The sequence below is a fragment of the Heterodontus francisci genome, chromosome 23 (assembly GCF_036365525.1).
Source record: "Heterodontus francisci isolate sHetFra1 chromosome 23, sHetFra1.hap1, whole genome shotgun sequence".
NCBI lineage: Eukaryota > Metazoa > Chordata > Chondrichthyes > Heterodontiformes > Heterodontidae > Heterodontus > Heterodontus francisci.
In genome coordinates this window covers 50,498,407-50,704,133 of record NC_090393.1, presented here as the reverse complement: position 1 = coordinate 50,704,133, position 205,727 = coordinate 50,498,407, and the positions used below count along the sequence as shown (strand labels likewise).

At 45.2% G+C, this 205,727-nt stretch overlaps 1 protein-coding gene across 2 annotated transcripts; it reads right to left on the bottom strand.

Annotated features, from left to right (window-relative positions):
* Nucleotides 1-7,431: 7,431 nt before the first annotated feature.
* Nucleotides 7,432-176,770, bottom strand: LOC137382803 (RNA-binding protein Musashi homolog 1-like). 2 transcript variants are annotated; one of them, XM_068055231.1, is made up of 15 exons: nt 176,536-176,770; nt 176,235-176,275; nt 175,811-175,892; nt 175,484-175,568; nt 162,676-162,717; nt 126,050-126,142; nt 56,893-56,941; nt 36,502-36,584; nt 34,400-34,517; nt 33,659-33,739; nt 33,357-33,476; nt 27,246-27,311; nt 25,978-26,132; nt 24,077-24,147; nt 7,432-10,293 (listed from the first exon to the last, which is right to left on the bottom strand). In XM_068055231.1, exons 1-14 carry the CDS (start codon nt 176,595-176,597, stop codon nt 24,106-24,108), a joined length of 1,119 nt encoding a protein of 372 aa, XP_067911332.1. In that variant the 5' UTR covers nt 176,598-176,770; the 3' UTR covers nt 7,432-10,293; nt 24,077-24,105. The 2 variants fall into 2 exon arrangements, with proteins under 2 accessions (XP_067911332.1, XP_067911333.1); XM_068055232.1 differs by lacking the exon at nt 176,235-176,275.
* Nucleotides 176,771-205,727: the final 28,957 nt, after the last annotated feature.

Sequence of the window (205,727 nt, the reverse complement as noted above, 5' to 3'; positions counted from 1 at the left end):
AAATTTCTATGATTTAAAAAAATTTTTTTTACTTAACTTCCAAAACTACAAATTTCAGATAAGAATTGAATGATAAAATATCCATTGGACCCAATGTGGATTTGCGCTTTGAATATAAAATGGACTTTTTCTTCCCTGTGAATATTGTCAGGGAATCAGAGCTTCCTCTTTCACTGACTTTCCACATGTGCACATTGTAGGCCACCAACTGCGCGTGTGCACCAGGCTGAGGCCCCCTCAATGCCTGGCCCGGGGCCCGAAGGTTGAGCACCAACATGTGAGCCGATTAAGTAGTCATCATGGGTGGGGGGCGGTGGGTAGGAGAGTAGAGCTGGATGGAGGGGGTGGAGCAAAAGCCTGAGTAACAGGACTCCAAGGAAATGGGTGAGGAGCAGAAGCCCAGAGAGGCGGGAAGCAGGAGCCCAGGTAGGTGGGGAGCAGGGGCCTGGGCTTGGAGACTGTGGTCTAGGTTTGGTGGGGATGGGGACAGAGAAGGAGAATGTGGTCCAGAAGAGGAGATGGATCACATTTTCTGTGTCCACACCCCACCACCGCACCCCAGCCCTCCCTGCCCCATTAGATCTGGATCACATTCTTGTCCATGAACAACAGCGAGTTAATTTCTCAAGAAGCATGGCCTGTGCAACAAATGATGCCATTGGACAGTCCAAAATCGGGAAGTTAGGACGCAGGGTTACTCATCACTTTGTAATGTAAAATCTCCCCAATAAACCTGAAAACAATCCTTGACCCACACACATTGTTTGTCTCCACAGCTCCTTCCCAGTGTGTTTAACTTGACAGAGTAATTACCGACTGTATGGGTGCCTCCAATTTTTGATTGACTCGTGATGTCATCCTACTCTGGCTATGCCAGGACATTGGATAACACCATTCTCAGTGCAAGCTAAAAATCTCTTGCTCCACTAATGATGTCACTTGCAATGATGTCATTCTTACTTGTTCTAATTGAATGAAATGCCACGACTCACTTATCTATCCTTGCAGTTCAAATTATGTATAATAGTCAGTGCTGTGGAGTTGTCAAATTTAGGTTCAGAGAAATGGCTGGTGCACCCCGCAAGATCTTGCCACTGAGGATCTTGTGTAAGTTCCTCAGTCTTCACCATTCACTGAGTAGGTGACAAGTAGAGTCCGGGAATATCACACAGGAGGAAACATAGGAACAGAAATCAGACGTTGCCATGGAGAATGCACCAGTTTACAGAGACTGGCAGTTAACTGCCAAGCTTTCTTTGAAACTTAACAGGGCAGCTTGACTCTGATTGGTCAAGGTATTGCCCTGAGGAATGAACCAGCAAATGACTGTCACTTACTTTGTTTAGCTGAAACAGGTGCAATGTTTGTACATGTTCTTTCTGTCTTCAAAGAACAGGGCCCTGTGTATTAATATATGGAGCCTCCAGTACGTGCAAATGCACCACACTGCGAGCCCTACTGACAATCTTAAATTGGTTGTCAGCGCAATTCTTCGCACACTGAGGATTATTTAGCAAATGTTGTCCAATGCGGAATCACATCTAATGTTGGACACTGTGTTTTGAGTTTTGCAAGCACGGGCTGGCTGGGTACGGCCTCTAACTTGACCGTTGCGAACAGCAGAAAGGACATGCTGTTTGATACGACCCGCCAGTCTTTGCGAAGTACAGCCTATATATTTAGCATCACAGTGGCATTGAAATTCATATATCACATTACTTACTTGTGTCAAGCAGGACTCGTAGTAGCAGCGTGAAACAGCTAGCTTCACCTGTTGCTCAAATTTTTGGGATACATTACCCTTCCAGGGTAATTTGAGGTAGACTGGGCACTTTTCAGGACCAAAAAAGACGGCCTTAGGCCCGTTCATAAGTTTGCGCGATATACAGTGAGAAATGATCTGATCAAGCCAGCCATTGTCATGCAGGATGCCTTTGATTTGCCCTATTTCAGCATCAAGCTTGCATGGTGAGCAAATGGCTTGGGCCCTATTAGTGAGGCTGCCAATAAGGCCAATTTTATAGCGCGTGGAACTGTAAGAATCCCAACGCGTGTATTAACCAGTGAAGGTAGGCTTGCGGTAGACAGTGGGAGAGCACCCCATAACAGATTTCTCAACTAATACATCAAAAAAACATAGAAAATAGGAGCAGGAGTAGGCCATTCGGTCCTTCAAGCCCGCTCTGCCATTCATTATGATCATGGTTGATCGTCCAATTCAGTAACCTGTTCCCGCTTTCGCCCATACCCTTTGATCCCTTTAGATCCAAGAGCTATATCTAATTCCTTCTTGAAAACAGACAATGTTTTGGCCTCAACTGCTTTCTGTGATAGCGAATTCCACAGGCTCACCACTCTCTGGGTGAAGAAATTTCTCCTCATCTCAGTCCTGAAAGGTTTACCCCGTACCCTTAGACTATGACCCCTGGTTCTGGACTCCCCCACCATCGGGAACATCCTTCCTGCATTCACCCTGTCAAGTCCTGTTAGAATTTTATAGGTTTCTATGAGATCCTCCCTCTTCTGAATTCCGGCGGATATAATCCTAACTGACTCAATCTCTCCTCATACGTCAGACCCACCATCCCAGGAATCAGTCCGGTAAACCTTCACTGCACTCCCTCTATAGCAAGAATATCCTTCCTCAGATAAGGAGACCAAAACTGCACACAATATTCCAGGTGTGGCCTCACCAAGGCCCTGTATAATTGCAGCAAGACATCCCTGCTCCTGTACTCGAATCCTCTCACTATGAAGGCCAACATACCATTTGCCTTTTTTTTTACTGCCTGTTGGACCTGTATGCTTACCTTCAGTGACTGGTGTACAAGAATACCCAGGTCTCACTGTATATTCCTCTCTCTCAGTTTATAGCCGTTCAGATAATAATCTGCTTTCCTGTTTTTGCTACCAAGGTGGATAACCTCACATTTATCCACATTATACTGCATCTGCCATGCATTAGCCCACTCACTTAACTTGTCCAAATCACCCTGAAGCCTCTCTGCATCCTCCTTACAACTCACCCTCCGACCCAGTTTTGTGTCATCTGCAAATTTGGAGATATTACATTTAGTTCCCTCACCTAAATCATTAATATATATTGTGAATAGCTGGGGTCCTAGCACCGTTCCGTGTGGTACCCCACTAGTCACTGCCTGCCATTTGGAAAAAGACCCATTTATCCCTAACTCTTTGTTTTCTGTCTGCCAACCAATTTTCTATCCATCGCAATACACTACCCCCAATCCCATGCGCTTTAATTTTACATGCTAATCTCTTATGTGGGACTTTGTCGAAAGCCTTCTGAAAGTCCAAATAAACCACATCCACTGGTTCCCCCTCATCAACTCTACTCGTTACATCCTCGAAGAATTCTAGTAGATTTGTCAAGCATGATTTCCCTTTTGTAAATCCATGCTGACTCTGCCCGATTTTACCACTGTTCTCTTCCTGCTCTGCTATAAAATCTTTGATAATGGACTCTAGAACTTTCCCCACTACTGACGTCAGGCTGACTGGTCTATAATTCCCTGCTTTCTCTCTACCTCCCTTTTTAAATAATGGGGTTACATTAGCTACCCTCCAATCTGTAGGAACTGTTCCAGAGTCTATAGAATCCTGGAAGATGACCACCAATGCATCGACTATTTCTAGGGCCACTTCCTTAAGTACTCTGGGATGCATACCATCAGGCCCTGGGATTTATTGGCCTTCAATCCCATCAATTTCCCCAACACCATTTCTCTACTAATACTGATTTTCTTCAGTTTCTCTCTCTCACTAAGTCCTGTGTTCCCCAACATTCCTGGTATGATATTTGTGTCCTCCTTTGTGAAGACAGAACAAAAGTATGCATTTAGTTGGTCAGCCATTTCTTTGTTCCCCAGAATAAATTCTACTGTTTCTGACTGTAAGGGACCTACATTTGCCTTCACCAATCTTTCTCTCTTCACATACATATAGAAACTTTTACAGTCAGTTTTTATGTTTCCCGCAAGCTTGCTCTCCTACTCTATTTTCCCTTTCTTAATCAATCCCTGGTCCTCCTTTGCTGAATTCTGAACTGCTCCCAATCCTCTGGTCTGTTGAAAGGGAGCTCAATTGACTGTTCCATTTCAAAGGTGAATTTGAGGGCAGGATGGAGCCCATTAAGACATGTAAGGAAAAGTATATGGTATAAAGTTCTTGTTTTCCCTTACATTGGTATTCTTGCAGCTTGCCCTGATGACTGCAAGACGAAAAGCTTTGACAACATGTCTCTATTTTCAGCAATACTTTGATAAGAGTCGATCGGTACTGTGGCAGGTGTGGAAACCTGATTGAAGGGCTACAAACATGGAGTTCTAGGAAAGATGGTTTGAGAGGTGACAACATCTTCAAGTACATTGGAGAGGAAAGGGAGGCTGGAGATGGGACAGTAGTTTGCAAGGCTGAACAGTTTAGTGGGAATAGGGTTGAGGGAGCAGGAGTTGGGTCTTGTGGACAAGATGAGCTCAGAGAGGGCATGAGGGGAGATAGGAGAGAAACTAGAGAAAAATACAAGTTCAGGGCAAGGGTGGGGGGTTCCTGCGAGGAAGCTTGGCCCAGTGGGTTAGAAGAAGAATGGGAAGTAGCAGAGGCAGATGATCGGATGGTCTCAATCTTAGTGACAAGTCCATGAGTTCCTTGCCCTTATCGTTGGTAGTGAGGGTGGAAGGATAGGGGAGAGGGATTTAAGAAGGTGGTTTGCAGTGGAGAAAAGAAGCTGGGGTTATCTTTGCATTCCAGGATGATCCTGGAATAGTGAGCAGGACCTGATAGTGCTTTCTGTGGTCCAGCCAAATATGGCAGTAAATGGCTAAACTAGTTGTCTGCCACATCCGTTCAAATCTGTGTCCCTTGGACGTAAGAGAGCAGAGATGAGGGCCATACTAGGGTGAGAGAGTAATGGTTTTAGTGGGGACGAGGGCATGAAGGGGTGCAGTTGTGCAGATTGGTAGCTGCAGATATACTGTGTTGTATGGAGGGCCAAAGGTTAGACAGTTAGGATTTTGAAAGTGCAGTTGTAAGTGAATTGGGGGATGAGATTTTGCAGGGGTGGATACAGAAGGAAGTGGAGTTTAAAGGGGGAAGTGGGATTTGGGTGGTGAGCAAAACAAGGATGTGATCAGAGATGGCCTTATCAGTGACTGATATAGGACTAGCAAGACCATTTCAGATGACAAAGTCAAGGGGGTGGCTGTGAATATCATTTGAGGAGCTTAAATGGAGAGCGAGATTAAGGGAGGGTTAGAGGGCGGTGAACAGAAGAGGAGAGAAAACATGATGAATTAAGACAGAGGATGAGTGAGGAAAGCCGTGAAGATATTTTGGTGAGAAAATGTTTATGGCACTTGGGCGGACAGGCGGTTGAGAAGGAGAATTTGAATAAAAGGTGAAAGGGGTGGAACAAGGTGAGATGCTGAAGGGAGATAAAGTGCCTGAGGAGAAGGGGACAGACCAAGGTGTGATGTGGTGACAAGAGCCATACTACTAACGTGATAGGCTGGTTGGAAAGTATAGCCAGGTAGGGGGGTTCAAGGAAAAGCTGTCATCGCCCCTCAGCTAGGTTTCCATCGAGGCCATGATGTCAATGCAATCATCTAAAATAAGCTCATGGATGGCAAGGGCCTTATTCACAAGTTAATGGACATTCTGGAGGGAGATGCGAAGAGAGGTGGTGAGAGCTGATTCACTGGCAGATTCCACAGGATCAGTATTTAGAGAGGTGTGTTGGACGGGGAGAAGGTCCCCAGAGGGTGCACTGGACAAGAAAGTGGGTGAGAGTGTAAGATGGGGCAGTTGGGTTTGCTGCTCCTAAGGAGACTGTGATGAGTGCCTTGAACGGCCCTTTAGAGGATGACAAGAGAGGCACATAGGGAAGCTGCAGGCTTATCAAAAGAGGGAGACGGCAGAAGGCGAGTAGGAAGGTTGAGGAGTTTTGAAGGGTTGGGGTAGGGATGTGGGAGGGCAGAGTACCTGAGCAGATACATGAAAGGAGGCAGTATGACGGAAGAGAGGAGTTTAGAAGGGGTAAAAAGTAAAAATGGAACAAAAAATTGGAAATACAATTGATGGGCTCAGGTCAGGAGTCAGCGTGGAACATCAACAACTGCTGTTGGGAGTTTGGAAACAGGGGTGGCGGGCAAGTGAAAACTAGAAGCTAATTGAAGGATAGCTTATCAGAGGATGCACTGATGCGAACGGAGCTCTCGGAGTTGTGCAGAATCAATTGCCAAGCAGAGAAATGGTGACGAAAGTGGATGTCACCAAGTAATGGAGAAAAGTACTTCAGCCCAGGAGAGTGAATCTCTGGTCAGGCACCAGACTGTAGCTGAAGCTGAAAATTCAGTAGAGGCAGTAGGCCAGTGATAGGCTCAGCTGGGAACAGCAATGCTGGGGGAAAGGCTGTGAGCTGATCAAAGTTACTTAAAAATTTAAGCAGCACATTAGAGACAGCAGCTGAGTATAGTCCGGTGCCAAAATGTAATTTTAATACCCAGAGAAGTTCAGGAATTTAGAAGTCAAATTTGAGAAAAGATCCAGTGCTCACTGAGGAAGCTGGTGGAAGGCAAAGTTCACGTTAATTCTTTTCTCTTTCCACAGACGCTGCCAGACCTGCTGTGTATTCCCAGCACCTTCTGTTTTTATGTTAGACAGAGAGCAGGCAGGATTGGGGGATGGGCAATGGCGGTTTAAACTAGCAGTTAGTTAACTTGTAGTTAGGGCTAAAATGCACCACTATTAGAATGGGGGGAACCTAAATAGTGGAAGAGAGGAGATTGGAGGAGAAAGGGCAAAAGATGGCAGCGGATGGCCAAGCATAAAGATATACTTTAAGGAGCTCCATGGGGAGCTGATCACTCAGGAGCCATGTGACAGTATTGGGGAGAGGAGGGTCATAGAGGCAGAACTAGGTGGGGGCGGGGGAGAAGTGGGAAGAGTAGTCTGAGAAGACTGGGAATGTGGGGGGAGGTGGGGGGTGTGGTGGTTGGGGGCGAAAGAGAAGCGGCTCCTGGGGTTTGGGCAGGGTGGTGCAAGTAAAAACTAAAACGAACTAAATTAGTGAAAATGAGGAAAACAGTTGAAGAATTAGGAATTCACATTTACACACCACCTTTCACAACCTCAGGACATTCAGAACTCTTCACGGTGAATGAAGTGTAGTCATTTCACCGTAAATGTTTTGCAGGTGGTAATGCGGACCCTGTACATTAAGCAGGTTTGTGAATGTTACAAGTGTTGTCATTTGGCAGTTGTTAAATGTTAGTGCAGCTCCGGAGAGGGGAGCAGAGTGATGGCAGAGTAGTTTCCAGAAAACAGCAGCCGGCCTACTGTTTTCGGATGACCACCACCAGTGTCTAAAAGAGTGGGAGAGGGACATCAACAAAACAGAGTGAGACGTACATGGAAAGTTTCAAATAATTTATTAGGAATTTTAAATGAAATCTGAAAAAGGGTTACAAAGCCAGAGATGATATTTCTCAGATTGCAATAACTTACTGGCAAAAAAAAAAGACAGAAATGTAAAAAGGATTAAAAAGCAAAAACCTCTGCCTGGCAGTACAATGCACTGGGGAGCAAGAGTTTATTTACCAAATACCACTTCATCTAAAAAGAAAGACTTGCATTTATATAGCGCCTTTCATGCCCATTGGACGTCTCAAAGCGCTTTACAGCCAATGAAGTACTTTTTGAAGTGTAGTTACTGTTGTAATGTAGGAAATGTGGCAGCCAATTTGCGCACAGCAAGCTCCCACAAACAGCAATGTGATAATGACCAGATAATCTGTTTTTGTGATGTTGATTGAGGGATAGATATTGGCCAGGACACTGGGGATGACTCCCCTGCTCTTCTCCAAAACAGTGCCATGGGATCTTTTACGTCCACCTGAGGGGGCAGACGGGGCCTCGGTTTAACGTCTCATCCGAAAGACGGCACCTCCAACAGTGCAGCAATCCCTCAGTACTGCACTAGTGTGTCAGCCTTAAGTTTTTTGTGCTCAAGTCCTGGAGTGGGGACTTGAACCCAGAATTTTGTGACTCAGAGATGAGAGTGCTACCAACTGAGCAACAGCTGACAGAGAAAGAATACAAAAGCATTTAAACAAAAAAAAATTGCTCCCCATTATGCATTTTCACAAAATAGCATTTATTGCTGTCACAAACAATAGTGTTTGTATTTCCAGTAGTGTTTTTTTTTAAAAATCAAGAGCAAAGCTAGCAACTCTCCACAGATCTGTCAGTCTCTCCAATGACATGGGACAAGCAAATGCTCCTGGAATAAACTGACAGAGAATCGTAGCATTTAATGCCCTAAAGATCTTTTTTTTTTTAATTTTTTAAAACAGTTTTCTGTTTTTCTATTTTCTTTTCACTGTAAGCGCTAAACTGGCCTTAATCTTTTAAAAAAAAATCAATTCCTGGGTCTTTTTTTTCTCCCTCCCTCTAAAACACATTAATTAAAAAAGTATTTTACAATAATTCAAAGTAATTCTTTCTGTCTGTGATTAGGTCATATATTAAACGTGTCGTAAAACCCATGGGGAGGTGAGGAGAAGCCTCTTCTCAGGTCAACTTCATTTCTTATCTTTTAAAACAAATGGTTCTGATGCTCGTTGCACAAGTTCTTTACTCGCTCCTGCTCACAGGGAACCCTGCTCCGCTAGGACCCAAAGGATCACAACTCCATTCACTAGACAGATGGCTGGGGCTCCCTGCAACTTTCTGCCAACGCTGCTTAGTGCTGGTTACCAGCAGGCGCTCAGGAACAGCATGGGCCTCCGCTCCTCCCGAACCCCTCTCACCCCAATGCCCCAGCAGAGACAATTAGATGAAGGAGGGTGGGAGGCGGGAAGGGGGGTGGGGGGGGGGTGATGGGTGGAAATATGGAGATTTAAAAAAAACTTAAAATGCAGTGAAGGTTTCCCCAAGTCCTACCACCACTCCCCTCCCCAACAATCCCAACGTGCAAGTTTGCCCTTCACAGTAAACAGTGGTATGACTTGGCTCTACTGCTCATGCTCAGGAAACTCCTCTTCTCGTAACTACAGCCGAGAAGGCATCGGTTTCCACATTACGTTACGCACGGTGAGTAAGGTCAGTTAAGATGCACGTTGCTACTGAATTGGAAGTGCAGGCTGTTTACAAGAATTTAAAATGAACAAAAACAGACTAAGCACGTATGAGTGTACTAAGCATACGGATTATAAACTGGGAGAGTTGACAGCTTTGTGGAAGTGACCAGCTGAGGTAAAACAGTGGTAGCTGTAGCAACAACCATTCTTTCTCAAACTAGGGTCAAAAATGGAGACCAGGCCCGGCCTACACAACCTTTACAGATATGTAGTGTGTGGATTTTTTCTTTTGTTTAGCAGCTTTATGACCTCATGAGGTACCATTCATTTCTTACCAATGTCCTTCATTTAAATGAGAAGTCAAAGAAAAAAAACGCAATTCTACAGTAAATTAGCCCCTTACGACATCAACTACAGAATCTCCTGGGACGTCAAAGGTCAACTACAGTATTGCTAAGTCTCAGGCTGTGTAGGGGCCTCGGGCCTACCCTTTTCTCAAAAAATACTACCGTACTCAAAAAAGAACCTTTTGTGCAGAAGGCAAATACAAATCCAGCTTGTTCTATTTACATATTTTACAGAAACGTTTTTATCCAATTTCAGAAAAAAATACTTTTATGATTCATAGTGTTTTTTTTTACCAAAATATACATTTTTGTCCTGCAGATGTTGTTTTTTTGTTCCATGATAACTGGAATTCAGTGTTAATAGATGACATTTACAAAGAATATCAAAATAAATTGTATTTAGACAAGATTCCATTTTCTTCAGGAGTGTTTTACATTACCCTCTTTAGCTCTTACTCATTAAAAACAAGATCTGGCAAAAACAAATGGTCAAAAAAATGAAGAAAAATGTCCTTAGCAAAATTTTCTAATACAATCACAAAACTCCCATTTTAAAAAGAATGCATCTAAACATTTTCAAATAAGCAACAAAAAAAAAAGACACGGCTTAAAACTGATCGATCATTAAGCTAAAAAAAAATAAAATAAATTAAACGAAAAAAATCAGGAAAACAAAGAAGCGTAAACTTTAAATGTTAGTGAAGGAGTGAGATGTTTTCTTCAGTTGATGGGATGGTCAGAGTTGAGTTTATGGTAGTAAATCAGTGTGTGCAGTAAAATTATTAAAAAGTCGCCTGAGCTCCACCAAAACCCATGCTTCCCCTTCCTCCTGCTGACAGGCTGGGGCCCTAGATGCAACAGAAACAAAAGATGGTTGTAATTATCAGAATTAGAACCTCGACCCAACCACAACAATAATAAAATACACCAACTTACTTTTAAAGTACAAGCAATAAAGTACAACTTTTGTGTTTTCCTCTTGATTTCCCTGTTGCTATCCAACAACTGCCAGATACAGTAGGGATGGGTTTGTACTCACCTTGGGAGCTACACAGTGACAACTCAAACCACTTCAGAACCTGCGAATATCTAATTGGTATCACTGAGCTTTTAAATGTTAAGTCGCTTTGTAAACAAGCAAGAAAAGGAATTTCTCTATGACCCAGGGTTGTAGCACATTCAATGGCCAAACAGGAGTGGATATGGGGTGGTATTGGGGACAGGTTCCAGGGGTGCCAGATGCTGGCTTTCTGATCTCTGAAACATGCTCCTCAGTCAGCCTTAGCTCAGCAGCAGCATTCTTGCCTTTTGAGTCAGAGAGTTGTGTGTTCAAATCCCACTACACTTCAAAAACTACTTCAGTGGCTGTACAGAGCTTTGGGGTGTCGAGGTCCTGAAAGGCACTATATTAAATGCAAGTTCCTTCCATCAGTGAGTGGAATGGGGAGGGAAACCGAAACGGCAAATATCCCAGCGGTGATCTGGGAGTTGGGAAAATGTGTCTCCCTCGCTGACCTCAAGGGATAAGGAGAGAATAACATTTACAAAAACAAATTCCCTGGAGGTTCTGCAGAGGAGTTGGTGGGATCAGACTGATACACAGCTATGCCGAGCCACAACAGCAAGTAGTCAGCACATAATGAGGAGTCACAGAGGAGGGGCATCACCACCTTCATCCCTCCCCTCACAACCTGTTGCACACAGTTTAACACATGCTCTCTGCTGTGGGACAGAGCAGGTGAAAGGTAGCTGGGACACAGTGACCCTGGGACAGCATCCAGCCTCCTACACTGCCCTTAATGAATAAAGAGCCCCAAGAGCTCAGTCTGCTGTTTACTGCAGGATCCTGAATACTAGGGAAATGATTTTCTTACTCTGTCACTTCCCCTTCAGAGAAGGAGTCCCCTTTCAGGATTCTGGTCCTGTGCTCACCCAGTCGACATTCTACATTTGAGTGAACTTGGTCAGTAAGTTCCATTCCACCAACATGGTGAGGTGTGGAGAAGCCTCTTCTCAGGTCAACTTCATTTCTTATCTTTTAAAACAAATGGTTCTGATGCTGGTGCGTGTTTTTTGTTTATTATTCATTCCTGGTATGTGGGCGTCCCTGGTTAGGCCAGCATTTATTGCCCATCTCTAATTGCCCTTGAGAGGTGGTGGTGAGCTGCCTTCTTGAAACACTGCAGTCCATGTGGGAATGGTACACCCACAGTGCTGTTAGGAAGGGAGTTCCAGGATTTTGACCCAGCAAAAGTGAAGGAACAACACTATAGTTCCAAGTCAGGATGGTGTGTGGTTAGGAAGGGAACTTGCAGGTGCTGGTGTTCCCATGCATCTGCTGCCCTTGCCCTTCTAGGTGGTGGAGGTCATGGGTTTGGAATATGCTGTCTAAGGAGCCTTGATGCGCTGCTGCAGTGCATCTTATTTATGGTACACACTGCTGCCACTGTGCGTTGGGGGTGGAGGGAGTGAATGATTGTGGATGGGGTGCCAATCAAATGGGCTGCTTTGTCCTGGATGGTGTCAAGCTTCTTGAGTGTTGTTGGAGCTGCACCCATCCAGGCAAGTGGAGAGTATTCCATCACACTCCTGACTTGTGCCTTGTAAATGGTGGACAGGCTTTGGGGAGTCAGGAGGTGAGTTAGTCGCCACAGGATTCCTAGCCCCTGACCTGCTCTTGTAGCCACAATATTTATATGGCTACTCCAGTTCAGCTTCTGGTCAATGGTAACCTCCAGGATGTTGATAGTGGGGGATTCAGCGATCGTTAAGGCCACTAAATGTCAAGGGAAGATGGTTAGATTCTCTCTTGTTGGAGATGGTCAGTGCCTGGCAATTGTGTGGCACGAAAGTTACTTGCCACTTATCAGCCCAAGCCTGGATATTGTCCAGGTCTTGCTGCATTTCTACACGGACTGCTTCAGTATCTGAGGAGTCACGAATGATGCTGAACATTGCGCAATCATCAGCGAACATCCTCACTGCTGACCTTATGATTGAAGGAAGGTCATTGATGAAGCAGCTGAAGATGGTTGGGCCTCGGACACTACCTTGAGGAACTCCTGCAGTGATGTCCTGGAGCTGAGATGATTGACCTCCAACAACCACAACTATCTTCCTTTGCGTTACATACGACTCCAACCAGCGGAGAGTTTTCCCCCGATTCCCATTGATTCCAGTTTTGCTAGGACTCCTTGATGCCATACTCAGTCAAAAGCTGCCTTGATGTTAAGGGCAGTCACTCTCACCTCTTAAGTTCAGCTCTTTTGTCCATGTTTGAGCCAAGGCTGAGGTCAGGAGCTGAGTGGTCCTGTCGGAACCCAAACTGAGCACCAGTGAGTAGGTTATTGCTAACAAAAAATGACGCTTGATGGCACTGTTGATGACACCTTTCATCACTTTACTGATGATTGAGAGTAGACTGATAGGGCAGTAATTGGCCGGGTTGGACTTGTCCTGCTTTTTGTGTACAGGACATACCTGGGCAATTTTCCACATTGCAGGGTAGATACCAGTGTTGTAGCTGTACTGGAACAGCTTTGCTCGGGGCACAGCAAGTTCTGGAGCACAGGTCTTCAGTACTATTGCTGGAATGTTGTCAGGGCCCATAGCCTTTGCAGTATCCAGTGCCTTCAGGCGTTTCTTGATATTACACGGAGTGAATCGAATTGGCTGAAGACTGGCATCTGTGATGCTGGGGACTTCAGGAGGAGGCAGAGATGGTCATCTACTCATAGAAACATAGAAAATAGGAGCAGGAGTAGACCATTCTGCCGTTCGGGCCTGCTCCGCCATTCAAAAAAGATCATGGCTGATAATCTAATTCAGTACCCTGTTCCCGCTTTTCCCCAATATCCCTTGCTCCCTTTGGCATTAATATATCTATCTCCTTCTTGAATATATTTAATGATTTGGCCTCCACTGCCTTCTGCGGTAGAGAATTCCATAGGTTCACCACCTTCTGAGTGAAGAAATTTTTCCTCATCTCGGTTCTAAATGGCATACCCCATATCCTGAGACTGTGACCCCTGGTTCTGGACTCCCCAGCCATCGAGAACTTCTCCCTGCATCTAGCCTGTCTAGTCCTGTTAGAATTTTATGGGTTTCTATGAGATCCCCTCTCATTCTTCTAAACTCCAGTGAATATAGGCCTAGTCAACCCAATCTCTCCTCATACGTAAATCCTGCCATCCCAGGAATCAGCCTAGTAAATCTTCTTTGCACTCCCTCCATAGCAAGAACATCCTTCCTCAGATAAGACGACCAAAACTGCACACAATACTCCAGACGTGGTCTCACTAAGGTCCTGTATAACTGCAGTGAGACAGCCTTGCTCCTGTCCTCAAATCCTCTTGCAATGAAGGCCAACATACCATTCACCTTCCTAACTGCTTGCTGCACCTGAATGTTTGCTTTCAGCGACTGGTGTACAAGGACACCCAGGTCTCATTGCACCTCCCCCTTTCACAATCTATCACCATTCAGATAATAATCTGCCTTTCTGTTTTTACAACCAAAGTGGATAACCTCACATTTATCCACGTTATACTGCATCTGCCATGCATTTGCCCACTCACCCAACTTGTCCAAGTCACATTGGAGCCTCTTTGCATCCTCCTCACAGCTCACTTTCCCCCCCCCCAGCTTTGTGTCGCCTGCAAAACTGGAAATGTTACATTTAGTTCCCTCACCCAAATCATTAATATATATTGTGAACAGCTGGGGCCCAAGCACTGATCACTGTGGTACCCCACTAGTCACTGCCTGCCACCCGGAAAAAGACCCGTTTATTCCTATTCTCTGTTGCCTGTCAACCAATTCTCAATCCATGCCAGCATATTACCCCCAATCCCTGTGCTTTAATTTTGCACACTAACCTCTTATGTGGGATCTTATCAAAAGCCTTCTGAAAATCCAAATAGACCACATTCACTGGTTGTCCCTTATCTATTCTACTAGTTACATCCTCAAAAAACTCCAGTAGATTTGTTAAGCATGATTTCCCTTTCGTAAACCCATGCTGACTTTGCTCAATCCCATTTATGCTTTCCAGGTGTTCTGCTATCACATCCTTTATAATACTGTAGCATTTTCCCCACGACAGATGTAAGGCTAACTGGTCTGTAATTCCCTTAGTTTTCTCTCCCTACTTTTTTTAAATAGTGGGGTTACATTTGCCACCCTCCAATCTGTAGGGACTGCTCCGGAGTCTATAGAATTTTGGAAGATGATCACCAATGCATCCACTATTTCCAGGGCCACTTCATTTAGTACTCTGGGATATAGATTATCAGGCCCTGGGGATTTGTCAGCCTTTAACCCCATTAATTTCCCTAGCAATATTTTTTTTTTACTAATACTGATTTCCTTCAGTTACTCCCTCTCATGAGACCCTTGGTTCCCTAACATTTCTGAGAGGTTATTAGTGTCCTCCTTTGTGGAGACAGAACCAAATTGTTTAATTGTTCTGCCATTTCTTTGTTCCCCATTATAATTTCCCCCATTTTTGACTGTAAGGGACCTACATTTGTCTTCACTAATCTTTTTCTCTTCACATATTTATAGAAGCTTTTACAGTCAGTTTTTATGTTCCCCGCAAGTTTACTCTCATATTCTATTTTCCACTGCTTAAAAAACCTCTTTGTCCTCCTTTGTTGAATTCTAAACTGCTCCCAATCCTCAGACTTGCTGCTTTTTTGTCAATTTTATATGCCTCCTCTTTGGATCGAATACTATCTCTAATTTCTTTTGTAGGCCATGGTTGAGCCACCTTTCCAGTTTTATTTTTGCGCCAGACAGGAATGAATAATTGTTGTAATTCATACACACGTTCTTTAAATATTATCCATTGCCTATCCACCGTCAACCATTTTAGTAAAGTTCCCCAATCTACCATGGCCAACTCGCGCCTCATACCTTCATAGTTTCCTTTATTTAGATTCAGGACCCTAGTTTCGGATTCAACTACTTCACTCTCCATCTTAATGAAGAATTCTATTATGTTATGGTCGCTCCTCCCCAAGGGACCCTGCACAACAAGATTTTTAATTAATCCTTTCTCATTGCACAATACCCAGTCTAGGATAGCCTGTTCTCTAGTTGGTTCCTCAACGTATTGTCTAAAAAACCGTCACATAGACACTCCAGGAAATCCTCCTCCACAGTATTATTGCTAATTTGGTTTGACCAATCTATATGGAGATGAAAGTCACCCATGATTACAGTTGTACCCTTATTACATGCGTCTCTAATTTCCTGTTTAATGCCATCCCTTACATCTCCACTACTGTTTGGGGGCCTATAGACAACCTCCACCAACATTTTCTGCCCCTTGATGTTTCTTAGCTGCACCCATACAGATTCCACATCATGATTTTCCGAGCCAATATCCTTCCTCACTATTGCATCGATTTCCTCCTTTACTAACAATGCCACCCCTCCTTCTTTCCCTTTTTGCCTGTCCTTCCTAACTACTGAATATCCCTGGATGTTCAGTTCCCATCCTTGGTCACCTTGCAGCCATGTCTCCGTAATCGCTATTAAATCATAACCATTTACATCCATCTGTGCTGGTAATTTATCTACCTTATTGCGAATGCTCCGTGCATTAAGAGGCAATGCCTTTTGACTTGTCTTTTTAACATTGTTAGTCATCTTAGCTTTATTTTGCACTACGGCCCCATTTGTTTCTCACCCTTGTTTTCTCTGCCTTCCACTTTTGCTTCTTACCTTTCTGTCTTTGATTTCTAACCTCGTTTCCCTCTCCTCTGTCTCCCTGCTCAGATACCCGTCCCCCTGCCATTCTAGATTAAACCCTCCCCGACAGCACTAGCAAACACCCCAAGGAAATTGGTCCCAGTCCTGCCCAGATGCAACCTGTCAAGCTTGTACTGGTTTCACCTTCCCCAGAACCAGTCCCAATGTCCCAGGAATCTGAATCTCTCCCCCCTACACCATTTCTCCAGCCACGTATTCATCTGATATATCCTGCTATTTCTGCTCTCGCTAGCACGTGGCACTGGTAGTAATCCTGAGATTACTACCTTTGAGGTCCTACTTTTTAATTTTTGTCCTAACTCCCTATATTCAGCTTTTAAGACCTCATCCTTTTTTCTTTAACCTATGTAGTTGGTACCAATATGTACCACGACAACTGGCTGCTCGCCCTCACCCCTCAGAATGCCCTGCAGCCACTCAGAGACATCCTTGACCCTTGTACCAGGGAGGCAACATACCATCTTGGAGTCTCTTTTGCGGCCACGGAAATGCCTGTCTGTTCCCCTTACAATTGAATCCCCTATCACTATAGCCCTGCCACTCTTCTTCCTCGCCTTCTGTGCAACAGAGCCACCCATGGTACCATGAACTTGGCTCTTCCTGCTTTCCCTTGAGCCTCTCATCCTAACAATATTCAAAGCGGTATATCTATTAGAGAGGGGGATGGCCACAGGGGACTCCTGCACTACCTGCCTTCCTCTACTCTGCCTGGTGGTCACTCATTCCCTTCCTGCCCTTGTAGCATTTGCCTGCGGTGGGACCACCTCGCTAAACGTGCTATCCATGACGATCTCAGTATCGCGGATGCTCCACAGTGAATCCACCTGCAGCTCCAGCTCCATAATGCAGGTAGCCAGTAGCTGCAGATGGATACACTTCCTGCACACATGGTCGTCAGGGACACTGGAAGCGTCCCTGATTTCCCACATAGCGCAGGAGGGGCATATCACGGGTGCGAGCTCTCCTGCCATGACTTACCTTTAGATTACTTAGTTACTCCCTTTAATTAAAAAATACTAAAAATTACACTAGGGGCCTTGTTCTACTCCAAACACTACCCACTACAATCTAAAGTCCTTAATAAATTACACTAATTTTAAAAAAGCACACTTTAGTAGTACTAACCCTATCACTTATATGGTAGGTTTTGAGGTATTTTTAAAAAAAGAACTTTCCCCATATGTTTTTAAAGCTATTTACAGGCACTAACATGGTTACTTACCCAACCAATCACGTTGCAGCTTTCCTGTGATGTCACTGTGGACTTTTTTTCTTCTTTTTTCAAAACTCCGGTGCGTCTGGACTCCACTCCCAGAAGGTAAGTGTCTAGGCCGCAATCCTCAGACTCCTCTCTCGGTGTTCTACCCACAAGTCCGCTCCACTCCCAGAAGCTAAGTGCCACTCGACACCTGGCTGAAGATTGTTGCAAATGCTTCAGCCTTATCTTTTGCACTGATGTGCTGAGCACCCCCATCATTGAGGATGGAGATATTTGTGGAGCCTCCTCCTCCTGTCAGTTGTTTAATTGTCCATCACCAGTCACGACTAGATTTGGCAGGACTGCAGAGCTTAGACCTAATCCGTTGGTTATGGGATTGCTTAGCTCTATTGCAGGCTGCTGACTCTGTTTGGCACGCAAATAGTCCGGTGTTGTAGCTTCACCAGGTTGACACCTCATTTTGACATGTTCTCCTGCACTCTTCATTGAACCAGGGTTGGTCTCCTGGCGTTATGGTAATGGTAGAGTGGGGGATATGCTGGGCCATGAGGTTACAGATCGTGGTTGAGTACAATTCTGCTGCTGCTCATGGCCCACAATGCCTCATGGATGCTCAGTTGTACGTTGCTAGATCCGTTCGAAATCTCTCTCATTTAGCACGGTGGTAGTGCCACACAACACGATGGAGGGTATCCTCAATGTGAAGACGGGACTTTGTCTCCACAAGGACTGTGCGGTGGTCACTCCTACCAATACAGTAATGGACAGAGGCATTTGTGGCAAGCAGACTGGTGAGGACAAGGTCAAATATATTTTTCCCTCTTGTGGTTCCCTCACCACATGCCGCAGACCCTATCTAGCAGCTATATCCTTTCGGACTTGGCCAGCTCAGCCAGTAGTACTGGTGCTACTGAGCCACTCTTGGTGATGGATACTGAAGTCCCCCACGCAGAGTACATTCTGCACCCTTGCTACCTTCAGTGCTTCCTCCAAGTGCTGTGCAACATGGAGGAGTACTGACTCATCAGCTGAGGGGGGGGGTGTAGGTAGTAATCAGCAGGTGGTTTCCTTGCCCATGTTTGACCTGATGGCATAAGGCTTCATGGGGCCCGGAGTCGATGTTGAGGACTCCAAAGGCAACTCCCTCCCGACTTTATACCACTGTGCCGCCACCTCTGATGGGTCTGTCCTGCTGGAGGGACAGGACATACCAGGGGATGGTGATGTCTGTGGCATGGGAGTATGACTATGTCAGGCAGTTGCTTGACTAGTCTGTGGGACAGCTCTTCCATCTTTGGCAAAAACCTCCAGATGTTACTTAGGAGGACTTTGCAGGTCGACAGAGCTGCATTTGTTGTGGTCACTTCCGGTGCCTAGGTCGATGCCGAGTGGTCCGTCCGGTTTCATTCCTTTTTATTGGCTTCGTAGCGGTTATGTACAACTGAGTGGCTTGCTAGGCCATTTCAGAGGGCATGTAAGAGTTAACCACATTGCTGTGGGTCTGGAGTCACATGTAGGCCAGACCAGGTAAGGACAGCAGATTTCCTTCCCTAAAGGACATTAGTGAACTAGATGGGTTTTTACAACAATCGACAATGGTTTCATGGCCATCATGAGACTAATTTTTAATTCCAGATTTATTAATTGAATTCAAATTCCATCTTCTGCCATTGTGGGATTCGAACCCATGTCCCCAGAGAAATACCCTGAGTCTATGGGTTACAGTGACAATACCACTACCACACCGCCTCCCCACCTGAGATGGGGAGGGGGCCGGTGTGTGTTTGAGATGGGGAGGGGGCCGGTGTGTGTTTGTGATGGGGAGGGGGCACCATCAATGGAGAGAATGTGCCTACCACATGGTCTTGTGGGGGAGCAGGCGGGGGGAAAGCAGTTGGAAATAGAGACTTTCTTGTCTCTGGACCTGTGACAAGGCTGTAATAATTGGGATCGGTTCTAATTCACTCCTTCAACCTCTTCAGCCTGAGTTAATAAAATAACTGAAGGATTTATCACGATTCTCCTCATATCTCAGACTCAGTTTTATATTCAAGGCCGTGTGCTTCTCTGATGGATGGATAGGCCTAGTCTGGGTACTTCTGACCTTCAAGTCAATACCACTGACTATTTGTGCAGGCGCTTGGGAGGAGGAAAGGGGGAGGGCTACCTTTCATGCCCAAGGCTTTATGCCGATGAGGTCAAATGGGTAAAATCGCACAGGGCCCAGTTTATTTCTTCATTTCTCTGATCTGCCTTCTGCCATTATTGGCATGGGCAGCTCGAGTCGCTGGCTTTCACCACGGTGTTGTGATTTGCTGTTGAAATACTCATTGTGTTACAGAGGGTTCTTGGATTTTTTTTATCTCATGGGTGTGCGACCATGGAAGCAAATGGGTTGAGAATCTGCATCTGAGAGGAGAGCACAGGGATGAGATCTTCATGTCCTTGGTGTCTCATCACAAGTGCACTGCAACCGGGGCTGGGGGCAATGAGAGTGCAAGTGTCAGCTCACCAGCACAAGAGATCTACTGTACAGGACTTCAACAGGCCAGGCTACAGATGAGGTCTGATGGGTGTACACAACAAAACGCTTGATGCATTGAGAGGCCTGCCTGCAAATGTCAAGGAGCATGGAGGCGCCCGGCACCAACTTGGCACAGGCTGTGTGTAAAGCTTGCAGCCCATTCAAACTCCGCCAACACACTTATGGGCCCAATCACGCTGCAATGGTCGATGTTTGAGTTTCCATCGCAGCACAAGCAGCTTCCACTAAAAGTCTGTGTGCTGCAATGGAAGCTCAGGCTGCCGTCATACAAGCTCAACTTGCTGCCATGCAGGCTCAGACTGCTGCCATCATGTTTGTGGATACTAGCATTCAAAGGGGCTTGCAGGCACTCTCAGAAATCCAGCAATCTGTCCTCCAACAAGTTACTGAGCCTTCGCCCAGGGAAGTGGCAGTGCTCCATGGAGCATGAACCTGCTGTCCTCTCAAACAGCATTCGTGCTCCTAACCACTGGCACTCTGCCAGTGCCCTTGCTGCTGTCTGTCAGCCAGCATAGACTGCTGCCCAGTCTGAAGCCAGACTTTCTGGATCCAGATCGAGATCATCCTCCAAGGCCATCTGCAGTCTCCTACATTGAAATCACTGGGGTAGCACTGTGTAGGAACACTAGGGTAAGCAAAGACACGGAAGACAGGCACTAAGGGAATGCACAAGGGTGATGAGTTTAATATATATATTATTATATATCATGATTTACTTTATAAATTTGGTTTGGAATGTTTATTTTGTGGTGGCTTTTATTTTTGCATTGTGACCAAGAGGACACTGTGATGGTCAGTGTCAGGTAGAAGCTATGGAGTGTAGAACTGTTGGTGAATGTGGAATTGTGCTTGCACTGGAATTAGTTCTTCACATACAGCCGAGCCGGAAAGGAGCTCTCTAGGTTGCAGCTTCCCATCCTCCTCGGGTCCTCCTTGTGCTCCTGAGCTTCTCACCTGATAGATGATGGCAAGGGCTGTTCCCTCATGAGGGCGAGGCTCTGCAGCATGCAACATACCACCATAAATCTTGTGACTCACTCAGCCGAGTGCCGGAGGGTTCCTCCAGAGCAGTCCAGGCAGCGAAATTGTTGTTTCAGCATGTCAATGGTCTGCTCCAGCACATTTCGTGTGGCAGCATGGCATTCATTGCATGTATGCTGCACACGTGCACGTGGTCTGCAAACCAGAGTCATCAGCCATGCCTTCAGTGGATAGTTCTTAGTCGCTAAGTAGCTACCCTTTGGTTTGTTGTGTTGGCTGAAAAACAGCTGGCACAGCAGACTGCCATGGAGATGCCTGCGAACATTGCAAACCCTTGTGTTTCCTCCACCTGCTTGTCTCTGGCAAGAGAAAATGAAATGTAGTTAGCTCTCATTGAGTAGAGAGCCTTAGCGACCTCCCTTACGCAACAATAGATGGCAAACAGCAAGATATTGCTAATATCGCCAGCACCAGCCTGGAAGGAGCCAGACACATGAAAGTTCATTGCCATAGTCGCCTTCAGTCACTGGCAATGCGGTCTTTACCCTGTGCTGATGCTGCAATTGTGGCTGCAGCAGTTGGCAGATTTCAGTGAGGACGTCCTTGTACACTTTTGAAACTCGGAATTACTATGGAAGGCACCAAAACTTGTAGAAACAGCTAGAAGAAATCAATCAATAACTAACCTGTAAGCAGTTGATGATCCCTTTAAATGGTGCTGGTGGGGTGTCCTTCCTGCTGCTGCCTAACACGTGTTCAGCTGTGCGAGGTTAAGAGGGAGTGGCGGCTGGAGCGTGGAGCTCCAAAATGCCAGCACTGGCGTCAAGAGAACAAGAAATAGGAGCAGAAGTAGACCATATGGCCCATTGAGCCTGCTCCGCTATTCAATATGATCATGGCTGATCTTAGGCTTCAACTCCACTTTCCTGTCCACTCTCCATATCTCTTTATTCCCTGAGAAACCAAAACTTTGTCTATCCCAGCCTTAAAAATATTCAGCGATGGAGCATCCACAACCCTCTGGGGTAGAGAATTCCAAAGATTCACAACCCTTTGAGTGAAGTAATTTCTCCTGATCTCAGTCCTAAATGATCAGCCCCTTATCCTGAGACTGTGCCCCTGTGTTTTAGATTCCTTGACCAGTGGAAATAATCTCTCAGTGTCTATCAAACCCTTTCAGAATCTTGTGTTTCAGTGAGATCACCTCTCATTCATCTAAACTCCAGAGAACACAGAACCAATTTACTCAGCGTCTCATCATTGGACAACCCCCCATTCCAGGGACCAATTTAGTGAACCTTCGCTGTACCTCCTCCAATGCAAGTATATCCTTTCTTAAATGTGAAGACCAAAACTGCACACAATATTCCAGATCTCACCAAAACCCTGTACAATTATAGCAATATTTCCTTATTCCTGTACTCCAATCCCCTTGCAACAAAGGCCAACATGCCATTTGTCTTCCTAATTGCTTGTTGTACCTGCCTGTTAACTTTCTGCATTCCTTGTACAAGCACACTCAAGTCTCTCTGGACATCATCACTTACAATTTTCACAACTTTTAAAAAATATTCTGCTTTTCTATTGTTATGACCAAAGTGAATAACTTCACACTTCCTTACATTATACTCCATCTGCCATCTTGTAGCCTGCTCACTTAACCTGTCTATATCTCTTTGCAGCTTCTCTGTGTCCTCCCCACAGCTTACCTTTCCACCTACCTTTGTATCATTAGCAAACCTAGATACATTACTCTCTTTCTCTTCATCTAAGTCATTAATATAGATTATAAATACCTGAGGCCCCAGCACTGATCCTTGCGGCATTCCACTATTCACTGCCTGCCAACTTGAAAATTTCCCATTTATGCCCACTCTCTGCTTCCTATCTTACCTTTTGTGTGGCATCTTATCGAATGCCTTTTGGAAATCCAGGTATACTACATCTACTGGCTCCACTTTATCTACCCTACTAGTTACATCCTCAAAAAGCTCTAAGAAATTTGTCAAACAGGATTTCCCTTTAGTAAAGCCATATTGACTTGTTCTAATCATACTATGATTTTCTAAGTGCATTGTTAAGACTTCCTTAATAATAGATTCTAACATTTTCCCAACGACTGTTGTTTGGCTAACTGGCCTGTAGTTCCCCGTTTTCTCTCTCCCAAGTCAGCAAGCATGTCATGATCCATCTGCTCTGCATACTTCCTGCAGATGTTAACTTTGCACGCACTAACGTCTTTACCGAGGTGACAGTCAGTGCACTTTGCATCAGAAGTGTATGCGTGTGCCGTGTACAGCATTTTGGATCCCTGACAGTACTCGCTGCGCCCAACCAACAGGCACTACCAATCCCAATTTCTCTCCCTACTGATTCCAGCTTTTCACCATTTAGATGGTTCCCTGTTCTAAGCTCCAAGGTGGAAGACCTCACACTTTTGATTAATTCTTTCATGGATGTGGGCATTGCCAGCATTTGTTGCCCATCCTTAATTGCCCTAGAACTGAGTGGCTTGGTAGGCCATTTCAGAGGGCATTAAGAGTTAACCACATTGCTGTAGGTCTGGAGTCAAATATAGGCCAGACCAGGTAAGGACAGCAGATTTCCTTCCCAAAAAGGACATCGATGATAGTAATGGTGCCATGAAACTGAGACTAGCTTTCAATTCCAGATTTTTATTAATTAATTGAATTTAAATTCCCGCAGCTGCCATGCTGGGTATTTGAACCTGTCCCCAGGGCATTAGACCTGGCCTCTGGATTACTAGTTCAGCCACATTATGCCACCATCTCCCCATGTCTACATTGAAATTCATTTGGCATAGTTTTGTCCATTTTAATATGGCTTTGTAATTTTATGCTTCCATCTGCTCTGCTCACAATGCTGCCTATCTTTGTGTCTTTCTTGCCCCAGATAATGGGTACTGAAGCCAGTTGTAGAACCCGGACTAAGATCAGTTGACTCCACAGGGACTGGGGATCGAAGCCTGGGACCTCCCATCACATAAATGGCCTCTGGATATTATAGAAAATTAAGATGGTTACGAGCAATAATAATTCATACAATACAACTAAGCAGCAGCCTGCAGACATGGTATTTAACAACTTACTTCCTTTTTCAGATTTTCGTGCCTCTGCTTTAGTGGTAACCGTTTGTGAAAGCTGTTGCAATCAAAGGCCCCTGAAACAGACAAGAGAAGGGGGAAGGGTGAGCAAAGACTTAGACAGAAGCCACTGAAACCTGGCTCGTCACTGGGGTCACTTTAACACATTTAGACCCTGAACTATCCGACCTTATACCCTCGAGCATTTTCTGAAGTAGAATTAGTGCTGGCACTCCCAATTGTTTGGGGTGTGTGGAGGGAAGAGTGGTCTCAGGCTACTGGCAAGAACACCAATATAAATTTGCCAAATTGGTGCGGGCCCAGTGAAACCCAATAGAAGCTCAAAGATTTACAGCACGGGAAGTAGCCATTCAGCCCATCGTTTCCATGCTGGCCAATAAAGAGCTATCCAGTATAATCCCACCTTCCAGTTCCTCGTCCATAACCTTGTAGGTTATGGCACCTCAACTGTATATCCAAGTATTTTTAAAACGTTATGAGGGTTTCTGCCTCTACCACCCTCTCAGGCAGTGAGTTCCAGATCCCCATCACACTCTGGGTGAAAAAATGTATTCCTCAACTCCCCCCTAATCCTTCCATCAATTACTTTAAAGCTATGCCCCCTGGTTATTAAACCCAATGTCAAAAGCAGCATCAGTTCACTATTTTCAGTTTATCATGTTCCCTACACTCCAACAGTGACTACCCTTCAAAAGTACTTCATTGGTTGTGAAGCACTTTGGGATGTCAAGAGACTCCCTATATAAATGTCCTTCATTATCATTCCCAACTGGTCCCACTGTCGTCTCGCCTTTAATCAACAGCTTTTAAATCAAGCTCAAATTGTCCTCTCCAGACACACTCAACACACCATGAAGCAGACTTAAAGCAATGTCATTATTTATTTACTTAATTCTTGGGATGTGGGCATTGCTGATGAGGCTAGCATTTATTACCCAGAGAAGGGAATGCAATGGGCTTTTTCTCCTTGAACCGCTGGTAGTGGTTTTGATGAAACTGAGTGAGCTGCTCAGTCACTTCAGAGAGCAGTTAATAGTCAGCCATGTTGGTGTGAGACTGGAGTCACATATAAACCAGACTCGGAAGGCTTCCTCCCCTAGAGGACACAGGTTGTAAAAAGAAACATTAAACCCACTGCCTGCTTTGCTGTTAAGAATCCTAGGCATAGGGAAGGTTTTGAAAGGGTTCTCACTGCAAGCTCCCAGCACTGCCCCTCCCCACCCCTTGGGGGCTGGGGGAATGGATTCTTGAAGCCACTTTGGCCAGTGACTGAACTGTTTTCCAGCAATGGTGTAAAATTACCTTGACTCCCCTCACAGGAACCCGCAGTTAATGGTGATACCTGACACCCTCCTCTCCCCCTGCCTGCCCTCCTTCAAAATGGAGCCAGGAGGCCAAGCAGCCACTACAACCCTCCCCTTAAAGATTGAACCCCTGTCATTCTCTGAGCTCCTGCTGCTGTCAAGAGCTACAACCCCAAGTGGGGCCTTCCCCTCTAAGTCTTTGCCACACTTTGCAGGCCTGTGCCTGCGATTCCCCACACACACAGATGCCAATTTCAATTATCATTCTGTACTCAGTTTCCAAGTCACGGCCAAGCACTTGCCCAAGGGAACAGAAAAACCATGGGGTTATTTAAAATCAGCCCCTCCACAATTGTTGTCTGAAGGTTGTGGCAAGCCAGGGCTGCCAATAGCATTCCCATTGCTGTCTCCTCCTGGAGGGTAAGAACAGGGACAACCATCACGATCACCCTTGGCAATGCATTGGAAACTGATGATAACTGGGGTTTTCGTCACAGCTTCCTGCCAGTTTCATACTCATGACCACTCACTGTCCATAACAAGTTGTGGGAGAGTGACATCAGGAGGCAGGACGACACTTACCCCCAGACTGTGGCCGAATCCAGTGCTTGGGGCAGGGCTGGCCGCACTGATGTAACTGCTGACCCCGGAGTCCTGATTAGCCGCCCCATACAGGTCTGCCATGGGGCCTGGGCTGGTAGTGCCCAGGAAGCCTCCGGTGCGAGTTGGGGTAGAACCTGCCAAAAAACAAACAGTACATCAGCAGGCTTAACAACACAGTACATATACACTGACCATTTACTGACAGACCCCCCGTACAGTGACCAACTCAGTGCTGGGCAAGACAGGGCGCGGGGCGAGAGAGAGAGCGACTCCGGAGAGGGAGCGGGGCGAGATGGATTCAGGATCCAGCACGGAGCAAGAGCGATTCTGGGACTAGCGCGTTTCCAGGGTGAGCGCAAGAGTGATTCCGGGGAGAGAGCGATTCCGGGGAGAGAGCGATTCCGGGGAGAGAGCGATTCCGGGGAGAGAGCGATTCCGGGGAGAGAGCGATTCCGGGGCAAGCATGGGGCGAGCGGGATTCTGGGGACAGCGCTGGGTGAGCGTGAGTCCGGGGCATTCGCGGGGCGAGAATGTTTCCGGGCAAGCGCAGGCTGAAAACGATTCCGGGGCAAGAACGATCCCGGGGCGATCGTGGGTCGAGAGTAATTCTGGAGCGAGGGCGGGAAAGTATAATTCCGGGGACAGCACGATTCTGGGGCAAGTGCAGGGCGAGCGGGATTCTAGGGAGAGCGTTGGGCAAGAGGGATTCTGGGTCGAGCGCGATTCTGGGGCAAGCGCGGGGCGAAAACGATCCCGGAGCGAGTGCGGGTCGAGAGTAATTCTGGAGCGAGTGTGGGAAAGTATAATTCTGAAGCGAGTGAAATTCCAGGGCTAGCGCGGGGCGATTCCGGGGAGAACACTGGACGAGCGAGATTGCGATTCCGGAGCGAGCGCGATTCCAGGGCGATCGCAGGAGGAGAATGATTTCGAGGCAAGTGTGGGTCGACTGAAATTCTGGAGCGAGCACGGGAAAGCACAATTCTGGGGCGAGCGTAATTCTGGGGCGAGCGTGGGGCGAGGGGGATTCCGGAGCGGGTGCGGGGCAAGAGTAACTCTGGAGCGAACGGGAAAAGTATAATTCCGGGGTACGTGTGATTCTGGGGAGTGTGTGATTCTGGAATGATGCGGTTGTGATTTTTGATTCTGGTGTGGGTAATCCTGGAGTGATTCTGGTGTGGGTAATCCTGGAGTGATTCTGGTGTGGGTAATCCTGGAGTGATTCTGGTGTGACTGCCCTGTCTCCTTACCTGTTCCTCGAACCACTGCTGCTGCTGCCGCTGCTGCCATTGGTCCATACGCGGTGAGAGGGATTGCTACGAGACATGGCGGAGAGAGAGAAAGAAATCAGCACAACACCCGAGATCCACCAACAATAAACCACCTGTCCTGGACAAGAAGCCACTTCTCGTGGAAACCAAAACCTCCAGCTCAGGTCAGCTAAGCGCTGCCTTCCTCCAGCTGCATCTGCACTGACAGCAGGTGAAGCAACAGAACATGGTGCAGGCACTAAACAGCTCAATGAACACACCAGAGAAGACATGGCTTCTCCATGACCCTCTGCTCATCATCTCACTGGTGAGTTTTATTGTAAACTCAGCTCGTGCCTGGGCACCCACGATCTGTCTGCACTGTAGCATCATTCTGAAACGACAGTAACTTTCACAAATTTACAGTAGACCTGTGCTTTCTGGTGGCTCTGTAGGGCGTGGAATGGAGTTATCCAGACCTGGGACATAACAGCTTTGTTCCCCAGTCTGCCGAGTTAGTGAGTCTTAACCCAAGTAGGGGAGCGAGATTAAGTCTGATACAACCGGCTTTGATGTGCCCAGGTTACGGACAAAAAGCTAGGCCAGAATTCCTGCTTCCCAGTGACCCTAGCTGTGCTGGTCAGTGGACATCAGCTGATCCCAGGACCAGGCTCCATTCTGACGCTCTTGTGCTCGAATGACCTGCCCACACTCCCTGCCAGGGTTACAGATGAAGAGGGCCCATTGTGGAACTGTACACCGGCAGTGCCACCCAGTGGATATCCATTCGCATAGCAGCCAGCTGATCAAAATTACTCAACATGCAGCAATTTTACAAAAACAGGAAACAAAACTCTTGATCTTCAGTCCACCGTGCCAGTGATTCTCCCCGAAACCTTCTCCAAACACCCTTTGGCCACTCAGCACTGCGACAATTCAAAACTGGTACAATGAGAACGGATTGTGGAGGAGAAAAACAAATTGAACATACTTCATTAAATTTGTCCTCACTGTCAAGTCGCCAAGTACTTTCGCAGCCATTTTAACAGTGAAGGGAAATGTTTTGGATATTTATATTTGCAAAATTACAAGTGGGGTCAGTGGGAGTGACGACAGAGCAGGGTAGTGACAATGTGTCACAATATTTTGTACCAACAGCTTTAATACAATCCTCAAGCAACAATCATGCCACCAGGACATGGCACCTCACAGGACCCAGCCTCCCATCTACTCCCAATGGATACAATTTTACTTCCCTTTTACCAGAGAGGGGCATGGTTGGGGCGGGCGGTTGGTGGAGGAGGTAGTGGTACATGGGGTCAGAGTAAGCGGGGGCATCAGAGTGAGGAGAGGGGTCAGAGTAACTCATAGAATCGTAAAATGGCTACAGCACAGGAGGCCATTCGGCCCGTTGTGTCCGTGCTGGCTCTCTGCAAGATCAACTCCCCTAGTCCCACTCCCCTGCCTTTTCCTTGTGCCCTGCAAATTTTTTCTTTTCAGATAATTATCCAATTCTCTTTTGAAGGCCTCGACTGAATCTGCCTCCCCCACACTCTCAGCCAGTACATTCCCGATCCTAACCACGTGCTACGTAAAAAGGTTTCTCCATGTTACCGCTGCTCCTTTTGCCAATCACCTTAAATCTGTGCCCTCTGGTTCTCGACCCTTCCATTAACAGCACGGTTTCTCTCTATCTACTCTATGCAGACCCCTCATGATTTTGAACACCTCTATCAAATCTCCTCTCAACCTTCTCTTCTCCTAGGAGAACAGCACCAGTTTCTCCCATCTATCCACATAACTGAAGTTCCTCATACCTGGAACCATTCTCATGAATCTTTTCTGCACCTTCTCAAAAGCCTTCACATCCTTACTAAAATTGTGGTACCCAGAATTGGACACAGTACTCCAGCTGATGCTGAACCAGTGGTTGATAAAGATTCACCATCACTTCTGTGCTTTTGTATTCTATGCTTCTATTTATAAAGCCTAGGATCCTGCTTTCTCAACCTGTCCTGCCACTTTCAATGATTTGCGCACATATACCCCCAGGTTCCTCTGCTCCTGCACCCCTTTGGAATTTTATCCTTTAATTTATATTGCCTCTCCTCTTCCTATCAAAATACATCACTTCACACTTTTCTCCATTAAATTTCACCTGCCACCTCTCCGCCGATTCCACCAGCCTGTCCATGTCCTCTTGAAGTCTATCTCTATCCTCCTCACAGTTCACAATACTTCCAAGTTTTGTCTCATGCAAATTTTGAAATTGTGCCCTGTACACCTAAATATAGGTCATTAATATATATCAAGAAAAGCAATGGACCTGGTACCAACCCCTGGGGAACCCCACTGCATACCTTTAGTCTGAAAAACAAACGTTCACCACTATGGTTTCCTGTCACTCAGCCAGTTGTGTATCCATGCTGCCACTTTCCCTTTTATTCCCTGGGCTGTAACTTTGCTGACAAGCCTGTTATACGACACTTTCTCAAATGCCTTTTGGAAGTTCATGTACACCACATCAACCGCATTACCCTCATTAATCCTCTCTGTTACCTCATCAAAAAACTCAAGCAGGTTAGTTAACCAGGAAATAAAAACAGAAAAATGCTGGAAATACTCAGGTCAGGCAGCATCTGTGGAGAGAAAAACAGAGTTAACGTTTCAGATCTGTGCTGAAACGTTAACTCTGATTTTCTCCTCCGGTGCTTTCGGACATGCTCAGTATTTCCAGCATTTTCCGTTTTTACTTCAGATTTTTAGCATCTGCAGTATCTTATTTTATATTAGTTAAACATGATTTGCCCTGAACAAATCTGTGCTGGTTTTCCTGAATTCATTCACATTTGTCCAAGTGACCGTTAATTTTGTCCCAAATTATCATTTCTAAAAGCTCTCCCACTGAGGTTAGACTGACTGGCCTTTTTGGAACATGGGTGTAATATCAACAATTCTCCAGTCCTCTGGCACCATCCCGTATCTCAGGAGGATTGGAAGATTATGACCAGGGCCTCTGCAATTTCCACCCTTACTTCCGTCAATATCCTTGGGTGCATCCGACTTAGCAACTTTAAGTACAGCCAGTCTTTCTAATACCTCCTCTTTATCACCTTTTAGCCCATGCAATGCCTCAACTACCTCTTCTTTCACCATGACCTTGGCAGCACCTTCCTCCTTGGTAAACACAGATGCAAAGTATTCATTTAGTAGCTCAGCCATGCCCCCTGCCTCCATGCATAAATCCCCTCTTTGGTCCCTAATCAGCTCCACTCCTCCTGTTACCAACCTTTTACTATTTATATGGCTATAGAAGACTTTTTGATTCCCTTTTGTTAGCTGACGGTCGCTTCTCATACTCTCTTTGCTTCTCATTTCTTTTTTCACGTTCCCTCTGAACTTTCAATATTCAGCCTAGTTCTCAATTGTATTATCCACTTGATATCTGCCATATGCACCCTATAGTGCTTCACTTTAGTCTCCAACGCTTTTGTCATCCTTTCTTTCCCCCTTGAGGGAATGTAGCTTGACTGTAACTGAACTACCTCCTCTTTAAAGGCAGCCATTGTTCCAATACAGTTTTGCCTGCCAGTCTTTGATTCCAATTTACCTGGGAGGATCCAGGTAATTTGGCCCTCCCCCAATTAATTATTTTTACTCTGGATTGCGCCTTGCCCTTTTCCATAGCCGACCTAAACCTTATGATACTATGATCACCGTCCTTTAAATGTTTCCCGACTGACACTTGACCCAGTTGACTCTCCGCATTCCCCAGAACCAGATCCAGCAATCCCTCCTTCCTCGTTGGGCTGGAAACATAGTGATCTAGAAAATTCTGGAACATGCTTCATAAACTCTTGCCATTCTCTGTCCTTTACACTATTACTATCCTAGTCCATATTAGGATAATTAAAGTTATCATTAGGCCATTATAACTGCCCTATAATTCTTGCACCTCTCTGGGATTTCCCTGCAAATTTGTTCCTCTATCTCTTTCCCACTAGTTGGTGGCCTATAGAATAAGCCAGCAATGTTTAGTTTAGTTTAGTTTAGAGATACAGCACTGAAACAGGCCCTTCGGCCCACCGAGTCTGTGCCGACCATCAACCACCCATTTATACTAATCCTACACTAATCCCATATTCCTACCCTATCCCCACCTGTCTCTATGTTTCCCTACCACCTACCTATACTAGGGGCAATTTATAATGGCCAATTAACCTATCAACCTGGGAGGAAACCGGAGCACCCGGAGGAAACCCACGCAGACACAGGGAGAACTTGCAAACTCCACACAGGCAGTACCCAGAATTGAACCCGGGTCGCTGGAGCTGTGAGGCTGCGGTGCTAACCACTGCGCCACGGTACCTCTCTTGTTTCTTAGCTCTAATGAAATAGATTCTGTTCTTGACCCCTTGAGGACATCCTCTCTCTCCAGCAATGTAATGTTCTCCTTAATCAATACTGCTACCTCTCCTGCTTTTGTTCCATCCCTATTTTTCCTGAACGGTTTGTATCCAGGAATATTTAGCACTCAGTCCTGTCCTTTTTAAAGTCAGGTCTCCATTATAGCCACGACATCATATTCCCCCATGTCAATCTGCGCCTGGAGCTCACCAACCTTATTTACCACACTCCATGTGTTCACATACATTCACAGTAAACCTAATTTAGACCGTAGTAAATTCTCTCTTACTCTGACCCCCCTAATACCTTACTACTTCCTAATCTAGTGCTGTCTCTCCAAATTCTCTGTGCCCCTAGGCTTTCCTTTCCAAATTTACCTCTGGGTTCCCACATACCTGTCAAACTAATTTAAACCCTCCCCAATAGCACTAGCAAACCACCCCACAACAACATTGGTTCCAGCTCTGTTCAGGTGCAACCCATCTGGCCTGTACAGGTCCGATTTCCCCTAGAACCAGTCAATGACTCAGGAATCTAAAGCCCTCCCTCCTGCACCATCTCTCCAGCCACGCATTCACCTGCACCACCCTCCTATTTCTATACTCTCTGGCTCCCTGCCTGCAGGACCCCATCCCTCTTTCTACCCATGCTGTTGGCACCGATATGGACCATGGCCAATGGCTGTTCATTCTCCCCACCCGCACCCCCCACTTCCTCTCCCACCAGGTGCTCTGCAACCACCCAATGACATCGGTGACCCTGGCACCAGGGAGGCAACAGATCATTCTAGATTCATGTCTGCAGCTGCAGAAACGCCCAACTGTTCCCCAAACAATCGAATCCCCTATCATTACTGATTTCCCAATCTTTCTCCTGCCTCCCTCCCCACCCGCCGTACAGCTGAGCCAGCTGTGATGCCATGGACTTGGTTCTGGCTGCACTCTCCAGAGGAACCATCACTCTCACCAGCATTCAGAACTGAATACTGCTTAGTGAGTGAAATGCACTCAGGGGACTCCTGCGCTACCTACCTGGAGGTAACCCATTCCCTCTCTGCCTGCATACCCTTAAGCTGCCGGGTGACCACATCTATAAACCACAAAACTCTTAACCTCATGGATGCGCTGCAGTGATGCCAATTGCTGCTCAAGCTCTGAAACCCAGAGCTGGAGCTCGTCCAGCTGACAACACTTCCTGCTAATGTAGTTGTCCAGGACACGAAAAGCATCTTGGAGTTCCCACATGGAATAGATGTGCACTCCAGAGGTCCAAGTTGCCCTGCCATGCCTCTATTTATTGGACCATTAAACTTACTACTTCAATAAATAAAGCCTCACCAGCTACTCACCAATCAGTTGCTTCTCCTGTGCTGATTTCTCTTTATTTTATAGGGAGGTTAATTGAGATGTGTTTACTTATCTCCTGTTTTCTAAATACCTTAGATTCTACTTTACTGAAAAATTCAGAAACCTTTCTTGTTACTATCCGGTTATTTAATTTTAACTTCATCCCGTAGATCTGATTCACTAATTGAGAGCTGATTTCTTCAATTATATGATACATTATCAAATTGGCTTTAGATTTTAGTTTTTATACTAATTAATTGATCGTGAGGTGGGGTCAGAAAGGAGGCAGACTCGAGGTGGGGGAAAAGAGGGATAAAGGCAAACATTGCAGGACCAGTCCTGCAATACAGAAGCGTACCTCCTGTAGGCCAATCCTGGAGCAGCATTGATGGCGGCCACTGTGACGTCTGCACCCCAGACTGTCCTGCCCTTCCAGCTGAAGCAGGAAGTGTGGTGGCTGGAGGCAGCAGTAAGGGACCTAGAAAGAGCAATAGAAAGGTGGGGGAGAACAAAACAAGAGAGATGTTAAAACAAACCCCAACATTACATTCAATGAATAAACTCCTCAGAAAATCGGGTGAGTTTTTAGTAATTAATCTAAGGGCAGTGGGGATAGCTTAGCACTGTTTAAAGCCACTTGACAGAGACAGCCCAACGTACCGGGAAATTGGTAGGTGTAACCGGGAGCGAGTCCTGTGTAACCACGACTTGCATACGAAGCAGCCTGGAAGCCTGGGTACCCTGCAAGAAAGAATTGGCAAATTCAGAAGCCAACGATGAAAGTACATTTCTGGACAAGCTGCAGAATTCTCCAGACTGAGCGGCCACAGATGACATTGTGGTCAAGCTGCATCCCTGAAAGGGCCACAAGGGGAGGGGCTAGAGTTGAGTGACATTCCATTCTTGGCCAATCCATGCAAGTGCGCCTCTTTCACCATGTGACAGGGCTCAGATAGTGAGCAGGGCGGGGAAATGGCTGGGTAACAGTAGTGGAGGATCACCATTGGCCATGAAATCATCCCCCCGTAAAGAGTCACTGTCTAATAAAGGGGGTTGGGGGTGGGGGGGGGGGGGAAGGTAGGGGTGTGAGAGCCTAGAAAGTGGGGAGGGAAGAGGTGACAGAGCAAGGGAAGGAATTTGGGGGGGGGGGGGGGGTGGGGAGGGTGAGGGGTGGTGAGAGAGCCTGGAAAGGAGGGATAATAGATCTCCCGGGAGGGAGTGGAAGGGAGGGGTGGGAGAGCACCCGGGAGGGAGAGTGGAAGGGAGAGGTGAGAGAGCTCGTGGGAGGGAGAGTGGAAGGGAGGGGTGAGGGACCTCCCGGAAGGGGAGAGACGTCAGGGCTCTTACACACAGTTAAATGCTACAATCGACTGTGTGACAGACATGTGATGCCACTCTTACCCAGCATGCCTATCCCCAGCATGAAGGCATCCATCCCATAGGGCATCACCCGAGAGCGCCCCCTGGCAGTTCCTGTAGGTGACATCACTTCCTTGGGCTGTGCCTTCTTACATTCCACCTATACCAAGTCAAATAGACCAGTAAGCTCTTTTCTTATAGTGACTTAACACCAGCATCATTCACATACACGTAAAAAAGGAAACTATGCCACAGGGGCCATAGAGTCATAAAGTTTTGCAGCACAGAAACAGGTCCATCGTGTCTGTGCTGGCCATCAAGCACCTATCTATTCTAATCCCACTTTCCAGCACTTGGCCCGTAGCCTTGTATGCTATGGCATTTTAAATGCTCATCTAAATACTTTTTAAATGTTGTGAGGGTTCCTGCCTCTATCACCACTTCAGGTAGTACGTTCCAAATTCCAACCACGCTCTGGGTGAAAAATTTTTCCTCAAATCCCCTCTAAACCTCCTGCCCCTTCCCTTAAATCTATGCCCCCTGGTTATTGACACCACCGCTAAGGGAAAAAGTTTCTTCCGATCTATCCTATCAATGCCCCTCATAATTTTGTAAACCTCAATCATGCACCTCCCCCCCCCTCAGCCTTCTCTGCTCCAAGGAGAACAACCCTAGCCTATCCAGTCTCTCTTCATAGCTGAAATGCTCCAGCCCAGGTAGCATCCTGGTGAATCTCCTCTGCACCCTCTCCAGTGCAATCACATCCTTCCTATAGTGCAGTGACCAGAACTGTACACAGTACTCCAGCTGTGGCCTAACTAGCGTTTTATACAGCTCCATCATAACCGCCCTGCTCTTACATTCTTGCCTCGGCTAATAAAGGCAAGTATCCCATATGCCTTCCTAACCACCTTATCTACCTGTGCTGCTGCCTTCAGACAAGTACACCAAGGTCTCTCTGACCCTCTGTACTTCCTAGGGTCCTACCATCCATTGTATATTCCCTTGCCTTGTTAGTCCTCCCAAAATGTATCACCTCACACTTCTCAGGATTAAATTCCATCTGCCACTGCTCTGCCCATCTTACCAGCCCAACCAAATTGTCCTGTAATTGTCTTGAGGCTTTCCTCCTCTATTTACGACACCACCAATTTTCGTGTCATCTGATCATACCTCCTAGATTCACATCTAAATCATTAATGTACACTACAAACAGCAAGGGTCCCAGCACCAGTCCCTGCGATACACCACTGGCCACAGGACAGGAATGAGGATCAGAAATGGGAATACTGACTGGAGCTTCCCGGGTATTAATGGCCTATTAATGGCAGGCTTTGGCATGGTGCTGATCCATGCAGAGCAGGAAGGTTCAGTTTATTGGTGTCGGGTCAACATCTGAGTCGTGTGGGCAGTAGAGGAAGGGGGCGGAATAGAGCTGGACTCAGTCCCCCCTGGGTTAGGACCGTGACGACCATTAGCCAGATTTCTCATAGCTGATCACAATCTCGCAAACCACGCTGGAGAAGGGGTGTATCAGTATGGGGAGAGGGAGGGTAACTCCAGTCTTGATTTAATGCTCAAGTCAAGAGACTTCAACAATAACCTAATCTCTCGCAGCATGTTCCCTCCAGGAGAGTAACCAAGCGTAAACTGGCACTGAGCCAAAGGAGGAGACATTAGGACAGGTGAGGAAAGGAAATTATTGGGCTTTTTAAATAGAGTGAAAAAACATTTTTTTGCAAGGCCAGAGAGAGAGTTTGTGTTTTACGATTTTACTGAAGGTGTAAATTGCACTACAGTGAATGTCAGCAGCTGACTGAGAGGCTGGAGATCGTCTCCTACAACAAACAGGTGCTCAGGCTCAGAAAACCACTTGTTGCAGTAAGGATGGGAAGCACTGAGTAAGTTGGTTGGCAATATCTAAGGAAAAGATTCTTTAAAATAAAAATAATAATCTCAAAAATGTGCTCTAGTTTTGCCACAGAACCAATTCAACAAAGGTAATTACAAGCCAGGCAGCCCCTCCCCCACATCACAACCCACGGCCCCTCCCGCACGTCACATCACAGCATGTGACCCCCTCCTCCACATCGCAACACACCAAGCTTGTGACCCCAAAACACACACACCCGTTCCTCACTTACCATTTTGTTGTTGATTTCATGGAAGTGGATTTCGCACACCTTCTCCACAATATCTTCACTCTCAAATGTCACAAACCCAAACCCTGAAACAGAGTCAGACAAATAGAGGCTTTAAAAACAGTGCACCCTCTCCTTAGTGACCTGCTGGCCAGCTTCATGAGTCAAACACTTTGCCTCAAAATATTTCCCAGAGGGAACAGAAATTGGAAGATTACAGTTTACCAAAAATTAAAACGGCATCGAGTTCTCCACATCACACCCTCTGGTGCCTTGCTCATGTGATTATGCATACAAACACGATGACTCTTGTTGAGGATTGTTTTAGATACTTGGGCTCAGTCTGAGCTACAGAAGCAGAAAGATGCCAGGTTGGAACTCCAACATTTGCTGAGTTAGCTGAACTCAGCTGCAGGCACTCGGCTTGTATTCCCTTGAGTAAAGGACAGCAAGGGGTGATCTAATTGAGGTGTTTAAGGTTAAAGGGTTTGACAGGAAACTAGTTCCTCTGGTGGGGAGACCAGGTCAAGGGGTCTTAAAATTAAAATCTTCATCTTAAAATTAGAGCTAGTCCATTCAAGAGTGGTGTCGAGAAGCACTTCTTCACCAAGTTTAGTGAAAATTTACAATTCCCTCCCCAAAATGCAGTTGAAGCTTGGTCAATTGAAAATTGTGACTGAGAGGTGATTTTTGTTAAACAAGGGTTATAAAGACTAGGGATTAAGGCAGGTAGATTGAGATAATACACAGATCAGCCATAATCTTACTGGAAGTGCAGAGAGTCTGGAGCGGCTGAATGGCCTACTCCTATTCTATGTTCCTACAGCAGCATTGGAGCTATAACTGGCCTTAGGGCCCCAAGATAGGAAGAGAATTTAATTGGGGCCATGAATAGAAGATAGTAACTAATTAATCCAGTGGGGAATTCAGGACACATTTCTTCACCCAGAGAGTGATTAGCATCTGGAACTTGCTACCAGAAGCAGTGATTGAGGTGAATGGCATAGATGCATTGAAGGTGAAGCTTGATAAACACACAGGGGAGAAAGAAATAGAAAGGTATGTTGATAAGGTGAGATGAAGTGGTGGAGGGAGCTTGTGAGGAGCATAAACCAGATGGGACAAATGTTTTTGTGCTTGTACATTTTGTGTGTTATTATGAGAGCACAGCCAAGGAGAGATGTAGCCTGCACCTCTCCCCCCAACCCCACAATGGTATAAAAGACCCAATTGTTTGGTGAACTAATTTGCATTCCGTAGATATGCCAAATCAGGGGCTGTGAAATTGCCTCAGTGTTCTGGACACCAGTTTTAGTGGGGTTGCTGTGGAGAGCTGGCCCCTGTAGCTGATCAGCAGTTGGTTCTCTGCACTAAGCCTCGAAACTCAGCATGACTGATACCTGACTAGGACAGGAGAGGGAGAGTGTGACGCACATTGCAGGAACAGTGGGAGATAAACCGTGTGAAGGTCTGTGTTATTCTGCAAACCTTGGACTGTGCAGCAGGGGGCTCTGAGAGACTGTGCAGGCTGATCCCAGTTCCCCAAGCCCTCACTTCAGGAATTTAAATCAGAGCACCTTCAGACAACAAAATAACATCTCTCACTCTAAAACTCAGCTGATGTTACTGAAAATGCAAAACGTTTCTTGGGAGGAGGATTTGATTTTTGTCCTGAAGGTGAGGGATCAGTGTTGGAGAATAGAATACTTTCCCTATTTGATCTCGGGCCAGGTATGGGAGCAAGGCTAATATTCCCCACCACCACACCCCCACCCCCCGCAAGCTGCCCAAACAACAGGGGACCATTCTCCTTGTGGGTCATGTGTAACAAAATTGTAAACTGCTATTTACCACCTAGTTACCAAGGAGAAAATCAGCCAGGATTCCTGCTGCTTGGTCGCCATCTAATGGCCTCTTTTGGAAATCCACTTGTCTGTAGGCACCCGATGAGGAAAGGTTTGAGCTCGACTGTGATGCCTCTACAGTTGAATAGCATGCCAACAGCGACTTTCTAGGCTCACAGACTAAGGTCTGCCATTTGCTCAACATACTGGAGTTAGATCACTGTGTGTGGAACTGCAACCCAACATGAACGTAGAGGAAACCAACTATTCCATCAAGTCAGGGCGGTCAGGACAGGACGGGAGGACGATGGGATGAAGCTAAGATCCGCTGAAGTGCTTGGATACAAAACACTATTACTTCGAGGTCATTTATTATATTCAATACAGCTTCCAAAGGCCTCGGCGGCTCAAAAAACTCAAAAGAACACCACCATTGATGGAACACTCAATCACCATCTCCCCACTAAGCCACCCCTCCTCCATGCCCCTGCAAGGCAGGTACTCACACACCTCACTCAAACTCAAGCAAACTCTTATCACATGTCCAGGCAGACATAAAACCTGGCCTCTCACAAAGCCTCAGCGATGAATTCCCCAGATATCCTGCACGGGATAATGAAAGGTTTCGAATGCCCACCTTCAGCAAGGCTGGGTGCCTCTTGGAAGCTGTGTATAAAATGTTGAAGTGTTCAGACACTGCCTATAGCGCCTGCTGTTGAGATGTAACTGGAATCTTGCTCTCACACCTGCTCGATCTTTGCCATTAATAATTCAGCCACAACTCTGTTCACATCAATAATACAAAGTGTTGCAGGTTCGACCCCATTGTCCGAACCATTCCCCTCATGTTAAACAATGACCAACATTGCTCTACCCATGGTTTCCTTTCTGTACCAAATGCGTGCCGTCACACAGTGTAGTGTCTGCGGTTCTGGAAGCCACACGGTATGGTGGCTGGTGGCCTCAGGAGCTATGTTCTTGCACAAACACTTCGGGTTCCTTATAGCTACTGAACCACCAAGAACTGATCTGTTCACAGTCATTGTGAAACAGAACTTATGGATTTTTTGCTGTCCTTTGGCACATGGGATTTCAACATTCAATTCTAGACACTGAAACTCAGGGAGATTATACTGGACCTGGAGGGAGTACAGTGCAGATTTACCAGAATGATACTGGGACTAAAGAGTTAAATTATGAGAACAGGTTGCATAGACTAGGCTTGTATTCCTTTGAGTTTAGAAGATTGATCTAGTTGAGGTGTTTAAAGTGATACTTTTATTCATTCACAGGGTGTGGGCATCATTGGCAAGGCCAGCATTGATTGCCCATTCCGAACTGCCCTTGAGAAGGTGGTGGCAAGCCACCTTCTTAAACCACTACAGTCCTTTGTTGCAGTGGTTTAGTACAACTGCGTGGCTTGCTCAGTCATTTCAGAGGCAAGTTAAGAGTCAACCATGTTGCTGTGGGTCTGGAGTCACATATAGGCCAGACCAAGTAAGGACAGCAGATTTCCTTCCTTGAAAGATGTGAGTGAAACAGGTGGATTTTCCAACAATCCAGTAGTTTTGTGATCACCATTACTCATTTATTTAATTAACTGAATTTAAATTCTCCAACTGCTATGATTTGAACTCATGACTCTGGATCATTAGCACAGGCCTCTGGTTTACTAGTATTGAAACATGACCACTATGCTACAGTGCCCATATCTATTGATCGAGTATTTACTGAGGAAACTATTCCGAAGAAGGGTCACTGACCCGAAACGTTAACTCTGCTTCTCTCTCCACAGATGCTGCCAGACCTGCTGAGTATGTCCACAGCATTTCTTGTTTTTATTTCAGATTTCCAGCATCCGCAGTATTTTGCTTTTATTTAAACTATTTCCTCTGCTGGGGCAGTCTCGAACAAGGGGGCATTATCTCAAAATTAGAGCTAGCTCATTCAGGGGTGATGTCAGGAAGCTTCATACAGGGTATTGAAAATATGACATTCTCTCTCCCCAAAAGGCTTTGAAAACTAAGATCGATACTGTCTTAATTGGATAACAGTATCAAGGGAAATGGAACAAAGGCAAGAAAATAGAATGGCAGGACAGGGTTGAGGGCTGAACATTCTACACGTGTTCCTGTGTTTCTTTATGTTGCAGGACAGTCTCTGGCAGTATTAGTGATGGTAATAGTGCTGTGCAGCTCCTTTAAGTGGCTGGTCTGTTGGCCCGCTGGCCCATCCATTCACTGCACATGTCAGCAGTGGATTACTGGCTCTAATTCTCACCTCTGCCAACACTAATCCAATAATTGTTCATTTAAATGGGTCAGTTTAACATCTCATTATCCACTAAGTGCCAAAGCCAGCCACCGGGAACCTCACTGAAAACCTTTAAACCATCCTAAAACTGCCCCTCTCTGAACTGAGGTCAGTGGTTCCCATCAGCAGTTACGCTGTGCAACGACTCCTGAGGCACAGCCTGCAAACACTAATGTAAATTTGCCAGATTCACTTGGGCTGGTCACTTTTGTTGTTTTAGGCACATTTACTATTTATGTTTTGCTTCTGGTTCTCAGGAGATTTTTTTTTTTAAAATACATTCATTCATGGGACGTGGGCGTCACTGGCAAGGCCAGAATTTCTGACCCATCTTTTGTTGCCCTGAGAATGTGGGGGTGGGCCGCCTTCAACCACTGCCAGTGGTTTAGATACAGTCATGCCACTTCAGAGGGCAGTTACGGGTCAACCACATTGGTGTGAGACCAGAGCCACATACAGACCACACCAGGTGAGGATGCAGGTTTCCTTCCCTAAAGGACATCAACCAACCAGTTGGGTTGAAATGACAACCCGACAGTTTCATGGTCACTTTTACTGACACAGCTCTTTATTGTTTCCAGTTATTTTGAACAAAGAACCGGATTCAAAGTCTCAGCGCACATGTACTTTCCAGTAGCTGCAGGGGTGGGGTGGAACAAGGGGAATTGGCCAGGGTCCCAAGTGTCCAGTGGACCACCCACTACCCACTCCCTCCACCCCCAACCCTGGAAAGTACATGTGTGCAGACAGTAGATGAGCAGAGGATTGGATCAAACTACTTATGGACACAAACTCATGTGGGAAAAATTTAAGATAATTGGCAAAAGACTCAGGATTGGCCGGTTTTTGGGGGGGGGGGGGGGGGGGGGGGTGCGATGAGGAGAACGTATTTTATGCAACAGAATGTTATGATCTGAAATTCACTGCCTGAAAGGATGGTGGAAGCAGATTCAATAATAACTTTCAAAAGAGAGTTGGATGCTTGAATGGGAGAATATTTGCGGGGCTATGGGGAAACAATATGGAATTGGGACTAACTGGACAGCTCTCAAAGAGCTGACAGAGGCACAATGGGTCGAATGGCCTACTACTGGGCAATTCTAAGAAAGGGGACTTGATCAAGGTACCAGAGGGGGCGCACCTGTAAACTGCCACCAGCTTCAGATCAGGAGGAGGGAAAACTGTAAAAGTCATGTCTCAAACTGGTGCTGGTGGAAATGGGAACAAGCAGCTTCGAACACTTGGAAATAACGGACTTGGAGTACTCACAAAGAATTCTATGCCGAGAAATCATTAAAAGAGGTGGAAAACTTGAGAGCAGAGCCCTGTATAATCAGTGCAAGAACTCCAGCAGGCAGCAAATTCATGCAGATTACCTGCATTGACAGTTTGCCAGCCGGTACAGGCCTGGAAGAGTGTGTGGTGCAGCAATAAGCTCACAGCTCAGTCACATCCCACATCCTGCTGCACCGCACACAGACAAAACAAAATGGCACATCGATCTTTTTTTGGTATTAAATGTACTCACTACACAACCGAGAATGTGTCAACGGAAAGCACCACCCAAACAGGCCAAAGTTTATCCCAAACAACATACACCGAGCTCTGCCAGGCACTGGAACAGGGCTTGTGTACGGATATCAATAGGAATGAGGAAAAACCGGGAAAGGGTACACAAATTGGGTGAAAGGGCATGGAGGGAAAAGGAAGGGGGGGGGGGGGGGGAGTGGAGAACGGGAGAGTGGGGAGGGGAGAACAGGGGGTGTTGGTGGGGAGGGGGGGGGGGGGGAGGAGAGGGGGGATGGGGAGTATTAGTACTGAGCTAAGACTTTGGCTTTTATTCCTTTCAATTTTGTCCCAAAGGTGCCAATTTGCCCTCTGATGTTTTGCCAATGGCCACTCACAATATGTGAGCCGTGGCAGGGAGTGTCAGCAGCATATTCACCAAGAGAAGGCATCAGAGTCAGGACCTTGGCCCTCAGCCACAGTGAGAATCAACAGTGGACAGCAAAGCAGGCATACTGGCACTGCAGCCAATTGTGGGGGTCCCTATCACTGGCCCTGCTGAGCTGATCTAACTTACCAGTTATCAAAACAGGGATCTTCCTGGTCTGTGAAACTTATTCCCACCCCAAGATTTGCCCATTTGGTAGCAGTCTCACTGCTGTGTCAGAAGGTTGTGGTTCAAGTCCCATTACCAAATTGTCCACATCATCTAGTTCAGATAGCTGTTATAGAGCAAGGAGTTGTCCCAGTGACCTGCTCAACGTTGCACCCTCCTCCAATACTGGCAGAAACAGATGGACTAGTCATTTATTCATTTTCTGTTTGTGGGCCCTTGCTTTGCATGAAAAGGCTCCACAACACCAACACTTCAAAAGTAGTCCATTGGCTGTAAAACACTTAGGATACCCCGTGGATATGAAAGACACTGTTTAAATACAAGTTTATTTTTACTTTCTTACCCAGTGGGAGAGAGATTACCGAGAGAACTTTTTTGAGCCCAACATTCTGTCAAAGCTCCATCAGTAGCGTTTTTCTTTCAGTTAGAAAGCAATTTACAACTAGAACATTTTTTTTGTTACATGAAAATATTTTGCTTTTAGCAATCTGTGTGTGCGGCTGCATCTTCCTCCGAGTCGGTCTCTTTCTGCTTGTTAGTATATGTGTGTAGGTATGTGTGTGTGTATGTCCTGCCATATTAACCTGATAAGTGCAAAGACAAGGAAGCCTGGTCTGCCTGCCTGCTGTTAATATATTGTAATGACGGACAGCTCCAGTCAGGTTGCCATGGCTGCACGCCTCATTCCTAAATTACAGCGACAGATGTGGCAATGCAGGATGGAGCTATAATCTGTGTGTTCTGGGACTAGGGTTGGGTCATTAGAGGAGGTCAGGGGTCACGGGGGCCAGATTTCAAACACTAAGTGCCCACAAGCTGGTCAATTCACAGTGATTTTTTTGTTAAGAAGTTACTTTTGCCTTTTTATTTTTAAAAAAAGGAAAAATACACTTTTACTGTGAGAACTGGTTACTGTTTTAAAAAGTTTCATCTGCGGATGAGGGCATGGTGGCATTTATTGCTGCTCCCAAAAGATTCAGTGGTTGCTAGGCTACTGCAGGGAGTATTTATGTGTTAACTACTTTGTGTGGACTGGAGTCACCTGTAGGCCAGAATGGGTAGGAGTTTCACTGAAGTACTGCAAGGAACCAGTTTGTGCTCTATTATAGAGTACAGAGTTACTTTGGTGCATTTCTGCATCCTGATGGTTGAAATGCTAAATTCCCCAAGTCAGGAGCATTTCATGGTGGATCTATACATTGTCTGTCTCACCCAACCACCCCCCCCACCCCCCAGCCCCCCAACACTATATCCCCTCCTCTCTTGAACAGGCCAGCATGGTTAGCGGGCACCAGCCACCCTTTAGTACCTTCGCTTAGTGACTTTTGCTTATGTGAGCTTAGTCAGTGAACACTGGGGGATCTCGGAGCTGAGCCCATTCTCAATCAATATCCACACATAAGCATCTGCCAGCAGGGAATGTAACTGCATAGCAGTCAGGAGCTGAATCCATGGCGGGGGTTCCCCTCCGCCCTCTAGCTCAAGGGTACTGAGGCAAATGCAGACATGTGGCAAACTGAGAATCCAGATGTGGCTAGTTGCAATTTTTTTAAAGAGTAAATTTAAGAAAACGGACAGACACTGTCTTGGGACAGGTGATCTTGCCATCCCTATTCGCATGGTATATGCACATGAACCTTAACCTTTGTGCAAGTTTGTTGGTAAAATGGCAGACTAAACAGTGTTTCTAGATCATTGTTTACACTATACATGTAAAGAGCATTTACCTTTATTGCGTGCATGGTGCTTTCTATTAAAATTAGTGCAAGTGACTAAAACTGTGTCTGCACAGACACACCAGTGGCCAGCTAGTAATTTCTATTGGATTACACAGGACTGGCTAGACTGTAGGTCTCCTCTTACCCAAAACTGTCACTATGCAAACTATAAGGACTTCCCAACTTCAAACTAAATATCAGAGCACAGCCACCCCTCCCCAGTGATCAGGCCATCACCGAGGAACTGAGGCCCTTCCTACTCAACACACAGCAAATCTCTGTTTCCAATTCCACTATCTCCAGAACTGACTGTCCACCATCCACCCAGCAGTCTACAACACTGCATAGCAACTGGTGTTTGTTATCATATTCTAATACCGTTAAGTTACATTGAGTTACAACCATTTTACAGCACAGAAACAGGCCATTCGGCCCAGCTGGTCTATGCCAGCGTTTTGCTCCACTTCAGCCTCCTCTCACCCTAATTAGGCGTCTTGCAAGAAAGTAATTAAAATCTTTTTCTTTTACCCCCCCCCCCAAAAAAACGCTTGCCCCCGTCTCACCCTTTGACCCCTGGGCACTGGTCACATGTGGAGATAGACCTGAGGCAGGACCGTGTTCAAATTTCCAAACTAGATTACGCGAAAAGGAATGCTACCACTTTAAAGCGAACACCGGACATATTTTTTTTTTAAAAAGAGAAGAATCCCCAAGCCACAGGGAGCCGAGTTGTTCTCTGTGTAGAGTAAGCCACTCCCTGGACCCAGCACAAAGGGGCTGGTGTCAGCGAGTCTGGCCTGGGCTTACCCTGCCCGGATTTACTCTCGAGCCACTGGCTGTCACAAGCAATTCATCAGTCTCCGCAGTGCAAGGAGGTTTATGCTTTTAGAACTGATTGCCTGACTCTGTAATTAGGCAAGCCAGAGCAAGGCTCTGCTCCTGTAGCCGCGGCTACTTATACAGACCTAGTTACTGTAGGTTTCCTGACAAACACCCTGCAGGCCCTCCATAAGCAGCTGGCACCACAGGATGTTACTCGTGTTGGAGGTGGTGAGAGCAGGATTATAATTTACATTTGGTTGATGTTGCTTTTAGTTGGAATGAACCAATAAACTTGGCTTGTTTTCGCTCAGGTTTAAAAGATGATGAGTGATCTATTAGAGGTGTTTAAAATTATAAAAGAAATCAAGAAGCACTTTTTCACAAAAAGGGTGGGAGAAGTCTGGAACTCTCTCCTTCAAAAGGCTGCAGATGCTGAGAGTCAATTGGAGTTTTCAAGACTGAAACCGATAGAAGTTTTGTTAGGGAAGAGTATCAGGGGATATGGAGCAACAGCATATCAGCAACTTAAAAGTTGGGAGTAAATTATTTGCAGTCAGTTTTGGCCAAATGTCAATATACAAAATTGCTCAATCTCAAAGAGATGGGGTGTAGGTAGGGCAATGGGGAGGGGGGGGGGGTGGAAACGGGTGCTCATGACCCCCTCCCTGACTCCAGGTGGGACCAGGGAAGTGGGCTGTGGATATAATGACATCAGCCAATGCTATTTAGTTTTAGTTTAGTTTAGAGATACAGCACCGAAACAGGCCCTTCGGCCCACCGAGTCTGGGCCGACCATCAACCACCCATTTATACTAATCCTACACTAATCCCATATTCCTACCAAATCCCCACCTGTCCCTATATTTCCCTACCACCTACCTATACTAGGGGCAATTTATAATGGCCAATTTACCTACCAACCTGCAAGTCTTTTGGCTTGTGGGAGGAAACCGGAGCACCCGGAGAAAACCCACGCAGACACAGGGAGAACTTGCAAGCTCCACACAGGCAGTGCCCAGAATCGAACCCGGGTCGCTGGAGCTGTGAGGCTGCGGTGCTAACCACTGCGCCAATGTGCCGCCCATTTTCTATATTTGCTCTATTGCTAGTTATAAATATCTCTCAGGAGCCTAGTGACCATTACCAGTCAGGGGAAGTAATGGAGACACCCAGAGTGGATGCTCAGTGCGCTCTCAATACTTACCCTCCCACTGCATTGTTAGACAGCACCATGACCGGCTCCTCCTGCAGGGGGCGCTACCCCCCCCCACAACCATTGCTGGTGCTCTCCCCCTGCTCCCCCTCCACGGAGCGCTCTCCCCCTGCTCCCTCTCCATGGGTGCTCTCCCACCCTCCCTCCCTCCCCCACTCTACCTGCACAGGGCGCTCTCCCTCCCGCTCAATCTGTACGGCATTTTCCCTGCATGACTTGCCATTCAGTCAACCTTTTCAGGCAGTCCAGTGGAATCTCTGATCTGATTGACTGCCCCTCATTATAGTTGGCTTGTTCCTTAGTAATATTACACCATCATCACAAACAGCCCTGAGGTCAGCAGAAAATGTCCTAAAATACTATTAAGCGGCTAGAGTGTGTGGATAGGAGATTCAGAGGACATGAGGATGGGGGACAGGAAGAGAGGGGAAAGAGGAGGTAGTACAAACTAGTGAACCAGAAAATCAGAGACTGTTCCTGTGTGAAAGAGAGTGAACGGAAGGAAAAAGGAGAATGAACCAGGGCAGGGATGTGCTGAGAGACTAGGCTGGGTTAAGGTTTACAAAATACAAACAAACCCACAGAACCTCAGAAGCACTGAGCTGTAATACAGGCACACTCGATTCATTGAGTATCAGTAGCAGCAAAGGATTACATTAATACTGGGATCAAGGCTGCTGAAACCTGGGCTGAATACTGAAAACAATCAGCAAGCAGGTTAGGGGCTCACATGACAACATTTAGTTGGGGCTTTTATCTCAGGCAGCTCACAGAATACAACGCCTTCACCCTGACAATCTGCTCTTTGTTTGGGCTCTGTAATCCATCCAGCTGTTTAGAAATCTATTTTTTTCTTTCCCTTTCAGTCCCAGACATCATGTCCCATCCAGTTGTTCCCAGCTCCCTTTCAAAAATGACATTCAGTTCTGCCAGGCAGCCATTTGCAACCTCTTAACAGAACATTTCCATTGGCTTCAAAACATCAGAGACACTGACTAGACACCAGCCTAACTTATGTACTCATAGGTGTTGATTGTGGCTCAGTGGGTAGCACTTTCACTCGACTCTGAAGGCTGTGGGTTCTAGCTCCACACTAGAGACTTAAGCACTTAATTCAGACTCTCTCACTATTGCACTTTCAGAGGTACCGTCTTTCAGATGAAGTGTTAATCTTCTCAGGTAGACATAAGAGATCCCCTGTCACTATTCAAAGAGGAGCAGGTGGCAGAAGTCACAGACTCGTTAGTGTAGGAGGCCATTCAGCCCATCGTGTCCACTCCAGCTCTCTGAAAGAGCAATTCCCTCATTCCATTCCCCTGCCTTCTCCCCGTAACCCTGCACATTCTTCCTTTTCATATAACTGTCTAATTCCCTTTTGAATGCTTCAGTTGAACCCGCCTCCACCACACTCTCAGGCAGCGCACTCCAGATCTTAACTACTCACTGTGTGAAAAAGTCTTTCCTCATGTCACTTTGGCTTCTCTTACCAAATACTTTAAATCCCTTTAAGTCCCTGTCTCCTGGCCAACATGTATGCTTCAACTAACATGACTAAGTAACATTGTCAGCCATTATCACATTGCTGTTCGTGGGAACTTGGCGTGCATAAAATTAGTTGCCATGTTTGTGACATAAGAACATAAGAAAGAGGAGCAGAAGTAGACCATACAGTCCCTGCAGACTGCTCCGTGTTTCAATATCATGGCTGATCTGATCTTGGCCTCAACTCCACTTTTCTGCCTGTTCCCCATATCCTTGACCCCTCTATAGTTCAAACATCCGTCTATCTCAGCCTTCATGTATTCAATGACTCAGCTTCCATAGCTCTCCGGGGAAGAAAATGCCAAAGATTCACGAGCCTCAGAGAAGAAATTCCTCCTCATCTCTGTCTTAAATGGGAGACCCCTTATTCAGAAGTATGCCTAATTATTTGCTGTATCTTTTTATTTATTTATTATTTAGAGATACAGCACTGAAACAGGCCCTTCGGCCCACCGAGTCTGTGCCGACCAACAACCACCCATTTTTATACTAATCCTACATTAATCCCATATTCCCTACCACATCCCTACCATTCTCCTACCACCTACCTACACTAGGGGCAATTTTCAATGGCCAATTTACCGACCAACCCTCAAGTCTTTGGCTGTGGGAGGAAACCAGAGCACCCGGCGGAAACCCACGAGGTCACAGGGAGAACTTGCAAACTCCACACAGAGAGTACCCAGAACTGAACTCTGGTCGCTGGAGCTGTAAGGCTGCGGTGCTAACCACTGCGCCGCCCATTGTATCTAAACGCTAACGTTTTGTGTTTCATTTATGAGGACACCCAGATCCCTCTGTGCCACAGCATTCTGTAGTCTCTCTCCATTTAAATAATATTTTGCTTTTCTATTCTTCTCACCAAAGTGGACAACCTCACATTTTCCCACAACATACTCCATCTCCGCTAGATTTTTGCCCACTCACTTAACCGATCTATATCCCTTTGCAGACTCTTTGGCCGGAACTTTATGATGGGCAGAGGGGAGCCATCCACCGACCGAAAAGTAGGTGGCGATTCCGCCTCCACCTGGCCCTTAATTGATTTTAAGCTGGACTTCCACCTAATGGAGCTGCTGGTCAATCAGCAGGACAGCGGTACCACTGGGAGCGGTGGCCACTGCTGGGACTGCAACCCAGCTGAAGAATGACGATTTCAGGGAACACCCAAAAACGGGTAGGTTTTTGGGGCCTCGCCAGGGGAGATCAGTCGGGCCCCAGCAAGGCAAGGTGGGTCAGTTGGGGAGTGGGGGGGGGGGGGGCGCGAGAGGAGTGTTGGGCATTGGGAACGGTTGGAGCATCAGGGGCAACCCTCCATCGGGCACAGGGTGCCCGATCAGAAGGGCTTCTCCCCAGGCCGTCAGATTTATCAGGCGGCTTTTCTGAGGCTTCAGCCACCCGTCTGCCAACCCGTCTGTAAAATCTCCGTGGTAATGGGCAGAGGCCCTTAAGTGGCCAATTAACAGCCACTTAAGGGCCTTATTTGGCTTGGGGCAGGTGGGCCATTTCTGAACGCCACCCTGCATAAATTGGCAGCGGTGGCAGGTCGGGAAGGGTACCCCCGCAACCACCACCACCCACCCACCCCCACGAGTCTCCCAGTCCATTTTACGCATCTCCCCACCAACAACCCGCTCTTTGGTGGTGGGTGGGGGTGTAAAATTCTGGCCTTTCTGCCCTCCTCACAACTTGACTACATCTCAAAAGTAGTTGGCTAAAAATGCTTCAGGGTGCTCACGGTCATAAAAGCTGTTGTCGAAATGCAAGTCCTCCTGATTGGCCCCAGTAACTGTGGCAAAAGATCCACAGAAGCCTTGTTTACACACTTAGCTGGGGTTTCAACCAATCCTCCATCAAACTTCCAGTGGTTGATCAAAGATCACTCTCCCACTACATGTTCAGCAACCAGTGCAGAAATGAGCCGAAGGTGGACCTCCAGCCACCTAGTTTGAGCTCCTGAAACGCCTCAGTTATATGCACCAGGGTTTGGGCCTTTTCCTTTAGGAAAGAGAAGACTTAGCATCAGTATTCACCAAAGAGAAGGACTTGGTGGATGATGAGCCTCGGGAAGGGAGTGCAGATAATCTCAGTCATCTCATTATCAAAAAGGAGGAAGTGTTGGGTGTCTTGCAAAGCATTAAGGTAGATAAGTCCCCAGGGCCTGATGGGATCTACCCCAGAATACTGAGGGAGGCAAGGGAAGAAATTGCTGGGGCCTTGACAGAAATCTTTGTATCCCCATTGGCTACAGGTGAGGTCCCAGAGGACTGGAGAATAGCCAATGTTGTTCCTTTGTTTAAGAAGGGTAGCAAGGATAATCCAGGAAATTATAGGCCGGTGAGCCTTACATCAGTGGTAGGGAAATTATTAGAGAGGATTCTTCGGGACGGGATTTACTCCCATTTGGAAACAAATGGACTTATTAGCGAGAGGCAGCATGGTTTTGTGAAGGGGAGGTCGTGTCTCACTAATTTGATTGAGTATTTTGAGGAAGTGACAAAGATGATTGATGAAGGAAGGGCAGTGGATGTTATCTATATGGACTTCAGTAAAGCCTTTGGCAAGGTCCCTCATGGCAGAATGGTACAAAAGGTGAAGTCACACGGGATCAGAGGTGAGCTGGCAAGATGGATACAGAATTGGCTCAGTCAGAGAAGACAGAGGGTAGCAGTGGAAGGGTGCTTTTCTGAATGGAGGGATGTGACTAGTAGTGTTCCGCAGGGATCAGTGCTGGGACCTTTGCTGTTTGTAGTATATATAAATGATTTGGAGGAAAATGTAGGTGGTCTGATTAGTAAGTTTGCTGACGACACAAAGGTTGGTAGAGTTGCGGATAATGATGAGGATTGTCAGAGGATACAGCAGGATATAGATCGGTTGGAGACTTGGGTGGAGAAATGGCAGATGGAGTTTAATCCGGACAAATGTGAGGTAATGCATTTTGGAAGATCTAATGCAGGTGGGAAGTATACAGTAAATGGTAGAACCCTTAGGAGTATTGACAGGCAGAGAGATCTGGGCGTACAGGTCCACAGGTCACTGAAAGTGGCAAGCAGGTGGATAAGGTAGTCAAGAAGGCATACGGCATGCTTGCCTTCATTGGTCGGGGCATAGAGTATAAAAATTGACAAGTCATGCTGCAGCTGTACAGAACTTTAGTTAGGCCACACTTAGAATACTGCGTGCAATTCAGGTCGCCACACTACCAGAAGGACGTGGAGGCTTTGGAGAGGGTACAGAAGAGGTTTACCAGGATGTTGCCTGGTCTGGAGGGCATTAGCTATCAGGAGAGGTTGGATAAACTTGGATTGTTTTCACTGGAACGACGGAGGCGGAGGGGCAACATGATAGAGGTTTACAAAGTTATGAGTGGCATGGACAGAGTGGATAGTCAGAAGCTTTTTCCCAGGGTGGAAGAGTCAGTTACTCGGGGACATAGGTTTAAGGTGAGAGGGGCAATGTTTAGAGGGGATGTGCGAGGCAAGTTCTTTACACAGAGGGTGGTGAGTGCCTGGAACTTGCTGCCGGGGGAGGTGGTGGAAGCAGGTACGATAGCGATGTTTAAGAGACATCTTGACAAATACATGAATAGGAAGGGAATAGAGGGATACGGTCCCCGGAAGTGCAGAAGGTTTTAGTTTAGGCAGGCATCAAGATCGGTGCAGGCTTGGAGGGCCGAATGGCCTGTTCCTGTGCTGTACTGTTCATTGTTCTAGAGGTGATGTAATGGAGGCCTTTAAAATTATGAATGGGTTCGAACAGGGCAAGTGTGGAATGTTTCCACTTGTGGGAGAATCCAAACGTAGGGCCACAAATACAAATTAGAAATTTCTTTACTTGGGAGTGGTTAGAAGGTGAAACTCACTACCACAGGAAGTGGTTGAGGCAAATCACTTAGATGCATTCAAAAGAAACCCGATTAGTACCTGAAAGAAACGGGAACAGAAAGATATGTTAAAAGGTTGAGATGAGGTAGATAGAATGGGAGAAAACTCCTGTGGGGGATAAACACCAGCACTGAGTCATTGGGCTGAATGGCCTGTTTCTGTGTCTGTTTCTAGTCTATGCAATTCCATGTAATGAGCTGTACAGGCCAGAAGGCACCAGATTTGATCCCCACCCACTCTCACCCTGGCTGTGCTCAGTTAGTTGATCTAGTCCTAATGGGCCCGGGAAGAGTTGGAAGGAGCAAGGGATTATGCTTGATTATTATTCAATGCTCCTTGATGGAATGTGTGCCTGTGTGTGTGTTTGCATGTGTGCTTGTGCATGTACCTACATGTTTTGTGTACATGATTGTGTGTGTTTTCCCCAATGAAGTGCCTTGGGATGTTTTATTATGTTCAAGACGCTATATAAATGCAAGTTGTTATTATATGTATGTGTTTACATGCAATGAATTTTTATATACATTTATTCCACACACATGCACACTCCAGGTATGATGTGATCAGCAGTGATGCCGCACCCCATGGTTAAATAGACCACCGACACTCACCATCTCGGTTCATGCATGGGCCAGGTACCCAAGGACTGCCAGTACCCGTGAAATCATAACTGACTATTCCGATAATTAAAGGTGGGCAGAAACCACATTTCATGTGCAGAAGCTTCGTATTTGCAGTGAATTAAAATAAAACAGGGTAAAGGTCACGTGCATTCCATAGGAGCTGTGGGTTCTGAGAGGTTGAAATCAGCAGCTCAAGTTTTCAGAGCTCAAAGTGGAACAGGCACCTCAATATAGAGCAACTGATGATATTATACAAAGTTGGCTGAGTGACAGGAAAGAGTAGTGATGAATGGTTGTTTTTCAGACTGGAGGAAGGTAAACAGTGGGGTTCCTCAGGGGTCAGTTGGAGCACCAATGCTTTTCTTCATCTATATTAATGACCCAGTCTTGGATGCGCAGGGCACAATTTCAAAATTTGCAGATGACACAAAATTTGAAAGTATTGTGAATGGAAGGAGGATAGTGATAGATTTCAAGAGGACATAGACAGGCTGGTGGAATACGCATGTGGCAAATGAAACTTAACACAGAGAAGTGTGAAGTGATTTATTTTGGTAGGAAGAATGAGGAGACACAATACAAAATAAAGGATACAATTCTAAAGGAGATGCAAGAGCAGAGGGACCTGGGGATATATGAGCACAAATCATTGAAGGTGGCAGGGAAGGTTAAGAAAGTGGTTAATAAGGCATACAGGATCCTGGACTTGATAAATAGAGGTATAAAGTACAAAAGCAAGGAAGTTATGATGAACCTTTATAAAACACTGGTTCAGCCTCAACTGGGAGTATTGTGCCCAATTCTGGGCACCACACTTTAGGAAGGATGTGAAGGCAATAGAGAGGGTGCAGAAAAGATTTGAGAGAATGGTTCCAGGGATGAGGGACTTGGGTTACATAGATAGATTGTAGAGAAGCTGGGATTGTTCTCCTTAGAGCAGAGAAAGTCGAGAGGAGATTTAATCGAGGTGTTCAAAATCATGAAGGGTCTGGACAGAGTAGATAGGGAGGAATTGTTCCCATTGGTGGAATGATCTAGAACCAGAGATCACCGAGTTAAGGTGATTGGCAAAAGGAGCAACAGCGACATGAGGAAAATCTTTTTTATGGAGTGAGTGTTTAGGATCTGGAATGCACTGCCTGTAAGTGTAGTGGAGGCAGATTCAATCAAGGCCTTCAAAAGGGAACTGAATAATTATATGAAGAGAAAAAATTTTCAGGGCGAAGATGAAAAAGCAGGGAGTGGGACTAGATGAGTTGCTCTTGCAGTGAGCCAGAATAGACACAAGGGGCTGAATGGCGTCCTTCTGTGCTGTAACCAGTCTAAGATTATTAGTCCAAAAATAACAAGGCTCAACACCAAACCTGTGGCTGCTGGAAGTACAATTCCCATCTGCACATCTCTAAATAAGTCACTTGCTTCCTTCCTAAGCACTATTTGATTCTGGATTCAAGTCAACTTCCTTGGTCGAACTACCAATGAGCCCCAACCTCCCTCAATGTCCTCTGGAGCCTTCAGAACTGCACTCATTTCCTGTCAGACCAGCATCTGCCAGAATTCACTCTCCCCTGCACTACGATTCCAGTAGGAAACACTGGCACCAGAGGATGAATCAAATCATTCAACAGAGAAAACTCCCTCACTCCCACCCACCATTGGTAAACACAGAGCTCTGTGTACAGCTGAGCTGTTCAGACCAAGAAAGCCCAGGCCCAATTCTTGGCCTGTGCTGAGTTAGTGGGTTTCTCATGAGACAGTGGTAGGGATGTTAAAACTGTTTTCAGTATCGTTGGGCACAGGAGAGAGGGGGTTGGGGGTTGGGATGGGGGGGGGGGGGGCGGGGCGAGACAATGCCATGCAGGCCCTTACCTGCCAAGAATGAGGCACCTTAATTTCGCCACGTGGGACATTAAACTTAAAATTGTTGCTGGGAAGAAAAGAGGTCCGAGCACAAGGAATTGCCAGGCCACTCATTGGAAAGACATTTTTTGCATACTAGCAGACAGTGTTGGAACGATGGAACCAGTCCCTGCTTCCCCAATACAAAAACAGACATGGTCAGACCAGTTTAGTCACATAACTAACTGGCTGTTGGAGTTTTTTTTTTAAGTTAGACCTTGCCACAGAGAATTTGAACTCAGAAAGCTCTTTGCTCCTGGACTGAGAAGACCGCTCTCCTGTCTACTCTCACCTCGTTCTCACCAGCTTCGGAAACCATTAAAGACATATGAACCCAAAGAGAGAAACGTCTCCTACAGTGAACAACGTTTAAGAAGAATACTGGGCCCCAATGAAAAGCAAGAATTATCTACAAGCAAGAACTACCTACAAAAAAACTACAGTGAGCTCAAAGCGCAGTAACAAGAAACTCTTCTAATATTGCCTCAAACCTCTTCACTTTATTTTTTTTCCTGCTCTTTTCTGTCTCTATTTGCATGTGCATATTGCAAATGCATGCAAGCTTGGGGCACGGCTTGTATCCGTAGGCATTAGCCGAATTAGAGTTTAAGTTAAATAAATTTCACTTTTCTTCTTTAACCCTAGGAGGCCTGTTTGTGCTCATTTCTTTGCCTTATAATTGGAAAGCGGTGAATAAGGGTTCACCAAGGGGGAGCTCAAAACACGATGTGTTTAAAATTAAACCTTGTTACAATAAGACCAGGTGAAGGCTGAAAGACACCCCTAGACACCTTTCTCACTTGGTCATAACAACAAGCAGAGGAAATTTTAACTGTCAGGGTTCCTGCTCCCGTTGTTGTGCAGTGAGTGGCACTGGGAAGTACATAGGTATGAGTGAATATGCGTGTGTATTTTTTTTTTATTATTCATTCTTCGGATATGGGCGTCATTAGCGAGGCCAACATTTCCACCAAGGTCATGAAAGGCGCTGTACAAATATAAGTTAATTCCCTTTGCTTGGGCCATAAAACTGCAGCCGCCTAACCCCCCCTCCCCCCCGCCACCTCACGACCAACCTAAATCGGCTAACTCGGCAAACACCAATTAACAGAGCTGGGACCTTCCTCCCCGTACGGCTCTATTCCATCCAGAGCACTATCAAGGGTGTTAACATTTTAGATTTTTAACCATCTGCCTAAAGGCTATGGCGCTGTGAGATGCTTCACTCGCCGCAGATTTTAATTCGAGATGTTCTCTTACTAATATTAACGATGCAAGAATGTCATCTTCCAATCAGTTGCTGTGCCTTTTTAAACTGGTTTTTGCAATACTGGTCTTGTAAGTTTTTTTTATGAGGTGCTCAGGCTCATTGGTGTTAATAAAGACATCAGGCAGTGAGAACACAACATTATCAGCATCACTGTATTAGTTAATAATACTCCTGTCACCCATCATCTTTTTCCAATCATTAGATGATCCATGCACTGCCAGAGGGAACAGATAACACAGAGCAGCTCTCTTTTCCATCTATCTCTTTTATTCTCTGCTGCTTTCTCTCTCTCTCTCTCTCTCTCTGCATTACTCATGCACTCTCTCTCTTGGTTAACAATTATGTAAATATAGCACACAAAGGAATTTTACACAAATGTGCTGGACGGTCCATTACAGGACAAGATGAAACCTTCAGTATCCTCTGCTCCAAAGCCCCTCACTGTGATGGAACTGTACGGCTGTGAATAAGATTCAAGGAGTGAATCTGACCCACAGGCTCAGGGAGAGTCGGCACTGAGTTGAAGTGAGGGGGAAAACGTGGTCAAGAGCCTATTTGTGCCAATATCTTTGTACAAACAATGGACAATGAGGGAGAAGAATGATGAGGGTGTTTAGCTTCATGAAAACGCCCCAATAAAACACACAGCTGGAGCTCAGGCCCAATTTTCAGTGTAAAGGAACATGCATTATACAATAAAACTGGCTAGTCTAAGATGTGAATTGCATAGTGTAAAGGAAGTACATTATAAGAGGATGTGCATTATATAGTATAAACAGAAGTGGAATATACAGTGTAAAGGAGATGAATTCTTCAGAATGAAGGGATCTGTATTATGGAGTGTAAGGGATTTGAATTATATATGAACAGAGCAGCAAACTGCTAAACAAATTTAAAAATAATTTTTCAAAAGCTATAAACCTCAGCCTTCTTGGGTGGTAGCACTAGCAACAACCTCCAAAAAGGAACTCAATGGGAAGGAATTGGACAGCAACTTCAATCGAACACTTGCTTTACTTAGCAGGAATCACAGTTGTGCCCATTCTGAGAGCCACGTGTGGTACCCACGAGACCTTGTCAGCTGTGCAAATCAATCTCTGCAAAACAGTAAGAAGAAAATCAAAGTGAACCAGATGCTTACCCCGATGTCGATTGGTCGTCTTGTCAAACATCAGCATGGCATCATCTACCTGTTGAGAAAACAAAGCATCATCAATATTTCCCCTCAACTCTCACAAGTTTGGGACCATCTATAGGTGATATTGTTTGCAATGCCCCCAAGGGAGGAAACAATGAGCCTGCATCTTGGGTAAATGCTTACATCGACTGGTTGAGGCAAATGGCCTATTTCTGTGTTTGAAATTCCTTCGATTTCTCTGCAACGTGTTATAATACAGGGCTTGCTATTTGAATCACTCTTTACAGATATTGACCAGCCTGAGAGTTTCCAGCACTTACCACTTTTAGTTCAGATTTGTGTTATTTGCTATTTTTTTCCCTTCGATCTCACCCCAGTAGCAAACCGTCGAAATTAAAGGGTACAAGAACAGCAGGACTTCTGGTGGCACTGGGTAATGAGCAACAGGTTAATGAGCATGGCCCTCAAACCATAGAGTCTGAACATTAGCTGAATTGTGAACTCACACAGGACTCCGTTTTTACCGGGGGCCTGGGAGATAAACTGTAGCATCTACAAAAGCTACACTATGGCCACTGAAACCATTTCTATTGGCTGATGCAGCAGCTGTCTTGATGACCCGGTGAGGTGGTGAGCTGTAGTGCGGGACCTGGCTCAGCTGTGAGGATCCTACCGACACTCTCCATTAAATCTGAGAGAGAAAGGATGGGCGAGGTGGCAAGATTCAGGAGGGCAACCAGAGCGATTTTTCCAGCAAGGAGCCAGTGCCTTCGGGAGAGGAGAGATAATTGACACAAAAAAGTTGTGGTTGATTGTTGGGAAAAGACGGAGAAGAAGCTAAAGGAACCCAGGTGTTGAGGCATTGCTCAGTGACCAGGTTCACTGGTGCTACCTTACAAAGGCTACTTGGATTATTTTCTGGCACCTGTCTTATTTCCAATCTATGCTGGAAGCAGCTTAGGACATTTTGCATTGTTAACAGTCCTATATAAATGAAGGTTGTTGTTGATAAGACTAGGTTTTCCTCTACAGAAGTCACAAAGGTTGGCAAACACTGGGCCAGATGTGGAGAGATGCCCCCAGCCATCAGTGCAAAACCAAAACCATGTTCTATCAATAAATTCAGGGGTGGGGTTCTTGGTGAGGGACAGTGACCTTCCAACCTCAACATCAAACGCTGTTCAATCTCATATTAATTTTCCATGGAGCTGAATTACTCTTTTTTTTTTAAACAGAGAATGAAAAGGTGAATATCATGAATAACATCTGATTCCTATAAACGGTGTAGCCATCGCTCTTCACCTTAATGAAAGTGCTGGCAGGATGCGGCCTACTGTTACAGGCCTCTGGCATTCCACATGTGACAAGAGTTCCACTGAGGGGTGAGACTAGGGAACTTTTTGAGTCATCCTGGATAACACCTGCACACCAACGTGACAAGTGGCACTGGCACAGGTTTGACAGCCGGGCAGTGCACACCTTTTAGGGTTTTTAATCAGTGACTCATTATTGCTTAGGATTAGGACAATGTCTCTTTAAGAGGTTTGAGGTTTAATACCACATTATGCTGTTTGGCATTTTTACTTCCTCCTTCCTTTCCTTCTGCCAACGTCTTGTTGATCGGAATCCGAGTCAATCCCTGCTTTTTAAGGCCCTAAGCTGTGCAAACAGACGTCACGTTACAGTCGAAGCTGCAACTGACCACGTGTGCCACTGGCTTAGTCAGCCACAAGGAATGTCAGCATGCAGAAGCATTAAGCTCTTTTTCAATTACAGAAGGATTTCCACACAAAGCAGCAGCTTTATAAACAGTCAGATCTGCAACTAACAGGAGAGGACACATACTCCTGGCATTGCCACGACAGACACGGTACACAACACATTCCCATGCACTGCCACTACAGACACTGTACACCACACATACCCGGGCACTGCCACTACAGACCTTGTACACCACACAATCCCGGGCACTGCCACTACAGGCACTGTACACCACACATTCCCGGGCACTGCCACTACAGACACTGTACACCACACATTCCCGGGCACTGCCACTACAGGCACTGTACACCACACATTCCCGGGCACTGCCACTACAGACACTGTACACCACACATTCCCGGGCACTGCCACTACAGACACTGTACACCACACATTCCCGGGCACTGCCACTACAGACACTGTACACCACATATTCCCAGGCACTGCCACTACAGACACTGTACACCACACATTCCCGGGCACTGCCACTACAGACACTGTACACCACATATTCCTGGGCATTGCCACTACAGACACTGTACACCACACATTCCCGGGCACTGCCACTACAGACACTGTACACCACACATTCCCGGGCACTGCCACTACAGACACTGTACACCACATATTCCCGGGCATTGCCACTACAGACACTGTACACCACACATTCCCGGGCACTGCCACTAGACACTGTACACCACACATTCCTGGGCATTGCCACTACAGACACAGTACACCACACATTCCCGGGCACTGCCACTACAGACACTGTACACCACACATTCCCGGGCACTGCCACTACAGACACAGTACACCACACATTCCTGGGCATTGCCACTACATACACTGCACACCACATATTCCAGGGCATTGCCACTACAGACACAGTACACCACACATTCCCGGGCACTGCACACCACATATTCCTGGGCATTGCCACTACAGACACTGTACACCACACATTCCTGGGCATTGCCACTACAGACACAGTACACCACACATTCCCGGGCACTGCACACCACATATTCCTGGGCATTGCCACTACAGACACTGTACACCACATATTCCTGGGCATTGCCACTACAGACACAGTACACCACACATTCCCGGGCACTGCCACTAGACACTGTACACCACATATTCCTGGGCATTGCCACTACAGACACTGCACGCCACACATTCCTGGGCATTGCCACTACAGACACAGTACACCACATATTCCCGGGCACTGCCACTACAGACACCGTACACCACACATTCCCGGGCACTGCCACTAGAGACACTGTACACCACACATTCCCGGGCACTGCCACTACAGACACTGTACACCACATATTCCCGGGCACTGCCACTACAGACACCGTACACCACACATTCCCGGGCACTGCCACTAGAGACACTGTACACCACACATTCCCGGGCACTGCCACTACAGACACTGTACACCACATATTCCCGGGCACTGCCACTACAGACACCACACATTCCCGGGCACTGCCACTAGAGACACCGTACACCACACATTCCCGGGCACTGCACACCACATATTCCAGGGCATTGCCACTACAGACACAGTACACCACATATTCCAGGGCATTGCCACTATAGACACAGTACACCACATATTCCCGGGCACTGCCACTACAGACACTGTACACCACACATTCCTGGGCATTGCCACTATAGACACAGTACACCACATATTCCAGGGCATTGCCACTATAGACACAGTACACCACATATTCCCGGGCACTGCCACTACAGACACAGTACACCACATATTCCAGGGCATTGCCACTATAGACACAGTACACCACATATTCCAGGGCATTGCCACTATAGACACAGTACACCACATATTCCCGGGCACTGCCACTACAGACACAGTACACCACATATTCCAGGGCATTGCCACTATAGACACAGTACACCACATATTCCAGGGCATTGCCACTATAGACACAGTACACCACATATTCCCGGGCATTGCCACTACAGACACCGTACACCACACATTCCCGGGCACCGCCACTACAGACACCGTACACCACACATTCCCGGGCACTGCACACCACATATTCCAGGGCATTGCCACTACAGACACTGTACACCACACATTCCCGGGCACTGCCACTACAGACACCGTACACCACACATTCCCGGGCACTGCACACCACATATTCCAGGGCATTGCCACTACAGACACTGTACACCACACATTCCCGGGCACTGCCACTACAGACACTGTACACCACACATTCCTGGGCATTGCCACTATAGACACAGTACACCACATATTCCAGGGCATTGCCACTATAGACACAGTACACCACATATTCCCGGGCACTGCCACTACAGACACTGTACACCACACATTCCTGGGCATTGCCACTATAGACACAGTACACCACACATTCCTGGGCACTGCCACTACAGACACAGTACACCACACATTCCCATGCACTGCCACTCCAGACACAGTACACCACATATTCCCGGGCACTGCCACTACAGACACTGTACACCACACATTCCCGGGCACTGCCAATACAGACACTGTACACCACATATCCCCGGGCACTGCCACTAGACACATAGTACACCACATATTCCCGGGCACTGCCACTACAGACACCGTACACACACATTCCCGGGCACTGCCACTAGAGACACTGTACACCACATATTCCCGGGCACTGCCACTACAGACACCGGACACCACCCATTCCCGGGCACTGCCACTACAAACACTGTACACCACACATTCCCGGGCACTGCCCCGACAGACACTGTACACCACACATTCCCGGGCACTGCCCCGACAGACACTATTCACCACACATTCCCGGGCACTGCCCGACAAACACTGTAGACCACATATTCCCGGGCACTGGCACTACAGACAATGTACACCACACATTCTCCAGGCATTGCCACTACAGACACTGTACACCACATATTCCCAGGCATTGCCACTAGACACTGTACACCACACATTCCCGGGCACTGCCCCTACAGACACTATACACCACACATTCCCAGGCACTGCCACGACAGAAACTGTACACCACACATTCTCCAGGCATTGCCACTACAGACACTGTACACCACACATTCCCGGGCACTGCCCCGACAGACACTGTACACCACACATTCCCGGGCACTGCACCTACAGACACTGTACACCACACATTCCCGGGCACTGCCACGACAGAAACGGTACACCACACATTCTCCAGGCATTGCCACGACAGAAACTGTACACCACACATTCTCCAGGCATTGCCACGACAGAAACTGTACACCACACATTCTCCAGGCATTGCCACTACAGACACTGTACACCACACATTCTCCAGGCATTGCCACTACAGACACTGTACACCACACATTCTCCAGGCATTGCCACTACAGACACTGTCCACCACACATTCTCCAGGCACTGCCACTAGACACTGTACACCACACATTCTCCAGGCACTGCCACTACAGACACTGTACACCACACATTCTCCAGGCATTGCCACTACAGACACTGTACACCACACATTCTCCAGGTATTGCCACTACAGACACTGTACACCACATATTCTCCAGGCATTGCCACTACAGACACTGTACACCACACATTCTCCAGGCATTGCCACTACAGACACTGTACACCACACATTCTCCAGGCATTGCCACTACAGACACTGTACACCACATATTCCCGGGCACTGCCACTACAGACACTGTACACCACACATTCTCCAGGCATTGCCACTACAGACACTGTACACCACACATTCTCCAGGCACTGCCACTAGACACTGTACACCACACATTCTCCAGGCACTGCCACTAGACACTGTACACCACACATTCCCGGGCACTGCCCCTACAGACACTATACACCACACATTCCCAGGCACTGCCACGACAGAAACTGTACACCACACATTCTCCAGGCATTGCCACTACAGACACTGTACACCACACATTCCCGGGCACTGCCCCGACAGACACTGTACACCACACATTCCCGGGCACTGCACCTACAGACACTGTACACCACACATTCCCAGGCACTGCCACGACAGAAACTGTACACCACACATTCTCCAGGCATTGCCACGACAGAAACTGTACACCACACATTCTCCAGGCATTGCCACGACAGAAACTGTACACCACACATTCTCCAGGCATTGCCACTACAGACACTGTACACCACACATTCTCCAGGCATTGCCACTACAGACACTGTACACCACACATTCTCCAGGCATTGCCACTACAGACACTGTCCACCACACATTCCCAGGCACTGCCACTAGACACTGTACACCACACATTCTCCAGGCACTGCCACTACAGACACTGTACACCACACATTCTCCAGGCATTGCCACTACAGACACTGTACACCACACATTCTCCAGGTATTGCCACTACAGACACTGTACACCACATATTCTCCAGGCATTGCCACTACAGACACTGTACACCACACATTCTCCAGGCATTGCCACTACAGACACTGTACACCACACATTCTCCAGGCATTGCCACTACAGACACTGTACACCACATATTCCCGGGCACTGCCACTACAGACACTGTACACCACACATTCTCCAGGCATTGCCACTACAGACACTGTACACCACACATTCTCCAGGCACTGCCACTAGACACTGTACACCACACATCCTCCAGGCATTGCCACTACAGACACTGTACACCACACATTCTCCAAGCATTGCCACTACAGACACTGTACACCACACATTCTCCAGGCATTGCCACTGCAGACACTGTCCACCACATATTCCCGGGCACTGCCACTATAGACACTGTCCACCACACATTCCCGGGCACTGCCACTACAGACACTATCCACCACATATTCCCGGGCATTGCCACTACAGACACTATCCACCACATATTCCCGGGCATTGCCACTACAGACACTATCCACCACACATTCCCGGGCACTGTCACTACAGACACTGTCCACCACATATTCCCGGGCATTGCCACTACAGACACTGTCCACCACATATTCCCGGGCATTGCCACTACAGACACTATCCACCACATATTCCCGGGCACTGTCACTACAGACACTGTACACCACACATTCCCGGGCACTGCCACTACAGACACTATCCACCACACATTCCCGGGCATTGCCACTACAGACACTATCCACCACATATTCCCGGGCATTGCCACTACAGACACTGTCCACCACACATTCCCGGGCACTGCCACTACAGACACTATCCACCACATATTCCCGGGCACTGCCACTACAGACACTGTCCACCACACATTCCCGGGCACTGTCACTACAGACACTGCACACCACATATTCCCAGGCACTGCCACTACAGACAATGTACACCACACATTCTCCAGGCATTGCCACTACAGACACTGTACACCACACATTCCCGGGCACTGCCACTACAGACACCGTACACCACACATTCTCCAGGCATTGCCACTACAGACACTGTCCACCACATATTCCCGGGCACTGCCACTACAGACACCGTACACCACACATTCTCCAGGCATTGCCACTACAGACACTGTACACCACACATTCCCGGGCACTGCCACTACAGACAATGTACACCACACATTCTCCAGGCATTGCCACTACAGACACTGTCCACCACATATTCCCGGGCACTGCCACTACAGACACTATCCACCACATATTCCCGGGCACTGCCACTACAGACACTGTACACCACACATTCTCCAGGCATTGCCACTACAGACACTGTCCACCACATATTCCCGGGCACTGCCACTACAGACACTGTCCACCACATATTCCCGGGCATTGCCACTACAGACACTATCCACCACATATTCCCGGGCATTGCCACTACAGACACTGTACATCACATATTCCCGGGCATTGCCACTACAGACACTATCCACCACATATTCCCGGGCATTGCCACTACAGACACTGTCCACCACATATTCTCCAGGCATTGCCACTACAGACACTGTCCACCACATATTCCCGGGCACTGCCACTACAGACACTGTCCACCACATATTCCCGGGGATTGCCACTACAGACACTATCCACCACATATTCCCGGGCATTGCCACTACAGACACTGTCCACCACATATTCCCGGGCATTGCCACTACAGACACTATCCACCACATATTCCCGGGCATTGCCACTACAGACACCGTACACCACATATTCCTGGGCATTGCCACTACAGACACTATCCACCACATATTCCCGGGCACTGTCACTACAGACACTATCCACCACACATTCCCGGGCACTGCCACTACAGACACTGTCGGGCCAAGGGTGGGGGAGATCGGGATCGGGGGTGGTGGTGGAAAGAGAGTTCAGGGGTTGGGGAGATGAGACTGAGAAGGGGTCTGGGGAGACTGAGGGGGGAGACAGTGTGTAGGTGCAGTAGGTTCATCCCTGAAAGTGATAAAGAAGAGAAGAGACAGAAAGTAAGAGAGAAACCACATCTCTCACAAATGCCTGGTGATCATGAAATAGTGACCATGAGATTTATGAAGATAAAGAGAGACTGACCGCTGGCCCAGTTAGGAAATCCAGTGTCAGACGGAGTCATAACATTATCTGCCTGCATGTCCTCATCAAACTGAACAACACAAGACTACTTGAGAGGAAACACTGAAATATACCACAAGGAGCAGGAGAACAGTATTAGAAGATGTGGCCCATGAGGAGAAAAACACTAACAGACTTGGTGGGTTGGAATAACTGTTTCTCTACTCTGAACTTCAGTGATTCCGGATGGACCGGGTTGGCATGTGCCGAGTTAGCTGGACTCGAATGAGGTTGTGTTAGTGGTGGTGCTGTCATTGGCCTCGTCAGCTTTGGGTTAAATAAAACCTGTGCCTGGCACCCATATTAAATGGCAACGTATTAGCCGATTAACACACACCTTCCATTTCATTACAGCTCTGCCCTCAATTACTGGACCTACTACAATCCACAATCGTTCAGATCTCACTTTGGAACAGCTTTGTGCCAGAAAATACCTCCTGCATGAATAATTCTGCAATCATTTACAATGTGAAAGGCTGAGATTGTTCCTCTGAAAAAGCATTTACATAGCTGTTTGTCCTCCCCAGTCCCCAAGGACTGATTTATTCTTCGGCGCTTACTCTGCAGTGCAAAAGCACACACATCCAATTTACTCAAGAGTTCAGACACAGAAAGCAGGGTTTTGTTAGCCAAACTGGGCTTTGGATACCGACGCCTGAGAATTGGGTGCTCTCTCTCTCGCTATATCTCCAACTCAAAAGAGTTTTTCAATGAAGAAACCTTCCACTTTAATTCTCTCGTCTGCAAGAACCATATCCACCACCTGCACTTATATTTCAATACTCTGGGAATGATGAGAGTGAGGTTTCCAGCTTCAGCTGAGTAAGCACATAACCAGTTCTGGTTAGCAACAACACAATGGTTCCACTTTGTCTCTGGTTAACAGAGTTGCACTTTTCTAATTTGGTCCCCTGGGTTAACTTGCTTTACTGCATTCAAGCAACTGCACTCAGTCAACTTTTTTTTACAATAAGCAATCGAGCCTAAAAGGCTCATGTGCAGTAAAATATTTCAAGCTGCAATGTAGCACCATATTGTTAAAAAAAAAATTATTTCAGATTTCCAGCATCCGCAGTATTTTGTTTTTATATTTGTTAAAAAATAACCCCCGTTACCCACTCAGTCACCCCCTCCTTTTGTGTTTTGGGTGTTTTTAACCCCACGTTTAGGTTGATTGACTGAGGATGGGCAAAGTGCAGAAGGTAAGGTCTTCAGATGGTCTTGGACCAATCAACAGACACTTTGTCAGCTCGGGCCACTCTGCTGAGAAATCACAAGGTAGACAGGAAGCTCACCACCCAATGGAAGGGGGTGGGTTTAGGGAGGGAGGGAGGGGGTTCTTGCTCCTGATCATATCCAGCAGCCCCCCCGCTGCTGGACGTGTGCCCGTGTGGACATTATTGGATAAGAACCAGATCACGGTCGCACATGCCCACAATCGAGTGAACAGCCGACTCTTGGCCCCTGGGTTAACTTGTTTTACAGCATTCAGATGAATTAATGCTCAGTCCCCTTTCTTTTAAAATGAATGATCAAGCCTGAGAGACTCTCAGACAACTGACAGCCTCATGGGCGAGGTACCATATAGCAGAGGACGCCTGTGGAACCACACTCCAGCAACAAGGTAGACAACTTCAATAGAGGACAAAGCTGTCCAGGCAAATTACAACAAACAAGAAAAAACCCACCCATATCTGAAAACAACCTTCTACCTGTCAGAAGCTCAACACAATCTATCTGCTCACATCACATAGGCTTTCATACATAATCACTAACATTACTATATAAAAATGAGGCACCTGCTAATGCACTTCATTGGGGCACAACATGCCACAAATTAAAAATAAAACTGTACAGAAATAGGCTTTCTCTCTTCACCCACAATAAAAGCAGCTTTCCCCTGCCCTCTTTCCAGCACTCTGTATGCACCAGTATCAGCAACCGAGGGACAAGAATCCCACCCACACAGTGGCAGTAGGGCAATAATTATTGATCCAAACGACAGTTGCTTTTGGGGTTCGAACTGAAGCCCTCAGAATTCATTCATTGAAAGTACATAAGTAACAAAAAAAAAAATCCAATTTTGTACCAAGATAAAAGAGGCAATACGGAATCAACCAGCAGTAATAATCTTATGTATGTACCAGACCATGGAACTGAAGAGAGGCAGCTACATTAAAGGACTTGGCCCATCGGCTTTGTCCTTTCACTCCACTGGCCTAACCTCCATCCCAAGGCACAATATGCGCAAGCCTTCATTCATTACTGCTGCGGTGTAATATGCCCTTTTTAAATGTCAGCTTCAATTTTCCAGCCAAAAGGACGATGATAAAGAAAAAAAAATTACAGCTGCATTATTAAACCCTACATCAGTCAATCAACCTTATAGGGAGTAAAGAGCATGACCCCTGGACTCTGGTCCCCATAGCAACCAGTGAGGCTCCTTCAAGGACAATGAACCAGACCGGGCCTGCTCATTCATGCCAGGTCTGCCAGTAACATAATGGTGTGATTTTTTTTTCCCTTCGCCTCAAGTCTCTCGGGAAAGTGCTGACTCATGCTGGAGTATGGTTCCATGGAGGCCTGCTCCTCTCACCCAACTAACCATTAATTGTGTTACAAGGCAGTACTGACAAGTCAGATCCTGTCCTTACCCGACTTCCACACTTTCCAGCAGGAGCAATCAACTATGGCTGACTCTTCCCCTCCCCTAGCCCAGGGATGTGGAGACCACTTAGAATGTCTCTCCTCCCCTGACACCCACCCCTTCTACAGTTAAATCAGATAACTCTGCAGAGGTGAAGGATTGAAAAGGACCTTCCCTGTTCATATTCACTTTGATTCCCTTCTTGTCTCTCTCTCTCTATTATCCTCCTCCAGGTGGTACCTTTTTAACATGGGTTCTACATTGGGCAATAGGAAGCCTGTACAATGTCACAGTGGCAGTAACATCAGTCCAAGGACAGCAGTGGTTCAAGAAATAGGCCCAACAACCCCTGGAGATGAGCAATAAATGTGGCCTTGCCAGCTTTGTCAAGCCTATAAGCTGATATATTTTCCTGCACCCCTGACATGCACTCCAGGCAGTAACAGTCAACCAAGTGATAATGGGTAGCCTATCAGTCAAGCTTGATACAGGGAGCTATGGAATTCAAGAATGCATTTATTATTTTTTATTTGCTCTTGGGGCGTGAGAGCGACAAGCGAGACCAGCATTTATTACCCATCCCTAATTGCTCCCGGGATGGTGATCAGCCGCCTTCTTGAACCGCTGCAGTTCATGTGGTTTAGGTACCCCCACAGTGCATTTTTTCCAGTCGCTGTTTGATACAACTGCATGGATTGCTTGGCAATTTCAGTGGGCAGTTAAGATTATACCACATTGCTGTGGATCTGAAGTCATATGTAGGCCAGACCGCGTAAGGGCGGCAGGATATTAGCGAACCAGATGGGTTGTTCATGATTATTATTAATGAGGCTAGCATTTTATTCCAGATGTATTAATTCATTGAATTTAAATTTCCCCCAGCTGCCGTGGTAGGATCTGAACTCGTGTCTCTGGAGACAGGCCTCTGGATTATTAGTCCAGTAATATTACCGCTACTTTACCATCCGATAATGCAGTAAAACATTCCAAGGAGTTACACAGGAGCGATATCAGACAGAAAAATTGATAGTGAGCCAAAGGCGGCGATATTATGACAGGTTAAGAGATAGCTAGGAAGAAGGCATTTGAAAAGCGTGGATTGACGCTTTGTTGCTGAGCTGTAGCTGTCAGTGATGATTCCACTGGATTAGGCCTTTCTTGTCCTTTTAAAATAGCAACCCCTGTTGAATAGGTGCCTCGGCCAGCTGATGTAACGGCACAGCGTTCCTGCCAAAGCTACGGTGGCAGAGCAGGAGAAGCATAAAGGAAATTCCGAGAGTGAATTATCTACACACAACTCCCCCCACAGACACCCCATCCTCCACCCAATGGGTTGCCTGGTAAATGTGCTCCCAAACCAACTGACCAGGTTTGATTCTGGACCTGTACTGCATTGGCTGAGCTCAGCGGCAGTGCAGGTACCACAACAGGCCTAAGGATTCCTCACCCTTTTAAGGGGCTTGATTCCTGCCTGCAATACTCATCCGAGTGACTCTTTGCTGCAGTGGGTTCAGCTGCAAGTGCCCCATGTAGTTGAACAGCCTGTCGATTGCCACCTCAAGCAGCACAGTTGAGGGAGGAAGAAAGGCCATCACAGGACCAGTACTGTCAGCCAGTGCCATCATCCAAACAGGCTGAGGCACCCATGCACTGGGCCTCCAGCTTTTAAGGAATGAGAAAAGGCCCTAACTCAGGAACAAAGTGTCAATCTGCGCTGGTGCTAATTAATAGTCTTTCAAACTCCAGAGCTCCAGCTCTCAATACTTGAGTCATTCCCTTGTTGTGCTATTTTTGGTTGCCATGACGAGAGTCTGGGAGAATTCCTAACAGCCGGCATTCAAAGGTGGCTCCAAAATGGGCGATGCACAAACAGCCCCGATCGCCTTGCTCAACACTAAGGAAATCATTCAAAAAGGTCTGAAAAACATTTGATGTTTTCTCATGCTCTCAGCTGATGCTCAAAATGTGCCCCTTCTAGCATTAGCTGTCACTGGCATCGCCATGAAGCTGTCAAACAGCATCCTCACACGAACCCGTGATTAAACCAGCCCCATTACTGCAGCTTTAAAAAGTAATTCTGTTGGTTTTAAAACCCAAAATAGGTGGAGCTAGACAGAGCCCTTGCTGTTAATTCTGCCTCTGCTCTGGGACTACTGCAACAAAACTCAGTTATGGGACAGTTTTAAGGCAAAGTTTTCAGCTTTGGCAGGTACCCTGGAAATGATGATCAGTGAGGAAGCTCAGTGCGCAGGGGGCTGGCGGGTGAGGGGGGGGGGGGGGGGGGCTCAGTGACCAGGGGGCAGCCAGGTGAGGGGGGCTCGGTGCCCAGAGGGACAGGTGGGTGAAGGGGGCTCGGTGCCAACAGAGGCAGGCGTATGGGGGGGGGGGGGGTTTGTGCCCACAGGGGCAGGCGAGTGAGGGGGGTTCTGTGCCCACAGGGACAAGCAGGTGAGGGGGATTCGGGGCTCAGAGGGGCAGGCATATGAGGGGGGTTCTGTGCCCACAGGGGCGGGTGGGTGAGGGGGGCTCTGTGTCCACAGGGACAGGGGCTCAGCACCCAGAGGGACAAGCAGGTGAGGGGAGCTCGGTGCTCAGAGGGGCAGGTGGGTGAAGGGGTTCTGTGTCCACAGGGGCTGCCAGCCGTCGGCCCCGGCCAATCGTCTGGTGCGTCATTCATGACAAAATTAAGGACCGCACCGAGGAGCGGGGGCATAACAATGGCTACCACAGGGCTCGAGAGGGCTGTTTTTCTGACATTTCAAGGCACGCTTCAATGCCGGCCACCCAGTTTTGCAGCAATGACTGCAGGTGTGCCATTTGTCATCAGCTGGTCTTCTGCCACCCATTTTAAATACCACCCACCCAGCTTCGGCCAGACTTACTCAACCACAGCTGTCACCCTGCAGCAGGAAATTCCACAAGTAGGTCCCTGTCCAAGTTTCCAGATCCACCTGTATCCTCTCATGCCCACTCCATCACTGGCTGAATTGTACGCTTACCCCCTCTCTCTAAGCCCAATGTTAATGCATAAGTTGGAACTAGATACAAGCAGTCGGTGGTTGTGGGTCATTTGATTTGCCCTCCTCTTACCTCATGGTACCGCATTTAATACTAGTCAGATTCGGACCCTTTTTCTCGCTTCTGAAGGCACCAACTAATCCTGAGGTATGGCTCCAAACTGGCACCTCGCCCATTCTTTACGTGTGCAGTTAGACGTTGCGTTGGCAGGCAATTCAATCCTGAAGGGCATCGCAGCCAAACACCACTCCCCCACCCCATCCTTCGTCCTCTCCCCCACCCAGCAATTTCAGCTGGCATTCACTGTTCGACAGGGATCACCAGGAAGCTACTCCAAAGCCAGTAGCCACCTGCCCGGATGTCAGGAACATCCAGATCAATGATTGTGTCCCCATCACTACCCTGGCTGAGAGCAAACCCATATGTTCCTGGTCTGTGTGAGCCAGGTCCACATCGAAAAAAACGGAGCCAAGGAGAGAACCGCATGAAGTTCTTTCAGTTAGTGAGGTGAACCATCATTTCCCACAGGACTTCAAAGTTTCATTCAGACAGGCAGCCATTGACTAAGGAAGAGCCACTTACAAAGCTCAATAAAAAACGGATGTGTTTCTATCTTACTGAGAAAAGCGAGCACACAGACAGAGAAGTCCTGTGCCCTCCACATCCCTTGCCCAGTTCAGTCACCTGCGCCCATTCATCACATCAGTCCCAGACAGCTATCAAACAAATCCGAATCCTCCTCTCCCCAATTAGATTCCATCCTACAAACCACATATAATCTTCATGCTGAGTCAATACTAAATAGGCAAATCACGCTGCCCTCAGTCGTAGCAGTCATGTGCTGTAATTGCCAATATTGCTTTCTTGTGTCACACTAAGGCAACCATTCGAGAAAGCTGAGCATGCTGTGAAGAGCAAAACAATTCACCATTAGGGCCGGCTGCCTCCTCACTACATTTAGCACAGCATCAGAAGAAAACCATTCAAGGCAATGATCTCACCTCAGCTGGGCCTTTGTATCCTATGCCAGCATCTCCCGACAGCTCATTGCTTAAATAACGTTAACTGAGTCACACAGGTCCCAGCTTTTACTCTTAAGCTAGTTGATTTTAGTTGAGAATGTCAGGGCCCTGGACTAGAATGCTCAACGGAAGCTTGAAGGAACTGCACCTCATATTTTGACCAGGCACTTTACAGCCTTCCGGACTCAACACTGATTTGAACAATTTCAGATCATAACCAGTGCTCCTTTTTTTCCCCAGAGAACAGATGCTGGTAATTGATGTACTGTTGCCATTTATGGCTCCAGAGACTCAAGCGCATAATCCAGACTGACACCGCTGGTGCAGTACTGAGGGCGTGCTGCACTGTCTGAAGTGCCGTCTTTCATTGAACTGAGGCCCTGTCTGTCCTCTCAGGAGGCTGTAAAAGATCCCACGGCACTATTGTGAAGAGGGCATGGGAGTTTACACTAGTGCCCTGCACAATATTTATCCTACAACAATGACTAGAGGTCAAAAGTACATTTGGTTGTAAAGTGCACTGGGATGTGCGAAGGTGCTACATAAATGCAAGTTCTTTCTTTCACTGCAACACTGGATAGAAAACACATCATCTAGCAGCCACACAAAGCTCTCCACCTCCTTCAGCTGTTTTGTTGGAATGTCTCTCCCAGACTATAGATGGGTTTTTTCTATATCAGATTGCTCTGCCCCAGGACACATAGGTACTCTGTACAGGATACTGGGGCTGTTAAGTGTGACTCATTAAACTCAGCTGGTTGGTAATTAGGCAGCAATGGTTGAGCAACCTTCACTTCCTGTCCTGCTGGAACAGACAGTACCCTGGCACTGACAACCCAAATACCAAATCAGTACTTGCCAAAATTTGCATAGTTTATTTTTAGTGGCACCTGGGAAAGAGGAGGGGAGGGAGTTGGAAATGGGGTGGGGAGGTCCTGCCCTTTCATACCGTTCAACCTTACCCCTCGTATATTTTCTTCCCCTTGCTTCCCATTTGAAGATGGTGATTTACATCTGGCCAGCGACTTTTACCATCTAAACTCATACACGACGAACATTTACAGTGTATAAGGTAGAGCCATAGAACCTGACTCCAGTATAAGCCGACGCCTTCAGGAGAGGCAGGGGGAACTAACAAGGGGCGGGGTGGGTGGCGGCAACAGCACGAATTCCGCAACCAAGATCAGCTCCTAATGCACGAGAGAATAAACATACAGCAGCTTCAGAAACACTGGGCTGGGGAAGGAAGTGAGGAAGACATTTGGTCTCGTCAAAGTCGAGGAGTAAAAAAAAAAAACTTTTTCTGACTGCAATGGTTTTTAAATTTAAATTTTGCATGTGGCCCTTTCTTTACAGCTCCAAACTGTAAGCAGTGGGCCCCATCTCCTGACAGAATTTCCAGGCAAATTAATCCCCATTTGTTAATATTTCTTATTTGCTGGTTCTTCCAGTTTGAATTTTGTGGCCCTAAAGGTTTGGAAAAGGCTGCTCCCTCAATTCTGGATAATTCCTCAATAAGAATGCCAAGATCAGTTAGCATCAGCAACACGAGTTATATGGAAATTAATAAGAACATGGATTTAAATTCATTCGTCGCCCAAGGCTCCATGGAACGCACCTATAAGACACATGAAGACAAAAGGCTCGAGGAAGTGAGCATTTCCAAACCCCTCCCCCAACCCACTTCTGCCTCTCATCCTTTTTTTGTAAGGTGCCTCCTCCCCCCCCCAGTCACTTAATGATGGTGATCAGAGCACAGCTAGTAGAGGATCAGGGGAAGAACAGACACCACTTCTCACACACACAAACATGTACAAACACACCGTGAAGACTGAGTCTTGCACTTGTCAAAGAGGGAAGTAGGATGCCCCATTTCACAACACCTTATCCTAATCTTATTAAACTATCTGCTCACTGTTCACATTATCTTCTTCCAGATGGATGGTGACTATGGGAGGAATGGATCGCCCAAGGCTCTGCACACATCAGGGGATTTGCACTGATTTACATCGGGGATGCGGTGGGGGGAGGGGTTGTTGATTTAGACCAAAGTAGCTGACAGTGCTCAGCCCCTGTCAGTAGCAGCTGTGGATGAAATAAAGCACTTTCTCCTGTCAGGTGCTCACTCGTGAAGGTCCCCAATCAAATAACAGCAGCTTGCTTATTGGCTGTTGAGTGACCCTGCTCAAGATGGGGAGGGCAGCCATTCTGGTCACGTGATCCCATTGCTAGGGCAACGTGCAGTCATGTACGCAGTCAATGTAATGGCCATGTTTCAAAACACAAAACATTTTAAAATGGAGAAGTGAGCTAAATCAATCATTTTTATCAAAGCATAACGGCCAATCTGTTCAGAATCCTTCTGGAGAACGGTTCTCATTGAGGTGAGGACTGTCAGTGCTGGAGAGTGAACACGTTAATGCACCATTGGCACCATCAAAAGTCTCAGATTGTATCTGGTACAGTTGGAAGGATAAAGCTACCCCTCTTCGACAGGAACTCTGCCAACAATGCCCCAAACTGGCATTCTTACAGTGGCAAAGATATTAAACAGTAGAGAAAAGGCAAATCCAGAGACGTGCTTCAAGGTAAACTTTGGCATCAAGGCACTAATAATGTTAGAGTGGTTGTGTGGGTTAGTGCCCTGGCCTTTCACCGCCGTGATCGGTGTTTGAACCTATCCTTAGATGATGAGGTCACAAGATAGACAGAGATAAGAATGATGGTAACCATTTGGTGCACCTTAGCTTATCTATTTAATAAAAAAACACTAGTCACACACTTTGTGCGTAGGAAATCATGTCTCACGAATTTGATTGAGTTTTTCGAGGTGACCAAGAGGATTGACGAGGGCAGGGCGATGGACGTGGTCTACATGGACTTTAGCAAGGCCTGTGACAAGGTCCCACATGGTAGGCTGGTCCAGAAGGTTCGAACACATGGGATCCAGGGTGAGCGAGCAAATTGGATACAAAATTGGCTTGGTGATAGGAGGCAGAGGGTGGTAGTGGAGGGTTGTTTTTCAGATTGGAGGCCGGTGACCAGTGGTGTGCCGCAGGGATCGGTGCTGGGCCCTCTGTTGTCTGTCATATATATTAATGACTTGGATGTGAATGTAGGGGGCATGATTAATAAGTTTGCAGATGACACCAAAATTGGTGGTATAGTGGACAGTGAAGAAGGTTGCCTGAGGTTACAACAGGATATAGATCAACTGGGAAAGTGGGCAAGGGATTGGCAAATGGAATTTAATGCAGACAAGTGTGAAGTGATACATTTTGGGAAGTTAAACCAGGGCAGGACATATACAGTGAATGGCAGGGCCCTGGGGAGTGTTCTTGAGCAGAGAGACCTTGGGGTACAAGTACATAGCTCCCTGAAAGTGGCAACACAGGTAGACAGGGTGGTGAAGGCGGCGTATGACATGCTTGCCTTCATCGGCCGAGGCATTGAGTACAAGAGTTGGAACGTCATGTTACAGTTGTACATAACTTTGGTTAGGCTGCATTTGGAGTACTGTGTGCAGTTCTGGTCGCCGCACTACAGAAAAGATGTGTTTAAGCTAATGAGGGTGCAGAAAAGATTCACCAGGATGTTGCCTGGTTTGGAGAGCTTGAATTATAAAAAGAGATAGGATAGGCTGGGTCTGTTTTCCCTGCAGCGAAGGAGGCTGAGAGGGGACATGATAGAGGTATATAAAATTATGACAGGCATAGATGGGGTAAATAGCCAGAGTCTGTTTCCCATGGTAGTGGTGACTAAAACTAGAGGGCATAGATTTAAGGTGAGAGGGAGGAGGTTTAAAGGGGATCAAAGGGGTAAATTTTTCACACAAAGAATAGTGGGTATCTGGAATGAGCTGCCAGAGGAGGTGGTGGAGGCAGGAACAGTAGCAACATTTAAGAGGCATCTGGACAGGTACTTGAATGAGCAAGGCATAGAGGGATATGAAATTAATGCAGACAGGTGGGATTAGTATAGATAGGCATTATGGTCGGCATGGACACGGTGGGCCGAAGGGCCTGTTTCTATGCTATACGACTTTATGACTCTATGACAACAAAGCATCTAACTGCCTCTTGATCCAAAAGGGAGCACAAGTTCAAACTGATGAAATGAAAATGCAGGGCCTATATCAGAATGTTGTTCACAAGAGGTTCAACATGTAAAATGAATTTCTGGATAAGGTAGTGGAGACAGAAACTTTTGAATCTTTTAATACTAAGGATGGAAGAGTAACTGGGTTTTTGCTGAATAGACAAGCTGGGATAGCGTTCCTCTGCCAAACTAATCTTGGGATCCCGGCCTTACTCACCAGCACTGATCATGGGATCCTATCAGTCTGGCCTGGATTCAAACCCAGGTTCCAGAGGTGAAAGGGCACCAAAATGCATTATTCAAAAGGAACAAGCTTAAAGGAGGGCATGACCAGCGAGGCATGAGCTCTTTTGTAGTTCAGAGATAGTACTGATAAATCTGCCTGATCTCAAATAGCAAGATGGGAACACTGTAATGCCAGAGTTCAAGAAGTTTCTCCGAAAATAGTGTGATCCGTGTTTTGACTGAACGGAAACCGAGACAGGACAAATCAGTCATTTTGATTTGTTTCTACCAGTTGCATGGCTGTGTGGGATTAAAAAGCTAAAGAATCCCACCTCCCCGCCTACTAACCTCATTGATTTTTCCCCTTAATGTTTCATCAGTTCCAAATACAACTGTCAACTCCAGGTGCTCAGGTTGTACATATGCTGCAGATGCTTCTGCCTCCATTCAGGTTTTTGAGGGCTCTAAACTGATTTGTGGAACACAAGCATCTTAGCTTAAGGAGGGTTTTACCAAAAAAAAGGGATGAAAAATACAGGGTATGTATGTAAAGTACACCCACCTACCCCCCCCCCCCTCCCCCCGCAACAAAAGAAACAGAACAGAAATGGTAGCAGGGCTGATTTTCCCCTCTCTGGCTCAGGGTTACTGAAGCCAATTGCAACTTTGGGTCAAATCAGCTAACACAGCACAGGCTAGATCTTGAATTATAAACTTTGAGGTTGTACTGCACACCACAAATTGTGGCGTCTCGGTCAATTTGGATTTCCTTCTCTCCTGTGCTGTTCCGGTGATGCTGGTCAGACCTGAGGGCTGTTGGTGTGATAATGCAGCTTCAGTCACTTCAACAGCCTGGATATAAAGGGTATATAAGGGTGCTGTGCAGAGCCTTGGTGAGACCCCATCCAAAGTCCTGCGTTCAGTTTTAAGCACCAGAACCCAGGAAAGATGCACAGACCTTAGAGAGGGTGCAGTGTAGATTCACCAGCAGGATACCGGAGCTTAAGTGGTTAATTTATGAGGACAGGTTGTATAAACATGGCTTATCTTCCCTTGAGTGCAAAAGGTTGAGGGGGTGCTCTGAATGAGGTTTTTTCATGTAAAACGATTCACTAGGATAGATACAGGGAAACTATTTCCTCTGGTAGGGAATCCAGAACAAGGGGACACTGTCTTCGAATTCAAGCTAGGCCATTTAGGAGTGAAATCAGGAAGCATTTTTTCAAAGAATTGTGGAAATCTTGAACTCTCTTCCCCAAAAGGCTGTGAATGCTCAGTGCGTTTGATTTTTTTTAGTAGGTAAGGGGATCAAAGGATACAGCAAATGGATAAATGTAGTTATGACACACATGAACCATGATCTGATTGATAACAGAGCAGGCTTGAGGGGCTGAGTGGCCTACTCCCGTTTCTAAACTCCTATCTAACAGAGGGACAGCAATTTGGGCCGGCTGGAGGAACAATTCCCTACTTCCCAACTTCAGAAACTCTGTCAGCTGAACATACAGTACCACCACCTCTGCAAGGGTTTTCTTTCACTGTCTGTATAGAACCCTCGGGTCAGTGTCCCCAAAGTGAATGGACTAGCACATTGAGACAGTCCTGTGGTACATGGGGTGCAGGGGTGGCGGGGGGGGGGGGGGGGGGGTGGAGGGTTTTGGACCAAAGAATAATCCTGGCTCCAAAAACAAAGCCAGGAAGACACAAGGTTGCAAAGCTGAAGGCCACAGATGCATGGAGAGGTCACTGGAAACATCATAAGTATATTCTGTTTATATATACACACATATCTAGGGTGTGTGTGTGTAAGTGTGTGTGTGGGTGTGTGTGTGGGTGTGTGTGTTTTTAAAAAAAAAACCCCGTGTTGCCGAGGCCAGCATCTCTCCAGGAATACACAAACGCTGATCTGTGTCCTTCACACTCAGCTCCAGTAACCCAATAACACTGCTAGCTTCAGGGAGCTGAGGGATGCCATTAATTCTGTAGCATGTAACTGATCCGCCGGGAGGAAGCAGCCTCTTGTTTTTGATTAGCAACAAAACCATTGCGGTTAGTGTCTGGTAATTGTGTACAACCCTGAGAGGTCATTACCACCAGATCATTTCACCCTCCTTCCAGTAACTTTAATTAAAAGCACATAACCAAGCAATTCAGCACTGGCGTTAATAATGAAACTAACGAACGCAAGAATAACTATAAATAATCTCTTCAAGGATGACATGGTGCCTTTTAAAAATCAAACTCTGCAAAATAACTACGGATTTTGGAACATGAGTCAGTCGTTTCCCAGTAGGTTTAGTTTTAATGCTTAATATCGAGCTGATGGTAAAACGAGTTCAAGGGATTATGGAGGCCGACAACACAAGGGAGTTGAACACGGTTGAACTGACCAGATGGTGGAAGCATTTCCAGGGTGAGAATGGCCTCTGCCATTAGGAGCACAGCTCAGCTCAGCCTCATCAGGCTGTTCTTCATCCACTACCCCTGTCCTCACTGACCTACATTAGCTCCCAATCCAACAATGCCTCAACCCTCCCTATTTTGATAGCCTCCTGCAGCCAACATGTCAAGGTCTTTGCAATCCTGCAATTCTGGCCTCTTGCCCATCCCCAATTTCCTTCATTGGCTGCCGTGCCTTCAGATATCAAGGCCTTACAATCTGGAATTCCTTCTCTAATCCTCTCTGCCTCTCCAGCTCCTTAAAGATACACTTTGTTACCTGTCCCCATACCTCTTTCTGTGGTCAGTGTTGAATACTGTTTGCTAACACTCCTGTGAAGTGCTCTGGGACATTTTATGTTAAGGCACTATAGAAATGAAAGTTATTGTTCTTGGGCTGAATTACTCCTCCTGAGCCCCACTGATAAAAGTCACCATCAGTTCCTGTACAAATGAAGACACTGCCCCCTCCCATGACTCACCGGGTAAGTGCGCTGCCCATTGTGGTACAAAGCCATAGATAGCAGGCAGAGTCAAGAGTTTTATCCTTGAGGTCAGCCGATTACAGCCGTGTGGCAGAAAGGATCCTGCAACTGGCCTTAATATTTTCTTCAAAAAGCAAAGGGTCTACATTTCAGAAGTAATTTATTAACACTCTGCATTCTTCCCAAGGATGTGAAAAGCACTATATAAATGCAAGTTCTTTCTCTCTCATTTTTCCACTCTCCCAAACTGGGGAAGGCCAAAAGAAGAATTAACGAGGCCTCCCACTCCTGATCGCTATCTAGTGAGCCCCTGCTGGGAACCCATGTGCACAAATGACAAGAAAGGACAGGGTAGGGCTTGTCTGCAATGCCGCCAATAGCCAGCTAGTTTGGAAACCTTCACAGGTCTAGGCAAACACACAAGTGCAGTCCTCTCAATGAGGTGTAAAGGCCACCGAATATCCATGGATTGTATCCATATTAAAATCCAGAACTGGGGGTGGGGGAAAGAGACTAAGAAGAAACTTCTGGCCTGAGTTTTGCTGCCTTTATTTTAATTGACAGATAAAAGGTTTTTGGTTTTACTTTGAAAGACAATAAGTGAGAAACTGGGCTCGTCGGCACCCATTTTGCACATGAGAAGATAAGAAATAGGAGCAGTAGGCCATACAGTGCATCAAGCCTGCTCCATCATTCAATAATATCTTGGCTGATCCTCTACCTCAACTACACCTTCCCGCACTATCCTCATATCCCTCGATTCTCTTGGTACACAAAAACCTACCCACCTCTGTCTTGAATATACTCCACAAATGAGTATCCACAGTTCTCTGGAGTAGAGAATTCTAAAGATTCACAATCCTTTGAGTGAAGAAATTTCTCATCACAGTCCTAAATAGCTGACCCCTTATTCTGAGACTTTGACCATGTGTTCTAGTTCCCCAGTCAGGGGGAACATCCTCCCAGCATCTACCCTATCAAATCACTTAAAAATGTTATGTGTTTCAATGAGATCACCTCTCGCCCTTCTAAACTCCAGGGAATATAGGCCTAGTCTACCAATCTCTCATCACTGGACAATGCCCTCATTCCAGAAATCAGTTTAGTAAACCTACATTGCACTCTCGCTCAGGCAAGTACATCCTTCCTTAAGTAAGGAGACCAAAACTGGACACAGGATTCCAGATGTGGTCTCACCAAGGCACCATATAATTGTCGTAAGACTTCTTTGCTTTTATACTCTTATATGCTTTGTAATAAAAGCCAACATTTGCTTTCCAATTTGATTGCTGTACCTGCATGTTGGCTTTCTGTGATTCTTGTACAGGTTACACGCAGCTCTCTCTGAATGCCAACATTTCCAAGTCTCTCACCCTTTTAAAAACTACTCTGTTTTTCTATTTTTCCTACCAAAGTGGATAACTCCACACTTCCCCACATTATTTCCATCTGCCACGCTCTTGCCCTATCACTTTACCTGTCGAAATCATTTTGCAGCCTCCATGCATCCTCCTCAACCTTTTATCTGCAAACTTGGATATATTACACTCAGCCCTCTCATCTAAGACATTGAGATAGAATGTAAACTGCTAAGGCCCAAGTGCTGATCTTTGTGGTACCCGAGTTACAGCCTGCCAACCTGAAAGTGACCCATTTATTCCTACTTTCCATTTTCTATCAGTTAACCAATCCTCAATACATGGTAATATACTACCCCAATTCCATGAGCCCAATTTCTTGTAATAACCTCGTGTGAAACCTTATCGAATACTTTTTGAAAATCCAAATACACTACATCTACTGGTTTCCTCTTATCCACCCTGATAGTTACAACATTACAAGAACTCCTAACAGATCTGACAAACATGATTTCCCTTTCATACATCCATGTTGACTCTGCCCAATCATTTATGGTTTTCTAAGTGCCCAGTTATCACGTCCCTAATAATCGATTCTAGCAATTTCCCTGCTGCTGATGTCAGGCTAACTAGCCTATAGTGTCCCGTAAAGGCCTGTTCGGGTCTGCAATTGAAACCCGCCCTGAGCCCGACAGAACCACATCCGACCCCCCCGGCCCCAGTCCTTTGATTTTTTTCCCGCGCCCGACCCGACTACCGGAATGAATTTGATTATAATCAAAGAGGTTGTGCTCTACCTTGGATGGAATCGCTCACTGTAGACTAGTGCGGAGTCTGGATGCACGTTTCCCGCCTTGGAGTCCTGGCTGTTCAAATTTTGAAGCTTTTCTCTCCTTGAGCAAAAGGCAGCACTGTGTCCGACCCGGCCTGACCAGACCTGAGCCAGAATGCCGGACCAGGAAGAGAGACCCGACCCTGACACATGTCATCGGGTCTGGTCAGGTTCGGGCCAGGTAGCCATGCTCGAGTGTCCCATTTACTCTCTGCCTTCTTTCTTGAATATCAGAGTTATGTTTGCTAGCTTCCAATACATGGGGATTGTTCTGGAATCTAAGGAATTCCAGAAGATCAAAACCAATGAATCCATCTCTTTTAAAACCCTAGGATGTAGACCATCAGGTCCAGGAGCTTCTTCAGCTTTTAGTCTCATTAATTTCTCCAGTACTATTTCTATACTAATGTTAATTTCCACAAGCTCCACATTTTCACCAGACCCTTGGTTCCCCACTACTTCCGGAATGCTTTTTGTATCTTCTACTTTGAAGCCAAATATGAAGTATTCATTTAATATCTCTGCCACTTCCTTATTTCCCATTATAATTTCTCTTGTCTCTGCATCTAAGGGACCCATGTTTAATCCAGTTAATCTCTCCTCTTTTACATACCTATGGAAGGTCTTACAATCTGTTTTATGTCTCTTGCTAGTTTACTCTCATTCTGTTTTCTCTATCAATTCCTTGTTTACTGAATATTAAAATCCAACAAATCGTCAGGCTTACTACTCTTTTTAGCAACATTATAAGCCTCTTCCTTTAAGCTACTATCTTTAATACTTTGTTAGCTATGGTTGAACCACTTTTCCTGCGGGGGTTTTGTTCCTAAAAACAATATCTATTGTGTATTATAAATAAGCAGTCTGTATATAAATGCAGCAAGACCTAGACAATATCCAGGCTTGGGCTGATAAGTGGCAAGTAACATTCGCGCCACACAAGTGCCAGGCAATGACCATCTCCAACAAGAGAGAATCTAACCATCTCCCCTTGACATTCAACAGCATTACCATCGCTGAATCCCCCACTATCAACATCCTAGGGGCTACCATTGACCAGAAACTGAACTAGAGTAGCCATATAAATACCGTGGCTACAAGAGCAGGTCAGAGGCTAGGAATCCTGAGGCGAGTAACTCACCTCCTGACTCCCCAAAGCCTGTCCACCATCTATAAGGCACAAGTCAGGAGTGTGATGGAATACTCTCCACTTGCCTGGATGGGTGCAGCTCCAACAACACTCAAGAAGCTCGACACCATCCAGGACAAAGCAGCCCGCTTGATTGGCACCCCATCTACAAACATTCACTCCCTCCACCACCGATGCAGAGTGGCAGCAGTATGCACCATCTACAAGATGCACTGCAGCAATGCACCAAGGCTCCTCAGACAGCACCTTCCAAACCCATGACCTCTACCACCTAGAAGGACAAGGGCAGCAAATACATGGGAACACCACCACCTGCAAGTTCCTCTCCAAGTCACACACCACCCTGACTTGGAATTATATCGCCATTCCTTCACTGTCGCTGGGTCAAAATCCTGGAACTCCCTTCCTAACAGCACTGTGGGTATCCCTGCCTTACATGGACTGCAGCGGTTCAAGAAGGCAGCTCACCACCACCTTCTCAAGGGCAATTAGGGATGGGCAGTAAATGCTGGCCTGACCAGCATCGGCCACATCCCGTGAATGAATAAAAAAAAAAATATGAATTAATTCTTTAAATGTTTGCTATTGCTTATCTACCATTGTATCTTTTAATCTTATATTCCAAACTACCTTAGCCAACTCATCCCACATACTAGTAGTTTGCCTGGTTCAGATTTAAGACCCTAGTTTCATACTTAACTAAATCACTCTCAAACTCAATATAATATTCTATCGTATTATGGTTATACTTCCCTACAGGCTCTTTTACTACAAGATTATTAATTAACCCTGTGTCACTTAACAATACTAAATCTAAAATAGCCTGTCCGCTAGGTGATTCCTTGATATACTGATCTTTAACCTATGGGCGGCCTTAGAGCTCCAAAATGATGTCAGTAGTGTATGTGCACACTGTGGAGTGAATTGCTGCAGAAGCCATATTGGTATAGATGTTAGCACGCATGCAGTGAACGTCCACCAGAAATATGCAGAGCAGACAGATCATGATGTCAGTCAGTGTGCAACGCTGATCTGATGCCAGCAGTGCCATTTTGGTGCTCAACATCCTTCCTTAACCTTTCTGAACACATGTTTAGCAGGATGCCCACTCACCAGCGCATCATCAACCAGTTACAGGTCAGTTGCTAGCTTGTTTCTCCTGGCTGTTGCTACAGTTCTACAAGTGTTTGGTACTTTCCATAGTAGTTTCAAGTTGCGGCCTACAAGGAGTGGTGTAGGAGCTGCTGAAGGACCTTTTGCTGACTTCAACTTGTCTGCACAAACCAGTCGCTCCATCAGTGCACTAGTTGCCATTCCTCTTGAAGTGCAGCACGGCTTGGAGAATGAACAGAGAGCACACGGAGCTAAACCTGCTGCAAGAAGAGGGAGGAGGAGGATGAGAGGCAGAAGGGCTCTCAGCAGGTCAAATGCAGGGAATGTGTTCAGGAAGCAATTCTCCTACCTGAACCTCAGCGAGGAACAATGTAGGAGATGTCTGCACTTCAGTAAGGGCCACCTTCAGTAAGAGCCACAATTGCAACCTCAGTGCAGGGCAAGGACAGCTTTGCCAGTGGTTGTGAAGGTGACCAAGGTGATGAACTTTCATGCATCTGGCTCCTTCCAGGCTGAAGCTGGAGATATTTGCAACATCTCGAACTCTGCCATCCGCAGAGGGTCTCTGAGGCTCCCTATTCAAATACAGCTAACTACATTTTATTCTATTATAACAGCAAAGTACTGCAGATGCTGGAAATCTGAAATAAAAACAGAAAGTGCTGGAAATACTCAGCAGATCTGGCAGCACCTGTGGAGAGAGAAGCAGAGTTAACGTTTCAGGTCAATGACCTTTCATCATTAAATTACATTTTATTCTTCCTTGTCAGAGAAAAGCAATGGGACCAGCATGCAGTTTTGCTAGGATTGCAGGCTTCCCCATGATGCAGGGTGCCATTGACTACACACACTAACGCTTCGCGGGCACTGCATGTCAGCTATACTTGAACCGAAAACAGATTCCACTCCCTGAACGTCCAGCTGCTGTGTGACCATAGACAACAAATCATGCAGATCAATGCCCCATATCCTGTCAGCATCATGGTGCCTTCTGCAGCAGTCCACTGTGCCAGCTATATTTCGGCCATCACAGGAATCCAAATGATGGCTACTGGGTGACAAGGGCTATAAAACATGGCCGATGACTCATGCACATGTGTGCAGCATACATACAATGAAAGCTATGCTGCCACATGACCTGTGACAGAGCAGACCATTGGTTGCTGAAACATTGCTTCCACTCCCTGAACCACTCTGGAGGAACCCTGCAGTACCCAGCAGAGCAGGTACAAGCAGAGCCACATGACCATCTTCCCATCCCTCTTCATTTAACCCTATCAATATATTCTTCGAAACACCAAGCACTTTTGAAGAAATATACAGTTTAAAGAAAACCAAGAGCAAGAGACTGGCTGGGACTGGTCCGGACCCTTGGGCAACAGAGGAATTGCTGAGCCCCATAGAACTGAGGACACACTTGGTAGGAGGTCTCTGAGGGCATGTGAGAAGCATTTATCAACATGTACGACAGCCAAAGTTCATTGTACCCTCAGGCACAACAGCTCCTCTCAAGCCATTTCCCTAGACTAAGCTACTAATGCTCACGTTTGAATCAAAATACTATCTCCCCTCCACCAAACACTGCAAGCTATTTGTAACTATTTTGCAAAGGCTCCTATGATGAGTTGCCATTCTTGCAGCTCAATATTAAGTTTTGTATTCAAACTGTGTCTGTTTAGAAGTGGTTTTAAATTGCATTTAGTGATCCTATTTGGGAGAAATGAACTCTATCCCTGCTCTCTGGCATTTAAGTTCTGCGGTCAGTAGCCAGTCTGTGTCAGAATGCAGGTCTCCACTACACAGCAGAAACCCAGGGTGGAATTTTATGCTTCCCCAGCGACGGGTTTGGAAGCAGGAAAGCATATAATCGGGTGGGGTGGTGGCAGGGGGAGGGACCCCGCCATCTTCCCTCCTCCGCCAAAATTAGGTCTGGGGTGGGAAGCCCTGTGAACAGCCTTCTCGACCCGCAACCAATTGAGGCCCTTAAGTGGGCAATTAATGCCCAATTAAGGACCTCATCCCACCGCTGCCACAATTAGCCACACTTAGTGCTTGATGGAGGGACCCAGCATTGGGAAGGGGGAGCCCACTGAGAGCCAACCCCCCCTTACACTCCCCTTCCGTGTGAGCCCCACCCTGTGAGACCCCTCCTGCCCTGACCTACCTCTGATTTGCCGGCAGCTCTCAGAGGGCGGGACTTCTGTCACCGGGGTCCTTGACTCTGTGGAAGGCCCACCATAACCAGTTAAGTGCCTAATTGGCACTTGATTCGGCAGGCCTGCCACAGAAGGGGAGATGCGTGGTTTTTGTTCTTACCAGCGCTTTTGCCAAAGGTCAACACCCCTGTCGCCTAAATACAATACCAGCTCCTCATATTTACAGTTTTGTGGGTCTACGGTTCAGCCATAATAAGGAAGAACATGCATTGATATAGCACTTTGTCACATTCCTCATGAAGTATAGTGACTATTGTGCCTAGGCTAGGGAGTGAGTTAGCAATGCAAGATGGCAAGTTAGCACAAGGCCATTGCTCTTAGACTAAAGTAGTACCAAATAAAAGTGACTCATATCAAGTAGTTTACAATTATAACGGAAAAGAACAGGTTTATTATGGGCTGCAGTTTCGAAAAAGTAAAATGCCTCCATTATCAAATGCATGTTCCAACACTGCTGCAATAGCCTGGGCCCTGTTTCAATGAGTGCTCTCACCAGCATGCAGGACAACCTCTAGTCAATTATTATGCTTCATAAATACAATTTTAAGTCAGTCAGCACTTACCAGAAGCTGCCCGTCAGTGGGAGTCAACTGTCAATCAGCAGTAAGTGATTGCCTGAATAGATGGTAATTACTGGGAGTAGGAAACTGAATCAGCATTTGTAAGTTGGGTGTAGCTCAAAAAAAGTACAAAAGTAGACAGGATCTGCTGACACTCACACAGTGATGGCAGAACAGAGTGCATGGTAAACAGAATCCAAAAGTTGGGAATTTGGTGCAAGTGGGAATTTGGTGAGACGGGGAAGGAGGTGCTACTTTTTGCCTCCAATACCTGCAGTGGCTCGTGTAAGTATTTAAAATTCTTGTCCAGTCTTTTAGTGCACAGTACAAGTTATGTGTAGGAAAGAAAACATTCAACAAAATAAAAAGTAGCTATAAATAATCGAGACTAAGATGTGGCAGAACAGTTGTGTGTCTGGACTGCAATTTGTGGGAGTTTGGGCAGCAAAGACTATGCAGATTAAACTAATCGACAGTAGATGCCTCCATCTTGAATCTCTCCAGCTCAAGTCATTGAGCTGCTGTGACAGTTGGAAACTCTGACACGTAAGGGAGGGGGTGCAGTATCTGGACAGTTTCCTCCAGACCTTGGTCACACCTCAGAGAGATGCAGGCACAGAATGGGGTTGGTGTGAGCAATAATGTACAGAGTAAGAGAATCTCAGGTAAGATAGAGAACAAAGATCTGCAGAAATTGAGCCTAGCAAACAGGCACAATACACAACTCACACTGCAGTCTTAAATCTTTTTCTATTTCTTAATTATACCCATAAAGTCTGCATTGGCTGCTTACCTCTCATTATATCCTCTCTAATCATTGAAGTATTTCATCCTTAATCACTAAGGTTACCCTTCCCACTCTGCCATTTTCCCTATCTTTTCAGTGGACCTTATAACCTGTATGGAGAGAAGCAGAAACTAGGAGCTAAATTTAAAGAATACAACCTCATGGGTTATAATCTATTGCTTATTACCTGAGCCGTGTGCAAATTGTGGTAGGGACAGGCAGATTAGGGAGGTGAATATGTGGCTGAAGGAGTGGTATGGGAAAAAGGGGATCCATTTCAGTGAGACACTGGCACCAGTACTGGGACAGGAAGGAACTGTACCTTTGTGATGGGCTTCACCTGAACCAGCTGGAACAAGGGTCCTCATGGAAAGCATAAATAGGATGGTCACAAAGACTTCAAAATAGTAAATGGGTGGGGTGGGGTGGGGAGAGCATGGGGAAGATCTCAGGTGGAAAGGTAGCATAAATAACAGTTCAAAAACTAACAAAAGGGAAGAGTTCACAGCAACAGTCTGCACTTGTGCCTTAGGCAATGCAGGTAAAGGGAAAACTACAAGACGTAAAGTGATTAAACCAAGAGAGAGAAATAACAAACATCTAAGTAAAACATTAGAGCTGAAGGACAGGTTAGGGTGTATGGCCCAAATAAGCATTCTTTATTTAAGAACACAGAGTATAAGGAACAGCTTAAATGATTTAGAGAAACAAATTCAACTTGGAGGGTATTATATGGTGGTCGTCCCTGAGACATCGCTGCAAGGCAGTCAGGACAAGGAACTAAATATACCAGGTTATAAGGCCGACTGAAAAGATAGGGAAATGGCAGAGAGGGAAGAGTAACCGTAGTGATTAAGGATGAAATTCATCAATGATGAGAGAGGATATAATGAGAGGTAAGCAGCCAATGCAGACTTTATGGGTAGAATTAAGAAATAGAAAAAGATTTAAGACTGCAGTGTGAGTTGTATATAGTCCCCTGGTAACAGCTGTGAGGTGGTAAATTGTCTAAATGGAGAGATTAGACATGCATGTAGAAAGGCAGAGTGGCTTTAATGGGGGATTTTAACTTTTATATAGATTGGCATAAGCAGACGAGCACATGTCAGAAAGGTAGTTAATTTCTTAATTCTGTCCAGGATAGTTTTCTGCAGTAAAATGTCCTACAGCCAACAAGGGGGCATGCCATAGAGTTAGCAATGAGTAATAAGCCAGATTTAGTTAACAGCCTACGAATACGAGAACGTTTGTCTAATACGATCATAACACAATCGAGTTCAATGTTGTGTTTGAAATGCAGAAATGCGAAATAGCTATTCAGATTCCAGATTTAGGTATGGCTGACTTCAATGCCAATAGACAAGAGATTGTCCACAGTAAACTGGGCAAAATGGCAGAATATCAGTGAGAAGTGTTCAAAAAAGTACTAAATATGATACAGAACCAGTTTATCCCCCTTAAGGGGCAAGATCGCTACTTGCCAGAAAAGCCAACCATGGACAACTAAAGAGGTAAAGGGACAATGTAAAACTAAAAGAAAAAGCATATAAAAATGCAAAAAAAAATATCCTGGTGAATGGGAAATATACAAAGAACAGCAAAGGGTGACAAAACAGATAGTAAGAGCTACAAAAAGGGAGTGTGAAAAGAAACTCTCAAGAGTTATCAAAACCAACAAAAAAAACTTTTACCATTATGTTAGGAAAAAAAGATAGTAGTCAGGAGCAATGCGATGATGTTGTCAATGAAAATAAGGAAATGGCAGATATGCTGAATAATTACTTTGTGTTAGTATTTACAGTAGAAGAGGTCAGCATGATGGACATCCCGGGGAAACGAATATTGAATTGGGACAGAGTCTCACCAAAATTAATGTAAGAAAATTAACAGTAATGAGGAAAATGATGGCACTAAAGAGTAACAAATCCCCAGGACCAGATGGCCAGGGTTTTAAAGGAAGTAGGTGAGAACATTGCAGATGCCCCAACTGTAACCTTCCGAAGTTCTCTCAATACAGGAAACATTCCTTTAGATTGGAAAACTATGCTAGTCACCCCACTATTTAAGGAAACAGATAGGAGAACCAGGAATTATTGAACTGTTAAGCCTAACATCTGTTGTCAGGAAGTGACTAAAAATCAATAATTAAGGATAGGGTGACTGAGTACCTTGAAAATGTTCAGTTATCAGAGAAAGCCAGCATGGATTTGTAAATGGATGTGTTCCGATGAAAGGTCACAGACCTGAAACATTAACTCTCTTTTCTCTCTCCATAGACGCTGCCAGACCTGTCGTATACTTCCAGCACTTTGCTTTTAGTTTAGTTTAGTTTAGATACAGCACTGAAACAGGCCCTTCGGCCCACCGAGTCTGTGCCAACCATCAACCACCCATTTTATACTAATCCTACACTAATTCCACATTACTACCACATCCCCACCTCTTCCTATATTTCCTTACCACCTACCTATACTAGGGGCAATTTATAAAGGCCAATTAACCTATCAACCAGCAAGTCTTTGGCATGTGAGAGGAAACCGGAGCGCCCGGAGGAAACCCACGCAGACACAGGGAGAACTTGCAAACACCACACAGGCAGTACCAAGAATTGAACCCGGGTCGCTGGAGCTGTGAGGGTTTTATTTCAGATTTTCAGCATCTGTAATATTTTGCTTTTACTATATGGGTTTGTAAAGGGCAGGTCATGCCTGATGTGAAAAGGTAACTATGGACAGGGGAAAGTCTATGGATGTTATTCATACAGATTTCCAGAAGTCCCTCATAAGAGACTGTTTGCTAAAGTTGAAGCCCATGGAATTGATGGCAAATTATTGACCTGGTTAAGATGCTGGCTGAGCAGAAAGAGAAAGACAGTGGGGATAATGGGCAGATATTCTAACTGGCACATGATTAGTGGTGTACTGTAAGGATCTGTTGTAGTCACAACTATCCATCGTATTTATTAATGGTTTAGGTGATGAGAAAGAAAGCCACATATGCAAATTTGCTGAAGATAGACGACATTTTAAGCAGTGTAGATGGAAGCATAACATTACAAAGGTATTGATAGATTAAGTGGATTGGCAAAATTATGGCAAATTGATTTCAATGGAGACAAATGTGAGGTCGTACACTTTGGACCCAAAATGGATACTTACTTATTGGAGCAAAGCTGGAAACAGTGGAGATCCAAAGGGGCTTGGGATTGAGGTACTTAGATCATTAAAATGTCAGGGACAGGTACAGAAAATAATCAAAAAGGTGAATGGAATGCTGGCCTTTATATCTAGAAGACTAGAATGCAAGTGGATAGAAGTTATGCTAAACCTATACAAAGCCCTAGTTTGACCACACCTGCAGAACGATATTCAGTTCTGGGCACCACACCCTAGGAAGGATATATTGGCCTTAGAAGGAGTGCAGCACAGAATTATCAGAATGATACTGGGACTCCAAGGGTTTAATTATGAGGAGAGATTCACAAACTAAGGTTGTATTTCCTAGAATTTAGACAGTTAAGGGGTGATACAATCAAAGTTTTCAAGATATTATGGGGAAAAGATAGGGTAGATAGAAATTATTTCCACTGGTTGGGGAGTCTAGAACTAGGGGCATAGTTTAAAAATTGGAGGCAGAGCTTTCAGGCGTGTAATTAGCAAATACTTCTACACACAAAGGGAAGAAGTTTGGAACTCTCGTCTACAAACTGCAGCTAGATCAATTGTAAATCTGAGATTGATGGACTTTTGCTAGCCAATGTTATTAAGGGATATGGGCAAGGTAGGTATATGAAGTTTATTGCAGATAAGCCACGATGTCAATGAAAGACGGAACAAGCACGAGTGGCTAAATGGACTCATCCTGTTCCTATGTTTAAATCATGCCTTTTTATTTGTTCGTTCATGGGGTGTGGGAGTTGCCAGCTAGGCCACATTTTATTGTCCATCCCTAATTGCCCTGAGAAGGTGGTGGTGAGCTGCCTTTTTGAACCACTGCAATCATTGGGTGTATGTACACCCACAGTGCTGTTAGGAAGGGAGTTCCAGGATTTTGATCCAGCAACAGTGAAGGAACAGCGATATAGTTCCAAATCAGGATGGTGTGTGATTTGGAGGGGAACTTGCAGGTGGGTGTTCCATTTGGCAGCTGCCCTTGTTCTTCTAGGTGGTAGAAGTCACGGGTTTGAAAGGTGTTGTTGAAGAAGCCTTGGTGAGTTGCTGTTGTGCATCTTATAGATGGTACACACTGCTTCCACTGTGCACTGGCAGTGAAGGGAGTGAATGTTTAAGGTGGTGGATAGGGTGCTGATCAAGCAGGCTGCTTGTTCTGGGGGGTGTTGAGCTTCTTGAGTGTTGGAGCTGCTCTCATCCAGGCAAGTGTAGAGTATTGAATCACACTCCTGACTTGCGCCTTGGTAGATGGTGGACAGGCTTTGGGGAGACAGGAATTGAGTTACTCACCAGAAAATTCCCAGCCTCTGACCTGCTCTTGTAGCCACAGTATTTATCTGGCTGGTCCAATTCACTTTCTGGTCAATGGTAACCCCCAGGATGTTGATAGTGGGGGATTCAGAGATGGTAATGCCATTGAATATCAAGGAGAGATGGTTAGATTCTCTCTTGCTTGAGATGGTCATTGCTTGGTACTTGTGTGGCATTAATGTTACTTGACACAAATTGCTTCAGTATCTGAGGAGTCGCAAATGATGTTGAACATTGTGCGACAACCCCACTTCTGACCTTATGTTGGAGGGATGGTCATTGATGAAGCAGCTGAAGATGGTTGGGCCTAGGACACTACCCTGAGGAACTCCTGCAATGATGTCCTGGGACTGAGATGATTGACCTCAAACAACCATCTTCCTTTGTGCGGAGAGTTTCCCCCTTGATTCCCATTGACTCCAGTTTTGCTACGGCTCCTTGATGCCATACTCGGCCAAATGCTGCCTTGATCTCAAGGGCAGTCACTCTCACCTCATCTCTTGAGTTCAACTCTTTTTTGTCCATGTTTGGACCAAGGCTGTAATGAGGTCAGGATCTGAGCGGTTCTGGCAGAATCCAAACTGAGCGTCAGTGGGCAGGTTGTTGCTAAGCAAGTACTGCTCGATAGCATTGTCAATGACCCCTTCCATCACTTTGCTGATGATCGAGAGTAGACAAATAGGGCGGTAATTGGCCGGGTTGGATTTGTCCTGCTATCTTGTGGACAATTTTCCACATTGCCGGGTAGATGTCAGTGTTGTAGCTTCTGCAGCTTCCTGTTGGCCCATCCATCATTAGGCATACAAGTAACATCTCAACTTTCTGTGGCAAAAATAGCAGGCTATCTCCCCAAAGCACTAATACAACAGCTTACATTTATACAGTACCTTTAATGTAATAAAACAACCCAAAGCACTTTACAGGAGCATTATAAAATAAGACACTGAGCCACAAAAGGAGATATTAGGTCAGATGACCAAAAGCTTGGTCAAAGATGTAGGTTTTGAGGAGTGTCTTAAAAGAGAAAAGCAAGGTGGAGAGGCACAGAGGTGTAGGGAGGGTATTCCAGAGCTTAGGGCCAGGGCAACTGAAGGCGCAGCCACCAATGGTGGAGGAATTAAATTCAGACATGCACAAGAGGCCAGAATTAGAGCAGCGCAGATATCTCAGAGGGTTATGCAGCTAGAGGAGATTACAGAGATAGGGAGGGGCGAGGCCATAAAGGGATTTGAAAACAAGAATGAGAATTTTAAAATCAAGTCGTTGCTTGACTGGGAAAGCGAGCTCAGGGGTAACAGATGAACGGGACTTGGTGTGAGTTAACACATGGGCAGCACAGCTTTGGATGGCCTCCAGTTTACAGGGAGTAGAATGTGGGAGACCAGCCAGGAGTGTGTGAATAGTCAAGTGTAGAGGTAACAAAGGCATGAATGAGGATTTCAGCAGACGAGCTGAGACGGGGCGAAGTTAGAGAGGTGGAAATAGGCAGTCTTAGTGATGGCACAAATGAGGTCGTAAACTCACCTTGGGGTCAAATGTGACACCAAGGTTGCGAATACAGATTGGCTTAATTCAGACTGTTGCCAGGGAGAGGAATAGAGTCAGTAGCTAGGGAATGGAATTTGGAGCAGGGACAAAAAACAACGGCTTCAGTCTTCCCAATATATAATTGAAGGAAATTTCTGCTCATCCAGTACTGGATGTCAGATAAGCAGGCTGATAATTTAGCAACAGTGGAGGAGTCGAGAGAGGCGGTGGTGAGGTAGAGCTGAGTGTAATAACTTCTGAAACACCCACAAATATCTTTTTGGCACAATTACACTGTATTATCAGACTCAACATTGCAGCAGTACTACATACAGATACACTACATTACTCTCAAGTTTGAAGAACTTCCTGAATTTGCCTCTTAATTATTTGAACCTGTGGCCCCTAGTCGAGAAAAAAAAAATGAACTTGCATTTATTCAGTGGCTTTCACATCCTGAGGTTGTCCCAAAGTATTTCAGTGTCAATGAATTACTTCGAAGTACAGACTGTATTTTTGAGGCAAATGCAATAGTCAATTTGGCACAAGGTCTCATGAACAGTAAATGATAAATCATGAGTTACTACACTAAACTATCAGCCTAGTATGTCTTCCAAGCTCTGGAGTGGGGCTTGAACCCTTGACATTCTAACAAGGGTGCTTCTAATGTTCTTGCAAATTAGTTTGAAGTGACTTTTGGGATTTACTTTTTCTATTCCATTTACTATCTGCAGAATTCTATAACAGGAGATCTATCCTACTGTTTTGGCAATACAGTTCAATATTCTGTTTGCTTTTTTGATTGTTGCCCTACATTGGTTCAACAAGTTGAGTTTTCAGTCTAGTTAGACCCTGAATTTTGTATCTTCAAATCTGACCAATTTGCATTGACTCCAAGCCATTGATGTAAATTAGAAACAGTAGTGATTCCAACATCACCTCACTCATTACTACTATCACTCCTCTGAACTGTGAACAATGCAATTATATCCCTTAAGAGACCAAACTGTACACAATACTCTAGTTGTGGTCTCACCAATGCCCTGTACAACTGTAGCAAAACATCTTTACTTTTATATTCCATTCCGCTTGTGATAAACAACATTGCATTTGCCTTCTTAATCACTTGCTGTACCGGTGTACTAATTTTTTGCGTTTTGTGTACCAGGACACCCGGGTCCCTCTGCATCGGAGTTCTGCAAATTCTCTCCATTTAAATAATATGTTGCTTTTCTATTTTTCCAGCCAAAGTGGACAAGTTCACACTTTCCCATATTATACTCCATCTGCCAAATCTTTGCCCACTCATTTAACCTATCTATATCCCTCTGCAGACTCCTTATCTCCTGTTCACAACTAACTCTCCTACCTATCTTTGCATCACCAGCACATTTAGCAACAATACATTCTGTCTCTTCATCCAAGACAACGATATAGATTGTAAATAGTTGAGGCTCCAGCACTGATCCCTGTGGCACTCCACTAGTTACAGCTTGCCAACCCTGAAAAGGACCCATTTATGCCTACTCTGTTTCCTGTTAGCTAACCAATCCTCTATTCATGCTAATATGTTACCACCTACACCATGGGCTCTTATTTTGTTTAATAACCTTTGATGTGGCACCTTGTCAAATGCCTTCTGGAAATCCCAGTACACCACATCCACAGGTTCCCCTTTATCCACATTGCTGGTTACTTCCTCAAAGAACTCTAATAAATTAGAATTTCTCCTTAGGCTCCTAATTAAAGGGTAAATATAACATAAATCAACCCTTGACCCCACCGTCATTGCAAACTACTGCCCCATCTCCAACCTCCCTTGAAAGTGTTGTCAGCTCCCAAATCCATGCCCAACTTCCTTGATACCCTATGTTTGAATCTATCCAATCAGGTTTCTACTCCTGACACATTACAGAAATGGCTCTCAAAGTCATAAATGGCATACAACGTGACTGTGACAAAGGTAATCTAACCCTCCTCGACCTGTTTGCAGCCTTTTACACAGATGACCACACCATTCCCCTCCAACTCCTCTCCACTATCATCCAATTGGGTGGGACTGCATTCGCCTGGTTCTATCCTTACCTATCTAACTGTAGTCGGAGAATCACCTGCAATGGCTTCTCTTCCTGCTCCCACACCATTGTAGTATAGGATGTAAAGGGTTAATACTGTAGGTAGTGAGAGAGACCCCTCCTACTGTACAAGCCATGATGTAACAGTCACATAAGTTAGGCTTGAGAAAGAAGAGGTATAGCAGCACGAAGGATGCTAGCTTAGGTGGCTTGCAGAGTGTATACAGTAGCTGTAAATAATAAAGAGTTATTAGTTAACCTTTACCAGAGTCTAAGCCTTTCTCTAGAAGGCCCTACAATGCTAATAATACAAAATCAACAACGCAACAACCATTACCTTTACTGTGTCTCAAGGATCTATCCTTGATTGTCTCACATCATCTTCTTAGACAATCCCTCAGGATCAAGGATGACTTGCTTCACTCCAATTCAATGGGTTCTGAGATAGCTGGTATGTCCAATGCATGATCTGCAGACTCTTGTCACATGAGGGGCAGGTGATGCTTGAAGGGTCAGGTAGATGGCCAGGAGGTTTGTGCACTCCCTCCGATGCCTCAACCTCTCCTCTGCATAGCACCCCAATGATGGGCATGTTGGCTTTGGAGAGGACGCTGCCACCTTTCTTGCCACCGGATTTGGAGAATCTTGTGGAGTTATCTCTGGTGGTACTTCTCCAGTGCTTTGAAATGCCTGCTATAGATTGTCCAAGTCTCCTTAGCATATAGGAATGCAGGGATCGCTGCTGGCGGTAAACCATGATCTTAGTTCAGGGTTTGAGATCCCAATTTGCGGGTGGTGGAGATGGAACAAACGGCTCAGGAGGACAGAAGAGATTGTGGGCACGAGGAGGAATTGGGGCCATGGGTGAGCTAGGAAGCTTCATAAACACCTGGGAAAGGCCTGAGGTCCCAAATAAGAGTCCATAGACCTCATGTTTATAAACCCGGGTGAGCAGGGTCACTGGCTGCCATCTTGGACAAGGCAGGGTCATAAAGAGCATAGAAAATAGGAGCAGGAGTAGGCCATTCAGCCCCTCAAGCCTGCCCCACTATTCAATAAGATCATGGCTGATCTGCCCCAGACCTCAGCTCCTCTTGCGTACCAGCTCCTCATAGCCCTCAAGTCCCCAATATTTCAAAAATCTATCTACCTCCTCTTTAAATACTTTCAGTGATCTAGCCTCCACAACTCTCCAGGGTAAAGAATTCCAGGCATTCACTACCCTCTGAGAGAAGAAATTCCTTCGCATCTCAGTTTTAAATGTGTGCCCCCTTATTCTGTAACTATGTCCCCTAGTTTGAGATTCCCCCACTAGCGGAAACACCTTCTCAACATCTACCCTGTCAAGCCCCCTCAGAATCTTGTACGTTTCACTAAAATCACCCCTCATTCTTCCAAACTCTAATAAATAAAGGCCTAACCTGTTTAGATATTCTTGATAAGTCAACCCCTTCATCCCAGGTATCAGTCTAGTGAATCTCTTTTGAACTGCCTCCAATGCCAGTTTATCCTTTCTTAAATACGGGGACCAAAACTGTACACAGTACTCCAGGTGCGGCCTCACCAACACCCTGTACAGTTGTAACAGGCCTTCCCTTTTAAACTCCAACCTCCAAGCAATAAAGGCCAAAATTCCATTTGCCTTCTTAATTACTTGCTGCATTTGCATGCTAACTTTTTGTGTTTCATGCATAAGAACATCCAGATTCCTCTGTGCTGCACTTTTTTGGAGTCTCTCTCCATTTAAATAATAGTCTGCTTTTTGATTCTTCCTACCAAAGTGCATGACCTCACACTTTCTTACATTAAACCCCATCTGCCAAGTTTTTGCCCACTTACTCAACCTATCTATATCCTCTTGTAGATTCCTACGTCCTAATCACAACATACCCTCCCACCTATTTCTGTATCGTCAGCAAATTTGGATATATTACACTCTGCCCCCCTCCTCAAAGTGATTAATATAGATAGTAAATAATTGAGGCCCTAGGACTGATCCTTGTGGCACTCCACTAGTTATGTCTTTCCAACCTGAAAAAGACCCATTAATCCTGACTCTCTGTCTCAGTGAGTTAACCAATCCTCAATCCATGCTAATACATTACCCCCAATACCGTGAGCTCCTATTTTGTGCAATAATCTTTTATGTGACACCTCATCGAATGCCTTCTGGAAATCCAAATATACTACATCTAGCAGTTCCCCTTTATCAACTGTTGCTTTTATATCCTCAAAGAGCTCTGGCAAATTTGTCAAACATGATTTCCCTTTCACAAAACCATGTTGACTCTATCTGATTGCGTTAAGCTTTTCTAAATATCCTGCTATTTCTTCCTTAATAATGGACTCCAGCATTTTCCCAACGACCGATGTTGGGCTGACTGGCCTATAGTTTCCTGCTTTCTGTCTCCCTCCCTTCTTGAACAGGGGTGTAACATTAGCGGTTTTCCAATCCGCTGGGACCCTCCCGGAATCCAGTGAGTTCTGGAATATTTTGACCAATGCCTCCACTATCTCTGCAGCCACTTCCTTTAAAACCCTTGGATTCAGGCCATCAGGTCCTGGTGACTTGTCTGCCTTTCATCCCATTAGTTTGTCAAATACTTATACCCTCATGATAGAGACTGTTACAAGATCTTTCCTCGCACTGGCTCCTTGCTTATCTGATATCTGGGGATGTTTATAGTGTCCTCCTTGAAGACCGATGCAAAATATTGGTTTAAATTATCTGCCATTTCCCTGTTCAGGTTCAGAGCGCATGCGCGGTCCACTTGGCAAGGAAACAGAGCGGGCAGGTTGGCTGAATGCTCCAGCAGCCGGGGAAGAGCGGCCCAGCGCTGCCGGGGAATGACAGCACGCTGGCTGTGTCAGTGAATTAGTCCTGTTGTTGAGTCTGAGCCGTGGTCACTGTGAGCTGGGAGCATGAACCGGATTTACCCGTTGTCTAAAAGCGGTGGTAGTGGCGCTGCACACCTGCCGCCTCCCACCAGCTTATAACCACATCACCAGCAGCAGATAGAGTCAGTGAAAGCCTTGCACAGCGGTAACCGGCCAACACGAGGGCGGTGTGGGTTAGAAGGCCAATGGAGTTTGGAGATCTGGAGCTCCAGTTTCCATCACTAATCCGCCCAGTCTTGACTTGTGTCCAGACCTTCACCTCTCGGACCCACTCTTCACCGATACACGTTTGCCTAGGATGCGAGGGATGCTGCAAACCATCCATATTTTCCACGCGGTCACTTTTTGTGGTCCAAGATGGCGGAGGGTGGGAAACATTTAGTGGAGGCCACTCGTGAATAGGTCCAGTGGCACATGCACCGGTGTATGAACACACCGCAGAATGGTAGACGGTGGGTTGAGGACTCAGGTTCTTACTATTTGGGGGAGTGAGAGCTTGGCAGAGCTGGAGGAAAGAGTGCAGGGAATGAACAGTAGGTGTGGGAGTGACAGCAGAGGACAGCTGGGGAGCCCAGTGGGTGTTGGACGCGGGCCCCGCGATCTCCAGGTAGCTGCGATAGCAGCAAGTCCTCAGCCCTGGACAGGGAAGGGCAATCCTGAAGGCTCCCCTCAAGGGGAAGAGTGGGGAGGGGGGGAACAGCGCAGAGAGCAGGAGGGAGGAGGATTGGAGAGTAGGGAGGTCAGCAGCCAGGATCTCTCTGAGAGCAAAGGACTGGGGGGTATGGGGAAAACTCGGCGGAGGGTTGGGCCGAGGAGTGGGGTCCTGTTGGAGGGTGAGGAAGTTGAGGGGAGGGATGGAAGCTTTGGCTGGGTGCACGTGGAGGGAGGGTACAGCAGGGGGAGGGAAACGCATGAGGGACTTAAATAACCTCCGTCACCATAACCGCATACACGCCTGCACAGGACCATGCGCAGACTGAATTTTTCACATATACGCTGAACACCCAGGAATACCTCACCAGCACCCCTCTCAACTCCTCCATTGACTCTAAATTATCAGACTGCTTGCCCCATATCCAGTATTGGATGAGCAGAAATGTCCTCCAATTAAGCAACGGAAAGCCAAAGACATTGTCTTTACAAACTCCGCTCCTTGGCTACTGACTCCATTCCTCCCCCTGGTAACTGTCTGAGGCCAAACCAAGCTGTTTGCAACCTTAGTGTCATATTTGACCGAGATGAGCTTCTGACTACATATCAGCACCATCGCTAATACCACCTATTTCCACCTTCATAACCCTCTGCCTCAGTTCATCCATCTGCTGCTAAAATCTTCATCCATGCTTTTGTTGCCTCTAGACTTGACCGTTTCAACGCACTCCTGCTCAGCATCCCACGTTCTACCCTCCGTAAGCTCAGTCATCCCAAACTTTGCTGCCTTACTCACACCAACTCCTGTTCACCTATAACCCCTGTGCTTGCTAATCTACATTGTCTTATAGGAACATAGGAGGAGTAGGCCATTCAGCCCATCGATCTGCTTCACCACTCAATCAGATCATGACTGATCATCTACCTTAACACCACTTTCCCACACTATTCCCATATCCTGGTTAAGCAACTATTAAATGCTGAGTTTCTTTGAGTTAACTATCAATAACTGTTTAAATGTCAGTTCGGAGAAACAGTACAATATAGAGATAGAGATAGAATGCTTGTGCTTAATATTTAGTTTGGAGAAACAAGGCAACTCAAAAGATAGTCAGAAAGACAAAGAAAGTAAAAGATAGAGAAAGAAAGGAAAGTGAGGGACCATACCCATCACCTGTGTTTTAATTTAAGACTATTATTGTTAATAGAATATTTAGTTACTGCCCGTCACCAGAGGTAATGTCGCAGCCTTCCCCTAAAGTCATGTAGCGATAGCCGTTCAGTTGAAGATTTCACAGGACAGAAACTCATTACTGGTAGCTAGCCTTTGTTTAGAAAGCATAGTGCTTAATGCAGCTGTGCAAGAAATGGAATCTGATTTTTTTTTTTTTAAAAAGGTAAGAGTATTTCAGACAAGAAGTATTCTTGATCTTCAACTCTCCGAGTGTTGCTAAAACACCCTACTCCTCTTCTCCCCAGAGCTACTAAACACCATATCCTAGGACTTCGCGGAGGTTTCTTCCAATCTTTCAGAGGGAGATCAGCTGCAAAACATTGGGAAAATGAGATAAACTGTTGTTTACACCATTTCCCTCCAACCTCCACTGAAATTACAGCAGGTGATTGCTGAAATTCTAGCCCTGGGTGTCCACCTTCAGTTCCAGTACATGTTGCTGTGTGAACCTTTTTTTTAAAAAAAAAAGTCAAGAAATAAAATCCAGTACATACAGAAAAGGAAAGTACGGTGATCCACAAAACTGACTTACAGCTTTCACGGAGAAAAATCATAGAATTCAATCCAGCAAAAATGCCCAAAGGATATGCCGAAATAAAAACAGAAAGTGCTGGAAATACTCAGCAGGTCAGGCAGCATCTGTGGAGAGAGAAGCAGAGTTAACATTTCAGGTCTGTGACCTTTCATCAGAAGCATATGCTGATAGGGTTAGATGAAGTAGAATGGGAGGAGGTCTGTGTGGAGCATAACACCAGTACAGACCAGCTGGGTCAAATAACCAACTTCTGTGCTGTAAATACTTTGCAGTTCCATGGAATAAAAACATAATTTGTTTTATTCAGTCACTTCAAACTCATCCTGATAATTCATCATACATTACGTAGCGCTCCTATTATAAACTTGCGACGCTGTTGATTCTACTACTGTTAGTAAAATAACAAATTGGAAGGAGATCATCAGGGAAAACTGGAGATTTTCCCACATCAACCATGAAGGGCAGTAATATAGAGGGTCCTCCAAGGAGTTACACAAGATATATTAACAACATAAAAAAGGCAAATCTGGATAACTACTTGAAACTAAACTGGCAAAAGGGCCACAGGTTCAAAATGGTTAACGGCAAATTTAGGGCTCGACGGCAGAAAGTCACACTTCACGCAGCAAGTTAACATGTTGTATGTAGTCCTGTGCAGGAAAAGTACAGGTGGAAACCTTGAAACCAGTTAAGAAGCAGCTGGTTATGGAAGGATAGGGGAAGGAGGGGAGCTATAAAGTGGTGGTAATTTTAACACAACTCAAACAGGAAACTGAAGAGATCAGATCAGCTATCTCTTTTACACCTTCCTCCAATGGACAGTCGGATGAGGATGTAAAGTGGGAGGATGGTCCAATCGAGTTAAAGTTCCTTTCAGGCAGGTTAAGTTAAAATGACCAGTGGCTTTACTGGATGGACTCTCTGCGATGGGCATTCCTTCTTGTCCAAATTTCTCTTGCAATCACTGCTTTTCCTCTCTAACTTCTGAAACCTGAACCTAGAATTCTACATAGTTCCCAGTTTCACAGTCTCAACATCAATGGATATTTCTATTAAGTGAAGACACAAGTCATGGCTTCTGTGGAAATGTAATCTCTGTGCACGTGTCACTGAAGCACAACCCTGCTCATAGCGTTGAACTCTCCACCATCCACCCAACAGAGTCTCTAGGACAGGGTACATGCCAAACATTGGCAGGTCCTGCTGCACTATTACCATAACCATAAACAACCACTTTCTATTAAATATACTATAGCACACTTCAGAGCTTCTTCACGTGCTGTCAAGATTGTCAGATGTCACTTTGGGACCCTGCAGGTTAATCAGAGATGACAGAACATCATGCGATAGGCAACTGGATGGTGCAATTAGTTACTCGCTGTTCTGTCCTTTCAATTCTACAACCTGGGTTTGAACCCAGACCAGACGGACGGCTCCTCTCTTTAGTAACTGTAAAAATTCCCAATTTGAACAATGTTAGGCAGTTTCAATCCAGATTCAAAGGACATAGGCCCCAAAGTTTAAAACTGCTCATAATTCAGGATAAATTAATAAATATTTGGTGCCCTTGTCACATAAAAATGTCTTAAAGCACTTCAGACACAATTAATTTCTTTGAAGTGGAATCACTTATACAGGCAAATTAACAGTCTCGCCGAGTGGAAAACTGAAACATTCACACTGAAGCAGTAGAATGGAGAGTGCTTCTCGAAGGTTGGGATAAAGGCACAACTGGTTTGGGGACCAGTAGAGGCAGCTTTACTCTGCATCGGACTTATGTTGTACCTGACCCATGTAATATTACTTGTTCTTTTGATATGTGAACTGTTTCAAGACTCACAGGACTACAAGAAATATCCAAAGACAACGTGCATTTTTATTATAACCTCACTAAAACATATAAAGTTACCGCAGGCCCCATATCTAAACACATCTCACTCCATCGGGCTACACCCACAACTCCCTGGTCATGTGTGATGTGATATAATTTCCTCCAGTGATCTTCACTTACAGCTTCTCAAGGTGGTCCACTGTTAAGGTCATCCAACAACATCCCCCTCATTCCCCTTTTCTCCCAAAGATAAAAATATATATACATAATGATGATGTGGTTCGGACCAGCTATACCTGATTAAAACAAAACATTATTTACAAGTGAGCAAATTTAACACATTCTAATACATAGAGGAGGTTTGCATATTTTTCCCAATTTTGTTATCGGCAACCTCTTCTCAGAGCTGATCTGGTCTTGATGGCTCCTCAGACTCCAAACACTGATTGGCAAGTTATTCCTCTGCACTCATAGACTGTGAACATCATCATCAGACTTTGTCTTGGTACGTGTCCGCAATGCTACAGGGTTGTCACATGTAGTGTTGTCGTACGGCTCCGAGTTGACTTCGGTTCAGTCTGAAAATCGCAGCATTAGGTGCCTGGACCTCATACGATCTGGGCTGGTCACATATCCTAGCAACTTGTGCAGGATAGCAAGTTCCCGACGCATGATTGAGGACTCTGACCTTCTGTCCTGCTCGCAATCGAGCTAATTCTGGTCCTGCTTGCCTGTCATTTATCTTCCCTTGTTTAGAAAGCTTAGAAAAATGATGACTGGCATCATCAGAAATTACCAGCAATCCCTCTGGTCTCCGGGTACTTGCTGCAACGAACTGAATCCCGAGGAGACACTCCCGGTCACATTTCCTCTTCATGTCAAGACTCCCAGCCTTTTTATCGTCTTTTCCATGGACTGACCTTATACGCTTGACGTGGGTATTTCTTACCATCTTCGGTGCGCTACTGAATTCAGATACTGTGATAATTCATAAATCTCGACACTGAATTCCTGCGAAAGCTGGTCCAGTTGTGTCTACAATATAAAACAATTGTGGTACCCATTCGGAGCTCCCATAGCTGCACTGCAAGGTTATCATTCCAATGCACTTGATTGGAGAACCACTGTAAACAGTCAGCCTAGCCATGGTGGGTCGTACCATGGATTCCCATTTCTTTTACTACATGCCCTTCAGTATACCAATGGTAGAATATTTGCACTTGCTTCGGTGTCAATTTTTACTTTGATCTTGCTTGCCAGTCTTCTGCCAACATATAACCCTGATCATGGCAAATCCTTCAGATTCCGTAACAGCATTGACATGCTGATCCAAATTAACAATGTGAAATGCTTGCTCGCTGTTCGCATGATCTTCATCCATGTCTTCCTGACAATCTGTCTCTTTGCTTGGGCTTTTGTGTTGGCAAATCTTTTGTTGCATTCGCCATCCTATCTTGCAGACATTCTCTCTACATGTGATCTGCCATCATTCCAGTGTGCAGTATCTGAGCTCGACCTTCTGCACTGCCTTGCCCAATGTCTTCGCATGCCACAAGCTTTGCATGGGCCCTGGTACGCCGTACGCCTTGGTTACCGTACCAATTGTTGTAGCCGCCCCCAACACTTGTAACTGTTGGTGCTCAGCCATGATGGTTTCAAAATTCCTTCTATCATTAATTAGTGCATCTATGCTGTGCCCTTTCTTCTTTTCTAGCAGGTCTTTTTGAAAGGCCTCTTTTGGGGTAGACATGATTACTAGCTCTGTAATCCATTCTTATAATTGGATATCTGCAAAGTCACAATATTGAGCTTTGTCTCGGCACCTTGCAACAATGGACTCATCTTGCCTTTACCGGCAGGTCATAAGCTCAAGCCTATGTACTCGGAAATTGACCTTTACCTTCAGTTGCTGTTCCAGAAAATGGCCATAGCTTGCTTGGGTCCTTTTGATCCTCAGCTGACAATCCTGATGTATTGCCCAGTGCGATCTTCATCTTGATAGCTTGTTTCTCTTCTTCGCTCACTTATTAATTCAGGAAACAGTTCAATTCGCTGTCGAAACAGTTTAAATTCAGATGCCTGACGCCTTTAAATCAATAACTGGATATCTGAAAACCTGTCTTAATGGTCCTGCTTTATCATAAATATAGGACTTTTTACAGGTTTTCTTTTTCACAGGACTGCTTTTCTTCTTCCTTGACAGATTTGTTCTCTGCAGGCCTACCCCTTTAAGAGCGAGACTACATCTGTTTTTTTCTTTAAAAAAAACAGATACAGCAATTTTTAGTTCTGTAGACTGCTGCAGCTGCCAGAACTAACCTCTTGCTTTGTGCTGGACCTCCAGTGGTGTTGTTTGAGTTCTTCCCTATCTTTTTGGTTTCGGCTTCACCCTCGAAACAAACAAAACCCAGGAAAACAAACAGTAATGGCTGCAGCTACTGCTTTTCAAATTTTCCACCCCCTGCCAGAATAGTTGAAAGCTCCAATCCCCTGGCAAATTGCCTGCTGTACTCAGAGTTTCAACACCTCCCAGGATCCTGTCTGTGGTCCTAGCTTGCTGCACTATTGGGGGTTCTCCTGCCAACCGCTCTCCAGGATCTTCAGCAATTCAAGGTAAGCAACTGGCTGTTCTTTGTTCTCTCTTAGTGTCTTCATCAGAAAAAAAAAATCAAACGTTGCCACGGTGTAATATTTGGTAGTCTTCAGAAAAAATATATCCCACATGTCACCATGTAATATTACTTGTTCCTTTGATATGTGAACTATTGTAAGACTCACAGGACAAAAAATATCCAAAGAAAATGTGGGTTTTATTATAACTTCACTATAACAAATATATACAAGCAGTTACTGCAGAAGCCACATCTAAACACATCTCACTGTGTCAGGCTACACCCACAACTCCCTAGTCATGTGTGACGTGACCACTTCCTCCAGTGATCTTCACTTACAACTTCTCTTCAGATTGTCCCACAACAATCTAGGGATGTTAAACCCTACTCTGAACCCAGACAATGCTGTGTCTGACCCAAGAGTGCTCAATGGCATACAGTAAATGAGACTTAATTCTGTATCTAACTTGTGCTGTACCTGCCTGGGAGAGCTTAGCAATATGGTGTAGAAAGAATTTTTTTTTGCATCCAGCCAATATTATATTTGGCCTGGGAGCACTTGATGCTGACACAAGGCAAAAAAAACTGGACAAGCACTCAGTTCTCCAGGATCAACACCGTGACAGCACAAAAAGCTGCTTTGTAAAAAAAAAAGTGTGAAAGACTTAAAGAGAAATGTATCCAGGTCCCTGTGCACGGTTTTCATATCAGATCGTCCTCAATTTGCACAAATTGTCAATTTTACATTTTTGAAAGCATTTTAATTGGGTCAGTGATGAGATTGCAGGTCAGCACCTGTTGGAAACTACACAACCTGAACACAAAGGAAATGCCACCCAGGACATTTAAAATGGTTGCTGTTGAGCTCCAATCTAGTGCAGTATTTAAAAACACCGTCCAGTGCACTACTGAGCCTTGCTGACTAGAATAAAGTCCCAGTTTTTGCTGAGTGAGCTAACTTCAGTAGAAGTAGGATTAAGAGCTGTTAAAATCAACCTCAGTACCCTGAATCGGGGAAAAGAATCCCCATCAATCCTGCTCCTGGTTGCTATTTAATGACTTCTGTTGGAAAGGGGACACATGACTACTCGGTAAGTACAGGATTGGGGACTGCTGTGGTCACCTCCTGATCAAACACCTACCAGCAACCACCATCAAGCCACATGCATGAAGAATGGGCAAGTATTCAAGGGTGACCTGTGCCTCAGCAAAAGTCATCAATGCCTTCAGGGGAGAGGGAGAAAATTTGGGGGGAAAATTCCTCCATTTAATTTCCAACCCTCCTCTCCTGAAGGCATGGATGCCAAGTTAGGGTCCCATGGATGCCCCATTAGTTATAGGCTTCATGATTTCTCTTCATCTTCAGTACCTCAGTTGTGATCTTCCCCCACCCCGAGGGGGTGGCCAGACATCACAGCCAAGCCCAATCCTGGCTTAGCATCCACACTTAGGTGCTTCTAATAGGAGTCACTGGACAGCAATCAGGAATGGAATCCCTGTCAACTTCCTCAGGGGGTTGAGGCCAAGTACAGGATCCGAGGCAGAGACCTTCCATGTTTCTACGGCTCAGGCCCTCAAAAGCAGGGAGAGAAAAAACAGGGAATTGCAGACCAGTGAGCCTTACATCAGTAGTGGGGAAAATGCTAGAGTCTATTATAAAGGATGTGATAGCAGAACACCTGGAAAGCATAAATGGGATTAGGCAAAGGGTTTACGAAAAGGAAATCATGCTCAACAAATCTACTGGAGTTTTTTTTGAGTATGTAACTAGTAGAATAGATAAGGGAGAACCAGTGGATGTGGTGTATCTGGATTTTCAGAAGGCTTTTGATAAGGTTACACGTAAGAGGTTAGCGTGCAAAATTAAAGCGCATGGGATTGGGGGTAAGGTACTGACAAGGATTGAGAATTGGTTGACAGGCAACAGAGAGTAGGAATAAATGGGCCCCGCAGGGATCAGTGCTTGGGCCCCAGCTGTTCACAATATATATTAATGAGGGATATGGGGTATGCCATTTAGAACCGAGATGAGGAGAAATTTCTTCACTCAGAGGGTGGTGAACCTGTGGAATTCTCTACTGCAGAAAGCAGTGGAGGCCATGTCATTAAATATATTCAAGAAGGAGATAGATATGTTTCTTAATGTCAAAGGGATCAAGGGATATGTGAAAAAAGCAGGAACAGGGTACAGAATTAGATGATCAGCCATGATCTTTTTTTGAATGGTGGAACAGGCCCGAAGGGCCAAATGGCCTACTGCTGCTCCTATTTTCTATGTTTCTAAAAGCACAGCAAGCAGTCAGTAAAATCGAATGAGTAATTTTTTTTTTAAAAAAGGACAATTTCGAGCCCAGACTAGCAGTATGATCCAGTAGGTGTAGAATGCTGGTGTGGATAGCTGTTACATTCGCGCCTGGAAGAGCAGCACAGCGGAATAGTGTTTCCCCTTGTCCCACTTCCAAGGCATAGAAAGAAGCAGCAAAGCCGAGCAGTCTCTCCCCACAGGTGGGTAGTGCTCTGGCACTGAAGGCAGCCAGCTCATGGAGCACTGCTGGACGGCAGATGTCTGCCCACAGCTCTGTACTCCTATAAGACGGGATGAAAGAGCACTCGGCTTCAAAAGATTGCTGAGCACAGCAGTAAGAGGTGTCGGTACTTAACAGACAGCCTTCTACCACAGAACATTTAAAGAAGCATGACCTCCTGTTTAAGGTCTTTTAAAAAGGCCTACAGTGGGAAGTTCACTTAAATAGTTATACTCTGGTTGAACTTCACCACACTTGTATGCGCCACTTTGAGGACATGATAAAGTATTGACTTTTGTCAATCATTCCTGACTTTGCCAATGCAGATACAATGCAACCTCAAGAGTTAGAAACAGTTCCCCTTTTTGGACTAGAGGCTTTGCCAGCCTGACTCTTCAGCTTTGTTGAAAGGTCACATATTCAAAAATGTCAAACTACCTTTCTTTCTCCAATGGGCCTGCACGTGCAACCCGAGCATTTCCACCATCTTCTGTTTTAGTTTGAGATGTCCAGCATTTACTGTTCTTAAGGTTGCCAACTCTAGTTGGATGTATTCCTGGAGATTTCATCACATGACCTCCCACCATAAACAGTCCAACCCCCACACTCCCACCACTGATCCATTCTCTACACACAGGCCAATTGAAAAGCAAAGACTCTTTTGTTAGCCAAATACATTAATCTTGACCTCAAACAGCAACTTTTCCTAACTCCAATTTTTTATAACTAATAAATGGAATTGTTCAATATAAATCAATTTGCTCCCACGTTGCTCACAACAGTGTCCAGGAGATTCATCTTCAATTCCTGGAGACTCCAGGAGAATCCTGGAGGATTGGTAACCCTAGCAATTTTATATTTTCAGTGCATTGCAATGGCAATCGTGGGGCTAATTAAAACGAGCAATGCATCTGATTCTACACCCCATCCATTGCAGGCAAAGGATCATTTGGGATTCATTCCCAGAGAATTAGGTTAAAATTACCACCCCCACGTCTTTAAACTCAAACTTTTATGATTACTCATTTTCTCAAGTGCCTTTAACTGTTCTTCATTTCAGCACTTTAGTTGGTGTTTCAGGTAAAGACTCTTTGCCAGAACCCACCTTTCCCCTTTATGGATGCTGATTGGGCATGTGTATTTCCAGTGTTCTCTGTTTTTAATTCAGCATTTCAGCTCTTGCAGTTTTTATTTTCATCTGCACGGTACTTGCATTTCGCTCATGTCTAGACATTTATGGTGTTTTACAGACATAAAACCATCTTAAATTATTTTTCACCAGTTCATTATTTTATACATGCCCATCAGCCCAGGGTGTCCGTGATTCTGAACTTCCGCAGTTCTTTGATTGGTGACTTTCTGCATTAATGTCTACTGATGAGGATGATGGCATGTAATCCCTTCAAATTGTTTCAACATTGCTAACGCCCCAAATCCTGCAATGGGTATGAGCCGTGGCTCAGTGTATAGCACTCACCTTGGAGTCAGCAGGTTCTGGGTTCAAGCACCACTCCAGAGAACAAAAACTAGCCTAACACTCCCCCTGCAGTACAGACAGTGCTGCCCTATCGGAAGTGTCGTCTTTCGGATGTGATATTAAACCGAAGCCTCGTCTACCCGGTCAAGTGGATCTAGAAGATCACACGGTACTATTCAAGGAACAGCAAGGGTGTTCTGGACAATATTTATCCCTCATCCAACATTAAGACAGATTATCTAATTATAACAATGCTGTTTGCAAAACAGTAAGGAAGCCTTACCTCATGGCAGTATTTAGACATATTTATAAACTCCTTCTAGCTATTTTAAAACCAGACCAACTAGCATTTTACAAGCTTATTAACAAAACTTTAGGAAAGTTCTCAGGTAAATGGGAACGGAGAAAACACATGACTAACATGGGGGAGGCAGTGGTGTAGTGGTAGTGTCAATGGACTAATAATCCAGAGCCCAGACTAATGCTCTGGGGACATGGGCTTGAATCCCACCTCAGCAGATGGTGAAACTTGAATTCAACTAATAAATCTGGAAATAAAAAGCTAGCCCAATGATGGCCATGAAACCATTGTCGATTGTTGTAAAAAAAAACCATCTGGTTCACTCATGCCCTTTAGGGAAGGAAATCTGCTGTCCTTACCTGGTCTGGCCTACATGTGACTCCAGACCCACAGCAATGTGGTTGACTCTTAAAATGCCCTGAAATGGCCTACTTCAGCTCAATAAATGTTGACCTAGACACCCACATCCCACATACGAATTTTTTTTTTTTTAAACTTGTGATCTGCAGCCACAGGTCAGTCAGAAGCACTGATGCTGGGGGCTGGGGTCAGATAACACAGAATTAAATAGAATTTACAGTACAGAAACAGGTCAATGCTCATGTTTATGTTCCACACCAACCACCTCCCACCCTACTTCATCTCACCCAATTAGTATAACCTTCTATTCCTAGCATAAACACATGAGGGAGAAAGGAATAGAAGGATATGCTAATACGGTAAGGAGGAGGGCAGGAGGAGGTCCATAAACATGGACATGGACCAGCTCTTCTCTACATTCTATGTAATTCCTTTTTCCCTCATGTACTTATCTAGCTTCCTCTTAAATATATCTTTGCTACTAGCTTCAACTACTCCCTATAGCAGCGAATTGCACATCCTCATCATTCCGTGGAAAGAAGTTTCTCCTGAGTTTTTTATTGGATTTATCAGTGATATTCTTATTTCCCCTCCTCCCCTAAAGATGCCAACTAAAGCCCTGCTCAGGTCACGAGACAAAAACCCCACCTGAACCTGACAGAACCACGTCAGACCCGAGCCCGACCCAGCCCAAGTCCCTCCATTTTTTCCTGCGCCTGACCCGACCCGAGCCCGGCCGGACCACCGGAATGTTCCCTTTACCTACCTTGCGACTGCCAATCTGCAACATGAGCGTGATGACGTCATAGAGATGCTCACAACGCTCACTGCGCAGACTCAGAGTTTCCCTCTTTGGCATCCTGGACTCCCAGCTCAAGTAGGTTTTTTACTTTCAACACTTCTTGCTGTGTGTCCCCCAACCCGGACCCGACCCGAGCCGAGCCCGAAAGCCAGACCCAGAAGAGCGACCCGACCCAAACCAGACACGTCATCGGGTCCGGGTCGGGTAGTAGGCCTTTAATGCCAACTAATAGTGTATCCCTCCAGTACGTCAACTAAAGGCCTGCTACCCAACCCGAATCAGGCTGGACCCGACGACATGTGTCGGGTTCGAGTCGGGTCGGGTCACACTTCTGGGTCCGGCAAGATCTGACACGCTCTCTCACAACCTCAAGTAAGTGACTCTAATGTTAATTTAATTTTTGGACTTTAAAGGTGGTTTTGTTACAGTTATTTTAAGCTTGTGCAGGTAAGGAATAATGTGAAAAACGGAAGGCAAGTTAACTAATGGTCGGGTCGGGTGCGGGAAAAAAAATGGAAGGACTTGGGCCGGGTCGGGCCTCATTTGCAGACCCGAGCAGGCCTTGAACGTCAACACAGTGGCTATTCTTTACTTCTAAGCCTGGGCAGTGACTATCGGCTAGTTAACAGACCATGTGGAGGGAGCAAGGAGTTGTAGATTTACTGCTAACCCCCATCCCATCTCCTCCTTTATGATGCTGCTTACAACTACCTCTTACCAAGCTTTTGGTCACCTGAACCAACATCGTCACCTTCAGCTCAGTGTCAATATTTGACTGATAATGTTCCTGTGAAGCACCCTGGGATGTATTTATATAGTGCTTAGTAAAACAAGTTATTATCTACACCTAGAGTCTACATGTGCACAGTGCAAGAGATATCAGCTAATTTTACCCTTTCTTAGCTAAGGGTATTTGGAATCAATTGTAGTGCCCTCCCTATCAATGTTCCGGCTGAGATCAGTGCAGTTCAGTGACTGAGCCTTTCATCTGTGTGGTTAGATATCATTTCAGGCAGTACAGCTCCAAACTGAGTCCCCATGGAAAGCCTAGTATTCCTATCTAATGTAAAGCAACAACCATTTTAAAATAAGTTACATCTCAAGAGAACATTGCTACATGGAAAATACAAGAAAACTCCCTAATAGTGCACTATATTGGCAAGTGAGACATTTGTTTGTAGAAACAACCTCTTTCATAAGAGCAGTGCAAGACAATATGGAGTCAATGATGTTACAATCCTCCCCCAAAACTACTAGCTGGGGCTTGTTAGCATCCGTTCAATTCACGTTCAAATGTCGCAGCAGTCAGCATGCCCTTCACATCATCCTTCGAGAGCACCTTCCAAACCCACGACCTCTACCACCTAGAAGGACATAGGCGGCAAATACATGGGAACACCACCACCTGCAAGTTGCCCTCCAAGCCACACACCATCCTGACTTGGAACTATAGCCCCGTTCCTTCACTGTTGCTGGGTCAAAAACCTGGAACTCCCTCCCTAACAGCACTGTGGGTGTAACCGCACCAGAAGGACTGCAGCGGTTCAAGAAGGCAGCTCACCACCACCTTCTCAAAGGCAATAAATACTGGCCTTGCCAGTGACACTCACATCCCATGAACAAATATTTTTAAAAAGGCTGTTCGACACTGGGACTCCAGTGCTTGCCCCCATCTCACCACACCTAACTACATACTGTATCTTAATAATTATATTTAAATACCCATTTAGAGCATTTGTCCGGTGAAATACCAGTGGAAATAAATAAATCCCCACCAGACTTGTAGTTCTGATAAATTCTGCTTCCAAACTGTAGGAGAGTGCTCAAAGAACAAAAGAACAAAGAAAATTACAGCACAGGAACAGGCCCTTCAGCCCTCCAAGCCTGCACCAATCCAGATCCTCTATCTAAACATGTCGCCTATTTTCTAAGGGTCTGTATCTCTTTTCTTCCTGCCCATTCATGTATCTATCTAGATACATCTTAAAAGACGCTATCGTGCCCGCGTCTACCACCTTCGCTGGCAACGCGTTCCAGGCACCCACCACCCTCTGCGTAAAGAACTTTCCACGCATATCCCCCCTAAACATTTCCCCTTTCACTTTGAACTCGTGTCCCCTTGTAATTGAATCCCCCACTCTGGGAAAAAGCTTCTTGCTATCCACCCTGTCTATACCTCTCGTGATTTTGTACACCTCAATCAGGTCCCCCCTCAACCTCCGTCTTTCTAATGAAAATAATCCTAATCTACTCAACCTCTCTTCATAGCTAGCGCCCTCCATACCAGGCAACATCCTGGTGAACCTCCTCTGCACCCTCTCCAAAGCATCTACATCCTTTTGGTAATGTGGCGACCAGAACAGCACGCAGTATTCCAAATGTGGCCGAACCAAAGTCCTATACAACTGTAACATGACCTGCCAACTCTTGTACTCAATACCCCGTCCGATGAAGGAAAGCATGCCGTATGCCTTCTTGACCACTCTATTGAACTGCGTTGCCACCTTCAGGGAACAATGGACCTGAACACCCAAATCTCTCTGTACATCAATTTTCCCCAGGACTTTTCCATTTACTGTATAGTTTACTCTTGAATTGGATCTTCCAAAATGCATCACCTCGCATTTGCCTTGATTGAACTCCATCTGCCATTTCTCTGCCCAACTCTCCAATCTATCTATATTCTGCTGTATTCTCTGACTGTCCCCTTCACTATCTGCTACTCCACCAATCTTAGTGTCGTCTGCAAACTTGCTATCTTCAAGAATATAACATTTTTGGGATACAATGGGCTGGATTTTCTGATGGGTGCCAGGGCACCAACATCGGGTGGCCCATATGGGGGTCCTCAGCCTGCCCATGTCATCACTGTGCCCTCCAGCACAAACTTCTGGGAGGCAGCCTCTTAATTGGTCACCTCTGCACTTGCCATCCTGTTAAGGATGGTGGGCACGCTTCCGATGCTGCAGGTTCAATTAGTCGCACGGTGATATCAGGTTGACAGTCGCACTGGGAGAGATGGGCGCTGCCGAGGCAAGCAGGTGAGTGTGAGGGGGGTCTCAACGTGGAGGTGCCCTTGGCTGTCTGCACTGAAGTTATAAATTAAAAGTTCCGAAGCTGGTACAGCATCGGGTTGGAGGGGAAACCCCTCCGCAGGCCTATTCACAGAGGGGGCTGCAGCCTTTCATCCCTGCGGCCCCGTCATTGGGGCATGGAGCCTCCATTTCCGTTGGCTGACTGGCCTGCTGCTGAGAGGTCGCCTCGATTGAGCTGGCGGCCTGCGCACATGGCAAGGGTGGTGGGGGCTGGGGGGGGGGGTGGGCGCTTCAAAATCGGTAAAGTACAGGCGCAAAATGGCCCTTCAGTGGGGCCTTCATCGAACCAATTACCTGCCCGCCTCTGTGGAGCGGGCAGCCGACCGGGTTCCCAGCCCACCTCAGGAATGTCCCCTGGATGCAGGAATGCGCTGGGGAGCTGTTCTGATGTGGCTCCCCCCATTTTCCTGGTTTCCCCCCCCACCGCTGTCTCCAACCCTGTATCCATTGGGCTGGAAATTTCCAGCTGAATTTTAGAAGCCCTGGCAGCGGGCAAAAACAATGGCGGCCCGCTCCTGTTACACCTTTCCTTGAATTAGAAGAATCTAGTCAGCAGCGACAGACCAACAGCAGCTTCTCACGGCCAATCAATATCACTTCGTCTTAATGTGCAAACAGTTGTGAACCGGCTTACAAAATTTCAAGCACATGGTACAAGAGGAGGCACAGCAGTGCAGATAGAAAGTTAGCTGACTGCAAGAGAGAGAGTGAGTTAGGGTAAATTGGTGTTGCTCAAATTGGAGAAAGGTTAGAAGAGATGGATCTACTTTTGTTCTTGGTACGTATAAATGATCCTTTAAAACATCGAAGGGAAAAATTTACAGGGCTATGGGGAAAGAGCATGAAAGTTGCTCTAATTGGATCACTTCGAATTAAAAACAAGCAGCCCAGCCCAGTTCTCTGGGCAACTCTCCCTCCGACAAACCAAATCGCTTGAGGGGGGTGGGGGGGGGGGGTGAGAAAGGCAGCTCCTGCTGTTAGTTGCTGTCCTGCAATCCTTGCTGGAAGGTTTGCCCATGTGTACATTTGGCGCAGTGAAGAATCAAGCTCAGGTGTGATGCCCTACATTGCTGAATACCTGCCACAGTGCTCATTGCTGAAATTCCTGCAAATTCAAAACCTCCATTACAATTCAATGAGAGGCCAAAGGGTCAGGCTCAGTTGCACGGGGAAGAACCGCAGTAATTTCTGCGGGTTGTTTTTTTTACAATAATCAGTAAGCTGACCCCTTGTTTTCTCTGTGACAGACATGCTGCAGGGTATAAATTTGTCCTCTGCAGCAGACAACTCAATCTTGCACCACAACAACAAAAGATGGCTTCATTGGTTGCCCAAGAGGAGAAACAACCGAGTCACCTGACTACTGAACAGCCCGGTTTCTAGGGATAAATAAAAAGGTTTCCATTTATGACCTCAAGGTGTCCCAAAGTGCTTTACAGCCAATGAAGTACTTTTGAAATGTAGTCACTGTTGTCATGTAGGAAATGTTACACAAAGTATTGAACAACACTGCATGAGTGACACCAACTTCACCCCTCTCCCATATGTTGTAAATAGCCTTATATAGCTTCAGCTCCTGAAGGTGGGTAAATGCAGCACACGGTACAAGACTGAGCTATATAGACCAGCAAAGTCCTGGCTCTATCCTGTTCTGTGCTGAGTTACCTGTTTTCAGCTGGGGTGGGGCACGACAGTTGGTGTCAGTGCCCCTGGACAGGAGAGGGAACAAAAAGAATCAGGTATCCAGCAACTCCTGCTGGACATGGGGTGAGGAAACACTCTGCCTCAGCAATGCATCCCACAGTTGAACCTCCAGACAGCATTCACGCCTAGAGTCCTGGCTAATATTTATCCTTCAAACAATATCACTAAAAACATTATCTGGTCTTATCAAATTGCTGTTTGTGGGACTTTGTGCACAAATTGGTGGCCATGTTTCCTACATTACATCAGTGGCCACACCGCAAAAGCACTTAATTGGCTATAAAGCACTTTGATATGTTTCAAGGTCATGAAAGGCACTATAAAAATCCACGTTCTTTCTTTCCCAACAGGGCCAGAATGAATTAACGCCTTCAGGAGAGATGGGGAGAATACGGAAGACTTTTTAATATTCAGTGAGTGAGCATTCAGCCAGTTTATACCAGAGTGTTTTATTCAGCATTGCAACATAAAAGTAGTTAATCAATAAGACCAGTGATGTCTTATGCCACCACAGTTGGCAACTTTGCTGCCAAACAACATTTTGAAAGTCATCCTAAATTCCATTGTACTCAGCCAGCATGACTTGACCGATCCCTCATCCATTTACATGAAATGCCATTAGGCAAATTAAGAGGGAAAAACTAGTTTGTGGATTCTTTTTTTTTTTAAAAAGTAAAATTTGAAAAGCTTACTTCAAATCAAATCCTGTTATTAATGTTCCTGTCCATGTACTGGGATTTATTTTTTTCCATTAATTCCCCTTACAACATTGCATTTTTACCATCAGAGGGCAGAAAGACGTTGCTGCTTTTTCTTGCACTGCATTCTTGCTACAGCAATTGACTTGCACTATATACTGTACTTATCCCCCAACGCAGACACACACGAGACTAACTAGTACAATGTCATCTTACTCAGACTGCAGGAAGAAATGTCCTTCCCATCCAAGTTGACAGCTAATTTACAGATTAGAAAATGATTGCAATAATGACAGTTCACATCATTGCTGCTGTAGTGTCGCACTAGGCCTGGTCCATACCCTCTGGTGTCAAACTAGGCCATAGTCCAAGTCCAGGTAACCCTATGGTATCAGTGAGACAGATGTTGGGAATGCGATACCATAAGTGTCCCATCTTCAAATTTATTATGGATTTTATACTAATGACATCTTTTTTTCAAAAAACTGTGTGTATAATAAAGACCTTAACATTTAGCGTGGATTGTTCATGAAATCGGAACAAAATTCAGCCTTTATTGTATCGATTGGCCATGTTAATGAGATACTCCGGCTGATACAATTCTACAGTTACAGAGCTAATGACAGACAGCTGAGATATTTGGGACAAAGTCCCTCAAGACCTCGCTAAAATGCATCCTTGCAAACTACTTTAAGCGCAATTGCGCTCAAAGGGTCGAAGTATTTCACACTTTTTGCTTCTCACTCCAAGTGCTCTTTTTATATTCACAAATTTCCATATCTAGGAAGTTCGAGTCCAAGTTGGTTTAACTTTGCATTGATGGGTGTATTTGCACAAAACCTGTCGAGAGCGCATATTGGTCACTAGCTCATGGGCCACAGATCCCAACTGGTAGCAATAGTGCCATTAGCTTATGGCTCCATGTTAAACTTTTCCAATACCAAACACTCCTTTAATGCAGTCATTCCTGAACATTCTACCGCATTTGTACAAAGGGCAACATTGGCACAAGGGTAAATAACTCCCTCAAAATGAACCAAGCACTGAAAACTAATTCACTGTTCAAAGGTTCCACAATAGATGAAATCATGTGCTTTGAAGAGGACACTACCGTGCCACCCGCGCCCCCCAACCTCCCACCAACAGAAAACCTTTGCTCAGCAGCATCAAGGCGTGCAACATTCATGTTCCTATCGATCCATCAGGAATGTTCATTATATGTTTAAAAACAAGTCTTAAATTGTTGATTGCCATTGTTATCAGTGACCTCCTCCCTCCATGTTCCGACTGGTTGGACAGACAAGAATTATTTGCCATTCCTTCAATGGCTCAGTGAACAAGTGTACTGAGACATGCAGACCAGGAAGCTCTCGCATTTGATCTGTGCTGACGTTGAGACAGCCGATATGAGGAATGGGGGAACAGCAACTGGAAAACGATACCCGAGTGAGAGAGCGCAAGACTGAAATTGGTCTTCAGCATTAGCGCAAAATGTCTGACAGCTAACGACAGACTATTTTCCATGGGAAAAGAAAAAGAAAGTCAGTGTGGTACAAACTGGGCTGCAGATTGATTAATGTTTTGCATGAGTGTTGAAATTCAATTTCACCTTCAGACATTCCTCACTTCAGGGAAGGTGGAACATGCACAAATCAGCCTGCAGCAAACACATCTCCACAGCCGGCTCCTAGCCCTCCCGCACAGCCGGCTCACAGGCCTTTCACTCTCCAACTGAAGTCCTCAGTATGCAACCTCTTACCCAAAAGAGGTCTCTTCACAAGCAACCTCTGCTGTTTATCCTCAGTGGGCTCTCTTTTCTACAGTGTCGCTTTAGATGGGTTAATCAATTCTTTGGCCTAGTTGGTTTGGGAACCAAGACTCTCAATACAACCTCAAATAGCAGAATTATTCCATATAAAATATACGACAGTGCTGAGTATCAGACTCAGGCTTGGAGTTCCGCCCTGGCTCTGAAACCACCTGACTAACATCATACCAGCTTCAACTTGTGTTATATTTTTAAACACTTTTAAGTGTGCTATATTTCAGCAATAACCCGAAAAAAGAGCCATCACAGGCCACTCGCCAAAAATAATCCTGGATATGCTGCCTATATGTGTAGGCACACACACTCACTCTTTATAGAAGATCCTACAGCTGAACTATTCAGTGAACTTTGATAAATACAACGTGATGGGGAGGAGGAATTTATATCGACTGACAGAAATGCTCATTAAGAATTCAATTAAGTGAAGTCCAGCGTACTAAAATTTCAATCTCGTCCTCTTACATTGCATGCAGCATGTGCTCACTCTCATCCCCCTCCCCCATCCTAAGCTCTCTTGCTTTTCAGACACCTAATTCAAACAGTGCTGATTGTGCAGCAACCTGAAACACACACAATGTCCCTGTGTTGGTTTTTTTCTTCCTGTCTCCTCTCCACTCAGTGATTCAGTCTCCGAGTTGGTTTAGGGGTGGGAAAAAGGGATGTTACTCAACAGCAGCATTCTGCATAGGAAAACCTAGTCCCGCTCAGCCTTCCCTCCCCCACCCGTGAGACCCGAGCACAGGGGGTTTTGAATGAGACAGTCACAAGAAGCTCTTGTGTGTGAGGAGAGTGAGCAACTGACGTACAACGATGCCACAAACAGCAGATTGCCAGACTCGGATGTAACATCAGCTCCACTTGAACCCCAGCGAGGACAGCAGAGAGACTTTAATTAAAATCTCCTCAAAAACACTTTCATTCAACACAAATGTCATCTAAAAAAAATCTGGGCCTTTTCCCTTGGGCTGTGAAGTATTTTTTAGCGAAAGGGAAAATGGCAAAATATTGGTTGGGGAGGGAGAAGAATGTAAAAAAAGAAATTGAAGAGGCCCACATCATCGAGTATATAGAATTTACAGCACAGAAAGAGGCTATTCGGCCCAACTGGTCTATACTAGTATTCATGTTCCACACAAGCTTCCTGCCACCTTACTTCATCTCACCTATCAACAGAAGGGCCTGTAATGTGCTGTACTGTTCTATGTTCTATGTTCTATATGCTTCTATTATTTTCAACCTCACGTACTTAAGAGTTTCCTCTTAAATGCATCTTTGCTATTCGCCCCAACTACTCCTTGTGGTAGCGAGTTCCACATTCTCACCACTCGCTGGGTAATGAGGTTTCTCCCGAATTCCTTATTGAGAACATTTCAAACAGCAGTTAAGAAAGTAATCTTACAACGCAGCAAATTCCTGTCCTCATTACTTCAAGCCTGATGGCTCTGATGAGGATGAGCAGGAGGCCAAAGCATCAGTGACAATTTTGCAACAAGACGCAAAGTCCTCTATACACAGAGTGAGGCATTCAAGGTGACCCAAATCCCGAGTCGCGTTGCAGGTTTTAAAAACACTGCTTCCTATTCAGTCAATTTGGGTTTTTATTTTAAAAGTGGTGTCACTGGCAAGTATGTGGAGACTCAGGCCTTCATCCCACATAAAGCAGGAACACATGGCATTAATATATGAAGGAAGAACGATACAGAAAGATTCTAAACACCTGGAAGGGAAAGCTGTGTTTGAAAACAAAAAAAAAAGGACAACCCAAAATATAAAAATCACAAAGCTCATTTAAATTTAAAACGGCAACTTAACTGAGAAATGGGCACTTTTCAAACAGGAATAGATGATAGCCCAGCTTAGTGAAATACATCCAGAAGTAAAACTCACTGAAGAGGCAACAGGCTGAGAAATTCAGCCCTGCTAGCGTTTTTTTAAATATATAAAATGCTTGCTGTTGCAACTGTGGAGGAACCAAAAACAAATGTAGATGTGGAAAGTTGAGTATTCCACCAAGTAAGAGAAGCAGCGACTGCAGTCACACAGGCACTCAGAGTGTAGGAGATACAGCGCCTATAATATTATACTTTACATGAATGATAGAACTTACATTGATATAGGGCCCAACAAACCAAATCGCTTCAAAACCAAATACTTTTCAAGTACACTCATTATTGTTCCGCTTCCCCTAACTGCAACCACTCCAAATCTCGACAACCCCCACCAAACTCTTAATAGGTGGCTGTGTCTCTTCATGTGGAACTAAACTACTTTATTCTCCCATTGTTTTTGTTCAACAGCTGGCAAGCACTCAATCTGAAGCAAACATGGAACATCTGAAGGTTTTTTTTTTCCCCTCTGAACTCTTGTTCATGGATTTTCTCCCGCATCCCTCTCCCCCCAGTTGTCTTCAACTTTGTGAACTCACTCTGGCAGTGATTATTATTTCCACCATTTTGAGCTTTCTTACATAGGAGTCACTTCCAGGTGCCACATGCTCCCTTTTAAGCATGAAGCATTATTAGCCCAGTTAAACAATGAGCAGACTGCAACCAATGTCTTCAGCCCCTGCATCAAACTCCAGGCCCCTCCCCAGCCAGTATCGAAGGTTGAACCAGACTGTTTGCAACCTCTGAATCCTCAGACCACGTGTGCTCTCCATCAATGTCTACCTATGCATCATCACCAACAACTACCCCTGCCTCAGACCATCTGCCACTAAAACTCACATTCATGCCTTTGCCAGACTCAACTATTTGGCCTCCTATTTCCCCACCCTCCGTACACTTCAGCTCATCACTCCTGTCCTTTCCTTCAATGCCTCTAATGTAATATTCTCTTCCTTGTATTTAAATACCATTATTCCTTCTCTCCTATCCCTTGCTCTACAAGGGCAGCGCAGTGGTTAGCACCGCAGCCTCACAGCTCCAGGGACCCGGGTTCGATTCTGGATACTGCCTGTGTGGAGTTTGCAAGTTCTCCCTGTGACCGCATGGGTTTTCGCCGGGTGCTCCGGTTTCCTCCCACAGCCAAAGACTTGCAGGTTGATAGGTAAATTGGTCATTATAAATTGCCCCTAGTGTAGGTAGGTGGTAGGGAATATGGGATTAATGTAGGATTAGTATAAATGGGTGGTTGTTGGTCGGCACAGACTCAGTGGGCCAAAGGGCCTGTTTCAGTGCTGTATCTCTAAATAAAAATAAAACCTCTTCCAGTACTACAACTCCTCCAGAAACCCCAGTTTCTCACTCTGGTCTCTGATTCAACAACACTCCCAAAACCACCATTGGTGGTCATGCCTTGTTAATTGTGTTTAATTGTATATTAATTGTCTGCAGGTGGTGGGCATTAACTGGGATTCACTTGTGCTCCTATAAATCAACACAGGCTGAAACTGTGGTTGTTGGGTTAGGAGGTTTATATTTGTAATGTGTAACTGGAAATAAATGCTTATACAAGTGTATAAAGATTGACTCCAGTTCTATCCTTCACCAACTGGCTTTCTGGAGTATACATCTTCAACTGACAAGGCCCCATTCTCTAGAATTCTCTCCCTAAGACTCTCCTCCTTTAAGATCCTCCTTGACCAACCTTTTGGCATTTCTCTGAATATCTCCTTCTTCGGCTCAGCATCCATTTTTGTCTGATTACGCCTCTGTTTTTCAGGCCCACAATTCTGTGGGTCTACGATATCATCGTTTCCATACAGCTCAAATTACAGCCACTAAGTGCAGCTGATGACAGGAGGACCACATACACCAACACCTGCTCCCCTCCAATAACCCTAGAAGTACAGCTGCTCTACTGCAAAAGGTTGCCAGATGTTCGACAGTAATTCACATCAGTGTCACGTCACTTTGGCCAGGAAGTGAAAGTAAAACCCTTACCATGAAATATTTGATAGATTTTATGAATGAGTGGAGTCTGGGACTGAATCAGTGTACAAAAGCAGAGGAACTAACAATGCCTGAAAACCAGATTTAAACCACAGAATCATTGTTAACTGGAACAACACTGCAATTTCATGGAATTCACATTCCTTTTTTAAAAAAAAAATACTTTCCACAGTCAGACAGATGTGAGAAAAGCAGCAGCTATAAATTGATATTCTAATGCAACTCCACCCAGCTTTCTAAATCGCAAACTATTATTCAGGTCAAAGACTGAGAATTGGTGGGTTTGCTCTCTGCCCAAACCCCCTTGATTGCCATTCAATGCTTTCGCAGATGCCTCACACAGTGGGGTGCTGCAGATCTGTATGGGATAAGCACTGGCTGAAAGAGGGAGAGACGAACTGAAACAGAGCGTTACAGAGGTCTACTGGTAGCTCAGCCCCTCACTGATCGAACTCACACAGCTAAAGAGCAAAATGGCCAAGATTGAGAAAAACTTTTTTACAGCCTCCAACCCTGACTAAACACAACACAGTATTGAGTACAACACTCTGAAATGTGAGAAATGGACATGAAGTTGTGCTTATATAGATTTTGTTTTTTAAGAATTGCAGTAATTTGCTCCCCCAGTTTTCCTCTCCTGCTAGAACACGGCGGCACATTGGCGCAGTGGTTAGCACCGCAGCCTCACAGCTCCAGCGACCCGGGTTCAATTCTGGGTACTGCCTGTGTGGAGTCTGCAAGTTCTCCCTGTGTCTGCGTGGGTTTCCTCCGGGTGCTCCGGTTTCCTCCCACAGCCAAAAGACTTGCAGGTTGATAGGTAAATTGGCCATTATAAATTGCCCCTGGTATAGGTAGGTGGTAGGGAATATAGGGACAGGTGGGGATGTGGTAGGAATATGGGATTAATGTAGGATTAGTATAAATGGGTGGTTGATGGTCAGCACAGACTCGGTGGGCCGAAGGGCCTGTTTCAGTGCTGTATCGCTAAACTAAACTAAACATTTCCATAAACCAGTCCCTCTTTTCCTCTGTATTTCACCAAACTGCTCCCTGCTGCCACCACCACCACCAGCCTCACTCCCAGCAATGGACAGACAGACAGACAGACTCATCACCAGGTCTTCATCAATCAAAGTGAAGAAAATGGTCATCAACTAAAGTCAACTGGTAACTACATTTCTCATGAAGATTAAAACTAAAGATTAGGATTTTAAATTTTAAATTCTATCTGGGACTCAAAAGAATGGTCAGCCTTCACAACTCTAGGAATGGATGTTGAGAAACAGAGAATGGACAAACTAATTTCTGTCAGTCGCTACTTCTATTGAAATGGGTAAACACGCATAAAGAACACACTTACGATTTTGCTACAAACAGCGGGAATCTTCCCCTTAGCTCTCATTCAAACTGCAGTTTGATTATCTCTCAGCTTTTCTTGTTCGTTGTGAGAAGTGAAAACAATTTTTTTGGAAACAAGAATTTAAAAACACTCCTGGAAAGACTAGAACAAGAATAAGGGAAGCAGCAAACAACATTTTGACTGAAATTCTAACAGAGTCTAATACTAAAATGGCACAAAATCTGTGAACAAAAGGACTAGACTAAAACTAGGACTAAAGTTTCTTCCATAGAGTATGAGACTAAAACTCAAGGCTCACAAGACTATAGACTAAAATTTAAATGATTTCTAGGACTAAGACATCACTGTCCTCCACTACCTCACCTAAATGGTCATTCTACCAGAGGCAGCTTTGCTAGGCTGCCTCTGGCTCCGGTTGCTGTGGAAACCACCAAGAATGTTGGGGGAGGGAAGGGAAGTGGATTCCACAGCAGCCGAAACAGGAACAACTGCACAGGAGCCGCTGGTTATTTCACCCCCTCCTCTCCTGGATGCACAGTATTGGACAGAGTGAAGTGGCCATTTGTTCAAGGCAGCTAGGGCCGAAACTGAAACCTACCCTGCCCTCGAGAATGTCCTCACCCGCACTTGCTGCCTGGGGGGTAGCCAGGTAGCGGTAACACTGATCAACTTCCCCTTCCCTGTCGGAGACTCTGAGGACAACTGTGGCATCTTTATTGCTGGCTAAACCGAACCTGGGGTTTTCCTGGAGTGGGGAAGGCTGAGCAGCTGCTCCTCATCGTCTATGATTGCAGGTGGCCGTAGCACCCCAAGTGGCTGGAGGTCAGTACAGGCTGGCGAGTGCAGACCTGTACAAGTGAGACAAGCCACCAGCCCAGCCCCTGGCCAGAACACCTAGCTATCTCCACTGTTGATGTTTAATGTGCTGACTGGGACTAAATCCAGGTGTTTATGGTGCGTTTTAGACCCTCTGTTGGCAGTGGTGTCTCCTCTATTACCATCCCATACTGCTGCCAGAGCCTGAACAATCAGCAGCACAATGGTTAGCTTCAGGGCAATTTAAAGGCTGCTCCTAATCCAGGGGTATCGTCAATTGGGACTCATATGGTGGAATTTCCCATGGTCCTGCAGTGCCAGCAGGGCTTCCCTCTCTGTAGGCGGCTCATTTCTGATGCACTGGCCACAACTGTCTGTCCATTAACAGCCGTGGCAGCGCACCATCATTTTTGAACCACATCTCCCAACCAGGGAATGGACTGCCCACCATCACATCTCCCAACCAGGGAATGGACTGCCCACCATCACATCTCCCAACCAGGGAATGGACTGCCCACCATCACATCTCCCAACCAGGGAATGGACTGCCCACCACTAGAGTCCCGTTCACCCATCAGACCTCGTATGTTTTCTGGCACCTACTGAATTATCCAGTGTTTGAAGTGTCGTACCTAGAAGAGGAGAGGACGTGTATAAGAGGGCAACCTTAATTGCTCCGAAACCCAGTGTGATTTACTAAATTACTGTCACACCGGCACTTATCATACAGAAGGAGGGTGCATTTCCATCTCATTAGCCTACGAACCCATGCTTTACAAGCCATGCCCCAGCAAATTGACAAGGATCCCGAATCCCACTTTCAAATCACTGTGCTGCACTTGACCTAGAAGAACTCGTCCAGCCATACACTCCCATATGCGTGTGTCGAGCACTGACTCACTCCTCGTTCTCAGCACCACCCTTATTCAGTTAATGATTAGGCACCTTCCCTCTAGTACTTTCTCCATGAATCAGTGTGCTGCACCATCTCTCTCCCTCTTCCAAAATCCACCCCCACCACGCACAGGACCTTCCCTTCTTTGACTGTGCCTTCAGCCACCCCCTCACTTGCAGTCTTTCCCGCTGCCCCGTGACATGTTTGGAGACACCTTTATTTCTATGTGAAGGATGCTACAGAACTGAGAGGGATAGCTGTTTAAACTTGGGCCGTAAAATGTGGGGAAAGCAGAAGTGTTCAGCCAAACAGGAATTTATGGTATAACATTATTCGACAGAAGAAATTGGTTTTTCAAGTGGTATCTGTTCCATTTATTGGCCCAGTGCAATTGACTTAAGCATTAGGTTTCTTTTTATAAACCTCCCTCAAATAAGTGTCAGTCCAGCTCGACAACAGGGCCTCAGAAGAAAGGGAGCCCGGAGACTTTAATCTGACAAAAGGATTTACAATTTCTTTTGTTAGCTCTCTGAGCAACACAAAAGAGCCCAGCAATCCATTGTTAAATCTCATGATCCCCACGTTCCCATTGGCCAACGGGCAAGTGTTCACAGCTCCTAATTTGTATCCTAAAGCCGTCCTAGGCGCCATGGAAACCGAGGAGATTAGTAAACTGTGGGGCAGCTGACCAATCGGGGCTGGATGGCGGCTGTGGGTGGACAGTCATCTCAGACAGTTGAAGGTAAGTCTGAGTGGCAGCAATTCTACTCATGCCCATTGCTCTCGCATTCCCCTGGAGAGAGTGCAGGAGAGTTCGCCTATTCTCCTGTCACTTCTGACCGGCTTGCGTGCCAGCACTGAATTGAGTCCCGAACAATAGAATCTGTCTGTGACTGCTCCTCTCGTCCTATCACCATGGTGACTGTGGCACTAGCAGGGAAGGTTGGAGTGAGGGTGGGTGGGGGGGGGGGATGGTGGTGGGGAGGAGGAAGTGGCGGCAGCAGCGGCCCTGAATGCAGCTGCTCAATACACAACACTAAAACGACAAGCACCAAGACCCTTACTTCTCACCTTATTCTGGGGGTGGGGAGAGGGGCCCACTGCAGAAACTTCATGCTTAACCTGGAAAAATCTGCAGCAAGAGAAAACGGGGTGACCTAGATTCGAGGATGGATGCGAGCAGAAAAAAAAATAACGAATGCAAGACACAGCTAGGCTTGCGTTTCACTCACCTTTCCAAACTGGTCGAAATACTGCTTGACATCCTCCACTGTGGTGTTTACAGACAATCCGCCCACAAAGATCTTCTTTGTTCTGGTCACCATCTATCAGAAAGTAAATGGGTTCCGGTTAAAGTGGCCATGCTTCTCAGATATGTCTTGAAACTACCTGAAATCAGCCCAGAGCACCCAATACGGTAAAAGACACAATAACGCTACGAGACGGCGAACACACAGTTCTCTTGCCAGCAGCCGCATTCGCAACGCCGGGAAAGAAAGAATTAATTTGCATTTATATACATTTCACAACCTGAAGACATCCCAAAGCGTTTTACAACCAATGAAGTACCGTTGAAATGTAAACACGGTTATAAAGCCAATTTGCAGACAGCAAGATCCCACAAACAGCAATGAGATAATCTGTTTACGTGGTGACGTTGCTTGATGAATAAATATTAACCAGCAATAGCACCTTGGGACCTTTTATGTCCACCTGAGAAGGCAGAAGGGGTCTCAATTTAACATTTCATCCCAAAGACAACACCTCCGACACTGTAGCAAGAGGAGAGAGTAATACAAAGCTAACTGCATCCCCCACCCCCCCCTCCACTCCCCGGCTTATAACTAAGAACGCTCTTGGGTTCCATAATGGCCTTAGGGTAACAATGGGGGAATGGAGGAGGTGGGGGGGGGGGTGGAAATCAGCACGGGTTCCCGTTATCAATGACCACTGGAACGTGCTCATGTGGACACTGGGTGAGCAGCTTGGCTGTGAGGGCCCCACTGGATAAATAGCTGCGTCATACATGAAGATTGACCACTTGGGCACGGTACTGATGGTTAGCCAGTTCCCACTCACCCCAACAAGCAACCCCACCTTTTCAGAGAACACTGGAAAGATTTCCTTTTTGAAACAATTAAGGCAGGTCCCAGCTGCTCAGCGCCCTCTGTGACTCCCCAGTGCAGAAATACAGAAAAGACTCACTGTGACCTGTCCCTTCCCTTCACATATTCTGAACCCTTTCATCAGTTATTAAATGATAGAAACTAGGATTGGGGAGCAAAACTCTGGGAAATTTCCTTTCATTTTAAAATATTTTTAAAAATTATACAGGGCAGCATGATACCGGAGAACGCATCAAAAATTAACACAATCATCAATTAGCACATGAAAACTGTTCTCTTGCTGTGCAGAGATGAATCAGTAGACACTTTTCACTGAAAGCTATTTAAATGGAAATTCTTCATTTATGAGGGCAAGTGCTGTGCCCTCTTTCCAACGCAGGGCCACACTAAGGGCTGGTGCACATTTTGCTCTGTTTTATTTCATATGGCAGGAGAGTAATGTTCACACGACAGCTCCACAAATTCACATTGCATTAAAACCATCCCTTGTCCAGAGGACAGGATTAGAGTGTTAGAGAGGTGGGGGCAAAGTACATCTTTTTTTTTTATTAGTTCATGGAATGTGGGCATCACTGGCCAGGCCAGCATTTATTGCCCACCCTAATTGCCCTTGAGAAGGTGGTGGTGAGCTGCCTGCTTGAACCGCTGCAGTCCATATGTGGTAGGCATACCCACAGTGCCGTTAGGAAGGGAGTTCCAGGACTTTGACCCAGCGACAATGAAGGAATGGCGATGTAGTTCCAAGTCAGTATGGTGTGTGACTTTGAGGGGAACTTGCAGGTGGTGGTGTTCCCAAGCATCTGCTGCCATTGCCCTTCTAGGTGGCAGAGGTTGCAGGTTTGGAAGGTGCTGTCTAAGAACTTTTGGCGAGTTGCTGTAATGCATCTTGCAGATAGTACACAACACTGTCACAATGCTTCGGCGAAGGGAGTGAATGTTTAAGGTGGTGGATCAAGCGAGCTGCTTTGTCTTAGATGATGTCAAGCTTCGAGTGTTGTTGGAGCTGCACCCATCCGGGCAAGTGGAGAGTATTCCATCACGCCTGACTTGTGCCTTGTAGATGGTGGACAGGCTTTGGGGAGTCAGGAGGTGAGTTCCTCGCCGCAGAATTCCCAGCTTCTGACCTGCTCATAGCCACAGTACTTATGTGGCTGGTTCAGTTCAGTTTTTGGTCAATGGTAACCCCCAGGATGTTGACAGTGGGCGATTTAGCGATGGTAATGCCATTGAATATCAAGGGGAGAGGGCTAGATTCTCTTGTTGGAGTTGGTCATTGCCTGGCATTTATGTGGCATGAATGTAACTTGCCACTTATCAGCGCAAGACTGAATGTTGTCCAGGTCTTGCTGCATCTGGGTACAGGCTGCTTCTGTATCTGAGGAGTCACAAATAGCGAACATTGTGCAATCATCAGCGAACATCCCCACTTCTGACCTTATGATTGAAGGAAGGTCATGAATGAAGCAGCTGAAGATGGTTGGGCCTAGGACACTACCCTGAGGAACTCCTGCAGTGATGACATGGGACTGAGATGATTGGCCTCCAACAACCACAACCATCTTCCTTTGTGCTAGGTATGACTTAAGATCATTAGAAATAGGAGCAAGAGTAGGAGTGGAGAGCTTTCCCTGATTCCCATTGACTTCAGTTTTGCTAGGGCTCCTTGATGCCATACTCAGTCAAATGCTGCCTTGATGTCAAGGGCAGTCGCGCTCACCTCACCTCTGGAGTTCAGCTCTTTTGTCCATGTTTGAAGCAAGGCTGCAATGAGGTCAGGAGCTGAGTGGCCCTGACGGAACCCAAACTGAGCATCACTGAGCAGGTTTTTGCTGAGAAAGTGCAGCTTCATAGCACTGTCGATGACACCTTCCATCACTTTGCTGATGATTGAGAGTAGACTGATTGGGCGGTAACTGGCCGCGTTGGATTTGTCCTGCTTTTTGTTTACAGGACATACCTGGGCAATTTTCCACATTGCTGGGTAGATGCCAGTGTTGTAGCTGTACTGGAACAGCTTGGCTAGGGGCACAGCTAGTTCTGGAGCATAAGTCTTCAGTACTATTGCCAGAATGTTGTCAGGGCCCATAGCCTTTGCAGTATCCAGTGCCTTCAGCCATTTATTTATATCATTTGCAGTGAATCGGATTGGCTGAAGATGGGCATTTGTAATGCTGGGGACCAAGGAGGAGGCAAAGATGAATCATCCACTTGGCACTTCTGGCTGAAGATGGATGCAAAAGCTTTAGCCTTGTCTTTTGCAATGATGTGCTGGGCTCTCCCATCATTGAGGATGGGAATATTTGTGGAGCGCGCACTTCCTGTTAGTTGCTTAATTGTCCACCACCATTCACGACTGGATGTAGCTGGATCATGTGCTCCAGTAGGGTGGCATTCATATCTGAGTACAACGGGCACACTTGCTAGCCTACCTGCTGAGCAAGCCACATACAGTGCCATGCTATCACTGGCTCCACAACTGCTGTCAAACACCTCCCCTTGAGGGAGATTCTCCGCAGCTCCAATTGTCACCGTGTCTCATTCGCTTTGCGATGCCGCACTCAACATACGGGCTGCAGTTGACACAGGAGATGAACAGCAGTACTAGAGCCATTAATGAGTCACAGGAAGTTTCCAGGTTCAATCCCAAGTCCATGCTGAGTCAGCTCATCTCCAGCCGCAATACGGTAAGTTTAGGTACACTACACTAGGCCTCGGCACCTCTGGGTTAAGGAAGGGGTGAATTAGCGAAGAACCCCCTGTCTGGTGACTCCTGCTGTAGACAGATTGAGCTTAGCAGTATTGCTTCCCACCAAACAGCCTGCTTATACTCTCAAATAAATTCCAACATGCAGCTAATGGCAACTCACGGCAAGTACTGGCAGACAGCTGCCCCCCTTACCTTACAGCTCCACAGAGTGTCAACAAGAGTTCTTTCGGTCCATTTTCAGGCTTAGAACGGGCATTGTGCACATGTCAGTGGGACTTTGGGTCTTGTTATTTTGGGCAAACTTCAGGCGCCTGGGGCACTTTCACAGACAGCGCGCAAATGTTAAATTTATTAATTTCAGACCACGTGCCTCATTGACAGCAGCCCAGTCCCTGGGCTAGGGTTTGGAAGGTGAGCAGCATATTGTGGTGTCCAGAGGAACACTGCAGCTCTATCTGACTCCACAGGAATTTTATTCCAGTGTCAACCATGGCTCAGTGACAGCACACTCGCCTCTGAATCAGAAAGTTGTCGGTTCAAGTCCCACTGCAGAGACTTGAGCACAAAATCCAGGCTGACACTTAAGTACACTATTGGCTGTGCACAATTTGGCTGCCACACCTCCTACATGTATCAGGGACTGCAAAAATACTTCAGCAGCGATAAAGTGCTTTGGATCATCCTGAGATCTATTCTTCCTTTCAATTGTTCTGTTTATTTAAAAAAAGAACGGATCTTTTGGTGGTGTGGAATCTTCAGCAGTGTAGGCCAAGAGCCTCTTATGTTCCACACTGACCAATTTGCCAGAAGGATCCTAAGGCAGGTATTAGAGCCTCATTTGAATGTGCGAGGTGCCTGCTGGGGGTGCCTGATAAACCATACCACCCAACTTTAGGTTCAGTATCTTTCAGGCACCCTTGGACCACAGGGTGTTGGCCTCCGAAACAGGCACGGCAAGGTCCAACTTCTACCCCAATATCTTCAGGAGATAATGATAGAAAATCGAGAGATCAAAATCTTTTCAGTAAGAGTAGCTACCAGTTCTGTACCCAGTGAAATCTGAGCTCAGTGGCCCGACAGGATTTCCTGTTTGAAACCAAAACCACACAGCCACAGGGTTAGAAAACCAGCGCAAACACTTGTGTTCACTGCAGGAGCAAGTGCTCCTGACTTTCCATTTTCTTGCTGACATTAAACAGCAGCCGCAGCTTTCAACGACATTGCTTCAATACAAAGCAGCCCCGTCTCAGGGGTTCAGCACTTGTGGGTCAAAAAATACAGAAGGGAAAAAGAAAACAAACACAGGCTTTGAGCTGGGAAATTCAAACTCCTGTTATACGGGTAACTACACAGAATGATGCTCTGACTGTAAGAAGGGAATGTGACTCATAAGGAACAGAAAGGACATAACAAGTAGCAGACAGGAAGTTTCTTTTCAAATAAAGACTGGCCTGTGGTGCAAAGGGAACCAATTTAATTCCCATTTCCAACTCAGATAAACATGCAGGAGCATGCTGTCGAAGCAAGGATGACACTTACTATCCTGAGACTGCACATGATGTTTATTAATGATGCACCCTGTCGGTGTCTTATTATCACAACAGTAAAAGGCCACTATACTGTAGACCCACCAGATCAAACATGGGGTACACACTGACCTCTTAGATGGTATGACATACATCAGGCACTCCCATACCTGGGCCAGGTTACCATTATCCAGCTGTTCCCTGGTGGTTCAGGGCATTAGTGACAAGAGGCAGCTTCTCTCACTGCCCTTTGGACCATCCAGAGAAAACATCAAACAGGAAAAATGCATCCTAACTCGAGAGGATCGAGTACAAGGACCTGAAAACAAGATCTAGGCTGGACACTCCAGTGCAGTACTGAAGGGAGTGCTGCACAGCCGGAAGTGCCATCTTTCAGATGAGCCATTAAATCATCTGCCCTCTCAGCTGAACATAAGAAAATCCTATTGCACTATTTTGGAGAGGAGCAGGGGAGTTCTGTACCAGCCAATATTTATCCCTCAACCAATATCACAAAAAAAAAATGAGGATCTGGTCATCATCACACTGCCGCTTGTGGGATCTTGCTGGACACAAACTGGCTGCTGTGTTTCCTGAAGTACAATAGTGACTACACTTCCAAAATTGCCTCATTGGTTGTAATGCACTTTGAGATATCTTAAGGTTATGAACGGCTCTATATAAAAGCAAATCTCTCTTTTATTGCATGGAACATATGGATTTTGTGCCACTAGAAGAGGGACTGCTGAGATTCCCAGCAGCACTCCTGCGCTATATTGTAAACACAGATGTTGAGTCGAGAATCTTGCTTAATAATTTTGATTTAGGGAATATTTAAACAGGGCTTACCCTCAGGTAATTATGAGGTGGGGTGAAAGAGACATTACGACCACCTGACCCGGCAAGTACAGTCAAAAGATCCTCTGGCAATTTTTGATCAGGGCAGTTGCCCTCAAGTCCTGACCTACATTCTTTCTTGAACAAATCCCAACAAAAACAAATTAACCAGTCCTTCATCTTATTTGCTTTATCTGGGAACTCACTGTGTGAAAACTAGCTTACAAATTGGGGTGGCACAGTGGTTAGCACCGCAGCCTCACAGCTCCAGCGACCCGGGTTCAGTTCTGGGTACTGCCTGTGCGGAGTTTGCAAGCTCTCCCTGTGACCGCGTGGGTTTCTGCCGGGTGCTCCGGTTTCCTCCCACAGCCAAAGACTTGCAGGTTGATAGGTAAATTGGTCATTGTAAATTGCCCCTAGTGTAGGTCGGTGGTAGGAGAATGGTGGGGATGTGGTAGGGAATATAGGATTAATGTAGCATTAGTATAAATGGGTGGTTGTTGGTCGGCACAGACTCGGTGGGCCGAAGGGCCTGTTTCAGTGCTGTATCGCTAAATAAAAAATAAATAAAAAAATTTGCCTTCAAACTAATTAGTTGGCTAAGACAAGCCTTGGTGTATCCTGAGAATACAAAAGCTACTGCTGTATACAAACTCAAGATTTCTTAATGGCCTGAAGGATCCAGAGGATAGACTGTATATGGTAAGGTAGGAGCAAAAAGATCAAAAGTCTCAGTGACCTTGGCATAAGATGTAGTTATTAACTGCATCAGTTTTGCACTACGCTTTACTCTTCAGTTCCAATTTTAAGCAAATTGCTGTGCAACCAGAGACTGGGTGCTCTCTGTGTGACTCGGAGGGCAAAGATTAAATGAACCAAAGGAGATCATCCCCCTCCTTTCTCAAGAAAGGACTGACTATAATTCACTAAAGCTTTTTTTTTTTTGCTATTTCACACCAATAATTTCCCCTCTATTCCACTCCTGAAACCACAGACTCTTTGCTTGATGCAGCTGCTGGGAGCCTTCCTCTAATCATTATTTGTGCATCATGCTCGATATTCAGGGTGAGCAGGGCATTTGACCACTGGGCGCAGCAAAACTGTGCCCAATCCTATTCATATCTGTCCAATAAACAATTACCAAGATCACTCAATTACATCTCCACAACATTCCCGCCCCACCTCAGCTCGTGCCCTGAAACCATTACTTAGGTTTTCTTTCCTCAAGACTCCAATGCTGTCTTCACCTTCGTCCCCAAGTTCCAAACTATAGAAAATCCAACTCATCCAAACTTTCTGTATCTCCATCCTGTGCTGCTCACCCTCATAGACCCCTGTTGGGTCCCTGCCATCCAACACACTGAAATTAAAGTTCTCACACTTCTTCTAAAAGGTCTCTCTGCAGGCACCTGCCATCCTCTCTCTGGAACCTCCTCTCACCCTATGCTTCAGCCTTTGGGCCCCTGTGAACCCACCCCACCCCCTTCCATTTTAATGGCAGAACCTTCAATCATTCAGCCCTGTGCTCTGGAACTCTACCAATGACCCATTGTTCTTCTCTCCTGTAAAGGTTAGATCGTGCTTTTGGTTTATGAGAATGGAGAGGAAAGGATCAGCTGGAGTCTAACACTTCCATTACTGCTCAGAACACAAGAAATAGGAATAGGCTATTCGGCCCCTCGAGCCTGCTCCACCGTTCAATAAGATCATGGCTGATCAGATTGTGGTCTTAACTCGACTTTCCAGTAATGCATCCATCCATCCCTCCGTTTCTCCCACAGCCACCCCAAGTTCCCCCATCCAAGTACTCCCTTGTCCCCACATCTCTCCATGGCAAAATATCCTAACAGCCAATCTACGCTCAGGAGTGGCCAATTGGATGAAGTACCTTGGCATGTGATGTAGTTATTAACTGCATCAGTTTTCCACCACGCTTTACTCTTCAGTTCCAATTTTAAGCAAATTGCTGTGCAACCAGAGACTGGGTGCTGTGTGTGAGAGAGACTCGGGCACCTTCAGGGGTGGAAATTAGCAAAACAAAAACTGCTTTCTTTCCCTTCATCCTCCAACAGTAAAAGATAATAGTGTCATGCAATGTGACCAATCCTAAAGCATATTGAGAGAACCCAAGATCAGACTGCAGTGAGAAGATTAATACTAGAACTGAAGACCAAGGCATGGTACAAAACGGATACAGCCTTAACCCAGATTACAATCCCGGGTTTCAAAGCTTTATGTTAATATTTCTACTTGATTTGTCAATAAATGCCTGGGAGGGGCAAGTGGAGGAGATATGGAAGAGGGTTGGAGCCTGTTGTCTCTAAATGAATCTGCTGAGAGAGAGACACCCTTCACTTTCAGACCAGAAGCATAAAAGAGATTCAGAGAAGGGCACACGCAGACATACGAAGAACAGAGGTCAACCAGCAGACAACTGCATTCTTTCAAGACCAAGAAAAACCTTCAAAACAGGAAACAAGATAAAACAGACCACTGAAAATCCACTTTTCCTAGTAATCCTGCCTTTACGAACATAAATGTTGGATTACATCAACACGTCAACCCAGAAAACGAACAACTGAAACAGGCACCACCACTCCCCCACAAAATAAAGCAATTCAGCCCAAAATATGAGGCTACGACAAATGAAAATGAGCAATTAAGACTGAAAGTACGGTGGGACATGGGCACGTAAATTAAACTGCAGGGAATCCCAACATTTCTTCACTTGTATCGAAGAGAGAAAAAAAAATTAGGTATATGGAAACCTGAAGGGAATACAAGTATTGAAGGCACAAAATTTATTTTGAGGGTTCTTGGGTCATGGAAGTTCACAGAGACATTTCAGTTCCCTGCGGTCCCACAGACATTCTATCCCCTCCAGAGCTAGTTCACAGAGAAAATATACTCTCTTCACACCAGCTGACACCAAAATTCACAGCAGCCACTTTCTCACTTATTTGGGCTTTTACCCTCGGTTTTGACAGCCGCTACTGTACATGACTGAATATAGCTGCATACCGTGGATGGAACTCCTGGTCTTACAGAAACTCCCGCCTTTAGTGTGCAGCAGAGTTTAATCAATGACAGCAGGAGGAGGAGGATACGGAGATTCACCAGATTAATCCCTGGGATGGCGGGATTATTTTATGAAGAGAGGTTGAGGAAACTGGGCCTCTATTCTCTAGAGTTTCAAACAGTGGTGATCTCATTGAAACTTTAAAAAATTCTTACAGGGCATGACAGGGTGGATGGAGATAGGATGTTTCCCCTGGCTGGTGAGTCTAGAACCAGGGGACATAGTCTCAGAATAAGGGGTAGGCAATTTAAGACTGAGATAAGGAGGAATTTCTTCACTCAGAGGGTGGTGAATCTTTGGAATTCTCTACCCCAGAGGGCTGCGGAAGCTCAATCTTTGAGCATGTCCAAGACAGAAATCAATGAATATCTGGACACTAATGACATCAAGGGATATAGGGATAGCACGCAAAAGTGGCGTTAAGGTAGATGATCATCCATGATCTAATTGAATGGTGGAGCAAGCTCGATGGACTGAATGGCCTACTCCTGCTCCTATGTCTTATGTGCCTATGATCAAGGAGCCTTGGAACACCACCGAGGAAGGGGACAGCCCAATCATAATTATTTCCAGCCGGAAGCACAAAGTGCCCCAAAAACACCGACTGCCTCAACCAAATGTATTTACCGAACATGCTACATCCTTCAACTAGGACTGTAGGAGCAGGACATGCAATCTGGACGGGAGCGCAGTAGAACCATAGAATGATACAGCACAGGCAGCCATTTTGCCCATGATGCCTATGGCTCTTTGAAGGAGTTATCCACTTAGAGCAGGGGAGTGGGTCTTTCTCCATATTCCTCAGCAACGCTGCTGGCTGAGCAAAAGTACACTCAAAGTGTATGAAACCAGAGTCCAAACAAATTTTGCAGACCTTTTAATTTAAAAAGTGTGTAGAATATCTTTTGAGGAAGTGCTCAAAATAAAGCTTAGCTTATACATAAATGTGAAGCTGTGCACAGATAAAGGGTTGTTGTGCAATAGATCCAGGAACAAAGAGTTATGCCACTAAAGTTAGCTGTGAGTCAACATGATTTTTAGTTAGTGTAACTGGGATTTAAAAGTAATGCTTGGGCTTTTTGAAAAGAACAGGTACTGAGCAACACAGATAGGTGGGAGTGGAGTCTAAATTACTTGGGAGCGTTGGTTGTAAACTCAAGCAGAGCTTGCTTCCTGAATGAAACAGGCTAACATCCATTAGTGTCCCTCTACCCCCTCCCCCACCGGGCATACTCAAAATGGACTCACTCCCCTCCCCCACAGCAACCCTATTGATCAGTTGTGAAAAGTCCCTTCAGCTTTGCAAATTGTTTTTTTCAAATAACATCTGCTATTGTTATGTTATAAGTAATTATAAACAGAATTACCTGGCTACAGTAGTATGTGCTATCTATACGCACTCTACAGCAGTTCATTAAGAATACTTCGACAGCATCTCTCTCCCCTGCAACCTTTATCACAGAGAAGAACAGTAAAGTCATAGCAGTACAATCACCTCCAACTCACACACCGTCCTCATTTGGACATATATCACACCAGTCTTTCAGTGCTGCTGGAAATTCCCTACCAAACATCATCACACGAGCACCAACATCACAAGGACCTTTGCATGGCAGCTATGGATTGCAATAAATGTGGCCAAGCCAGCATTGTCCACATCCAGAGAAAAAATGTATTAAAAACAAGACATCATCCTTGGTTGAATGGTAGCACTCTCACCTCTGAGTCATGAGGTCATGGGTTCAATCTCCACTCCGGAGACTCGAGCACATAATCTAGGCTGAGAGTGCTGTGTAGCACTGAGGGAGCGCTGTCTTTTGGATGAACCAGAGGGCCCCATCTGCCTTCACAGGTGAGCGTGAAAGTTCCCATGGCTATTCAAAGGGATGCTCTTCCAGCGTCTTGGCCGACATTTATTCCTCAATCAACATCACAAAAAAAAAACAGATCAACTAATCATCTATCTTACTACTGTTTGTGGGAGCTTGCTAAGTGCAAATTTACCGATAACACAACAACCACACCTCAAAACCATTTCATTGGCTGTGAAGTGATATCCCGAGGATACTATGTAAATACCTGCTCCATCTTTACTATGCTAAATTGGAGAGTACTTCTGAAAGGCGAAGACAAAAAAAATCTAATGAGGGCTTCTTTTCACTTACTGTTTTCATTTGGTGAAAGAGTTTTGCACACAAATACACTACAATAGTTACCTTTAAGAAGAAAAACCTTCCAAATTTGCTGCTCAATGTACTGCTGCCATTTTGGGTCTCCATGTACAAGTTGCCTGCACTCAGGAGATTGGGTTACTTGGTAATCTCCTACTTAAAAAGGTAGTTGTTTGGTTTAAAATACTCCTTTTAAATAAAACTATTCGTGCTTTGCTTTGTGCAAGTTTCGAGTTCCGAGTGACTCACCAGTTTTTCAGAGTTACTGAGGAACCTGGTGGAATCAGGCCAGCCGGTGTACTTTACAAGCCTTTGTGATGTAAGCAAACAGGCCTTACCTGACTGACTAGAGGAGGATATATTAAATGGGTTACAATCCAGATTTTTTTTAAATATATATCACGAGGTCCATAACAATCCTGTAAAACATTTGTTTTTGAATCACAATCATTATTTTAAATAGAGTGCTTCAATCATCCCAGTAGCTGAACCAATTCAAAGCTGCTTTTGTGAGCACAGAACCACTAACTATGGTCACTGGGCAAGCACTATTTTTATGCCAGGAGATTTTAACCAAAGGTTTGGAAATAATGATCCAGTCTGTTTTGCTGCAAAAAAAAATGAAACCAGTAGCTTTGCCTCTGACATACAAAGGGCTGCTATTCTCTATATATTTACAGTGTCTGAATAAGTCACATTCCATTTTATTCGTTGGGATAGGATTTTAAAGCCAGGCTTTTGGGGATTGCGTTCTCCAATTCTGCTTTGTTTTTTATATATATATATATATATATATATATTTATATATATTATATATACATACATACATACACACACACACATACATATATATATTTTTTATATATATATTATATATACATATGAAAATTTAAAAAACTTTTGCCGCAACCCCACTCAATTTTGTTGCCATTCCGTTGGCACTTTTCATGCACTGAATCAATGCTTTATTGTGAATGTACAAACATTTATTTTCACATTTAAGTAAAAGATTCGGAGAAAAGTGAATTATACCAGACTCAAAATATAGAGGTATAACAGTAAACGGTCAACCAAGCACTCCTCAACAGGGTGGGGAATGGAAGCAGTTCCATGACACCAGCATAGGTCACACACACTTGTTACATTCTTCCCCATGTACTGAAAGACCAAAACTGATAGTCACTGGCAAGGTGCATTAAACACTGAAGCTTTTGGAGGTAATTTCTATTCCATTTGTGGTGTACATTAGATCACTCACTGATCATGTTTGGCACACACCTTTTAAAAGCTGAATTAACCTTTCAGAAACACCTTTCATTACAAGAAGTCAGACTCTTATTTTTATGCTGTCCTTTCAAATCTGGTTTTAGAGGAAAAATGGGCACAGGGCACGTGGCTCCTTAACCAGTGGAACTGCGGGGTTCAAAAGCAGCATAGTTTCCTCTATCGGCTGGCTACACACGTCCTATATGAGGAGTTTAAATAGCCTCAATCCAATGTATTCCATCCTAAGAAGCCACAGTTGTGGTTAAGACATTGAGGCAGAGTTTTATTTTGAGGCTGGTTGTGCTATGCCTGACCTGGGAGTATTGCATGCAAACACTGGGTTGGAAAAATATTCCATTCCCCAACCTGATGAGCAGACAAGTCACCAAAAAATAAATATGGTTTTATCAGCATGGACGAAGGAGTGGGTAATTAGAACAGGTGACAGTACTGCTATGCAAATGTCAACTTGCTCAATTTATTAAGTGCAATAATGATGGAGAAAATTGTCCTCAAGAGAAACAGAAGTGCCACACAGTCTGTGCAATGCAGATCACTAAGTGCTGAGATTTAATCTCTGATCTGTGTCATGTTAGCCAGTATCAGTAGGCCCCGTGACCTCACCAATGAAGAACATTGGTCTGAACTCTGGAGGGCCACCAGCAATAATGGAATTGTACCCCACCATGAATGGCTGCCTTCACCGCAGGCGGGGTAAGAGAAACAATGTTGGGAGGAGGCAATCACTAGATCCCTCCTTTGTTGAAATCAACTACTTTACCATAATCCAGAAATTAAACCCGGTCGCTACAACACAACACAATAGGTCATGCATTTCCCAACTGAGCACTGGGGAGAGAAGGGAATGGGTGGGTGTGCTGCAGAACAGCTGGTCATCACAATTTTCATGACAGAAGGCGGCTACTACTATCGTTGAAGCCATACATGCTCCACCATGGAGTATCTGCCTGTGCAGCACACTCCAATCCAAACAATACCCCCAAACATAGGTTCCCAAGGTAGAATTCAGACCTCCCCAAAGGGAAAGGGAGAAATAAACCAACCAGCAGGTGAACACCCCAAGATCCTCAAATAGCTCCCAACACACAGTTAACAGGGCAGCATTAGTGAAGCTCTGGGAACAGAAGTGAGGCTGCCTGTTCTCTCAGCACAGTGGTGTTGAGGAAATCCAAAGAGGAGAGAACATAAGCAGAGCAGTATTGCCACATTGGAGGTACTTACTGGAGAAACCACAGCTCCCCACCACCAACAAAATACCACTCTCTGCCTTAGTAACTTCCAATGCCATTCATGCTAAGCCAGGATTGTCAATGCTGATTTCCATCTAACAAAAATGGAACCATTTCTTTCAGCTTAGCTGTTTCCCCCTCTCCCCTTGCTCCAAGCCCACAATGGTCGCCAGCTCTTTATACTTGACTGTATCACTGCTATTGTGTGCCCGTGTGTTGATCTACAGGCCAGACAAAATGAGAAAACAATAACAAATACTCAGATGAATTAAGATTTTGTTGGCAAAAATATGAATATTGGAGAGTCCTTGACCCATTGTTACAATGGATCCATTGTAGAGTCTCTGAAAGAGTGTGGGCACTAATCACATTGAAGGGCTGGTCCCTTGCCCATCATCGACTCAGTTTCCAATTTCCTCCCGTCCAGAAATGATTGGCCTTTATTTTATTCGATTTACATGGATATCTTTCCCGTACCTCACTGAGTAGCCATTCTTCATGTCTTCCTACACAGAGAGTATGAGCAGGCCATTCAGCCACATGGGGCATCACATTCCTGATTCCTGATCACATGCCTGATCCTGTCCTCAGCCAAAGGCCACACACACCTTCCAACAAGTCACTGAGACCAACCAGCAGCAGTCCAACTGTTTCTCCAGCCGAAATGAATTCATTGATAAACCTGAAGAGCAGGTATTTCCTTGAGGTACAGAAGTAGAAAAAAGACATCTAGTTGGGCCTTGGCACATCACATTAGCAAACAAAACAGCTACAGTGCCATAAGCACCAATCTAGGAGCATATATGGATCGAAGAGCACAAGAGTGCAGAAAGACACAAGGGAAAGGGGAGAAAATGACAGCCCACGTGAACACAAATAGAGAGCCATGAGAGAAACAGGAAGGAAGAATAGTCCAGATAGGCAAGCCTGACACAAACAGATGCCTTATCCACAGATTACCCTCCCTAACTTGCAAGTCGCACCAAGACAGCTGGGGAGATGCAATCTGCTCCAACTAAGGACGTAGGTACGCTGTTTAAAAATAGAATCCAAGGCATTTCCTGGTGCACTGTGCGTTAAGCACACTGCTCAGCAGTATACTGATGTCAAGCTGAATGGCATTATGAATATTCAATGATTCATTTCAATAATTGATACAACTATTCTATTACAAATCTAATCAGCTGCAGAGTCAGCAGTGCCAGCCTTTTGACAACTCGTTCTTTGAAGTTCCCAAAACATGGAAATGAACATTTTATTTCTGGTTTTCAGGCAGAAAACTCAGTTCTTCTCCTCCCCTCCATCCTCCAATCTTCCTTTTCTATTTCCAGCATTTTCTGTTTTTACTTCCCTTTCCCTTGCTTGTTATCACCCACAGGTACCGGCAATCCTCTTTCACCTCACACCAATAGCCCGTCTTCAACCTAGACAATTGGTGCTGCAGGCTATTTGACCATGTGAGGTGTCACTACTAAGCTTACCACGTCCTCAATCTGATATTGTCATGAATATGTCCCAGCAGTAGTCACACCAGCTCATTACTCAGCTTTCATTCCACTGCCCTATGAAATATGAGAACGTGCACCAAAATATTACATTTCAATCCAACTCTTAGATCGTCTTTCCTCATCACTGACCAAAAGTGTGGGCAAGCAGTCTCCTCCCAGGCTTCTGTTATTGACTCCCAACACCTTGGAGAACATCGGATGGAGGAATGCCAGCGATTCACCCTTCAAACTTTCACCTCAAAAGGTGTTCACTATCTGCTCTGCTCAGCCTTCTGCCCAATGTGGTTTGGGTCGTATCACTAAAAACTCATGTACAGATGGAACAACCACCACCTTATATTTATATAGCACCTTTAACATAATAAAACATCACAAGGCGCTACACAAGAGCATTATGAAACAAAATATGACACCGAACCACATAAGGAGATATTAGGATAGGTGACCAAAAGAGTGATCAAAGAGGTAGGTTTTAAGGAGTGTCTTAAAGGAGGAAAGTGAGGTGGAGAGGCAGAGAGGTGTAGGGAGAGCATCCCAAAGCTTAGAGCCTAGACAACTGAAGGTGCGGCCACTAATGGTGGAGCAATTAAAATCGGGGATGCTCAAGAGGCCAGAATTAGAGAGCGCAGATAGCTGAGGGCTGTGGGGCTAGAGGAGATTAGAGAGATAGGGAGGGACGAGATCATGGAGGGATTTGAAACAAGGAGGAGAATTTTAAAATCAAGACATGGCTTGACTGGGAGCCAATGTAGATTAGCGAGCACAGGGGTGATGGGTGAACAGGATCTGGTGCGAGTTAAGACACGGGCAGCAGAATTCTGGATGACCTCAAGTGTGCGGAGGGTAAAATGTGAGATACCAGCCAGAAGTGCGTTGGAATAGTCAAGTCTGGGGGTAACGAAGACATGAATGAGGGTTTCAACAGATCAGCTGAGACGAGGCAAAGTCGGGCAATGTTACGAAGGTGGAAATTGTCAATCTTAGCGACAGCACAAATATATGGTCCTAGGCTCATCTCGAGGTCAAACGTGACACCAAGATTGTAAACAGACTGGTTTAATCTTAGACTGTTGCCAGGGAGAGGGATAGAGTCGGTTGCTAGAGGACGGCATTTGGAGTGCAGACTGAGAACAATTGCTTCAGTTGTCCCAATATTTAATTGGAGGAAATTTTTGTTCATCCAGTACTGGATGTCGTACAAGCGGTCTGATAATTTTGCAACAGAAGAGTCGAGGTAGGTGGTTGTGAGGTAGAATTGCATGTTGTCAGCATGCATGTGAAAACGAACGCTGTGTTTTCGGATGATGTCGCCGAGGGGCAGCATATATATCAGAAATAGGATGGGGCCAAGAACAGATCCTTAGGAGACATTGGAGGTAACAGTGCAGTAGCAGGAAAAGAAGCCATTGCCAACGATACTCTGGATACGATTAGATAGATAAGAATGGAACCCGCTACAAAAGATAATTAAAGATGGCTAATGAAATGTTGGCCTACATCTCAAGGGAACTGAAATACAAAGGGATGGAAGTTATGTTACAGTTGTATAAAGCTGTCATTAAACCTCATTTAAAAGTACCGAGTTCAGTTCTGGGCATTGCACCTCAGGGGATGCAGTGCAGATTCATCAGAATGATACTCGGGCTAAAAGGGTTAAATTATGAGGACAAGGTTGTATAGACTAAGCCTGTATTCCCTTGAATATAAAAGATTACAGGATGATCTAATTAAGGTGTTTAAGATGATTAAAGGATTTGATAGTGTAGATGGAGAGAAGCTATTTCCCCTGGTGGAGGAGAGTCCAGAACAAGAGGACATAACCCGAAAATTAGAACTAGGCCATTCAGGGGTGATGTCAGGAAGCACTTCTTCATACAAAGGTTACTGGAAATCTACAACACACTCTGTCAAAATGCTGTGGAAGCCAGGCTGATGGAAAAATTCAAAACTGAGATTGATAGATTTTTGTTTGGCAAGTCTACCAAAGGATATAGAGCAAAGGCAAGTAAATAGAGTTGAGGTACAGCCATGGCCTAATTGAATGGCAGAACAGGCTCGAAGGGCTGAATGGCCTACTCCTGTTCCTATGTTTCTTCCTATGATCACTTGGGGAAACTGTGGGCCCAGCTACACAATCCATGTTGGTGTTCCAACACGTTGTCCTACACCTTCAACAAGTATCATGTCCAATCTCAGATCACCAACATATCAAGTTAGTAAAGCACCTGGAGCTTCTAATTCACAACAAACAACACAAATGTACCATAAAGTTAATAAAAGCAAAATACTGCGGATGCTGGAAATCAACACTAAAATAAAAGCAAAATACTGCGGATGCTGGAAATCACTACCAGTCACATCTTCCCCTCCCTTCCCCTGTCAGCATTCCGAAGGGATCGTTCCCTCCGCGACACCCTGGTCCACTCCTCCATTACCCCCACCACCTCGTCCCCGTCCCAGGGCACCTTCCCTTGCAATCGCAGGAGGTGTAATACCTGCCCATTTACCTCCTCTCTCCTCACTATCCCAGGCCCCAAACACTCCTTTCAGGTGAAGCAGCGATTTACTTGTACTTCTTCCAATGTAGTATACTGTATTCGCTGCTCACAGTGTGGTCTCCTCTACATTGGGGAGACCAAGCGCAGACTGGGTGACCGCTTTGCGGAACATCTCCGCTCAGTCCGCAAGCAGGACCCTGAGCTTCCGGTTGCTTGCCATTTCAACACTCCCCCCTGCTCTCATGCTCACATCTCTGTCCTGGGATTGCTGCAGTGTTCCAGTGAACATCAACGCAAGCTCGAGGAACAGCATCTCATCTACCGATTAGGCACACTACAGCCTGCCGAACTGAACATTGAGTTCAATAATTTCAGAGCATGACAGCCCCCCACTTTACTTTCATTTTTAGTCATTTTTAGTTATTTTTTCTTCCTTTTTTTTTGCATTCCTTTTTACATTTTTTACAATCTTTTTTTGCATTTATTTCATTTCATCTTAGTTTGTTCAGTTTGCTTACCCACTGTTTTTTTCAGGTTGTTTTTCTTCAGGTTTGCACTTGCTGATGTTCTATATTCAGTATATTCACACCTAATCTGTACTAATGCTTTGTGTCTTTCAAAACACCATTAACATATTGTTTGCCTTTGCTCCGTGACCTTTTGGTCAGCTATGTGGCCTGGTCCAATCTGCACCTTCTCCTTTGTTATCTCTTGCCCAACCCCCACCTCACTTGTTTATAATCTGTGACTTTTCTAATATTTGTCAGTTCCGAAGAAGGGTCACTGACCCGAAACGTTAATTCTGCTTCTCTTTCCACAGATGCTGCCAGACCTGCTGAGTGAATCCAGCATTTCTTGTTTTTGTACCATAAAGTTAAACTTGCCCAGATAGCAGTAAAGAGTTAAGGACCCCATGGCTCGTTTACAATCGCCCTCTCAGTCAACAGCACTCCCGTTGCCGAATCAGAAGGTCTTGGGCGGCACAGTGGCGCAGTGGTTAGCACCGCAGCCTCACAGCTCCAGCGACCCGGCTTCAGTTCTGGGTACTGCCTGGGCAGAGTTTGCAAGTTCTCCGTGACCGCATGGGTTTCCACCGGGTGCTCCGGTTTCCTCCCACAGCCAAAGACTTGCAGGTTGATAGGTAAATTGACCATTGTAAATTGTCCCTAGTGTAGGTAGGTGGTAGGAGAATGGTGGGGATGTGGTAGGGAATATGGGGTTAATGTAGGATTAGTATAAATGGGTGGTTGTTGGTCGGCACAGACTCGGTGGGCCAAAGGGCCTGTTTCAGTGCTGTATCTCTAAAATAAATAAAAATTAAAAATAAAAATGTTACATTAAAGAGCCTTCAGCACATAATTTAGACAGATACCCCAGTGAGAGTGCTGCACTGGCAGAGGTGCCGTCTTCCAGGTGAGACATTAAACCGAACTGCCCTATCAGGTGAAGGTAAAAGATCCCACAGCACTATTCTGAAGAGCAGGCAAGTTCTACCCCACGTCCTGGCCAATATTTATCCGTCAACAAAACATCACTAAAAAGACTATCTGGTCATTTATCTCAATGCTGCTTGTGGGGCCTTGATGTGCACAAATTGACTGCCACGTTTGCTCCATGACAACAGTGACTTCACTTCAAAAGTACTTAATTGACTGTTAATTGAACATTGAGATTGTGAAAGGTGCTATATAAATGCAAGTCTTTCTTTTCTTTCAGAAGATACGATTATTACAATAAACATCCCTGAGGCAATTTACTTTTTTTTTTGGCTCTTTTCTCTCACTAGAGACACCGAATTTAAGACACAACTTTTGAACTGTGTCTATTGCACTGCCAGTCTATTTGGACAGCCCAACAGTGTGGGAAACAGTGAAACAAAGCTGAGTGGAGGATGATGAGAAAGGAATGATTAATGGAATGCCACTGTTTATTTTACCTTGCTTCCCATGGCAACCAGTATTGAGCTCAGCACGTCCATAAAGGTTAAGGATGGTGGAAGCACCATTAATCTCCCATTCAATCCTCTTGGATGTGACTAGACAATGAATTCTCCAAATGATTCAAGTTCCCTTCCCCAACCCCCACCCCCCCCTCCCTCCCGCCCACAATCTTTCTGCTCCCAAAACCACATTTTCCCCCCACTGTAGTATCAATGTGGAAGCTTAGTCCCCTACAACTACTCGATTCTGAGGTACCCCTTGAATATTTTACAAATTACAAAGCCAAAGTTGCCACATGCTCAGTAGCAAGGCCCACAGCCAGCTTTTTCTAAATTTACTAGGTTTTGACAATCCATTCTTAAGGCTCCCTTGTGTGCTGTGAAGTAAAATAAATTGAACTACTGCCAAATATAGTTTTAAAATCATATACATTTCAGATTCTTTGCAGAATGTGGGAGGTTCCAAAGAAGCCAAATGGAAGAAACTAGCCTTCCTCTTTCCCATCATTCCCTGGTTTTCAGTCTGTTGCCAGCAGAGAGGATGTCATGATGTGTGCCCCACGTGTGCTGTAAATAGTCACAGATGTCACTGAGCCAGATTAAGCCATAATGGCTTTTTATTTGAATCAGCCCAGCCAACCACAAATCGATGCACTTAAGACTCACAAACACGGCAAACGACAGCCAAACGCACACACGCAAGCCAAACACACGCACACCAAACAGCACGGCAAATGTCTTTGATCATCTACACCTACTGAAACTTGCCTTATCAGCACACACCCTGAATGTAAAAGTAGCCATCACTGTCAGCACTGGTCAGTGTCCATTGTTTATGGTGATTTTAATCATCCCCTTGTACTCCATTTGCAAGCATTCTTCCTGGGCTTTTCCCTGTCCACCATTTTGCCCTAATTTTTCCCCACTTTTAAATGACTTAAACTGACACTGAGGTGTAATTCCACCCCCTTGCTGCCCCAGTTCACAGAGTGGGGTTGGAATCTACAACCTTCTCTGCATAGCCCAATTCAACACCAGGGAGTGCATTTACTCACTGGAGGTGGAGGGACTCATCATTTTCACTTTGATTACCCTCAGTAATGGCTCATTACAGCAAACTGACCTCACTCTTAGCTTTCCTACCAAGTGCAATGAAACTCACTGTCTCTGCAAATAAATCAACCCAGTAAGAATTAATGGATACAGCCCCACAGGAAAGCACAGTTGCTGCAGTCATACAATGTGGCTGTCAAGGTGATTTTATAGTGAAGAGCTGCTGACAGTCGGCACACAGGTTACCCCAGCCACCCCCTCCTTGCTGTTGACAGCACTGATATAAAAAGGACCTGACTTCCAAAAGATCTAATGCACCAAAAGTCACATTTACATAGGTCCTGTAAAAATGCCTGTAGCTTAAACTAAAAGCAAACAGCGAGATTCCCTCCCTTTTAGCAATAAGAAATTGCTGTCCTCCAGACTAAGAAAAAATAAACCAGGGAAAATAGAGGTCCCATGTCTCCATTCGAGCGCTGCTCCTCTGCAAGTGATATTATAAAGTAAAAGCAGCCGATCAGGTTTAGTGGGAACATTCTCTACTTCGAGTCAGAGAGTCACGCGTTTACGGCCTACTCCACAGATCTGAACACATAGTCCAGGTTGACATTGCATAATCACCTTTTTCAAGTCAACTTTCTCTGCTGTGTCTGCAAACTTTAAAAAAAATGGCAGAGGTGGGCAAAAGGGTAGACAGCAGCAGAGAAAGACAGGCAGAGAGAGAGAGGAAAAAGTCAAACAGGCAGTTTCTTTTCTCATTCTAATTTGATTTCTTTAAAATAAAAACAAGTTGAATTTTAAAGCAAACAAAGTCTCTTAAGGGTAAACAGATCTGGAGGTAGGGTCAGGAAGGGAAGAGAGGAATTGGTTGAAGGGGTCTCTGGCTGTTGCCACCTTCCCTAGCGACAGTGCAGCAATGGAAGAGGAGAGGGCCACATTTTCTCTGAAACCCCCTCCCCAAATGCAGCCTATAGCCATTATGAATCCAGGGCTAGGGGAGGTTCAAAGTTTCATTGTGGGACCCAGAGGAGCAGTCTTGCATTTGGGTCCTTTTTAAATTATAGGACCCCAGCATTTGCACATTTAATGCCCTCCGCCTGGAATGCGGGTCTCTGATACAACCTGAAACACACAAACAAGACAAGAACCATGACATACATAACAACGTAGGTGCAGGTTCTGGAACATGTGGGCTCCTGCATGTGGCTTGGCTACTATGCCATACATTTGTCATCCAGGTTCACATTTGGGCAAGGTACTAGATGGCAATCTTAAACCATACCTCAACAAAGTGTCAACACTTCGAGGCAGGAAGGAGAGAAAATTAGACAGCAACATATTTGCATTTTTAAAGATGCATCTCCAGTACAAATAAGGAGGGAAGCAATGGGCTGCAAACAACTGCAACAAAGATCCACAGACACAGACCAGAAGATCATCAAAGGGATGTGGGCTGGAAAGAGAGATGAACACTTTAGCATTACACACAGGCTGGTGGTTTGCTTTGTCTTCTATGTGAAAGCTCAGCCAAACAGTAACTTGCCCTGGGGCTAGTTGGCAAGTGGAAATTTCCATGCCGAGACATAGGTCCAGGACCCCAATTCTAAATCGGCACTCAGATGGTCTTTAAATTGAAGTATCTCATTCAGAGTGAGAGGGGCATGCCAGCTTACACAGCTGAGCTCTGAATAGAACAGCGCTCCACAACATCAAAAGAAATAGAAGAATGCAGTAATCCTTATTTATGAATTCCAGAATCCAATTTCCTCTCTCGTCTTTCAAGTTGCCTCAAACAATAGCTGCCTTGGTCCAAGCAAAGCACAGCCTCATTCTCGTCTAAAGCAAAAGCAGATCTGCATATAGCCATTAAAAGTCTGCACAGCACCATTCTCAGCAAGGCAGACATTCCCTTCCCTCAGCAAAACTTCCACCTCTCTCCATGTGCACATGATGCCAACTCTCACCAAATTGCTGCCATTAACCTATGGCACTGCGATCAACATGTATGCAGCAGGTAACGCTAGTCTTCCCATCTTATCTGTACTCTCAGAATTGAAGGTAGAATGCACTAGCACACAGTCAAAGAGACTGAAACACAACTAACAGATTCATGAAAGCCAACCACACTTTGAAAAGACTGAACCCCACAAGTAGGGAAAGGGTGGAGAGGTTCTGTACTCACTGCAAAAGTCTATTTGATCCAAAATTGGGAGGAGCTCATGTGGACATCAACACCAGTGTAGACCAGTTGGGTCATATGGACTGTTCTGTGCTGTAGTTTCTATGTAATGCTTTGTAAATGAGCTCAATCCACTCATGTACCTTCCAGCTTTGAATTATACTGGGGCCTCCAGTTGATTTCCCTCTACCTGTCCCAGCGCACTCTCCCACCTCTGAGTCACAAGGATTCAGGTTCAAGTCCCATCCCAAGTCTTCAGCACAAAAAATAAAGGTCAACACCCCAGTGCTGCACTGTCAGAGGTGCCGACTTCTGGATGAGATTTTAAACTGAGGCCTCGCCTGCCCTCTCAGATGGGCATAAAAGACCCCTTGACACAATTTCAAAGAGCAGGGGAGTTATCTCTGGAATCCTGGCCAATATTTATCCCTCAATCAACACACAAAACAGATTATCTGCTCATTATCACATTGCCATATGTAAACTGGCTACTGTGTTTCCTACATTACAACAGTGACTACACTTCAAAAGTACTTCATTAGTTGTAAAGCACTTGGAAGCGTCTGGTGATTGTGGAAAGCGCTAAATAAATGCAAGGTTTTTTTTTAGGCCAACTTCAGGCCTGGCTGAGTTCAGATAATTCACGGGTGGGAGGGAAGCCCATGTGGAGCATAAGCACCAATATCGGCTAGTTAGGCCGAATGGCCTGTTTCTGTACTGTGGCCTCTATGTAATGCAGACCAAGAGCTGACCTTTTCTGCTCAGTATGCAGCTTCGATTTTCATTCGCTAGGTGTCAGCCACCATCAAGATCTAAATGTTGAGCCACAGTAGCACGAGACTAACGACGTCAATCCTTACACCAGCACAAGCCTATATATAGGACGAAGTCAAGAACACTCTGTGTGCTATTAGCTTACAGGTCGACAGTGCTGTCATCAGGCTTCCAGTAAAATGCAACGGCGATCAAGAATACTTGTCAAATGTCATACCCAACTAAATTGTGAAAACTACTCAATACCAAGACTTTGTCCTTCCAAACTTGGACAGAATCTGTGAGGAATACCATAAGATACAACATACCAGGAGAAAATGGGCGGCACAGTGGCGCAGTGGTTAGCACCGCAGCCTCACAGCTCCAGCGACCCGGGTTCAATTCTGGGTACTGCCTGTGTGGAGTTTGCAAGTTCTCCCTGTGCCTGCGTGGGCTTTCGCCGGGGGCTCCGGTTTCCTCCCACAGCCAAAGACTTGCAGGTTGATAGGTAAATTGACCATTGTAAATTTCCCCTAGTATAGGTAGGTGGTAGGGGAATATAGGGACAGGTAGGGATGTGGTAGGAATGTAGGATTAGTATAAATGGGTGGTTGATGGTCGGCACAGACTTGGTGGGCCGAAGGGCCTGTTTCAGTGCTGTATCTCTAAATAAATAAAATAAAAATCCTGGCAATCACAGGTCTTTGCCTGAATGTAGTTGTGGTTGGGCAGTGGGAGTTGGTGGACAAAGGCACAATAGTTGAAGTGTATTAGATTAAGTGACTTTTTCTACAGCGAAGAAAACCAGTGGCAACACTGGGTTTAGAAACACTCAATACCATCAGCGGTATTAAACCAGGTCATTCACTAGATTACTTATTGCATTACCAAACTGTGACCAAAAGTTCTCGAAGAAACCTAATGAATGCAATGGACAATACTTTGTGTACCTCTTCAGTTAAAAAGATAACACAATTGATGCCTCTCCCTCTCATCTGCAAGCTTGCAATCCACTCCTGGATCTCACCCTGCTTCACACTGGACTAGTTAAGTCTTGGATTTGAACCCTCCAGCAGGCTAGTTACTTCTTTAACATTCCTCACTCCTTCAGCACAAACGCCTCAACTTTCAATCAGTCTCTCATCAACCCAGTCCTTTCAGAGATTGGAAACACGCGAGTTGGGATTTTATGATGGTGGGGGTGGGGGAGGGGTCGCAACATCCAGAAAAGGCGATGTCAAGAACCCCGTGTTGCCTCTTCTGCTCAAGGCCCACTGAATCTAGTGCCAATGAGACACTTAAGTGGCAAGCAGCGAGCCTTCCACTGGATCAAGGACCCCGACGCTGGAAGTCCTGCCCTTGGAGACCTGACAGTCAATCAGAGGCCAGCAGCTCTTCCACTGAGCAACGCCACCACAAAGGTGGTGGCTTCTGCCAGTGGAGATACCCAAGGCCCTGGAGCGGCACTGGACCAGACCACAGGTAAGTCAGGGCAAGTGGGGTCTCATGGCAGAGTGGGGGGTGTAGGTCGCCAGGGCAGGCGGGGTGGCTCTCAGCGGGACCCCCCCTCCCCACCTTCCCAATGCCGGGTGCCTCATTCAGGCACTGTGCCTTTTAATGAGGGAGCCCCCCTACCCCTAGCCTCAGAGCCAGGAAGCAACTTGCAGTTTCTCATGCCGTGCTCCCTGTGCGGTAACAGGGCCGCCCGCCGCACAGCTAATTGCTGTGGCCCCAGTTAAGGGCCTCAATTGGCAGCAGGGTGGGAGGCCATTCACAGGCCTTCCTGCCCCAGACTTAATTTTGGCGGAAGCAGGAAAGTGGCACGGTCCCCCTGCCACCATCCCACCAGATTTTATGCTCTTCCCGCCTCCAAAACCGCCATGGTGGAGAACATAAAATTCCCCCCATGGTTACACAGGGCCCTGGGGCTGGAACCCAATCCTTCCAATTTCACACTTCAATTCATCATCTCTGATTTCCATTAGGGCAACAAGTGCTGGCCTTTCCAGTGACGTTCACATCCCATGAAAGGACAAAATAAAATTATTAGAAGCCTCCGCGTTGTCTCAGTCAGCAAATATACTTCATGGCTGCGCCACACCAACCAAAAGGCACAGGTTAAATCACCATTCTGTACCCAACCTTAGCCAAGGCATTGGTGAGAATAGTGCAACTGGATTCAATGTCCCAATATTATTTTGTGGCAGCAAGGCGAAATCAAAAGAAATTTAGTGATCCCTGCTGCACAGAGCACGTTCGGATGCCAGGTGAAGGCAGACTGGGTCTCAATCTTTATGGATCCCAATGGTAAAACAGATAATATTCAATGGGCTCACCCATAAAGAATTATCAGTAATGAAAGGTAACAGAGGGTGTCCATTGCCTGCAGAACTCTACCCAATGAGTCAGCACCTCTGGGAAGGAGGAGCAATATTAATAGGCTCAGAAATTTCACAGGGCTTCTCCGAGGTCTCAGCATACCTTTGGCAGAGGATCTGGCGGAGTCTCCAGAGAAATGGAGTAAATGGCCATTTTCAGCTCTTGCCTTGGGAGTTCAGCCAATCTCCCACCAAGTTTGTGGCAGGAGATTGAGAACCTGACAGTGAAAGAGCGTCCGTGGATCCATACTGAAAGAGAAAACTCTGTATGCGTGTCAGGCGGCAGCAACGGATGGCTTGATGAGCCCTTTCGAGAATGCCAAGAGAGGCACCGAGGGTAGCTGTGGGCTTATTCAAGGGGATCCAAGCCTGGGTTGCCAGCAATTTTACTGCAGCTCCACTTCGCAGTAACAGAAACATGCTTGCTAAAGGTCCTTTGCAATTAGTGCTGGCTTTTGGGCAAAACAGCAACTGCTGTTGCCCACTGCAAAAGAGGAAATGGCTTTATCGAAGTAAATGTAAGGCCTCTGGAAGAAAACTGAGCCTAGAACTTTGCAGTACAAACAGTTGGAACCAGATCTACTGTTGGGCAAGGAAAGATTTGCTGGAGTGAGAATTAGAGATCGCGTGAAGGGTGATGGTCATGTAGCTCAAATCTATGCAATTCGTCAATCTATTTCTAAAGCATTGGTGGCATACTACCAGAAATATGTAAATGAGGTTTCCAAGGAGATCGAGATCCTCATACAGTCTGACAGGACCTTTCTGGTTACTGTTCTATGCTGTTGTAAAACCAAGAAATTTGTGGACTTGGTGCCTGTGTACATACCAGAAATTAAATCTTTTATTTGATTCTGGCAAATAAATATGTAAGTGTCAAAATGAGAGAGAGAGAGAGAGCGCGAGTGTAGAAAGGCAGAGAAGTAGCGAGTAGCGATGGGTTGGGTAGGGATTGGGTCCAGGCGGGGGAGGGCAGGGGTGGTGGTCAAAGCACCAGAGAAGAGATGTGAAAGGTGGCAATGGCTGGGTAACAGGAAGGAGGTGAGACTGGAGAGAAGAACCTCAAGGGAAATGGAAGTGAAGGGTTTGGATCTGGAGTGCCACCAAAATCGCTGTATGAAACGCTAGTTAGGCCACAGCTGGAGTACTGTGTACAGTTCTGGGCACCACACAATAGGAAGGATGTGAATGCACTGGAGAGGGTGCAGAGGAGATTCGCCAGGATATTGCCTGGGCTGGAGCATTTCAGCTTTCCCTTAGCGGAGGGGACAATAACTAGGGGGCATAGATTTAAGGTAAGGAGCGGGAGGTTTAAAGGAGATTTGAGGAAAAAAATTTTCACCCAGAGGGTGGTTGGAATCTGGAATACTCTGCCTGAAGGGGTGGTAGAGGCAGGAACCCTCACAACATTTAAGTAGTATTTAGATGTGCACTTGAAACGCCATAGCATACAAGGCTGGAAAATGGGACTAGGTGCTTGATGACCGGCACAGACACAATGGGCCGAAAGGCCTTTTTCTGTGCTGTACGACTCTGTGACTCTATGACACATGCAAGTGGATACAAAGGGAATTCGGGTTACAGAGGCATGGCAGAGATTAAAAGAGCCATACCCCAGTTATAACATTGCACAGGGAAAATATGAGAGTCCAAAATGAAAGTCTCATACCCTTTGGTACGATGAAGTCAACTTGTAGACACCCTTGACTCAGCTTGGAGCCCCCACAAACCAGTGCACCAGTTGTGGACAGGGACCAGCTCCTGGAGCCATTCCAAGGGCAACATTTCAGTGGGCACGCGCAAGTGGAGGTTGTCCTGTGGAATTAGAAGGCTGAGAAGGAGCTGAGAGTCAACCATGAGCCCAGAGTTGATCCTAGGGTCTAGTGGAAATGCGTAATGGCCACAAGCGTTGTGCAGTGAGCACCAGAAGAGGAGTGAAATCTGTTGACCAAGAGCAGTGCAGTCAATGGAGCCATGGGCAAGTGAAGGATACATCCAAGGGATCAATGCAAATGAGGGAATTGGTCCAAAGAATAGCTGTAGGGAGGCAGCAATGAGCAGGCACAACATCAGGAGCTACAGCAGGAGCTTGAGGAGCTTGTCTAACCCAGACTAGCAAAAGCAATTCTAAAGGAGAAGTGGAGGGGAGTAGAGCAAATCAGAGCAGAGTCAGCAGCCACAGGCAGCAAGCAGAGGTCACTAAGTCTGATGGGAGCAGAATCCAGAGCAGGATGGGAAGCAGCAGGAATGAATCAGAACTAAGTCAGTGTAAAGTGAAAAGACCCAGCGTTGGAACTGAAACTGACCCACAGGAGCAGGCCAGGGACTATTAACAATTGAGCCATCAAGAATTTGGAGGGCCTTTTACAAGTGTTCTGTACAGATGCTGGACTCAGCCAAGTGATTAGCACATCCAGGTCACCCTTAGTTCGATTGACAGTTGAGGCCCCCATCAATTTATTGCAGAAAAGTTCACAGGTATACAATGTGTTTTGGCACAAAGAGGAGCCAAGTTAAACTGAATAGCTGGTTACATTGGCAAACAGAGGCTGAGGTGGGTATTCAAGAGTATGATACATTGGCACAAAAGAAGTTTTATTTTAAGCACTTAAAACATCACTTTAAATTTGCTTTTCATGGCACGAAATTTATAAGAAAAACATCAGAGACTTGAACACAAAATCTAAACTGACACTCCTGTGCAGTACTCCAATTCTGGCCTGTTGCACATCCCCGATTTTAATCACTCCAGCACTGGTGGTCATGCCTTCAGCTGACTGGACCTGAAGCTTTTGAATTCTCTCCCTGAACCTCTCCAAACTCTCCTTCTTTAAGATGTTCCTTAAAACCTACCCCTTTGACCAAGCTTTTGGACACCCGTCCTAATATCTCCTTTTTTGGCTCAGTGTCAAATTCTGTTTGATAACGCTCTTGTGCAGCACGTTGGGACCTTTAGTAAATTAAAAGGAACTAAATAAACACAAGTATTGTGCTGAGGGAGTGCTGCACTATCAGAGGTGCCATCTTTCGGAAGAGACATTAAACCAAGGGCCCATCTGCTAAAAACTGGCTACCCGACCTGAACCCGACCAAACCTGACTATGTGTCGGGTTCAGGTTGGGTCGGATCTGCATTCGGGCTCGGGTCGGGTCAGGTGGACTGTACTGTTTTGTTTCGGATTGTTTACATTTTAATCTACAATTTTTTTCTGTTTCAATAATATGTTTGTTATTTTCGGGTCAGGTTGGGCATTTAAAAAAATTCAAGGACTCTGGCCCGGGTCAGGTTTTGATTTTAAACCCGAGCCAGGCTTTACCATCTGCCCACTCAGGTGGATGCAAAAGATCTTGTGGCACTATTTCAAAGAAGTGGCTTTCAAAAAGGAATTGGATTATCTGAAGGGAAAAAAATTGCAGAGCTATGGGGAAAAAGTGGAGGAGTGGGTCTAGCCAAGTTGCTCTTGCAGTGAGCTAGCACGAACACGACAGGCCAAATGGTCTCCTTCTGTGTTGTAACCATTCTATGATTCTAAGATAAGTGCAGGGGAGTTCTCCCCAGTGTCCTGACCAACATTTACCAGTCAATGAACATGACAAACAGATGATCTGGTCATTACGACACTGTTGTGAAAGACCTTGGTGTACGCAAACTGGCCGCCACACCTCCCTGTATTTCAACAGTGACCGCACTTCAAATGTGCAAAGGTTTTATATAAATGCAAGTTCTTTTTTCTTTCGATCCCCTCTCTTGTTCAATAATTTGACAGACACCCCTCTCCTTCCATACTATGTATGGTTAACCCCAGGACAATCTGCTTTGTGACAATCTCCATAAAAATGACAAATGCAAGTTGTTTTGTTTTGGAGTGGGGCTGGAAATCAGCCTACTAGGAGATGTGATGTACTATTCACTAATATTGTCAGGCAACTCACTCAATGTGATGAATCCACCTCCTTGAGCTCAGTTTTAATTCAGTGTTCCAAACAATGTCAAAACCTGCTTTGAATCCAAATCGGGTTGAATCGCTATACAATAAGCTCTCCAATCTTAGAGCACCGTAGGATGGGAGAGGTTAGGGGAGTAAGGCCAGGCACTAAACTAAACTGAGTGAGTGAAAAAAATACAACATAGAAGCATTGGAGAAGGTGCAATAAAAATTTACAAGGAAGACACCAAAACTGAGAGGTTATAAACATTAGGGAAAATTGAACAGACTGGTAGTTAGAAGACGTTTCCACTTGCCGGGAGACCAAAACTGTGGGTCATATATAGTTGGTCACAAATAAATCCAATAAGTAATTCAGCAGAAACTCCTTCACTCTGAGCACAGTTAGAATGTGGAACTTGCTACCACAAGTAGTGGGTGTCCAATGGTGACTGAGGGCAGAAACGGGCTGGGCCGTGGCGTCCAATAGCAAGTCCGTCACCAGTTCTAAACACAACACATGGGCAGCAGAGCCGCAGCCTGTGACGACCACTGGTTGCCACTGCTACAGTACCTGAATCACAATGCCATATAGCTATAGGCCACGGTTAAATTTAAAGGCCCTTATGTCATGCCACCATCGCTGTGCAATGGGACTCAAGCGTCCTCTGCTTAATGGTGGAAAATAATTCAAAGTAAACATTCCACAAGGTTTATCCAGGTCTCCTGGCGTAAGTTCAGTGGGAGGCCTGTGGCAGTCCAAGGGGAACAAAGCAAATGGCCATTTTTACCATCTTATGACAGCCCATTGGACGCCCTGCCAGTCTCCTGCCTATAATAAGGCAGGAGGCCAGGAGAATTCCCATGGAATTTCAGAACTCAACAGCACAAGATCTGCACATTGACCTCAATGTGGTCACTTAATGCAAAGCACAACATTGTGTTACTCCAGGCACAGAGACCTTCCCTACCAGCAATGATCAGTACGAGAACTGGCTGGTGCATTTACCCCTGGAGCTGCTGAGGGGGAGGGAATCTCCCGCCCACCCACTCCTCTTTTCTCATCAATTTTCTTCTCTCAATTCCCAAAAACATTGGCCACTCTCAGCTTTAGCCAGTAGGCCAAGGGTTCATGCCCAAATTCCAGAGACCTGAGCACAATCTAGTCTGACACGTTAGTGTGGTACTGAGGGAGCTGTGTGAGAAAGATCCCAAGGCACTATTTCAAAGACCAGCAAGCATGGCTTGGCCAACATTTATCCTTCAACTAACACCACATCTCACTGGGATTCCTAGCTGTGCACAAATTGGCTAGTGTGTTTGCCTATATAAAGGAGAAATTTCTTCACTGAGGGTTGTGAATCTTTGGAATTCTCTATCGCAGAGGGCTATGGATGCTCAGTGGTTGAGTATATTCAAGACGGAGATTGATAGATTTTTGGACTCTACAAGAATCAAGGGATATAGGATAGGGCAGGAAAGTGGAGTTGATGTAAAAGTTCAGCCATAACCTTATTGAATGGTGGAGCAGGCTTGAGAGGCCGAATGGCCTACTCCTGTTCCTATCTCAGACTATATTACAAAAGTAATTCATTGATCATAAAGCACTTTGGGATGTTGATGATGTGAAAGGTGAATAAATACAAGTCCTTTCACTTTCTTTCAAGAGCACACCTCTGCTCCACTCTATGCCCAAGATTAGGTAGATAAACAGAGCTTGAGACATCCACTGACACCATGATTCAGTCATCATTCTACCTGATCACTCACTCCAGAACTTAGCGTTGGCTCATTATTCAACCACAGGTGACACCAGCACAGAGCTCTATCCTGTCCTCATCCCAACACCCATACATGCATATTTCCAGCAGGGATTGCTGGGCTGCAATCTACAGAGAACCCAAGCTCACTTTCGACAGCCCTGGTAATTATAGACCTGTGAGCCTTACTTCGGTTGTGGGTAAAATGTTGGAAAAGGTTATAAGAGACAGGATTTATAATCATCTTGAAAAGAATAAGTTCATTTGCGATAGTCAGCACGGTTTTGTGAAAGGTAGGTCGTGGCTCACAAACCTTATTGAGTTTTTCGAGAAGGTGACCAAACAGGTGGATGAGGGTAAAGCCGTGGATGTGGTGTATATGGATTTCAGTAAGGCGTTTGATAAGGTTCCCCACGGTAGGCTATTGCAGAAAATACGGAAGTATGGGGTTGAAGGTGATTTAGAGCTTTGGATCAGAAATTGGCTAGCTGAAAGAAGACAGAGGGTGGTGGTTGATGGCAAATGTTCATCCTGGAGTTTAGTTACTAGCAGTGTACCGCAAGGTTCTGTTTTGGGGCCACTGCTGTTTGTCATTTTTATAAACGACCTGGATGAGGGTGTAGAAGGGTGGGTTAGTAAATTTGCGGATGACACGAAGGTCGGTGGAGTTGTGGATAGTGTCGAAGGGTGTTGTAGGGTACAGAGGGACATAGATAGGCTGCAGAGCTGGGCTGAGAGATGGCAAATGGAGTTTAATGCGGAGAAGTGTGAGGTGATTCACTTTGGAAGGAGTAACAGCACTGCAGAGTACTGGGCTAATGGGAAGATTCTTGGTAGTGTAGATGAGCAGAGAGATCTTGGTATCCAGGTACATAAATCCCTGAAAGTTGCTACCCAGGTTAATAGGGCTGTTAAGAAGGCATATGGTGTGTTAGCTTTTATTAGTAGGGGGATCGAGTTTCGGAGCCACGAGGTCATGATGCAGCTGTACAAAACTCTGGTGAGGCCGCACCTTGAGTATTGCGTGCAGTTCTGGTCACCGCATTATAGGAAGGATGTGGAAGCTTTGGAAAGGGTGCATAGAAGATTTACTAGGATGTTGCCTGGTATGGAAGGAAGGTCTTACGAGGAAAGGCTGAGGGACTTGGGGTTGTTTTCGTTAGAGAGGAGGAGGAGGAGAGGTGACTTAATAGAGACATATAAGATAATCAGAGGGTTAGATAGGGTGGATAGTGAGAGTCTTTTTCCTCGAATGAGGATGGCAAACACGAGGGGACATAGCTTTAAGTTGAGGGGTGAAAGATATAGGACAGATGTCAGAGGTAGTTTCTTTACGCAGAGAGTAGTAGGGGCGTGGAACGCCCTGCCTGCAACAGTAGTAGACTCGCCAACTTTAAGGGCATTTAAGTGGTCATTGGATAGACATATGGATGTAAATGGAATAGTGTAGGTCAGATGATCGGCGCAACATCGAAGGCCGAAGGGCCTGTACTGCGCTGTAATATTCTAATTCTAATTCTAACCCAGGGATGCAGTGGGCAACTGTAGCAGCAACGCTACCATGCCCCCACTGACATCAGCACAACTACATTTACATGACCTCTTTAACATGATAAAACATCCCAACGAGTTTCACAGGTAACATGATCAAAACAAAATTGGGCACTGAGCTAGAAAGATATTAGGACAGGTGACAAAAAGCTTGGCCAAAGAGCTTTAAGGAGTGTCTTAAAAGGAGGAAAGAGAGGCAGAGAGGTTTAGGAGGGAAGTCCAGAGCTTAGGACCTCGGCAGCTGAAGGCACAGCTACCAATGGTGGGCCGATGGAAAGTGGGGATACACAAGAGGCCAGAGTTGGAAACTGGGCATCTAATCTGGCACCTTCTTGGTCTGTAGAGCTTGGTCTGTATAGCATGGCTACTCAATGGACAAGCATGCAGTATTACTGCAGGGCTTTCTATTAGATGTTACCAAGCAGCAGTTATTACGACAAAATCTTTAATAAGTGTTATTACCGATTAATGAGAAACTGCAAAAAAACAACTGTGGCTCAAGACACAAGTGCAGAGATCAGGCATGCTATTGCCACCATTGTGCCACTGATCTGGCACACTGATGATCTGGAATGCACACAGTCTGAAAGGGCGGAGGAAGCAGATTCAATAGTAACTTTCAAAAGGGAATTGGATAAATACTTGAAAAGAAACATTTGCAGGGCTATGGGAAAGAGTAGGGGAGTGAGACTAATTGGATAGCTCTTACAAAGAGCTGGCACAGACATGATGGGCCAATTGGCCTCCATTTATCATCGTGGTCCCGATAGTTTTTGAAGTTTAGAAGTGCAGCATTATGGTAGGCGCACTTCCTGCTACAAGTGTGTCCCATGCCATTGGTCTTTCTGTGGAACTGAGGGGCCTGATCCTTACAGAGACTTCCTCCTGGATTAAAAACTGTAACATACTGAAAATACCCCTTTGTTGCCACATGTGCAGCACGAAAACCAAGTAGCAAGCTCTTGGCATTCAGCAACGCAGCTCTGGCAGCTAAGCCACCGCTTTAATATGGATGACATGTCGCAAGGAACTTGTAAGTGGCTTCCTAAAACTCTTATCAGCAATTAACCAACAGCACATTAAAGCAGAGAGAGTGTCCCTACAGAGCAGCAGAGCAAACAAACTCAAATGTAATTCGGCTGGAAACAAAATGAGAAAATTTAATCACACAGGGCCCTCTCCAAGCCAACCAGGTCTAAATGCAAGCAGTGGCAAACAGTCTTACAATGAAATACCACACAGTGCCAGCCCACAATGCCAGAGGGCCTTTTAAAACCAACGTCAAGTTTCCATGACCTCAGATAACCAGCAAGTTTCACAAATTAAAAATGTACAAAGAACGTCAATGGTGAGAAAAAGCCAATTCAATCGAAGCTCATCCATTCCCCACTCAATAGCGTTTGCTGCCCATCATTCATCTGCATTTTGTCTAGTCCACTGGAAATCAAACTGTAATGCAAAACAAGCTGCCAGCTTGCGATCACCCATTTTACACCATCATGATCTTGCCTCTATAGCTTGACCCAGCAGATTATTTAAAATATTGATCATCCTTTAAAATAAAAACTTTTTTCGGTAATATTGTTGTCCCATTAATGCTTCATGGGTTGCCTCCAGACTCCTGCCACAACTTCCCTGGGCACCAGCAGACCCACCAGGATCAATGGCTGTGCCGAGACTCCAGAGTTTCTTGATCGACATCACACCCCTCCATTATGTGATTACACAAATTTAATGAACATTTACCAAACTCAGGCCAGGGAAGTCAGAAGAGTTACTGGGGAATGGCAGTAACTGCTGGTTTTTTGACAGCTTAAATAGAATTGCAATGTTCTGTTTCATTGAAGTAGGGCAAGAGGATAGAACATGTATAATCTATTTGCACTAATGCTGAGGAACACTTTCACAAGCGCTGGCAGACTTTCTGCATCTTATTCAAGTGGAACTCTTGCTGCAGAGTCCAGACACTCGAGACCAGAAAATCACCAACCCATGACCTTTCCTGTCCATGGGGTTGTCAAACGCATTGGTGGAAACCCCGGCTGCAGTGCTTAGGAGTTATTTTGTCACAGAGGAATCACAGCCGAGGACGATCCTGCACCCACCTAGCATCTGTCCACATGAACCTTCCACCAGGGCTTGCTGAACAGCAACCTGAAGCAGAAACTCACATCGTGTACCTTTTAGGCTATAACTTAAAATATGATGATCTTGATGCTGATTTTTTTTTAAAGTTCAGAAAGCAAAGCATGATTTATGTTGTGCATGATCAAGCATCAAAATCAAGGTGTCTGTCGAGTAAACAGGAAAGCAGACATACTATTTAATATTGTAATGTATACCGTCGAGCCACCAGGTGTCCTGGTCAGAAGTGCATAGTGCCTCACAGTGAAGTTCATTCACCCCCGGAGCAAACTGAACAAGTCAAACAGTAGTCTTCAAACCAAGCAGCCATCAATAGACCAGGAATAGAAACTTCACTCAGGCTTATCGACATCACACTGGCCCAAGTAATCATCGTGTTACTGACCTGGTAATCTGCATCGATTCTTTGCCTTTGGCATGGAGCCCAATCTTAGTGACCACACCTTCTGTTATCTTATTACAGAGGAAGTTATTAACCTGTTTCTGCACTGGGAAAACAACAGCGTGTCAAATCACACTGCGGCCCAGGTTTGGCTAAACATCCAACTAGGAGAAAGAAGTAGTCACACGGGATTCTAGTTTTGTTCTTTTCTCCGACTGACTGGATACAGCTCAGCTTCTGGTGAAAGGTCATTGAACTGAAACGTTAACTTTGTTTCTCTCTCCACAGATGTTGCCTGATCTGCTGAGCAATTCCAGCATTTTCTGTTTTTTTTACTGCAGGTCTCCTTGGGTCACTGCTACTTCAGTGGTGCCCTTGATGAAAGCAGTGGACTGGTCAGAAAAAGAAGACCATGGGTTCCACCTTGGTAGTTGAGGCCATCAAGCATGTAGGCCAATGCCCCAGGGCTGGAGTTTGGTGGTGGCGGGGCAAACACCACAGACAATGGGTGCGATGCAGCCCGTTACTCACTCTGCAGGCTCACCTGCAAAGAATGCCACTTGAAGGTGACGATGGGATTGTATCCCAGGACAGTCAGTACCTTTGGGAAGAGGAGGAAAACAGTGGGGGAGGTGTAAGGGGCAAGATGAGGGGATCAGAGATACACACTGGCAACCATGTTGCACCCGCCTCGTGCCTTGCAGCTGTTGTGTCAACACAACCCTTTGGGAGCTTGGGAAGACCGAGACATGTGGAAACCCGAGCATCACTCAAAATCGCTTTGTTATAGTCTCTAAACCAAGCGGGTGCTCACAAGGCTCTTACCTTTGGCTGTGCTCTACGTGGAAAAGCCACTTTAGGATCAATCTGCATGGGAAGAAAACATAACAGAAAATTAAACTTTCAGTTGTGAGATTAAAGTTGCTGTAAGAATCACTATGCAAAACAAGTGGATGCCCAGAGAAATAGCAGTTCTTCTCTGTCAGCAAAATAGATGGAATCATAACTCTATGAAAAAGCTATTTCAAACTAATTCCTGGCTAATGTAACCTGACGTCAGCTTAATGTGCAGTCCTCTGAAATGTAAATTACAGAGAAGCTGATTTTCTCTTCTTCCCAATCGCCAAAAGGCGATTTCACAGATTCAGGGCACCCTCCAGTTCTTCACATGCAAGCGTCAACAGTGTGAATGGAGACGTTATTATCGGGTCGGAGGAGTTGGGTGGGTGGGAGGGGGGGGGGTGGTGGTGTTGGTGGCTACAATCACTGTCCTCCCCCACATCCACTTTCTGGTCAGAATCACTGGATAGCAATCAGCTGCGGGAATCTTGGCTGATTCTCTCTCCAGACCAGGGGCTCGGAGGCTAAATGTAACAACCCCCAACCCGACCCCAAGCTCTGCAAATCACTTCCCTGACTGAGATCAGCTTACGCAGAGTAGGGTTCCTACCTGGGACTTTCTTGAGCTGTGTAGAGCAGTTACTCTGGAATTGTGACATAGAACCACAGAACCTTACAACCCAGGAGGCCATTTGGCCCATCATGTCTGTGGCAGTTCTTTGGCAGAATAATCCAAAGCTAATCCCAATGACCCACAGGCTTCCCCATAACCCTGTATCTTTCTCTGCTTCTAATATTTACACACTTTTCCCTTAATAAATGAAATAGTCTCTGCCTAAACTACTCCCTGTGGCAAAATTATTCAATACTTTGAAGTTCGTGGCCCTCCTTTGCTCTCTCTTAAATACACACACTCCATCTAGTTCAATAGGTATAGAGACTCCCACTGCAGCTACTGCGAATGAATGCTGATGAATGCACAAGACAGCTGGAATTGGTTGGATGAGACAAAGAATGAAACGTAAGAGCAATGACCAGCACAAACCATTGTCCACCCACCACTTCCCTCAATCCATGCAGAGTCCCAAAACTATCTCAGCCAGAGAAATGGAATAGCCCTTCACGAAATTTGACACATTGATCCATCTGAAAAGCGAGCACTCCAAGCTGGATGTGTCCCAACTGATATCCATTCTTCAACTAGCACTCTGTTGCAAAGTACAGGCATGTGGGAGCGCCTCATTCTCATTCGCACGTCCGCAAACATTACACTCACAGCCACATCACTGCACCCTGTAGCAAAGCTTTCCCATCCAGTTACACAGAGTAGAGATATCATAACCCTATAGCCACTGCTAACTTTGGCCTCTGACAACCCAACATCACCCACACACCCACCCACCGCAATCCCCCCCCCAGCTCCCTTTATCCAAGCATTCAGCTGTCTTAGCCCCGAGCTCTGAAATTCCCTTCCTAAACCTCTCCCCTTTCCTACTTTAAAATCCTCCTTAAAATCTACTCCTAAGATTTTTACACAGCAAGTGCTTAGGAGATGGAATGCACTGCCTTAGAGTGTGGTGGAGACAGATTGAATCATGGCTTTCAAAAGGTTATTGGATAAATTACCTGAAGAGAAAACATTTGCAGAGCTACAAGGAAAAGGAGAGTGGGACTAGCTGAGTTGCTCTTGCACAGAGCCAGCACGGACATGAAGGGCCAAATATCGTCCTTCTACGATTCTAAGATTTAGTCACCTGTCTTATTTTTTCTCTTTGGCTTGGTGTCATTTTTTTGTCTGATTAAGCTCCCATGAAGCACCTTGGGATACTTTACTAGATTAAGGCACTATACAAATGCAAGCTGTAATGTCATTTGCTAGCTTTTTGGTGAGGGTCAATGCCAATGCCCGGTGCATAGGACCATCCCAAGAAGCCATCTCCTGCACCAAATGACTTCTCAATCGCAGACATGTTGCTGTGGGGAAGCAGAGAAGGGTGGAGGACACAAAGTACTGTCAATGGGTCATCATTTTACCTCCCAAGAGTAGCTAACTCAAAGCAAAGTGAATCCCCAATCACAGGGAGTCGGTCCCAAGACAACCAGGCAAAAAGGAAAATAATTAATATCAGAGATTCTGAGCTAGATAAAGGAAATTTGCAGTTTGATTTATTCAGTCAATACAAATAAGTGGCCTTGCTAATACACTGTGCGTTGTATGGATCAGCATGGGACCCTGTGCTGCTATACAGATACTGCACTCCGATTCATCCTGAGCAATAATACAGGAAATCCACTAGCATTTTTAAAAAGCTCAGTGGGAAAGTGGCCTATCTGCTGTAATCCTGACCTATATTAATCAGAGGTGCCCCAAATTCAATCCTTGGCATTTGCCCAGTTAGTTGAGGGGCATCTACAGAATTTTACCTTTCCCCAACAAGAGTCTGCTTCATCAAGACAGAAAGGGTTACAGTGGAAATATTTATATTGCAACAAAAGGGATTATTTCAATTTTCTTTTCCATAAGACATTCCCATTTTCAAAAAAACCTAAATTCACAACCAGCGTACTCCCAGCAGCAGGATGTAATGGTTGCTGGACAGCCTGTTTATTAAACTTGTCCTGGTACCAGACAGAGTGACTCAATGAACATTTAATTCAAAAATATCCTGCCAAACACTTTTGATATCCATCAGTTCATGGAAAACAGCATCTTATGTTCCCACCTCACTAGGACATTCAGTGTGAAGACACCAAGCCTGACCTGCCCCCTGTCAAAAATCACAGACGCCTCCACATGCGGCCTGGTTCCTGCATTCCTAGAGTCTCCCGTCAGGAATTTCTGACTTAGAAGCAAGAAATTCCTGACAAAGGCTTGTGCTTAAAAGGTCAGTGTTTGATGGAAACTTGAGGAACATCCACTTTCAGCTTTATCAATTGCAACTAGAACATAAACCTGCCTCACTTTTATTTTCTATAGCTGGTTTATACAGACCAAAAGGATCCCGGTTTCAACTCCAACTTTGTGTCGAGTTAGCTGGTCTTAATTGTGCCAGCAAATGGGACACTACAGCTGGTCTCAGAAACAAGAGTAAGCCATTCAGCCCCTCGAGCTTGTTGCACTATTCAATCAGATCAGGGGTTTTCAAACAGGGGCCCATGGCTCCCTGGCAAAATAGTTTCAAGGGGTCCACCAAAAATAACCAATAGAAACTCTAGTTTCATCTCAATCCGCCGCATTCCTGACCAATAATCTTTGCCTAACTCGCACTTATAGGTTAGATGTGGCCAATCTGGTTGTTCGGTTTATTCGGCACTTCGCACGTAGCCAACCTGCGCAGTGATTACAGGCAGTGTCGGGTCGGGGGATGCCGTTGTGCTTCCGACATGGCAGGGCATGGAGATCCGGGACAGTGAGAGATACTCCAGCACTGACCCAGCAGGTCATCACCAGCAGCATCAAAAAGTTCGCAGATTTCCTCAATTCATACAGCAATGAACAGCAGTGTATAACCAATAATGAGCAGTAACAAGAGAGTGACCAAAGGAAAGCTTCTTCTCTATACCTCCTCACTCCAGTGGGTGCCAGTAATTCTGGGGTTTAGGGCCTGCTTCAGGTCGCATCCTGTGTTAGTTTGTCTGACTTGACAATGGTGAAATAAGGTTACATCAAATTTCCAGTTATCAATTAAAGGAGGTGGAGTTAATACATGATATTTAATATCGATGATTTTAAATCAGACTTAACTTTATATATTTGGAGTAGTTCTGCTCAAAAATATAACTGCCACAAGCACTGTAGGATTCTGTCACACTCGTGAAAGAACTTGTTGAATGTCCCAACACTGATGCATTATCTCAAGATAGTTTCCTGAATTGCCTGCTACCTTACGTTAATCAGCAGTGCAGTAAAATCCATCAAACTGAGTATCAGTAAAGAGAAACATTCCTAATTCTATAACACCAGTGTGCCCAATGGAGCATATTAAAGGACGGCTTTTTTTTTTCAAAGATATCCTACAGTGTTGGCAGGACATGGAAGCTTGTCATTCACTTCTTACCTCTAATTTCCAAGCTCTCTCAATGCAGCACTCCTTTAGCACTGCACTGGAGATTATACAATCAATCTTCTAGTCACATTATGGAAATAAAATAAAAATTATGCAGGTTTAATTGTACAACTAATTTTTATACAGAGGGTGATGGAAGCAGAGATGAATGATTTCAAAAGGAAATTGGATGAGCATTTGAGGAAAATAAATTTACAGGGCTATGGGGATAGTGCCAGGGAATGGGACTGATTGTATTGCTTGGGAGAGAGCTGGCATGGATTCAATGGGCCGAATGGTGGTCTTCCATGCCATTATGACTCTTTCAAAGAAAAAAGCTAGTGTTGTATTTCAGGGGGTCTGTCGGATTTTTATAACATGGGAGAAGTGCCTCAGAAGCAAACAAGGTAGCGACCCTGAATTAGATCATGGCTGATCGGTACTTCAGCTCCATTTACCCACCCTTTCTCCATATCCATTGATACCTTTACCCAACAACATTCTATCAATCTCAGTCTTGAAACGCCAACTGACTCACAGCCTTTTTTTTTTTAAATTAGGGAGGATTATGGTGGGAGGAGGTGACAGAGTTCCAGATTTGCACTACCCTGTGTGCAAACAAGTGCTTCCTAATTTCATTCCTGAACGGCCTGTCTCTAATGTTATGATAATACCCCTAGAGTTTGGTAGATGAAAAGTCAGCCAGTGTTTCAGCTGCTGTTCAATATCTGATAACCACTGCACATGCGTGGACATAAAGTGAAAACAGGATAGGGATAGGCTAACACTTACTGCCTAGGCTTGCACACGAGGTGAAGCCACTTGGCCAAGTTAATCTGTTTGCAAGGCGAAGTGAGAGAATGCTGGAGGTGGAATAAAAGCAGGAGATTTTTCCAAATATTGAGTTTTCATACTTCATGATGCCCCACAAGTCAATCTTGACCATTCTAAGGCCCACTATGCATGGTCAGAGTTTATGAAATGAAATGGCAGTTGCAGAAAAAAACCCTGCCTGCTTTCAGAAAGTTCTGAAGCTCCACCAGTTCACAAGACATTCAGTAACAGACGCGTAGTTTTTAAACTAATAAAAAGGCCTTTATGCCCAGAATCCCTCATCAGCTAAAAAAAAAACTCAGTTATCTCAAACTTAGGTGGAGGTCTAGCTGATTACTGTTAAGCTCAGCTTGTTAAAAGAAACAAGTTTTGGACTCCTGGTATTTAGAATAGGATTTCCCTTTTTTTTTGGATGAAGAAACTGTTTATCAGCTTTCGTTGTGTTACCATAGGCACAAAGAATTAGACTAAGAGCCATGGTCTCTGGAACTTTAAGAAGCCATTTCACTTTAAAAACTAGGAAGTAGCAGTTGCCAGGACTGGGCACTGTTCAAGCATTGAGCTGGTGCCATGCCCGGTAGTTTGTGGAGCAACAAAAGTCTGGCACTTGGGCTCACAAATTCTCAAAGAATCAATTGTTGGATAACTAGATAGATTTCTCCTGGAATCCTGAACTGTGCTAGTGAAACAACAAACTTAGAATTGTCTTTAAACACAATTGTATGAAACAAAGATCTGGGTGTGTTGAAAAGAATTGTTCAATAGACTGGTATTTATGTAAAAATAGCTTTTGTAGGTCAAACAGAAAGGAGATTAGATGCTATTAAAAGGGCAAAATCTGAGTTAGATGGAATTTACCAATTTTCTATTTTAACCATCAATGGAAATCCATATTGCATCTACATTTCTTACACAAAACATATAAAAATTGGTTTTAAAGTACAATTAGTGGGAGCACCCCCCCCCCCCCCCCACCCCGCTCCGCTCCAAATTCTCCCCCTCCATCCCAAACACCTGGCCCCCCACCCCCAAGTTTCCTTTCCTCGTTATCTGGAAGGCTTTGAGTCTTTTAGTGAAGGACGGTTCCATGGATATTACCTCACCCGTGTGGCCATTATTCATGTACGAGCCTCAGCAATCTGCAGGATGTCACAACCCTGCCTAATCCTGTTCTCACCCAGTGCCCAGTAGGGGATGCTATAGAGCAATCAGAAACCGACTGCTTTCCCCCAAACCCAGGAATGCTGCAGCTGATTGCAGCATCCACACTGCTTTCCCCAAACCAAGCTCTGTGAACTCAGCACAGAACTTGCATCGAACCCAGGACCTTACATGTCTGCAAGGCTCAAGGAAGACTCAACCTGCGTACATAATTTTAATTCCCAAACTGGACTGCCATGCACAGTGGACTACAAACAGGTCTCTGAAGGTTCTAAATACTAATAATCAAGATATTAAGTAGAAGAAAAGGTTTGCAGTGCAGCCTCCATTTCTTACATGAACCAATCAGGATTGGACAGAGTGTAAGTGCAGAGCAGCCAAAGGCTCCTCCCTCCTCACCCAAACCCAGTCACTGGACAGCCTATTCATTAAACTAGCTCTGATACCAGACAGAGTGAATCAATGAACATTCATTTTTTAAAAAATATTAAACATTTTAAATATCCACCAGTTCACAGATAAGAATACAAAAATAAATCTATGTTTAAAACACATTAATTGTATGAAGATTTTCAAAACAATTCCACAGATTATTCCAGTCCATTTCGTGATCAAGCAAATAAAGGCTCACATCGACATATTGATGCACATCATGCCATATTTGTGGCCTCAGGTTTGGGTCAGTCACAATGCAATTTATTGATGCTCTATTAAGTAAGTCACATGAAAATGTATCCAGATGCAACACACAGATGATCCTGACACAGTGAAATATAACACACACTGCGACTTCAACCAAGGTGCTGCATTATTTTTCCCTTGGACAGCATTTTACACATATATCCGGAGGTGTGGAAGGCTGTCCCTCCAGTCTGTGCTGAGTTAGTGGTGTGTTACAAATGATAGGGAGTGGAAAGTCGATCGGGGTTCCCCTGCTGGAAGTGCATGGCTAAGTGAACACCGAATTGGGTGGGGGCACAGTGGTTTATAGTCAGGTGGAAGTGGCCTTGGGCATCCTCAACATTGACTCCATGCACTAGAAGTCTCAAGGACATGGAAACCTCCTGCAGATTCCCACCTACCTAAGCTGATAAATCCACATTCTTCCCAGTCAAACACCGCTTGGAGGAAACACAGAGTAGCAAAGGCACAGCATGTATTGGGTGAGAGACTTCAATATCCATCACTAACAATTCCTCAGGGGGTACCACCACTGACTGAGCTGGCTGAGCCCTGAAGGACACAGCTGGCAGAGGTTAGGGAACCTACACAAGGGGAAAAACTATTTGATCTTATCCTCACTAATCTACCTGCCCCACATCCATCTGTCCAGGACAGCACTTCTAAAAGTGAGCACCACCCAGTCCTTGGGGAGACCGTCCTGTCTTCACGCTGAGGATACCCTCCATTGTGCTGTGTGGCACTACCGCCTTGCTAAATGGGATAGATTAAGACATCCAGCAATTTAAAACTGAGCACCTGTGAGGGGTTGTGGACCATCAGCAACATCAGAATTGCATGCCTCCACAATCTGCAACCTCTTCGCTCAGCATATCCCTCACTCTACCATCAAGCCAGGATTTGCAACAAAGAGTGGAGCCCATGCCAGGAGCAGCAGCAAATGTACCTGAAAATGAGGTGCCAACCTGGTGATGTTACAGCACAAGACCATATATGCATGCTAAACAGGAACAGTGGAATCAGTATGGTATAGAAGCAATCCTACAACCAACAAAGCTCTACAACCCTCTACATCCAGTCACAAATGGTGGTGATCAATTCATCTACTAATGGTGCCTCCTCATCGCCATCCTGAATGATGCCAGAGCCCAGCACATGAGTGCAGAAAACACGACTAAAGCATTTGCAACCATCTTTATCCAGAAGTACCGAGGGATAATCCTTCTCGGCCTCCTCCTGACATTTCCCGTCACACAGCTGTTAGCCTTCAGCCAATTCCATCCATTCCATCAATAAATGGCTGAGCGCACTGGACACAGCAAAGGCTATAGATCCCAAATATAATGCCGAAGATTTAGCCATGGCTCTAGCCAAGCTGTTCCAGTACAGTGACGTCCATGGCATCTACCCAATCTGGAAAATGTCCTGTCCACTAAAGGCTGGACAAATCCAGCCCAGCCAATTGCCACCTTCTTCTCAATCCGCAAAGTCATCAACAGTGCTATCAAGCAATACTTACTTACCAAGAACCTGCTCATGAATGCTCAGTTAGGGTTCTGCCAGGACCACTCAGCTCCAGACCTCATTCCAGCCTTGGTCCAAATATGGACAGGAGTTGAACTCCAGAGGTGAAGTGAGAGTGACTGCCCTTGACATCAAATTAACATCTGACCAAGTGTTACACCAAGAAGCCCTAGGAGAAATGATCAATGGGAATCATGGTGAAAAATTTCCAGTGGCTGGAGTGATACCTGGCACAAATGGACGATGGTGTGTGGTTGCTGGAGGCCAACAATCTCAGTTCCAAGACTTTGTTGGAGGAGTTTCTCAGATTTGTCTTAGTTCCAAGTATCAGCAGCTGTTTCATCCTAAATCTTCCTCCATAATGGACAGAAGTGGGCTCTTTGCTCACGATTGCAGTGTTCAGTGCCATTTGCAACTCCTCAAATAATGAAGCAGTCCATGTACCTGGACACAATCCAGGCTTGGGCTATATAAACAGCAAGTAGCATTCACATCACAAAGGTGCCAGACAATAACCATCTCCAAGAGAATCTAACCATTCAATAGTACTACCATCGTCCAATCCCCCACCAAAACTATTTAGGTGTCTAGAGAGTCAGCCATGGCTCACGTCTTAGCACTCTCGCCCGTGAGAGTCAAGGTTCCGGGTTCGAACCCCACTCCAGGGCTTGAGGCAGTGCTTCACTATCGGAGGTGCCGTCTTGCAGATGTGACATTAAACCGAGACCCCATCTGCCTACTCGAGTGGACGCAAAAATCCTATGACCCTACTTCGAAGAGGAGCAGGGGAGTTATCCCTGGTGGCCTGGCCAATATTTATCCCTCAAATCAACATCACAAAAGAACACATTATTTTCTCATTAACACATTGCTGTGGGCAAATTGGCTCCTGCATTTCCTTTCTCCAGTGATTACACTTCGAAAGTACTTCATTGGCTGTGCTTGGAGACATCCAATGGTCGTGAAAAGCGCTATATAAATGCAAGTCTGTCTTCCTTTATTAACTAGAATCTCAACTGGACCAGCCACATAAATAATATGGCTACTAGCAGGCCTGAGGCTGAGTATTCTGCAGTGTGACTCACTGTCTCTCAACCACCAAGGTACAAGTCAGGAATGTAATGGAAATGTCTCACTTGCCTGGATGTGTGCAGCTGCAACATTACCATCCAGGACAAAGCAGCCCATTTCATTGGCAGCCCAGCCTCTAGCTTAAACATCTACTTCCTCAAGCACCAGCACACTATGTTTGCAGCGTGCACAATCAACTCACCAAGGCTTCTTTGATAGCACCTCTCATACCCACAACCTCTACCACCTAGGAGGAGAATGGCAGTAGGCACACAGGACCACCATCACTTCCAAGTTCCCCACCAAGTCACACACCATCCCAACTTTACCTATATCACCACTCCTTCATTGTTGCTGGATCAAACCTCCCTATCCAACAGCACCGTAGGTATACCTACACCACACGGACCGCAGCAGTTCACGGCAGCAGCTCACCACCATTTTCTCAGGGCAATAAATGCTTGCCTTACTAGCAACACTCCAAGAATGAATAAAAATTCCCCCATCGTCAACTGGCCCACTTGCAAGCACCTTCAGATCATACACATAAATATTCCCCATTTGAAGAAAGTGCCAGAAGGCACCTCGTGCTGGAGGAACAATGTGGAATATAATGTGGAATATAATGTGGAAAAAGGTGAGGTTATCCATTTTGGTAAGAGGAATAGATGTGCAGAGTATTTCTTTAGTAAGAGATTAGAAAGTGTAGATGTACAAAGTTACCTGGGTGTCCTTGTTCATCAGTCACTGAAAGCTAACATGCAAGTGCAGCAGGCAATTAGGAAGGCAAATGGTAGGGTGGCCTTTATTGCAAGAGGATTTGAGTACAGGAGTAAAGAAGTCTTGCTGCAACTGCATAGAGTCTTGGTGAGACCACACCTGGGAGTACTGTGTACAGTCTTGGTCTCCTTACATAAGGAAGGATATACCTGCCATAGAGGGAGTGCAATGAAGGTTCACCAGACTAATTTCTAGATGATGGGACTGTCCAATGATGTGCGAGTGAGGAGACTGAAGCTATATTCTCTAGAGTTTAGAATAATGGGCAGTGATCTCATTGAAGCATATAAAATTCTTACAGGGCTTGACAAGGTTGACACAGGAAGGATGTTTCCCCTGACTGGGGGAGAAAGGGGGGGGGGGTCTAGAACTAGGGAGCAGTCTCAGAATAAGAGGTGGGCCACTGAGATGAGGAGGAATTTCTTCATTCAGAGGGTGGTGAATCTGTGGAATTCTCTACCCCAGAGGGCTGTGGAGGCTCAGTCGGTGAGTATGTTCAAGACAGAGATCAACAGATTTCTAGATAAAGATATCGAGAGATATCGGGATAATGCAAGAAAATTGCATTGAGGAAGATCAGCCATGATCTAATTGAATGGCAGAGCATGCTCAAGGGGCCGAATGGCCTACTCCAGCTCCTATTTCCTATGTTCATATCCCAGCAAGGAGTTAATTAAGGAGAAAACTGAAAACAAACTTTACAGATTTCTTTCCTTTCTTCATTCTCCAGGCTCTCACACTAGCTCCAAGCTTAAGGTTGGGCACAATACCTTGTCACAGGTCTCTTATCAGTACTACCAAGGTTCACTAACCACCCTCTGGCACAACCCATTAACACACCACAAGCCCATACCAATTGAACTTTTCCTGACTAAATACAAGTCTTCATCTTCAGGCAAACTAGTGACTGCCATTCATGTTGATTGCTCTGCATCAAATGGGACCGCTCAGTAAAATGTGGCTTATTAATGTATCAATCAAAAATGTCAGTGCTGAGTTAGCCTGGTTGACCAAGCCCAGTAAAATGATCGTACACAATTAACCTCCAAGTCCCCAGGCTGGAAAGAGAGGATAGCAGTAAGTCCCGAGCTCCTAATGACTCTCCAGGAAGCCCAGGTGGAAAGTGCACGAGGGCAGGATTATATTATTGTGATGTTTCACCTGGTAATAAAGCATGTCGCCATTCAATGATCCAGCTCACACTTGCCATTTGGGCAGAGAACCTGAAGATGGCTGGCACCTGCGAAATCAAAGCTCAGCTCAAGTCATTGCCTTCGCAGGCCAGGTGAGAGCGAGTGGCAGTTTCTTTCTCGAAACAGTGAGTTATGGATGATCTGAAATGCACTGCCTGAAAGGGCAAGGGAAGCAGATTCAACAGTAACTCCCAAAAGGAGAATTGGATATATACTTGAAAAGGAAAATATTGCTGGGCATAAAGGGAAAGAACAGGGAGTGGAACTTAGTGATTAGCTCTTTCAAAGAGTGGCACAGGCTCGATGGCCCGAATGGCCTCCTTCTGTGATGCATGATGCCACAATCTATTTATTACACATGCCAGTTTGACACTACTAGACTACAGCACATTTATACAGGCAGCTCCGCACCACTGTGCACAAAGGTCCCTCCTGGAAGGTCAATGAATTTTTCTGGTCTTTATTAACAGAATAAAGTAGTATGAGTATTCCACTATACCTATAACACTCAGAAAAATCACAGATGATAAAGGGATACAATATACAATATCCCCATCTCACAAACACCACCCCAATCACCTCTACTGGTCATCTTCAATAAACTAAAAAAGCAGCGAACCATTGAGCTGGTGCTTGAGCCGATTTAGAAGCAAGACCGTCACTAAGTAGATTAGTGAATAAGAGTGCAAAACATGGTGTGAAAGAAAGGGGGTGGGGGATGTGACCTGGGGAAAAGACAGAAACTAAACCACAAAAAACACTCCAAATCCGCTCTATTGGGCATTCCGCACTGATCTGCTGCCAGGAGACAATCTCCAGTCCCAGTTTAATCATTCCTGTTACACACAGACCTTGCCCTGCATCCTGATAAACTGTACAACACAATAAAAATGAAATAAATCCCTGTGCTGGAGCAATGATAACACTACAGATTCCTAATAAACTGGTCTTTTGAAAAGAAAACAGGTTTCCATTCTCCTCCCAGTCCAAGAAAGTCGGTCATCTTGTTAATGTCACTAAGTACTGGCCTGATGAATGAATGCTGACCTATTTAAGATTTCCCCCCCCCCCCCCTCCTCCTCCCCAGCAGCCCTGTTGCCATGCCAATGATCGCCGTGGGAACACTCAGGCACTCTTTCTTTCTCTCTAATACCACCCCCTCCCCTCCCCAATCCCAAGTTTCACTCTCTCCCTTTCTGGGTTTTTACACTGTACTATTTAACCAGCTGGATCTCTCAGTGTGGGAAACTTCGGACAAACATGCGTGGATTGTAAAGCAAACACATGACGTGGGGCTCGGTGTCTCTGTCTTTGCAACACCAAAAAGAAGTGGGGGGGGGGGGGGGGGGGGGAAGAGCTGGAATCTGAGAGACCAGCCCTGTGTCTGTGGCCACCTCTGCTGTGAGCAAGCAATCTGGGCTATTTTACATCACTCATACTTACACAACTACTAAATCCCTTGAATTTCATTTTTTTTTTAAAGAAAAGAGACAAATCACCTACCGTTTTAGAATCTAGTTCATGCCTCGGTTGCGCTAGAACTTTATCTACGCCCGTTTGGTCAACAAAAGTGACAAACCCGAATCCTCTGAAAAATCAAAAGAAAAAGGGAACGATTCACAATTTTCAGGTTTCTGTAACACACGCGTGTGCTAAGTAAGGATCAGGAAAAGAAACATCGTCTAACAATCCAATGAAGAATGTACCAGGGGAAGTCAGATGGAGATTTTTTTTAATAAATCATGTAAATAATACATCCCTTCCCTTTGAAGCGAAGTTTGCGAAGAAACAGTGTTTCCAAGTGGCAAGTAAGGCGAGTCATTCGCTTACCTTGATCGTTTTGTAACAGGATCCCGCATCACCATGCACTCCTTCACGTCTCCAAATTTACAGAAATATTCCTTAAGACCTTCTGTTAAAGCAGAGAGGAGAAAAACATAAAGGGAAATCAGTCGCTGCGAGAACACTTTAAAAAAAAAAGGAACTATTACAATTTATAATTAAAAATAAAAATCTATGTATAAACAATGAACTGGAACCCCAGATAAAGCACTGCTACAACAGACTGACATACATAACACACGTCTGTCAAAGGGAGAGTGTGATTTCTGCTTATACTAAAAGCTACATGGTTTCAAAATGCAATCACAACGATGTGTATACACACCAACAAAAAAAACACACAGAAGTATTTGGATTGAATTTTAGCAGAAGTCAAAAAAAAAGTTGGGAGGTGTATCAGGACCTTCCTTACCTTGAGTGGTCTGCCAGCTCAGTCCCCCGACGAACATTTTGCTAAAAAAAATATGAAGAGAGAGAGGGAAAAAAGAGACAAAGACACAACTCAGACATGGGATTCGGCCATGTTGGCACCTCACACACACATATAAAGAAAAAAAAGTAAGTTGGGCCGTTAACCCAAAGCACCTTTTAGAAAGTCAACACTATAGTTTAAAATCTGAAGATGTTATCAAATAAATTAGTTTGAATATTAAGAAATAAATGTGATTTTTTTTAAAAAACTGAATAAATGAATTGGATTTGAGCTCCTGTACCAGGGATCGTGCTGAGAGTCTGCACTGAGCACCGAGTTGGCTTGGTTTGCGTCCGCCTCCATTACCTTCCAGTCCCAGCCAGGCAAGAAGGGCCCGCTTTGCAGAGGTGGGGATGCACAGGGGGGAGCAAGGGATCGTCACTGGTGGGAGGGAGGGAAGGGGCAGCCCGGCCGAGCGGCTCCTCATGACCCGGCCTGAACCCCCTCCCCCCTCCCGCTAGGCCCCGCCCCTTCTGGCTAGGCCCCGCCTCCTGCCCACCGAAAGGGGGCGGGGCCACCTGCTCCGTCCCGCGCGTCGCCCCGCCCCCTTTTCCCCCCTCTCTCTCCCTGGAGCGGAGCGGCGGCCACTGACTGGTGGGTTCGGACCCCGTCTCCCGGGGCAACCGCCCAACCTGGTGATGTAACAATGAGAAGAGCGCGCGGTGAAAGTTACAAAAACAATCTTTTGCTACTTTTTTTTTTAAATGTATAAGAATTCCACGTGTGGTGCCAGGGCTGGATATAGGTTTCTCTTCAAAAAAATAATAATTTTAGCAGGAAATGGGCAAAACCCAGGTACAATGGCATCTGTATCCATCAGATAACAACAGTCACATTTACAGATCTCCCATTTGAAAGATTGCGCTTCTCTATGTGTGTAAGGGGTTGTGGAAGTTTTTTTATTAATAAATCAGACCTATCTTAAAGGCATTTCTTTTATTGGTGTCAGTAAGGCTCATCGAAATGTTGTGATGTGGGTGGTCCATTGCTACTTGCAGATGTAGAGAGGAAGGGGTGGTATCGCCTGTTTTGGTCAGTGGAATGAAAGCCCCATTCCTCCTCCTCCCCTCCCCTCCCCCGGCTAGAATTAGACTTTAGGCTTTTAGCGGTTTTCTCGATCGATTTGTTTGCAACTCCTAGGAGCTGAATATTTGAGTTAAGTACAGACACACAGAAGTGGCAGATTTTTAGAGATAGCAATGTTTTAATGCAGCATAAGTAGTGGTCACTCTCCTTTATTAATATTACCCCAACTCCAATCCCTCCCATAACAAACTCCGGGCGACAACGTCCCTTAACTGCTCTTATGTTCGCATATATGTCACGGTTAGGATTTTTTTAATCATGGGAATCGCCTTTATCTTAAAATAATTGCAGAATCTTTGTTTTAATGTAAAGGGAAATTGGCAGCCTGTTTGCCTGCGCGTTCGTCAACGTGTATGAACTTACCGTGTATAATGGTTGTAATTAAATTTATATGGAACCTTTACACGTGGCATCTCAGTCATGACACATTAATGGAGAATCTCACTCCACTGAAATCGTGTGCGATTCAAACAGGTAAAAGGGATGCTGTGTGCATTTAATTTCAAATTGCAACCAGACATTCTTAATGTGCGAGAAGACAACCGCAGGTTCGCGAGCACGGATAAAACAACTTCCTACACTCAAAATACAGAGTTCAACAGACTTTACTATCTGCAAGACAGATTATGTTAAGCTAGGACGTTGTATTATGAAAATGTCTTAATTTTATGATCCCTTTGCCCGGTTACATTTTCTCCGCAGTTACATAAGAAACCTGTGTTTTGAGAGACAAACGTTTAACTGTTTATTTGTTGTAACATAGCGAGATAGAATTTGACTTTCAGTAGGTGAGTTATTTGTGCCATCTAATAAGGTAAGCACTAAGCCCTTTCAAAAAGTTGAAGTAATATTAAATCAAGTATCGTTTCAAAATATACACTCGACCTTTTTCCAGAACAGTTTCAACAAAAAAAAACTTTAAAACGATCTGGATGTTTTTGTTTTTAAAAGGGTATTTCGGTTTCTCAGTAATCCATGGCACGTGATGGCTGATGAAGAAAAATAAATCTCTGCCTGTATCTCATTTGAAAAGGTCACTCGTAGGAAGATAATCAGCTAAGAACTGGAGACTAAATAGGATTCACACCAGCGTCTGTTTCACCGGATATAAAAGGATAGTCATGTAAATGATCCGAAAGCGGTAGTTCCGGGTGTCCTTCACCTTTTATAATAGGTGACCATTTGGAACATTCCACCCATTAAGTCTTTGACAAAATGCGCACTATTGTTTAAACAAGGAGCGAATTATTTATAATAAATTCACAGCCCTGGGGTAGTGTTTTTTTGGCGGGGGGGGGGGGGGTGAGGACAGGGTTTAGGCAGGACACCCTAAGCTTGCAACTTGACAACGAACCTTACACTAAAGAGGAGCAGAAATGTTTCCATATGCTTATCAATTGGGTTCAAAAGGATCGAGAGAGAGAAAACCAACAGGGCGAATAAAAGGACGGACCAATTTAAAGTTTACACATGTGCAGCAAGACGGCAGAGGACAAATGATCAAAATATAACCTCGGGCTGTGCATCACAGATGTGGAGAGAGAGAGAGAAAGCGGCAGTTCAGGGAATGCCTATTAGGCCCTATGTCCAAATAATGTTTCGTCCTCTGCGAGCTTAAAAGATTCTGTAAACTTTGCACACTCCGGCAGTTTATTTATTTTAAAAAATCAGTGAAATGTCCTTCTGGATTCAATTGTACCTTTCAGCCTGGTTTCTGTTTTTTTGGCACGCTGCAGGCAGATTACAAGTAGGTTAGCTGGGAAGCAGAGTGGCTGAAAGTGTTTTGTATTTTAACAGGGTGACGGTCAGTTCCTCATTTCGCCCAGTTGTTGATGGGTCTCAACAAAATGACTTCACCAAATTGTGGCTCACACTGAGGATTAAGGATCACGTGGCCGATTTAAAACATGAACTCACTGTTGTATGATCCACTTGCATAACTCTCGAGCGACGCTAAAAAAAAGAGGCCAATTAAGAGTTAATTGCAAAGTAAATCGTATTTAATAATTTCTTTTAAATACAAAAGTTACCAGTTCGTCATAGATACATTTTTACAGTTTTCCAACACATTCCTAATTGCCTTTATTTTTCTGTTGCAATAATTAGTTTGTTCTCATGCTGATATACAGAATTATGTAAATTCGTTTTTTAACTTCTGTTGAGTGAGCGAGAACGTGGAAGTTTACCCTGGCAGATGGAATTCACTTTGGTTCCATTGATACACATTGAATTTGATTCCCCTCCACTGTTTATATTCACCTTTGCCCCAAACACTGGACAGTGTCAGATTACAAGCAGATGCATGCATTGCGTGTGTGTGGAGGGTGAAAGGGGGGAAGAATTCAGATCCAGGTGTTTACTTCAGTTAGATGTCATTTAGTTCCAGCCTGGGTTTTAATACTCTATGGCATTCTTGAAAAATATTTTGTAGTTTTCCCTCCTTTACAGAAGGAGCCGTCTTATACTGTGTTATTAGCCTGGCTGTACCTCATCCAAGTGGCCATGAAAAGAAAGAAATTGCATTTATATTGTGCCTTTTACAACCACTGGAGGCCTCAAAGTGCCTTCCAGCCAATAAATACTTTTTTGAACATACAGAAAACATGCAATATTGAGGCCAGTCTATCAGACTGCCCCAAATTCTTGATGGCCTACTCATTGCCTACTCAGCCACAGCTATACAGTCTCCTGATAGAGGCAAAATAAAAACAAAGAACAAGCCAGGACCGATAAGGAAAAAAGTACTCTGAAAAATTCCTCTCCAATTGAAAATGACCAGATCGTCTGTTTTAGGTGTTGGTTGAGGGATTAATGTTGGCTCTTCTTTGAATATGGGATCTTTTACAACCACCTGAGAGGGCAGTGAAGCCTTAATGTAGGATCTCTTCTGAAGGCACTTCCAACAGTGCAGCATTCACTCAGGGCTGCGCTGAAGGGCCAGTCTGAATTACATGCTCAAATCATGGAGTGGGGCTTGAACCCACAATCTTTCAGATTCTGAGATGAGAGTGCTGCCTCGAAACCGAGGCTCACAGTGGTATCACTCTCATAACAGGGCATGCAGAAGCCATCAGAGAACAGGGATGATCAGCACCAATCATTATTCCATCATCTTGCAACAATGCACACTTTTCAGCAGAGACCACAGGAAATGATACCTGGCTGATTTTCCCCTCCCTAGAGCTGGGACATTGATGCTATTCTTACTGCCATCCCATCTAAGATCAGCTAACTCAGCACTGCCTGGGAATTGTACCTGGGATCTCACTGGAACCAGGCAGCTCCTTTATCCAGAGAGTTGCAAGATGAAGTGAGTTCTGATGAAAGGTCACAGACCTGAAACATTAGCTCTGCTTCTCTCTCCACAGATGCTGCCTAACCTGCTGAGTATTTCCAGCACCTTCTGTTTTTATATCCCTCCAAGTGGTTGGTTGATCATAGATGCAACCAGCAAAGTCTGACTGTTTCAATTATTGGATCACCAAGTTGCGTAAAGAGAGTCAGAGCTGAATTAAAAATTCTTAGGGCCCTGGCCACCAATTAACATTCTGGCCACCTGCACAATACTGCACTCCAACTTCCATCCTGATTGATAAAAACATGTAGCAAAATACATGAAGATATAGGTCCATAGAATGTTTGCACACTGCATTAATAACAAAACAAATTATATGACATAGCCCATATTTGCATGGAGCCCCAGGAAATGGGTCCTGTATGCTATAATCTGCCCATGCAGAGCGTTGACTTAGATCTGACAGCCATCATCAACTGCGTCACTTTGGAGCTGCCTTGACCCCGCTTATTTCTACCCCACCACCACTCAAGTGGGATAGTCACACAGAATGAATGGCGACTTGGTTTGGAACCTGAGAAGCTCTACCCAACATGAGTTAGCAAACCCACAGAACTGTGTCAGAGAACTCATGGTACTGAACCCAAGGTGAGTAAGAGAATTCATGGAACTGTAACCAACACGAGTTCAAAAATCCATGAAACTGTACCTAACATGAGCTACAGAACCCATGGAACTGTACACATGAGTTAGAGAACCCATGGAACTGTACACAACATGAGTTAGAGAACCCATGGAACTGTACCCAACACAAGTCACAAACTCATGGAAATGTACCCAACACGAGTTAGAAAACCCATGGAACTGTACCCAAAGTAAATTAGAGAACCCATGGAGCAGTAACCAAGTTGAGTTAAAGAAACAACGGAACTGTACCCAAAGTAAGTTAGAGAACTCATGGAGCTGTGCCCACAACACGAGTTAGAGAACCCATGGAACTGTACCCAAAGTAAATTAGAGAACTCATGGAACTGTAACCAACATGAGTTAAAGAACCAATGGAACTGTACCCAAAGTAAGTTAGAGTACTCATGGAGCTGCGCCCAACACGAGTTAGAGAACCCATGGCACTGTACCCCACATAAGTTAGAGAACCCATGGAACTGTACACAACATAAGTTGGAAAATGCATGGAACTATGCCCATCACGAGTTTGAGAACCCCTGGAACTGGAACCAACATAAGTTACAAACTCAAGGAACTGTACCAACATGAGTTACGGAACCCATGGAACTGTACCCAACATGAGTTAAAGAACCCATGGAACTGTACCCAAAGTAAATTAGAGAACCCATGGAGCAGTAACCAAGTTGAGTTAAAGAAACAACGGAACTGTACCCAAAGTAAGTTAGAGAACTCATGGAGCTGTGCCCAACATGAGTTAGAGAACTCATGGAGCTGTGCCCAACATGAGGTAAAGAACCCATGGAACTGTACCCAACATGAGTTAGAGAACACATGGAACTGTACCCAACATGAGTTAGAGAACCCATGGAACTGTACCCAACATGAGTTAGAGAACACATGGAACTGTACCCAACATGAGTTAGAGAACCCATGGAACTGTACCCAACATGAGTTAGAGAACACATGGAACTGTACCCAACATGAGTTAGAGAACCCATGGAACTGTACCCAACATGAGTTAGAGAACACATGGAACTGTACCCAACATGAGTTAGAGAACCCATGGAACTGTACCCAACATGAGTTAGAGAACACATGGAACTGTACCCAACATGAGTTAGAGAACACATGGAACTGTACCCAACATAAGTTGGAGAATGCATGGAACTGTGCCCATCACGAGTTTGAGAACCCCTGGAACTGTACCAACATGAGTTACGGAACCCATGGAACAGTACCCAGCATGAGTTCGAGAACCCCTGAAATAGTACCAACACAAGTTTGAGAACCCATGGAACTGTGCCCCACATAAGTTAGCGAACCCATGGAACTGTACCCAGCATGAGTTAGTAAACCCATGGAACAGTACCCAACATGAGTTAGTATCTGCTGAGGGTAAAAATCCAAGAAGAACTATAACAAAAATTTCCTTTTTGAATTTTGAAAAGGAGCCTGACTGATGAAACTCTATATTGTTCCGAAGTTGTTGTACTATGTTTATCTCGCGAACAACAAGATAGACACTGGTGCATATAATGGAAAAGTGATGCCAAGAGACAGCCATGCCTGAGGTTGTTGTCAACTAGGGGAAGGTCTCAGCACAGAGCTGAGTCTCAGCGTGCCAACACCACTGCTTTGTTTATGTCTCAGCAGTAAGGCAAGTATAAATGCTTGTATTTCACGCTTTGTCGGGTTGCTTATGGTTAATGAAGGCGTTCCCTTCTTTTTGCAGAGCTTCTTTTGTTTCCTTTAACTTGAGACTGCTCGCTTTGTTTAAAAGCCCTGATACACCCAAGCAAACTTCACACTCAACAAGGACTTTGAAACAGCACCGGGGCCATTCCATCTTCCAGATCATTCAGATCTCAAAGGGAAAGCAGAATATAATGTCTGAGTCTAATGTTTTTGCTTCACTCTCCACAATTTTTTTCTTGAAAAGTTTTCTTCATGAGCAATGCGCTTCTTAAAGCAATGCATCGTCTACTGAAATGTTCCAATCTTAAATGCCATAAAGGAAGATGCCAAATTCTTATCAGTGTTTCTCTTATCAGGGTGCCTTGTCACCCTATGTAATCTTTAAAAGTGCTTGCTTATGGGTTCCCATGATGGCTTATACATTGAGTGGCTGAGTAATATAGATAAGGAAGGGTCCAGATTAGGTTCCTGATTTGTGGTGAGTTACTTGATCTCATAGGGTTATTGCAATCAGATATTAGCTTTGGGTCAGTGATAGCACTCTTGTTTCTGTAGTAGAAGATTGTGAATTCATGCCCCACTCTAGAGTTGATATATGTAATCTAGGCTAACATTGATGCAAGAGACATTAAATTGAGGATTTTTTCTGCCCTCAAAGATAGGTGCAAAAGACCCTATGAAGTTGAACAAGATTTCTCCTGGTGCCCTGGCCAATATTTATTCTTCAATCAACACCAAAAAGAAAGATTATCTGCTGTTTATGGAAGCTCGTTGTGTTGCTGCAGCGTCTCGCTACACTACACAGTAAATACAGTTCAAAATACATCGGTGTGTTGCACTGTAGGACATCCTGAAATCCTGAAAGTGGCTGTATAAATGCAAGTTTGTTCGTTCTTCCTTCCTTGAAGTTGGTCTCAGCCCTTCTGGGTTTGGTTTCCCATTCTTAACCATTCTCCAGTGACTTTTGCTGGAATTCCAAATGGGGATCTGTACACCAATAAGAGGTCAACACCTTAAGGGGAGGAAGGGCAGTAAGACAATTGGCAAGAAAAATCAAAGAGGAGTTTTAAAGCTAACACTTCTCTGTGGGTAAATCCACAATGTGTTATGGACCAGGATAGTCCTGGGTTTGATCCTGATTTGGTGTTATGATGATCTCCACTGAAAGTGGAAACATTGTTATGGTTCAACCCCCTGGGTTGGGTAAAGGAATAATCATCCAGGGTGGTCGCACCTGATCTGGAAAGGCGCTATATAAATGCAAGCTCTTGCTTTCTTCCATCAGTGACCCATGCTGGAAGAAAATGGGTGGATATCATTTAAGAAATAGCTTAGCTGTGATAACCATCACAGTTGAACAGCCTGCTAGTGTTCACGGTCTGCGCTTGAAGAAGAATGGCTGCAAAAGGCTGCCAGCACCTTCAGAGAGAAAGAGACAAACAGTGAGAAAAAGCAACACTTTATAAGAGTGAGTGAGAGGGGAGGGAACCTTTAGTGAGAGGAAACATATTGGGGATTTGGATGGGAAAGGACAGACTTGGGAAAAAAATAAATTGTTGGCAAAGTATTATCTCTTAGGTGCATTGACAAGAGCAAACACTGTGTAGTGGTTTTTCTCGCCTACAACATCTGCTCTCAGGGACAGAAGTAGTCTAAACAATCACTGTGTTACAGTGACTGACCTGATTGCAGTAGGTCACATACGGGCTTCTACTACGAAGGAATCCCCCACCTACAGCAGTCGAATTCCATATGTTGTCAGGGGCAGATAGTGCTACCCGAAGCAGCATAAGATCTCAGCAAGTTATTGTGGCAAAGTTGAATCTCACTGCAGTAGGTTAATGATACTGCATTTGTAAACCTGAGATCACTGTGCCAAGAAAAGAAAGAAGCTTCCTCAAGTTGTTTGTTGCCTCAGAGGGAATCTCTAGTTTTAAAGTTCATTGTTATCTTCCCAACTTCTATATTTTCAGTCACTTTTCCCTCCTCTTTTTGGTAGAGTTTCCACATCCAAAATCAGCTGCAGAATCCTCACCTGATGTTCTCCCCTGCTGCCTCACTTGATACATTTGAGACCTGTTGTGATGTTAAAGCCATGCAGCCCAGGAAGGAGCCGAAGGTTCAAATCTTGTTCTGTGATGTTGATGAATCTAAGCCAGGGCAATGGTTAAGTGGTACTATTGCCCTTTATGTTTTCTGGCCAGGGAGGGGAAAATCAGCTTGAGTTCCTGCTCCTGATGGCTCTGCAGTGGTCCCTTTTGGTGAATGTAATGGACATTAGGTAACAATGAAATTGGGTTTGCCTGCAATTCTTCCCTGACTGAGTGGGGATGTTCATTGATGATTGCACAGTGTTCAGTTCCATTTGCAGTTCCTCAGATAATGAAGCAGTCCATGTCCAAATGGAGTAAGACCTAGACAACATCCATACTTGGGCTGATAAGTGGCAAGTAACACTCACACCACGCATGTCCCAGGCAATGACCATCTCCAACAAGAGAGAGTCTAACCATCTCTGTTTGACATTTAATGGCATTACTATCACCACACTCCCTGCCATCTACATTCTGGGGTTCACCATTGACCAGAAACTAAACTGGACCAGCCACTTAAATGCCTTGGCTTCTATAGCAGATCAGAAGCTGGGAATTCTGCAGTAGAGTCACCTCCTGACTCCCCAAAGCCTCTCCATCACCTGCAAGACACAAGTCAAGAGTGTGATGGAATACTCTCCACTTGCCTGGATGGAAGCAGCTGTAACAACACTCAAGAAGCTCGACACCATCCAGGACAAAGCAGCCCACTTGATTGCAGCCCCGTCCACTACCTTAAACATTCACTCGTTCCACCACAGCACACCATGACAGTAGTGTGTGCAATCTATAGGATGGACTGCAGCAACTCACCAAAGCTCCTTTGACAACACCTGCCAAACAGACGACTTCTACCAATTTAAAGGACAAGGGCAGCAGGCACATGGGAACACCACCAACTGCCAGTTCCCCTCACATGATAACTTGGACATAAATTGCCAATCCTTCAACGTTGCTGGGTCAAAATCTTGAACTCCCTAGCTAACAGCACTGTAGGAGTACCTTCACTGCAGTGGGTTAAGAAGATGGCTCACCACCAATCTCTCAAGGGCAACTAGGAATGGACAATAAGTGCTGGCCTTGCTATCAATGCCTATGTCCAAGAATGATTTTTTCAAAAAATATCTGGGCTATCTAGGCTCAAGAGAGCAGGCTGACCACTCTGTAGTACTGAGGAAGTTCTGCATCATTGGATGTCTTTGGATGTTGGATGTTGCCCTTTGGTTAAGATACTGGACTGAGGTCATGTTCAAGTAGATGTTAAAGATCCCATGGTAGAAGAAGAACAGGGTGTCCTGGCCAATATTCTTTCTCTCACAACACTGCCAAAAAAATAACCAATTAACCAGTCATTCATCTCATGCTTGTTTGTGGGACCTTGCTGCATGCAATATGGCTGCTGAGTTTGCAAGAATGACTGCAGTCACAGTAGAAATTAAATGCATGCAAAGTGTTTTTGGACCCCTTAAGATACATAATAAGATGCTATACAAATGCGATACAAAAACTCTCTCTTGCCTCAGGCTCTCAGATACCGATACCAGATTCCTGTTCACACAGGAAAACTTTGCAATTTTCTCAACACAATCTGTCCCTGAATTAAACAGATAAGGATGCTTCAGTTGAACGGCGCCTTGGTCAGACTGTAGCTGGAGTACTGTGTTCAGTTTTGGGCAACACATCTCGGAAAGGATGTATTTGACCTTGGAACGGGTGTAGTGTAGATTCACCAGAGTGATTGGATATAATCTTAAAAGTTAGAGCAAACCATTTAGGACGGAAGTCAGGAAGCACTTTTTCATATGAAGGGTAGTAGAAATCTGGAACTGTCTCTCTTAAGGGGCTGTTGATGCCGCATCAGTTGGAGTTTTCATTGACTGAAATTGATAGGTTTTTGGTTGGTAAGAATATGAAGCAAAGGTGAGTTGCTCTTGCAGAGAGCTGGCACCAACACAGTGGGCCGAATGGCCTCCTTCTGTGCTGTAACCATTTTATGATTCTATGAAATGGTGGAGCAGGCTCAAGGAGCTGAATGGCCAGCTCCTATTCTGATGTTCCTAAGGAAGATTCTAGGTTTGTTTCTTGGTCTCTGCTGAGTTAGATTCTCTCATTGGTGCGGCACCATGAGCCACTATAATTGGACGTAGCATCCCTCAGTTATGGTGAGCAAAATCACTCAGGGTTGCCCTATCCTGATACCTGCTTAGTGATCCCTGTTGATGGTGTATGTTTTTTGGACATTCGATGAGGACAGGGTAAGACTTGGCAGTGATGTAGCATGTGGTTGCACAGCCTGCCAATGTTCAGATCTAGGCTTTCCACCAAGCATGCAGATGTCCCGCTAACCTGGCATATTGGAGGCTGACTGCCCAGCAAGAGCTATCCTCAGTAGATAAATGCGTGGTTGAAAAGCGGGCAGAGTTTCACCGGGCAGGCCTCAGGGGGCTGTCGCAGCTTCAACATGCAGACAGCCTCCATACCGCCCACATAAAATGTTCACTTCCTCACTCTGGTCCTAGCAAGGCAGCAATTGCTGAGTGCCTGTGCAGGCCCGGGCTGCTGGAAGGTTTCTGCCAAACCCCTCCACCTATTACAAAACATCAGATGCCAAGCTCTTGCTTCCCCTATTTGCATGCTATTATCATACGCCAGGTGCCCAATCTAAGGGTATCTATCATATGCCATATTGGAATGGAGCAGTGGAGCCTGGAAGTGAGGATGCGTCTTGAGCAGCTTTCCAACCCAGATCTGTGGATCTCAGGAAAAATATAATGGCCTCGTGGGTGGAGAGCAGATTCACCCAAATGATACCTGGGTTAAAAGGGTTAAATTAGGAAGACATTTTGCATAGACCAGGCTTGTATTCCTTTGAGTTTAGAAACTTAAGGGTTAATATAATTGAGGTATTTAAGATGATGAAAGGATGTTGTTTTATTCTTTCATGAGATGTAGGCATCGCTGGCAAGGCCAGCATTTGTTGCCCAGCCCTAATTGCCGTTGAACAAATGAATGGCTTGCTAGGCCATTTCAGAGGCAGTTAAGAGTCAACCACATTGCTGTGGGTCTGGAGTCACATATAGGCCAGACCAGGTAAGGACAGCAGATTTCCTTCCCTAAAAGGATATTAGTGAACCAGATGGGTTTTTACAACAATCAATGCATCATGCATTTCATGGCATGAAACTAGCTTTCAATTCCAGATTTTTATTAATTAATTGAACTTAAATTCCAGCAGCTGCTCTGGTGGGATTTGAATCCAAGTTCCAAGGCATTAACCTGGGCTTCTGGATTACTAGCCCAGTGATATTACCACTACCCTTCTGATACGGTAGATAGAAGGAAACCATTTCCTCTAGTCGGAGAGTCCAGAACAAGGGGTTACCATTTTAAAATTAGAACTAGGCTGTTCAGGGATGATGTCAAGAAGCACTTCTTCACACAAAGAGTAGTGGAAATCTGGAACTCTCTCTTTCAAAAGTTATTGAAGCTAGGGGTCAATTAAAATTTCAAATGGAGAAAGGTTTTTGTTAGGCAAGGGCATTAAGCATAACAGAACCAAGGTGGGTAGATGGAGTTAGAATACAGATCAGCCATAAGCTAACTGAATGAAAAAAGGAATGTAGTGGTAGTAGGGGACGGTATAGTTAGGGGGATTGACACTGTTCTCTGAAGCAAAGACCGAGAGTCCAGACGGCTGTGTGCCTGCCCAGTGCCAGGGTTCGGGACATCGTCTCAGGGCTGGAGAGGAACTTACAGTGGGCAGGGGAGGATCCAGTCGTCGTGGTCCATGTAGGTACCACTGACATAAGCAGGACAAGGAAAGAGGTTCTGCATAGTCAGTATGAGGAACTAGGTGCCAAATTAAGAAGCAGAACCTCAAAGGTAATAATCTCTGGAATATAACTATACTGTCCCCTATTACCACTACATTCCTTTTTTCTCCCTCCACTTGAATGGCTTCCTGTACCATGGTGCCGTGGTTAGGTTTCTCATCCACCTTGCAGCCCTCACTCTCATCCAAACAAGCTGAAAGAACCTCAAACCTGCTGGACAAACGCAAAGGCTGAGGCTCCTGCACTCCTGCCCTCTGGGTCCCCTTACCTGCCTCAGCTGCAGCCACACTCTCCTGTCCCTGATCACAGACCAAATCAGAAGACCCTATCCTAAGGGGTGTGACCGCCTCCTGGTACAAAATGGCCAGGTAACTTACCCCCTCCCTAATGTGTCACAGTGTCTGCAGCTCGGACTGCAGTTCAATGACTCTGAGCCGAAGCTCTTCGAGCCACAAACACTTACTGCAGACGTGTTTGCCCTGGATCACACCGGCATCCAGGAGCTCCCACATGCTGCAGCCGTGACACATCAATATCCTGCCATCCTTAACGTGTTTTAATTAACTACTTAATTATTTTATTCAATTATTTATTTTATTTTCCTTTTTTTAATATATTTTATTAAGCTTACCACAAGTTCCTTTGCTATTTTAAATGTTAGGATTAGAATGGACCTTGATCTCTGGATTATTACCTGAGCCATGTGCAAATTGGCATAGGACAAATAAGATTAGAGAAATGAATGCATGGCTCAAAGACTGGTGTGGTAAAAGTGGGTTCCAGTTCGTGGGGCACTGGCACCAGTATTGGGGATAGTGGTGGCTGTACCGTTGGGACAGTCTACACCTGAACTGTGCTGGGGCTGGTGTTCTAGCGAGCTGCATAACTAGGGAAGTCGAGAGGGTTTAAACTGAATAGTGGGGGCATGGGATCAAATTTGGGAAGGTATGGTAAATCAAGGAGTAGAGACAAGGCAAGAGAGAAAGGTATTAATATGGGAAATGATAAACAGACTATGACAGGAAGGGACAGAGTGTAGGAATCTAAGAGTAAATCAACAGATAAGGTAGAGGTTACAAAAATAATAAAAGGACAAAACTAATGGCTCTTTATCTGAATGCATGTAGCATTTGAAACAAAACAGATGAACTGCAAGCACAAATAGAAATAAATAAGTACAATCTGATAGCCATCACATGGACATGGATGCAGGACGACATAGATTGGGACCTGAATATTGAAGGGTACATGGCATTTCAGAAGGACAGGAAGCGAGGAAAAGGTGGAGGGATAGCTCTGTTAATTAATGATGGCATCAGCGCAATAGAGAAGGATGTCCTAAGTTCGGGAGACCAGGATGTAGAAGTAGTTTGGGTAGAGACGAGAAATCATAAAGGCAAGAAGTCACTTGTGGGAGTGGTGTACTGGCCACCTAACATTAACCACACTGTAGGACGGGGTATAAAGGAAGAAATAACGGCAGCTTGTCAGAAAGGTACAGGGATAATTATGGGGGATTTTAACCTACAGAAAGATTGGAAAATTCAGATGGGCAGAGGTTGCCTAGATGAGGAGTACATAGAATGTTTTCGGGATAATTTCTTGGAACAATACATTCTGGAGCCAACCGGAGAGCAGGCTATACTAGACTTGGTATTGTGCAACGAGATAGAATTAATTAATGACCTCATAGTTAAGGCGCCCCTAGGTAGCAGCGATCATAATATGATTGAATTTTACATTCAATTTGAGGGAGAGAGAGTGGGTCCAAGACTAATATTTTAAACTTAAATAAGGGCAATTAAGAGGGCATGAAAGCAGAGCTAAAGTGAACTGGCAAATCAGGTTAAGGGATAGGTCAATAGAGATGCAGTGGCAGACATTTAAGGGGATATTTCAGAATACACAGAACAGATACATTTCAACGAGAAAGAAAAATTCCAAAAGTGGGACCTGCCATCCGTGGTTAACTAAAACAGTTAAAGATAGTATCAAACTTAAAGAAAAAGCCTCGAATTGCGCAAAGATGGGAGGCAGGTCAGAAGATTGGACAGAATATAAAAAAGCAAAGAATAACTAAAAGATTGATAAGGAAGGTAAAATTAGAGTGCGAGCGAAAGCTGGCGAGAAATATAAAGATAGATAATTTAGAGTTTCTATAGATATTTAAAAATGAAAAGATTAACAAAGTGAGCATTGGTCCTATAGAAAGTGAGTCTGGGGAATTAATAATGGATAATAAGGAGATGGCAGATGAATTGAACAGATATTTTGCATTGGTCTTCACTATAGAGGAAACAAGTAACATCCCAGTATCAGCTGTAAGTCAGGAAATGGAAGGGAGAGAGGAACTCCAGAAAATTACAATCACCAGGGAAGTGGTACTGAGCAAATTGTTGGAGCTGCGGGCTGACAAGTCCCCGGGTCTTGATGGACTTCATCCTAGGGTGTTAAAAGAAGTGGCTAGTGAGATAGTTGATGCGTTGGTTTTAATTTTCCAAAATTCCAAAGATTCGGGGAAGGTTCCATTAGATTGGAAAATAGTGAATGTAACTCCTTTATACAAAAAGGGAGGGAGACAGAAAGCAGGAAACTACAGGCCGGTTAGCTTAACATCTGTCTCAGGGAAAATGTTAGAAGCTATTATTAAAGATGTTATAGCAGGGCATTTAGAAAAATTCAAGTTAATCAGGCAGAGTCAACATGGTTTTTTGAAAGGGAAATCATGTTTAACCAATTTATTGGAGTTCTTTGAGGGAGTTACATGTGCTGTGGATAAAGGGGAACTGGTGGATGTATTGTAGATTTCCAGAAGGCATTTGAATGTGACTCATCCAAGGCAATTGTAGAAAATAAAAGCTCATTGTGTAGGGGGTAACATATTGACATGGAGAGAAGATTGGCTAGCCAACAGGAAAGAGAGAGTAGGCATAAATGGGTTATTTTCTGGTTAGCAAGATGTAATGAGTGGTGTGCCACAGGGATCTGTGCTGGGTCCTCAACTTTTTACAATTTATATAAATGACTTGGATGAAGGGACTGAAGGTACGTTTGCTAAATTTGCTGATGACACAAAGATAGGTAAGAAAGTAACTTGTGAAAAGGACATAAGGGGGCTACAAAGTGATATAGTGATTAAGCAAAGACCTGGCAAATGGAATATAATGTGGGAATGTGTGAATTTGTCCACTTCGGCAGCAGGAATAAAAAAAAAAGCATATTATCTAAATGGTGAGAGATTGCAGAGCTCTGAGATGCAGAGGGATCTGGGTGTCCTAGTGCATGAATTGCAAAAGTTTAGTATGCAGGTACAGCAAGTAATTAGGAAAGCTAATAGAATGTTATCATTTATCGCGAGGGGAACTAAATACAAAAGTAGGGAGGTTATGCTTCAGCTACATCGGGCATTGGTGAGACCACATCAGGAGTACTGTGTACAGTACTGGTCTCTTTATTTAAGGAAGGATGTAAATGCATTGGAGGTAGTACAGAGAAAGTTTACGAGACTAATTCGGAGTTCCGAAGAAGGGTCACTGATCTGAAACGTTAACTCTGCTTCTCTTTCCACAGATGCTGCCAGACCTGCTGAGTGGTTCCAGCATTTCTTGTTTTTATTTACTAGACTAATACCTGGAATGGGCAGGCTGTCTTACAAGGAAGGATTGGACAGGCTAGGCTTGTATCCGCTGGAATTTAGAAGAGTAAGAGATGACTTGATTGAAACATATAAGATCCTGAGGGGTCTTGACATGGTGGATGTGGAAAGGATGTTTCCCCTTGTGGGAGAATCTAGGGGTCACTGTTTAAAAATAAGAGGTCACCCATTTAAGACAGAGATGAAGGGAAATTATTTCTCTCAGAGGGTCGTGAGTCTTTGGAATTCTCTTCCTCAAAAAGTAGTGGAAGCAGAGTCTTTGAATATTTTTAAGGCAGAGGTAGATAGATTCTTGATAAGCAAGAGGGTGGAAGGTTATCGGGGGCAGGTGGAAATGTGGAGTAATCAGTTCAGCCATGAACTTAATGAATGGCGGAACAGGCTTGATGGGCCAAATGGCCTACTCCTGCTCCTAATTCGTATGTTTGTATATTCGTATGTTCGTACATAGGTGATAATGACTTCGGAAGAAGAGGAGATTTACCAGATTAATACCGGAATAATACCAGGGATGAGGGACTTCAGTTACCTGGAGAAACTAGAGAAGCTGGGACTGTTCTCCTTGGAGCAGTGAAGCATAATGGAAGATTTAACAGGGGTGTTCAAAATTATGAGGGTTTCTATTTGAATAAATAGGGAGAAACTCTTTCCACTGACAGGAGGGTCAGTAACCAAAGGATGCAGATTTAAGAAAATTGGCAAAAAAAGCAGAGGAAAAATCAGGAGAAAACCTTTGATGCAACAAGTTGTCATGATCTGAAATACACTGCCTGAAAGGATAGTAGAAGCAGATTCAACCATAACTTTTAAAAGGGAATTGGATATATCATTGAAAAGAAGAAAAAAATGGAGGACAATGGGGAAAGAGCACGGCAGTTAGATTAATTGGATAGCTCTTTCAAAGAATTAGCACAGGCCCGATGGGCCGAATGGACTCTATGTGCTCCAAGATTCTAGAATTCTATGTTGAAGGAAGAAAATTGTAAAGAATCAAAACAAGTATGCACTCCATCACATAACAATCCATGGGTAATTCTTCAAACGTACACTCCCAATGTGGAGCTTCACCTATTGGGAACATATACCAGGAATCCATAATTTTCCATCCGTAATTTGTAGAATTATCCCTTTTTTAGCGCATTGTAACTTCACAGAACTGTGAATTTACTTGTTACATTGCTTGTGAAAGTGTAAAATATCTAGCAGCATCATAGTACATTATCCTGCGGGGAAAGAAGGCACACTCCAATGTTGTGTATGTGTAGCTTAAGTGCTGGGTCGCTGCACAGTCTGGAGGCAGATCAGCAAGGATCCCACCCCTCCCCTCCACCTGAGATGCTGGTGTGACTGGAGGCATTGCACTTTAAACAGCGTCCGTTCCTGGTCTGCTGTCAGCCTCTATCCCAGCAGGCTCCAAGGCTGCCTGGCAACCCAGATGCTAGCAGGATGCAGTGTCAGCTGTGGCTGATGTCACCCTGCTGGCATCTGCCCATCTGTGCTGAGCCCTTGCCACTGCTTACACTCTTATCAAGCCAGTGGGAGCTGCCTCGTTGTGAGAAGCAATGCATTCGGGTGGAAGGAGGGGTCGGGGGTGGGGGTGGGGGTGGGGGGGGCGGTGGTTGGAGGTGGGGAATGGAAGTACTACAAAGACCTGCTCTGCCGACACAGGTGCCAGGGCAGTGCAGAGTGGGGGAGGGGAAAGCTTCATTATTTCCATTGTTTGGAGGAATTAGGTCATTTTCAAGCCTGCCCATAATTAATAGGGTGCTGCAGTCATACTGATAGGCGGCTGGCTGTGGCAATCATTTCTATTCCGAAGGAATCACTACTTACCGACATGGACTCTACAAATTGGCGACAGATTAAGCGTGCATTCCAGTTAGAACAAATCATGGTGCACACTAAGCTTTAAATTGATTGGAATTAAAGAGGCAGCAGGAGCTGCCCAAGTATTCAGTGATTAACTGCACCACCTAATGTGTCAGTGAACCATACAGACCAGGGGGGTCCCAGGTTTGAGCTCCATTCTCTGATTAATTAGGAACATTATCTGTCCCTCCACCACAACAACAACTGGCATTTATATAGTGCTTTTAACATCCCAAAGCGTTTCACAGGAATGTAATAGAAAGAATGGCTACGGGAAAATGGCAGGGGAGTGAGACTAAAGTTGCTCTTGCAGAGAGCTGGCATGGACATGGCGGGTTGAATGGCCTCTTTCTGTGCTGTAACCATTCTATAATTCCAAAGACTTTCATTTATATAACACCTTTCATGACCACCGGACATCTCAAAGCATTTTACAGCCAATGGAGTACTTTTGAAGTGTGATCACTGTTGTCATGTAGAAGACAAAAGCTCCCACACACAGGAATGTGACAATGACCACATAATTTGTTTTTATGATGTTGATCGAGGGATAAATATTGGCCAGGACGCCAAGGATAACTCCCCTGCTCTTCAATTTTATTATGTCCATGCCATGGGATCTTTTATACCCACCTGAAAGTGCAGATGGGAACTCATTTGACTTTTCAACTGAAAAGCAGTACCTCTGACAATGCAGCACTCTCTCAGTTCTACACTGGACTGTCAACCTAGATTTTTGTACCCAACTCCTGGAGTGGAAACTTGAACTCAAATCTTTCTGTTTCAGAGTCAAGATTGCTACTAACTGAACCACATCACCCACTGAGCTAAGGAAGGAGATATTATGATAGGTAACTAAAAACTTGGTTAAAAAGGTTGATTTTAAGGAGGGTTTTGAAGGATAACAGAAAGGAAGAGAGATTTAGGGAGGAAATTCCAAAGCTTAGGTGGTTGAAGACATGGTTGCCTATGATGAGGAACTCGGAATTCATGAAGGGTTATAGGGCTAGAGGAGATTACAGAGATAGGGAGGGGTGAGGCCATAGAGGGATTTGAAAACATTGATGAGAATTATTAAACTGAGGTGTTGCTTGACTGGGAGTCAATGTAAGTCAGTGAGCACCTGGGAGCCAATGTAAGTCAGTGAGCACTGGGGTGATGGGTAAACAGGACTTGATACAGGTTAGGATATGGGCAGAAGAGTTTTAAATAAGCTCACGTTTATGTAGGGTTCAAAACAGGAGGCCGGCTACTGGAATAGTCACATCTAAAGGTAATGAAGGCATGGAGAATGGTTTCAGCAGAAGATGGACTGAAGCAGGGGTGAAGACAGGCAATGTTACACAGATGGAAGAAGGCAGTCTTTGTGATACGGGGTCAGAAGTTCAGTTTAGGGTCAAATATTTAATTGGAGGAAATTTCTGCTCTACCAGTACTGGATGTTGAACAAGCAGTCTGACAATACAGAGGCAGTGGAAGGAACAAGCGGGTGGTAGAGAGGTAGATCAGCATGCATGTGGAACCTAACGCCACATCTTCAGATAATGCCACTGAGTAGCAACATGTCAATGCAGAATAGTATGGGGCCAAGGATAGATCCTTGGATACCCCAGAGGTAATGGTGTAAGACTTGTAAGAGAAGCCTTTGCAGGAGATTCTCTGGATCTGACTGGATAGGTAAGTGTGGAACCATGCGAGGGGAGTCCCGCTCAGCTGGATAACAGAGCCAATGCATTGGAGGAGGACGGTGTGGTCAACTGTGTCAAAGGTTGCAGAGAGATCAAGAAGGACTGATGGTGCACGACAGCCACAGTCACATGGTGACTTTGACTAGGGCTATTTCAGTGCTGCCGTAGGGGTGAAAACCAGATTGGAGAAATTCAAACATGGAGTTGTGGGAAAGATGGGTACGGATTTGGGAGGCAACAACATATTCAAGGACTTTGGAGAAGAAAGGAAGCTTGGAGAGGGCATGAGGGGAGATAGGAGAGAAACTAGAGAGAGACGTAATTTAAAGTAAGTTTGCCGGATTCACTGTGGCTGGGACAGCTTGTGCATTTACCAGGCATTGCCTGCTGCTGATTTAGCAAATTTGGCAAGTTTCACTTCGGGTTCTCACAAGCTACATGAGTTCTAAGCATCAGGACCAAGTGGAACTCAGACAGCAGCAGCACAGTATAAAAGCTAGGGTCTTCCCCTCTCTATCAGCTATAATAATCCTCAGTGAAATGAGTTTAGGTCAGTCTCAACCCAGTTCCGAGTGTGCATGAGTCCACAGCACAAAATTGCCCATAATTGGAGCTAATTAGTATTAAGTGGCCAATCTCACCTCCAGATGCCTTGAAGAGAGCCAGTTTAGGAAATGGAAAGGTCACACTAATGCAATCCCTTCTGGGATTGGGGTCAAAGCTCAACATTGGCAGAGCAGAGAGAGCTTAACTATGCATTCAACCCATGTTATGTCTGGCTGGGAATGTTTGATACTGAAACTAGGCTAAAACAAAATGCACCAGGAGAGAAACTTGTATTTTGGATGCTGTGAAGATCTGAACAGGTTAAATGGAGCATTGAATATCCAGAATTGTTTTTCTCATTACTGATGATGGGTTTCAAATAATAAATCTTTACTGGATCTTAATTAATTTACTGAGGGTTGGCAACATTCCACAACAGCATACCAGTGAATGACTGACCCAATTGTCTCTCCTTCTCTTCAACATTACTGCACTTTACTAGTGATTCCACCGGCTGTGAGAGCTGATTTCAACTTGGCATGCAGTCTATCAATGCTTCAACAATGCTGCCTATCCACTGAATTGCCTCAATTATCTTGTTATTAATCTCGGTCATTTTCTGATGCCATTTAGAAACTTCCTCTTGTCTCAATGATTCTTTCCCCCTTAATTTTCTTCCCTGCTCTCTATAAAGTCTGACTTGTGCTAGGGTACACCTATCTGGGGAGCTCTGGAAATCCTATGACAATGCAATTGGTGAAGAGACCAAACATAATGAACCTCCATCCCATTTTCCTCTCCATAGCACCTAAGAACTGAACATTTTCCCATGCACTAACAAGAGGAATACTTATGCCTTCAGTGAATAGCCTGGAAGAAACCCTGGAGAATATTTCTCTTTCTAATCCAAGGGTACTGAGCCCAACTGTGGCAACCCTACCACCAACATCAGTGAGGTTACTTCTGGGCACAAATCACAAACAAATACAAAGACCTTCCTGAGCTGCTTGTCTCAGTACGTAACTGGGCAGTGCAGCTACGTACTGAGACACTAAAATGTTTGGCAAATGGAGTATAATGTGGGAAAGTGTAAAATTGTCCACTTTGGCAGGAAGAAGAAAAAAGAAGCATATTATCTAAATGGTGAGAGATCGCAGAGCTCTGAGATGCAGAGGGATCCGGGTGTCCTAGTGCATGAATCGCAAAGGGTTAGTATGCAGGTACAGCACGTAATTAGGAAAGCTAATAGAATGTTATTGTTTATCGCGAGGGGAATTGAATACAAAAGTAGGGAGGTTTTGCTTCAGCTATACAGGGCATTGGTGAGACCACTTCAGGAGTACTGTGTACAGTACTGGTCTCTTTATTTAAGGAAGGATGTAAATGCATTGGAGGCAGTACAGAGAAAGTTTACTAGACTAATATCTGGAATGGGTGGCCTGTCTTACGAGGAAATATTGGACAGGCTCGGCTTGTATCGGCTGGAATTTAGAAGAGTAAGAGGTGACTTGATTGAAACATATAAGATCCTGAGAGGTCTTGACAGGGTGGATGTGGAAAAGATGTTTCCCCTTGTGGGAGAATCTCGAACTAGGGGGTCACTGTTTAAAAATAAGGGGTCACCCATTTAAGACAGAGATGAGAAGAAATCATTTCTCTCAGAGTGTCGTGAGTCTTTGGAGTTCTCGTCCTCAAAAGGCAGCGGAAGCAGAGTTTTTGAATATTTTTAAGGCAGAGGTAGATAGATTCTTGATAAGCAGGGAGGTGGAAGGTTATCGGGGGTAGGTGGAAATGTGGAATAATCAGTTCAGCCATGAAGTTATTGAATGGCGGAGCAGGCACGAGGGGTCACGTGGCCTACTCCTGCTCCTAATTCGTATGTTCATCTATTCGTGTATTCTGCTCTACTGTATAACGCACAGCACAAAAATGATCTCAGTTGACCCTCAATCACGTAAATAATGTGTTATGACTGAGGTGGGCGATGTGCACTGTTAATTCAGTCCCACTTCTCCACAGGTCATAACATATATTTAAATTTTCCCACTTACCAAAATCGTCAGTCAGATACTTTATTTTTCCCCCAGAATAAAGCACAACAACCAGGTTTCTTGAATAAACAACAAAATTATCCATTTATTACAAACCGAGTTTTAACAAATAAGGAAGTAAACACGCATGCAAATTGAAATATTAAAGCCCCTTTTTTATCCTAGCCCTCACACACATAGACACACATATGTACACAGCCAGTTAACTGGGGGGAAAAAAGGGATTTTTGTTTACACCTATTACAAAGAAATAGAAGGAATTAAAAAAAACTTAGGCAGAAAAGAAGGTATGGACGGAAGTCCTTTGTTTTGGCAAAGTGTCTCCCAAAGGCTGTCACCTAAGAATTAAATCTTAACCTTGGTCAGCTATAAAGGCTATAAACACACACACATATATATGTATATATATATATATATATACATACACACACGTACACTTACAGCCCTATGGAGCTGCACATGGAGCATGAAGAGCAAGTTTAACCTTCAGATGAAAGGTGAGTTAGAGGGCAGAGGATGAATGGACCAGAATACATAGACATCGAGTGTTGAAAGAGGTAACTATGGAGTGGAACATGGCTACCCAACCCGAACCCGACGGGACCCGACGACATGTATTGAGTTCGGGTCGGGTCGCACTTCCGGGTCTGGCATTCAGGGTCGGGTCAGGCCAGGTCGGACACACTCTATCACCACCTCCAGTACGTGGCTCCAATGTTAACATACTTTTTGGACTTGAAAGATTGTTTAGTTACAGTTTTTTTAAGCTTGTGCAGATATGCAACAAAGTGAAAAATGGAAGCTAGGTTAACTGATGGTCGGGCTCGGGTCGGGTTTCATTTGCAGACCTGAGCTGGCCTTTACTATGGAGATAGTGGATGCATTGGTGATCATCTTCAAAAATTCTATAGATTCTGGAACAGTTCCTGCAGATTGGAAGGTAGCAAATGTCACCCCATTATTTAAGAAGGGAGGGAGAGAGAAAACAGGGAAGAACTACAGACCTGTTAGCCTTCCATCAGCAGTAGAGAAAATGCTAGAATCTATTCTAAAGGATGTGATAAATGGACACTTGGATAATAATGATCTGATTGGGCATAGTCAACATGGATTTATGAATGGGAAATCATGTCTGACGAACCTATTGGAGTTTTTTGAGGACGTTACTAACAGAATTGATAAAGGGGAGTTAGTGGATGTGCTATACTTGGATTTTCAGAAAGCTTCTGATAAAGTCCTCCACAGGAGGTTGGTTAGCAAAATTAAAGCACATGGGGGATAGGAGGTAATATACTGGCATGGATTAAGGATTGGTTGACAGGCAGAAAACAGAAAGTAGGAATAAACGGGTCATTCTTGCGTTGGTAGGCTGTGACGAGTGGGGTACCGCAAGGATTATAATATAATCAATGATTTGGATGTGGGGACCAAATGTAATATTTCCAAGCTCACGGATGAGACAAAACTAGGTGGGAATGTGTGTTGTAAGGAAGATGCAAAGTGGCTTCAAGGGAATTTGGACAGACTGAGTGAGTGGGCAAGAATGTGGCAGATGGAATATAATGTGGAAAAATATGAGGTTATCCACTTTGGTAGGAGGAATAGATGTGAAGAGAATTTCTTAAATGATAAGAGATTAGAAAGTATAGATGTACAAAGGGACCTGAGTGTCCTCGTCAATAAGTCACTGAAAGCTAACATGCAGGTGCAGCAAGCAATTAGGAAGGCTAATGGTATGTTAGCCTTTATCACAAGAGGATTTGAGTACAGGAGTAGCAACGTCTTACTTCAATTGTATCGAACCTTAGTTAGACCGCACCTGGAGTAATGTGTGCAATTCTTGTCCCCTACCTTCGGAAGGATATTATTGCCATAGAGGGAGTGCAACGAATGGTCACCAGACTTGTTCCCAGGATGGCGGGACTGTCCTATAAAGAGAGATTGGGGAAACTGGGTCTGTATTCCCTAGAGATTCGGAGAATGAGAGGTGATCTCATTGAAATCTACAAAATACTTAAAAGATAGACAGGGTAGATGCAGGTAAGATGTTTTTCCCTAGTTGGGGAGTCTAGAACCAGGGGACACAGTTTCAAAATAATGGGGACGCCACTTAGGACAGAGATGAAGAGAAATTCCTTTACTTTTCCAGGATAGTTTCTTAGAACAGCACATTCTGGAGCCAATCAGAGAGCAGGCTATACTAGACCTGGTATTGTGCAATGAGATAGGATTAACTAATGAGCTCATAGTGAAGGCAACAGCGATCATAATATGATTGAATTTTACATTCAGTTTGAAGGAGAGAAGAGTTAGTCTAAGACTAGTATTTTAAACTTAAATAAGAGCAATTATGAGGGCATGAAAGTAGAGCTAGCAAAGTGAAGTGGCAAAGTAGGTTAAGGTATAGGTCGATAGAGAGGCAGTGGCAGACAGTAAAGGGGATATTTCAGAATACACAGAATAAATACATTCCAATGAAAAAGAAAATTTCCAAGAAGAGGACCCACCATCCGTGGTTAACTAAAAAAGTTAAAGATAGTATCAAACTTAAAGAAAAAGCATATAATTGCACAAAGATGGGTGGCAGGTCAGAAGATTGGACAGATTATAAAAAGGAGCAAAGAACGACTAAAAGATAATGAGAGGAAAAATAGAGTGTGAGCGAAAGCTGGCGAGAAATATAAAGACAGTAAGAGTCTCTATAGATATTTAAAAATGAAAAGAGTTAACAAAGTGAGCATTGGCCCTATAGAAAGTGAGTCTGGAGAATTAATGAGGGGAAAATAAGGAGATGGTAGATGAATTGAACAGGTATTTTGCATTGGGCTTCACCATAGAGGATACAAGTAACATCCCAGTATTAGCTGTAAATCAGGAAATGGAAGGGAGGGAGGAACTCAAGAAAATTACAATCACCAGGGAAGTGGTACTGAGCAAATTGTTGGAGCTGCAGGCTGACAAGTCACAGGGTCCTGATGGACTTCATCCTAGGGTGTTAAAAGAAGTGGCTAGTGAGATAGTTGATGCGTTGGTTTTAATTTTCCAAAATTCGCTAGATTTGGGGAAGGTTCTGTTAGATTGGAAAATAGCCATTGTAACTCCTTATTCAAAAAGGGAGGGAGACAGAAAGCAGGAAACTACAGGTCAGTTAGCTTAACATCTGTCATAGGGAAGATGTTAGAAGTTGTTATTAAAGATGTTGTAGCAGGGCACTTAGAAAAATTCAAGATAATCAGGCAGAGTCAACATGGTTTTGTGAAAGGGAAATCATGTTTAACCAATTTATTGGAGTTCTTTGAAGAGGTAACTTGTGCTGTGGTTAAAGGGGAACCAGTAGATGTATTGAACTTAGATTTCCAGAAGGCATTTGATAAGGTGCCCACATCAAATGTTATTGCGGAAAATAAAAGCTCATGGTGTAGGGTAACACTTTGGTATAGATAGAAGATTGGCTAGCTAACAGGAAACAGAGTGTAGGCATAAATGGGTCATTTTCTGGTTGGCAAGATGCAATGAGTGAATCTGTGCTGGGGCCTCAACCTTTTACAATTTATATAAATGACTTAGATGAAGGGACCAAAAGCTTGGTTGCTAAATTTGCTGATGATACAAGGATAGGTAGGAAAGTAAGTTGTGAAGAGGACATAAGGAGGCTACAAAGGGATCTAGATCGGTTTAGTGAGTGGGCAAAGATCTGGCAAATGGAGTATAATGTGGTAAAATGTGAAATTGTCCATTTTAACAGGAAGGATAGAAAAAAGCATATTATCTAAATGATAAGAGATTGCAGAGCTCTGAGATGCAGAGGGATTTGGCTGTCCTAGTGCATGAATCGCAAAAGGTTAGTATGCAGGTACAGCAAGTAATTAGGAAAAAGAATAGAATGTTATCATTTATTGCAAGGGGAATTGAATACAAAAGTAGGGAGGTTATGCTTCAGCTATACAGGGCATTGGTGAGACCACATCGGGAGTACTGTGTACAGTACTGGTCTCCTTAGTTAAGGAAGGATGTAAATGCGTTGGAAGCAGTTCAGAGACGATTTACTAGACTAATATCTGGAATGGTCGGGTTGTCTTATGAGGAAAGGTTGGATAGGCTAGGCTTGTATCCGCTGGAGTTTAGAAGAGTAAGAGGCGAGTTGTTTGAAACATATAAGATTCTGAGGGGTCTTGACAGGGTGGTTGTGGAAAGGATGCTTCCTCTTATGGGAGAATCTAGAACTAGGAGGCCCTGTTTAAAAATAAGTGGTCGCCCATTTAAGCCAGAGATGAGGAGAATTTTTTTCTCTCAGAGGGTCATGAGTCTTTGGAACTCTCTTCCTCAAAAGACAGTGGAAGCAGAGTCTTTGAATATTTTTGAGGCAGCGGTAGATAGATTCATGATAAGCAAGGGGGTCAGGAGTTACTGGGATAGGCGGGAATGTGGAGTTGAGGTTACAAATCAGATCAGCCATGATTTTATTGAATGGCAGAGCAGGCTCGAGGGGCTGAGTGGCCTAGTCCTGCTCCTAATTCGTATGTACATATGTTCGTATCTACTCAGGGGGTTGTGAATCTTTGGAATTCTCTACCCCAGAGGACTGTGGAAGCTCAGTCATTGAGTATGTTTCAAGCAGAGATTGACAGATTTCTAAATACCAATGACATATAGGAATATGGGAATAGCGTGGGAAAATTGCATTGAAGTGGATGACCAGCCATGATCGGATTGAATGGCGGAGCAGGCTCGATGGACTGAATGGCCTATACCTGCTCCTATGTTCCTATAATTCAGTCCCCATTTAAAATTCATATGCTCTGTCCTTAATTTTATATAACTCGTTGACTAAACTAATAGCAATTCGCGAAGTAGAATTGGTTGCAGCATAGGAGTCAATCTGCAGTACAAAACTGCAGAACTACAGCATTACCACTGGCAGGAGGGTGTAACTACTGCATGACAAGATTACGTGGTAGTTTCTATTCTAAATGTAAACATAGGAAATTATAATGCGAAAGGTTGATACAAGAAGTGTGTGCAGAAGTAAGAAGAAGAGGAGCATATGGGAGGGAGAATGCAAAGGGGGAAATGGTGAGGAGAGAGTGGGGAAAGGCTGAGAAGCAGGGGTGATGAATTGAACAGGGAAGATATGAGGAAGTGGTGGGAAAGGCTGCAGGAGGGTGCAAAGAGGAGAGGAAGAGGAGTAGGGGACAATAGAAAGGAGAAGGATGCAATGGGGAGAGGAAAATAGAGGAGGGAGGTGAGAAAAAAGATGAGGGAGAGGAAGTAGAAGAGGAAAGAAGTGGAGAATGGAAATGGGGCAGGAAAGGGATCAGGGTCATTAGAAGGGGCAGAAATGAGGAATGGGTGAAATTGCCAGCAATCTCTCAGCAGGGAAGGTAGATGACCAGGGGTTGGGAATCTCTCTTATGAGGGTGGAAGACTAAAGCCCACGATGTCACTCAATAGGGGATTGACGGCTATGGCCCCCAACTCTCATTCAGGGTTGGGAGCCATGGGTCAGAAAGCCTCTCAATGCAGAGGTGAATATTGAGGAGTGGGGGTGCGGTTTTAGAGGGCAAGACCAAAGCCATTTCAGTGTCTCTCAATGGAAGGGGGAGGGCAAAGGTTCTTTCTAGAGCTGTCAATATGTCTCTCATGGGAGTTGGTTGGTGGGAGGTTTTCTTGACAGGCATTGCTAAATGTTTGTTTTCACTCCAAAGAAATCAGATGCTGTTTAAAAGTAGTCTTCCTCATGGTTCACTTCGTACGCTACTGAACCATACAGACCAGAACACATAAAGATTGGGATTAAAAGGTGTGCAAAGGCAATCAATATTCACCATAACCAACCGCCCCAATAGGGTTGCCAACTCTGGTTGGTTGGGTGTATTCCTGGAGTTTACACCACATGACTTCCCACTTACAAATCATCCTACCAGACTTTTCTCCCCACATCACCAATATTTTTGTAACTAATAAACACAAAGGTTGAAAGAAAATGGGAAAAAAACATTTTTTTTAATGCCCCTGTGATTTTTCTTCCAGTTCACCCCAGGAGTGTCGTGGAGATTCATCCTTAATTTCTGGAGGCTCCAGGGAAATCCTGGAGAGTTGGCAACTCTAAGCCCCAATTCAGTCTGTTCAGTCTTCCCTGATAGTTGTGCCCTCTCAGTCCCTTGTAAACCTTTTTTGCACTTTCTTCCATGCCTCTATATCTATCTGTGCAGAATGGACCCATTGGTGAGGTTCCAAAGGGTACAGGCACCTGGAGAACAGTACTCCACAAATCGATGCCTTCAAGAGGGGAGAGGACTCCAGGATAAAGGTGTGGTCATTTTGACCCCAGCACAACATTTAATCTGGAATGTGAACTCGGAACCCATTCACATTGAGTACTCACTGTAGACAGGGCTATTTGTGAGGAAGCCTTGACAGGCATGTTTACTTACCCACCCTGTTTGTTCGAACTTCTGAAATCTGAGCCAAGCAACAAGAGCCAAAAACCACTCAGAGGAACTGAACCCATTATTTTAGATAAACCCACGGTCTCCTGCCCTTGAATTTTAATTTCTACAACAGTGTTGAAAATGATGGCAGACTAACACTGCTGAAGAGAGGAAGTGAAAAAGCAAATAAGAGAAGCAAAGAGAGAGCATGATAAGAGACTGATAGCTAGAATTAAAAGGAAATCCCAAAGTTTTCTATAGGCATATAAATAGTAAAAGGGTGGTAAAAGGAATGGGGCAGATTAGGGATCAGAAAGGCGATTTACACATAGAGGCAGAGGGCATTGCTGAGGTATTAAATGAATACTTTGCATCTTTCTTTAACAAGGGCGGTACAGTGGCGCAGTGGTTAGCACCGCAGCCTCACAGCTCCAGTGACCCGGGTTCAATTCTGGGTACTGCCTGTGTGGAGTTTGCAAGTTCTCCCTGTGTCTGTGTGGGTTT

Coding starts and splice junctions, on each gene's coding strand:
- LOC137382803 (XM_068055231.1), bottom strand. CDS start 176,597: ATGGAGGCGGACGCAAACCAAGCCAACTCGGTGCTCAGTGCAGACTCT. Junction 175,569..175,810: donor CCTGTTACAAAACGATCAAG/GTAAGCGAATGA, acceptor TTGATTTTTCAG/AGGATTCGGGTTTGTCACTT. Junction 162,718..175,483: donor ATGAACTAGATTCTAAAACG/GTAGGTGATTTG, acceptor CTTCCCATGCAG/ATTGATCCTAAAGTGGCTTT.